This window comes from Anomaloglossus baeobatrachus, unplaced genomic scaffold (genome assembly GCF_048569485.1).
Source record: "Anomaloglossus baeobatrachus isolate aAnoBae1 unplaced genomic scaffold, aAnoBae1.hap1 Scaffold_336, whole genome shotgun sequence".
In the NCBI taxonomy this organism is placed as follows: domain Eukaryota; kingdom Metazoa; phylum Chordata; class Amphibia; order Anura; family Aromobatidae; genus Anomaloglossus; species Anomaloglossus baeobatrachus.
In genome coordinates, this window is record NW_027442736.1 from 17,295 (window position 1) to 305,652 (window position 288,358).

General features: G+C 41.5%; 67 non-coding genes across 67 annotated transcripts; all 67 read right to left on the reverse strand.

The window, feature by feature from the left end:
* Positions 1-11,481: 11,481 nt before the first annotated feature.
* TRNAV-AAC (transfer RNA valine (anticodon AAC)) lies at positions 11,482-11,554 on the reverse strand. Its single transcript has one exon. It is a non-coding gene; the product is annotated as a tRNA-Val (tRNA).
* Positions 11,555-12,220: 666 nt separating this feature from the next.
* On the reverse strand, positions 12,221-12,293 carry TRNAV-GAC (transfer RNA valine (anticodon GAC)). Its single transcript has one exon. It is a non-coding gene; the product is annotated as a tRNA-Val (tRNA).
* Positions 12,294-23,356: 11,063 nt separating this feature from the next.
* On the reverse strand, positions 23,357-23,429 carry TRNAD-AUC (transfer RNA aspartic acid (anticodon AUC)). Its single transcript has one exon. It is a non-coding gene; the product is annotated as a tRNA-Asp (tRNA).
* A 3,863-nt stretch (positions 23,430-27,292) lies between these two features.
* On the reverse strand, positions 27,293-27,365 carry TRNAV-AAC (transfer RNA valine (anticodon AAC)). The gene has a single exon. It is a non-coding gene; the product is annotated as a tRNA-Val (tRNA).
* Positions 27,366-28,525: 1,160 nt separating this feature from the next.
* Positions 28,526-28,598, reverse strand: TRNAV-AAC (transfer RNA valine (anticodon AAC)). Its single transcript has one exon. It is a non-coding gene; the product is annotated as a tRNA-Val (tRNA).
* Positions 28,599-29,006: 408 nt separating this feature from the next.
* On the reverse strand, positions 29,007-29,079 carry TRNAV-CAC (transfer RNA valine (anticodon CAC)). The gene has a single exon. It is a non-coding gene; the product is annotated as a tRNA-Val (tRNA).
* An 893-nt stretch (positions 29,080-29,972) lies between these two features.
* On the reverse strand, positions 29,973-30,045 carry TRNAV-AAC (transfer RNA valine (anticodon AAC)). Its single transcript has one exon. It is a non-coding gene; the product is annotated as a tRNA-Val (tRNA).
* A 2,450-nt stretch (positions 30,046-32,495) lies between these two features.
* TRNAV-AAC (transfer RNA valine (anticodon AAC)) lies at positions 32,496-32,568 on the reverse strand. Its single transcript has one exon. It is a non-coding gene; the product is annotated as a tRNA-Val (tRNA).
* Positions 32,569-35,032: 2,464 nt separating this feature from the next.
* TRNAV-AAC (transfer RNA valine (anticodon AAC)) lies at positions 35,033-35,105 on the reverse strand. The gene has a single exon. It is a non-coding gene; the product is annotated as a tRNA-Val (tRNA).
* Positions 35,106-36,261: 1,156 nt separating this feature from the next.
* On the reverse strand, positions 36,262-36,334 carry TRNAV-AAC (transfer RNA valine (anticodon AAC)). Its single transcript has one exon. It is a non-coding gene; the product is annotated as a tRNA-Val (tRNA).
* A 408-nt stretch (positions 36,335-36,742) lies between these two features.
* Positions 36,743-36,815, reverse strand: TRNAV-CAC (transfer RNA valine (anticodon CAC)). The gene has a single exon. It is a non-coding gene; the product is annotated as a tRNA-Val (tRNA).
* Positions 36,816-37,708: 893 nt separating this feature from the next.
* On the reverse strand, positions 37,709-37,781 carry TRNAV-AAC (transfer RNA valine (anticodon AAC)). Its single transcript has one exon. It is a non-coding gene; the product is annotated as a tRNA-Val (tRNA).
* A 2,450-nt stretch (positions 37,782-40,231) lies between these two features.
* On the reverse strand, positions 40,232-40,304 carry TRNAV-AAC (transfer RNA valine (anticodon AAC)). The gene has a single exon. It is a non-coding gene; the product is annotated as a tRNA-Val (tRNA).
* A 2,464-nt stretch (positions 40,305-42,768) lies between these two features.
* On the reverse strand, positions 42,769-42,841 carry TRNAV-AAC (transfer RNA valine (anticodon AAC)). Its single transcript has one exon. It is a non-coding gene; the product is annotated as a tRNA-Val (tRNA).
* A 1,645-nt stretch (positions 42,842-44,486) lies between these two features.
* TRNAV-AAC (transfer RNA valine (anticodon AAC)) lies at positions 44,487-44,559 on the reverse strand. Its single transcript has one exon. It is a non-coding gene; the product is annotated as a tRNA-Val (tRNA).
* Positions 44,560-44,734: 175 nt separating this feature from the next.
* On the reverse strand, positions 44,735-44,807 carry TRNAV-AAC (transfer RNA valine (anticodon AAC)). The gene has a single exon. It is a non-coding gene; the product is annotated as a tRNA-Val (tRNA).
* Positions 44,808-45,222: 415 nt separating this feature from the next.
* TRNAV-CAC (transfer RNA valine (anticodon CAC)) lies at positions 45,223-45,295 on the reverse strand. The gene has a single exon. It is a non-coding gene; the product is annotated as a tRNA-Val (tRNA).
* A 25,833-nt stretch (positions 45,296-71,128) lies between these two features.
* TRNAV-AAC (transfer RNA valine (anticodon AAC)) lies at positions 71,129-71,201 on the reverse strand. The gene has a single exon. It is a non-coding gene; the product is annotated as a tRNA-Val (tRNA).
* Positions 71,202-73,731: 2,530 nt separating this feature from the next.
* On the reverse strand, positions 73,732-73,804 carry TRNAV-AAC (transfer RNA valine (anticodon AAC)). Its single transcript has one exon. It is a non-coding gene; the product is annotated as a tRNA-Val (tRNA).
* A 1,643-nt stretch (positions 73,805-75,447) lies between these two features.
* Positions 75,448-75,520, reverse strand: TRNAV-AAC (transfer RNA valine (anticodon AAC)). Its single transcript has one exon. It is a non-coding gene; the product is annotated as a tRNA-Val (tRNA).
* A 177-nt stretch (positions 75,521-75,697) lies between these two features.
* Positions 75,698-75,770, reverse strand: TRNAV-AAC (transfer RNA valine (anticodon AAC)). Its single transcript has one exon. It is a non-coding gene; the product is annotated as a tRNA-Val (tRNA).
* A 2,114-nt stretch (positions 75,771-77,884) lies between these two features.
* TRNAV-AAC (transfer RNA valine (anticodon AAC)) lies at positions 77,885-77,957 on the reverse strand. Its single transcript has one exon. It is a non-coding gene; the product is annotated as a tRNA-Val (tRNA).
* A 177-nt stretch (positions 77,958-78,134) lies between these two features.
* On the reverse strand, positions 78,135-78,207 carry TRNAV-AAC (transfer RNA valine (anticodon AAC)). The gene has a single exon. It is a non-coding gene; the product is annotated as a tRNA-Val (tRNA).
* Positions 78,208-79,919: 1,712 nt separating this feature from the next.
* Positions 79,920-79,992, reverse strand: TRNAV-AAC (transfer RNA valine (anticodon AAC)). Its single transcript has one exon. It is a non-coding gene; the product is annotated as a tRNA-Val (tRNA).
* Positions 79,993-81,634: 1,642 nt separating this feature from the next.
* Positions 81,635-81,707, reverse strand: TRNAV-AAC (transfer RNA valine (anticodon AAC)). Its single transcript has one exon. It is a non-coding gene; the product is annotated as a tRNA-Val (tRNA).
* A 178-nt stretch (positions 81,708-81,885) lies between these two features.
* On the reverse strand, positions 81,886-81,958 carry TRNAV-AAC (transfer RNA valine (anticodon AAC)). Its single transcript has one exon. It is a non-coding gene; the product is annotated as a tRNA-Val (tRNA).
* A 2,114-nt stretch (positions 81,959-84,072) lies between these two features.
* Positions 84,073-84,145, reverse strand: TRNAV-AAC (transfer RNA valine (anticodon AAC)). Its single transcript has one exon. It is a non-coding gene; the product is annotated as a tRNA-Val (tRNA).
* Positions 84,146-84,322: 177 nt separating this feature from the next.
* Positions 84,323-84,395, reverse strand: TRNAV-AAC (transfer RNA valine (anticodon AAC)). The gene has a single exon. It is a non-coding gene; the product is annotated as a tRNA-Val (tRNA).
* A 2,114-nt stretch (positions 84,396-86,509) lies between these two features.
* TRNAV-AAC (transfer RNA valine (anticodon AAC)) lies at positions 86,510-86,582 on the reverse strand. Its single transcript has one exon. It is a non-coding gene; the product is annotated as a tRNA-Val (tRNA).
* Positions 86,583-86,758: 176 nt separating this feature from the next.
* Positions 86,759-86,831, reverse strand: TRNAV-AAC (transfer RNA valine (anticodon AAC)). Its single transcript has one exon. It is a non-coding gene; the product is annotated as a tRNA-Val (tRNA).
* Positions 86,832-88,331: 1,500 nt separating this feature from the next.
* Positions 88,332-88,404, reverse strand: TRNAV-CAC (transfer RNA valine (anticodon CAC)). Its single transcript has one exon. It is a non-coding gene; the product is annotated as a tRNA-Val (tRNA).
* Positions 88,405-91,226: 2,822 nt separating this feature from the next.
* TRNAV-AAC (transfer RNA valine (anticodon AAC)) lies at positions 91,227-91,299 on the reverse strand. The gene has a single exon. It is a non-coding gene; the product is annotated as a tRNA-Val (tRNA).
* Positions 91,300-91,476: 177 nt separating this feature from the next.
* TRNAV-AAC (transfer RNA valine (anticodon AAC)) lies at positions 91,477-91,549 on the reverse strand. Its single transcript has one exon. It is a non-coding gene; the product is annotated as a tRNA-Val (tRNA).
* Positions 91,550-93,806: 2,257 nt separating this feature from the next.
* TRNAV-UAC (transfer RNA valine (anticodon UAC)) lies at positions 93,807-93,879 on the reverse strand. Its single transcript has one exon. It is a non-coding gene; the product is annotated as a tRNA-Val (tRNA).
* A 1,012-nt stretch (positions 93,880-94,891) lies between these two features.
* On the reverse strand, positions 94,892-94,964 carry TRNAV-CAC (transfer RNA valine (anticodon CAC)). Its single transcript has one exon. It is a non-coding gene; the product is annotated as a tRNA-Val (tRNA).
* A 2,490-nt stretch (positions 94,965-97,454) lies between these two features.
* On the reverse strand, positions 97,455-97,527 carry TRNAV-UAC (transfer RNA valine (anticodon UAC)). The gene has a single exon. It is a non-coding gene; the product is annotated as a tRNA-Val (tRNA).
* Positions 97,528-98,539: 1,012 nt separating this feature from the next.
* TRNAV-CAC (transfer RNA valine (anticodon CAC)) lies at positions 98,540-98,612 on the reverse strand. The gene has a single exon. It is a non-coding gene; the product is annotated as a tRNA-Val (tRNA).
* A 1,772-nt stretch (positions 98,613-100,384) lies between these two features.
* Positions 100,385-100,457, reverse strand: TRNAV-UAC (transfer RNA valine (anticodon UAC)). Its single transcript has one exon. It is a non-coding gene; the product is annotated as a tRNA-Val (tRNA).
* A 290-nt stretch (positions 100,458-100,747) lies between these two features.
* Positions 100,748-100,820, reverse strand: TRNAV-UAC (transfer RNA valine (anticodon UAC)). The gene has a single exon. It is a non-coding gene; the product is annotated as a tRNA-Val (tRNA).
* Positions 100,821-101,713: 893 nt separating this feature from the next.
* Positions 101,714-101,786, reverse strand: TRNAI-AAU (transfer RNA isoleucine (anticodon AAU)). The gene has a single exon. It is a non-coding gene; the product is annotated as a tRNA-Ile (tRNA).
* Positions 101,787-107,501: 5,715 nt separating this feature from the next.
* TRNAV-AAC (transfer RNA valine (anticodon AAC)) lies at positions 107,502-107,574 on the reverse strand. Its single transcript has one exon. It is a non-coding gene; the product is annotated as a tRNA-Val (tRNA).
* A 176-nt stretch (positions 107,575-107,750) lies between these two features.
* On the reverse strand, positions 107,751-107,823 carry TRNAV-AAC (transfer RNA valine (anticodon AAC)). The gene has a single exon. It is a non-coding gene; the product is annotated as a tRNA-Val (tRNA).
* Positions 107,824-109,203: 1,380 nt separating this feature from the next.
* Positions 109,204-109,276, reverse strand: TRNAV-AAC (transfer RNA valine (anticodon AAC)). Its single transcript has one exon. It is a non-coding gene; the product is annotated as a tRNA-Val (tRNA).
* Positions 109,277-110,303: 1,027 nt separating this feature from the next.
* Positions 110,304-110,376, reverse strand: TRNAV-CAC (transfer RNA valine (anticodon CAC)). Its single transcript has one exon. It is a non-coding gene; the product is annotated as a tRNA-Val (tRNA).
* Positions 110,377-111,387: 1,011 nt separating this feature from the next.
* On the reverse strand, positions 111,388-111,460 carry TRNAV-CAC (transfer RNA valine (anticodon CAC)). Its single transcript has one exon. It is a non-coding gene; the product is annotated as a tRNA-Val (tRNA).
* A 1,257-nt stretch (positions 111,461-112,717) lies between these two features.
* Positions 112,718-112,790, reverse strand: TRNAI-AAU (transfer RNA isoleucine (anticodon AAU)). Its single transcript has one exon. It is a non-coding gene; the product is annotated as a tRNA-Ile (tRNA).
* A 4,227-nt stretch (positions 112,791-117,017) lies between these two features.
* On the reverse strand, positions 117,018-117,090 carry TRNAV-UAC (transfer RNA valine (anticodon UAC)). The gene has a single exon. It is a non-coding gene; the product is annotated as a tRNA-Val (tRNA).
* A 1,771-nt stretch (positions 117,091-118,861) lies between these two features.
* Positions 118,862-118,934, reverse strand: TRNAV-UAC (transfer RNA valine (anticodon UAC)). The gene has a single exon. It is a non-coding gene; the product is annotated as a tRNA-Val (tRNA).
* A 290-nt stretch (positions 118,935-119,224) lies between these two features.
* TRNAV-UAC (transfer RNA valine (anticodon UAC)) lies at positions 119,225-119,297 on the reverse strand. Its single transcript has one exon. It is a non-coding gene; the product is annotated as a tRNA-Val (tRNA).
* An 893-nt stretch (positions 119,298-120,190) lies between these two features.
* Positions 120,191-120,263, reverse strand: TRNAI-AAU (transfer RNA isoleucine (anticodon AAU)). Its single transcript has one exon. It is a non-coding gene; the product is annotated as a tRNA-Ile (tRNA).
* Positions 120,264-123,036: 2,773 nt separating this feature from the next.
* Positions 123,037-123,109, reverse strand: TRNAV-UAC (transfer RNA valine (anticodon UAC)). Its single transcript has one exon. It is a non-coding gene; the product is annotated as a tRNA-Val (tRNA).
* A 290-nt stretch (positions 123,110-123,399) lies between these two features.
* On the reverse strand, positions 123,400-123,472 carry TRNAV-UAC (transfer RNA valine (anticodon UAC)). Its single transcript has one exon. It is a non-coding gene; the product is annotated as a tRNA-Val (tRNA).
* Positions 123,473-124,365: 893 nt separating this feature from the next.
* Positions 124,366-124,438, reverse strand: TRNAI-AAU (transfer RNA isoleucine (anticodon AAU)). The gene has a single exon. It is a non-coding gene; the product is annotated as a tRNA-Ile (tRNA).
* Positions 124,439-131,640: 7,202 nt separating this feature from the next.
* TRNAV-AAC (transfer RNA valine (anticodon AAC)) lies at positions 131,641-131,713 on the reverse strand. The gene has a single exon. It is a non-coding gene; the product is annotated as a tRNA-Val (tRNA).
* Positions 131,714-131,889: 176 nt separating this feature from the next.
* TRNAV-AAC (transfer RNA valine (anticodon AAC)) lies at positions 131,890-131,962 on the reverse strand. Its single transcript has one exon. It is a non-coding gene; the product is annotated as a tRNA-Val (tRNA).
* Positions 131,963-166,076: 34,114 nt separating this feature from the next.
* TRNAV-AAC (transfer RNA valine (anticodon AAC)) lies at positions 166,077-166,149 on the reverse strand. The gene has a single exon. It is a non-coding gene; the product is annotated as a tRNA-Val (tRNA).
* Positions 166,150-167,714: 1,565 nt separating this feature from the next.
* Positions 167,715-167,787, reverse strand: TRNAV-AAC (transfer RNA valine (anticodon AAC)). The gene has a single exon. It is a non-coding gene; the product is annotated as a tRNA-Val (tRNA).
* Positions 167,788-231,485: 63,698 nt separating this feature from the next.
* On the reverse strand, positions 231,486-231,558 carry TRNAV-GAC (transfer RNA valine (anticodon GAC)). Its single transcript has one exon. It is a non-coding gene; the product is annotated as a tRNA-Val (tRNA).
* Positions 231,559-244,792: 13,234 nt separating this feature from the next.
* TRNAV-AAC (transfer RNA valine (anticodon AAC)) lies at positions 244,793-244,865 on the reverse strand. The gene has a single exon. It is a non-coding gene; the product is annotated as a tRNA-Val (tRNA).
* A 1,384-nt stretch (positions 244,866-246,249) lies between these two features.
* TRNAV-AAC (transfer RNA valine (anticodon AAC)) lies at positions 246,250-246,322 on the reverse strand. Its single transcript has one exon. It is a non-coding gene; the product is annotated as a tRNA-Val (tRNA).
* Positions 246,323-246,736: 414 nt separating this feature from the next.
* Positions 246,737-246,809, reverse strand: TRNAV-CAC (transfer RNA valine (anticodon CAC)). The gene has a single exon. It is a non-coding gene; the product is annotated as a tRNA-Val (tRNA).
* Positions 246,810-247,702: 893 nt separating this feature from the next.
* Positions 247,703-247,775, reverse strand: TRNAV-AAC (transfer RNA valine (anticodon AAC)). The gene has a single exon. It is a non-coding gene; the product is annotated as a tRNA-Val (tRNA).
* A 176-nt stretch (positions 247,776-247,951) lies between these two features.
* TRNAV-CAC (transfer RNA valine (anticodon CAC)) lies at positions 247,952-248,024 on the reverse strand. Its single transcript has one exon. It is a non-coding gene; the product is annotated as a tRNA-Val (tRNA).
* A 2,978-nt stretch (positions 248,025-251,002) lies between these two features.
* TRNAV-AAC (transfer RNA valine (anticodon AAC)) lies at positions 251,003-251,075 on the reverse strand. The gene has a single exon. It is a non-coding gene; the product is annotated as a tRNA-Val (tRNA).
* Positions 251,076-261,320: 10,245 nt separating this feature from the next.
* On the reverse strand, positions 261,321-261,393 carry TRNAV-AAC (transfer RNA valine (anticodon AAC)). Its single transcript has one exon. It is a non-coding gene; the product is annotated as a tRNA-Val (tRNA).
* Positions 261,394-261,570: 177 nt separating this feature from the next.
* On the reverse strand, positions 261,571-261,643 carry TRNAV-AAC (transfer RNA valine (anticodon AAC)). The gene has a single exon. It is a non-coding gene; the product is annotated as a tRNA-Val (tRNA).
* A 17,063-nt stretch (positions 261,644-278,706) lies between these two features.
* TRNAV-UAC (transfer RNA valine (anticodon UAC)) lies at positions 278,707-278,779 on the reverse strand. Its single transcript has one exon. It is a non-coding gene; the product is annotated as a tRNA-Val (tRNA).
* Positions 278,780-288,358: the final 9,579 nt, after the last annotated feature.

Here is a 288,358-nt window from a genome sequence, read left to right on the forward strand (position 1 = left end):
GGCTATTGGACTTTGCTATAGTCCCACTAGTGCAAAGACATTTGCAGAGCGCGTCTGCCTGCGTTGCACACTACAACTCATTCTAACCAAGCCATTATACTAGCAAACACTCAGTGTACCTAGTGGCATCCTATACGTGGCTATTGGACTTTGCTATAGTCCCACTAGTGCAAAGACATTTGCAGAGCGCGTCTGCCTGCGTTGCACACTACAACTCATTCTAACCAAGCCATTATACTAGCAAACACTCAGTGTACCTAGTGGCATCCTATACGTGGCTATTGGACTTTGCTATAGTCCCACTAGTGCAAAGACATTTGCAGAGCGCGTCTGCCTGCGTTGCACACTACAACTCATTCTAACCAAGCCATTATACTAGCAAACACTCAGTGTACCTAGTGGCATCCTATACGTGGCTATTGGACTTTGCTATAGTCCCACTAGTGCAAAGACATTTGCAGAGCGCGTCTGCCTGCGTTGCACACTACAACTCATTCTAACCAAGCCATTATACTAGCAAACACTCAGTGTACCTAGTGGCATCCTATACGTGGCTATTGGACTTTGCTATAGTCCCACTAGTGCAAAGACATTTGCAGAGCGCGTCTGCCTGCGTTGCACACTACAACTCATTCTAACCAAGCCATTATACTAGCAAACACTCAGTGTACCTAGTGGCATCCTATACGTGGCTATTGGACTTTGCTATAGTCCCACTAGTGCAAAGACATTTGCAGAGCGCGTCTGCCTGCGTTGCACACTACAACTCATTCTAACCAAGCCATTATACTAGCAAACACTCAGTGTACCTAGTGGCATCCTATACGTGGCTATTGGACTTTGCTATAGTCCCACTAGTGCAAAGACATTTGCAGAGCGCGTCTGCCTGCGTTGCACACTACAACTCATTCTAACCAAGCCATTATACTAGCAAACACTCAGTGTACCTAGTGGCATCCTATACGTGGCTATTGGACTTTGCTATAGTCCCACTAGTGCAAAGACATTTGCAGAGCGCGTCTGCCTGCGTTGCACACTACAACTCATTCTAACCAAGCCATTATACTAGCAAACACTCAGTGTACCTAGTGGCATCCTATACGTGGCTATTGGACTTTGCTATAGTCCCACTAGTGCAAAGACATTTGCAGAGCGCGTCTGCCTGCGTTGCACACTACAACTCATTCTAACCAAGCCATTATACTAGCAAACACTCAGTGTACCTAGTGGCATCCTATACGTGGCTATTGGACTTTGCTATAGTCCCACTAGTGCAAAGACATTTGCAGCACGTCTGCCTGCGTTGCACACTCCAACTAATTATAACTAAGTTGCATTGTCAGGGATATTTATTCTTTATTATTCTGCTGTTAATAAAGCTAGACCACCACTGCAATCTTCACCACCTCTCAATTTTTACTACCACATTTTCAGTCCACAATCTTGTCGCAATCAACATGAGTGGCAAAATGACAGATGCTGGTGGAAAGGGGAAGAGGCGTGGTGGAAAAGGCAAAAAAGGTTTTGTCCGTGGGGAAGGTGGCAAAGCTCCATTATCATCTGCTGAAGATAGACCATCTACCAGCAAAAGTAAGATGTCTACTACTTACCGTGGACAATCCGATGTGCTCCCTTTGTTACGGACACGAACAACAGGAACAAAGGTAGATGATGGGCAAAAAAGGAAAATGCTTGAATGGATCTCAAGTGGTCCAACAAGTGCCCTCTCTGCCACTTCAAGTACCGCATCCAAAAAACACCAGTCCTCTGAGTTGTCATCCCAATCAAACTTGCTTTCTCCCAGCTCTGAAGTCTCCATCAGCCCTGCACAGTATGGTGGAACTGAGATGGCTGAGTCTGCAGAGCTGTTCAGTCACACTATAGCCTGGGAATCAGAGGTCTGCTCCCAAGCTACAGTGAGTACAGAACAGGAAATGGTCTGCAGTGATGCCCAGAACCTTTGTGACTCAGATTCAGGCCGTGAGGACCAAGTTTCTGAGCATAATGTTGACCCTTTGTCACAAACTGTAACACCTGTGGTTATAGACAATGAGGAACATACTGATGAAGATGAGACGCAGATACCCGATTGGGATGACAACTTAAATATTCCGTCAGGGCAAGAAGAGGCTCGGTCTGAGGGGGAGGGGAGTGCAAACACAACAATTGATGATGACGTTCTAGATCCCACCTACTGTCAACCCCCAGTCAGGCACTCGAGGAGGTCAACAGAGGCGGTGGAGGAGGATGCAACCGACGACGAAGTTACCTTGCGCCTTCCTGGACAGAGTCGGAGCACTGGTAGCACGTCTACAACTGCATCCTCAGCCACCACTCTGCCTATGAGCATTATTCGGGGTGGATCAACAGGTCGCATGGCCTCTAAGCCTTGCCTAGCCTGGTCCTTTTTTCACATCGAAAAAGATCGCCCAACTCATGTGATATGTAACATTTGTCATGATTCTGTTAGTAGAGGTCAAAACCTCAGCAGTTTGACAACTTCTTCCATGAATCGTCACATGACTAAATATCATAAGTCCCGGTGGGAAGCTCACCGTGCTGCAATGCGGCCTAGTGGATCGAACCATCCACCGCCCGCCCCTTCCACTGCATCCGCGCGCTCTTCATCTTCTAGGACTGTGGGGACAGCTGCCACACCTGTTTTTCCACGCAAAACTTCCACCACTGTAACCGCAACAGGCAGTTTGCTTGTAAGGTCGTCAGTTGGTTTGGAAGGGGAAACAAGTGAGTGTGTACAGCTCTCTCAGACATCGATAGCACCAACGTTGGATGAAGGCAACATCATGTCTCCGCCTGCACTTTCCTCACAAACCTGCATTTTTCAAGGGACACCCTACTCAACACCGTCTACACACAGCAGCCAGATCTCTGTCCCTCAGATGTGGTCAAATAAAAGGCCACTTCCTCCGACCCATGACAAAGCTAAGAGGTTGACTCTATCCCTCTGTAAGCTGTTGGCTACCGAAATGCTGCCTTTCCGCCTAGTGGACACACAGGATTTTAGAGACCTTATGTCTGTCGCTGTGCCCCAGTACCAGATGCCTAGTCGCCACTACTTCTCTAAGAAAGGTGTGCCCGCGCTACACCAGCATGTCGCACACAACATCACCGCTTCCTTGAGAAACTCTGTGTGTGAACGGGTGCATTTCACCACCGATACTTGGACCAGTAAGCATGGACAGGGACGTTACATGTCGCTGACTGGGCACTGGGTAACTATGGTGATAGATGGTGAAGGGTCTGCTGCACAAGTCTTGCCGTCCCCACGACTTGTGTGTCAATCCTCTGTCTGTCCAAGTTCCGCCACTGCTTCTGCATCCTCCACCTCATCTGGGTCCTCCACCTCCGCCCCAAGCCTGCCTGGTCAGGCCACCAGCGTTCTCACTGCGCAGAAGGAATCACGCACCCCTCATTACTATGCTGGCAGCAGAGCGCAACGGCATCAGGCGGTCTTTAGCTTGACATGTCTTGGTAATAAGAGTCACACAGCTGAGGAGTTGTGGTCAGCTTTGCGGTCCGAGTTTAATAAATGGTTGTCTCCACTCAAACTGCAGCCTGGTAAGGCCGTGTGCGACAATGCTGCAAACCTGGGTGCGGCACTTCGCCTGGGCAAGGTGACACACGTACCTTGTATGGCTCACGTGTTGAACCTTGTCGTGCAGCAATTTTTAACACACTATCCCGGCCTAGATGGCCTTCTGAACAGGGCACGAAAACTGTCAGCTCACTTCCGCCGTTCAAGCGCCGCAGCAGAGCGACTTGCATCGCTCCAGAAGTCTTTCGGCCTGCCGGTTCATCGCCTGAAATGCGATGTGGCGACACGCTGGAATTCAACTCTCCACATGTTACAGCGACTGTGGCAGCACCGCAGAGCCCTGGTGCAATACGTCATGACGTATAGCCTGGGCCAACGAGATGCAGAGGTGGGGCAGATCACCCTGATGGAGTGGTCTCAGATCAAGGACCTATGCACCCTTCTGCACAGTTTCGACATGGCGACGAATATGTTTAGCTCTGACAATGCCATTATCAGCATGACGATTCCAGTCATTTACATGCTGGAGCACACGCTAAACACTATTCGGAGTCAGGGGGTGGGACAACATGAAGGGGAGGAACTACAGGAGGATTCATATGCGCAAGGGACAACAACATCACGAAGGTCCAGACGTTCATCATCACCAACGCAGCAGGCATGGGACCATGGGGGACAGGGATCGACAAGGGCGCATAGTAGCAGGCGAAATGTTGAGCAAGGTGCAGGAGAACATGAAGAAATGGAGGACGAACTGTCCATGGACATGGAAGACTCAGCGGATGAGGGAGACCTTGGTCAAATTTCAGTTGAAAGAGGTTGGGGTCAGATGTCAGAGGAAGAAAGAACGGGTAGCACCTCTATGCCACAAACACAGCATGGACTTGGTCCGCATGGCTGCGCAAGACACATGAGTGCCTTTTTGTTGCACTACCTCCAACATGACAGTCGTATTGTCAAAATTAGAAGTGATGATGACTACTGGATTGCCACACTATTAGATCCCCGGTACAAGTCCAAATTTTGTGACATAATTCCAGCCATAGAAAGGGACGCACGTATGCAGGAGTATCAGCAGAAGCTGTTACTAGATCTTAGCTCGGCTTTTCCACCAAACAACCGTGCAGGTGCAGGGAGTGAATCTCCCAGTTGTAACTTGACAAACATGGGACGGTCTCGTCATCTTCAACAGTCTACCCGTACCAGTAGGACCTTTTCTGGTGCCGGTAACAGCAATTTTATGGAATCTTTTCATAATTTTTTTAGACCCTCTTTTGCAAGGCCACCAGAGACAACAAGTCTGACACATAGTCAACGGCTGGAGAGGATGATACAGGAGTATCTCCAAATGAACATCGATGCCATGACTGTGCAACTGGAGCCTTGCTCCTTTTGGGCTTCAAACCTACAAAAATGGCCAGAGCTCGCAACTTACGCCTTGGAGATTTTGTCGTGTCCAGCTGCCAGCGTTGTCTCTGAACGTGTATTCAGTGCTGCTGGGTGTGTGCTGACAGATAAGCGCACGCGTCTGTCCAGTGACAATGTGGACAGACTGACGTTCATCAAAATGAACAAGTCATGGATCCAGAAGGAATTTACTACCCCTGTGTCATCCTGGGGAGAGTAAATGCTTGTGGATTTGGAATGTGCTTGATGCAAATCAAAACATCCTGTTTGCAACTAGGGCCCAAGTGCTGCCACTGATGGGGTGGGTGTCTGTGTGGCCCAATTTTTGGAAAAAAGGGAGACTCCGCTTGGAGTAACCCTTGCTTGCTGTGTTTTTAAAAGAAGCCAAGATGAACAGAGCTGGGATCAGGAAAGACTTTGCTACCTACCCCGGTGTCATCCTGGGGACGGATAAGAATGGCGTATTTTTGAATGTGCTTGATGCAAATCTAGCTGTGAAGTGTACAACTGGGGCACAACTGCTGCCACTGAATGGGTGGGTGTGTGTGGGGCCCAATTTTTGGAAAAAAGGGGAGACTCCGCTTGGAGTAACCCTTGCTTACATTGTTTTTAAAAGAAGCCAAGATGAACAAGTCATGGGTCAGCAAAGACTTTGCTACCTACCCCAGTGTCATCCTGGGGACGGCTAAGAATAGCGTATTTTTGAATGTGCTTGATGCAAATCAAAACATCCTGTTTGCAACTAGGGCCCAAGTGCTGCCACTGATGGGGTGGGTGTCTGTGTGGCCCAATTTTTGGAAAAAAGGGAGACTCCGCTTGGAGTAACCCTTGCTTGCTGTGTTTTTAAAAGAAGCCAAGATGAACAGAGCTGGGATCAGGAAAGACTTTGCTACCTACCCCGGTGTCATCCTGTGGACGGCTAAGAATAGCGTATTTTTGAATGTGCTTGATGCAAATCAAAACATCCTGTTTGCAACTAGGGCCCAAGTGCTGCCACTGATGGGGTGGGTGTCTGTGTGGCCCAATTTTTGGAAAAAAGGGAGACTCCGCTTGGAGTAACCCTTGCTTGCTGTGTTTTTAAAAGAAGCCAAGATGAACAGAGCTGGGATCAGGAAAGACTTTGCTACCTACCCCGGTGTCATCCTGGGGACGGCTAAGAATAGCGTATTTTTGAATGTGCTTGATGCAAATCAAAACATCCTGTTTGCAACTAGGGCCCAAGTGCTGCCACTGATGGGGTGGGTGTCTGTGTGGCCCAATTTTTGGAAAAAAGGGAGACTCCGCTTGGAGTAACCCTTGCTTACATTGTTTTTAAAAGAAGCCAAGATGAACAAGTCATGGGTCAGCAAAGACTTTGCTACCTACCCCGGTGTCATCCTGGGGACGGCTAAGAATAGCGTATTTTTGAATGTGCTTGATGCAAATCAAAACATCCTGTTTGCAACTAGGGCCCAAGTGCTGCCACTGATGTGGTGGGTGTCTGTGTGGCCCAATTTTTGGAAAAAAGGGAGACTCCGCTTGGAGTAACCCTTGCTTGCTGTGTTTTTAAAAGAAGCCAAGATGAACAGAGCTGGGATCAGGAAAGACTTTGCTACCTACCCCGGTGTCATCCTGGGGACGGATAAGAATGGCGTATTTTTGAATGTGCTTGATGCAAATCTAGCTGTGAAGTGTACAACTGGGGCACAACTGCTGCCACTGAATGGGTGGGTGTGTGTGGGGCCCAATTTTTGGAAAAAAGGGGAGACTCCGCTTGGAGTAACCCTTGCTTACATTGTTTTTAAAAGAAGCCAAGATGAACAAGTCATGGGTCAGCAAAGACTTTGCTACCTACCCCAGTGTCATCCTGGGGACGGCTAAGAATAGCGTATTTTTGAATGTGCTTGATGCAAATCAAAACATCCTGTTTGCAACTAGGGCCCAAGTGCTGCCACTGATGGGGTGGGTGTCTGTGTGGCCCAATTTTTGGAAAAAAGGGAGACTCCGCTTGGAGTAACCCTTGCTTGCTGTGTTTTTAAAAGAAGCCAAGATGAACAGAGCTGGGATCAGGAAAGACTTTGCTACCTACCCCGGTGTCATCCTGGGGACGGCTAAGAATAGCGTATTTTTGAATGTGCTTGATGCAAATCAAAACATCCTGTTTGCAACTAGGGCCCAAGTGCTGCCACTGATGGGGTGGGTGTCTGTGTGGCCCAATTTTTGGAAAAAAGGGAGACTCCGCTTGGAGTAACCCTTGCTTGCTGTGTTTTTAAAAGAAGCCAAGATGAACAGAGCTGGGATCAGGAAAGACTTTGCTACCTACCCCGGTGTCATCCTGGGGACGGTTAAGAATAGCGTATTTTTGAATGTGCTTGATGCAAATCTAGCTGTGAAGTGTACAACTGGGGCCCAAGTGCTGCCACTGAAGGGGTGGGTGTGTGTGGGGCCCAATTTTTGGAAAAAAGGGAGACTCCGCTTGGAGTAACCCTTGCTTGCTGTGTTTTTAAAAGAAGCCAAGATGAACAGAGCTGGGATCAGGAAAGACTTTGCTACCTACCCCGGTGTCATCCTGGGGACGGATAAGAATGGCGTATTTTTGAATGTGCTTGATGCAAATCTAGCTGTGAAGTGTACAACTGGGGCACAACTGCTGCCACTGAAGGGGTGGGTGTGTGGGGCCCAATTTTTGGAAAAAAGGGAGACTCCGCTTGGAGTCACCTTGCGGTGTTTTACATGACTTTAGAAGGGCGTGCCATGCCTATATCTGTGTGTCCTCCTCTTTTTCCTTGTCCAGCTGTTTTGTTTTCGCATGAGTACATGTCCTTGTCACTTTCCCATGTGTTTGTGTTGTGTTGTGAGTTGTTTGTCACCTTTTGGACACCTTTGAGGGTGTTTTCTAGGTGTTTTACTGTGTTTGTGATTGCCTGCCATTGTTTCCTATGGGCTCGAGTTCGGTTCGTCGAACGTTCGACGAGCCGAACTCGAGCCAGACCCCCCGTTCGGCGAACCGCCTCGAGCCGAACCGGGACCGGTTCGCTCATCTCTAGTGTTAATGCTGAAGGAAAGTATTTTTGGTTAATGAAACATTTACAATTTTTATTACATATTTTACCAGTTTTATTCCTACAAACGGATTTTGCTTAAATTGAAGTTTACATTGAAAATGTTACTTTTTTCTACATAGTTTAGTCGTTTGCTTTTGTATTTATGGGAACCATATATTTTAAAACAAACAGGATTTTTATAATATGGGATTATGTTTTCTGGTAATTTCATATATTACAAGTCGATAGGAAATAACTTCAACTCCGAAAACGTATTGGTTTCAGTGGAGATTGAACCCAGAACGTTCTGCATGTGAAGCAGACTTGATGACCACCACCCTTGAAAACCTGTGAAATCCTGCAAAGTAATGGCAATTAGAGACGAGTTTTGACCGCCAGGGGCAAAAACAAGTAATTCATAGTTATGTTGGTGATGGAAGCCAAAACATCCCGTCATTCGGCAACAAAGCCAAGAACTTCATATATTGTAGTTTGATAGGGTATTATTTCAACACCAAGAACAGATTGCTTTTACTGGGGATTGAACCAAGGACCTGCGTGTTGAGCAGACGTGATGACCAGTACACTATGATACCTGATGGAAAATTACTGTGTATTGGCAAGCAGAGCAGAATTGTGACTGACAGGGCCTTTTTATTGCTGAAGGAAAGTATTTTTGGTTAATGAAACATTTACAATTTTTATTACATATTTGACCAGTTTTATTCCTACAAAGGGATTTTGCTTAAATTGAAGTTTACATTGAATGTGTTACTTTTTTCCACAAAGTTTAGTCGTTTGCTTTTGTATTTATGGGAACTATATATTTTGAAACAAACAGGTTTTTTTATAATATTGGATTATGTTTTCTGCTAAAATGTTCAATAAAAAAGAAACCCAAAATCGTAGTTTTCCTTGTGATAGAAGCCAAAATGTATTGTCATTTGGCAAAGAAACCAAGAATTTCATACATTAAAGGTTGATAGGAAATTACTTCAACACCGAAAACAGATTGGTTTCACTGGGGATTGAACCCAGAACGTTCTGCATGTGATGCAGACTTGATGACAACCACACTTTAAAACTTGTGAAATCCTGCAAAGTAATGGCAATTAGAGACGAGTTTTGACTGCCAGGAAAAAAAAAATTCGTAGTTCTGTTGGTTATGGTATCCAAAACGTCCCGTCATTCAGCAACAAAGCCAAGAACTTTATGTATTGTAATTGCATAGGGTATTATTTCAACACCAAGAACAGATTGGTTTCACTTGGGATTAAACCCAGAACCTTCTGCGTGTTAAGCAGACGTGATGACCACTACACTTTGAAACCTGTGAAATTCTGCAAAGTAATGGAAATTAGAGACGAGTTTTGACCACCAGGGGAAAAAAAAAATATAATTCGTAGTTCTATTGGTGATGGAAGCCAAAACATCCCGTCATTCGGCAACAATGCCAAGAACTTCATATATTGTAGTTGGATAGGGTATTATTTCAACACCAAGAACAGATTGGTTTCACTGGGGATTGAACCCAGGAACGTCTGCGTGTTAAGCAGACATGATGATCACTACTCTATGAAACCTGTGAAATCCTGCAAAGCAATGGCAATTGGAGACAAGTTTTGACCGCCAGGGGAAAAAAAAAAATTCGTAGTTCTGTTGGTGATGGAAGCCAAAACATCCTGTTATTCGACAACAAAGCCAAGAACTTTATATATTGCTGGTTGATAGGGTATTATTTTAACATTAAGACCAGATTGGTTTCACTGGGGATTGAACCCAGGACCTTCTGCAAGTTAACTCAGGACCTTTTGCGAATTAAGCAGACGTGATGACCACTACACTTTGAAACCTGTGAAATCCTGCAAAGTAATGGCAATTAGAGACAAGTTTTGACCGCCAGGGGAAAAAAAAATAATTCGTAGTTCTGTTGATGATGGAATCTAAAACATCTCATCATTCGGCAACAATGCCAAGAACTTCATATATTGTAGTTTGATAGGTTATTATTTCAACACCAAAAACAGATTGGTTTTACTGGGGATTGAACCCAGGACCTTCCGCATCTTAAGCAGACGTGATGCCCACTACACTATGAAACCTTATGGAAAGTTACTGAGTATTGGCAAGCAGAGTAGAATTGTGACTGACGGTGCCTTTTTATTGCTGAAGGAAAGTATTTTTGGTAATGAAACATATACAATTTTTATTACATATTTTACCAGTTTTATTCCTACAAAGGGGTATTGCTTAAATTGAAGTTTACATTGAATGTGTTACTTTTTTCTACACAGTTTAGTAATTTGCTTTTGTATTTATGGGAACTATATATTTTGAAACAAACAGGATTTTTATAATATGGGATTATGTTTTCTGCTAAAATGGACAATAAAAAAGAAACCCAAAATCGTAGTTCTCTTTGTGGTGAAAGCCAAAATGTATTGTCATTTGGCAACGAAACCAAGAATTTTATATATTACAGGCTGATAGCAAATTACTTCAACAGCGAAAACGGCTTGTTTTTTACTAGGGATTGAACCCGGTACCTTCTGCGTGTGAAGCAGATGGGATGACTACTACACTTTGAAACCTGTGAAATCCTTCAAAATAATGGCAATTAGAGACGAGTTTTGACCACCAGGGGAAAAAAAAAATAATTCGTAGTTCTATTGGTGATGGAAGCCAAAACATCCCGTCATTCGGCAACAACGCCAAGAACTTCATGTATTGTAGTTTGATAGGGTATTATTTCAACACCAAGAACAGATTGCTTTTACTGGGGATTGAACCAGTGTTAAGCAGACGTGATGACTACTACACTATGAAACCTTCTGGAAAGTTACTGTGTATTGGCAAGCAGAGCAGAATTGTAACTGATAGGGCCTTTTTATTGCTGAAGAAAAGTAGTTTTGGTAATGAAACATTTACAATTTTTATTACATATTTTACCAGTTTTATTCCTACATAGGGATATTGCTTAAATTGAAGTTTACATTGAATGTGTTACTTTTTTCTACACAGTTTAGTCATTTGCTTCTGTATTTATGGGAACTATATATTTTAAAGCAAACAGGATTTTTATAATATGGGATTATGTTTTCTGTTAAAATGGTCAATAAAAAACAAAACCCAAAATCGTAGTTCTCTTTGTGATGGAAGCCAAAATGTATTATCATTTGGCAACGAAAGCAAGAATTTTATATATTATAGGTTGATAGCAAATTACTTCAACAGCGAAAACGGCTTGTTTTTACTGGGGATTGAACCCAGGACCTTCTGCGTGTGAAGCAGACGTGATGACTACTACAATTTAAAACCTGTGAAATCCTGCAAAGAGAAGGCAATTAGAGACGAGTTTTGACCACCAGGGGAAAAAAAAAATAATTCGTAGTTCTATTGGTGATGGTAGCCAAAACATCCTGTCATTCGGCAAAAAAGCCAAGAACTTCATATATTGTAGTTGGATAGGGTATTATTTTAACACCAAGAACAGACTGGTTTCACTGGGGATTGAACCCAGGACCTTCTGCGTGTTAAGCAGACGTGATGACCACTACACTATGAAACCTGTGAAAACCTGCAAAGTAATGGCAATTAGAGACGAGTTTTGACCGCCAGCGGGAAAAAAGAATAATTCTTAGTTCAGTTGGTGATGGAAGCCAAAACATTCTGTTATTCGGCAACAAAGCCAAGAACTTTATATATTGCTGGTTGATAGGGTATTATTTCATCACCAATGACAGATGGGTTTCACTGGGGATTGAACTCAGGTCTTTCTGCATGTAAAGCAGACGTGATTACCACTACACTATGAAACCTGACAAAAAAATTATAGAGTATTGGCTATCGGAGCCGAAATGTAACTGACGGGGCCTTTTTATTGCTGAAGAAAAGTGTTTTTGGTTAATAAAACATTTACAATTTTTATTTCATATTTTACTAGTTTTATTCCTACAAAGGGATTTTGCTTAAATTGAAGTTTATATTGAATGTGTTACTTTTTCCACAAAGTTTTGTCTTTTGCTTTTGTATTTATGGGAACTATATTTTTTCAAACAAACAGGATTTTTATAATATGGGATTATGTTTTCTGCTAAAATGGTCAATAAAAAAGAAACCCAAAATCGTAGTTCTCTTGGTGATGGAAGCCAAAATGTATTGTCATTTGGCAATGAAACCAAGAATTTCATATATTACAAGTCGATAGGAAATTACTTCAACATCGAAAACAGATTGGTTTCACTGGGGATTGAACCCAGGACCTTCTGCGTGTCAAGCAGACGTGATGACCACTACACTATGAAACCTGTGAAATCTTGCAAAGCAATGGCAATTGGAGACGAGTTTTGACCACCAGGGGAAAAAAAAAAATTCTTAGTTCTGTTGGTGATGGAAGCCAAAACATCCCATCATTCGGCAACAAAGCCAAGAACTTCATATATTGTAGTTTGATACGGTATTATTTCAACACCAAGAACAGATTGCTTTTACTGGGGTTTGAACCCAGGACCTTCTGCGCGTTATGCAGACGTGATGACCACTACACTATGAAACCTGTGAAATCCTGCAAAGTAATGGCAATTAGAGACGAGTTTTGACCGCCAGGGGAAAAAAAAATAATAATTCATAGTTCTGTTGATGATGGAAGCTAAAACAACCCATCATTCGTCAACAAAGCCAAGAACTTCATATATTGTAGTTTGATAGGGTATTATCTCAACACCAAGAACAGACTGGTTTTACTGGGTATTGAACCTGGGACCTTTTACGTGTTAAGCAGACGTGATGACCACTACACTATGAAACCTGATGAAAAGTTGCTGTGTATTGGCTAGCAGAGCAGAATTGTCACTGACGGGGCCTTTTTATTGCTGATGGAAAGTATTTTTGGTAATGAAACATTTACAATTTTTATTACATATTTTACCAGTTTTATTCCTACAAAGGGATATTGCTTAAATTGAAGTTTACATTGAATGTGATACTTTTTTCTACACAGTTTAGTCGTTTGCTTTTGTATTTATGGGAACTATATATTTTGAAACAAACAGGATTTTTATAATATGGGATTATGTTTTCTGCTAAAATGGTCAATAAAAAAGAAACCCAAATTCGTAGTTCTCTTTTTGATGGAAGCCAAAATGTATTGTCATTTGGCAACAAAACCAAAAATTTCATTTCTTACAGGTTGATAGGAAATTACTTCAACACCGAAAACAGGTTGGTTTCACTGGGGATTGAACCCAGAACTTACTGCATGTGAAGCAGACTTAATGACAACCACACTAGAAACCTGTGAAATCCTGCACAGTAATGGCAATTAGAGACGAGTTTTAACTAGAGTTGAGCGCGGTTCGTGGTTCGTGGTTCTCCAGTTCGCGGCTCGAGTGATTTTGGGGGCTGTCTTAGATCGATCTAGAACTCGAGCTTTTTGATAAAAGCTCGATAGTTCTAGATACATTCGAGAACGGTTCTAGCAGCAAAAAAAACAGCTAATTCCTAGCTGGCTTTCCGCTGTAATAGTGTAAGTCACTCTGTGACTTACACTATTATAACATTTCAGTGTATAGTGTGCGGGAACAGCGCGTTCAGATCACTGCTGTATGGATAATGGCAATCGCCATTTTTTTTTTTCCTTGTCTTCCTTCCCTAAGCGCGCGCGTGTAGTGGGGAGGGCCAGCATGTCAGCCAATCCCAGACACACACACAGCTAAGTGGACTTTTAGCCAGAGAAGCAGCGGCATGTGTGATAGGATGTCCATGTCACATGTCCCTGCATTATTAAACCGGACATTTTCCTCCAGCACGCCATTATCTGCCTTCGGCGTCCTTGGTGTCAGACTTCACTGGCGCAGCTCCTATCGCCGATACAGCTGTATACGCTCCATACACAGTGCTGGGCAGCATAGGGATAGCACTTTCTATCAGTCCTTTTAAGGGCTCATACCGGCAGGGTCAGAGCCATAGGTGACAGGTCCTGAAAACAGAGTTTAACAGCTACACAAGATGACAGCGTCTGTGTAGCTAAGGTCAGGGATTTCCTCGCTGCATTTTCCCATTAGGAGGGATAGAAAGGCATGCTTCATTTCCTCTACCCAGAGACCCACAACCCTGCCACTGTACCCTCCTGCCCTTTGCACACTCCAACTCATTGTTACTAAGCCATTATACTAGCAAACACTGAGTGAACTTAGTGGCATCCTAAACGTGGCTATTGGACTTCTGTATAGTTCCAGTAGTGCACAGATATTTGCAGCACCTCTGCCTGCATTGCACACTCAAACTCATTGTTACTAAGCCATTATACTAGCAAACACTGAGTGAACCTAGTGGCATCCTAAACGTGGCTATTGGATTTCTGTATAGTCCCACTAGTGCAAAGATATTTGCAGCACGTCTGCCTGCATTGCACACTCAAACTCATTGTTACTAAGCCATTATACTAGCAAACAATGAGTGAACTTAGTGGCATCCTAAACGTGGCTATTGGACTTCTGTATAGTCCCAGTAGTGCACAGATATTTGCAGCACCTCTGCCTGCATTGCACATTCAAACTCATTGTTACTAAGCCATTATACTAGCAAACACTGAGTGAACCTAGTGGCATCCTAAACGTGGCTATTGGACTTCTGTATAGTCCCACTAGTGCAAAGATATTTGCAGCACGTCTGCCTGCATTGCACACTCAAACTCATTGTTACTAAGCCATTATACTAGCAAACAATGAGTGAACCTAGTGGCATCCTAAACGTGGCTATTGGACTTCTGTATAGTCCCACTAGTGCAAAGATATTTGCAGCACGTCTGCCTGCATTGCACACTCAAACTCATTGTTACTAAGCCATTATACTAGCAAACACTGAGTGAACCTAGTGGCATCCTAAACGTGGCTATTGGACTTCTGTATAGTCCCACTAGTGCAAAGATATTTGCAGCACGTCTGCCTGCATTGCACACTCAAACTCATTTTTACTAAGCCATTATACTAGCAAACACTGAGTGAACCTAGTGGCATTCTAAACGTGGCTATTGGACTTCTGTATAGTCCCAGTAGTGCACCGATATTTGCAGCACGTCTGCCTGCATTGCACACTCAAACTCATTGTTACTAAGCCATTATACTAGCAAACACTGAGTGAACCTAGAGGCATCCTAAACGTGGCTATTGGACTTCTGTATAGTCCCACTAGTGCAAAGATATTTGCAGCACTGCTGCCTGCATTGCACACTCAAACTCATTGTTACTAAGCCATTATACTAGCAAACACTGAGTGAACCTAGTGGCATCCTAAACGTGGCTATTGGACTTCTGTATAGTCCCACTAGTGCAAAGATATTTGCAGCACGTCTGCCTGCATTGCACACTCAAACTCATTGTTACTAAGCCATTATACTAGCAAACACTGAGTGAACCTAGTGGCATCCTAAACTTGGCTATTGGACTTCTGTATAGTCCCAGTAGTGCACAGATATTTGCAGCACGTCTGCCTGCATTGCACACTCAAACTCATTGTTTCTAAGCCATTATACTAGCAAACACTGAGTGAACCTAGTGGCATCCTAAACGTGGCTCTTGGACTTCTGTATAGTCCCACTAGTGCAAAGATATTTGCAGCACGTCTGCCTGCATTGCACACTCAAACTCATTGTTACTAAGCCATTATACTAGCAAACACTGAGTGAACCTAGTGGCATCCTAAACATGGCTATTGGACGTCTGTATTGTCCCACTAGTGCAAAGATATTTGCAGCACGTCTGCCTGCATTGCACACTCAAACTAATTGTTACCAAGCCATTATACTAGCAAACACTGAGTGAACTTAGTGGCATCATAAAATTGGCTGTTGGACTTCTGTATTGTCCCACTAGTGCAAAGATATTTGCAGCACGTCTGCCTGCATTGCACACTCAAACTCATTGTTACTAAGCCATTATACTAGCAAACACTGAGTGAACCTAGTGGCATCTTAAACGTGGCTATTGGACTTCTGTATAGTCTCACTAGTGCGAAGATATTTGCAGCACGTCTGCCTGCATTGCACACTCAAACTCATTGTTACTAAGCCATTATACTAGCAAACACTGAGTGAACCTAGTGGCATCCTAAACGTGGCTATTGGACTTCTGTATAGTCCCACTAGTGCAAAGATATTTGCAGCACGTCTGCCTGCATTGCACACTAAAACTCATTGTTACTTACTAAGACATTATAATACCAAAAATTGAGTAAACTTAGTGGCATACAAGAAGTGGCTGTTGTACTCCATTAGTGGCCCATTGGTGCAAATCTATGTGCAGCACCTGTGCAGGACACCCTCCTGCTCTGTTTTTAATAAGCTATAATGATAGCAAAAAATACTGCCATTTAGTGGCATCATAGAACTGGATGTTGTATTCCATTATTGTCCCACTGGTGCCAAGCTATTTCTAGTACCTGTGCAGGACACCCTCCTGCTCTGTTTTTAATAAGCTATATTGATAGCAAAAAATACTGCCATTTAGTGGCATTATAGAACTGGATGTTGTATTCCATTATTGTCCCACTGGTGCCAAGCTATTTCTAGCACCTGTGCAGGACACCTTCATGCACATTTTGCTACGCTAATGTTATAGCAAACTCAGGGAATTCATTGCTGCATTTGATAATTCGGAGGGATAGAAAGTGAGGCTTTCTTTAGCTTTTCCTTCTGTTCATAGACAGCATCTCCAAGTCCACACCCGAAGAGCAATTTCTCCTCCACGTGTAAGTGTGGAGAGGCAGCTAGTGCGCATGCGTGTGCCGATTTACCCCAGCTACAGCCTAACTACAGTGTTTCACCTAGTGAGTATGCTCAGCCTGACTGTGCCATTCCTGACGCTAAGTCTTCATTTCGGGATACAGCGCATGCTCCCACACTTAGTGTGAAAAGCCTCTTTGCACAGGTACTTGCATTCCGTGCCGGGTCTAAGTCCTGTTTTGTGCCGAGACACCATGCTAAAGCTGATAGTCTTTTTTCAGAGATGCTATTTCATGCAACTGACCATGCTCAGGCACTTACTGCATCAGAAACTAGGTCCGGTAATGAACTCTTTGGCCCTGCCCCTGATGTGGGGGGGCCCATATAGACCACAGGGCATCAGGTGTCCTGACGATGTGGCCAGGCCACTCCCAAATGGCTTGCAGAGGCCCGCCCCTATGACTTGTCACCTCATTATTGATGGTAAAACAATGACTGGTGAGGTGTTTGTGTTGTGGCCGCCATGATGTCATTATTGAAGTTGCGGTTCCAAATAGGACGCTAGTTATGCCACTCATGACGTGTCACTCTGCTTTTTTCTCCAGGAGGTGCATTGTGGTCCACCCTGGTTTGGGGCGGACCCAGGTTATAAAACGGGCTGGAGCCAACAAGGAGGTGCGCAGTCTTCTATTATGCTCCGAAAGAGCACACCTCCATGTGTTGAACCCATTGCGGCTTTAGGCCAGAGGTAGGCAGGGATAGGGCGTCGATGCAGGCCGCCACCACAGTTGGTAACGCAGAACGGTTAAGACCAGCTCCTGTCCTTCAAGTCCTGCTTGTGCAGCCCAGTGGCATTAACAGGCCTGCTACTGCTGATGCACCTGCTGTCCACAGGTGTGGCCCCAATGCACACGGTCAGCGTACTCAATGGCCCCTGTGATGTTAACAGGGAGTTCCTGGGCTGGGTGGGCGTGTGGACCCTGTGACGCTAACAGAGCTCCCAGTCTCAAGATCCGAGTGGCGTCTAACTCGGTTCAGGCAACTATTAGTTTCATAGCCACATAGATCTGTATCCTCCACCGAACCTTCCATTTGCCAACCTCTCCTTTTCCATCTGGGAGCACGGTGGACATTGACTGCTGATGGGGATATATACCTTTCTCTTTTTTTTTTCTTATTAATTTTCGTTATATACCAGTAACATAGTATATACCACCTTATCCAAATCTGCCAGTCCCACCGTAACAGATGGTGTTTCTTCATCAAATGTTACTTTTGCTTAACAACCAAACCCACTCACAAAAACTTTTTTCCCCTTTCCAACACACCTGTTCCCCTTTCCACCAGCATTTGTCATTTTTCAACTCATTTGGTATATGACCAAAAGTGCAACTCTGCAGGGACACCGTACTCAATGCCATCTCAGCCCAGCAGCCAGCCCTCGGTCCCTCAGATGTGGACAAGTAAAAGCCCATTTCCTCCTATCCATGACAAAGCATTGAGATTCACTCTGTGCAGCACTGGTGTTTACTGGAAAAGCAGATCTAAGAATCCGTACCACCTTCTGCAGATACTCCTGTATACGTGCGTCCCTTTCTATGGCTGATATTATTTCGCCAAATTTTGTCTTGTACCGGGGATCTAACAGTGTGGCAACCCAGTAGTTAGCATTACTTCGAATTCGTACAATCCGAGGGTCATGTTGTAGGTAGTGCAGCAAGAAGGCGCTCATGTGTCTTGTGCATCCAGGAGGACCAAGTCCTTGGTTTGTTGGTGGCAGAGAGGTGAGAATCGTGCCTCCTTCCTCTGCCCTCTCCCCCCAACCTCGCACAACCGAAATGTGAGCAAGCTCTCACTCATCTGCTGAGTCTTCCATGCCCATCGCAAGTTCGTCCTCCATTTCTTCATGGGCTCCTGCACCTTCCTCAACAATTTTTGCTGATACTATGCGCCCTTGTTAATCCCTATCCCCCACCATGACTGCCGCCTAGGTTTCGCTCAACGTATGGACCTTGTACATCTTATTATCCCTTCTGCATATGACTCCTCCTGTACTTCCTCCCCTTCCTCTTGGACCAACACCTGACTCCGAATAATGCTTACAGTGTGCTCCATCTTGTAGATGACCAGAATTGTCACACTGAGAATGGCATCGCTAGTGCTAAACATCTTCGTCGACATTTGTAAACTGTGTAGAAGGATGCATAGGTCCTTGATCTGACACCACTCCAGCAGCGTGATCTGCACCACCTCTGGATCAAGTTAGCCCAGGGTATACATTATAACGTATTTCAGCAGGGCTCTGCGGTGCTTCCACAGACGCTGCAACATGAGCAGATTCCAATTCCTGCGTGTCGGAACATCGCATTTCCGGCGTTTAACCGCCAGACCCTAAGACTTCAGGAGCGATGAAAGTTGTTGAGCTGCTGGGTGCGATGGATGAAAGTGAGCACATAGCAGCGTGCCCGCTGCACAAGGCCATGTAGGCCGGGATGGTATTTTAAAAATTGCTGGAGAATCAGATTCAACACGTGAGCCATACAAGGCACGTGTGTCACATTGCCCTGACGAAGGGCCGCAGACAGGTTTGCATCATTGCCGCACACGGCTGTTAAGTCACCAACGTAGTCCACTCAATTAATTTGTACTCCGGTCACCAGGTGACAACGTGTTCCTTTCGTGCATAGTGCTGATGATGGGAAAGGAGTCGATGCCTGCGGCGCAGGTGGACGCAGGTTATGGTCACCCACTGGGTTGCGTTACCTTGACAGATACAGAGCCACAGGCTGAATGTAGGTGGTGGGTATCTCACAGATGAAGTACCATCATTCAGCTACAACCAATGGGAAGACACCACACCCTTTTTTAGGCCCCTCCTGTCTGCAGACCACTGCCAGACAAAGCTATGAACCTTTTGTTACTGTTACCCCCAGTTCAGTTTTATGAGTTTGTGTGCTTGTTACCTGACTACTTTTCCTGCTTGCTGTTTATGTACCTCGTTGGCCGATCCGCATTTCACCTCTGCTTGTTTTCTGATTAAGTCCTGGCCATCCCATTCTGTTCCTCTTCCTCAATTAATGTTTTTGACCCTGCATGACTACTATTCTCTGGAACTGCAGCCTTCCACAGGTATTGATCAACTTGGGCCCTGTGTAATTCCAAATCACTGTATAGGGGTTAAAGGGTTTCAGGGTTCTGGGTGTCCAGCTTGGTGAGTGGCTTGCCTCTAGCCTATCCTTTACAGCCCATCTGAGTGTGTCGATCCAGGCAGGCGTTACACCGTGCCCTCTGCAGAAGGCCATGTAGGCCGGGATAGTGTTTTAAAAATTGCTGGACAACCAGGTTCAACACGTGAGCCATACAAGGCACGTGTGCCACATTGCCCTGAAGAAGGGTCGCAGACTGGTTTGCATCATTGTCGCACCCGACCTTCCCTGGCTGCTGGTTGAGTGGAGACAACCATTGATGAAACTCGGTCTCACTCTCCAGAGCTAACCGTCCACAATTCCTCAGCGGTGTCTCACATTTCCCCTACATTTCAAAGTAAACATTTGACCGCCTGATGGCCTTGAGCTCTGCTGCCAGCATAGTAAGGAGGTGTGTGGGATTCCTTGGGCGCAGTTACAAGGAAGGGTGGACTGACCACACAGGGCTTGGGCCAAGGTGGAGGACCCACACGAGGTTGAGGAGGCAGAAGCAGCGGATGAACTTGTACATACAGAGGAAGGATTGACACACAAGTCGTGGGGACGGAAAGACTTGTACAGCAAACCCTTCTCCATCTCTCACCATAGTTACCCAGTGCCCAGTCAGCAACATGTAACTCCCCTGTCCATGCTTACTGGTCCAAGTATCTGTGGTGAAATGCACCCTGTCACACACAGAGTTTCTCAAGGAATCGGTGAGGTTGTGTGCGACCTACTGTGGTAGCGCGGGCACGCCTTTCTTGGAGAAGGAGTGACGACTGGCCATCGGCTCTTGGGGCACTGCAATGGGCATAAGGTCTCGAAAATCCTCGGTCTCAAAAGGGTGTAAAGGCAGCCTTTCTGTTGCCAACAAGTTGCAGATGATGAAACTCAACCTCTTAGGCATGTCATGCCCTTCGAAAATCTTGTAAAACACAGCGAGGGGACTCCAACCACAGTCTCCCTCGTTGCCACTAGTTGGGCCACACACACCCCACTTGACTGGCATCAGTTGACCCCCCCTTTTGAAAAAGAAAAAGATGCTTTGCATGAAGCACTCTCAAAAATACGCTTGCCTTTATCATCCCCTGGCTGACTCAGGGGAAGAAAAGTCCTCTGAGAGCCATGACTTGTTCATCTTGGTTCTTTTAGAAACACAGCGAGGGGACTCCAACCACAGTCTCCCTCGTTGCCACTAATTGGGCCACACACACCCCACTTGACTGGCATCAGTTGACCCCCCTTGTGAAAAAGAAAAAGATGCTTTGCATGAAGCACTCTCAAAAATAAGCGTGCCTTTCCCGTCCCTTGGGTGACCCAGGGGAAGAAAAGTCCTCTGAGAGCCTTGTCCACATTGTCAGTGGACAGACACGTGTGCTTATCTACCAGCAGACCCCCAGCAGCACTGAAGAAAGGTTCCGAGAGAACGCTGGCTGCAGGACACGACAAGATCCCCAAGGCGTACGTGGCAATCTCAGGCAATTTATCCAGATTGGAAGCCTAAAATGAGCAGGGCTCAAGTTGCACAGTAATGGCATCGATGTTTCCTTGCATATACTCATATATCTGTGTGTCCTCCTCTTTTTCCTTGTCCAGCACTTTTGTTTTCGCATGAGTATATGTCCTTGTCACTTTCCCATGTGTTTGGGATGTGTTGTGCGTTGTTTGTCACCTTTTGGACACCATTGAGGGTGTTTTCTAGGTGTTTTTATGTGTTTGTGATTGCCTGCCATTGTTTCCTATGCAGTTCGAGTTCGGTTCGTTAAACGTTCGACGAACCGAACTCGAACGGGAGCTCCGTTCGGCGAACCGACCTCGAGCCGAACCGCGACCGGTTCGCTCATCTCTAGTTTTGACCGCCAGGGTAAAAAAAAAAAATAATTCGTAGTACTGTTGGTGATGGAAGACAAAACACCCCGTTATTCGTGAACAAAGCCAAGAACTTTTTATATTGCTGGTTGATAGAGTATTACTTCAACACCAAGAACAGATAGGTTTCACTGGGGATTGAATCAGGACCTTCTGCATGTAAAGCACACATGATAACCACTACACTATGAAACATGACAAAAAAATTATAGAGTATTGGCTATCGGAGCAAAATTGTGACTGACAGGGCTTTTTTATTGCTGAAGGAAAGTATTTTTGGTAATGAAACATTTACAATTTTTATTACATATTTTACCAGTTTTATTCCTACAAAGGGATATTGCTTAAATTGAAGTTTACATTGAATGTGTTACTTTTTTCTACATAGTTTAGTCGTTTGCTTTTGTATTTATGGGAACTATATATTTTAAAACAAACAGGTTTTTTTATAATATGGGATTATGTTTTCTGCTAAAATGTTCAATAAAAAAGAAACCCAAAATCGTAGTTCTCCTTGTGATGGAAGCCAAAACATCCTGTTATTCGGCAACAAAGCCAAGTACTTAATATATTGCAGGTTGATAGGGTATTATTTCAACACCAAGAAGAGACTGGTTTCACTGGGGATTGAACCCAGGACCTTCTGTGTGTTAAGCAGACGTGATGACCACTACACTATGAAACCTGTGAAATCCTGCAAAGCAATGGCAATTGGAGACGAGTTTTGACCGCCAGGGAAAAAAAAATAAATTCTTAGTTCTGTTGGTGATGGAAGCCAAAACATCCCATCATTCTGCAACAAAGCCAAGAACTTCATATATTGTAGTTTGATAGGGTATTATTTCAACACCAAGAACAGACTGGTTTTACTGGGGATTAAACCCAGGACCTTCTACGTGTTAAGCAGACATGATGACCACTACACTATGAATCCTGATGAAATGTTACTGTGTATTGGCTAGCAGAGCAGAATTGTGACTGACAGGGCCTTTTTATTGCTGAAGGAAAGTATTTTTGGTAATGAAACATTTCCAATTTTTATTACATATTTTACGAGTTTTATTCCTACAAAGGGATATTGCTTAAATTGAAGTTTACATTGAATGTGTTACTTTTTTCTACATAGTTTAGTCGTTTGCTTTTGTATTTATGGGAACTATATATTTTAAAACAAACAGGTTTTTTTTATAATATGGGATTATGTTTTCTGCTAAAATGTTCAATAAAAAAGAAACCCAAAATCGTAGTTCTCCTTGTGATAGAAGCCAAAATGTATTGTCATTTGGCAACGAAACCAAGAATTTCATACTTTACAGGTTGATAGGAAATTACTTCAACACCGAAAACAAATTGGTTTCACTGGGTATTGAACCCAGAACGTACTGCATATGAAGCAGACTTGATGACCACCACACATTAAAACCTGTGATTCCTGCAAAGTAATGGCAATTAGAGTCGAAATTTGACTGCCAAAAAAAAAAAAAAATTCGTAGTTCTGTTGGTTATGGAAGCTAAAACATCCCGTCATTCGGCAACAAAGCCAAGAACTTCATGTATTGCAGTTGGATAGGGTATTATTTCAACACCAAGAACAGACTGGTTTTACTGGGGATTAAACCCAGGACCTTCTGCGTGATAAGCAGACGTGATGACCACTACACTATGAAACCTGTGAAATCCTGCAAAGCAATGGCAATTGGAGACGAGTTTTGACCGCCAGGGAAAAAAAAAAAAAATTCTTAGTTCTGTTAGTGATGGAAGCCAAAACATCCCATCATTCTGCAACAAATCCAAGAACTTCATATATTGTAGTTTGATAGGGTATTATTTCAACACCAAGAACCTACTGGTTTTACTGGGGATTAAACCCAAGACCTTTCCGTGTTAAGCAGACATGATGACCACTACACTCTGAATCCTGATGAAAAGTTACTGTGTATTGGCTAGCAGAGCAGAATTGTGACTGACAGGGCCTTTTTATTGCTGAAGGAAAGTATTTTTGGTAATGAAACATTTCCAATTTTTATTACATATTTTACGAGTTTTATTCCTACAAAGGGATATTGCTTAAATTGAAGTTTACATTGAATGTGTTACTTTTTTCTACATAGTTTAGTCGTTTGCTTTTGTATTTATGGGAACTATATATTTTAAAACAAACAGGTTTTTTTATAATATGGGATTATGTTTTCTGCTAAAATGTTCAATAAAAAAGAAACCCAAAATCGTAGTTCTCCTTGTGATAGAAGCCAAAATGTATTGTCATTTGGCAACGAAACAAAGAATTGCATACTTTACAGGTTGATAGGAAATTACTTCAACACCGAAAACAGATTTGTTTCACTGGGTATTGAACCCAGAACATTCTGCATATGAAGCAGACTTGATGACCACCACACTTTAGAACCTGTGATTCCTGCAAAGTAATGGCAATTAGAGACGAAATTTGACTGCCAGGAAAAAAAAAAAATTCGTAGTTCCTTTGGTTTTGGAAGCTAAAACATCCCATCATTCGGCAACAAAGCCAAGAACTTCATGTATTGCAGTTGGATAGGGTATTATTTCAACACCAAGAAGAGACTGGTTTCACTGTATTTATGGGAACTATAAATTTTGAAACAAACAGGATTGTTATAATATGGGATTATGTTTTCTGCTAAAATGTTTAATAAAAAAGAAACCCAAAATCGTAGTTCTCCTTGTGATAGAAGCCAAAATGTATTGTCATTTGGCAACGAAACCAAGAATTTCATACTTTACAGGTTGATAGGAAATTACTTCAACACCGAAAACAGATTGGTTTCACTGGGTATTGAACCCAGAACGTTCTGCATATGAAGCAGACTTGATGACCACAACACTTTAAAACCTGTGATTCCTGCAAAGTAATGGCAATTAGAGACGAAATTTGACTGCCAGGAAAAAAAAAAAATTCGTAGTTCCTTTGGTTTTGGAAGCTAAAACATCCCATCATTCGGCAACAAAGCCAAGAACTTCATGTATTGCAGTTGGATAGGGTATTATTTCAACACCAAGAAGAGACTGGTTTCACTGTGGACTGAACCCAGGACCTTCTGCGTGTTAAGCAGACGTGACGACCACTACACTATGAAACCTGTGAAATCCTGCAAAGCAATGGCAATTGGAGACGAGTTTTGACCGCCAGGGAAAAAAAAAAATTCAAAGTTCTGTTGGTGATGGAAGACAAAACATCCTGTTATTCGGCAACAAAGCCAAGAAATTCATATATTGTAGTTGGATAGGGTATTATTTCAACACCAAGAACAGACTAGTTTTACTGGGGATTAAACCCAGGACCTTCTACGTGTTAAGCAGCCATGATAACCACTACACTATGAATCCTGATGAAAAGTTACCGTGCTTTTGTATTTATGGGAACTATATATTTTTAAACAAACAGGATTTTTATAATATGGGATTATGTTTTCTGCTAAAATGGACAATAAAAAAGAAACCCAAAATAGTAGTTCTCTTTGTGATGGAAGCCAAAATGTATTGTCATTTGGCAACGAAACCAAGAATTTTATATATTACAGGTTGATAGCAAATTACTTCAACAGCGAAAGCAGATTGTTTTCACTGGGGATTGAACCCAGGACCTTCTGCGTGTGAAGCAGACGTGATGACCACTACACTATGAAACCTGTGAAATCCTACAAAGCAATGGCAATTGAAAACGAGTTTTGACAGCCAGGGGAAAAAAATATTAGTTCTGTTGGTGATGGAAGCCAAAACATCCCATCATTCGGCAACAAAGCCAAGAACTTCATGTATTGCAGTTGGATAGGGTATTATTTCAACACCAAGAACAGACTGGTTTTACTGGGGATTAAACTCAGGACTTTCTGCGTGTTAAGCAGACGTGATGAGCACTACACTATTAATCCTAATGAAAAGTTACTGTGTATTGGCTAGCAGAGCAGAATTGTGACTGACGGGGCCTTTTTATTGCTGAAGGAAAGTATTTTTGGTAATGAAACATTTACAATTTTTATTACATATTATACCAGTTTTTTTCCTACAAAGGGATATTGCTTAAATTGAAGTTTACATTGAATGTGTTACTTTTTTCTACACAGTTTAGTCGTTTGCTTTTGTATTTATGGGAACTATATATTTTAAAACAAACAGGATTTTTATAATATGGGATTATGTTTTCTGCTAAAATGGTCAATAAAAAAAAAAGCCAAAATCGTAGTTCTTTGTGATGGAAGCCAAAATGTATTGTCATTTGGCAATGAAAGCAAGGATTTTAGATATTACAGGTTGATAGCAAATTACTTCAACAGCGAAAACGGCTTGTCTTTACTGGGGATTGAACCCAGGACATTCTGCGTGTGAAGCAGACGTGATGACTACTACACTTTGAAACCTGCAATTGCAATGGCAATTGAAAACGAGTTTTGACAGCCAGGGGAAAAAAATTATTAGTTCTGTTGGTGATGGAAGCCAAAATGTATTGTCATTTGGCAACGAAACCAAGAATTTTATATATTACAGGTTGATAGCAAATTACTTCAACAGCGAAAACAGATTGGTTTCACTGGGGATTGAACCCAGGACCTTTTGCGTGTGAAGCAGACGTGATGACCACTACACTATGAAACCTGTGAAATCCTGCAACGCAATGGCAATTGAAAACGAGTTTTGACAGCCAGGGGAAAAAAAATATTAGTTCTGTTGGTGATGGAAGCCAAAACATCCCATCATTCGGCAACAAAGCCAAGAACTTCATATATTGTAGTTTGATAGGGTATCATTTCAACACCAAGAACAGACTGGTTTTACTGGGGATTAAACTCAGGACTTTCTGCGTGTTAAGCAGACGTGATGACTACTACACTATGAAACCTTCTGGAAAGTTACTATGTATTGGCAAGCAGAGCAGAATTGTAACTAACGGGGCCTTTTTATTGCTGAAGAAAAGTGTTTTTGGTAATGAAACATTTACAATTTTTATTACATATTATACCAGTTTTTTTCTTACAAAGGGATATTGCTTAAATTGAAGATTACATTGAATGTGTTACTTTTTTCTACACAGTTTAATCGTTTGCTTTTGTATTTATGGGAACTATAAATTTTGAAACAAACAGGATTGTTATAATATGGGATTATGTTTTCTGCTAAAATGTTCAATAAAAAAGAAACGCAAAATCGTAGTTCTCCTTGTGATAGAATCCAAAATGTATTGTCATTTGGCAACGAAACCAAGAATTTCATACTTTACAGGTTGATAGGAAATTACTTCAACACCGAAAACTGATTGGTTTCACTGGGTATTGAACCCAGAACGTTCTGCATATGAAGCAGACTTGATGACCACCACACTTTAAAACCTGTGATTCCTGCAAAGTAATGGCAATTAGAGACGAAATTTGACTGCCAGAAAAAAAAAAAATTCGTAGTTGTGTTGGTTATGGAAGCTAAAAGATCCCGTCATTCGGCAACAAAGCCAAGAACTTCATGTATTGCAGTTGGATAGAGTATTATTTCAACACCAAGAAGAGACTGGTTTCACTGGGGATTGAACCCAGGACCTTCTGCGTGTTAAGCAGACGTGATGACCACTACACTATGAAACCTGTGAAATCCTGCAAAGCAATGGCAATTGGAGACGAGTTTTGACCGCCAGGGAAAAAAAAAAAAATTCTTAGTTCTGTTGGTGATGGAAGCCAAAACATCCCATCATTCTGCAACAAAGCCAAGAACTTCACATATTGTAGTTTGATAGGGTATTATTTCAACACCAAGAACAGACTGGTTTTACTGGGGATTAAACCCAGGACCTTCTACGTGTTAAGCAGACATGATGACCACTACACTATGAATCCTGATGAAAAGTTACTGTGTATTGGCTAGCAGATCAGAATTGTGACTGACAGGGCCTTTTTATTGCTGAAGGAAAGTATTTTTGGTAATGAAACATTTCCAATTTTTATTACATATTTTACGAGTTTTATTCCTACAAAGGGATATTGCTTAAATTGAAGTTTACATTGAATGTGTTACTTTTTTCTACATAGTTTAGTCGTTTGCTTTTGTATTTATGGGAACTATATATTTTGAAACAAACAGGTTTTTTTATAATATGGGATTTTGTTTTCTGCTAAAATGTTCAATAAAAAAGAAACCCAAAATCGTAGTTCTCCTTGTGATAGAAGCCAAAATGTATTGTCATTTGGCAACGAAACCAAGAATTTCATACTTTACAGGTTGATAGGAAATTACTTCAACACCAAAAACAGATTGGTTTAACTGGGTATTGAATCCAGAACGTTCTGCATATGAAGCAGACTTGATGACCACCACACTTTAAAACCTGTGAAATCCTGCAAAGTAATGGCAATTAGAGACGAGTTTTGACTGCCAGGAAAAAAAAAAATTCGTAGTTCTGTTGGTTATGGAAGCTAAAACATCCCGTCATTCGGCAACAAAGCCAAGAACTTCATGTATTGCAGTTGGATAGGGTATTATTTCAACATCAAGAAGAGACTGGTTTCACTGGGGATTGAACCTAGGACCTTCTGCGTGTTAAGCAGATGTGATAACCACTACACTATGAAACCTGTGAAATCCTGCAAAGCAATGGCAATTGGAGACGAGTTTTGACCGCCAGGGAAAAAAAAAAAAATTCAAAGTTCTGTTGGTGATGGAAGACAAAACATCCTGTTATTCAGCAACAAAGCCAAGAAATTCATATATTGCAGTTGGATAGGGTATTATTTCAACACCAAGAAGAGATTGGTTTCACTGGGGATTGAACCCAGGACCTTCTGCGTGTTAAGCAGACGTGATGACCACTACACTATGAAACCTGATGAAAAGTTACTGTGTATTGGCTAGCAGAGCAGAATTGTGACTGACGGGGCCTTTTTATTTCTGAAGGAAAGTATTTTTGGTAATGAAACATTTACAATTTTTATTACATATTTTACCAGTTTTATTCCAACAAAGGGATATTGCTTAAATTGAAGTTTACATTGAATGTGTTACTTTTTTCTACACAGTTTAGTCGTTTGCTTTTGTATTTATGGGAACTATATATTTTTAAACAAACAGGATTTTTATAATATGGGATTATGTTTTCTGCTAAAATGAAAATGAAACCCAAAATAGTAGTTCTCTTTGTGATGGAAGCCAAAATGTATTGTCATTTGGCAACGAAACCAAGAATTTTATATATTACAGGTTGATAGCAAATTACTTCAACAGCGAAAACAGCTTGGTTTCACTGGGGATTGAACCCAGGACCTTCTGCGTGTGAAGCAGACGTGATGACCACTACACTATGAAACCTGTGATATCCTGCAAAGCAATGGCAATTGAAAACGAATTTTGACAGCCAGGGGAAAAAAATTATTAGTTCTGTTGGTGATGGAAGCCAAAACATTCCATCTGTCGGCAACAAAGCCAAGAACTTCATATATTGTAGTTTGATAGGGTATTATTTCAACACCAACAACAGATTGCTTTTACTGGGGATTGAACCAGTGTTAAGCAGACGTGATGACTACTACACTATGAAACCTTCTGGAAAGTTACTGTGTATTGGCAAGCAGAGCAGAATTGTAACTGATGGGGCCTTTTTATTGCTGAAGAAAAGTGTTTTTGGTAATGAAACATTTACAATTTTTATTACATATTTTACCAGTTTTATTCCTACAAAGGGATATTGCTTAAATTGAAGATTACATTGAATGTGTTACTTTTTTCAACACAGTTTAATCGTTTGCTTTTGTATTTATGGGAACTATAAATTTTGAAACAAACAGGATTGTTATATTTTGGGATTATGTTTTCTGCTAAAATGTTCAATAAAAAAGAAACCCAAAATCGTAGTTCTCCTTGTGATAGAAGCCAAAATGTATTGTCATTTGGCAACGAAACCAAGAATTTCATACTTTACAGGTTGATAGGAAATTACTTCAACACCGAAAACAAATTGGTTTCACTGGGTATTGAACCCAGAACGTTCTGCATATGAAGCAGACTTGATGACCACCACACTTTAAAACCTGTGATTCCTGCAAAGTAATGGCAATTAGAGACGAAATTTGACTGCCAGGAAAAAAAAAAAAATCGTAGTTCTGTTGGTTATGGAAGCTAAAACATCCCGTCATTCGGCAACAAAGCCAAGAACTTCATGTATTGTAGTTGGATAGGGTATTATTTCAACACCAAGAAGAGACTGGTTTCACTGGGGATTGAACCCAGGACCTTCTGCGTGTTAAGCAGACGTGATGACCACTACACTATGAAACCTGTAAAATCCTGCAAAGCAATGGCAATTGGAGACGAGTTTTGACCGCCAGGGAAAAAAAAAAAAATCTTAGTTCTGTTGGTGATGGAAGCCAAAACATCCCATCATTCTGCAACAAAGCCAAGAACTTCATATATTGTAGTTTGATAGGGTATTATTTCAACACCAAGAACAGATTGCTTTTACTGGGGATTGAACCAGTGTTAAGCAGACGTGATGACTACTACACTATGAAACCTTCTGGAAAGTTACTGTGTATTGGCAAGCAGAGCAGAATTGTAACTGATGGGGCCTTTTTATTGCTGAAGAAAAGTGTTTTTGGTAATGAAACATTTACAATTTTTATTACATATTTTACCAGTTTTATTCCTACAAAGGGATATTGCTTAAATTGAAGGTTACATTGAATGTGTTACTTTTTTCTACAAAGTTTAATCGTTTGCTTTTGTATTTATGGGAACTATAAATTTTGAAACAAACAGGATTGTTATAATATGGGATTATGTTTTCTGCTAAAATGTTCAATAAAAAAGAAACCCAAAATCGTAGTTCTCCTTGTGATAGAAGCCAAAATGTATTGTCATTTGGCAACGAAACCAAGAATTTCATACTTTACAGGTTGATAGGAAATTACTTCAACACCGAAAACAGATTGGTTTCACTGGGTATTGAACCCAGAACGTTTTGCATATGAAGCAGACTTGATGACCACCACACTTTAAAACCTGTGATTCCTGCAAAGTAATGGCAATTAGAGACGAAATTTGACTGCCAGGAAAAAAAAAAAAATTCGTAGTTCTGTTGGTTATGGAAGCTAAAACATCCCGTCATTCGGCAACAAAGCCGAGAACTTCATGTATTGCAGTTGGATAGGGTATTATTTTAACACCAAGAACAGACTGGTTTTACTGGGGATTAAACCCAGGACCTTCTGCGTGTGAAGCAGACGTGATGACCACTACACTATGAAACCTGTGAAATCCTGCAAAGCAATGGCAATTGAAAACGAGTTTTGACCGCCAGGGGAAAAAAATTATTAGTTCTGTTGGTGATGGAAGCCAAAACATCCCATCATTCGGCAACAAAGCCAAGAACTTCATATATTGTAGTTTGATAGGGTATTATTTCAACACCGAGAACAGATTGATTTTACTGGGGATTGAACCAGTGTTAAGCAGACGTGATGACTACTACACTATGAAACCTTCTGGAAAGTTACTATGTATTGGCAAGCAGAGCAGAATTGTAACTGACGGGGCCTTTTTATTGCTGAAGAAAAGTGTTTTTGGTAATGAAACATTTACAATTTTTATTACATATTATACCAGTTTTATTCCTACAAAGGGATATTGCTTAAATTGAAGATTACATTGAATGTGTTACTTTTTTCTACACAGTTTAATCGTTTGCTTTTGTATTTATGGGAACTATAAATTTTGAAACAAACAGGATTGTTATAATATGGGATTATGTTTTCTGCTAAAATGTTCAATAAAAAAGATTGAACCCAGGACCTTCTGCGTGTGAAGCAGACGTGATGACCACTACACTATGAAACCTGTGAAATCCTGCAAAGCAATGGCAATTGAAAACGAGTATTGACAGCCAGGGGAAAAAAATTATTAGTTCTGTTGGTGATGGAAGCCAAAACATCCCATCATTCGGCAACAAAGCCAAGAACTTCATATATTGTAGTTTGATAGGGTATTATTTCAACACCAAGAACAGATTGCTTTTACTGGGGATTGAACCAGTGTTAAGCAGACGTGATGACTACTACACTATGAAACCTTCTAAAAAGTTACTGTGTATTGGCAAGCAGAGCAGAATTGTAACTGATGGGGCTTTTTTATTGCTGAAGAAAAGTGTTTTTGGTAATGAAACATTTACAATTTTTATTACATATTTTACCAGTTTTATTCCTACAAAGGGATATTGCTTAAATTGAAGATTACATTGAATGTGTTACTTTTTTCTACACAGTTTAATCGTTTGCTTTTGTATTTATGGGAACTATAAATTTTGAAACAAACAGGATTGTTATAATATGGGATTATGTTTTCTGCTAAAATGTTCAATAAAAAAGAAACCCAAAATCGTAGTTCTCCTTGTGATAGAAGCCAAAATGTATTGTCATTTGGCAACGAAACCAAGAATTTCATACTTTACAGGTTGATAGGAAATTACTTCAACACCGAAAACAAATTGGTTTCACTGGGTATTGAACCCAGAACGTTCTGCATATGAAGCAGACTTGATGACCACCACACTTTAAAACCTGTGATTCATGCAAAGTAATGGCAATTAGAGACGAAATTTGACTGCCAGGAAAAAAAAAAAATTCGTAGTTCTGTTGGTTATGGAAGCTAAAACATCCCGTCATTCGGCAACAAAGCCAAGAACTTCATGTATTGCAGTTGGATAGGGTATTATTTCAACACCAAGAAGAGACTGGTTTCACTGGGGATTGAACCCAGGACCTTCTGCGTGTTAAGCAGACGTGATGACCACTACACTATGAAACCTGTAAAATCCTGCAAAGCAATGGCAATTGGAGACGAGTTTTGACCGCCAGGGAAAAAAAAAAATTCTTACTTCTGTTGGTGATGGAAGCCAAAACATCCCATCATTCTGCAACAAAGCCAAGAACTTCATATATTGTAGTTTGATAGGGTATTATTTCAACACCAAGAACAGACTGGTTTTACTGGGGATTAAACCCAGGACCTTCTACGTGTTAAGCAGACATGATGACCACTACACTATGAATACTGATGAAAAGTTACTGTGTATTGGCTAGCAGAGCAGAATTGTGACTGACAGGGCCTTTTTATTGCTGAAGGAAAGTATTTTTGGTAATGAAACATTTCCAATTTTTATTACATATTTTACGAGTTTTATTCCATTCAAAGGGATATTGCTTAAATTGAAGTTTACATTGAATGTGTTACTTTTTTCTACATAGTTTAGTCGTTTGCTTTTGTATTTATGTGAACTATATATTTTAAAACAAACAGGTTTTTTTATAATATGGGATTATGTTTTCTGCTAAAATGTTCAATAAAAAAGAAACCCAAAATCGTAGTTCTCCTTGTGATAGAAGCCAAAATGTATTGTCATTTGGCAACGAAACCAAGAAATTCATACTTTACAGGTTGATAGGAAATTACTTCAACACCGAAAACAGATTGGTTTCACTGGGTATTGAACCCAGAACGTTTTGCATATGAAGCAGACTTGATGACCACCACACTTTAAAACCTGTGATTCCTGCAAAGTAATGGCAATTAGAGACGAAATTTGACTGCCAGGAAAAAAAAAAAAATTCGTAGTTCTGTTGGTTATGGAAGCTAAAACATCCCGTCATTCGGCAACAAAGCCGAGAACTTCATGTATTGCAGTTGGATAGGGTATTATTTTAACACCAAGAACAGACTGGTTTTACTGGGGATTAAACCCAGGACCTTCTGCGTGTGAAGCAGACGTGATGACCACTACACTATGAAACCTGTGAAATCCTGCAAAGCAATGGCAATTGAAAACGAGTTTTGACCGCCAGGGGAAAAAAATTATTAGTTCTGTTGGTGATGGAAGCCAAAACATCCCATCATTCGGCAACAAAGCCAAGAACTTCATATATTGTAGTTTGATAGGGTATTATTTCAACACCGAGAACAGATTGATTTTACTGGGGATTGAACCAGTGTTAAGCAGACGTGATGACTACTACACTATGAAACCTTCTGGAAAGTTACTATGTATTGGCAAGCAGAGCAGAATTGTAACTGACGGGGCCTTTTTATTGCTGAAGAAAGGTGTTTTTGGTAATGAAACATTTACAATTTTTATTACATATTATACCAGTTTTATTCCTACAAAGGGATATTGCTTAAATTGAAGATTACATTGAATGTGTTACTTTTTTCTACACAGTTTAATCGTTTGCTTTTGTATTTATGGGAACTATAAATTTTGAAACAAACAGGATTGTTATAATATGGGATTATGTTTTCTGCTAAAATGTTCAATAAAAAAGATTGAACCCAGGACCTTCTGCGTGTGAAGCAGACGTGATGACCACTACACTATGAAACCTGTGAAATCCTACAAAGCAATGGCAATTGAAAACGAGTATTGACAGCCAGGGGAAAAAAATTATTAGTTCTGTTGGTGATGGAAGCCAAAACATCCCATCATTCGGCAACAAAGCCAAGAACTTCATATATTGTAGTTTGATAGGGTATTATTTCAACACCAAGAACAGATTGCTTTTACTGGGGATTGAACCAGTGTTAAGCAGACGTGATGACTACTACACTATGAAACCTTCTAAAAAGTTACTGTGTATTGGCAAGCAGAGCAGAATTGTAACTGATGGGGCTTTTTTATTGCTGAAGAAAAGTGTTTTTGGTAATGAAACATTTACAATTTTTATTACATATTTTACCAGTTTTATTCCTACAAAGGGATATTGCTTAAATTGAAGATTACATTGAATGTGTTACTTTTTTCTACACAGTTTAATCGTTTGCTTTTGTATTTATGGGAACTATAAATTTTGAAACAAACAGGATTGTTATAATATGGGATTATGTTTTCTGCTAAAATGTTCAATAAAAAAGAAACCCAAAATCGTAGTTCTCCTTGTGATAGAAGCCAAAATGTATTGTCATTTGGCAACGAAACCAAGAATTTCATACTTTACAGGTTGATAGGAAATTACTTCAACACCGAAAACAAATTGGTTTCACTGGGTATTGAACCCAGAACGCTCTGCATATGAAGCAGACTTGATGACCACCACACTTTAAAACCTGTGATTCATGCAAAGTAATGGCAATTAGAGACGAAATTTGACTGCCAGGAAAAAAAAAATAATTCGTAGTTCTGTTGGTTATGGAAGCTAAAACATCCCGTCATTCGGCAACAAAGCCAAGAACTTCATGTATTGCAGTTGGATAGGGTATTATTTCAACACCAAGAAGAGACTGGTTTCACTGGGGATTGAACCCAGGACCTTCTGCGTGTTAAGCAGACGTGATGACCACTACACTATGAAACCTGTAAAATCCTGCAAAGCAATGGCAATTGGAGACGAGTTTTGACCGCCAGGGAAAAAAAAAAATTCTTACTTCTGTTGGTGATGGAAGCCAAAACATCCCATCATTCTGCAACAAAGCCAAGAACTTCATATATTGTAGTTTGATAGGGTATTATTTCAACACCAAGAACAGACTGGTTTTACTGGGGATTAAACCCAGGACCTTCTACGTGTTAAGCAGACATGATGACCACTACACTATGAATACTGATGAAAAGTTACTGTGTATTGGCTAGCAGAGCAGAATTGTGACTGACAGGGCCTTTTTATTGCTGAAGGAAAGTATTTTTGGTAATGAAACATTTCCAATTTTTATTACATATTTTACGAGTTTTATTCCATTCAAAGGGATATTGCTTAAATTGAAGTTTACATTGAATGTGTTACTTTTTTCTACATAGTTTAGTCGTTTGCTTTTGTATTTATGGGAACTATATATTTTGAAACAAACAGGTTTTTTTATAATATGGGATTTTGTTTTCTGCTAAAATGTTCAATAAAAAAGAAACCCAAAATCGTAGTTCTCCTTGTGATAGAAGCCAAAATGTATTGTCATTTGGCAACGAAACCAAGAATTTCATACTTTACAGGTTGATAGGAAATTACTTCAACACCAAAAACAGATTGGTTTAACTGGGTATTGAATCCAGAACGTTCTGCATATGAAGCAGACTTGATGACCACCACACTTTAAAACCTGTGAAATCCTGCAAAGTAATGGCAATTAGAGACGAGTTTTGACTGCCAGGAAAAAAAAAAATTCGTAGTTCTGTTGGTTATGGAAGCTAAAACATCCCGTCATTCGGCAACAAAGCCAAGAACTTCATGTATTGCAGTTGGATAGGGTATTATTTCAACATCAAGAAGAGACTGGTTTCACTGGGGATTGAACCTAGGACCTTCTGCGTGTTAAGCAGATGTGATAACCACTACACTATGAAACCTGTGAAATCCTGCAAAGCAATGGCAATTGGAGACGAGTTTTGACCGCCAGGGAAAAAAAAAATTCAAAGTTCTGTTGGTGATGGAAGACAAAACATCCTGTTATTCAGCAACAAAGCCAAGAAATTCATATATTGCAGTTGGATAGGGTATTATTTCAACACCAAGAAGAGATTGGTTTCACTGGGGATTGAACCCAGGACCTTCTGCGTGTTAAGCAGACGTGATGACCACTACACTATGAAACCTGATGAAAAGTTACTGTGTATTGGCTAGCAGAGCAGAATTGTGACTGACGGGGCCTTTTTATTTCTGAAGGAAAGTATTTTTGGTAATGAAACATTTACAATTTTTATTACATATTTTACCAGTTTTATTCCAACAAAGGGATATTGCTTAAATTGAAGTTTACATTGAATGTGTTACTTTTTTCTACACAGTTTAGTCGTTTGCTTTTGTATTTATGGGAACTATATATTTTTAAACAAACAGGATTTTTATAATATGGGATTATGTTTTCTGCTAAAATGAAAATGAAACCCAAAATAGTAGTTCTCTTTGTGATGGAAGCCAAAATGTATTGTCATTTGGCAACGAAACCAAGAATTTTATATATTACAGGTTGATAGCAAATTACTTCAACAGCGAAAACAGCTTGGTTTCACTGGGGATTGAACCCAGGACCTTCTGCGTGTGAAGCAGACGTGATGACCACTACACTATGAAACCTGTGATATCCTGCAAAGCAATGGCAATTGAAAACGAATTTTGACAGCCAGGGGAAAAAAATTATTAGTTCTGTTGGTGATGGAAGCCAAAACATTCCATCTGTCGGCAACAAAGCCAAGAACTTCATATATTGTAGTTTGATAGGGTATTATTTCAACACCAACAACAGATTGCTTTTACTGGGGATTGAACCAGTGTTAAGCAGACGTGATGACTACTACACTATGAAACCTTCTGGAAAGTTACTGTGTATTGGCAAGCAGAGCAGAATTGTAACTGATGGGGCCTTTTTATTGCTGAAGAAAAGTGTTTTTGGTAATGAAACATTTACAATTTTTATTACATATTTTACCAGTTTTATTCCTACAAAGGGATATTGCTTAAATTGAAGATTACATTGAATGTGTTACTTTTTTCAACACAGTTTAATCGTTTGCTTTTGTATTTATGGGAACTATAAATTTTGAAACAAACAGGATTGTTATATTTTGGGATTATGTTTTCTGCTAAAATGTTCAATAAAAAAGAAACCCAAAATCGTAGTTCTCCTTGTGATAGAAGCCAAAATGTATTGTCATTTGGCAACGAAACCAAGAATTTCATACTTTACAGGTTGATAGGAAATTACTTCAACACCGAAAACAAATTGGTTTCACTGGGTATTGAACCCAGAACGTTCTGCATATGAAGCAGACTTGATGACCACCACACTTTAAAACCTGTGATTCCTGCAAAGTAATGGCAATTAGAGACGAAATTTGACTGCCAGGAAAAAAAAAAAAATCGTAGTTCTGTTGGTTATGGAAGCTAAAACATCCCGTCATTCGGCAACAAAGCCAAGAACTTCATGTATTGTAGTTGGATAGGGTATTATTTCAACACCAAGAAGAGACTGGTTTCACTGGGGATTGAACCCAGGACCTTCTGCGTGTTAAGCAGACGTGATGACCACTACACTATGAAACCTGTAAAATCCTGCAAAGCAATGGCAATTGGAGACGAGTTTTGACCGCCAGGGAAAAAAAAAAAAATCTTAGTTCTGTTGGTGATGGAAGCCAAAACATCCCATCATTCTGCAACAAAGCCAAGAACTTCATATATTGTAGTTTGATAGGGTATTATTTCAACACCAAGAACAGATTGCTTTTACTGGGGATTGAACCAGTGTTAAGCAGACGTGATGACTACTACACTATGAAACCTTCTGGAAAGTTACTGTGTATTGGCAAGCAGAGCAGAATTGTAACTGATGGGGCCTTTTTATTGCTGAAGAAAAGTGTTTTTGGTAATGAAACATTTACAATTTTTATTACATATTTTACCAGTTTTATTCCTACAAAGGGATATTGCTTAAATTGAAGGTTACATTGAATGTGTTACTTTTTTCTACAAAGTTTAATCGTTTGCTTTTGTATTTATGGGAACTATAAATTTTGAAACAAACAGGATTGTTATAATATGGGATTATGTTTTCTGCTAAAATGTTCAATAAAAAAGAAACCCAAAATCGTAGTTCTCCTTGTGATAGAAGCCAAAATGTATTGTCATTTGGCAACGAAACCAAGAATTTCATACTTTACAGGTTGATAGGAAATTACTTCAACACCGAAAACAGATTGGTTTCACTGGGTATTGAACCCAGAACGTTTTGCATATGAAGCAGACTTGATGACCACCACACTTTAAAACCTGTGATTCCTGCAAAGTAATGGCAATTAGAGACGAAATTTGACTGCCAGGAAAAAAAAAAAAATTCGTAGTTCTGTTGGTTATGGAAGCTAAAATATCCCGTCATTCGGCAACAAAGCCGAGAACTTCATGTATTGCAGTTGGATAGGGTATTATTTTAACACCAAGAACAGACTGGTTTTACTGGGGATTAAACCCAGGACCTTCTGCGTGTGAAGCAGACGTGATGACCACTACACTATGAAACCTGTGAAATCCTGCAAAGCAATGGCAATTGAAAACGAGTTTTGACCGCCAGGGGAAAAAAATTATTAGTTCTGTTGGTGATGGAAGCCAAAACATCCCATCATTCGGCAACAAAGCCAAGAACTTCATATATTGTAGTTTGATAGGGTATTATTTCAACACCGAGAACAGATTGATTTTACTGGGGATTGAACCAGTGTTAAGCAGACGTGATGACTACTACACTATGAAACCTTCTGGAAAGTTACTATGTATTGGCAAGCAGAGCAGAATTGTAACTGACGGGGCCTTTTTATTGCTGAAGAAAAGTGTTTTTGGTAATGAAACATTTACAATTTTTATTACATATTATACCAGTTTTATTCCTACAAAGGGATATTGCTTAAATTGAAGATTACATTGAATGTGTTACTTTTTTCTACACAGTTTAATCGTTTGCTTTTGTATTTATGGGAACTATAAATTTTGAAACAAACAGGATTGTTATAATATGGGATTATGTTTTCTGCTAAAATGTTCAATAAAAAAGATTGAACCCAGGACCTTCTGCGTGTGAAGCAGACGTGATGACCACTACACTATGAAACCTGTGAAATCCTGCAAAGCAATGGCAATTGAAAACGAGTATTGACAGCCAGGGGAAAAAAATTATTAGTTCTGTTGGTGATGGAAGCCAAAACATCCCATCATTCGGCAACAAAGCCAAGAACTTCATATATTGTAGTTTGATAGGGTATTATTTCAACACCAAGAACAGATTGCTTTTACTGGGGATTGAACCAGTGTTAAGCAGACGTGATGACTACTACACTATGAAACCTTCTAAAAAGTTACTGTGTATTGGCAAGCAGAGCAGAATTGTAACTGATGGGGCTTTTTTATTGCTGAAGAAAAGTGTTTTTGGTAATGAAACATTTACAATTTTTATTACATATTTTACCAGTTTTATTCCTACAAAGGGATATTGCTTAAATTGAAGATTACATTGAATGTGTTACTTTTTTCTACACAGTTTAATCGTTTGCTTTTGTATTTATGGGAACTATAAATTTTGAAACAAACAGGATTGTTATAATATGGGATTATGTTTTCTGCTAAAATGTTCAATAAAAAAGAAACCCAAAATCGTAGTTCTCCTTGTGATAGAAGCCAAAATGTATTGTCATTTGGCAACGAAACCAAGAATTTCATACTTTACAGGTTGATAGGAAATTACTTCAACACCGAAAACAAATTGGTTTCACTGGGTATTGAACCCAGAACGTTCTGCATATGAAGCAGACTTGATGACCACCACACTTTAAAACCTGTGATTCATGCAAAGTAATGGCAATTAGAGACGAAATTTGACTGCCAGGAAAAAAAAAAAATTCGTAGTTCTGTTGGTTATGGAAGCTAAAACATCCCGTCATTCGGCAACAAAGCCAAGAACTTCATGTATTGCAGTTGGATAGGGTATTATTTCAACACCAAGAAGAGACTGGTTTCACTGGGGATTGAACCCAGGACCTTCTGCGTGTTAAGCAGACGTGATGACCACTACACTATGAAACCTGTAAAATCCTGCAAAGCAATGGCAATTGGAGACGAGTTTTGACCGCCAGGGAAAAAAAAAAATTCTTACTTCTGTTGGTGATGGAAGCCAAAACATCCCATCATTCTGCAACAAAGCCAAGAACTTCATATATTGTAGTTTGATAGGGTATTATTTCAACACCAAGAACAGACTGGTTTTACTGGGGATTAAACCCAGGACCTTCTACGTGTTAAGCAGACATGATGACCACTACACTATGAATACTGATGAAAAGTTACTGTGTATTGGCTAGCAGAGCAGAATTGTGACTGACAGGGCCTTTTTATTGCTGAAGGAAAGTATTTTTGGTAATGAAACATTTCCAATTTTTATTACATATTTTACGAGTTTTATTCCATTCAAAGGGATATTGCTTAAATTGAAGTTTACATTGAATGTGTTACTTTTTTCTACATAGTTTAGTCGTTTGCTTTTGTATTTATGTGAACTATATATTTTAAAACAAACAGGTTTTTTTATAATATGGGATTATGTTTTCTGCTAAAATGTTCAATAAAAAAGAAACCCAAAATCGTAGTTCTCCTTGTGATAGAAGCCAAAATGTATTGTCATTTGGCAACGAAACCAAGAAATTCATACTTTACAGGTTGATAGGAAATTACTTCAACACCGAAAACAGATTGGTTTCACTGGGTATTGAACCCAGAACGTTTTGCATATGAAGCAGACTTGATGACCACCACACTTTAAAACCTGTGATTCCTGCAAAGTAATGGCAATTAGAGACGAAATTTGACTGCCAGGAAAAAAAAAAAAATTCGTAGTTCTGTTGGTTATGGAAGCTAAAACATCCCGTCATTCGGCAACAAAGCCGAGAACTTCATGTATTGCAGTTGGATAGGGTATTATTTTAACACCAAGAACAGACTGGTTTTACTGGGGATTAAACCCAGGACCTTCTGCGTGTGAAGCAGACGTGATGACCACTACACTATGAAACCTGTGAAATCCTGCAAAGCAATGGCAATTGAAAACGAGTTTTGACCGCCAGGGGAAAAAAATTATTAGTTCTGTTGGTGATGGAAGCCAAAACATCCCATCATTCGGCAACAAAGCCAAGAACTTCATATATTGTAGTTTGATAGGGTATTATTTCAACACCGAGAACAGATTGATTTTACTGGGGATTGAACCAGTGTTAAGCAGACGTGATGACTACTACACTATGAAACCTTCTGGAAAGTTACTATGTATTGGCAAGCAGAGCAGAATTGTAACTGACGGGGCCTTTTTATTGCTGAAGAAAGGTGTTTTTGGTAATGAAACATTTACAATTTTTATTACATATTATACCAGTTTTATTCCTACAAAGGGATATTGCTTAAATTGAAGATTACATTGAATGTGTTACTTTTTTCTACACAGTTTAATCGTTTGCTTTTGTATTTATGGGAACTATAAATTTTGAAACAAACAGGATTGTTATAATATGGGATTATGTTTTCTGCTAAAATGTTCAATAAAAAAGATTGAACCCAGGACCTTCTGCGTGTGAAGCAGACGTGATGACCACTACACTATGAAACCTGTGAAATCCTACAAAGCAATGGCAATTGAAAACGAGTATTGACAGCCAGGGGAAAAAAATTATTAGTTCTGTTGGTGATGGAAGCCAAAACATCCCATCATTCGGCAACAAAGCCAAGAACTTCATATATTGTAGTTTGATAGGGTATTATTTCAACACCAAGAACAGATTGCTTTTACTGGGGATTGAACCAGTGTTAAGCAGACGTGATGACTACTACACTATGAAACCTTCTAAAAAGTTACTGTGTATTGGCAAGCAGAGCAGAATTGTAACTGATGGGGCTTTTTTATTGCTGAAGAAAAGTGTTTTTGGTAATGAAACATTTACAATTTTTATTACATATTTTACCAGTTTTATTCCTACAAAGGGATATTGCTTAAATTGAAGATTACATTGAATGTGTTACTTTTTTCTACACAGTTTAATCGTTTGCTTTTGTATTTATGGGAACTATAAATTTTGAAACAAACAGGATTGTTATAATATGGGATTATGTTTTCTGCTAAAATGTTCAATAAAAAAGAAACCCAAAATCGTAGTTCTCCTTGTGATAGAAGCCAAAATGTATTGTCATTTGGCAACGAAACCAAGAATTTCATACTTTACAGGTTGATAGGAAATTACTTCAACACCGAAAACAAATTGGTTTCACTGGGTATTGAACCCAGAACGCTCTGCATATGAAGCAGACTTGATGACCACCACACTTTAAAACCTGTGATTCATGCAAAGTAATGGCAATTAGAGACGAAATTTGACTGCCAGGAAAAAAAAAATAATTCGTAGTTCTGTTGGTTATGGAAGCTAAAACATCCCGTCATTCGGCAACAAAGCCAAGAACTTCATGTATTGCAGTTGGATAGGGTATTATTTCAACACCAAGAAGAGACTGGTTTCACTGGGGATTGAACCCAGGACCTTCTGCGTGTTAAGCAGACGTGATGACCACTACACTATGAAACCTGTAAAATCCTGCAAAGCAATGGCAATTGGAGACGAGTTTTGACCGCCAGGGAAAAAAAAAAATTCTTACTTCTGTTGGTGATGGAAGCCAAAACATCCCATCATTCTGCAACAAAGCCAAGAACTTCATATATTGTAGTTTGATAGGGTATTATTTCAACACCAAGAACAGACTGGTTTTACTGGGGATTAAACCCAGGACCTTCTACGTGTTAAGCAGACATGATGACCACTACACTATGAATACTGATGAAAAGTTACTGTGTATTGGCTAGCAGAGCAGAATTGTGACTGACAGGGCCTTTTTATTGCTGAAGGAAAGTATTTTTGGTAATGAAACATTTCCAATTTTTATTACATATTTTACGAGTTTTATTCCATTCAAAGGGATATTGCTTAAATTGAAGTTTACATTGAATGTGTTACTTTTTTCTACATAGTTTAGTCGTTTGCTTTTGTATTTATGTGAACTATATATTTTAAAACAAACAGGTTTTTTTATAATATGGGATTATGTTTTCTGCTAAAATGTTCAATAAAAAAGAAACCCAAAATCGTAGTTCTCCTTGTGATAGAAGCCAAAATGTATTGTCATTTGGCAACGAAACCAAGAAATTCATACTTTACAGGTTGATAGGAAATTACTTCAACCCCGAAAACAGATTGGTTTAACTGGGTATTGAATCCAGAACATTCTGCATATGAAGCAGACTTGATGACCACCCCACTTTAAAACCTGTGAAATCCTGCAAAGTAATGGCAATTAGAGACGAGTTTTGACTGCCAGGAAAAAAAAATAATTCGTAGTTCTGTTGGTTATGGAAGCTAAAACATCCCGTCATTCGGCAACAAAGCCAAGAACTTCATGTATTGTAGTTGGATAAGGTATTATTTCAACACCAAGAACAGACTGGTTTTACTGGGGATTAAACCCAGGACTTTCTGCGTGTTAAGCAGACGTGATGACCACTACACTATGAATCTTAATGAAAAGTTATTGTGTATTGGCTAGCAGAGCAGAATTGTGACTGACGGGGCCTTTTTATTGCTGAAGGAAAGTATTTTTGGTAATGAAACATTTACAATTTTTATTACATATTTTACCAGTTTTATTCCTACAAAGGGATATTGCTTAAATTGAAGTTTACATTGAATGTGTTACTTTTTTCTACACAGTTTAATCGTTTGCTTTTGTATTTATGGGAACTATAAATTTTGAAACAAACAGGATTGTTATAATATGGGATTATGTTTTCTGCTAAAATGTTCAATAAAAAAGAAACCCAAAATCGTAGTTCTCCTTGTGATAGAAGCCAAAATGTATTGTCATTTGGCAACGAAACCAAGAATTTCATACTTTACAGGTTGATAGGAAATTACTTCAACACCGAAAACAGATTGGTTTCACTGGGTATTGAACCCAGAACGCTCTGCATATGAAGCAGACTTGATGACCACCACACTTTAAAACCTGTGATTCCTGCAAAGTAATGGCAATTAGAGACGAAATTTGACTGCCAGGAAAAAAAAAAAATTCGTAGTTCCGTTGGTTATGGAAGCTAAAACATCCCGTCATTCGGCAACAAAGCCAAGAACTTCATGTATTGCAGTTGGATAGGGTATTATTTCAACACCAAGAAGAGACTGGTTTCACTGGGGATTGAACCCAGGACCTTCTGCGTGTTAAGCAGACGTGATAACCACTACACTATGAAACCTGTGAAATCCTGCAAAGCAATGGCAATTGGAGACGAGTTTTGACCGCCAGGAAAAAAAAAAAAATTCAAAGTTCTGTTGGTGATGGAAGACAAAACATACTGTTATTCGGCAACAAAGCCAAGAAATTCATATATTGTAGTTGGATAGGGTATTATTTCAACACCAAGAAGAGATTGGTTTCACTGGGGATCGAACCCAGGACCTTCTGCGTGTTAAGCAGACGTGATGACCACTACACTATGAAACCTGATGTAAAGTTACTGTGTATTGGCTAGCAGAGCAGAATTGTGACTGACGGGGCCTTTTTATTGCTGAAGGAAAGTATTTTTGGTAATGAAACATTTACAATTTTTATTACATATTTTACCAGTTTTATTCCTACAAAGGGATATTGCTTAAATTGAAGTTTACATTGAATGTGTTACTTTTTTCTACACAGTTTATTCGTTTGCTTTTGTATTTATGGGAACTATATATTTTTAAACAAACAGGATTTTTATAATATGGGATTATGTTTTCTGCTAAAATGGACAATAAAAAAGAAACCCAAAATAGTAGTTCTCTTTGTGATGGAAGCCAAAATGTATTGTCATTTGGCAACGAAACCAAGAATTTTATATATTCCAGGTTGATAGCAAATTACTTCAACAGCGAAAACAGATTGGTTTCACTGGGGATTGAACCCAGGACCTTCTGCGTGTGAAGCAGACGTGATGACCACTACACTATGAAACCTGTGAAATCCTGCAAAGCAATGGCAATTGAAAACGAGTTTTGACAGCCAGGGGAAAAAAATTATTAGTTCTGTTGGTGATGGAAGCCAAAACATCCCATCATTCGGCAACAAAGCCAAGAACTTCATATATTGTAGTTTGATAGGGTATTATTTCAACACCAAGAACAGATTGCTTTTACTGGGGATTGAACCAGTGTTAAGCAGACGTGATGACTAGAGTTGAGCGCGGTTCGTGGTTCGTGGTTCTCCAGTTCTAGGCTCGAGTGATTTTGGGGCATGTTCTAGATCGAACTAGAACTCGAGCTTTTTGTAAAAGCTCGATAGTTCTAGAAACGTTCGAGAACGGTTCTAGCAGCAAAAAACCAGCTAAATCCTAGCTTGGTTTCTGCTGTAATAGTGTAAGTCACTCTGTGAATCACACTATTATGACATTTCAGTGTATAGTGTGCGTGAACAGCGCCTTCAGATCACTGCTGTTTCATTTTTTTTTTTTTTTTCTTGTCTTCCTTCCCTAAGCGCGCGCGTGTAGTGGGGCGGGCCAGCATGTCAGCCAATCCCAGACACACACACAGCTAAGTGGACTTTTAGCCAGAGAAGCAACGGCATGTGTGATAGGATGTCCATGTCACATGTCCCTGCATTATAAAAACGGACATTTTCCTCCCAGGACACCATTATCTGCCTTCTGCGTCTTTGGTGTCAGACATCACTGTCGCAGCTCCGTCCTCCTGAGTCCTATCGCCGATACAGCTGTATGCGCTGCATACACAGCGTTAGACAGCTTAGGGAGAGCACTTTCTAGCAGTCCTTTTAAGGGCTCAAACCGGCAGGGTCAGAGAGCCATAGGTGACAGGTCTTGAAAACAGCAACAGCGTCTGTGTAGCCAAGGTCAGGGATTTCCTCCCTGCATTTCACCATTAGGAGGGAATAGAAAGGCTCTACCCAGAGTCCCACAATCCTGCCACTGTACCCTCTTGTCCTCTGCACACTCCAACTCATTATAACTAAGCCATTATACTAGAAAACACTCAGTGTACCTAGTGGCATCCTATCTGTGGCTATTGGACTTTGCTATAGTCCCACTAGTGCAAAGACATTTGCAGAGCGCGTCTGCCTGCATTGCACACTCCAACTCATGATAACTAAGCCATTATACTAGCAAACACTCAGTGTACCTAGTGGCATCCTATCTGTGGCTATTGGACTTTGCTATAGTCCCACTAGTGCAAAGACATTTGCAGAGCGCGTCTGCCTGCATTGCACACTCCAACTCATGATAACTAAGCCATTATACTAGCAAACACTCAGTGTACCTAGTGGCATCCTATCTGTGGCTATTGGACTTTGCTATAGTCCCACTAGTGCAAAGACATTTGCAGAGCGCGTCTGCCTGCATTGCACACTCCAACTCATTATAACTAAGCCATTATACTAGCAAACACTCAGTGTACCTAGTGGCATCCTATCTGTGGCTATTGGACTTTGCTATAGTCCCACTAGTGCAAAGACATTTGCAGAGCGCGTCTGCCTGCATTGCACACTCCAACTCATGATAACTAAGCCATTATACTAGCAAACACTCAGTGTACCTAGTGGCATCCTATCTGTGGCTATTGGACTTTGCTATAGTCCCACTAGTGCAAAGACATTTGCAGAGCGCGTCTGCCTGCATTGCACACTCCAACTCATGATAACTAAGCCATTATACTAGCAAACACTCAGTGTACCTAGTGGCATCCTATACGTGGCTATTGGACTTTGCTATAGTCCCACTAGTGCAAAGACATTTGCAGAGCGCGTCTGCCTGCATTGCACACTCCAACTCATTATAACTAAGCCATTATACTAGCAAACACACAGTGTACCTAGTGGCATCCTATCTGTGGCTATTGGACTTTGCTATAGTCCCACTAGTGCAAAGACATTTGCAGAGCGCGTCTGCCTGCATTGCACACTCCAACTCATTATAACTAAGCCATTATACTAGCAAACACTCAGTGTACCTAGTGGCATCCTATACGTGGCTATTGAACTTTGCTATAGTCCCACTAGTGCAAAGACATTTGCAGAGCGCGTCTGCCTGCATTGCACACTCCAACTCATGATAACTAAGCCATTATACTAGCAAACACTCAGTGTACCTAGTGGCATCCTATCTGTGGCTATTGGACTTTGCTATAGTCCCACTAGTGCAAAGACATTTGCAGAGCGCGTCTGCCTGCATTGCACACTCCAACTCATGATAACTAAGCCATTATACTAGAAAACACTCAGTGTACCTAGTGGCATCCTATCTGTGGCTATTGGACTTTGCTATAGTCCCACTAGTGCAAAGACATTTGCAGAGCGCGTCTGCCTGCATTGCACACTCCAACTCATGATAACTAAGCCATTATACTAGCAAACACTCAGTGTACCTAGTGGCATCCTATCTGTGGCTATTGGACTTTGCTATAGTCCCACTAGTGCAAAGACATTTGCAGAGCGCGTCTGCCTGCATTGCACACTCCAACTCATGATAACTAAGCCATTATACTAGCAAACACTCAGTGTACCTAGTGGCATCCTATCTGTGGCTATTGGACTTTGCTATAGTCCCACTAGTGCAAAGACATTTGCAGAGCGCGTCTGCCTGCATTGCACACTCCAACTCATTATAACTAAGCCATTATACTAGCAAACACTCAGTGTACCTAGTGGCATCCTATCTGTGGCTATTGGACTTTGCTATAGTCCCACTAGTGCAAAGACATTTGCAGAGCGCGTCTGCCTGCATTGCACACTCCAACTCATGATAACTAAGCCATTATACTAGCAAACACTCAGTGTACCTAGTGGCATCCTATCTGTGGCTATTGGACTTTGCTATAGTCCCACTAGTGCAAAGACATTTGCAGAGCGCGTCTGCCCTCATTGCACACTCCAACTCATGATAACTAAGCCATTATACTAGCAAACACTCAGTGTACCTAGTGGCATCCTATACGTGGCTATTGGACTTTGCTATAGTCCCACTAGTGCAAAGACATTTGCAGAGCGCGTCTGCCTGCATTGCACACTCCAACTCATTATAACTAAGCCATTATACTAGCAAACACTCAGTGTACCTAGTGGCATCCTATACGTGGCTATTGGACTTTGCTATAGTCCCACTAGTGCAAAGACATTTGCAGAGCGCGTCTGCCTGCATTGCACACTCCAACTCATTATAACTAAGCCATTATACTAGCAAACACTCAGTGTACCTAGTGGCATCCTATCTGTGGCTATTGGACTTTGCTATAGTCCCACTAGTGCAAAGACATTTGCAGAGCGCGTCTGCCTGCATTGCACACTCCAACTCATTATAACTAAGCCATTATACTAGCAAACACTCAGTGTACCTAGTGGCATCCTATCTGTGGCTATTGGACTTTGCTATAGTCCCACTAGTGCAAAGACATTTGCAGAGCGCGTCTGCCTGCATTGCACACTCCAACTCATTATAACTAAGCCATTATACTAGCAAACACTCAGTGTACCTAGTGGCATCCTATCTGTGGCTATTGGACTTTGCTATAGTCCCACTAGTGCAAAGACATTTGCAGAGCGCGTCTGCCTGCATTGCACACTCCAACTCATGATAACTAAGCCCTTATACTAGCAAACACTCAGTGTACCTAGTGGCATCCTATACGTGGCTATTGGACTTTGCTATAGTCCCACTAGTGCAAAGACATTTGCAGAGCGCGTCTGCCTGCATTGCACACTCCAACTCATGATAACTAAGCCATTATACTAGCAAACACTCAGTGTACCTAGTGGCATCCTATCTGTGGCTATTGGACTTTGCTATAGTCCCACTAGTGCAAAGACATTTGCAGAGCGCGTCTGCCTGCATTGCACACTCCAACTCATTATAATTAAGCCATTATACTAGCAAACACTCAGTGTACCTAGTGGCATCCTTTACGTGGCTATTGGACTTTGCTATAGTCCCACTAGTGCAAAGACATTTGCAGAGCGCGTCTGCCTGCATTGCACACTCCAACTCATTATAACTAAGCCATTATACTAGCAAACACTCAGTGTACCTAGTGGCATCCTATCTGTGGCTATTGGACTTTGCTATAGTCCCACTAGTGCAAAGACATTTGCAGAGCGCGTCTGCCTGCATTGCACACTCCAACTCATTATAACTAAGCCATTATACTAGCAAACACTCAGTGTACCTAGTGGCATCCTATCTGTGGCTATTGGACTTTGCTATAGTCCCACTAGTGCAAAGACATTTGCAGAGCGCGTCTGCCTGCATTGCACACTCCAACTCATGATAACTAAGCCATTATACTAGCAAACACTCAGTGTACCTAGTGGCATCCTATACGTGGCTATTGGACTTTGCTATAGTCCCACTAGTGCAAAGACATTTGCAGAGCGCGTCTGCCTGCATTGCACACTCCAACTCATTATAACTAAGCCATTATACTAGCAAACACTCAGTGTACCTAGTGGCATCCTATCTGTGGCTATTGGACTTTGCTATAGTCCCACTAGTGCAAAGACATTTGCAGAGCGCGTCTGCCTGCATTGCACACTCCAACTCATTATAACTAAGCCATTATACTAGCAAACACTCAGTGTACCTAGTGGCATCCTATACGTGGCTATTGGACTTTGCTATAGTCCCACTAGTGCAAAGACATTTGCAGAGCGCGTCTGCCTGCATTGCACACTCCAACTCATGATAACTAAGCCATTATACTAGCAAACACTCAGTGTACCTAGTGGCATCCTATACGTGGCTATTGGACTTTGCTATAGTCCCACTAGTGCAAAGACATTTGCAGAGCGCGTCTGCCTGCATTGCACACTCCAACTCATGATAACTAAGCCATTATACTAGCAAACACTCAGTGTACCTAGTGGCATCCTATCTGTGGCTATTGGACTTTGCTATAGTCCCACTAGTGCAAAGACATTTGCAGAGCGCGTCTGCCTGCATTGCACACTCCAACTCATTATAACTAAGCCATTATACTAGCAAACACTCAGTGTACCTAGTGGCATCCTATCTGTGGCTATTGGACTTTGCTATAGTCCCACTAGTGCAAAGACATTTGCAGAGCGCGTCTGCCTGCATTGCACACTCCAACTCATGATAACTAAGCCATTATACTAGCAAACACTCAGTGTACCTAGTGGCATCCTATCTGTGGCTATTGGACTTTGCTATAGTCCCACTAGTGCAAAGACATTTGCAGAGCGCGTCTGCCTGCATTGCACACTCCAACTCTTGATAACTAAGCCATTATACTAGCAAACACTCAGTGTACCTAGTGGCATCCTATACGTGGCTATTGGACTTTGCTATAGTCCCACTAGTGCAAAGACATTTGCAGAGCGCGTCTGCCTGCATTGCACACTCCAACTCATTATAACTAAGCCATTATACTAGCAAACACACAGTGTACCTAGTGGCATCCTATCTGTGGCTATTGGACTTTGCTATAGTCCCACTAGTGCAAAGACATTTGCAGAGCGCGTCTGCCTGCATTGCACACTCCAACTCATTATAACTAAGCCATTATACTAGCAAACACTCAGTGTACCTAGTGGCATCCTATACGTGGCTATTGGACTTTGCTATAGTCCCACTAGTGCAAAGACATTTGCAGAGCGCGTCTGCCTGCATTGCACACTCCAACTCATGATAACTAAGCCATTATACTAGCAAACACTCAGTGTACCTAGTGGCATCCTATCTGTGGCTATTGGACTTTGCTATAGTCCCACTAGTGCAAAGACATTTGCAGAGCGCGTCTGCCTGCATTGCACACTCCAACTCATGATAACTAAGCCATTATACTAGAAAACACTCAGTGTACCTAGTGGCATCCTATCTGTGGCTATTGGACTTTGCTATAGTCCCACTAGTGCAAAGACATTTGCAGAGCGCGTCTGCCTGCATTGCACACTCCAACTCATGATAACTAAGCCATTATACTAGCAAACACTCAGTGTACCTAGTGGCATCCTATCTGTGGCTATTGGACTTTGCTATAGTCCCACTAGTGCAAAGACATTTGCAGAGCGCGTCTGCCTGCATTGCACACTCCAACTCATGATAACTAAGCCATTATACTAGCAAACACTCAGTGTACCTAGTGGCATCCTATCTGTGGCTATTGGACTTTGCTATAGTCCCACTAGTGCAAAGACATTTGCAGAGCGCGTCTGCCTGCATTGCACACTCCAACTCATTATAACTAAGCCATTATACTAGCAAACACTCAGTGTACCTAGTGGCATCCTATCTGTGGCTATTGGACTTTGCTATAGTCCCACTAGTGCAAAGACATTTGCAGAGCGCGTCTGCCTGCATTGCACACTCCAACTCATGATAACTAAGCCATTATACTAGCAAACACTCAGTGTACCTAGTGGCATCCTATCTGTGGCTATTGGACTTTGCTATAGTCCCACTAGTGCAAAGACATATGCAGAGCGCGTCTGCCCTCATTGCACACTCCAACTCATGATAACTAAGCCATTATACTAGCAAACACTCAGTGTACCTAGTGGCATCCTATACGTGGCTATTGGACTTTGCTATAGTCCCACTAGTGCAAAGACATTTGCAGAGCGCGTCTGCCTGCATTGCACACTCCAACTCATTATAACTAAGCCATTATACTAGCAAACACACAGTGTACCTAGTGGCATCCTATCTGTGGCTATTGGACTTTGCTATAGTCCCACTAGTGCAAAGACATTTGCAGAGCGCGTCTGCCTGCATTTCACACTCCAACTCATTATAACTAAGCCATTATACTAGCAAACACTCAGTGTACCTAGTGGCATCCTATACGTGGCTATTGGACTTTGCTATAGTCCCACTAGTGCAAAGACATTTGCAGAGCGCGTCTGCCTGCATTGCACACTCCAACTCATTATAACTAAGCCATTATACTAGCAAACACTCAGTGTACCTAGTGGCATCCTATCTGTGGCTATTGGACTTTGCTATAGTCCCACTAGTGCAAAGACATTTGCAGAGCGCGTCTGCCTGCATTGCACACTCCAACTCATTATAACTAAGCCATTATACTAGCAAACACTCAGTGTACCTAGTGGCATCCTATCTGTGGCTATTGGACTTTGCTATAGTCCCACTAGTGCAAAGACATTTGCAGAGCGCGTCTGCCTGCATTGCACACTCCAACTCATTATAACTAAGCCATTATACTAGCAAACACTCAGTGTACCTAGTGGCATCCTATCTGTGGCTATTGGACTTTGCTATAGTCCCACTAGTGCAAAGACATTTGCAGAGCGCGTCTGCCTGCATTGCACACTCCAACTCATGATAACTAAGCCCTTATACTAGCAAACACTCAGTGTACCTAGTGGCATCCTATACGTGGCTATTGGACTTTGCTATAGTCCCACTAGTGCAAAGACATTTGTAGAGCGCGTCTGCCTGCATTGCACACTCCAACTCATGATAACTAAGCCATTATACTAGCAAACACTCAGTGTACCTAGTGGCATCCTATCTGTGGCTATTGGACTTTGCTATAGTCCCACTAGTGCAAAGACATTTGCAGAGCGCGTCTGCCTGCATTGCACACTCCAACTCATTATAACTAAGCCATTATACTAGCAAACACTCAGTGTACCTAGTGGCATCCTTTACGTGGCTATTGGACTTTGCTATAGTCCCACTAGTGCAAAGACATTTGCAGAGCGCGTCTGCCTGCATTGCACACTCCAACTCATTATAACTAAGCCATTATACTAGCAAACACTCAGTGTACCTAGTGGCATCCTATCTGTGGCTATTGGACTTTGCTATAGTCCCACTAGTGCAAAGACATTTGCAGAGCGCGTCTGCCTGCATTGCACACTCCAACTCATTATAACTAAGCCATTATACTAGCAAACACTCAGTGTACCTAGTGGCATCCTATCTGTGGCTATTGGACTTTGCTATAGTCCCACTAGTGCAAAGACATTTGCAGAGCGCGTCTGCCTGCATTGCACACTCCAACTCATGATAACTAAGCCATTATACTAGCAAACACTCAGTGTACCTAGTGGCATCCTATACGTGGCTATTGGACTTTGCTATAGTCCCACTAGTGCAAAGACATTTGCAGAGCGCGTCTGCCTGCATTGCACACTCCAACTCATTATAACTAAGCCATTATACTAGCAAACACTCAGTGTACCTAGTGGCATCCTATCTGTGGCTATTGGACTTTGCTATAGTCCCACTAGTGCAAAGACATTTGCAGAGCGCGTCTGCCTGCATTGCACACTCCAACTCATTATAACTAAGCCATTATACTAGCAAACACTCAGTGTACCTAGTGGCATCCTATACGTGGCTATTGGACTTTGCTATAGTCCCACTAGTGCAAAGACATTTGCAGAGCGCGTCTGCCTGCATTGCACACTCCAACTCATTATAACTAAGCCATTATACTAGCAAACACTCAGTGTACCTAGTGGCATCCTATCTGTGGCTATTGGACTTTGCTATAGTCCCACTAGTGCAAAGACATTTGCAGAGCGCGTCTGCCTGCATTGCACACTCCAACTCATTATAACTAAGCCATTATACTAGCAAACACTCAGTGTACTAGTGGCATCCTATACGTGGCTATTGGACTTTGCTATAGTCCCACTAGTGCAAAGACATTTGCAGAGCGCGTCTGCCTGCATTGCACACTCCAACTCATTATAACTAAGCCATTATACTAGCAAACACTCAGTGTACCTAGTGGCATCCTATCTGTGGCTATTGGACTTTGCTATAGTCCCACTAGTGCAAAGACATTTGCAAAGCGCGTCTGCCTGCATTGCACACTCCAACTCATAACTAAGCCATTATACTAGCAAACACTCAGTGTACCTAGTGGCATCCTATCTGTGACTATTGGACTTTGCTATAGTCCCACTAGTGCAAAGACATTTGCAGAGCGCGTCTGCCTGCATTGCACACTCCAACTCATGATAACTAAGCCATTATACTAGCAAACACTCAGTGTACCTAGTGGCATCCTATACGTGGCTATTGGACTTTGCTATAGTCCCACTAGTGCAAAGACATTTGCAGAGCGCGTCTGCCTGCATTGCACACTCCAACTCATTATAACTAAGCCATTATACTAGCAAACACTCAGTGTACCTAGTGGCATCCTATCTGTGGCTATTGGACTTTGCTATAGTCCCACTAGTGCAAAGACATTTGCAGAGCGCGTCTGCCTGCATTGCACACTCCAACTCATGATAACTAAGCCATTATACCAGCAAACACTCAGTGTACCTAGTGGCATCCTATCTGTGGCTATTGGACTTTGCTATAGTCCCACTAGTGCAAAGACATTTGCAGAGCGCGTCTGCCTGCATTGCACACTCCAACTCATTATAACTAAGCCATTATACTAGCAAACACTCAGTGTACCTAGTGGCATCCTATCTGTGTCTATTGGACTTTGCTATAGTCCCACTAGTGCAAAGACATTTGCAAAGCGCGTCTGCCTGCATTGCACACTCCAACTCATAACTAAGCCATTATACTAGCAAACACTCAGTGTACCTAGTGGCATCCTATCTGTGACTATTGGACTTTGCTATAGTCCCACTAGTGCAAAGACATTTGCAGAGCGCGTCTGCCTGCATTGCACACTCCAACTCATGATAACTAAGCCATTATACTAGCAAACACTCAGTGTACCTAGTGGCATCCTATACGTGGCTATTGGACTTTGCTATAGTCCCACTAGTGCAAAGACATTTGCAGAGCGCGTCTGCCTGCATTGCACACTCCAACTCATTATAACTAAGCCATTATACTAGCAAACACTCAGTGTACCTAGTGGCATCCTATCTGTGGCTATTGGACTTTGCTATAGTCCCACTAGTGCAAAGACATTTGCAGAGCGCGTCTGCCTGCATTGCACACTCCAACTCATGATAACTAAGCCATTATACTAGCAAACACTCAGTGTACCTAGTGGCATCCTATCTGTGGCTATTGGACTTTGCTATAGTCCCACTAGTGCAAAGACATTTGCAGAGCGCGTCTGCCTGCATTGCACACTCCAACTCATTATAACTAAGCCATTATACTAGCAAACACTCAGTGTACCTAGTGGCATCCTATCTGTGGCTATTGGACTTTGCTATAGTCCCACTAGTGCAAAGACATTTGCAGAGCGCGTCTGCCTGCATTGCACACTCCAACTCATGATAACTAAGCCATTATACTAGCAAACACTCAGTGTACCTAGTGGCATCCTATACGTGGCTATTGGACTTTGCTATAGTCCCACTAGTGCAAAGACATTTGCAGAGCGCGTCTGCCTGCATTGCACACTCCAACTCATTATAACTAAGCCATTATACTAGCAAACACTCAGTGTACCTAGTGGCATCCTATCTGTGGCTATTGGACTTTGCTATAGTCCCACTAGTGCAAAGACATTTGCAGAGCGCGTCTGCCTGCATTGCACACTCCAACTCATTATAACTAAGCCATTATACTAGCAAACACTCAGTGTACCTAGTGGCATCCTATCTGTGGCTATTGGACTTTGCTATAGTCCCACTAGTGCAAAGACATTTGCAGAGCGCGTCTGCCTGCATTGCACACTCCAACTCATTATAACTAAGCCATTATACTAGCAAACACTCAGTGTACCTAGTGGCATCCTATCTGTGGCTATTGGACTTTGCTATAGTCCCATTAGTGCAAAGACATTTGCAGAGCGCGTCTGCCTGCATTGCACACTCCAACTCATGATAACTAAGCCATTATACTAGCAAACACTCAGTGTACCTAGTGGCATCCTATCTGTGGCTATTGGACTTTGCTATAGTCCCACTAGTGCAAAGACATTTGCAGAGCGCGTCTGCCTGCATTGCACACTCCAACTCATGATAACTAAGCCATTATACTAGCAAACACTCAGTGTACCTAGTGGCATCCTATACATGGCTATTGGACTTTGCTATAGTCCCACTAGTGCAAAGACATTTGCAGAGCGCGTCTGCCTGCATTGCACACTCCAACTCATTATAACTAAGCCATTATACTAGCAAACACTCAGTGTACCTAGTGGCATCCTATCTGTGGCTATTGGACTTTGCTATAGTCCCACTAGTGCAAAGACATTTGCAGAGCGCGTCTGCCTGCATTGCACACTCCAACTCATTATAACTAAGCCATTATACTAGCAAACACTCAGTGTACCTAGTGGCATCCTATACGTGGCTATTGGACTTTGCTATAGTCCCACTAGTGCAAAGACATTTGCAGAGCGCGTCTGCCTGCATTGCACACTCCAACTCATTATAACTAAGCCATTATACTAGCAAACACTCAGTGTACCTAGTGGCATCCTATCTGTGGCTATTGGACTTTGCTATAGTCCCACTAGTGCAAAGACATTTGCAGAGCGCGTCTGCCTGCATTGCACACTCCAACTCATTATAACTAAGCCATTATACTAGCAAACACTCAGTGTACCTAGTGGCATCCTATCTGTGGCTATTGGACTTTGCTATAGTCCCACTAGTGCAAAGACATTTGCAGAGCGCGTCTGCCTGCATTGCACACTCCAACTTATTATAACTAAGCCATTATACTAGCAAACACTCAGTGTACCTAGTGGCATCCTATCTGTGGCTATTGGACTTTGCTATAGTCCCACTAGTGCAAAGACATTTGCAGAGCGCGTCTGCCTGCATTGCACACTCCAACTCATGATAACTAAGCCATTATACTAGCAAACACTCAGTGTACCTAGTGGCATCCTATCTGTGGCTATTGGACTTTGCTATAGTCCCACTAGTGCAAAGACATTTGCAGAGCGCGTCTGCCTGCATTGCACACTCCAACTCATTATAACTAAGCCATTATACTAGCAAACACTCAGTGTACCTAGTGGCATCCTATCTGTGGCTATTGGACTTTGCTATAGTCCCACTAGTGCAAAGACATTTGCAGAGCGCGTCTGCCTGCATTGCACACTCCAACTCATTATAACTAAGCCATTATACTAGCAAACACTCAGTGTACCTAGTGGCATCCTATCTGTGGCTATTGGACTTTGCTATAGTCCCACTAGTGCAAAGACATTTGCAGAGCGCGTCTGCCTGCATTGCACACTCCAACTCATTATAACTAAGCCATTATACTAGCAAACACTCAGTGTACTAGTGGCATCCTATACGTGGCTATTGGACTTTGCTATAGTCCCACTAGTGCAAAGACATTTGCAGAGCGCGTCTGCCTGCATTGCACACTCCAACTCATTATAACTAAGCCATTATACTAGCAAACACTCAGTGTACCTAGTGGCATCCTATCTGTGGCTATTGGACTTTGCTATAGTCCCACTAGTGCAAAGACATTTGCAAAGCGCGTCTGCCTGCATTGCACACTCCAACTCATAACTAAGCCATTATACTAGCAAACACTCAGTGTACCTAGTGGCATCCTATCTGTGACTATTGGACTTTGCTATAGTCCCACTAGTGCAAAGACATTTGCAGAGCGCGTCTGCCTGCATTGCACACTCCAACTCATGATAACTAAGCCATTATACTAGCAAACACTCAGTGTACCTAGTGGCATCCTATACGTGGCTATTGGACTTTGCTATAGTCCCACTAGTGCAAAGACATTTGCAGAGCGCGTCTGCCTGCATTGCACACTCCAACTCATTATAACTAAGCCATTATACTAGCAAACACTCAGTGTACCTAGTGGCATCCTATCTGTGGCTATTGGACTTTGCTATAGTCCCACTAGTGCAAAGACATTTGCAGAGCGCGTCTGCCTGCATTGCACACTCCAACTCATGATAACTAAGCCATTATACCAGCAAACACTCAGTGTACCTAGTGGCATCCTATCTGTGGCTATTGGACTTTGTTATAGTCCCACTAGTGCAAAGACATTTGCAGAGCGCGTCTGCCTGCATTGCACACTCCAACTCATTATAACTAAGCCATTATACTAGCAAACACTCAGTGTACCTAGTGGCATCCTATCTGTGGCTATTGGACTTTGCTATAGTCCCACTAGTGCAAAGACATTTGCAAAGCGCGTCTGCCTGCATTGCACACTCCAACTCATAACTAAGCCATTATACTAGCAAACACTCAGTGTACCTAGTGGCATCCTATCTGTGACTATTGGACTTTGCTATAGTCCCACTAGTGCAAAGACATTTGCAGAGCGCGTCTGCCTGCATTGCACACTCCAACTCATGATAACTAAGCCATTATACTAGCAAACACTCAGTGTACCTAGTGGCATCCTATACGTGGCTATTGGACTTTGCTATAGTCCCACTAGTGCAAAGACATTTGCAGAGCGCGTCTGCCTGCATTGCACACTCCAACTCATTATAACTAAGCCATTATACTAGCAAACACTCAGTGTACCTAGTGGCATCCTATCTGTGGCTATTGGACTTTGCTATAGTCCCACTAGTGCAAAGACATTTGCAGAGCGCGTCTGCCTGCATTGCACACTCCAACTCATGATAACTAAGCCATTATACTAGCAAACACTCAGTGTACCTAGTGGCATCCTATCTGTGGCTATTGGACTTTGCTATAGTCCCACTAGTGCAAAGACATTTGCAGAGCGCGTCTGCCTGCATTGCACACTCCAACTCATGATAACTAAGCCATTATACTAGCAAACACTCAGTGTACCTAGTGGCATCCTATACGTGGCTATTGGACTTTGCTATAGTCCCACTAGTGCAAAGACATTTGCAGAGCGCGTCTGCCTGCATTGCACACTCCAACTCATTATAACTAAGCCATTATACTAGCAAACACTCAGTGTACCTAGTGGCATCCTATCTGTGGCTATTGGACTTTGCTATAGTCCCACTAGTGCAAAGACATTTGCAGAGCGCGTCTGCCTGCATTGCACACTCCAACTCATTATAACTAAGCCATTATACTAGCAAACACTCAGTGTACCTAGTGGCATCCTATCTGTGGCTATTGGACTTTGCTATAGTCCCACTAGTGCAAAGACATTTGCAGAGCGCGTCTGCCTGCATTGCACACTCCAACTCATTATAACTAAGCCATTATACTAGCAAACACTCAGTGTACCTAGTGGCATCCTATCTGTGGCTATTGGACTTTGCTATAGTCCCATTAGTGCAAAGACATTTGCAGAGCGCGTCTGCCTGCATTGCACACTCCAACTCATGATAACTAAGCCATTATACTAGCAAACACTCAGTGTACCTAGTGGCATCCTATCTGTGGCTATTGGACTTTGCTATAGTCCCACTAGTGCAAAGACATTTGCAGAGCGCGTCTGCCTGCATTGCACACTCCAACTCATGATAACTAAGCCATTATACTAGCAAACACTCAGTGTACCTAGTGGCATCCTATACATGGCTATTGGACTTTGCTATAGTCCCACTAGTGCAAAGACATTTGCAGAGCGCGTCTGCCTGCATTGCACACTCCAACTCATTATAACTAAGCCATTATACTAGCAAACACTCAGTGTACCTAGTGGCATCCTATCTGTGGCTATTGGACTTTGCTATAGTCCCACTAGTGCAAAGACATTTGCAGAGCGCGTCTGCCTGCATTGCACACTCCAACTCATTATAACTAAGCCATTATACTAGCAAACACTCAGTGTACCTAGTGGCATCCTATCTGTGGCTATTGGACTTTGCTATAGTCCCACTAGTGCAAAGACATTTGCAGAGCGCGTCTGCCTGCATTGCACACTCCAACTTATTATAACTAAGCCATTATACTAGCAAACACTCAGTGTACCTAGTGGCATCCTATCTGTGGCTATTGGACTTTGCTATAGTCCCACTAGTGCAAAGACATTTGCAGAGCGCGTCTGCCTGCATTGCACACTCCAACTCATGATAACTAAGCCATTATACTAGCAAACACTCAGTGTACCTAGTGGCATCCTATCTGTGGCTATTGGACTTTGCTATAGTCCCACTAGTGCAAAGACATTTGCAGAGCGCGTCTGCCTGCATTGCACACTCCAACTCATTATAACTAAGCCATTATACTAGCAAACACTCAGTGTACCTAGTGGCATCCTATCTGTGGCTATTGGACTTTGCTATAGTCCCACTAGTGCAAAGACATTTGCAGAGCGCGTCTGCCTGCATTGCACACTCCAACTCATTATAACTAAGCCATTATACTAGCAAACACTCAGTGTACCTAGTGGCATCCTATCTGTGGCTATTGGACTTTGCTATAGTCCCACTAGTGCAAAGACATTTGCAGAGCGCGTCTGCCTGCATTGCACACTCCAACTCATTATAACTAAGCCATTATACTAGCAAACACTCAGTGTACCTAGTGGCATCCTATCTGTGGCTATTGGACTTTGCTATAGTCCCATTAGTGCAAAGACATTTGCAGAGCGCGTCTGCCTGCATTGCACACTCCAACTCATGATAACTAAGCCATTATACTAGCAAACACTCAGTGTACCTAGTGGCATCCTATCTGTGGCTATTGGACTTTGCTATAGTCCCACTAGTGCAAAGACATTTGCAAAGCGCGTCTGCCTGCATTGCACACTCCAACTCATGATAACTAAGCCATTATACTAGCAAACACTCAGTGTACCTAGTGGCATCCTATACATGGCTATTGGACTTTGCTATAGTCCCACTAGTGCAAAGACATTTGCAGAGCGCGTCTGCCTGCATTGCACACTCCAACTCATTATAACTAAGCCATTATACTAGCAAACACTCAGTGTACCTAGTGGCATCCTATCTGTGGCTATTGGACTTTGCTATAGTCCCACTAGTGCAAAGACATTTGCAGAGCGCGTCTGCCTGCATTGCACACTCCAACTCATTATAACTAAGCCATTATACTAGCAAACACTCAGTGTACCTAGTGGCATCCTATACGTGGCTATTGGACTTTGCTATAGTCCCACTAGTGCAAAGACATTTGCAGAGCGCGTCTGCCTGCATTGCACACTCCAACTCATTATAACTAAGCCATTATACTAGCAAACACTCAGTGTACCTAGTGGCATCCTATCTGTGGCTATTGGACTTTGCTATAGTCCCACTAGTGCAAAGACATTTGCAGAGCGCGTCTGCCTGCATTGCACACTCCAACTCATTATAACTAAGCCATTATACTAGCAAACACTCAGTGTACCTAGTGGCATCCTATCTGTGGCTATTGGACTTTGCTATAGTCCCACTAGTGCAAAGACATTTGCAGAGCGCGTCTGCCTGCATTGCACACTCCAACTTATTATAACTAAGCCATTATACTAGCAAACACTCAGTGTACCTAGTGGCATCCTATCTGTGGCTATTGGACTTTGCTATAGTCCCACTAGTGCAAAGACATTTGCAGAGCGCGTCTGCCTGCATTGCACACTCCAACTCATGATAACTAAGCCATTATACTAGCAAACACTCAGTGTACCTAGTGGCATCCTATCTGTGGCTATTGGACTTTGCTATAGTCCCACTAGTGCAAAGACATTTGCAGAGCGCGTCTGCCTGCATTGCACACTCCAACTCATTATAACTAAGCCATTATACTAGCAAACACTCAGTGTACCTAGTGGCATCCTATCTGTGGCTATTGGACTTTGCTATAGTCCCACTAGTGCAAAGACATTTGCAGAGCGCGTCTGCCTGCATTGCACACTCCAACTCATTATAACTAAGCCATTATACTAGCAAACACTCAGTGTACCTAGTGGCATCCTATCTGTGGCTATTGGACTTTGCTATAGTCCCACTAGTGCAAAGACATTTGCAGAGCGCGTCTGCCTGCATTGCACACTCCAACTCATTATAACTAAGCCATTATACTAGCAAACACTCAGTGTACCTAGTGACATCCTATCTGTGGCTATTGGACTTTGCTATAGTCCCACTAGTGCAAAGACATTTGCAGAGCGCGTCTGCCTGCATTGCACACTCCAACTCATGATAACTAAGCCATTATACTAGCAAACACTCAGTGTACCTAGTGGCATCCTATCTGTGGCTATTGGACTTTGCTATAGTCCCACTAGTGCAAAGACATTTGCAGAGCGCGTCTGCCTGCATTGCACACTCCAACTCATTATAACTAAGCCATTATACTAGCAAACACTCAGTGTACCTAGTGGCATCCTATCTGTGGCTATTGGACTTTGCTATAGTCCCACTAGTGCAAAGACATTTGCAGAGCGCGTCTGCCTGCATTGCACACTCCAACTCATTATAACTAAGCCATTATACTAGCAAACACTCAGTGTACCTAGTGGCATCCTATCTGTGGCTATTGGACTTTGCTATAGTCCCACTAGTGCAAAGACATTTGCAGAGCGCGTCTGCCTGCATTGCACACTCCAACTCATTATAACTAAGCCATTATACTAGCAAACACTCAGTGTACCTAGTGGCATCCTATCTGTGGCTATTGGACTTTGCTATAGTCCCACTAGTGCAAAGACATTTGCAGAGCGCGTCTGCCTGCATTGCACACTCCAACTCATTATAACTAAGCCATTATACTAGCAAACACTCAGTGTACCTAGTGGCATCCTATCTGTGGCTATTGGACTTTGCTATAGTCCCACTAGTGCAAAGACATTTGCAGAGCGCGTCTGCCTGCATTGCACACTCCAACTCATTATAACTAAGCCATTAGACTAGCAATTTTTGCTGCCAGTTTAAGGCCTGTAGTTGCATTGTCAGGGATATTTATTCTTTATTATTCTGCTGTTAATAAAGCTAGACCACCACTGCAATCTACACCACCTCTCAATTTTTACTATCACATTTTCAGTCCACAATCTTGTCGCAATCAACATGAGTGGCAAAATGACAGATGCTGGTGGACAGGGGAAGAGGCGTGGTGGAAAAGGCAAAAAAGGTTTTGTCCGTGGGGAAGGTGGCAAAGCTCCATTATCCTCTGCTGAAGATAGACCCTCTACCAGCAAAAGTAAGATGTCTACTATTTACCATGGACAATCCGATGTGCTCCCTTTTTTACGGACACGAACAACAGGAAGAAAGGTAGATGATGGGCAAAAAAGGAAAATGCTTGAATGGATCTCAAGTGGTCCAACAAGTGCCCTCTCAGCCACTTCAAGTACCGCATCCAAAAAACACCAGTCCTCTGAGTTGTCATCCCAATCACACTTGATTTCTCCCAGCTCTGAAGTCTCCATCAGCCCTGCACAGTATGGTGGAACTGAGATGGCTGAGTCTGCAGAGCTGTTCAGTCACACTATAGCCTGGGAATCAGAGGTCTGCTCCCAAGCTACAGTGAGTACAGATTAGGAAATGGTCTGCAGTGATGCCCAGAACCTTTGTGACTCGGATTCAGGCCGTGAGGAACAAGTTTCTGAGCATAATGTTGACCCTTTGTCACAAACTGTAACACCTGTGGTTATAGACAATGAGGAACATTCTGATGAAGATGAGACGCAGATACCCAATTGGGATGACAACTTAAATTTTCGGTCAGGGCAAGAAGAGGCTCGGTCTGAGGGGGAGGGGAGTGCAAACACAACAATTGATGATGAAGTTCTAGATCCCACCTACTGTCAACCCCCAGTCAGGCACTCGAGGAGGTCAACAGAGGCGGTGGAGGAGGATGCAACCGACAACGAAGTTACCTTGCGCCTTCCTGGACAGAGTCGGAGCACTGGTAGCACGTCTACAACTGCATCCTCAGCCACCACTCTGCCTCTGAGCATTATTCGTGGTGGATCAACAGGTCGCATGGCCTCTAAGCCTTGCCTAGCCTGGTCCTTTTTTGACATAGAAAAAGATCGCCCAAATTATGTGATATGTAAACTTTGTCATGATTCTCTTAGTAGAGGTCAAAACCTCAGCAGTTTGACAACTTCTTCCATGAATCGTCACATGAATAAATATCATAGGTCCCGGTGGGAAGCTCACCGTGCTGCAATGCGGCCTAGCGGAGCGAACCATCCACCGCCTGCCCCTTCCAGTGCATCCGCGCGCTCTTCATCTTCTAGGACTGTGGGGACAGCTGTCACACCTGTTTTTCCACGCACAACTTCCACCACTGTAACCGCAACAGGCAGTTTGCTTGGTAGGTCGTCAGTTGGTTTGGAAGGGGAAACAAGTGAGTGTGTACAGCTCTCTCAGACATCGATAGCACCAACGTTGGATGAAGGCAACATCATGTCTCCGCCTGCACTTTCCTCACAAACCTGCATTTTTCCAGGGACACCCTACTCAACACCGTCTACACACAGCAGCCAGATCTCTGTCCCTCAGATGTGGTCAAATAAAAGGCCACTTCCTGCGACCCATGACAAAGCTAAGAGGTTGACTCTATCCCTCTGTAAGCTGTTGGCTACCGAAATGCTGCCTTTCCGCCTAGTGGACACACAGGATTTTAGAGACCTTATGTCTGTCGCTGTGCCCCAGTACCAGATGCCTAGTCGCCACTACTTCTCTAAGAAAGGTGTGCCCGCGCTACACCAGCATGTCGCACACAACATCACCGCTTCCTTGAGAAACTCTGTGTGTGAACGGGTGCATTTCACCACCGATACTTGGACCAGTAAGCATGGACAGGGACGTTACATGTCGCTGACTGGGCACTGGGTAACTATGGTGATAGATGGTGAAGGGTCTGCTGCACAAGTCTTGCCGTCCCCACGACTTGTGTGTCAATCCTCTGTCTGTCCAAGTTCCGCCACTGCTTCTGCATCCTCCACCTCATCTGAGTCCTCCACCTCCGCCCCAAGCCTGCCTGGTCAGGCCACCAGCGTTCTCACTGCGCAGAAGGAATCACGCACCCCTCATTACTATGCTGGCAGCAGAGCGCAACGGCATCAGGCGGTCTTTAGCTTGACATGTCTTGGGAATAAGAGTCACACAGCTGAGGAGTTGTGGTCAGCTCTGCGGTCCGAGTTTAATAAATGGTTGTCTCCACTCAACCTGCAGCCTGGTAAGGCCGTGTGCGACAATGCTGCAAACCTGGGTGCGGCCCTTCGCCTGGGCAAGGTGACACACGTACCTTGTATGGCTCACGTGTTGAACCTTGTCGTCCAGCAATTTTTAACACACTATCCCGGCCTAGATGGCCTTCTGAACAGGGCACGAAAACTGTCTGCTCACTTCCGCCGTTCAAGCGCCGCAGCTGAGCGACTTGCATCGCTCCAGAAGTCTTTCGGCCTGCCGGTTCATCGCCTGAAATGCGATGTGGCGACACGCTGGAATTCAACTCTCCACATGTTACAGCGACTGTGGCAGCACCGCAGAGCCCTGGTGCAATACGTCATGACGTATAGCCTGGGCCAACGAGATGCAGAGGTGGGGCAGATCACCCTGATGGAGTGGTCTCAGATCAAGGACCTATGCACCCTTCTGCACAGTTTCGACATGGCGACGAATATGTTTAGCGCTGACAATGCCATTATCAGCATGACGATTCCAGTCATTTACATGCTGGAGCACACGCTAAACACTATTCGGAGTCAGGGGGTGGGACAACATGAAGGGGAGGAACTACAGGAGGATTTCATGTCGCAAGTGACAACAACATCACCAAGGTCCAGACGTTCATCATCACCAACGCAGCAGGCATGGGACCATGGGGGACAGGGATCGACAAAGGCGCATAGTAGCAGGCGAAATGTTGAGCAAGGTGCAGGAGAACATGAAGAAATGGAGGACGAACTGTCCATGGACATGGAAGACTCAGCGGATGAGGGAGACCTTGGTCAAATTTCAGTTGAAAGAGGTTGGGGGGAGATGTCAGAGGAAGAAAGAACGGGTAGCACCTCTATGCCACAAACACAGCGTGGACTTGGTCCGCATGGCTGCGCAAGACACATGAGTGCCTTTTTGTTGCACTACCTCCAACATGACAGTCGTATTGTCAAAATTAGAAGTGATGATGACTACTGGATTGCCACACTATTAGATCCCCGGTACAAGTCCAAATTTTGTGACATAATTCCAGCCATAGAAAGGGACGCACGTATGCAGGAGTATCAGCAGAAGCTGTTACTCGATCTTATCTCGGCTTTTCCACCAAACAACCGTGCAGGTGCAGGGAGGGAATCTCCCAGTTGTAACTTGACAAACATGGGACGGTCTCGTCATCTTCAACAGTCTACCCGTACCAGTAGGACCATATCTGGTGCTGGTAACAGCAATTTTATGGAATCTTTTCATAATTTTTTTAGATCCTCTTTTGCAAGGCCACCAGAGACAACAAGTCTGACACATAGTCAACGGCTGGAGAGGATGATACAGGAGTATCTCCAAATGAACATCGATGCCATGACTTTGCAAATGGAGCCTTGCTCCTTTTGGGCTTCAAATCTAGAAAAATGGCCAGAGCTCTCCAGTTACGCCTTGGAGATTTTGTCGTGTCCAGCTGCCAGCGCTGTCTCTGAACGTGTCTTCAGTGCTGCTGGGTGTGTGCTGACAGATAAGCGCACGCGTCTGTCCAGTGACAATGTGGACAGACTGACGTTCATCAAAATGAAAAAGTCATGGATCCAGAAGGAATTTACTACCCCTGTGTCATCCTGGGGAGAGTAAATGCTTGTGGATTTGGAATGTGCTTGATGCAAATCAAAACATCCTGTTTGCAACTAGGGCACAAGTGCTGCCACTGATGGGGTGTCTGTGTGGCCCAATTTTTGGAAAAAAGGGAGACTCCGCTTGGAGTAACCCTTGCTTGATGTGTTTTTAAAATAAGCCAAGATGAACAGAGCTGGGATCAGGAAAGACTTTGCTACCTACCCCGGTGTCATCCTGGGGACGTATAAGAATGGCGTATTTTTGAATGTGCTTGATGCAAATCTAGCTGTGAAGTGTACAACTGGGGCACAACTGCTGCCACTGAAGGGGTGGGTGTGTGTGGGGCCCAATTTTTGGAAAAAAGGGAGACTCCGCTTGGAGTAACCCTTGCTTGCTGTGTTTTTAAAAGAAGCCAAGATGAACAGAGCTGGGATCAGGAAAGACTTTGCTACCTACCCCGGTGTCATCCTGGGGACGGATAAGAATGGCGTATTTTTGAATGTGTTTGATGCAAATCTAGCTGTGAAGTGTACAACTGGGGCACAACTGCTGCCACTGAAGGGGTGGGTGTGTGTGGGGCCCAATTTTTGGAAAAAAGGGAGACTCCGCTTGGAGTAACCCTTGCTTGCTGTGTTTTTAAAAGAAGCCAAGATGAACAGAGCTGGGATCAGGAAAGACTTTGCTACCTACCCCGGTGTCATCCTGGGGACGTATAAGAATGGCGTATTTTTGAATGTGCTTGATGCAAATCTAGCTGTGAAGTGTACAACTGGGGCACAACTGCTGCCACTGAAGGGGTGGGTGTGTGTGGGGCCCAATTTTTGGAAAAAAGGGAGACTCGGCTTGGAGTAACCCTTGCTTGCTGTGTTTTTAAAAGAAGCCAAGATGAACAGAGCTGGGATCAGGAAAGACTTTGCTACCTACCCCGGTGTCATCCTGGGGACGGATAAGAATGGCGTATTTTTGAATGTGCTTGATGCAAATCTAGCTGTGAAGTGTACAACTGGGGCACAACTGCTGCCACTGAAGGGGTGGGTGTGTGTGGGGCCCAATTTTTGGAAAAAAGGGAGACTCTGCTTGGAGTAACCCTTGCTTGATGTGTTTTTAAAAGAAGCCAAGATGAACAGAGCTGGGATCAGGAAAGACTTTGCTACCTACCCCGGTGTCATCCTGGGGACGGATAAGAATGGCGTATTTTTTAATGTGCTTGATGCAAATCTAGCTGTGAAGTGTACAACTGGGGCACAACTGCTGCCACTGAAGGGGTGGGTGTGTGTGGGGCCCAATTTTTGGAAAAAAGGGAGACTCCGCTTGGAGTAACCCTTGCTTGATGTGTTTTTAAAAGACGCCAAGATGAACAGAGCTGGGATCAGGAAAGACTTTGCTACCTACCCCGGTGTCATCCTGGGGACGGATAAGAATGGCGTATTTTTGAATGTGCTTGATGCAAATCTAGCTGTGAAGTGTACAACTGGGGCACAACTGCTGCCACTGAAGGGGTGGGTGTGTGTGGGGCCCAATTTTTGGAAAAAAAGGGAGACTCCGCTTGGAGTAACCCTTGCTTACATTGTTTTTAAAAGAAGCCAAGATGAACAGAGCTGGGATCAGGAAAGACTTTGCTACCTACCCCGGTGTCATCCTGGGGACAGATAAGAATGGCGTATTTTTGAATGTGCTTGATGCAAATCTAGCTGTGAAGTGTACAACTGGGGCACAACTGCTGCCACTGAAGGGTGGGTGTGTGTGGGGCCCAATTTTTGGAAAAAAGGGAGACTCCGCTTGGAGTCACCTTGCGGTGTTTTACATGACTTTAGAAGGGCGTGCCATGCCTATATCTGTGTGTCCTCCTCTTTTTCCTTGTCCAGCTGTTTTGCTTTCGCATGAGTATATGTCCTTGTCACTTTCCCATGTGTTTGAGTTGTTTGTCACCTTTTGGACACCTTTGAGGGTGTTTTCTAGGTGTTTTTCTGTGTTTGTGATTGCCTGCCATTGTTTCCTAGGCAGTTCGAGTTCGGTTCGTCGAACCGAACTTGAACGGGACCTCCGTTCGGCGAACCGACCTCGAGCCGAACCGGGACCGGTTCGCTCATCTCTAGTGATGACTACTACACTATGAAACCTTCTGGAAAGTTACTGTGTATTGGCAAGCAGAGCAGAATTGTAACTGATGGGGCCTTTTTATTGCTGAAGAAAAGTGTTTTTGGTAATGAAACATATAAAATTTTTATTACATATTTTACCAGTTTTATTCCTACAAAGGGATATTGCTTAAATTGAAGATTACATTGAATGTGTTACTTTTTTCTACACAGTTTAATCGTTTGCTTTTGTATTTATGGGAACTATAAATTTTGAAACAAACAGGATTGTTATAATATGGGATTATGTTTTCTGCTAAAATGTTCAATAAAAAAGAAACCCAAAATCGTAGTTCTCCTTGTGATAGAAGCCAAAATGTATTGTCATTTGGCAACGAAACCAAGAATTTCATACTTTACAGGTTGATAGGAAATTACTTCAACACCGAAAACAGATTGGTTTCACTGGGTATTGAACCCAGAACGTACTGCATATGAAGCAGACTTGATGACCACCACACATTAAAACCTGTGATTCCTGCAAAGTAATGGCAATTAGAGACGAAATTTGACTGCCAGGAAAAAAAAAAAATTCGTAGTTCTGTTGGTTATGGAAGCTAAAACATCCCGTCATTCGGCAACAAAGCCAAGAACTTCATGTATTGCAGTTGGATAGGGTATTATTTCAACACCAAGAACAGACTGGTTTTACTGGGGATTAAACCCAGGACCTTCTGCGTGTTAAGCAGACGTGATGACCACTACACTATGAAACCTGTGAAATCCTGCAAAGCAATGGCAATTGAAAACGAGTTTTGACCGCCAGGGGAAAAAAATTATTAGTTCTGTTGGTGATGGAAGCCAAAACACCCCATCATTCGGCAACAAAGCCAAGAACTTCATATATTGTAGTTTGATAGGGTATTATTTCAACATCAAGAACAGATTGCTTTTACTGGGGATTGAACCAGTGTTAAGCAGACGTGATGACTACTACACTATGAAACCTTCTGGAAAGTTACTGTGTATTGGCAAGCAGAGCAGAATTGTAACTGATGGGGCCTTTTTATTGCTGAAGAAAAGTGTTTTTGGTAATGAAACATTTCCAATTTTTATTACATATTTTACCAGTTTTATTCCTACAAAGGGATATTGCATAAATTGAAGATTACATTGAATGTGTTACTTTTTTCTACACAGTTTAATCGTTTGCTTTTGTATTTATGGGAACTATAAATTTTGAAACAAACAGGATTGTGATAATATGGGATTATGTTTTCTGCTAAAATGTTCAATAAAAAAGAAACCCAAAATCGTAGTTCTCCTTGTGATAGAAGCCAAAATGTATTGTCATTTGGCAACGAAACCAAGAATTTTATACTTTACAGGTTAATAGGAAATTACTTCAACACCGAAAACAGAATGGTTTCACTGGGTATTGAACCCAGAACGTTCTGCATATAAAGCAGACTTGATGACCACCACACTTTAAAACCTGTGATTCCTGCAAAGTAATGGCAATTACAGACGAAATTTGACTGTCAGGAAAAAAAAAAAATTCGTAGTTCTGTTGGTTATGGAAGCTAAAACATCCCGTCATTCGGCAACAAAGCCAAGAACTTCATGTATTGCAGTTGGATAGAGTATTATTTCAACACCAAGAACAGACTGGTTTTACTGGGGATTAAACCCAGGACCTTCTGCATGTTAAGTAGACGTGATGACCTTCTACGTGTTAAGCAGACATGATGACCACTACAGTATGCATCCTGATGAAAAGTTACTGTGTATTGGCTAGCAAAGCAGAATTGTGACTGACAGGGCCTTTTTATTGCTGAAGGAAAGTATTTTTGGTAATGAAACATTTACAATTTTTATTACATATTTTACCAGTTTTATTCCCACAAAGGGATATTGCTTAAATTGAAGTTTACATTGAATGTGTTACTTTTTTCTACACAGTTTAGTCGTTTGCTTTTGTATTTATGGGAACTATATATTTTTAAACAAACAGGATTTTTATAATATGGGATTATGTTTTCTGCTAAAATGGACAATAAAAAAGGAACCCAAAATAGTAGTTCTCTTTGTGATGGAAGCCAAAATGTATTGTCATTTGGCAACGAAACCAAGAATTTTATATATTACAGGTTGATAGCAAATTACTTCAACAGCGAAAACAGATTGGTTTCACTGGGGATTGAACCCAGGACCTTCTGCGTGTTAAGCAGACGTGATGACCACTACACTATGAAACCTGTGAAATCCTGCAAAGCAATGGCAATTGAAAACGAGTTTTGACAGCCAGGGGAAAAAAATTATTAGTTCTGTTGGTGATGGAAGCCAAAACATCCCATCATTCGGCAACAAAGCCAAGAACTTCATATATTGTAGTTTGATAGGGTATTATTTCAACACCAAGAACAGATTGCTTTTACTGGGGATTGAACCAGTGTTAAGCAGACGTGATGACTACTACACTATGAAACCTTCTGGAAAGTTACTATGTATTAGCAAGCAGAGCAGAATTGTAACTGACGGGGCTTTTTTATTGCTGAAGAAAAGTGTTTTTGGTAATGAAACATTTACAATTTTTATTACATATTTTACCAGTTTTATTCCTACAAAGGGATATTGCTTAAATTGAAGATTACATTGAATGTGTTACTTTTTTCTACACAGTTTAATCGTTTGCTTTTGTATTTATGGGAACTATAAATTTTGAAACAAACAGGATTGTTATAATATGGGATTATGTTTTCTGCTAAAATGTTCAATAAAAAAGATTGAACCCAGGACCTTCTGCGTGTGAAGCAGACGTGATGACCACTACACTATGAAACCTGTGAAATCCTTCAAAGCAATGGCAATTGAAAACGAGTTTTGACAGCCAGGGGAAAAAAATTATTAGTTCTGTTGGTGATGGAAGCCAAAACACCCCATCATTCGGCAACAAAGCCAAGAACTTCATATATTGTAGTTTGATAGGGTATTATTTCAACACCAAGAACAGATTGCTTTTACTGGGGATTGAACCAGTGTTAAGCAGATGTGATGACTACTACACTATGAAACCTTCTGGAAAATTACTGTGTATTGGCAAGCAGAGCAGAATTGTAACTGATGGGGCCTTTTTATTGCTGAAGAAAAGTGTTTTTGGTAATGAAACATTTACAATTTTTATTACATATTTTACCAGTTTTATTCCTACAAAGGGATATTGCTTAAATCGAAGTTTACATTGAATGTGTTACTTTTTTCTACACAGTTTAATCGTTTGCTTTTGTATTTATGGGAACTATAAATTTTGAAACAAACAGGATTGTTATAATATGGGATTATGTTTTCTGCTAAAATGTTCAATAAAAAAGAAACCCAAAATCGTAGTTCTCCTTGTGATAGAAGCCAAAATGTATTGTCATTTGGCAACGAAACCAAGAATTTCATACTTTACATGTTAATAGGAAATTACTATAACACCGAAAACAGATTGGTTTCACTGGGTATTGAACCGAGAACGTTCTGCATATGAAGCAAACTTGATGACCACCATACTTTAAAACCGGTGATTCCTGCAAAGTAATTGCAATTAGAGACGAAATTTGACTGCCAGGAAAAAAAAAATTCGTAGTTCTGTTGGTTATGGAAGCTAAAACATCCCGTCATTTGGCAACAAAGCCAAGAACTTCATGTATTGCAGTTGGATAGGGTATTATTTCAACACCAAGAACAGACTGGTTTTTACTGGGGATTAAACCCAGGACCTTCTGCGTGTTAAGCAGACGTGATGACCACTACACTATAAAACCTGTGAAATCCTGTTGATAGCAAATTACTTCAACAGCGAAAACAGATTGGTTTCACTGGGGATTGAACCCAGGACCTTCTGCGAGTGAAGCAGACGTGATGACCACTACACTATGAAACCTGTGAAATCCTGCAAAGCAATGGCAATTGAAAACAAGTTTTGACCGCCAGGGGAAAAAAATTATTAGTTCTGTTGGTGATGGAAGCCAAAACATCCCATCATTCGGCAACAAAGCCAAGAACTTCATATATTGTAGTTTGATAAGGTATTATTTCAACACCAAGAACAGATTGCTTTTACTGGGGATTGAACCAGTGTTAAGCAGATGTGATGACTACTACACTATGAAACCTTCTGGAAAGTTACTGTGTTTTGGCAAGCAGAGCAGAATTGTAACTGATGGGGCCTTTTTATTGCTGAAGAAAAGTGTTTTTGGTAATGAAACATTTACAATTTTTATTACATATTTTACCAGTTTTATTCCTACAAAGGGATATTGCTTAAATCGAAGTTTACATTGAATGTGTTACTTTTTTCTACACAGTTTAATCGTTTGCTTTTGTATATATGGGAACTATAAATTTTGAAACAAACAGGATTGTTATAATATGGGATTATGTTTTCTGCTAAAATGTTCAATAAAAAAGAAACGCAAAATCGTAGTTCTCCTTGTGATAGAAGCCAAAATGTATAGTCATTTGGCAACGAAACCAAGAATTTCATACTTTACAGGTTGATAGGAAATTACTTCAACACCGAAAACAGATTGGTTTCACTGGGTATTGATGACCACCACACTTTAAAACCTGTGATTCCTGCAAAGTAATGGCAATTAGAGACGAAATTTGACTGCCAGGAAAAAAAAAAAATTCGTAGTTCTGTTGGTTATGGAAGCTAAAACATCCCGTCATTCGGCAACAAAGCCAAGAACTTCATGTATTGCAGTTGGATAGGGTATTATTTCAACACCAAGAAGAGACTGGTTTCACTGGGGATTGAACCCAGGACCTTCTGCGTGTTAAGCAGACGTGATGACCACTACACTATGAAACCTGTGAAATCCTGCAAAGCAATGGCAATTGGAGACGAGTTTTGACCGCCTGGGAAAAAAAAAAATTCTTAGTTCTGTTGGTGATGGAAGCCAAAACATCCCATCATTCTGCAACAAAGCCAAGAACTTCATATATTGTAGTTTGATAGGGTATTATTTCAACACCAAGAACAGACTGGTTTTACTGGGGATTAAACCCAGGACCTTCTACGTGTTAAGCAGACATGATGACCACTACACTATGAATCCTGATGAAAAGTTACTGTATATTGGCTAGCAGAGCAGAATTGTGACTGACAGGGCCTTTTTATTGCTGAAGGAAAGTATTTTTGGCAATGAAACATTTCTAATTTTTATTACATATTTTACGAGTTTTATTCCTACAAAGGGATATTGCTTAAATTGAAGTTTACATTGAATGTGTTACTTTTTTCTACATAGTTTAGTAGTTTGCTTTTGTATTTATGGGAACTATATATTTTAAAACAAACAGGTTTTTTTATAATATGGGATTATGTTTTCTGCTAAAATGTTCAATAAAAAAGAAACCCAAAATCGTAGTTCTCCTTGTGATAGAAGCCAAAATGTATTGTCATTTGGCAACGAAACCAAGTATTTCATACTTTACAGGTTGATAGGAAATTACTTCAACATCGAAAACAGATTGGTTTAACTGGGTATTGAATCCAGAACGTTCTGCATATGAAGCAGAATTGATGACCACCACACTTTAAATCCTGTGAAATCCTGCAAAGTAATGGCAATTAGAGATGAGTTTTAAATGCCAGGAAAAAAAAAAATTCGTAGTTCTGTTGGTTATGGAAGCTAAAACATCCCGTCATTCGGCAACAAAGCCAAGAACTTCATGTATTGTAGTTGGATAAGGTATTATTTCAACACCAAGAACAGACTGGTTTTACTGGGGATTAAACCCAGGACTTTCTGCGTGTTAAGCAGACTTGATGACCACTACACTATGAATCTTAATAAAAAGTTACTGTGTATTGGCTAGCAGAGCAGAATTGTGACTGACGGGGCCTTTTTATTGCTGAAGGAAAGTATTTTTGGTAATGAAACATTTACAATTTTTATTACATATTTTACCAGTTTTATTCCTACAAAGGGATATTGCTTAAATTGAAGTTTGCATTGAATGTGTTACTTTTTTCTACACAGTTTAATCGTTTGCTTTTGTATTTATGGGAACTATAAATTTTGAAACAAACAGGATTGTTATAATATGGGATTATGTTTTCTTCTAAAATGTTCAATAAAAAAGAAACCCAAAATCGTAGTTCTCCTTGTGATAGAAGCCAAAATGTATTGTCATTTGGCAACGAAACCAAGAATTTCATACTTTACAGGTTGATAGGAAATTACTTCAACACCGAAAACAGATTGGTTTCATTGGGTATTGAACCCAGAACGTTCTGCATTTGAAGCAGACTTGATGACCACCACACTTTAAAACCTGTGACTCCTGCAAAGTAATGGCAATTAGAGACGAAATTTGACTGCCAGGAAAAAAAAAAAATTCGTAGTTCCGTTGGTTATGGAAGCTAAAACATCCCGTCATTCGGCAACAAAGCCAAGAACTTCATGTATTGCAGTTGGATAGGGTATTATTTCAACACCAAGAAGAGACTGGTTTCACTGGGGATTGAACCCAGGACCTTCTGCGTGTTAAGCAGACGTGATAACCACTACACTATGAAACCTGTGAAATCCTGCAAAGCAATGGCAATTGGAGACGAGTTTTGACCGCCAGGGAAAAAAAAAAAAAATTCAAAGTTCTGTTGGTGATGGAAGACAAAACATCCAGTTATTCGGCAACAAAGCCAAGAACTTCATTTATTGTAGTTTGATAGGGTATTATTTCAACACCAAGAAGAGACTGGTTTCACTGGGGATTGAACCCAGGACCTTCTGCGTGTTAAGCAGACGTGATGACCACTACACTATGAAACCTGATGAAAAGTTACTGTGTATTGGCTAGCAGAGCAGAATTGTGACTGACGGGGCCTTTTTATTGCTGAAGGAAAGTATTTTGGTAATGAAACATTTACAATTTTTATTACATATTTTACCAGTTTTATTCCTACAAAGGGATATTGCTTAAATTGAAGTTTACATTGAATGTGTTACTTTTTTCTACACAGTTTAGTCGTTTGCTTTTGTATTTTCGGGAACTATATATTTTTAAACAAACAGGATTTTTATAATATGGGATTATGTTTTCTGCTAAAATGGACAATAAAAAAGAAACCCAAAATAGTAGTTCTCTTTGTGATGGAAGCCAAAATGTATTGTCATTTGGCAACGAAACCAAGAAATGTATATATTACAGGTTGATAGCAAATTACTTCAACAGCGAAAACAGATTGGTTTCACTGGGGATTGAACCCAGGACCTTCTGCGTGTGAAGCAGACGTGATGACCACTACACTATGAACCCTGTGAAATCCTGCAAAGCAATGGCAATTGAAAACGAGTTTTGAGAGCAAGGGGAAAAAAATTATTAGTTCTGTTGGTGATGGAAGCCAAAACATCCCATCATTCGGCAACAAAGCCAAGAAATTCATATATTGTAGTTTGATAGGGTATTATTTCAACACCAAGAACAGATTGCTTTTACTGGGGATTGAACCAGTGTTAAGCAGACGTGATGACTACTACACTATGAAACCTTCTGGAAAGTTACTGTGTATTGGCAAGCAGAGCAGAATTGTAACTGATGGGGCCTTTTTATTGCTGAAGAAAAGTGTTTTTGGTAATGAAACATTTACAATTTTTATTACATATTTTACCAGTTTTATTCCTACAAAGGGATATTGCTTAAATTGAAGATTACATTGAATGTGTTACTTTTTTCCACACAGTTTAATCGTTTGCTTTTGTATTTATGGGAACTATAAATTTTGAAACAAACAGGATTGTTATAATATGGGATTATGTTTTCTGCTAAAATGTTCAATAAAAAAGAAACCCAAAATCGTAGTTCTCCTTGTGATAGAAGCCAAAATGTATTGTCATTTGGCAACGAAACCAAGTATTTCATACTTTACAGGTTGATAGGAAATTACTTCAACATCGAAAACAGATTGGTTTAACTGGGTATTGAATCCAGAACGTTCTGCATATGAAGCAGAATTGATGACCACCACACTTTAAATCCTGTGAAATCCTGCAAAGTAATGGCAATTAGAGATGAGTTTTAAATGCCAGGAAAAAAAAAAATTCGTAGTTCTGTTGGTTATGGAAGCTAAAACATCCCGTCATTCGGCAACAAAGCCAAGAACTTCAAGTATTGTAGTTGGATAAGGTATTATTTCAACACCAAGAACAGACTGGTTTTACTGGGGATTAAACCCAGGACTTTCTGCGTGTTAAGCAGACTTGATGACCACTACACTATGAATCTTAATAAAAAGTTACTGTGTATTGGCTAGCAGAGCAGAATTGTGACTGACGGGGCCTTTTTATTGCTGAAGGAAAGTATTTTTGGTAATGAAACATTTACAATTTTTATTACATATTTTACCAGTTTTATTCCTACAAAGGGATATTGCTTAAATTGAAGTTTGCATTGAATGTGTTACTTTTTTCTACACAGTTTAATCGTTTGCTTTTGTATTTATGGAAACTATAAATTTTGAAACAAACAGGATTGTTATAATATGGGATTATGTTTTCTTCTAAAATGTTCAATAAAAAAGAAACCCAAAATCGTAGTTCTCCTTGTGATAGAAGCCAAAATGTATTGTCATTTGGCAACGAAACCAAGAATTTCATACTTTACAGGTTGATAGGAAATTACTTCAACACCGAAAACAGATTGGTTTCATTGGGTATTGAACCCAGAACGTTCTGCATTTGAAGCAGACTTGATGACCACCACACTTTAAAACCTGTGATTCCTGCAAAGTAATGGCAATTAGAGACGAAATTTGACTGCCAGGAAAAAAAAAAAATTCGTAGTTCCGTTGGTTATGGAAGCTAAAACATCCCGTCATTCGGCAACAAAGCCAAGAACTTCATGTATTGCAGTTGGATAGGGTATTATTTCAACACCAAGAAGAGACTGGTTTCACTGGGGATTGAACCCAGGACCTTCTGCGTGTTAAGCAGACGTGATAACCACTACACTATGAAACCTGTGAAATCCTGCAAAGCAATGGCAATTGGAGACGAGTTTTGACCCCCAGGGAAAAAAAAAAAAAATTCAAAGTTCTGTTGGTGATGGAAGACAAAACATCCAGTTATTCGGCAACAAAGCCAAGAACTTCATTTATTGTAGTTTGATAGGGTATTATTTCAACACCAAGAAGAGACTGGTTTCACTGGGGATTGAACCCAGGACCTTCTGCGTGTTAAGCAGACGTGATGACCACTACACTATGAAACCTGATGAAAAGTTACTGTGTATTGGCTAGCAGAGCAGAATTGTGACTGACGGGGCCTTTTTATTGCTGAAGGAAAGTATTTTTGGTAATGAAACATTTACAATTTTTATTACATATTTTACCAGTTTTATTCCTACAAAGGGATATTGCTTAAATTGAAGTTTGCATTGAATGTGTTACTTTTTTCTACACAGTTTAATCGTTTGCTTTTGTATTTATGGAAACTATAAATTTTGAAACAAACAGGATTGTTATAATATGGGATTATGTTTTCTGCTAAAATGTTCAATAAAAAAGAAACCCAAAATCGTAGTTCTCCTTGTGATAGAAGCCAAAATGTATTGTCATTTGGCAACGAAACCAAGAATTTCATACTTTACATGTTAATAGGAAATTACTATAACACCGAAAACAGATTGGTTTCACTGGGTATTGAACCGAGAACGTTCTGCATATGAAGCAAACTTGATGACCACCATACTTTAAAACCGGTGATTCCTGCAAAGTAATTGCAATTAGAGACGAAATTTGACTGCCAGGAAAAAAAAAATTCGTAGTTCTGTTGGTTATGGAAGCTAAAACATCCCGTCATTTGGCAACAAAGCCAAGAACTTCATGTATTGCAGTTGGATAGGGTATTATTTCAACACCAAGAACAGACTGGTTTTTACTGGGGATTAAACCCAGGACCTTCTGCGTGTTAAGCAGACGTGATGACCACTACACTATAAAACCTGTGAAATCCTGTTGATAGCAAATTACTTCAACAGCGAAAACAGATTGGTTTCACTGGGGATTGAACCCAGGACCTTCTGCGAGTGAAGCAGACGTGATGACCACTACACTATGAAACCTGTGAAATCCTGCAAAGCAATGGCAATTGAAAACAAGTTTTGACCGCCAGGGGAAAAAAATTATTAGTTCTGTTGGTGATGGAAGCCAAAACATCCCATCATTCGGCAACAAAGCCAAGAACTTCATATATTGTAGTTTGATAAGGTATTATTTCAACACCAAGAACAGATTGCTTTTACTGGGGATTGAACCAGTGTTAAGCAGATGTGATGACTACTACACTATGAAACCTTCTGGAAAGTTACTGTGTTTTGGCAAGCAGAGCAGAATTGTAACTGATGGGGCCTTTTTATTGCTGAAGAAAAGTGTTTTTGGTAATGAAACATTTACAATTTTTATTACATATTTTACCAGTTTTATTCCTACAAAGGGATATTGCTTAAATCGAAGTTTACATTGAATGTGTTACTTTTTTCTACACAGTTTAATCGTTTGCTTTTGTATATATGGGAACTATAAATTTTGAAACAAACAGGATTGTTATAATATGGGATTATGTTTTCTGCTAAAATGTTCAATAAAAAAGAAACGCAAAATCGTAGTTCTCCTTGTGATAGAAGCCAAAATGTATAGTCATTTGGCAACGAAACCAAGAATTTCATACTTTACAGGTTGATAGGAAATTACTTCAACACCGAAAACAGATTGGTTTCACTGGGTATTGATGACCACCACACTTTAAAACCTGTGATTCCTGCAAAGTAATGGCAATTAGAGACGAAATTTGACTGCCAGGAAAAAAAAAAAATTCGTAGTTCTGTTGGTTATGGAAGCTAAAACATCCCGTCATTCGGCAACAAAGCCAAGAACTTCATGTATTGCAGTTGGATAGGGTATTATTTCAACACCAAGAAGAGACTGGTTTCACTGGGGATTGAACCCAGGACCTTCTGCGTGTTAAGCAGACGTGATGACCACTACACTATGAAACCTGTGAAATCCTGCAAAGCAATGGCAATTGGAGACGAGTTTTGACCGCCTGGGAAAAAAAAAAATTCTTAGTTCTGTTGGTGATGGAAGCCAAAACATCCCATCATTCTGCAACAAAGCCAAGAACTTCATATATTGTAGTTTGATAGGGTATTATTTCAACACCAAGAACAGACTGGTTTTACTGGGGATTAAACCCAGGACCTTCTACGTGTTAAGCAGACATGATGACCACTACACTATGAATCCTGATGAAAAGTTACTGTATATTGGCTAGCAGAGCAGAATTGTGACTGACAGGGCCTTTTTATTGCTGAAGGAAAGTATTTTTGGCAATGAAACATTTCTAATTTTTATTACATATTTTACGAGTTTTATTCCTACAAAGGGATATTGCTTAAATTGAAGTTTACATTGAATGTGTTACTTTTTTCTACATAGTTTAGTAGTTTGCTTTTGTATTTATGGGAACTATATATTTTAAAACAAACAGGTTTTTTTATAATATGGGATTATGTTTTCTGCTAAAATGTTCAATAAAAAAGAAACCCAAAATCGTAGTTCTCCTTGTGATAGAAGCCAAAATGTATTGTCATTTGGCAACGAAACCAAGTATTTCATACTTTACAGGTTGATAGGAAATTACTTCAACATCGAAAACAGATTGGTTTAACTGGGTATTGAATCCAGAACGTTCTGCATATGAAGCAGAATTGATGACCACCACACTTTAAATCCTGTGAAATCCTGCAAAGTAATGGCAATTAGAGATGAGTTTTAAATGCCAGGAAAAAAAAAATTCGTAGTTCTGTTGGTTATGGAAGCTAAAACATCCCGTCATTCGGCAACAAAGCCAAGAACTTCATGTATTGTAGTTGGATAAGGTATTATTTCAACACCAAGAACAGACTGGTTTTACTGGGGATTAAACCCAGGACTTTCTGCGTGTTAAGCAGACTTGATGACCACTACACTATGAATCTTAATAAAAAGTTACTGTGTATTGGCTAGCAGAGCAGAATTGTGACTGACGGGGCCTTTTTATTGCTGAAGGAAAGTATTTTTGGTAATGAAACATTTACAATTTTTATTACATATTTTACCAGTTTTATTCCTACAAAGGGATATTGCTTAAATTGAAGTTTGCATTGAATGTGTTACTTTTTTCTACACAGTTTAATCGTTTGCTTTTGTATTTATGGGAACTATAAATTTTGAAACAAACAGGATTGTTATAATATGGGATTATGTTTTCTTCTAAAATGTTCAATAAAAAAGAAACCCAAAATCGTAGTTCTCCTTGTGATAGAAGCCAAAATGTATTGTCATTTGGCAACGAAACCAAGAATTTCATACTTTACAGGTTGATAGGAAATTACTTCAACACCGAAAACAGATTGGTTTCATTGGGTATTGAACCCAGAACGTTCTGCATTTGAAGCAGACTTGATGACCACCACACTTTAAAACCTGTGACTCCTGCAAAGTAATGGCAATTAGAGACGAAATTTGACTGCCAGGAAAAAAAAAAAATTCGTAGTTCCGTTGGTTATGGAAGCTAAAACATCCCGTCATTCGGCAACAAAGCCAAGAACTTCATGTATTGCAGTTGGATAGGGTATTATTTCAACACCAAGAAGAGACTGGTTTCACTGGGGATTGAACCCAGGACCTTCTGCGTGTTAAGCAGACGTGATAACCACTACACTATGAAACCTGTGAAATCCTGCAAAGCAATGGCAATTGGAGACGAGTTTTGACCGCCAGGGAAAAAAAAAAAAAAATTCAAAGTTCTGTTGGTGATGGAAGACAAAACATCCAGTTATTCGGCAACAAAGCCAAGAACTTCATTTATTGTAGTTTGATAGGGTATTATTTCAACACCAAGAAGAGACTGGTTTCACTGGGGATTGAACCCAGGACCTTCTGCGTGTTAAGCAGACGTGATGACCACTACACTATGAAACCTGATGAAAAGTTACTGTGTATTGGCTAGCAGAGCAGAATTGTGACTGACGGGGCCTTTTTATTGCTGAAGGAAAGTATTTTGGTAATGAAACATTTACAATTTTTATTACATATTTTACCAGTTTTATTCCTACAAAGGGATATTGCTTAAATTGAAGTTTACATTGAATGTGTTACTTTTTTCTACACAGTTTAGTCGTTTGCTTTTGTATTTTCGGGAACTATATATTTTTAAACAAACAGGATTTTTATAATATGGGATTATGTTTTCTGCTAAAATGGACAATAAAAAAGAAACCCAAAATAGTAGTTCTCTTTGTGATGGAAGCCAAAATGTATTGTCATTTGGCAACGAAACCAAGAAATGTATATATTACAGGTTGATAGCAAATTACTTCAACAGCGAAAACAGATTGGTTTCACTGGGGATTGAACCCAGGACCTTCTGCGTGTGAAGCAGACGTGATGACCACTACACTATGAACCCTGTGAAATCCTGCAAAGCAATGGCAATTGAAAACGAGTTTTGAGAGCAAGGGGAAAAAAATTATTAGTTCTGTTGGTGATGGAAGCCAAAACATCCCATCATTCGGCAACAAAGCCAAGAAATTCATATATTGTAGTTTGATAGGGTATTATTTCAACACCAAGAACAGATTGCTTTTACTGGGGATTGAACCAGTGTTAAGCAGACGTGATGACTACTACACTATGAAACCTTCTGGAAAGTTACTGTGTATTGGCAAGCAGAGCAGAATTGTAACTGATGGGGCCTTTTTATTGCTGAAGAAAAGTGTTTTTGGTAATGAAACATTTACAATTTTTATTACATATTTTACCAGTTTTATTCCTACAAAGGGATATTGCTTAAATTGAAGATTACATTGAATGTGTTACTTTTTTCCACACAGTTTAATCGTTTGCTTTTGTATTTATGGGAACTATAAATTTTGAAACAAACAGGATTGTTATAATATGGGATTATGTTTTCTGCTAAAATGTTCAATAAAAAAGAAACCCAAAATCGTAGTTCTCCTTGTGATAGAAGCCAAAATGTATTGTCATTTGGCAACGAAACCAAGTATTTCATACTTTACAGGTTGATAGGAAATTACTTCAACATCGAAAACAGATTGGTTTAACTGGGTATTGAATCCAGAACGTTCTGCATATGAAGCAGAATTGATGACCACCACACTTTAAATCCTGTGAAATCCTGCAAAGTAATGGCAATTAGAGATGAGTTTTAAATGCCAGGAAAAAAAAAAATTCGTAGTTCTGTTGGTTATGGAAGCTAAAACATCCCGTCATTCGGCAACAAAGCCAAGAACTTCAAGTATTGTAGTTGGATAAGGTATTATTTCAACACCAAGAACAGACTGGTTTTACTGGGGATTAAACCCAGGACTTTCTGCGTGTTAAGCAGACTTGATGACCACTACACTATGAATCTTAATAAAAAGTTACTGTGTATTGGCTAGCAGAGCAGAATTGTGACTGACGGGGCCTTTTTATTGCTGAAGGAAAGTATTTTTGGTAATGAAACATTTACAATTTTTATTACATATTTTACCAGTTTTATTCCTACAAAGGGATATTGCTTAAATTGAAGTTTGCATTGAATGTGTTACTTTTTTCTACACAGTTTAATCGTTTGCTTTTGTATTTATGGAAACTATAAATTTTGAAACAAACAGGATTGTTATAATATGGGATTATGTTTTCTTCTAAAATGTTCAATAAAAAAGAAACCCAAAATCGTAGTTCTCCTTGTGATAGAAGCCAAAATGTATTGTCATTTGGCAACGAAACCAAGAATTTCATACTTTACAGGTTGATAGGAAATTACTTCAACACCGAAAACAGATTGGTTTCATTGGGTATTGAACCCAGAACGTTCTGCATTTGAAGCAGACTTGATGACCACCACACTTTAAAACCTGTGATTCCTGCAAAGTAATGGCAATTAGAGACGAAATTTGACTGCCAGGAAAAAAAAAAAATTCGTAGTTCCGTTGGTTATGGAAGCTAAAACATCCCGTCATTCGGCAACAAAGCCAAGAACTTCATGTATTGCAGTTGGATAGGGTATTATTTCAACACCAAGAAGAGACTGGTTTCACTGGGGATTGAACCCAGGACCTTCTGCGTGTTAAGCAGACGTGATAACCACTACACTATGAAACCTGTGAAATCCTGCAAAGCAATGGCAATTGGAGACGAGTTTTGACCCCCAGGGAAAAAAAAAAAAAATTCAAAGTTCTGTTGGTGATGGAAGACAAAACATCCAGTTATTCGGCAACAAAGCCAAGAACTTCATTTATTGTAGTTTGATAGGGTATTATTTCAACACCAAGAAGAGACTGGTTTCACTGGGGATTGAACCCAGGACCTTCTGCGTGTTAAGCAGACGTGATGACCACTACACTATGAAACCTGATGAAAAGTTACTGTGTATTGGCTAGCAGAGCAGAATTGTGACTGACGGGGCCTTTTTATTGCTGAAGGAAAGTATTTTGGTAATGAAACATTTACAATTTTTATTACATATTTTACCAGTTTTATTCCTACAAAGGGATATTGCTTAAATTGAAGTTTACATTGAATGTGTTACTTTTTTCTACACAGTTTAGTCGTTTGCTTTTGTATTTTCGGGAACTATATATTTTTAAACAAACAGGATTTTTATAATATGGGATTATGTTTTCTGCTAAAATGGACAATAAAAAAGAAACCCAAAATAGTAGTTCTCTTTGTGATGGAAGCCAAAATGTATTGTCATTTGGCAACGAAACCAAGAAATGTATATATTACAGGTTGATAGCAAATTACTTCAACAGCGAAAACAGATTGGTTTCACTGGGGATTGAACCCAGGACCTTCTGCGTGTGAAGCAGACGTGATGACCACTACACTATGAACCCTGTGAAATCCTGCAAAGCAATGGCAATTGAAAACGAGTTTTGACAGCAAGGGGAAAAAAATTATTAGTTCTGTTGGTGATGGAAGCCAAAACATCCCATCATTCGGCAACAAAGCCAAGAAATTCATATATTGTAGTTTGATAGGGTATTATTTCAACACCAAGAACAGATTGCTTTTACTGGGGATTGAACCAGTGTTAAGCAGACGTGATGACTACTACACTATGAAACCTTCTGGAAAGTTACTGTGTATTGGCAAGCAGAGCAGAATTGTAACTGATGGGGCCTTTTTATTGCTGAAGAAAAGTGTTTTTGGTAATGAAACATTTACAATTTTTATTACATATTTTACCAGTTTTATTCCTACAAAGGGATATTGCTTAAATTGAAGATTACATTGAATGTGTTACTTTTTTCCACACAGTTTAATCGTTTGCTTTTGTATTTATGGGAACTATAAATTTTGAAACAAACAGGATTGTTATAATATGGGATTATGTTTTCTGCTAAAATGTTCAATAAAAAAGAAACCCAAAATCGTAGTTCTCCTTGTGATAGAAGCCAAAATGTATTGTCATTTGGCAACGAAACCAAGTATTTCATACTTTACAGGTTGATAGGAAATTACTTCAACATCGAAAACAGATTGGTTTAACTGGGTATTGAATCCAGAACGTTCTGCATATGAAGCAGAATTGATGACCACCACACTTTAAATCCTGTGAAATCCTGCAAAGTAATGGCAATTAGAGATGAGTTTTAAATGCCAGGAAAAAAAAAAATTCGTAGTTCTGTTGGTTATGGAAGCTAAAACATCCCGTCATTCGGCAACAAAGCCAAGAACTTCAAGTATTGTAGTTGGATAAGGTATTATTTCAACACCAAGAACAGACTGGTTTTACTGGGGATTAAACCCAGGACTTTCTGCGTGTTAAGCAGACTTGATGACCACTACACTATGAATCTTAATAAAAAGTTACTGTGTATTGGCTAGCAGAGCAGAATTGTGACTGACGGGGCCTTTTTATTGCTGAAGGAAAGTATTTTTGGTAATGAAACATTTACAATTTTTATTACATATTTTACCAGTTTTATTCCTACAAAGGGATATTGCTTAAATTGAAGTTTGCATTGAATGTGTTACTTTTTTCTACACAGTTTAATCGTTTGCTTTTGTATTTATGGGAACTATAAATTTTGAAACAAACAGGATTGTTATAATATGGGATTATGTTTTCTTCTAAAATGTTCAATAAAAAAGAAACCCAAAATCGTAGTTCTCCTTGTGATAGAAGCCAAAATGTATTGTCATTTGGCAACGAAACCAAGAATTTCATACTTTACAGGTTGATAGGAAATTACTTCAACACCGAAAACAGATTGGTTTCATTGGGTATTGAACCCAGAACGTTCTGCATTTGAAGCAGACTTGATGACCACCACACTTTAAAACCTGTGATTCCTGCAAAGTAATGGCAATTAGAGACGAAATTTGACTGCCAGGAAAAAAAAAAAATTCGTAGTTCCGTTGGTTATGGAAGCTAAAACATCCCGTCATTCGGCAACAAAGCCAAGAACTTCATGTATTGCAGTTGGATAGGGTATTATTTCAACACCAAGAAGAGACTGGTTTCACTGGGGATTGAACCCAGGACCTTCTGCGTGTTAAGCAGACGTGATAACCACTACACTATGAAACCTGTGAAATCCTGCAAAGCAATGGCAATTGGAGACGAGTTTTGACCCCCAGGGAAAAAAAAAAAAATTCAAAGTTCTGTTGGTGATGGAAGACAAAACATCCAGTTATTCGGCAACAAAGCCAAGAACTTCATTTATTGTAGTTTGATAGGGTATTATTTCAACACCAAGAAGAGACTGGTTTCACTGGGGATTGAACCCAGGACCTTCTGCGTGTTAAGCAGACGTGATGACCACTACACTATGAAACCTGATGAAAAGTTACTGTGTATTGGCTAGCAGAGCAGAATTGTGACTGACGGGGCCTTTTTATTGCTGAAGGAAAGTATTTTTGGTAATGAAACATTTACAATTTTTATTACATATTTTACCAGTTTTATTCCTACAAAGGGATATTGCTTAAATTGAAGTTTACATTGAATGTGTTACTTTTTTCTACACAGTTTAGTCGTTTGCTTTTGTATTTATGGGAACTATATATTTTTAAACAAACAGGATTTTTATAATATGGGATTATGTTTTCTGCTAAAATGGACAATAAAAAAGAAACCCAAAATAGTAGTTCTCTTTGTGATGGAAGCCAAAATGTATTGTCATTTGGCAACGAAACCAAGAAATGTATATATTACAGGTTGATAGCAAATTACTTCAACAGCGAAAACAGATTGGTTTCACTGGGGATTGAACCCAGGACCTTCTGCGTGTGAAGCAGACGTGATGACCACTACACTATGAACCCTGTGAAATCCTGCAAAGCAATGGCAATTGAAAACGAGTTTTGACAGCAAGGGGAAAAAAATTATTAGTTCTGTTGGTGATGGAAGCCAAAACATCCCATCATTCGGCAACAAAGCCAAGAAATTCATATATTGTAGTTTGATAGGGTATTATTTCAACACCAAGAACAGATTGCTTTTACTGGGGATTGAACCAGTGTTAAGCAGACGTGATGACTACTACACTATGAAACCTTCTGGAAAGTTACTGTGTATTGGCAAGCAGAGCAGAATTGTAACTGATGGGGCCTTTTTATTGCTGAAGAAAAGTGTTTTTGGTAATGAAACATTTACAATTTTTATTACATATTTTACCAGTTTTATTCCTACAAAGGGATATTGCTTAAATTGAAGATTACATTGAATGTGTTACTTTTTTCCACACAGTTTAATCGTTTGCTTTTGTATTTATGGGAACTATAAATTTTGAAACAAACAGGATTGTTATAATATGGGATTATGTTTTCTGCTAAAATGTTCAATAAAAAAGAAACCCAAAATCGTAGTTCTCCTTGTGATAGAAGCCAAAATGTATTGTCATTTGGCAACGAAACCAAGAATTTCATACTTTACAGGTTGATAGGAAATTACTTCAACACCGAAAACAGATTGGTTTAACTGGGTATTGAATCCAGAACGTTCTGCATATGAAGCAGACTTGATGACCACCACACTTTAAAACCTGTGATTCCTGCAAAGTAATGGCAATTAGAGACGAAATTTGACTGCCAGGAAAAAAAAAAAATTCGTAGTTCTGTTAATTATGGAAGCTAAAACATCCCGTCATTCGGCAACAAAGCCAAGAACTTCATGTATTGCAGTTGGATAGGGTATTATTTTAACACCAAGAACAGACTGGTTTTACTGGGGATTAAACCCAGGACCTTCTGCGTGTTAAGCAGACGTGATGACCACTACACTATGAAACCTGTGAAAACCTGTTGATAGCAAATTACTTCAACAGCGAAAACGGATTGGTTTCACTGGGGATTGAACCCAGGACCTTCTGCGTGTGAAGCAGACGTGATGACCACTACACTATGAAACCTGTGAAATCCTGCAAAGCAATGGCAATTGAAAACGAGTTTTGACCGCCAGGGGAAAAAAATGATTAGTTCTGTTGGTGATGGAAGCCAAAACATCCCATCATTCGGCAACAAAGCCAAGAACTTCATATATTGTAGTTTGATAGGGTATTATTTCAACACCAAGAACAGATTGCTTTTACTGGGGATTGAACCAGTGTTAAGCAGACGTGATGACTACTACACTATGAAACCTTCTGGAAAGTTACTATGTATTGGCAAGCAGAGCAGAATTTAGCCAAAATGTATTGTCATTTGGCAACGAAACCAAGAATTTCATACTTTACAGGTTGATAGGAAATTACTTCAACACCGAAAACAGATTGGTTTCACTGGGTATTGAACCCAGAACGTTCTGCATATGAAGCAGACTTGACGACCACCACACTTTAAAACCTGTGATTCCTGCAAAGTAATGGCAATTAGAGACGAAATTTGACTGCCAGGAAAAAAAAAAATTCGTAGTTCTGTTGGTTATGGAAGCTAAAACATCCCGTCATTCGGCAACAAAGCCAAGAACTTCATGTATTGCAGTTGGATAGGGTATTATTTCAACACCAAGAACAGACTGGTTTTACTGGGGATTAAACCCAGGACCTTCTGCGTGTTAAGCAGATGTGATGACCTTCTACGTGTTAAGCAGACATGATGACCACTACACTATGAATCCTGATGAAAAGTTACTGTGTATTGGCTAGCAGAGCAGAATTGTGACTGACAGGGCCTTTTTATTGCTGAAGGAAAGTATTTTTGGTAATGAAACATTTACAATTTTTATTACATATTTTACCAGTTTTATTCCTACAAATGGATATTGCTTAAATTGAAGTTTACAATGAATGTGTTACTTTTTTCTACACAGTTTAGTCGTTTGCTTTTGTATTTATGGGAACTATATATTTTTAAACAAACAGGATTTTTATAATATGGGATTATGTTTTCTGCTAAAATGGACAATAAAAAAGAAACCCAAAATAGTAGTTCTCTTTGTGATGGAAGCCAAAATGTATTGTCATTTGGCAACGAAACCAAGAAATGTATATATTACAGGTTGATAGCAAATTACTTCAACAGCGAAAACAGATTGGTTTCACTGGGGATTGAACCCAGGACCTTCTGCGTGTGAAGCAGACGTGATGACCACTACACTATGAACCCTGTGAAATCCTGCAAAGCAATGGCAATTGAAAACGAGTTTTGACAGCAAGGGGAAAAAAATTATTAGTTCTGTTGGTGATGGAAGCCAAAACATCCCATCATTCGGCAACAAAGCCAAGAAATTCATATATTGTAGTTTGATAGGGTATTATTTCAACACCAAGAACAGATTGCTTTTACTGGGGATTGAACCAGTGTTAAGCAGACGTGATGACTACTACACTATGAAACCTTCTGGAAAGTTACTGTGTATTGGCAAGCAGAGCAGAATTGTAACTGATGGGGCCTTTTTATTGCTGAAGAAAAGTGTTTTTGGTAATGAAACATTTACAATTTTTATTACATATTTTACCAGTTTTATTCCTACAAAGGGATATTGCTTAAATTGAAGATTACATTGAATGTGTTACTTTTTTCCACACAGTTTAATCGTTTGCTTTTGTATTTATGGGAACTATAAATTTTGAAACAAACAGGATTGTTATAATATGGGATTATGTTTTCTGCTAAAATGTTCAATAAAAAAGAAACCCAAAATCGTAGTTCTCCTTGTGATAGAAGCCAAAATGTATTGTCATTTGGCAACGAAACCAAGTATTTCATACTTTACAGGTTGATAGGAAATTACTTCAACATCGAAAACAGATTGGTTTAACTGGGTATTGAATCCAGAACGTTCTGCATATGAAGCAGAATTGATGACCACCACACTTTAAATCCTGTGAAATCCTGCAAAGTAATGGCAATTAGAGATGAGTTTTAAATGCCAGGAAAAAAAAAAATTCGTAGTTCTGTTGGTTATGGAAGCTAAAACATCCCGTCATTCGGCAACAAAGCCAAGAACTTCAAGTATTGTAGTTGGATAAGGTATTATTTCAACACCAAGAACAGACTGGTTTTACTGGGGATTAAACCCAGGACTTTCTGCGTGTTAAGCAGACTTGATGACCACTACACTATGAATCTTAATAAAAAGTTACTGTGTATTGGCTAGCAGAGCAGAATTGTGACTGACGGGGCCTTTTTATTGCTGAAGGAAAGTATTTTTGGTAATGAAACATTTACAATTTTTATTACATATTTTACCAGTTTTATTCCTACAAAGGGATATTGCTTAAATTGAAGTTTGCATTGAATGTGTTACTTTTTTCTACACAGTTTAATCGTTTGCTTTTGTATTTATGGGAACTATAAATTTTGAAACAAACAGGATTGTTATAATATGGGATTATGTTTTCTTCTAAAATGTTCAATAAAAAAGAAACCCAAAATCGTAGTTCTCCTTGTGATAGAAGCCAAAATGTATTGTCATTTGGCAACGAAACCAAGAATTTCATACTTTACAGGTTGATAGGAAATTACTTCAACACCGAAAACAGATTGGTTTCATTGGGTATTGAACCCAGAACGTTCTGCATTTGAAGCAGACTTGATGACCACCACACTTTAAAACCTGTGATTCCTGCAAAGTAATGGCAATTAGAGACGAAATTTGACTGCCAGGAAAAAAAAAAAATTCGTAGTTCCGTTGGTTATGGAAGCTAAAACATCCCGTCATTCGGCAACAAAGCCAAGAACTTCATGTATTGCAGTTGGATAGGGTATTATTTCAACACCAAGAAGAGACTGGTTTCACTGGGGATTGAACCCAGGACCTTCTGCGTGTTAAGCAGACGTGATAACCACTACACTATGAAACCTGTGAAATCCTGCAAAGCAATGGCAATTGGAGACGAGTTTTGACCCCCAGGGAAAAAAAAAAAAAATTCAAAGTTCTGTTGGTGATGGAAGACAAAACATCCAGTTATTCGGCAACAAAGCCAAGAACTTCATTTATTGTAGTTTGATAGGGTATTATTTCAACACCAAGAAGAGACTGGTTTCACTGGGGATTGAACCCAGGACCTTCTGCGTGTTAAGCAGACGTGATGACCACTACACTATGAAACCTGATGAAAAGTTACTGTGTATTGGCTAGCAGAGCAGAATTGTGACTGACGGGGCCTTTTTATTGCTGAAGGAAAGTATTTTTGGTAATGAAACATTTACAATTTTTATTACATATTTTACCAGTTTTATTCCTACAAAGGGATATTGCTTAAATTGAAGTTTACATTGAATGTGTTACTTTTTTCTACACAGTTTAGTCGTTTGCTTTTGTATTTATGGGAACTATATATTTTTAAACAAACAGGATTTTTATAATATGGGATTATGTTTTCTGCTAAAATGGACAATAAAAAAGAAACCCAAAATAGTAGTTCCCTTTGTGATGGAAGCCAAAATGTATTGTCATTTGGCAACGAAACCAAGAATTTTATATATTACAGGTTGATAGCAAATTACTTCAACAGCGAAAACAGATTGGTTTCACTAGGGATTGAACCCAGGACCTTCTGCGTGTGAAGCAGACGTGATGACCACTACACTATGAAACCTGTGAAATCCTGCAAAGCAATGGCAATTGAAAACGAGTTTTGACAGCCAGGGGAAAAAAATTATTAGTTCTGTTGGTGATGGAAGCCAAAACATCCCATCATTCGGCAACAAAGCCAAGAACTTCATATATTGTAGTTTGATAGGGTATTATTTCAACACCAAGAACAGATTGCTTTTACTGGGGATTGAACCAGTGTTAAGCAGACGTGATGACTACTACACTATGAAACCTTCTGGAAAGTTACTGTGTATTGGCAAGCAGAGCAGAATTGTAACTGATGGGGCCTTTTTATTGCTGAAGAAAAGTGTTTTTGGTAATGAAACATTTACAATTTTTATTACATATTTTACCAGTTTTATTCCTACAAAGGGATATTGCTTAAATTGAAGATTACATTGAATGTGTTACTTTTTTCCACACAGTTTAATCGTTTGCTTTTGTATTTATGGGAACTATAAATTTTGAAACAAACAGGATTGTTATAATATGGGATTATGTTTTCTGCTAAAATGTTCAATAAAAAAGAAACCCAAAATCGTAGTTCTCCTTGTGATAGAAGCCAAAATGTATAGTCATTTGGCAACAAAACCAAGAATTTCATACTTTACAGGTTGATAGGAAATTACTTCAACACCGAAAACAGATTGGTTTCACTGGGTATTGAATCCAGAACGTTCTGCATATGAAGCAGACTTGATGACCACCACACTTTAAAACCTGTGATTCCTGCAAAGTAATGGCAATTAGAGACGAAATTTGACTGCCAGGAAAAAAAAAATTCGTAGTTCTGTTGGTTATGGAAGCTAAAACATCCCGTCATTCCGCAACAAAGCCAAGAACTACATGTATTGCAGTTGGATAGGGTATTATTTCAACACCAAGAACAGACTGGTTTTACTGGGGATTAAACCCAGGACCTTCTGCGTGTTAAGCAGACGTGATGACCTTCTACGTGTTAAGCAGACATGATGACCACTACACTATGAATCCTGATGAAAAGTTACTGTGTATTGGCTAGCAGAGCAGAATTGTGACTGACAGGGCCTTTTTATTGCTGAAGGAAAGTATTTTTGGTAATGAAACATTTACAATTTTTATTACATATTTTACCAGTTTTATTCCTACAAAGGGATATTGCTTAAATTGAAGTTTACATTGAATGTGTTACTTTTTTCTACACAGTTTAGTCGTTTGCTTTTGTATTTATGGGAACTATATATTTTTAAACAAACATGATTTTTATAATATGGGATTATGTTTTCTGCTAAAATGGACAATAAAAAAGAAACCCAAAATAGTAGTTCTCTTTGTGATGGAAGCCAAAATGTATTGTCATTTGGCAACGAAACCAAGAATTTTATATATTACAGGTTGATAGCAAATTACTTCAACAGCGAAAACAGATTGGTTTCACTGGCGATTGAACCCAGGACCTTCTGCGTGTGAAGCAGACGTGATGACCACTACACTATGAAACCTGTGAAATCCTGCAAAGAAATGGCAATTGAAAACGAGTTTTGACAGCCAGGGGAAAAAATTATTAGTTCTGTTGGTGATGGAAGCCAAAACATCCCATCATTCGGCAACAAAGCCAAGAACTTCATATATTGTAGTTTGATAGGGTATTATTTCAACACCAAGAACAGACTGGTTTTACTGGGGATTAAACCCAGGACCTTCTGCGTGTTAAGCAGACGTGATGACCACTACACTATGAAACCTGTGAAATCCTGTTGATAGCAAATTACTTCAACAGCGAAAATGGATTGGTTTCACTGGGGATTGAACCCAGGACCTTCTGCGTGTAAAGCAGACGTGATGACCACTACACTATGAAACCTGTGAAATCCTGCAAAGCAATGGCAATTGAAAACGAGTTTTGACCGCCAGGGGAAAAAAATTATTAGTTCTGTTGGTGATGGAAGCCAAAACATCCCATCATTCGGCAACAAAGCCAAGAACTTCATATATTGTAGTTTGATAGTGTATTATTTCAACACCAAGAACAGATTGCTTTTACTGGGGATTGAACCAGTGTTAAGCAGATGTGATGACTACTACACTATGAAACCTTCTGGAAAGTCACTGTGTATTGGCAAGCAGAGCAGAATTGTAACTGATGGGGCCTTTTTATTGCTGAAGAAAAGTATTTTTGGTAATGAAACATTTACAATTTTTATTACATATTTTACCAGTTTTATTCCTACAAAGGGAAATTGCTTAAATTGAAGTTTACATTGAATGTGTTACTTTTTTCTACACAGTTTAATCGTTTGCTTTTGTATTTATGGGAACTATAAATTTTGAAACAAACAGGATTGTTATAATATGGGATTATGTTTTCTGCTAAAATGTTCAATAAAAAAGAAACCCAAAATCGTAGTTCTCCTTGTGATAGAAGCCAAAATGTATTGTCATTTGGCAACGAAACCAAGAATTTCATACTTTACAGGTTGAAAGGAAATTACTTCAACACCGAAAACAGATTGGTTTCACTGGGTATTGAACCCAGAACGTTCTGCATATGAAGCAGACTTGATGACCACCACACTTTAAAACCTGTGATTCCTGCAAAGTAATGGCAATTAGAGACGAAATTTGACTGCCAGGAAAAAAAAAAAATTCGTAGTTCCGTTGGTTATGGAAGCTAAAACATCCCGTCATTCGGCAACAAAGCCAAGAACTTCATGTATTGCAGTTGGATAGGGTATTATTTCAACACCAAGAAGAGACTGGTTTCACTGGGGATTAAACCCAGGACCTTCTGCGTGTTAAGCAGACGTGATGACCACTACACTATGAAACCTGTGAAATCCTGTTGATAGCAAATTACTTCAACAGCGAAAACGGATTGGTTTCACTGGGGATTGAACCCAGGACCTTCTGCGTGTGAAGCAGACGTGATGACCACTACACTATGAAACCTGTGAAATCCTGCAAAAGCAATGGCAATTGAAAACGAGTTTTGACCGCCAGGGGAAAAAAATTATTAGTTCTGTTGGTGATGGAAGCCAAAACATCCCATCATTCGGCAACAAAGCCAAGAACTTCATATATTGTAGTTTGATAGGGTATTATTTCAACATCAAGAACAGATTGCTTTTACTGGGGATTGAACCAGTGTTAAGCAGACGTGATGACTACTACACTATGAAACCTTCTGGAAAGTTACTGTGTATTGGCAAGCAGAGCAGAATTGTAACTGATGGGGCCTTTTTATTGCTGAAGAAAAGTGTTTTTGGTAATGAAACATTTCCAATTTTTATTACATATTTTACCAGTTTTATTCCTACAAAGGGATATTGCTTAAATTGAAGTTTACATTGAATGTGTTACTTTTTTCTACACAGTTTAGTCATTTGCTTTTGTATTTATGGGAACTATATATTTTTAAACAAACAGGATTTTTATAATATGGGATTATGTTTTCTGCTAAAATGGACAATAAAAAAGAAACCCAAAATAGTAGTTCCCTTTGTGATGGAAGCCAAAATGTATTGTCATTTGGCAACGAAACCAAGAATTTTATATATTACAGGTTGATAGCAAATTACTTCAACAGCGAAAACAGATTGGTTTCACTAGGGATTGAACCCAGGACCTTCTGCGTGTGAAGCAGACGTGATGACCACTACACTATGAAACCTGTGAAATCCTGCAAAGCAATGGCAATTGAAAACGAGTTTTGACAGCCAGGGGAAAAAAATTATTAGTTCTGTTGGTGATGGAAGCCAAAACATCCCATCATTCGGCAACAAAGCCAAGAACTTCATATATTGTAGTTTGATAGGGTATTATTTCAACACCAAGAACAGATTGCTTTTACTGGGGATTGAACCAGTGTTAAGCAGACGTGATGACTACTACACTATAAAACCTTCTGGAAAGTTACTGTGTATTGGCAAGCAGAGCAGAATTGTAACTGATGGGGCCTTTTTATTGCTGAAGAAAAGTGTTTTTGGTAATGAAACATTTACAATTTTTATTACATATTTTACCAGTTTTATTCCTACAAAGGGATATTGCTTAAATTGAAGATTACATTGAATGTGTTACTTTTTTCTACACAGTTTAATCGTTTGCTTTTGTATTTATGGGAACTATAAATTTTGAAACAAACAGGATTGTTATAATATGGGATTATGTTTTCTGCTAAAATGTTCAATAAAAAAGAAACCCAAAATCGTAGTTCTCCTTGTGATAGAAGCCAAAATGTATAGTCATTTGGCAACGAAACCAAGAATTTCATACTTTACAGGTTGATAGGAAATTACTTCAACACCGAAAACAGATTGGTTTCACTGGGTATTGAACCCAGAACGATCTGCATATGAAGCAGACTTGATGACCACCACACTTTAAAACCTGTGATTCCTGCAAAGTAATGGCAATTAGAGACGAAATTTGACTGCCAGGAAAAAAAAAATTCGTAGTTCTGTTGGTTATGGAAGCTAAAACATCCCGTAATTCCGCAACAAAGCCAAGAACTACATGTATTGCAGTTGGATAGGGTATTATTTCAACACCAAGAACAGACTGGTTTTACTGGGGATTAAACCCAGGACCTTCTGCGTGTTAAGCAGACGTGATGACCTTCTACGTGTTAAGCAGACATGATGACCACTACACTATGAATCCTGATGAAAAGTTACTGTGTATTGGCTAGCAGAGCAGAATTGTGACTGACAGGGCCTTTTTATTGCTGAAGGAAAGTATTTTTGGTAATGAAACATTTACAATTTTTATTACATATTTTACCAGTTTTATTCCTACAAAGGGATATTGCTTAAATTGAAGTTTACATTGAATGTGTTACTTTTTTCTACACAGTTTAGTCGTTTGCTTTTGTATTTATGGGAACTATATATTTTTAAACAAACATGATTTTTATAATATGGGATTATGTTTTCTGCTAAAATGGACAATAAAAAAGAAACCCAAAATAGTAGTTCTCTTTGTGATGGAAGCCAAAATGTATTGTCATTTGGCAACGAAACCAAGAATTTTATATATTACAGGTTGATAGCAAATTACTTCAACAGCGAAAACAGATTGGTTTCACTGGCGATTGAACCCAGGACCTTCTGCGTGTGAAGCAGACGTGATGACCACTACACTATGAAACCTGTGAAATCCTGCAAAGAAATGGCAATTGAAAACGAGTTTTGACAGCCAGGGGAAAAAATTATTAGTTCTGTTGGTGATGGAAGCCAAAACATCCCATCATTCGGCAACAAAGCCAAGAACTTCATATATTGTAGTTTGATAGGGTATTATTTCAACACCAAGAACAGACTGGTTTTACTGGGGATTAAACCCAGGACCTTCTGCGTGTTAAGCAGACGTGATGACCACTACACTATGAAACCTGTGAAATCCTGTTGATAGCAAATTACTTCAACAGCGAAAATGGATTGGTTTCACTGGGGATTGAACCCAGGACCTTCTGCGTGTAAAGCAGACGTGATGACCACTACACTATGAAACCTGTGAAATCCTGCAAAGCAATGGCAATTGAAAACGAGTTTTGACCGCCAGGGGAAAAAAATTATTAGTTCTGTTGGTGATGGAAGCCAAAACATCCCATCATTCGGCAACAAAGCCAAGAACTTCATATATTGTAGTTTGATAGTGTATTATTTCAACACCAAGAACAGATTGCTTTTACTGGGGATTGAACCAGTGTTAAGCAGATGTGATGACTACTACACTATGAAACCTTCTGGAAAGTCACTGTGTATTGGCAAGCAGAGCAGAATTGTAACTGATGGGGCCTTTTTATTGCTGAAGAAAAGTATTTTTGGTAATGAAACATTTACAATTTTTATTACATATTTTACCAGTTTTATTCCTACAAAGGGAAATTGCTTAAATTGAAGTTTACATTGAATGTGTTACTTTTTTCTACACAGTTTAATCGTTTGCTTTTGTATTTATGGGAACTATAAATTTTGAAACAAACAGGATTGTTATAATATGGGATTATGTTTTCTGCTAAAATGTTCAATAAAAAAGAAACCCAAAATCGTAGTTCTCCTTGTGATAGAAGCCAAAATGTATTGTCATTTGGCAACGAAACCAAGAATTTCATACTTTACAGGTTGAAAGGAAATTACTTCAACACCGAAAACAGATTGGTTTCACTGGGTATTGAACCCAGAACGTTCTGCATATGAAGCAGACTTGATGACCACCACACTTTAAAACCTGTGATTCCTGCAAAGTAATGGCAATTAGAGACGAAATTTGACTGCCAGGAAAAAAAAAAAATTCGTAGTTCCGTTGGTTATGGAAGCTAAAACATCCCGTCATTCGGCAACAAAGCCAAGAACTTCATGTATTGCAGTTGGATAGGGTATTATTTCAACACCAAGAAGAGACTGGTTTCACTGGGGATTAAACCCAGGACCTTCTGCGTGTTAAGCAGACGTGATGACCACTACACTATGAAACCTGTGAAATCCTGTTGATAGCAAATTACTTCAACAGCGAAAACGGATTGGTTTCACTGGGGATTGAACCCAGGACCTTCTGCGTGTGAAGCAGACGTGATGACCACTACACTATGAAACCTGTGAAATCCTGCAAAAGCAATGGCAATTGAAAACGAGTTTTGACCGCCAGGGGAAAAAAATTATTAGTTCTGTTGGTGATGGAAGCCAAAACATCCCATCATTCGGCAACAAAGCCAAGAACTTCATATATTGTAGTTTGATAGGGTATTATTTCAACATCAAGAACAGATTGCTTTTACTGGGGATTGAACCAGTGTTAAGCAGACGTGATGACTACTACACTATGAAACCTTCTGGAAAGTTACTGTGTATTGGCAAGCAGAGCAGAATTGTAACTGATGGGGCCTTTTTATTGCTGAAGAAAAGTGTTTTTGGTAATGAAACATTTCCAATTTTTATTACATATTTTACCAGTTTTATTCCTACAAAGGGATATTGCTTAAATTGAAGTTTACATTGAATGTGTTACTTTTTTCTACACAGTTTAATCGTTTGCTTTTCTATTTATGGGAACTATAAATTTTGAAACAAACAGGATTGTTATAATATGGGATTATGTTTTCTGCTAAAATGTTCAATAAAAAAGAAACCCAAAATCGTAGTTCTCCTTGTGATAGAAGCCAAAATGTATTGTCATTTGGCAACGAAACCAAGAATTTCATACTTTACAGGTTAATAGGAAATTACTTCAACACCGAAAACAGATTGGTTTCACTGGGTATTGAACCCAGAACTTTCTGCATATGAAGTAGACTTGATGACCACCACACTTTAAAACCTGTGATTCCTGCAAAGTAATGGCAATTAGAGACGAAATTTGACTGGCAGGAAAAAAAAAAAATTTGTAGTTCTGTTGGTTATGGAAGCTAAAACATCCCGTCATTCGGCAACAAAGCCAAGAACTTCATGTATTGCAGTTGGATAGGGTATTATTTCAACACCAAGAACAGACTGGTTTTACTGGGGATTAAACCCAGGACCTTCTGCGTGTTAAGCAGACGTGATGACCTTCTACGTGTTAAGCAGACATGATGACCACTACACTATGAATCCTGATGAAAAGTTACTGTGTATTGGCTAGCAGAGCAGAATTGTGACTGACAGGGCCTTTTTATTGCTGAAGGAAAGTATTTTTGGTAATGAAACATTTACAATTTTTATTACATATTTTACCAGTTTTATTCCTACAAAGGGATATTGCTTAAATTGAAGTTTACATTGAATGTGTTACTTTTTTCTACACAGTTTAGTCGTTTGCTTTTGTATTTATGGGAACTATATATTTTTAAACAAACATGATTTTTATAATATGGGATTATGTTTTCTGCTAAAATGGACAATAAAAAAGAAACCCAAAATAGTAGTTCTCTTTGTGATGGAAGCCAAAATGTATTGTCATTTGGCAACGAAACCAAGAATTTTATATATTACAGGTTGATAGCAAATTACTTCAACAGCGAAAACAGATTGGTTTTACTGGCGATTGAACCCAGGACCTTCTGCGTGTGAAGCAGACGTGATGACCACTACACTATGAAACCTGTGCAATCCTGCAAAGAAATGGCAATTGAAAACGAGTTTTGACAGCCAGGGGAAAAAATTATTAGTTCTGTTGGTGATGGAAGCCAAAACATCCCATCATTCGGCAACAAAGCCAAGAACTTCATATATTGTAGTTTGATAGGGTATTATTTCAACACCAAGAACAGACTGGTTTTACTGGGGATTAAACCCAGGACCTTCTGCGTGTTAAGCAGACGTGATGACCACTACACTATGAAACCTGTGAAATCCTGTTGATAGCAAATTACTTCAACAGCGAAAATGGATTGGTTTCACTGGGGATTGAACCCAGGACCTTCTGCGTGTAAAGCAGACGTGATGACCACTACACTATGAAACCTGTGAAATCCTGCAAAGCAATGGCAATTGAAAACGAGTTTTGACCGCCAGGGGAAAAAAATTATTAGTTCTGTTGGTGATGGAAGCCAAAACATCCCATCATTCGGCAACAAAGCCAAGAACTTCATATATTGTAGTTTGATAGGGTATTATTTCAACACCAAGAACAGACTGGTTTTACTGGGGATTAAACCCAGGACCTTCTGCGTGTTAAGCAGACGTGATGACCACTACACTATGAAACCTGTGAAATCCTGCTGATAGCAAATTACTTCAACAGCGAAAATGGATTGGTTTCACTGGGGATTGAACCCAGGACCTTCTGCGTGTAAAGCAGACGTGATGACCACTACACTATGAAACCTGTGAAATCCTGCAAAGCAATGGCAATTGAAAACGAGTTTTGACCGCCAGGGGAAAAAAATTATTAGTTCTGTTGGTGATGGAAGCCAAAACATCCCATCATTCGGCAACAAAGCCAAGAACTTCATATATTGTAGTTTGATAATGTATTATTTCAACACCAAGAACAGATTGCTTTTACTGGGGATTGAACCAGTGTTAAGCAGATGTGATGACTACTACACTATGAAACCTTCTGGAAAGTCACTGTGTATTGGCAAGCAGAGCAGAATTGTAACTGATGGGGCCTTTTTATTGCTGAAGAAAAGTGTTTTTGGTAATGAAACATTTACAATTTTTATTACATATTTTACCAGTTTTATTCCTACAAAGGGATATTGCTTAAATTGAAGATTACATTGAATGTGTTACTTTTTTCTACACAGTTTAATCGTTTGCTTTTGTATTTATGGGAACTATAAATTTTGAAACAAACAGGATTGTTATAATATGGGATTATGTTTTCTGCTAAAATGTTCAATAAAAAAGAAACCCAAAATCGTAGTTCTCCTTGTGATAGAAGCCAAAATGTATAGTCATTTGGCAACGAAACCAAGAATTTCATACTTTACAGGTTGATAGGAAATTACTTCAACACCGAAAACAGATTGGTTTCACTGGGTATTGAACCCAGAACGTTCTGCATATGAAGCAGACTTGATGACCACCACACTTTAAAACCTGTGATTCCTGCAAAGTAATGGCAATTAGAGACGAAATTTGACTGCCAGGAAAAAAAAAAAATTCGTAGTTCTGTTGGTTATGGAAGCTAAAACATCCCGTCATTCGGCAACAAAGCCAAGAACTTCATGTATTGCAGTTGGATAGGGTATTATTTCAACACCAAGAAGAGACTGGTTTCACTGGGGATTGAACCCAGGACCTTCTGCGTATTAAGCAGACGTGATGACCACTTCACTATGAAACCTGTGAAATCCTGCAAAGCAATGGCAATTGGAGATGAGTTTTGACCGCCAGGGAAAAAAAAAATAATTCTTAGTTCTGTTGGTGATGGAAGCCAAAACATCCCATCATTCTGCAACAAAGCCAAGAACTTCATATATTGTAGTTTGATAGGGTATTATTTCAACACCAAGAACAGACTGGTTTTACTGGGGATTAAACCCAGGACTTTCTACGTGTTAAGCAGACATGATGACCACTACACTATGAATCCTGATGAAAAGTTACTGTGTATTGGCTAGCAGAGCAGAATTGTGACTGACAGGGCCTTTTTATTGCTGAAGGAAAGTATTTTTGGTAATGAAACATTTCCAATTTTTATTACATATTTTACAAGTTTTATTCCTACAAAGGGATATTGCTTAAATTGAAGTTTACATTGAATGTGTTACTTTTTTCTACATAGTTTAGTCGTTTGCTTTTGTATTTATGGGAACTATATATTTTAAAACAAACAGGTTTTTTTATAATATGGGATTATGTTTTCTGCTAAAATGCTCAATAAAAAAGAAACCCAAAATCGTAGTTCTCCTTGTGATAGAAGCCAAAATGTATTGTCATTTGGCAACGAAACCAAGAATTTCATACTTTACAGGTTGATAGGAAATTACTTCAACACCGAAAACAGATTGGTTTCACTGGGTATTGAATCCAGAACGTTCTGCATATGAAGCAGACTTGATGACCACCACACTTTAAAACCTGTGAAATCCTGCAAAGTAATGGCAATTAGAGACGAGTTTTGACTGCCAGGAAAAAAAAAAAATTCGTAGTTCTGTTGGTTATGGAAGCTAAAACATCCCGTCATTCGGCAACAAAGCCAAGAACTTTATGTATTGTAGTTGGATAAAGTATTATTTCAACATCAAGAACAGACTGGTTTTACTGGGGATTAAACCCAGGACTTTCTGCGTGCTAAGCAGACGTGATGACCACTACACTATGAATCTTAATGAAAAGTTACTGTGTATTGGCTAGCAGAGCAGAATTGTGACTGACGGGGCCTTTTTATTGCTGAAGGAAAGTATTTTTGGTAATGAAACATTTACAATTTTTATTACATATTTTACCAGTTTTATTCCTACAAAGGGATATTGCTTAAATTGTAGTTTACATTGAATGTGTTACTTTTTTCTACACAGTTTAATAATTTGCTTTTGTATTTATGGGAACTATAAATTTTGAAACAAACAGGATTGTTATAATATGGGATTATGTTTTCTGCTAAAATGTTCAATAAAAAAGAAACCCAAAATCGTAGTTCTCCTTGTGATAGAAGCCAAAATGTATTGTCATTTGGCAACGAAACCAAGAATTTCATACTTTACAGGTTGATAGGAAATTACTTCAACACCGAAAACAGATTGGTTTCACTGGCTATTGAACCCAGAACGTTCTGCATATGAAGCAGACTTGATGACCACCACACTTTAAAACCTGTGATTCCTGCAAAGTAATGGCAATTAGAGACAAAATTTGACTGCCAGGAAAAAAAAAAATTCGTAGTTCTGTTGGTTATGGAAGCTAAAACATCCCGTCATTCGGCAACAAAGCTAAGAACTTCATGTATTGCAGTTGGATAGGGTATTATTTCAACACCAAGAACAGACTGGTTTTACTGGGGATTAAACCCAGGGCCTTCTGCGTGTTAAGCAGACGTGATGACCACTACACTATGAAACCTGTGAAATCCTGTTGATAGCAAATTACTTCAACAGCGAAAACAGATTGGTTTCACTGGGGATTGAACCCAGGACCTTCTGTGTGTGAAGCAGACGTGATAACCACTACACTATTAAACCTGTGAAATCCTGCAAAGCAATGGCAATTGAAAACGAGTTTTGACCGCCAGGGGAAAAAAATTATTAGTTCTGTTGGTGATGGAAGCCAAAACATCCCATCATTCGGCAACAAAGCCAAGAACTTCATATATTGTAGTTTGATAGGGTATTATTTCAACACCAAGAGCAGATTGCTTTTACTGGGGATTGAACCAGTGTTAAGGAGATGTGATGACTACTACACTATGAAATCTTCTGGAAAGTTACTGTGTATTGGCAAGCAGAGCAGAATTGTAACTGATGGGGCCTTTTTATTGCTGAAGAAAAGTGTTTTTGGTAATGAAACATTTACAATTTTTATTACATATTTTACCAGTTTTATTCCTACAAAGGGATATTGCTTAAATTGAAGTTTACATTGAATGTGTTACTTTTTTCTACACAGTTTAATCGTTTGCTTTTGTATTTATGGGAACTATAAATTTTGAAACAAACAGGATTGTTCTAATATGGGATTATGTTTTCTGCTAAAATGTTCAATAAAAAAGAAACCCAAAATCGTAGTTCTCCTTGTGATAGAAGCCAAAATGTATTGTCATTTGGCAACGAAACCAAGAATTTCATACTTTACAGGTTAATAGGAAATTACTTCAACACCGAACACAGATTGGTTTCACAGGGTATTGAACCCAGAACGTTCTGCATAGGAAGCAGACTTGATGACCACCACACTTTAAAACCTGTGATTCCTGCAAAGTAATGGCAATTAGAGACGAAATTTAACTGCCAGGAAAAAAAAAATTCGCAGTTCTGTTGGTTATGGAAGCTAAAACATCCCGTCATTCGGCAACAAAGCAGAGAACTTCATATATTGTAGTTTGATAGGGTATTATTTCAACACCAAGAACAGATTGCTTTTACTGGGGATTGAACCATTGTTAAGCAGACGTGATGACTACTACACTATGAAACCTTCTGGAAAGTTACTATGTATTGGCAAGCAGAGCAGAATTGTAACTGACGGGGCCTTTTTATTGCTGAAGAAAAGTGTTTTTGGTAATGAAACATTTACATTTTTTATTACATATTTTACCAGTTTTATTCCTACAAAGGGATATTGCTTAAATTGAAGATTACATTGAATGTGTTACTTTTTTCTACACAGTTTAATCGTTTGCTTTTGTATTTATGGGAACTATAAATTTTGAAACAAACAGGATTGTTATAATATGGGATTATGTTTTCTGCTAAAATGTTCAATAAAAAAGAAACGCAAAATCGTAGTTCTCCTTGTGATAGAAGCCAAAATGTGTTGTCATTTGGCAACGAAACCAAGAATTTCATACTTTACAGGTTGATAGGAAATTACTTCAACACCGAAACAGATTGGTTTCACTGGGTATTGAACCCAGAACGTTCTGCATATAAAGCAGACTTGATGACCACCACACTTTAAAACCTGTGATTCCTGCAAAGTAATGGCAATTAGAGACGAAATTTGACTGCCAGGAAAAAAAAAATTCGTAGTTGTGTTGGTTATGGAAGCTAAAACATCCCGTCATTCGGCAAAAAAGCCAAGAACTTCATGTATTGCAGTTGGATAGGGTATTATTTCAACACCAAGAAGAGACTGGTTTCACTGGGGATTGAACCCAGGACCTTCTGAGTGTTAAGCAGACGTGATGACCACTACACTATGAAACCTGTGAAATCCTGCAAAGCAATGGCAATTGGAGACGAGTTGTGACCGCCAGGGAAAAAAAAAAAAAATCTTAGTTCTGTTGGTGATGGAAGCCAAAACATCCCATCATTCTGCAACAAAGTCAAGAACTGCATATATTGTAGTTTGATAGGGTATTATTTCAACACCAAGAACAGACTGGTTTTACTGGGGATTAAACACAGGACCTTCTACGTGTTTAGCAGACATGATGACCACTACACTATGATTCCTAATGAAAAGTTACTGTTTATTGGCTAGCAGAGCAGAATTGTGATTGACAGGGCCTTTTTATTGCTGAAGGAAAGTATTTTTGGTAATGAAACATTTCCAATTTTTATTACATATTTTACGAGTTTTATTCCTACAAAGGGATATTGCTTAAATTGAAGTTTACATTGAATGTGTTACTTTTTTCTACATAGTTTAGTCGTTTGCTTTTGTATTTATAAGAACTATATATTTTAAAACAAACAGGTTTTTTTATAATATGGGATTATGTTTTCTGCTAAAATGTTCAATAAAAAAGAAACCCAAAATCGTAGTTCTCCTTGTGATAGAAGCCAAAATGTATTGTCATTTGGCAACGAAACCAAGAATTTCATACTTTACAGGTTGATAGGAAATTACTTCAACACCGAAAACAGACTGGTTTAACTGGGTATTGAATCCAGAACGTTCTGCATATGAAGCAGACTTGATGACCACCACACTTTAAAACCTGTGAAATCCTGCAAAGTAATGGCAATTAGAGACGAGTTTTGACTGCCAGGAAAAAAAAAAAATTCGTAGTTCTGTTGGTTATGGAAGCTAAAACATCCCGTCATTCGGCAACAAAGCCAAGAACTTCATGTATTGTAGTTGGATAAAGTATTATTTCAACACCAAGAACAGACTGGTTTTACTGGGGATTAAACCCAGGACTTTCTGCGTGTTAAGCAGACGTGATGACCACTACACTATGAATCTTAATGAAAAGTTACTGTGTATTGGCTAGCAGAGCAGAATTGTGACTGACGGGGCCTTTTTATTGCTGAAGGAAAGTATTTTTGGTAATGAAACATTTACAATTTTTATTACATATTTTACCAGTTTTATTCCTACAAAGGGATATTGCTTAAATTGAAGTTTACATTGAATGTGTTACTTTTTTCTACACAGTTTAATCGTTTGCTTTTGTATTTATGGGAACTATAAATTTTGAAACAAACAGGATTGTTATAATATGGGATTATGTTTCTGCTAAAATGTTCAATAAAAAAGAAACCCAAAATCGTAGTTCTCCTTGTGATAGAAGCCAAAATGTATTGTCATTTGGCAACGAAACCAAGAATTTCATACTTTACAGGTTGATGATGTTGGTGATGGAAGCCAAAACATCCTATCATTCGGCAACAAAGCCAAGAACTTCATATATTGTAGTTTGATAGGGTATTATTTCAACACCAAGAACAGATTGCTTTTACTGGGGATTGAACCAGTGTTAAGCAGACGTGATGGCTACTACACTATGAAACCTTCTGGAAAGTTACTGTGTATTGGCAAGCAGAGCAGAATTGTAACTGATGGGGCCTTTTTATTGCTGAAGAAAAGTGTTTTTGGTAATGAAACATTTACAATTTTTATTACATATTTTACCAGTTTTATTCCTACAAAGGGATATTGCTTAAATTGAAGTTTACATTGAATGTGTTACTTTTTTCTACACAGTTTAATCGTTTGCTTTTGTATTTATGGGAACTATAAATTTTGAAACAAACAGGATTGTTATAATATGGGATTATGTTTTCTGCTAAAATGTTCAATAAAAAAGAAACGCAAAATCGTAGTTCTCCTTGTGATAGAAGCCAAAATGTATTGTCATTTGGCAACGAAACCAAGAATTTCATACTTTACAGGTTGATAGGAAATTACTTCAACACCGAAAACAGATTGGTTTCACTGGGTATTGAACCCAGAACGTTCTGCATATGAAACAGACTTGATGACCACCACACTTTAAAACCTGTGATTCCTGCAAAGTAATGGCAATTAGAGACGAAATTTGACTGCCGGGAAAAAAAAAAAATTCGTAGTTCCGTTGGTTATGGAAGCTAAAACATCCCGTCATTCGGCAACAAAGCCAAGAAATTCATGTATTGCAGTTGGATAGGGTATTATTTCAACACCAAGAAGAGACTGGTTTCACTGGGGATTGAACCCAGGACCTTCTGCGTGTTAAGCAGACGTGATAACCACTACACTATGAAACCTGTGAAATCCTGCAAAGCAATGGCAATTGGAGACGAGTTTTGACCGCCAGGGAAAAAAAAAAAAATTCAAAGTTCTGTTGGTGATGGAAGACAAAACATCCTGTTATTCGGCAACAAAGCCAAGAAATTCATATATTGTAGTTGGATAGGGTATTATTTCAACACCAAGAAGAGATTGGTTTCACTGGGGATTGAACCCAGGACCTTCTGCGTGTTAAGCAGACGTGATGACCACTACACTATGAAACCTGATGAAACGTTACTGTGTATTGGCTAGCAGAGCAGAATTGTGACTGACGGGGCCTTTTTATTGCTGAAGAAAAGTGTTTTTGGTAATGAAACATTTACAATTTTTATTACATATTTTACCAGTTTTATTCCTACAAAGGGATATTGCTTAAATTGAAGTTTACATTGAATGTGTTACTTTTTTCTACACAGTTTAGTCGTTTGCTTTCGTATTTATGGGAACTATATATTTTTAAACAAACAGGATTTTTATAATATGGGATTATGTTTTCTGCTAAAATGGACAATAAAAAGAAACCCAAAATAGTAGTTCTCTTTGTGATGGAAGCCAAAATGTATTGTCATTTGGCAACGAAACCAAGAATTTTATATATTACAGGTTGATAGCAAATTACTTCAACAGCGAAAACGGATTGGTTTCACTGGGGATTGAACCCAGGACCTTCTGCGTGTGAAGCAGATGGGATGACCACAACACTATGAAACCTGTGAAATCCTGCAAAGCAATGGAAATTGAAAACGAGTTTTGACCACAAGGGGAAAAAAATTATTAGTTCTGTTGGTGATGGAAGCCAAAACATCCCATCATTCGGCAACAAAGCCAAGAACTTCATATATTGTAGTTTGATAGGGTATTATTTAAACACCAAGAACAGATTGCTTTTACTGGGGATTGAACCAGTGTTAAGCAGACGTGATGACTACTACACTATGAAACCTTCTGGAAAGTTACTGTGTATTGGCAAGCAGAGCAGAATTGTAACTGATAGGGCCTTTTTATTGCTGAAGAAAAGTGTTTTTGGTAATAAAACATTTACAATTTTTATTACATATTTTACCAGTTTTATTCCTACAAAGGGATATTGCTTAAATTGAAGTTTACATTGAATGTGTTACTTTTTTCTACACAGTTTAATCGTTTGCTTTTGTATTTATGGGAACTATAAATTTTGAAACAAACAGGATTGTTATAATATGGGATTATGTTTTCTGCTAAAATGTTCAATAAAAAAGAAACCCAAAATCGTAGTTCTCCTTGTGATAGAAGCCAAAATGTATTGTCATTTGGCAACGAAACCAAGAATTTCATACTTTACAGGTTAATAGGAAATTACTTCAACACCGAAAACAAATTGGTTTCACTAGGTATTGAACCCAGAACGTTCTGCATTTGAAGCAGACTTGATGACCACCACACTTTAAAACCTGTGATTCCTGCAAAGTAATGGCATTTAGAGACGAAATTTGACTGCCAGGAAAAAAAAAAAATTCGTAGTTCTGTTGGTTATGGAAGCTAAGACATCCCGTCATTCGGCAACAAAGCCAAGAACTTCATGTATTGCAGTTGGATAGGGTATTATTTCAATGCCAAGAAGAGACTGGTTTCACTGGGGATTGAACCCAGGACCTTCTGCGTGTTAAGCAGACGTGATAACCACTACACTATGAAACCTGTGAAATCCTGCAAAGCAATGGCAATTGGAGACGAGTTTTGACCGCCAGGGAAAAAAAAAAAAATTCAAAGTTCTGTTGGTGATGGAAGACAAAACATCCTGTTATTCGGCAACAAAGCCAAGAAATTCATATATTGTAGTTGGATAGGGTATTATATCAACACCAAGAAGAGATTGGTTTCACTGGGGATTGAACCCAGGACCTTCTGCGTGTTAAGCAGACGTGCTGAAAACTACACTATGAAACCTGATGAAAAGTTACTGTGTATTGGCTAGCAGAGCAGAATTGTGACTGACGGGGCCTTTTTATTGCTGAAGGAAAGTATTTTTGGTAATGAAACATTTACAATTTTTATTACATATTTTACCAGTTTTATTCCTACAAAGGGATATTGCTTAAATTGAAGTTTACATTGAATGTGTTACTTTTTTCTACACAGTTTAGTCGTTTGCTTTTGTATTTATGGGAACTATATATTTTTAAACATACAGGATTTTTATAATATGGGATTATGTTTTCTGCTAAAATGGACAATAAAAAAGAAACCCAAAATAGTAGTTCTCTTTGTGATGGAAGCCAAAATGTATTGTCATTTGGCAACGAAACCAAGAATTTTATATATTACAGGTTGATAGCAAATGACTTCAACAGCGAAAACAGATTGGTTTCACTGGGGATTGAACCAAGGACCTTCTGCGTGTGAAGCAGACGTGATGACCACTACACTATGAAACCTGTGAAATCCTGCAAAGCAATGGCAATTGAAAACGAGTTTTGACAGCCAGGGGAAAAAAATTATTAGTTCTGTTGGTGATGGAAGCCAACACATCCCATCATTCGGCAACAAAGCCAAGAACTTCATGTATTGCAGTTGGATAAGGTATTATTTCAAGACCAAGAACAGACTGGTTTTACTGAAGATTAAATCCAGGACCTTCTGCGTGTTAAGCAGACGTGATGACCACTACACTATGAAACCTGTGAAATCCTGTTGATAGAAAATTACTTCAACAGCGAAAACAGATTGGTTTCACTGGGGATTGAACCCAGGACCTTCTGCGTGTGAAGCAGACGTGATGACCACTACACTATGAAACCTGTGAAATCCTGCAAAGCAATGGCAATTGAAAACGAGTTTTGAAAGCCAGGGGAAAAAAATTATTAGTTCTGTTGGTGATGGAAGCCAAAACATCCCATCATTCGGCAACAAAGCCAAGAACTTCATATATTGTAGTTTGATAGGGTATTATTTCAACACCAAGAACAGATTGCTTTTACTGGGGATTGAACCAGTGTTAAGCAGACGTGATGACTACTACACTATGAAACCTTCTGGAAAGTTACTGTGTATTGGCAAGCAGAGCAGAATTGTAACTGATGGGGCCTTTTTATTGCTGAAGAAAAGTGTTTTGGTAATGAAACATTTACAATTTTTATTACATATTTTACCAGTTTTATTCCTACAAAGGGATATTGCTTAAATTGAAGATTACATTGAATGTGTTACTTTTTTCTACACAGTTTAATCGTTTGCTTTTGTATTTATGGGAACTATAAATTTTGAAACAAACAGGATTGTTATAATATGGGATTATGTTTTCTGCTAAAATGTTCAATAAAAAAGAAACCCAAAATCGTAGTTCTCCTTGTGATAAAAGCCAAAAGGTATAGTCATTTGGCAACGAAACCAAGAATTTCATACTTTACAGGTTGATAGGAAATTACTTCAACACCGAAAACAGATTGGTTTCACTGGGTATTGAACCCAGAACGTTCTGCATATGAAGCAGACTTGATGACCACCACACTTTAAAACCTGTGATTCCTGCAAAGTAATGGCAATTAGAGATGAAATTTGACTGCTAGGAGAAAAAAAAATTCGTAGTTCTGTTGGTTATGGAAGCTAAAACATCCCGTCATTTGGCAACAAAGCCAAGAACTTCATGTATTGCAGTTGGATAGGGTATCATTTTAACACCAAGAACAGACTGGTTTTACTGGGGATTAAACACAGGACCTTCTGCATGTTAAGCAGACGTGATGACCACTACACTATAAAACCTGTGAAATCCTGTTGATAGCAAATTACTTCAAAAGCGAAAAACAGATTGGTTTCACTGGGGATTGAACCCAGGACCTTCTGCGTGTGAAGCAGACGTGATGACCACTACACTATGAAACCTGTGAAATCCTGCAAAGCAATGGCAATTGAAAACGAGTTTTGACCGCCAGGGGAAAAAAATTATTAGTTCTGTTGGTGATGGAAGCCAAAACATCCCATCATTCGGCAACAAAGCCAAGAACTTCATATATTGTAGTTTGATAGGGTATTATTTCAACACCAAGAACAGATTGCTTTTACTGGGGATTGAACCAGTGTTAAGCAGATGTGATGACTACTACACTATGAAATCTTCTGGAAAGTTACTGTGTATTGGCAAGCAGAGGAGAATTGTAACTGATGGGGCCTTTTTATTGCTGAAGAAAAGTGTTTTTGGTAATGAAACATTTACAATTTTTATTACATATTTTACCAGTTTTATTCCTACAAAGGGATATTGCTTAAATTGAAGTTTACATTGAATGTGTTACTTTTTTCTACACAGTTTAATCGTTTGCTTTTGTATTTATGGGAACTATAAATTTTGAAACAAACAGGATTGTTATAATATGGGATTATGTTTTCTGCTAAAATGTTCAATAAAAAAGAAACCCAAAATCGTAGTTCTCCTTGTGATAGAAGCCAAAATGTATTGTCATTTGGCAACGAAACCAAGAATTTCATACTTTACAGGTTAATAGGAAATTACTTCAACACCGAAAACAGATTGGTTTCACTGGGTATTGAACCCAGAACGTTCTGCATATGAAGCAGACTTGATGACCACCACACTTTAAAACCTGTGATTCCTGCAAAGTAATGGCAATTAGAGACGAAATTTGACTGCCAGGAAAAAAAAAAAAATCGTAGTTCTGTTGGTTATGGAAGCTAAAACATCCCGTCATTCGGCAACAAAGCCAAGAACTTCTTGTATTGCAGTTGGATAGGGTATTATTTCAACACCAAGAACAGACTAGTTATACTGGGGATTAAACCCAGGACCTTCTGCGTGTTAAGCAGACGTGATGACCACTACACTATGAAACCTGTGAAATCCTGTTGATAGCAAATTACTTCAACACCGAAAACGGATTGGTTTCACTGGGGATTGAACCCAGAACGTTCTGCATATGAAGCAGACTTGATGACCACCACACTTTAAAACCTGTGATTCCTGCAAAGTAATGGCAATTAGAGACGAAATTTGACTGCCAGGAAAAAAAAAAATTCGTAGTTCTGTTGGTTATGGAAGCTAAAACATCCCGTCATTCGGCAACAAAGCCAAGAACTTCATGTATTGCAGTTGGATAGGGTATTATTTCAACACCAAGAAGAGACTGGTTTCACTGGGGATTGAACCCAGGACCTTCTGCGTATTAAGCAGACGTGATGACCACTACACTATGAAACCTGTGAAATCCTGCAAAGCAATGGCAATTGGAGATGAGTTTTGACCGCCAGGGAAAAAAAAAAAATATTCTTAGTTCTGTTGGTGATGGAAGCCAAAACATCCCATCATTCTGCAACAAAGCCAAGAACTTCATATATTGTAGTTTGATAGGGTATTATTTCAACACCAAGAACATACTGGTATTACTGGGGATTAAACCCAGGACCTTCTACGTGTTAAGCAGACATGATGACCACTACACTATGAATCCTGATGAAAAGTTACTGTGTATTGGCTAGCAGAGCAGAATTGTGACTGACAGGGCCTTTTTATTGCTGAAGGAAAGTATTTTTGGTAATGAAACATTTCCAATTTTTATTACATATTTTACGAGTTTTATTCCTACAAAGGGATATTGCTTAAATTGAAGTTTACATTGAATGTGTTACTTTTTTCTACATAGTTTAGTCGTTTGCTTTTGTATTTATGGGAACTATATATTTTAAAACAAACAGGTTTTTTTATAATATGGGATTATGTTTTCTGCTAAAATGTTCAATAAAAAAGAAACCCAAAATCGTAGTTCTCCTTGTGATAGAAGCCAAAATGTATTGTCATTTGGCAACGAAACCAAGAATTTCATACTTTACAGGTTGATAGAAAATTACTTCAACACCGAAAACAGATTGGTTTAACTGGGTATTGAATCCAGAACGTTCTGCATATGAAGCAGACTTAATGACCAGCACACTTTAAAACCTGTGAAATCCTGCAAAGTAATGGCAATTAGAGACGAGTTTTGACTGCCAGGAAAAAAACAAATTCGTAGTTCTGTTGGTTATGGAAGCTAAAACATTCCGTCATTCGGCAACAAAGCCAAGAACTTCATGTATTGTAGTTGGATAAGGTATTATTTCAACAACAAGAACAGACTGGTTTTACTGGGGATTAAACCCAGGACTTTCTGCGTGTTAAGCAGACGTGAAGACCACTACACTATGAATCTTAATGAAAAGTTACTGTGTATTGGCTAGCAGAGCAGAATTGTGACTGACGGGGCCTTTTTATTGCTGAAGAAAAGTATTTTTGGTAATGAAACATTTCCAATTTTTATTACATATTTTACCAGTTTTATTCCTACAAAGGTATATTGCTTAAATTGAAGTTTACATTGAATGTGTTACTTTTTTCTACACAGTTTAATCGTTTGCTTTTGTATTTATGGGAACTATAAATTTTGAAACAAACAGGATTGTTATAATATGGGATTATGTTTTCTGCTAAAATGTTCAATAAAAAAGAAACCCAAAATCGTAGTTCTCCTTGTGATAGAAGCCAAAATGTATTGTCATTTGGCAACGAAACCAAGAATTTCATACTTTACAGGTTGATAGGAAATTACTTCAACACCGAAAACAGATTGGTTTCACTGGGAATTGAACCCAGAACGTTCTGCATATGAAGCAGACTTGATGACCACCACACTTTAAAACCTGTGATTCCTGCAAAGTAATGGCAATTAGAGACGAAATTTGACTGCCAGGAAAAAAAAAAAATTCGTAGTTCCGTTGGTTATGGAAGCTAAAACATCCCGTCATTCGGCAACAAAGCCAAGAACTTCATGTATTGCAGTTGGATAGGGTATTATTTCAACACCAAGAAGAGACTGGTTTCACTGGGGATTGAACCAAGGACCTTCTGCGTGTTAAGCAGACGGGATAACCACTACACTATGAAACCTGTGAAATCCTGCAAAGCAATGGCAATTGGAGACGAGTTTTTAACCGCCAGGGAAAAAAAAAAAAAATTCAAAGTTCTGTTGGTGATGTAAGACAAAACATCCTGTTATTCGGCAACAAAGCCAAGAAATTCATATATTGTAGTTGGATAGGGTATTATTTCAACACCAAGAAGAGTTTGGTTTCACTGGGGATTGAACCCAGTACCTTTAGCGCGTTAAGCAGACGTGATGACCACTACACTATGAAACCTGATGAAAAGTTACTGTGTATTGGCTAGCAGAGCAGAATTGTGACTGACGGGGCCTTTTTATTGCTGAAGGAAAGTATTTTTGGTAATGAAACATTTACAATTTTTATTACATATTTTACCAGTTTTATTCCTACAAAGGGATATTGCTTAAATTGAAGTTTACATTGAATGTGTTACTTTTTTCTACACAGTTTAGTCATTTGCTTTTGTATTTATGGGAACTATATATTTTTAAACAAACAGGATTTTTATAATATGGGATTATGTTTTCTGCTAAAATGGACAATAAAAAAGAAACCCAAAATAGTAGTTCCCTTTGTGATGGAAGCCAAAATGTATTGTCATTTGGCAACGAAACCAAGAATTTTATATATTACAGGTTGATAGCAAATTACTTCAACAGCGAAAACAGATTGGTTTCACTAGGGATTGAACCCAGGACCTTCTGCGTGTGAAGCAGATGTGATGACCACTACACTATGAAACCTGTGAAATCCTGCAAAGCAATGGCAATTGAAAACGAGTTTTGACAGCCAGGGGAAAAAAATTATTAGTTCTGTTGGTGATGGAAGCCAAAACATCCCATCATTCGGCAACAAAGCCAAGAACTTCATATATTGTAGTTTGATAGGGTATTATTTCAACACCAAGAACAGATTGCTTTTACTGGGGATTGAACCAGTGTTAAGCAGACGTGATGACTACTACACTATAAAACCTTCTGGAAAGTTACTGTGTATTGGCAAGCAGAGCAGAATTGTAACTGATGGGGCCTTTTTATTGCTGAAGAAAAGTGTTTTTGGTAATGAAACATTTACAATTTTTATTACATATTTTACCAGTTTTATTCCTACAAAGGGATATTGCTTAAATTGAAGATTACATTGAATGTGTTACTTTTTTCTACACAGTTTAATCGTTTGCTTTTGTATTTATGGGAACTATAAATTTTGAAACAAACAGGATTGTTCTAATATGGGATTATGTTTTCTGCTAAAATGTTCAATAAAAAAGAAACCCAAAATCGTAGTTCTCCTTGTGATAGAAGCCAAAATGTATAGTCATTTGGCAACGAAACCAAGAATTTCATACTTTACAGGTTGATAGGAAATTACTTCAACACCGAAAACAGATTGGTTTCACTGGGTATTGAACCCAGAACGATCTGCATATGAAGCAGACTTGATGACCACCACACTTTAAAACCTGTGATTCCTGCAAAGTAATGGCAATTAGAGACGAAATTTGACTGCCATGAAAAAAAAAATTCGTAGTTCTGTTGGTTATGGAAGCTAAAACATCCCGTCATTCCGCAACAAAGCCAAGAACTACATGTATTGCAGTTGGATAGGGTATTATTTCAACACCAAGAACAGACTGGTTTTACTGGGGATTAAACCCAGGACCTTCTGCGTGTTAAGCAGACGTGATGACCTTCTACGTGTTAAGCAGACATGATGACCACTACACTATGAATCCTGATGAAAAGTTACTGTGTATTGGCTAGCAGAGCAGAATTGTGACTGACAGGGCCTTTTTATTGCTGAAGGAAAGTATTTTTGGTAATGAAACATTTACAATTTTTATTACATATTTTACCAGTTTTATTCCTACAAAGGGATATTGCTTAAATTGAAGTTTACATTGAATGTGTTACTTTTTTCTACACAGTTTAGTCGTTTGCTTTTGTATTTATGGGAACTATATATTTTTAAACAAACATGATTTTTATAATATGGGATTATGTTTTCTGCTAAAATGGACAATAAAAAAGAAACCCAAAATAGTAGTTCTCTTTGTGATGGAAGCCAAAATGTATTGTCATTTGGCAACGAAACCAAGAATTTTATATATTACAGGTTGATAGCAAATTACTTCAACAGCGAAAACAGATTGGTTTCACTGGCGATTGAACCCAGGACCTTCTGCGTGTGAAGCAGACGTGATGACCACTACACTATGAAACCTGTGAAATCCTGCAAAGAAATGGCAATTGAAAACGAGTTTTGACAGCCAGGGGAAAAAATTATTAGTTCTGTTGGTGATGGAAGCCAAAACATCCCATCATTCGGCAACAAAGCCAAGAACTTCATATATTGTAGTTTGATAGGGTATTATTTCAACACCAAGAACAGACTGGTTTTACTGGGGATTAAACCCAGGACCTTCTGCGTGTTAAGCAGACGTGATGACCACTACACTATGAAACCTGTGAAATCCTGTTGATAGCAAATTACTTCAACAGCGAAAATGGATTGGTTTCACTGGGGATTGAACCCAGGACCTTCTGCGTGTAAAGCAGACGTGATGACCACTACACTATGAAACCTGTGAAATCCTGCAAAGCAATGGCAATTGAAAACGAGTTTTGACCGCCAGGGGAAAAAAATTATTAGTTCTGTTGGTGATGGAAGCCAAAACATCCCATCATTCGGCAACAAAGCCAAGAACTTCATATATTGTAGTTTGATAGTGTATTATTTCAACACCAAGAACAGATTGCTTTTACTGGGGATTGAACCAGTGTTAAGCAGATGTGATGACTACTACACTATGAAACCTTCTGGAAAGTCACTGTGTATTGGCAAGCAGAGCAGAATTGTAACTGATGGGGCCTTTTTATTGCTGAAGAAAAGTATTTTTGGTAATGAAACATTTACAATTTTTATTACATATTTTACCAGTTTTATTCCTACAAAGGGAAATTGCTTAAATTGAAGTTTACATTGAATGTGTTACTTTTTTCTACACAGTTTAATCGTTTGCTTTTGTATTTATGGGAACTATAAATTTTGAAACAAACAGGATTGTTATAATATGGGATTATGTTTTCTGCTAAAATGTTCAATAAAAAAGAAACCCAAAATCGTAGTTCTCCTTGTGATAGAAGCCAAAATGTATTGTCATTTGGCAACGAAACCAAGAATTTCATACTTTACAGGTTGAAAGGAAATTACTTCAACACCGAAAACAGATTGGTTTCACTGGGTATTGAACCCAGAACGTTCTGCATATGAAGCAGACTTGATGACCACCACACTTTAAAACCTGTGATTCCTGCAAAGTAATGGCAATTAGAGACGAAATTTGACTGCCAGGAAAAAAAAAAAATTCGTAGTTCCGTTGGTTATGGAAGCTAAAACATCCCGTCATTCGGCAACAAAGCCAAGAACTTCATGTATTGCAGTTGGATAGGGTATTATTTCAACACCAAGAACAGACTGGTTTTACTGGGGATTAAACCCAGGACCTTCTGCGTGTTAAGCAGACGTGATGACCTTCTACGTGTTAAGCAGACATGATGACCACTACACTATGAATCCTGATGAAAAGTTACTGTGTATTGGCTAGCAGAGCAGAATTGTGACTGACAGGGCCTTTTTACTGCTGAAGGAAAGTATTTTTGGTAATGAAACATTTACAATTTTTATTACATATTTTACCAGTTTTATTCCTACAAAGGGATATTGCTTAAATTGAAGTTTACATTGAATGTGTTACTTTTTTCTACACAGTTTAGTCGTTTGCTTTTGTATTTATGGGAACTATATATTTTTAAACAAACATGATTTTTATAATATGGGATTATGTTTTCTGCTAAAATGGACAATAAAAAAGAAACCCAAAATAGTAGTTCTCTTTGTGATGGAAGCCAAAATGTATTGTCATTTGGCAACGAAACCAAGAATTTTATATATTACAGGTTGATAGCAAATTACTTCAACAGCGAAAACAGATTGGTTTTACTGGCGATTGAACCCAGGACCTTCTGCGTGTGAAGCAGACGTGATGACCACTACACTATGAAACCTGTGCAATCCTGCAAAGAAATGGCAATTGAAAACGAGTTTTGACAGCCAGGGGAAAAAATTATTAGTTCTGTTGGTGATGGAAGCCAAAACATCCCATCATTCGGCAACAAAGCCAAGAACTTCATATATTGTAGTTTGATAGGGTATTATTTCAACACCAAGAACAGACTGGTTTTACTGGGGATTAAACCCAGGACCTTCTGCGTGTTAAGCAGACGTGATGACCACTACACTATGAAACCTGTGAAATCCTGTTGATAGCAAATTACTTCAACAGCGAAAATGGATTGGTTTCACTGGGGATTGAACCCAGGACCTTCTGCGTGTAAAGCAGACGTGATGACCACTACACTATGAAACCTGTGAAATCCTGCAAAGCAATGGCAATTGAAAACGAGTTTTGACCGCCAGGGGAAAAAAATTATTAGTTCTGTTGGTGATGGAAGCCAAAACATCCCATCATTCGGCAACAAAGCCAAGAACTTCATATATTGTAGTTTGATAGGGTATTATTTCAACACCAAGAACAGACTGGTTTTACTGGGGATTAAACCCAGGACCTTCTGCGTGTTAAGCAGACGTGATGACCACTACACTATGAAACCTGTGAAATCCTGCTGATAGCAAATTACTTCAACAGCGAAAATGGATTGGTTTCACTGGGGATTGAACCCAGGACCTTCTGCGTGTAAAGCAGACGTGATGACCACTACACTATGAAACCTGTGAAATCCTGCAAAGCAATGGCAATTGAAAACGAGTTTTGACCGCCAGGGGAAAAAAATTATTAGTTCTGTTGGTGATGGAAGCCAAAACATCCCATCATTCGGCAACAAAGCCAAGAACTTCATATATTGTAGTTTGATAGTGTATTATTTCAACACCAAGAACAGATTGCTTTTACTGGGGATTGAACCAGTGTTAAGCAGATGTGATGACTACTACACTATGAAACCTTCTGGAAAGTCACTGTGTATTGGCAAGCAGAGCAGAATTGTAACTGATGGGGCCTTTTTATTGCTGAAGAAAAGTGTTTTTGGTAATGAAACATTTACAATTTTTATTACATATTTTACCAGTTTTATTCCTACAAAGGGATATTGCTTAAATTGAAGATTACATTGAATGTGTTACTTTTTTCTACACAGTTTAATCGTTTGCTTTTGTATTTATGGGAACTATAAATTTTGAAACAAACAGGATTGTTATAATATGGGATTATGTTTTCTGCTAAAATGTTCAATAAAAAAGAAACCCAAAATCGTAGTTCTCCTTGTGATAGAAGCCAAAATGTATAGTCATTTGGCAACGAAACCAAGAATTTCATACTTTACAGGTTGATAGGAAATTACTTCAACACCGAAAACAGATTGGTTTCACTGGGTATTGAACCCAGAACGTTCTGCATATGAAGCAGACTTGATGACCACCACACTTTAAAACCTGTGATTCCTGCAAAGTAATGGCAATTAGAGACGAAATTTGACTGCCAGGAAAAAAAAAAAATTCGTAGTTCTGTTGGTTATGGAAGCTAAAACATCCCGTCATTCGGCAACAAAGCCAAGAACTTCATGTATTGCAGTTGGATAGGGTATTATTTCAACACCAAGAAGAGACTGGTTTCACTGGGGATTGAACCCAGGACCTTCTGCGTATTAAGCAGACGTGATGACCACTTCACTATGAAACCTGTGAAATCCTGCAAAGCAATGGCAATTGGAGATGAGTTTTGACCGCCAGGGAAAAAAAAAATAATTCTTAGTTCTGTTGGTGATGGAAGCCAAAACATCCCATCATTCTGCAACAAAGCCAAGAACTTCATATATTGTAGTTTGATAGGGTATTATTTCAACACCAAGAACAGACTGGTTTTACTGGGGATTAAACCCAGGACTTTCTACGTGTTAAGCAGACATGATGACCACTACACTATGAATCCTGATGAAAAGTTACTGTGTATTGGCTAGCAGAGCAGAATTGTGACTGACAGGGCCTTTTTATTGCTGAAGGAAAGTATTTTTGGTAATGAAACATTTCCAATTTTTATTACATATTTTACAAGTTTTATTCCTACAAAGGGATATTGCTTAAATTGAAGTTTACATTGAATGTGTTACTTTTTTCTACATAGTTTAGTCGTTTGCTTTTGTATTTATGGGAACTATATATTTTAAAACAAACAGGTTTTTTTATAATATGGGATTATGTTTTCTGCTAAAATGTTCAATAAAAAAGAAACCCAAAATCGTAGTTCTCCTTGTGATAGAAGCCAAAATGTATTGTCATTTGGCAACGAAACCAAGAATTTCATACTTTACAGGTTGATAGGAAATTACTTCAACACCGAAAACAGATTGGTTTCACTGGGTATTGAACCCAGAACGTTCTGCATATGAAGCAGACTTGATGACCACCACACTTTAAAACCTGTGATTCCTGCAAAGTAATGGCAATTAGAGACGAAATTTGACTGCCAGGAAAAAAAAAAAATTCGTAGTTCTGTTGGTTATGGAAGCTAAAACATCCCGTCATTCGGCAACAAAGCCAAGAACTTTATGTATTGTAGTTGGATAAAGTATTATTTCAACATCAAGAAGAGACTGGTTTCACTGGGGATTGAACCAAGGACCTTCTGCGTGTTAAGCAGACGTGATAACTACTACACTATGAAACCTGTGAAATCCTGCAAAGCAATGGCAATTGGAGACGAGTTTTGACCGCCAGGGAAAAAAAAAATAAATTCAAAGTTCTGTTGGTGATGTAAGACAAAACATCCTGTTATTCGGCAACAAAGCCAAGAAATTCATATATTGTAGTTGGATAGGGTATTATTTCAACACCAAGAAGAATTTGGTTTTACTGGGGATTAAACCCAGGACTTTCTGCGTGCTAAGCAGACGTGATGACCACTACACTATGAATCTTAATGAAAAGTTACTGTGTATTGGCAAGCAGAGCAGAATTGTAACTGATGGGGCCTTTTTATTGCTGAAGAAAAGTGTTTTTGGTAATGAAACATTTACAATTTTTATTACATATTTTACCAGTTTTATTCCTACAAAGGGATATTGCTTAAATTGAAGTTTACATTGAATGTGTTACTTTTTTCTACACAGTTTAATCGTTTGCTTTTCTATTTATGGGAACTATAAATTTTGAAACAAACAGGATTGTTATAATATGGGATTATGTTTTCTGCTAAAATGTTCAATAAAAAAGAAACCCAAAATCGTAGTTCTCCTTGTGATAGAAGCCAAAATGTATTGTCATTTGGCAACGAAACCAAGAATTTCATACTTTACAGGTTAATAGGAAATTACTTCAACACCGAAAACTGATTGGTTTCACTGGGTATTGAACCCAGAACTTTCTGCATATGAAGTAGACTTGATGACCACCACACTTTAAAACCTGTGATTCCTGAAAAGTAATGGCAATTAGAGACGAAATTTGACTGCCAGGAAAAAAAAAAAATTTGTAGTTCTGTTGGTTATGGAAGCTAAAACATCCCGTCATTCGGCAACAAAGCCAAGAACTTCATGTATTGCAGTTGGATAGGGTATTATTTCAACACCAAGGACAGACTGGTTTTACTGGGGATTAAACCCAGGACCTTCTGCGTGTTAAGCAGACGTGATGACCTTCTACGTGTTAAGCAGACATGATGACCACTACACTATGAATCCGGATGAAAAGTTACTGTGTATTGGCTAGCAGAGCAGAATTGTGACTGACAGGGCCTTTTTATTGCTGAAGGAAAGTATTTTTGGTAATGAAACATTTACAATTTTTATTACATATTTTACCAGTTTTATTCCTATAAAGGGATATTGCTTAAATTGAAGTTTACATTGAATGTGTTACTTTTTTCTACACAGTTTAGTCGTTTGCTTTTGTATTTATGGGAACTATATATTTTTAAACAAACATGATTTTTATAATATGGGATTATGTTTTCTGCTAAAATGGACAATAAAAAAGAAACCCAAAATAGTAGTTCTCTTTGTGATGGAAGCCAAAATGTATTGTCATTTGGCAACGAAACCAAGAATTTTATATATTACAGGTTGATAGCAAATTACTTCAACAGCGAAAACAGATTGGTTTTACTGGCGATTGAACCCAGGACCTTCTGCGTGTGAAGCAGACGTGATGACCACTACACTATGAAACCTGTGCAATCCTGCAAAGAAATGGCAATTGAAAACGAGTTTTGACAGCCAGGGGAAAAAATTATTAGTTCTGTTGGTGATGGAAGCCAAAACATCCCATCATTCGGCAACAAAGCCAAGAACTTCATATATTGTAGTTTGATAGGGTATTATTTCAACACCAAGAACAGACTGGTTTTACTGGGGATTAAACCCAGGACCTTCTGCGTGTTAAGCAGACGTGATGACCACTACACTATGAAACCTGTGAAATCCTGTTGATAGCAAATTACTTCAACAGCGAAAATGGATTGGTTTCACTGGGGATTGAACCCAGGACCTTCTGCGTGTAAAGCAGACGTGATGACCACTACACTATGAAACCTGTGAAATCCTGCAAAGCAATGGCAATTGAAAACGAGTTTTGACCGCCAGGGGAAAAAAATTATTAGTTCTGTTGGTGATGGAAGCCAAAACATCCCATCATTCGGCAACAAAGCCAAGAACTTCATATATTGTAGTTTGATAGGGTATTATTTCAACACCAAGAACAGACTGGTTTTACTGGGGATTAAACCCAGGACCTTCTGCGTGTTAAGCAGACGTGATGACCACTACACTATGAAACCTGTGAAATCCTGCTGATAGCAAATTACTTCAACAGCGAAAATGGATTGGTTTCACTGGGGATTGAACCCAGGACCTTCTGCGTGTAAAGCAGACGTGATGACCACTACACTATGAAACCTGTGAAATCCTGCAAAGCAATGGCAATTGAAAACGAGTTTTGACCGCCAGGGGAAAAAAATTATTAGTTCTGTTGGTGATGGAAGCCAAAACATCCCATCATTCGGCAACAAAGCCAAGAACTTCATATATTGTAGTTTGATAGGGTATTATTTCAACACCAAGAACAGATTGCTTTTACTGGGGATTGAACCAGTGTTAAGCAGATGTGATGACTACTACACTATGAAACCTTCTGGAAAGTCACTGTGTATTGGCAAGCAGAGCAGAATTGTAACTGATGGGGCCTTTTTATTGCTGAAGAAAAGTGTTTTTGGTAATGAAACATTTACAATTTTTATTACATATTTTACCAGTTTTATTCCTACAAAGGGATATTGCTTAAATTGAAGATTACATTGAATGTGTTACTTTTTTCTACACAGTTTAATCGTTTGCTTTTGTATTTATGGGAACTATAAATTTTGAAACAAACAGGATTGTTATAATATGGGATTATGTTTTCTGCTAAAATGTTCAATAAAAAAGAAACCCAAAATCGTAGTTCTCCTTGTGATAGAAGCCAAAATGTATAGTCATTTGGCAACGAAACCAAGAATTTCATACTTTACAGGTTGATAGGAAATTACTTCAACACCGAAAACAGATTGGTTTCACTGGGTATTGAACCCAGAACGTTCTGCATATGAAGCAGACTTGATGACCACCACACTTTAAAACCTGTGATTCCTGCAAAGTAATGGCAATTAGAGACGAAATTTGACTGCCAGGAAAAAAAAAAAATTCGTAGTTCTGTTGGTTATGGAAGCTAAAACATCCCGTCATTCGGCAACAAAGCCAAGAACTTCATGTATTGCAGTTGGATAGGGTATTATTTCAACACCAAGAAGAGACTGGTTTCACTGGGGATTGAACCCAGGACCTTCTGCGTATTAAGCAGACGTGATGACCACTTCACTATGAAACCTGTGAAATCCTGCAAAGCAATGGCAATTGGAGATGAGTTTTGACCGCCAGGGAAAAAAAAAATAATTCTTAGTTCTGTTGGTGATGGAAGCCAAAACATCCCATCATTCTGCAACAAAGCCAAGAACTTCATATATTGTAGTTTGATAGGGTATTATTTCAACACCAAGAACAGACTGGTTTTACTGGGGATTAAACCCAGGACTTTCTACGTGTTAAGCAGTCATGATGACCACTACACTATGAATCCTGATGAAAAGTTACTGTGTATTGGCTAGCAGAGCAGAATTGTGACTGACAGGGCCTTTTTATTGCTGAAGGAAAGTATTTTTGGTAATGAAACATTTCCAATTTTTATTACATATTTTACAAGTTTTATTCCTACAAAGGGATATTGCTTAAATTGAAGTTTACATTGAATGTGTTACTTTTTTCTACATAGTTTAGTCGTTTGCTTTTGTATTTATGGGAACTATATATTTTAAAACAAACAGGTTTTTTTATAATATGGGATTATGTTTTCTGCTAAAATGTTCAATAAAAAAGAAACCCAAAATCGTAGTTCTCCTTGTGATAGAAGCCAAAATGTATTGTCATTTGGCAACGAAACCAAGAATTTCATACTTTACAGGTTGATAGGAAATTACTTCAACACCGAAAACAGATTGGTTTCACTGGGTATTGAATCCAGAACGTTCTGCATATGAAGCAGACTTGATGACCACCACACTTTAAAACCTGTGAAATCCTGCAAAGTAATGGCAATTAGAGACGAGTTTTGACTGCCAGGAAAAAAAAAAAATTCGTAGTTCTGTTGGTTATGGAAGCTAAAACATCCCGTCATTCGGCAACAAAGCCAAGAACTTTATGTATTGTAGTTGGATAAAGTATTATTTCAACATCAAGAACAGACTGGTTTTACTGGGGATTAAACCCAGGACTTTCTGCGTGCTAAGCAGACGTGATGACCACTACACTATGAATCTTAATAAAAAGTTACTGTGTATTGGCTAGCAGAGCAGAATTGTGACTGACGGGGCCTTTTTATTGCTGAAGGAAAGTATTTTTGGTAATGAAACATTTACAATTTTTATTACATATTTTACCAGTTTTATTCCTACAAAGGGATATTGCTTAAATTGTAGTTTACATTGAATGTGTTACTTTTTTCTACACAGTTTAATAATTTGCTTTTGTATTTATGGGAACTATAAATTTTGAAACAAACAGGATTGTTATAATATGGGATTATGTTTTCTGCTAAAATGTTCAATAAAAAAGAAACCCAAAATCGTAGTTCTCCTTGTGATAGAAGCCAAAATGTATTGTCATTTGGCAACGAAACCAAGAATTTCATACTTTACAGGTTGATAGGAAATTACTTCAACACCGAAAACAGATTGGTTTCACTGGCTATTGAACCCAGAACGTTCTGCATATGAAGCAGACTTGATGACCACCACACTTTAAAACCTGTGATTCCTGCAAAGTAATGGCAATTAGAGACAAAATTTGACTGCCAGGAAAAAAAAAAATTCGTAGTTCTGTTGGTTATGGAAGCTAAAACATCCCGTCATTCGGCAACAAAGCTAAGAACTTCATGTATTGCAGTTGGATAGGGTATTATTTCAACACCAAGAACAGACTGGTTTTACTGGGGATTAAACCCAGGGCCTTCTGCGTGTTAAGCAGACGTGATGACCACTACACTATGAAACCTGTGATATCCTGTTGATAGCAAATTACTTCAACAGCGAAAACAGATTGGTTTCACTGGGGATTGAACCCAGGACCTTCTGTGTGTGAAGCAGACGTGATAACCACTACACTATGAAACCTGTGAAATCCTGCAAAGCAATGGCAATTGAAAACGAGTTTTGACCGCCAGGGGAAAAAAATTATTAGTTCTGTTGGTGATGGAAGCCAAAACATCCCATCATTCGGCAACAAAGCCAAGAACTTCATATATTGTAGTTTGATAGGGTATTATTTCAACACCAAGAACAGATTGCTTTTACTGGGGATTGAACCAGTGTTAAGGAGATGTGATGACTACTACACTATGAAACCTTCTGGAAAGTTACTGTGTATTGGCAAGCAGAGCAGAATTGTAACTGATGGGGCCTTTTTATTGCTGAAGAAAAGTGTTTTTGGTAATGAAACATTTACAATTTTTATTACATATTTTACCAGTTTTATTCCTACAAAGGGATATTGCTTAAATTGAAGTTTACATTGAATGTGTTACTTTTTTCTACACAGTTTAATCGTTTGCTTTTGTATTTATGGGAACTATAAATTTTGAAACAAACAGGATTGTTCTAATATGGGATTATGTTTTCTGCTAAAATGTTCAATAAAAAAGAAACCCAAAATCGTAGTTCTCCTTGTGATAGAAGCCAAAATGTATTGTCATTTGGCAACGAAACCAAGAATTTCATACTTTACAGGTTAATAGGAAATTACTTCAACACCGAACACAGATTGGTTTCACAGGGTATTGAACCCAGAACGTTCTGCATATGAAGCAGACTTGATGACCACCACACTTTAAAACCTGTGATTCCTGCAAAGTAATGGCAATTAGAGACGAAATTTAACTGCCAGGAAAAAAAAAAAATTCGTAGTTCTGTTGGTTATGGAAGCTAAAACATCCCGTCATTCGGCAACAAAGCCAAGAACTTCATCTATTGCAGTTGGATAGGGTATTATTTCAACACCAAGAACAGACTGGTTTCACTGGGGATTAAACCCAGGACCTTCTGCGTGTTAAGCAGACGTGATGACCTTCTACGTGTTAAGCAGACATGATGACCACTACACTATGAATCCTGATGAAAAGTTACTGTGTATTGGCTAGCAGAGCAGAATTGTGACTGACAGGGCCTTTTTATTGCTGAAGGAAAGTATTTTTGGTAATGAAACATTTACAATTTTTATTACATATTTTACCAGTTTTATTCCTACAAAGGGATATTGCTTAAATTGAAGTTTACATTGAATGTGTTACTTTTTTCTACACAGTTTAGTCGTTTGCTTTTGTATTTATGGGAACTATATATTTTTAAACAAACAGGATTTTTATAATATGGGATTATGTTTTCTGCTAATATGGACAATAAAAAAGAAACCCAAAATAGTAGTTCTCTTTGTGATGGAAGCCAAAATGTATTGTCATTTGGCAACGAAACCAAGAATTTTATATATTACAGGTTGATAGCAAATTACTTCAACAGCGAAAACAGATTGGTTTCACTGGGGATTGAACCCAGGACCTTCTGCGTGTGAAGCAGATGTGATGACCACCACACTATGAAACCTGTGAAATCCTGCAAAGCAATGGCAATTGAAAACGAGTTTTGACAGCCAGGGGAAAAAAATTATTAGTTCTGTTGGTGTTGGAAGCCAAAACATCCCATCATTCGGCAACAAAGCCAAGAACTTCATATATTGTAGTTTGATAGGGTATTATTTCAACACCAAGAACAGATTGCTTTTACAGATTGGATTGAACCAGTGTTAAGCAGACGTGATGACTACTACACTATGAAACCTTCTGGAAAGTTACTATGTATTGGCAAGCAGAGCAGAATTGTAACTGACGGGGCCTTTTTATTGCTGAAGAAAAGTGTTTTTGGTAATGAAACATTTACAATTTTTATTACATATTTTACCAGTTTTATTCCTACAAAGGGATATTGCTTAAATTGAAGATTACATTGAATGTGTTACTTTTTTCTACACAGTTTAATCGTTTGCTTTTGTATTTATGGGAACTATAAATTTTGAAACAAACAGGATTGTTATAATATGGGATTATGTTTTCTGCTAAAATGTTCAATAAAAAAGAAACGCAAAATCGTAGTTCTCCTTGTGATAGAAGCCAAAATGTATTGTCATTTGGCAACGAAACCAAGAATTTCATACTTTACAGGTTGATAGGAAATTACTTCAACACCGAAAACAGATTGGTTTTACTGGGTATTGAACCCAGAACGTTCTGCATAGGAAGCAGACTTGATGACCACCACACTTTAAAACCTGTGATTCCTGCAAAGTAATGGCAATTAGAGACGAGTTTTGACTGCCAGGAAAAAAAAAATTCGCAGTTCTGTTGGTTATGGAAGCTAAAACATCCCGTCATTCGGCAACAAAGCAGAGAACTTCATATATTGTAGTTTGATAGGGTATTATTTCAACACCAAGAACAGATTGCTTTTACTGGGGATTGAACCATTGTTAAGCAGACGTGATGACTACTACACTATGAAACCTTCTGGAAAGTTACTATGTATTGGCAAGCAGAGCAGAATTGTAACTGACGGGGCCTTTTTATTGCTGAAGAAAAGTGTTTTTGGTAATGAAACATTTACATTTTTTATTACATATTTTACCAGTTTTATTCCTACAAAGGGATATTGCTTAAATTGAAGATTACATTGAATGTGTTACTTTTTTCTACACAGTTTAATCGTTTGCTTTTGTATTTATGGGAACTATAAATTTTGAAACAAACAGGATTGTTATAATATGGGATTATGTTTTCTGCTAAAATGTTCAATAAAAAAGAAACGCAAAATCGTAGTTCTCCTTGTGATAGAAGCCAAAATGTGTTGTCATTTGGCAACGAAACCAAGAATTTCATACTTTACAGGTTGATAGGAAATTACTTCAACACCGAAAACAGATTGGTTTCACTGGGTATTGAACCCAGAACGTTCTGCATATAAAGCAGACTTGATGACCACCACACTTTAAAACCTGTGATTCCTGCAAAGTAATGGCAATTAGAGACGAAATTTGACTGCCAGGAAAAAAAAAATTCGTAGTTGTGTTGGTTATGGAAGCTAAAACATCCCGTCATTCGGCAAAAAAGCCAAGAACTTCATGTATTGCAGTTGGATAGGGTATTATTTCAACACCAAGAAGAGACTGGTTTCACTGGGGATTGAACCCAGGACCTTCTGAGTGTTAAGCAGACGTGATGACCACTACACTATGAAACCTGTGAAATCCTGCAAAGCAATGGCAATTGGAGACGAGTTGTGACCGCCAGGGAAAAAAAAATAAAAATCTTAGTTCTGTTGGTGATGGAAGCCAAAACATCCCATCATTCTGCAACAAAGTCAAGAACTGCATATATTGTAGTTTGATAGGGTATTATTTCAACACCAAGAACAGACTGGTTTTACTGGGGATTAAACACAGGACCTTCTACGTGTTTAGCAGACATGATGACCACTACACTATGATTCCTAATGAAAAGTTACTGTTTATTGGCTAGCAGAGCAGAATTGTGACTGACAGGGCCTTTTTATTGCTGAAGGAAAGTATTTTTGGTAATGAAACATTTCCAATTTTTATTACATATTTTACGAGTTTTATTCCTACAAAGGGATATTGCTTAAATTGAAGTTTACATTGAATGTGTTACTTTTTTCTACATAGTTTAGTCGTTTGCTTTTGTATTTATAAGAACTATATATTTTAAAACAAACAGGTTTTTTTATAATATGGGATTATGTTTTCTGCTAAAATGTTCAATAAAAAAGAAACCCAAAATCGTAGTTCTCCTTGTGATAGAAGCCAAAATGTATTGTCATTTGGCAACGAAACCAAGAATTTCATACTTTACAGGTTGATAGGAAATTACTTCAACACCGAAAACAGATTGGTTTAACTGGGTATTGAATCCAGAACGTTCTGCATATGAAGCAGACTTGATGACCACCACACTTTAAAACCTGTGAAATCCTGCAAAGTAATGGCAATTAGAGACGAGTTTTGACTGCCAGGAAAAAAAAAAAAATTCGTAGTTCTGTTGGTTATGGAAGCTAAAACATCCCGTCATTCGGCAACAAAGCCAAGAACTTCATGTATTGTAGTTGGATAAAGTATTATTTCAACACCAAGAACAGACTGGTTTTACTGGGGATTAAACCCAGGACTTTCTGCGTGTTAAGCAGACGTGATGACCACTACACTATGAATCTTAATGAAAAGTTACTGTGTATTGGCTAGCAGAGCAGAATTGTGACTGACGGGGCCTTTTTATTGCTGAAGGAAAGTATTTTTGGTAATGAAACATTTACAATTTTTATTACATATTTTACCAGTTTTATTCCTACAAAGGGATATTGCTTAAATTGAAGTTTACATTGAATGTGTTACTTTTTTCTACACAGTTTAATCGTTTGCTTTTGTATTTATGGGAACTATAAATTTTGAAACAAACAGGATTGTTATAATATGGGATTATGTTTCTGCTAAAATGTTCAATAAAAAAGAAACCCAAAATCGTAGTTCTCCTTGTGATAGAAGCCAAAATGTATTGTCATTTGGCAACGAAACCAAGAATTTCATACTTTACAGGTTGATGATGTTGGTGATGGAAGCCAAAACATCCTATCATTCGGCAACAAAGCCAAGAACTTCATATATTGTAGTTTGATAGGGTATTATTTCAACACCAAGAACAGATTGCTTTTACTGGGGATTGAACCAGTGTTAAGCAGACGTGATGGCTACTACACTATGAAACCTTCTGGAAAGTTACTGTGTATTGGCAAGCAGAGCAGAATTGTAACTGATGGGGCTTTTTTATTGCTGAAGAAAAGTGTTTTTGGTAATGAAACATTTACAATTTTTATTACATATTTTACCAGTTTTATTCCTACAAAGGGATATTGCTTAAATTGAAGTTTACATTGAATGTGTTACTTTTTTCTACACAGTTTAATCGTTTGCTTTTGTATTTATGGGAACTATAAATTTTGAAACAAACAGGATTGTTATAATATGGGATTATGTTTTCTGCTAAAATGTTCAATAAAAAAGAAACGCAAAATCGTAGTTCTCCTTGTGATAGAAGCCAAAATGTATTGTCATTTGGCAACGAAACCAAGAATTTCATACTTTACAGGTTGATAGGAAATTACTTCAACACCGAAAACAGATTGGTTTCACTGGGTATTGAACCCAGAACGTTCTGCATATGAAACAGACTTGATGACCACCACACTTTAAAACCTGTGATTCCTGCAAAGTAATGGCAATTAGAGACGAAATTTGACTGCCGGGAAAAAAAAAAAATTCGTAGTTCCGTTGGTTATGGAAGCTAAAACATCCCGTCATTCGGCAACAAAGCCAAGAAATTCATGTATTGCAGTTGGATAGGGTATTATTTCAACACCAAGAAGAGACTGGTTTCACTGGGGATTGAACCCAGGACCTTCTGCGTGTTAAGCAGACGTGATAACCACTACACTATGAAACCTGTGAAATCCTGCAAAGCAATGGCAATTGGAGACGAGTTTTGACCGCTAGGGAAAAAAAAAAAAATTCAAAGTTCTGTTGGTGATGGAAGACAAAACATCCTGTTATTCGGCAACAAAGCCAAGAAATTCATATATTGTAGTTGGATAGGGTATTATTTCAACACCAAGAAGAGATTGGTTTCACTGGGGATTGAACCCAGGACCTTCTGCGTGTTAAGCAGACGTGATGACCACTACACTATGAAACCTGACGAAACTTTACTGTGTATTGGCTAGCAGAGCAGAATTGTGACTGACGGGGCCTTTTTATTGCTGAAGAAAAGTGTTTTTGGTAATGAAACATTTACAATTTTTATTACATATTTTACCAGTTTTATTCCTACAAAGGGATATTGCTTAAATTGAAGTTTACATTGAATGTGTTACTTTTTTCTACACAGTTTAGTCGTTTGCTTTCGTATTTATGGGAACTATATATTTTTAAACAAACAGGATTGTTATAATATGGGATTATGTTTTCTGCTAACATGTTCAATAAAAAAGAAACCCAAAATAGTAGTTCTCTTGGTGATGGAAGCCAAAATGTATTGTCATTTGGCAACGAAACCAAGAATTTCATATATTACAAGTCGATAGGAAATTGCTTCAACACCGAAAACAGATTGGTTTCACTGGGGATTGAACCCAGGATCTTCTGTGTAAAGCAGACGAGATGACCGTTACACTATGAAACCTGTGAAATCCTGCAAAGTGATAGCAATTGGAGACGAGTTTTGACCGCCAGGGGAAAAAAAAAATTCGTATCTCTGTTGATGATGGAAGCCAAAACATCCCGTCATTCGGCAACAAAGCCAAGAACTTCATATATTGCAGGTTGATAGGGTTTTATTTCAATCAGTAATTTATATCAGCTCACCGCTCACCGTGTGTAGGCTCACTCCTGGTTGTCCCCTGGAGCACGGACAGGCACTGCCACAGCCTAGTATTGCAGATAAAAAAGAAGGGATGTCCAGCTCTTCAGGCAGAGAAACCAAGGTCTTTAATTCATCATGCAGATACAACGAAATACATGGCCAGCACTACGCGTTTTACGTGTAAAACTCACCCTTAATCATGATGCTGGAAAGGAGGCGCTACAGAGTTTATATACAATTGTCAAAGCAGGTGTTTAGAACACTTGAGCACCATACACATTTTAAGTGAGGCTTCCATAATGATTATAATATAATACAAACAAGATTTTTTTTAGATTTTTTGGATTTTCTTAAAAATATCTGGACTAAATATAGATATATTACAGCATACTGGTTATGGTGCGCCAATATACAGTGCAAATATGCATACTTGAAAATACACGCACATATTAGTACATAAATATACATAAACATGCACAATTACAATGACACCTATAAACCTGCACATGGAAATAATTGTTTTTTTCTGTGATTTTTCCCTTTTTATTTTAATTATTTAATAGTGACACCTTATATAAGATTTAATTCAAAAACAAAATGTTCTTTAAATTGAATGATGTCCTACATTTATGTGCAGTTGGTAATCATGCTTTTGTTGAATATATTTCTGAATATAAAACTACCCATTTCTATGTAGCTCATCTATAATACTGGATTCGTATTGAGAAAAAAAATTATCAGTTCTTAAAATTTTAATAATTTATTTGGTGATTTTTTTGATGATTTTTTGGCTGTGTCTGCCTAGATATAATACAAAGTACAATTAATAGTAAGCAAAGGTTGTTGAGATTGTATTTTAAATTGCAGCCATTCATGTCAAGCTGTTATCTGTGATAATTATTGCTTTTGTTTAACTCAGTGTGTGGAAAATCGGCCGTACACCTCCACGGCAAACTATAAGATTAGCACTAACAGATCAAAGCCGCAAGTTGTAATCAGTGCCATTAAGACTGTAGCACGATCATCCATAAACTTCACATGGGAGAACTTCTGTTGTGAACACTGGGAGATAAGCCCCAAGCCTTTTTCTAGGGACATGAACACACCCTACTACCAATAGGATCATTGTGAATAACACGATCGCAGGTAGTATCAAGCAGACTTAAAAGTTCCACATTGCAGAAGCAGACCTACATGTTGCAAATGTTCGTTTATTAACAGTAGCTGACAGTAGTTGAGCTTGGATCGCGGTTCTCCAGTTCGCGGTTCGAGTGATTTTGGGGGGTGTTCTAGAACGAAATAAAACTCGAGCTTTTTGCTAAAGTTCGATAGTTCTAGTTACGTTCGAGAGCGGTTCTAGCAGCAAAAAGCAGGGCTTTTTGCAGCTAGTGTGCAGGAGCCATCGCTGGCAGCCTGCCAGAAGCTGGTAACCAAGATAAACATCGGGTATCCAAGCAAAGCGCTTTGGTTAGTAACCCGATATTTATCCTAGTTACGTGTGCACCCTCCTGCACGCGGCCTGTACACACACACACACACACACACACACTCACACTCACCTGTCCCCAGCCAAGCAGTCCACAACACTGACGTCCTCAGTGCCATATGACCCTGCTAGGCTCCACCCACTTCGCACTCCGCCGCCAGCACACATGGCTCCGCCCACCTGGCACTCTGCACACATGGTCCTGCTAGGCTTTGCCCAACTGACAATCTGCACACATGGTCCCGCTAGGCTCCGCCCACCTGGCACTATGCACACATGGCTCTGCTAGGCTCCGTCCATCTGGCACTTTGCACACATTACCCTGCTTGGCTCCGCCCACCTGTCACTCTGCACACATGGTCCCGCTAGGCTCCGCCCATCTGGCACTCTGCACACATGGTCCCGCTAGGCTCCGCCCACCTGGCACTCTGCACACATGGTCCCGCTAGGCTCCGCCCACCTGGCCCTCTGCACACATGGTCCCGCTAGGCTCCGCCCACCTGGCACTCTGCACACATTGCTCCGCTAGGCTCCGCCACCTGGAACTCTGCACACATGGTCCCGCTAGGCTCCGCCCACCTGGCACTCTGCTCACATGGTCCCGCTAGGCTCCGCCCACCTGGCACTCTGCACACATTACCCCGCTAGGCTCCGCTCACCTGGCACTCTGCACACATGGTCCCGCTCGGCTTACCTGCGGTGATGAAGTCCCGACCTCAGCGCTGTCACTGTCCTCCATAGCCGCCGCTTGTCACATCACCTTCTCTCACTTCCGACCCGAGACTGACTAGCGGTGATGTCACGAGCCGCTCGTGATACTTGGCTGTGAAGATGATTGAAGTCAGTGTGCAGGAGATCAGCGCAGGTAATGTACCTCGCTGACAGCAGCACTTGTCATCCCCTGCAATGACCTGGGCTGACCTATTGATGTTAGCTCAGGTCACTGCACTGCTCTCCCAGCCAATGGGGAACATCCTGCTCTTCATTGACTGGGACAGTGTGGATCGTCATGGGAACCCCTTGGATTACACTAGACCTGGATTTGTTTTTCTATCTAATAAATTGGTTAAAGAGGGAATGTTTTGGGGACTGTTTTTTCAAATAAAAATGTGTTTGTCGTCTATTTTTTTTTATTACTGACCGGGTTGGTGATGTCGGGTGTCTGATAGACGCCTGACCTCACCAACCCCAGGGCTTGGTGCCAGGTGACATTACACATCTGGTATTAGCCCCATATATTACCCCGTTTGCCACCGCACCAGGGCACGGGATGAGCTGGGGCGAAGCACCAGAATTGGCGCATCTAATGGATGCGCCACTTCTGGGGCGGCTGCGGCCTGCTACTTTTAGGCTAGTGAGAGTCCAATAACCATGGACCTCCCTAGTCTGAGAATATCAGACCCCAGCTGTTTGCTTTACCTTGGCTGGTGATGCAATTTTGGGGGGACCCCTACGTGTTTTTTTTTTTTTAATTATTTATTTAATTTAAAATAACAGCGTGGGGTGCCTCAGTTTTGGATTACCAGCCAAGGTGAAGCTGCCAGCTGTGGTCTGCAGGCTGCAGCCGTCTGCTTTACCCTAGTTGGCTACAAAAATAGGGGGAACCCTACGTCATTTTTTTTTTCATTTTTTTGGCTAAATACAAAGCTAAGCACCCCTTAGTGCCACATGAAAGGCACCAAAGGGTGCAAAATTACAAAATGCAGGAGAGTGGGACATTATGTGTCTTTCTGCCATTATAATGACAGAAAAGACCGATATAAAGTGTACAAGCACTGTATAATCACCAGAGCGCTCTACGCTGTGAAAAGCAGTAGAAAATGGCACTGGAGTGAACATGTGACCGCTTCATGTAGGTTGAAGCTATTTATCCTGGGTAAATTTATGTATTTTCCCTCCATCAGTTTTTTTGTAGTACGCAAAAAAAACAGAAGGCACACGGATGACAAACAGATGACATACGGACCGTCTACGGAACGGAAACGGATGCCACACGGATGCACCCGTGAAAAAAACGGACAGTTTTTTGCAGACCGCAAAAATGGATCGGTCGTGTTAATGTAGCCTTATTCTGATCTGCCGTTTATAAACAGCAGGCAGAAATAAGTGAATAGCGCCCCCCAGCGTCAGAAAATCTCCGGGGTTTCAGGCGTAGCTGAGACCCTGGAGATCCTGATTCAGGACGGTTTTTCCGGTCCCCGCTCACGTGATCACAGGTATACACCGTACACTGATGATCACGTTACAGTAAATGACAGTGTCGGTAAAAAATTATTTATCTCCCATCTGGCATGAACAAACATGATAAATCTCCTACCCGGTCCCCTCCGGTCCCCCGGTGTCGCCAAAGTGCCCCCCCTGATGCCCTCCCAGAAATCCAAGATGGCCGCGCGCACAGCAGCGCGCCGGCCGCATTCACCCTACTCTTCTGATTTCTGTCACATGTGCCATGACACATGCGACAGAAAACTCCTCCCCAGGCCCTGCCAGGTCACCCCCTATAACCCCACCGGTGTTCCCCGGTGTCCCACGGTACCTGTGCAGTGTTGATCCCCCGCGGCCCTCTCCTTCACAATAGACGCTGCCGCATGCACAGAGCGGCTGTCAGCTCAAGTTCCTGTGTTCAGACACAGTGAGTGGTAGTTATGCATCTGTAAGCTAAATGGGTGGCATGGTGGCTCAGTGGTTAGCACTGCAGTCTTGCAGCACTGAAGTACTGGGTTCAATTCTCACCAACAACACCATCTGCAAGGAGTTTGTATGTTCTTCCTGTGTTTGTGTGGGTTTCCTCTGGGTACTCTGGTTTCCTCCCACACTCCAAAGACATACAGATAGGGAATTTAGATTGTGAGCCCCAATGGGGACAGTGTTCCCAATGTATGCAAAGTGCAATGGAATTAATAGCAATGAATAAATTATTATTATTACTGCAATGCACTGTTCATGAGGTAAGGAACATAGTTGATCAGGAGAGCTATATACTACATTTCCAAATGGAGGCATTTGATTTTATAGTTGCCCTGCTGAACGACTACCAAACATGGGAGTCCGTTATACGCCACAAGAAAACACATCTAAATAACGAGCTCTGTTGTTTAGTATTCATTCAGCTGGATAACTGGACTTAAAGGGGTATTCCATCTCCAAGATCCTATCCCCAATATATAGTAGGTGGAATAGCAATAATATCAGCAAATACCAAGATTTGGAAATGTAGAATAGTTCTCCTGATTAGGCATGCCCTTACCTCATGAGCAGGGCATTGCAGCTTTGGTAGCAACCGTTACGACATGGACTCTGCTGCTGTGGACCCAGTGAGAGTGGGTGCAGATTCATTGCACCCACACTCTTCACATAGAGGGTCTGCACTCCTAGAAAATGGGGGATACGTTCCCGTTTTTTCCTTACAATAAATTTGTGAAAGAGGGAATGTTTTGAGGAGTTTTTTTTCAAATACATTTTTTTTTTTTATTTTTTTTGTTAGTACTGACAGTTTGTGATGTCAGGTATCTGACAGACGCCATGACATCACAAACTGCTGGGCTTGATGTCAGGTGACTTTACAACTAGTATCAACCCCATTTATTACCCCGTTTGCCACTGCACCAGGGCACGGGATGAGCTGTGGTGAAGCGCCAGGATTGGCGCATCTAGTGGATGTGCCACGTCTAGGGTGCCTGTGGCCTGCTATTTTTAGGCTGTGAAGGCCGAATAACTATGGACCTTCCCACCCTGAGAATACCAGACCACAGCTGTCCGCTTTACCTTGGCTGGTGATCCAATTTGGGGGGGGACCCTACTTTTTTTTTGTAATTATTATTATTTATAAAATAATTATAAAAAAAGAGCCTGGGGTGACCTCCACATTGGATCTCCAACCACGGTAAAGCTGCCTGCTGTGGTTTTCAGGCTACAGCCGTCTGCTTTACCCTAGCTGGCTATCAAAAATGGGGGGACCCAACATCATTTTTTTTTAACTATTTTTTAAATAAAAAAAATTAATGGGCTTCCCTGTATTTTGATTGCCAACCAAGGTAAAGCCAGGCAGATGGAGGTCTCAACCCATAGCAGTCTGATTTATCTGCACTGAGAATCAAAAATACCGCGGAGCGCTACGTCATTTTTTTAAAGATTTGTTTTTACAGCACTGTCATGTCAGGCAATCAAAATACAAGGAAACCCTTTTTGTTTTTAGTTATTTAAATAAATAATTAAAAAAATATATATGGGCTCCTGCTGCATATTTTGTATTGCTAGCTAAGGGTAATCCAAGCAGCTACTGGCTGCTAACCCCCACTGCTTGGTGTTACCTTCACTGGCAATGGAAAATCCAGGGAAGCATTTTTTTATTTTTTTTTGCCAAAAAACTACAAAAAAATGACGTGGGCTTCGCCATATTTTTGTATGCTAGCCAGGTACAGCAGGCAGGTACGGGCTGCCCGTAACCCCCAGCTACCTATTTGTACCCGGCTGGGAACTAAAAATATAGGGAAGCCCTTTTTTAATTAATTTATGAATTTTATGAAATAATTAAAAAAAAAACAAAAAAACAACGTGGGCTTCGCCCCATTTTTGTGTCCAGCCAGGTACAACAAGGCAGCTGGGGATTGGAATCCACAGCACAGGTTAGCCCGAGGTTTCTGGGCCCCTCTGCTGCGAATTGCAGTCCGCAGCTGCCCCAGAAAATGGCGCTCTCATAGAAGCACCATTATCTGGCGCTGTATCCAACTCTTCCAACAGCCCTGGAGCCAGGTGGCTTGTTGGGTAATCATGAGTTAATACTGGCTTTGTTTTACTAGCCAGTATTAAGCCAGAGATTCTTAATGTCAGGCACGTTTGACCTGGCCATTAAGAATCTCCAATAAAGGGTTAAAAAAAACACCACACAGAAAAAAAATACTTTAATAGAAATAAATACACAGACACATTAGAGACTCCATCTTTATTACCCCTTGTCAGCCCTCCACGATCCTTCTCTTATGTCTTCTTTCTCCTTCAACACATGCAGCTCTGTCTGCTCCATCAAACAGCACAGCTGCATGGGGGAAGACGCTTTGCTCCGTGCAGAAATCACTCTGTGAGAGTGACCACAGGCTCCCGGCTGTAAGCGGTGGCACGGGTTGCCATAGCAACGCTGCTCCGATCACGTGATTCCGGTGCCGCTGCGTGCTGGTAGCGGGACGTCCCCGTCACTGCTACCAAGCGCATTGCTATGGCAACGGTGATCTCCGTGATTGACCGGCTGTGTCAGCCGGTCAGGAGCCGGCTTCTGCGGACGCTGGTAACTACGGTAAACATCGGGTAAGCAAGAAGCCCTTTCCTTGGTTACCCGATGTTTACCGTAGTTACCAGCATCCGCTGCTCTCACGCTGCCAGTGCCAGCCCCCTGCATACATAACCAGACTACACATCGGGTTAAATTAACCCGATGTGTACTCTGGTTAGGAGTGCAGGAAGCCAGCGCTAAGCGGTGTGCGCTGGTAACCAAGGTAAATATCGGGTTGGTTACCCGATATTTACCTTTGTTACCAAGTGCAGCATCGCTTCCACGCGTCGCTGCTGGCTGGGGGCTGTGGTCACTGGTTTCTGGTGAGATCTGCCTGTGTGACAGCTCACCAGCAACCCGTGTAGCGACGCTCCAGCGATCCCTGCCAGGCCAGGTTGCTGGTGGGATCGCTGGAGCTTCGCTTAGTGTGACGGTACCTTAAGGGAACGTGGAAGCAGAGCGGGGAGTCGAGCTAGAGCACCCTGTAACAGATATGCAATGACAGGTTCTACATGACGCGTCATAGTCATGTGACCAGTCTGTAGCCAATGAGATAACAGGCACCTGACTGGTCACATGGCTATTTTTCACGTCATGATAGGTCCTGCATCACTGCTGGCAGTGCTGGTTACCGGGAGGATTCAGCGATCATCGGATGGAATAGCGGCAGGAGACAGAGTGCAGGAGGGATCGCGGGAACCGGTAAGTGTTATGGCAATGTTTATTAACTGTATGTGTACATTTATAATGTGTTTTTATGTGTTTGTGATTGCCTCCTATTGTTCCCCATGCGGTTCGAGTTCGGTTCGTCGAACGTTCGCCGAACTCGAACGAGACCTTCGTTCGGCGAACCGAACTCGAGCCGAACCACGCCCGGTTCGCTTATCTCTAATTAACAGTCATTATGAAGTCACAGTATCCACACATTATCCACACACGGAGTCAAAGTTAACAACAATGGTAACTGGCAGTTAATTTATATATTGTGGAAAATTATATGGGCCACAATATGGTGGCAAGGGAGACTTATTTAATATATATTTTTTAATAATGAATCATGAGGTCTCTGCAAAGATTTATTTGATGATTTTTGGCTGTGTCTGCCTAGATGTAGTACAAAGTACAAGGATTGTTGAGATTATAATTTAAATTGTGACTATTCATGTCAAACTGTTATCTATGGTATAATTAATGCTTTTGTTATGCTCAGTGTGTGGAAAATCAGCCACACACCTCCACGGCAAGCTGTCAGATTAACACTATCAGATGAAAACCGCATGTTGTAATCAGTGCCATTAAATCAGTAGCTGGATCATTCATAAACTTCACATAGGAAAACCTCTGTTGTGAACACTGGGATACCAGCCCCAAGCTTTTTTTTTAGGGACGTGAACACACCCTGCTAACAATAGGATCATTGTGAATCACACGATCGCAGATAGTATAAGGCTATGTGCCCACGCTAGAATGTCCCTGCGGATTTTTCTGCCTGAAAATCCGCGACTTTCGCGGCAAATCCGCACCCGCGGATTTTCCGCGAATTTACTGCGGATTTACCGCGGATTTGCCGCGGATTTTGATGCGGATTTCATTTTTTTTTTCCCCCATTCAAAACCAAAAATCCGGATTAAATCTGCACCAAACAATTGACATGCTGCAGATTTTTCCGGATCAAAATCCGCGGCAAATTTGCAGCGGAAAAATCCGCAGCATGGACACAGCATTTCCAAAATGCCATTGAAATGGCTTGGAAGTGCCACTGCTGCAGATTTTCGGGAAATCCGCGGCAAATCCGCGGCAAAATCCGCGCAAAATCCGCGGTAAATCCGCAGCATGGGCACATAGCCTAAAGCAAACTTGAAAGTTCACCATTACAGAAGCAGACCTACGTGTTGCAAATGTTCGTTTACTACTAGACATTATAAAATCAAATTATCCACACACTGAGTGAAGATTGATAACAATGGTAACTGGCACTCGATTTATACATTGTGGAAAATTCTATAAGCCACAATATGATGGCAAAAGAGACTTATTTAATATATATTTTTTAATAGTAAATCATGAGGTCTCTGCGGAGATTCAGACCATGAGGGAAAGTAGTTCCTAGTCTGAATATCCACCAGACCTCTCTTTTACGTAAAAATGTTTCTAAGTTACCCCCTCTATAAGACTTCTGTATTTTTTCTATGCCATATACTCGTAGGGTGTCAAATTGTCCATTGTGTTTATTAATGAAGTGTTTTGATAATTGGGAGGTGCCTCTGGAAGTTTTTTTGTGTTTTATGTCGTACAGATGTTCCTTAATGCGTATATGCAGTTCCCGTTTAGTACTACCTATATATTTTAATTTGCAGATTGTGCATTCTGCCAAGTAGATAATATATGTACTTTTACAGTTTATAAAGGTTTTAATTGCATAGCTACTACTGGCATTATTATTATCAAAGGATGTGATTTTTTTAGAAGTTAATGGACATAATCTGCAATGTTTCCTGGCACATTGGTAGAAACCCTTTAAGGATAACCAGTTAGTGCCTATAAAGTTCGATTTCTTACTGATAATGTCACTTGGGGATAATTTGTCACCTAGAGAGGTTGATCGTTTAGCAACCACTCTACAGTTGTTATCGAGAATTTTTTTCAGAACTCTGTCTGTTTTTAATGTATTTAAATTACGATAAAAGATTTTACGTATATCATTAAATTGGTTGCTGTATTGTAATGCAAGGGTAATGACTGAATTAATGGTAGATCGATTCTTAGATGAATTATGGGGATGAACTTTAGTTGGAGTGATTCGAGATTTTACGATTTTTTGTGCTCTATTGAGCATCCAGTTCTTATATCCTCTGTTTCTAAGTCTAGAATTAATTGTATTTATTTCAGTTTGTAAGGTTGTTTGTGAATTACAATTCCTATAAGCACGTTGAGTTTCCCCTACTGGTATAGCTTTAATAGTATGTATTGGGTGATGGCTTGCTGCATGCAATATGTTGTTACCTGATACTTGTTTTCCATGGGTGCATGTTTCAATGTAACCATTACTATGCCCCGTCAGCCGCAAATCAAGGAACTCCACAGCAAATTGCTGGAAGTTCACTTCAAATTTTATGTTGAGAGGATTATTGTTTAAATAGGTAGTGAGGTCTGATACGAGAGACCCACCGCCCGCCCACACCAGGAGGACGTCATTAATGAATCTCCCATACCAGACCACACACTCTGCAAATGGATTGTCATCGCTGTAAATATACATTTCCTCCCACCAACTCATAACTAGGTTTGCGACTGACAGGGAATATTTAGCACCCATAGATACTCCTACCCTTTGGATGAAAAATGTAGGATCAAATAGAAAGTAGTTATTAGCCATAAGAAACTTAATGGTGTCCAATATGAACAACACCTTTTCATTGTCAAAATTAGAATATTTTACCAAATGATGTTGAACCGCCATTAATGCTACCTGCTGGGGTATTGAAGTATATAAAGAGATGACATCTGCTGTTATCCACCCATAACCATTCTGCCATTTGATGTTTTTGATTCCATTCAAGACACTGATAGTGTCTCTAAGGTAACCTGGGACTCGACGGGCCAGAGGCTGCAACACCAAATCAATCCATTGTCCAAGCCTCTCAACCACCGAGCTAATACCTGACATTATAGGCCGCATGGGAGGTGGATTTTCCCCTTTGTGTGTTTTAGGTAACCCGTATAAAATGGGTATTTTGGGGGTATCAATTACGAAATATTCAGCGTGTTTTTTACTATAGCAACCAAGGGAGGCCCCTTCACTTATTAACTTGTGAATTTTTTTGTTGATGGTAAGGGTGGGATCGGTGGCAACAGGGGCATATGTATTATTATCTGATAACAAAAGATACATCCAATCAATATAATCAGTCTTATCCATTAGTACCACCGATCCCCCATTATCAGATTTTTTGATGATAATATTACTATTATTTTCTAGTTGATGTAGTGCCTCCCTCTGCTGGACATTCAAGTTATTGAGATTGGTGTTTTTGCCCGAATCATGTAGTAATCTCAAATCCCTTTCCATATTTTTTTGAAAATCAACTATGGCTTCACATCTTTCATTTAAGGGATAAAAATCTGGATTGGGGACTCGAGCTGCAATATTGCTATCAAAGGGGGACTCTGGTTTGTGTTGATTATCTAGGTCTTCCAATGACAATAATGCAAGTTGTTCTCTAAAATCAAAATTTGCATACACATTTTCATGCTTAGCCTTATTAGTGTTTAATTGTGCATCAGCCTCTTCTTTATAACAGCATTACGAACAAATCTATTGATATCACACAATGTACCAAAAAAAATCAAAATTGTTTGTTGGGGCAAAATTTAAACCCAGTGCAAGAAGTGCTTTTTGTGTTTCTGACACATTATGTGACGACAAATTAATGACATCAAAATTGGCATCTAGGTCTAAGTCCTTTTTGGACGTAGGGCATAACCTTTTGGATTTATGCTTCCTACCTCCTCTTCTACATTTCTTTTGAAATTTTTCTGTTTTCTGTAGTAGTTTTTTGAAGGTTGAAATGTTGATTCAACAGATGATTCATCAGTAGTGTATACCATAGAAGTGCCCAGATCAGAGGAACAAAATGAGACTTTAGATTTCATTTTGGGAGTTTTTAGTATGGAGCACGGGCTTTTCCATTTATTTGCATTCTCCCATCTGCCCCATTCATAGACTTGGTTAGATGAATAGTCATGTAAGTCCCTATTAAGCTTGCGTTTTTTCATGTGCATAATACTTGATTCAATTTTATCAACAGATACTTGTATGCGATTAATAGTTTCCAGAAAATCTTCTTCCGAAACAGTAGATTTAAATGTAGATTTTGCTTCATCCAAACTTGTCTGGGTCTCTTTAAGTGTGATCTCTTCATGTTCGATAATTAGACCCATGAGCTTCAGAGAGCAAAAAGATAATAAATCATTCCATTTGGAGACAAATTCTTCAGAATAGACTGTGTTGGGAATTTTTTTCAGGCGTAAGCCCCTTGGAATAATAGACTTTTCAGCATAGTTCTTTAAGGTGGTTACATTCCACATTTTCTTTTTCTGCCAATTTTTGCAATATTTTCACTGATTCATCGCTTGATACAGAAATGGCAGGTGCATGCATGTTTGTAGCACCAAATAGTAACTTTGCTTTATCTAGGCGTTGGCTATGGCCATTCATCTTACTGGTTAGATGAACAAAATGGGTTAAGTCCAGAAAGGTAACAACGTTGTATGCTCAATTAGTATGGAGAGCAAAGCCACGGGAGTCCCGAAAGGCAGAAAATAAGCCAGTAATATATATCAGCTCACCGTGTGTAGGCACACTCCTGGTTGTCCCCTGGAGCACAGACAGGCACTGCCATAGCCTAGTATTGCAAATAAAGAAGAAGGGATGTCCAGCTCTTTAGGCAGAGAAACCAAGGTCTTTAATTCATCACGCAGATACAATGAAAAACATGACCAGCACTACACGTTTCAGGTGAAACACTTATTTCAACACCATGAAGAGATTTGTTTTACTGGGGATTGAACCTAGGACCTTCTGCATGTTAAACAGACGTGATGACCACTGCACTATGAAACCTGATAGAAACTTACTGTGTATTGGCTTGCAGAGCAGAATTGTGACTGACGGGGCCTTTTTATTGCTGAAAGAAAGTATTTTTGGTTAATGAAACATTTACAATTTGTATTACATATTTTACCAGTTTTATTATACAAAGGGATTTTGCTTAAATTGAAGTTTACATTAAATGTGTTATTTTTTTCTACACAGTTTATTCGTTTGCTTTTGTATTTATGGGAACTATATATTTTAAAACAAACAGGATTTTTATAATATGGGATTAAGTTTTCTGCTAAAATGGTCAATAAAAAAGAAACCCAAAATCGTAGTTCTCTTGGTGATGGAAGCCAAAATGTATTGTCATTTGGCAACGAAACCAATAATTTCATATATTACAAGTCGATAGGAAATTACGTCAACACCAAAAATGAATTGGTTTTACTGAGGATTGAACCCAGGACCTTCAGCGTTTGAAGCAGTTGCGATGACCACTACACTATGAACCCTTTGAAATTCTGCAAAGTAATGGCAAATAGAGACGAGTTTTGACCGCCAGGGGAAAGAAAAACAAATTCGTAGCTCTGTTGGTGATGGAAGCTAAAAGATCCCGTCATTCGGCAACAAAAGCAAGAACTTCATATATAACAGGTTGATCGTGTTTTATTTCAACACCATGAACAGATTGGTTTTACTGCGGATTGAACGTAGGACCTGCTGCGTGTTTGGCAGACGTGATGACCACTACACTATGATACCTGATGGAATGTTACTGTGTATTGGCTTGCAGAGCAAAATTGTGACTGACGGGGCCTTTTCATTGCTGAAGGAAAGTATTTTTTGGTTAATGAAACATTTACAATTTTTATTACATATTTTACTAGTTTTATTCCTACAAAGGGATTTTGCTTAAATTGAAACTTACATTGAATGTGTTACATTTTTCTACATAGTTTAGTCATTTGCTTTTGTATTTATGGGAACTATATATTTTGAAACAAACAGGATATTTATAATATGGGAAGATGTTTTCTGCTAAAATGGTCAATAAAAAAGAAACCCAAAATCGTAGTTCTCCTGGTGATGCAAGCCAAAATGTATTGTCATTTGGCAACGAAACCAAGAATTTCATATTTTACAGGTTGATAGGAAATTACTTCAACACCGAAAACGGATTGGTTTCACTGGGGATTGAACCCAGGAACTTCTGGGTGTGAAGCAGAAAAGTTTGTGATTTCTTCTGGTGGACCAACCCAAGTCAGTAGCATGTCATCCAGGTAACTGCCATACCAAAGGATGCTACTGCTGCTGCTGCTGCTGCTGAATGGGTTGGCATCACCGTATAAAAACTGTTCCTTCCACCTCACCGTGACAATGTTAGCTAGCGAGGGGGAGAATCGAGCCCCCATACTGACTCCCCTACACTGCAAATAATACTGTCCATCAAAGGTAAAATAATTGTGTTGTAAGAGAAACTGTACAGCCATCAAAATAAAATCCTTAAGTTCAGTTTCATAAGTGCTGAATCTGTCCAGATTTTGTGACAGAGATCTTAATGCTATATTGTGTGGTATTGAAGGGTACAATGAAATTAAATCGCATGAGAGCCATCGATAGTTTTTTTGCCAATGAAATCTATCTAATGCTTTGACAATCTCTTTCGTGTCTTTGATAAAACCTGGGATGTTATAAACCAATGGTTGCAAAAATTGATCCACCCAACCTCCTAATTTTTCCCCCAAAGACCCTATGCCAGAGGGGGGGAGGAAAAATGTTTTTATGTATTTTACGTAATGAATGGTATATTGGTACCACAGGAAATGACACAAATAGATTGTCTTTTATTTTACTATCAATGGCTCCCATTCAAACACCCTCTTCCAAGATTTTTAACATAAGAATATTGTAATGGTCAGTAGGATCCTTTTGTAGTTCAGCATAGGTATCCAGGTCCTGTAGATCAGAGAGAGTTAATTTCTTATATAGGCCAGAGTCGAGCAGGACAATCAACCCTCCTTTATCTGCTTGTCTGATCACTATGTTAGTATTATGAATTAGTTCAGACAATGCGGTTCTTTTTCCTTTTGTGAGATTATCTCTGTGGGGGGAGAATGTCCTGCTCAGCTCTGTTAATTCTTGGACTATCAGTTCTTGAAAAGTGTCCATTATCATTGGTCATGATTGAACTGGATAATATGTCTAATTAGACAACTGAATTTTTGATCTAATGTCTTCAGAGTAAAATTGCTGATTCTGGTCCGACTGGAGAAGACGGAGGTCCATGATGGCTTTTTGTTCTTGAAACAATGGGTAGTCATTTGCAATATAAGGTTTATCAGTTGGTACAATAGTCTTTTGGATATTTACTGTTGTCTCTGTATCTTGAAAGAAGTGTCGCTTTAACGTTATATTTCTGGCAAATTTTTTCAGGTCTAAGCTGGTATGGAAGACAACAAAATTAGTATTAGGTGAGAATCCCAAGCCCTTGCTTAATAGAGAAATTTGATTCTCTGAAAGGATATAAGCAGATAGGTTCCAGACTGGCACATTATCTAATTGTAATTTCGTGCTCCTTTTATGTTTTTTTTATGAAATCCTTGCGAAGTAATGGCAATTAGAGACAAGTTTTGACCACCAGGAAAAAAACAAACAAATTCGTAGCTCTATTGGTGATGGAAGCTAAAAGATCCCGTCATTCGGCAACAAAAGCAAGAACTTCATATATAACAGGTTGATCGTGTTTTATTTCAACACCATGAACAGATTGGTTTTACTGCGGATTGAACGTAGGACCTGCTGCGTGATTTGGCAGACGTGATGACCACTACACTATGAAACCTGATGGAATGTTACTGTGTATTGGCTTGCAGAGCAAAATTGTGACTGACGGGGCCTTTTCATTGCTGAAGGAAAGTATTTTTTGGTTAATGAAACATTTACAATTTTTATTACATATTTTACTAGTTTTATTCCTACAAAGGGATTTTGCTTAAATTGAAACTTACATTGAATGTGTTACATTTTTCTACATAGTTTAGTCATTTGCTTTTGTATTTATGGGAACTATATATTTTGAAACAAACAGGATATTTATAATATGGGAAGATGTTTTCTGCTAAAATGGTTAATAAAAAAGAAACCCAAAATCGTAGTTCTCTTGGTGATGCAAGCCAAAATGTATTGTCATTTGGCAACGAAACCAAGAATTTCATATTTTACAGGTTGATAGGAAATTACTTCAACACCGAAAACGGATTGGTTTCACTGGGGATTGAACCCAGGAACTTCTGGGTGTGAAGCAGAAAAGTTTGTGATTTCTTCTGGTGGACCAACCCAAATCAGTAGCATGTCATCCAGGTAACTGCCATACCAAAGGATGCTACTGCTGCTGCTGCTGCTGCTGAATGGGTTGGCATCACCATATAAAAACTGTTCCTTCCACCTCACCATGACAATGTTAGCTAGCGAGGGGGAGAATCGAGCCCCCATACTGACTCCCCTACACTGCAAATAATACTGTCCATCAAAGGTAAAATAATTGTGTTGTAAGAGAAACTGTACAGCCATCAAAATAAAATCCTTAAGTTCAGTTTCATAAGTGCTGAATCTGTCCAGATGTTGTTACAGAGATCTTAATGCTATATTGTGTGGTATTGAAGGGTACAATGAAATTAAATCGCATGAGAGCCATCGATAGTTTTTTTGCCAATGAAATCTATCTAATGCTTTGACAATCTCTTTCGTGTCTTTGATAAAACCTGGGATGTTATAAACCAATGGTTGCAAAAATTGATCCACCCAACCTCCTAATTTTTCCCCCAAAGACCCTATGCCGGAGGGGGGGAGGAAAAATGTTTTTATGTATTTTACGTAATGAATGGTATATTGGTACCACAGGAAATGACACAAATAGATTGTCTTTTATTTTACTATCAATGGCTCCCATTCAAACACCCTCTTCCAAGATTTTTAACATAAGAATATTGTAATGGTCAGTAGGATCCTTTTGTAGTTCAGCATAGGTATCCAGGTCCTGTAGATCAGAGAGAGTTAATTTCTTATATAGGCCAGAGTCGAGCAGGACAATCAACCCTCCTTTATCTGCTTGTCTGATCACTATGTTAGTATTATGAATTAGTTCAGACAATGCGGTTCTTTCTCCTTTTGTGAGATTATCTCTGTGGGGGGAGAATGTCCTGCTCAGCTCTGTTAATTCTTGGACTATCGGTTCTTGAAAAGTGTCCATTATCATTGGTCATGATTGAACTGGATAATATGTCTAATTAGACAACTGAATTTTTGATCTAATGTCTTCAGAGTAAAATTGCTGATTCTGGTCCGACTGGAGAAGACGGAGGTCCATGATGGCTTTTTGTTCTTGAAACAATGGGTAGTCATTTGCAATATAAGGTTTATCAGTTGGTACAATAGTCTTTTGGATATTTACTGTTGTCTCTGTATCTTGAAAGAAGTGTCGCTTTAACGTTATATTTCTGGCAAATTTTTTCAGGTCTAAGCTGGTATGGAAGACAACAAAATTAGTATTAGGTGAGAATCCCAAGCCCTTGCTTAATAGAGAAATTTGATTCTCTGAAAGGATATAAGCAGATAGGTTCCAGACTGGCACATTATCTAATTGTAATTTCGTGCTCCTTTTATGTTTTTTTTATGAAATCCTTGCGAAGTAATGGCAATTAGAGACAAGTTTTGACCACCAGGAAAAAAACAAACAAATTCGTAGTTCTAATGGTGATGGAAGCCAAAACATCCCATCATTCGGAAACAAAGCCAAGAACTTCATATACTGTAGGTTGATAGGAAATTACTTCAACACCGAAAACAGCTTGTTTTCACTGGGGATTGAACCCAGGACCTTCAGTGTGTGAAGCAGACATGATGACCACTACACTATGAAACCTGTGAAATCCTGCAAAGCAATGGCAATTGGAGACGAGTTTTGACCGCCAGGGGAAAAAAAAAAAAATCGTAGTTCTGTTGGTGATGGAAGCCAAAACAACCCATCATTCGGCAACAAAGCCAAAAACTTCATATATTGTAGTTTGATAGGGTATTATTTCAACACCAAGAACAGATTGGTTTTACTGGGGATTGAACCCAAGACCTGCTACGTGTTAAGCAGATGTGATGACCACTACACTATGAAACCTGGTGAAAAGTTACTGTTTATTGGCTAGCAGAGCAGAATTTTGACTGACGGGGCCTTTTTATTGCTGATGGAAAGTATTTTTGGTAATAAAACATTTACAATTTTTATTGCATATTTTACCAGTTTTATTCCTACAAAGGGATATTGCTTAAATTGAAGTTTACATTGAATGTGTTACATTTTTCTACACAGTTTAGTCGTTTGCATTTGTATTTATGGGAACTATGTATTTTGAAACAAACAGGATTTTTATAATATGGGATTATGTTTTCTGCTAAAATGGTCAATAAAAAAGAAACCCAAATTCGTAGTTCTCTTTGTAATGGAAGCCAAAATGTATTGTCATTTGGCAACGAAATGAAGAATTTCATTTCTTACAGGTTGATAGGAAATTACTTCAACACCGAAAACAGGTTGGTTTCACTGGGGATTGAACCCAGAACTTACTGCATGTGAAGCAGACTTGATGACAACCACACTAGAAAACCTGTAAAATCCTGCACAGTAATGGCAATTAGAAACGAGGTTTGACCGCCAAGGGAAAAAAAAAAAATAATTCGTAGTACTGTTGGTGATGGAAGACAAAACATCCCATTATTCATGAACAAAGCCAAGAACTTTTTATATTGCAAGTTGATAGAGTATTACTTCTACACCAAGAACTGATAAGTTTCACTGGGGATTGAATCAGGACCTTCTGCATGTAAAGCACACATGATTACCACTACACTATGAAACCTGACAAAAAATTATAGAGTATTGGCTATCAGAGCAAAATTGTGACTAACGGGGCCTTTATATTGCTGAAGAAAAGTATTTTTGGTAATGAAAAATTTACAATTTTTATTACATATTTTACCAGTTTTATTCCTACAAAGGTATATTGATTAAATTGAAGTTTACATTGAATGTGTTACTTTTTTCTACACAGTTTAGTCGTTTGCTTTTGTATTTATGGGAACTATATATTTTAAAACAAAAAGGATTTTTATAATATGTGATTATGTTTTCTGCTAAATTAGTCAATAAAAAAGAAACCCAAAATCGCAGTTCTCTTTGTGATGGAAGCCAATATGTATTGTCATTTGGCAACGAAACCAAGAATTTCATATACTACAGGTTGAGAGCAAATTACTTCAACACCGAAAAAAGATTGGTTTCACTGGGGATTAAACCCAGAACGTTCTGCATGTGAAGCAGACTTGATAACCACCACCTGAGAAAACCTGTGAAATCCTGCAAAGTAATGGCAATTACAGACGAGTTTTGACCGCCAGGGGCAAAAAAAAAATAATTCGTAGTTCTGTTGGTTATGGAAGCCAAAACATCCCGTCATTCAGCAACAAAGCCAAGAACTTCATATATTGTAGTTGGATACGGTACTATTTCTACACCAAGAACAGATTGGTTTCACTGGGGATTGAACCCAGAACCTTCTGCGTGTGACACAGACGTGATGACCACTACACTATGAACCATGTGAAATCCTGCAAAGTAATGGCAATTGGAGACGAGTTTTGACCGCCAGGGGAAAAAAAAAAAATTCGTAGTTCTGTTGGTGATGGAAGCCAAAACATCCTGTTATTCGACAACAAAGCCAAGAACTTTATATGTTGCTGGTTGATAGGGTATTATTTCAACACCAAGAACAGATTGTATTCACTGGGGATTTACCTCAGGACCTTTTGCGTATTAAGCAGACGTGATGACCACTACACTTTGAAACCTGTGAAATCCTGCAAAGTAATGGCAATTAGAGACGAGTTTTGACCGCCAGGGGAAAAAAAAAATAATTCGTAGTTCTGTTGATGATGGAAGCTAAAACATCTCATCATTCGGCAGCAATGCCAAGAACTTCATATATTGTAGTTTGATAGGTTATTATTTCAACACCAAGAACATATTGGTTTTACAGGGTATTGAACGCTGGACCTTCTGCATATTAAGCAGACGTGATGACCACTACACTATGAAACCTTGCGGAAAGTTACTGTGTATTGGCAAGCAGAGCAGAATTGTGACTGACGTGGCCTTTTTATTGCTGAAGGAAAGTATTTTTGGTTAATGAAACATTTGCAATTTTGATTACATATTTTACCAGTTTTATTCCTACAAAGGGATATTGCTTAAATTGAAGTTTACATTGAATGTGTTACTTTTTTCTATACAGTTTAGTCGTTTGCTTTTGTATTTATGGGAACTATATATTTTAAAACAAACAGGATTTTTATAATATGGGATTATGTTTTCTCCTAAAATGGTCAATAAAAAAGAAACCCAAAATCGTAGTTCTCTTGGTGACGGAAGCCAAAATGTATTGTCATTTGTAGAGTTGAGCGCGGTTCGCGGTTCGAGGTTCTCCAGTTCTAAGCTCGAGTGATTTTGGGGGCTGTTCGAGATCGAACTAGAACTCGAGCTTTTTGCAGAAGCTCGATAGTTCTAGATACATTCGAGAACGGTTCTAGCAGCAAAAAGCAGGGCTTTTTACAGCTACAGTGTGCAGGAGCCATCTCTGGCAGCCTGCCAGAAGCTGGTAACCAAGATAAACATCGGGTATCCAACCAAAGCGCTTTGGTTAGCAACCCGATGTTTATCCTAGTTACGTGCAGGAAGCTCACACTTCCCCGCTCAGCTCGCTCCGCCCCCTCCTGCCCGCAGCATGTACACAAGTACACACACACACACACACACACGGTCCCGCTCGGCTTACCTGCGGTGATGAAGTCCCGCCATCCCGACCTCAGCGCTGTCACTGTCCTCCATGGCCGCCGCTTGTCACATCACCTCTCGCTTCCGACCCGAGACTGACTAGCGGTGACGTCACGGGCCTCTCGCGATATTTGGCTGTGAAAGCGGTGGTCATTGAACTCAGTGACAGGTCGGCAGTGCTGGAGATCAGCGCAGGTAATGTACCTCGCTGACAGGAAGCACTTGTCATGCCCTGCAGTGACCTGGGCTGACCCATTGATGTTAGCTCAGGTAACTGCACTGCTCTCCCAGCCAATGGGGAACATCCTGCTCTTCATTGACTGGGACAGTGTGGATCGTCATGGCAACCCCTTGGATTACACCAGACCTGGATTTGTTTTTCATTCTTATAAATTGGTTAAAGAGGGAATGTTTTGGGGAGTGTTTTTTCAAATAAAAATGTGTTTGTCGTCTATTTTTTTTTATTACTGACTGGGTTGGTGATGTCGGGTATCTGATAGACGCCTGACCTCACCAACCCCAGGGCTTGATGCCAGGTGACATTACACATCTGGTATTAACCCCATATATTACCCTGTTTGCCACCGCACCAGGGCGTGGGATGAGCTGGGGCGAAGCACCAGGATTGGCGCATCTAATGGTTGCGCCACTTCTGGGGCGGCTGCGGCCTGCTATTTTTAGGCTGGGGAGAGTCCAATAACCATGGACCTCCCTAGTCTGAGAATATCAGACCCCAGCTGTCTGCTTTACCTTGGCTGGTGATCCAATTTTGGGGGGACCCCTACGTGTTCTTTTTTTTTAATTATTTATTTAATTTAAAATAACAGCGTGGGGTGCCCTCAGTTTTGGATTACCATCCGGGTACAAATAGGCAACTGGGGGTTGGTGGCAGACTTACCTGCCTGCTGTACCTGGCTAGCATACAAAAATATGGCGAAGCCCACATAACTTTTTCAGGGGGCAAAAAACTTCTGCATACAGTCCTGGATGGAGTATGCTGAGCTTTGTAGTTCTGCAGCTGCTGTCTGTCTGTATGGAGAAGAGCAGACAGCAGCTGCAGAACTACAAGGCTCAGCATACTCCATCCAGGACTGTATGCAGAAGTTTTTTGCCCACCAAAAAAATGACGTGGGCTTCGCCATATTTTTGTATGCTAGCCAGGTACAGCAGGCAGCCACGGGCTGCTTCCAACCCCCAGTTGCCTATTTGTACCCGGCTGGGAACCAAAAATATAGGGAAACCCATTTTTTTTTAATTATTTCACTTATTTCATGAAATAATTAAAAAACAAATGACGTGGGCTTCGCCCCATTTTTGTGTCCAGCCGGGTACAACTAGGCAGCTGGGGATTGGAATCCGCAGCATAGGTTAGCCCGAGGTTTCTGGGCGCCTCTGCTGCGGATTTCAGTCCGCAGCCGTCCCAGAAAATGGCGCTCTCATAGAAGTGCCATCATCTGGCGCTGTATCCAACTCTTCCAACAGCCCTGGAGCCGGGTGGCTTGTTGGGTAATCATGAGTTAATACTGGCTTTGTTTTACTAGCCAGAACTAAGCCAGAGATTCTCAATGTCAGGCACGTTTGACCCGGCCATTAAGAATCTACAATAAAGGGTTAAAAAAAGACACCACACAGAGAAAAAATACTTTAATAGAAATAAATACACAGACACATTAGAGACTCCATCTTTATTACCCCCTGTCAGCCCTCCACGATCCTGCTCTTCTGTCTTCTTTCTTTCTAGTGTAGTAGTAGTGACGATTGTAGTGAGGATGAGGTTCACCAGCCCATCACTTGGAGCTGGGGAACCTCATCCTCAGTACAATCCTCACTAGTGTAGTAGTAGTGACGATTGTAGTGAGGATAAGGTTCACCAGCTCATCCTCAGTACAATCCTCACTACAATCGGGAAGCAGCGTGCAGCCTTCACTCCGTGAGTGATGAGTGCTGGCTGTCAGCGGTAACAGCGGTAACTAGAGATGAGCGAACCGGTCCCGGTTCGGCTCGAGGTCGGTTCGCCGAACGGAGGTCCCGTTCGAGTTCGGCTCGTCGAACGTTCGACGAACCGAACTCGAACTGCATAGGAAACAATGGCAGGCAATCACAAACACATAAAAACACCTAGAAAACACCCTCAAAGGTGTCCAAAAGGTGACAAACAACTCACAACACAACACAAACACATGGGAAAGTGACAAGGACATATACTCATGCGAAAACAAAACAGCTGGACAAGGAAAAAGAGGAGGACACACAGATATATGAGTATATGCAAGTAAACATCGATTCCATTATTGTGCAACTTGAGCCCTGCTCATTTTAGGCTTCCAATCTTGATAAATTGCCTGAGCTCGCCACGTACGCCTTGGGGATCTTGTCGTGTCCTGCAGCCAGCGTTCTCTCGGAACCTGTCTTCAGTGCTGCTGGGGGTCTGCTGGCAGATAAGCACACGTGTCTGTCCACTGACAATGTTGACATGGCTCTCAGAGGACTTTTCTTCCCCTGGGTCAGCCAGGGGACGGGAAAGGCACGCGTATTTTTGAGAGTGCTTCATGCAAAGCATCTTTTTCATTTTGAAAAGGGGGGTCAAGTGATGGCAGTCAAGTGGGATGTGTGTGGCCCAATTAGTGGAAACGAGGGAGACTGTGGTTGGATTCCCTTCGCTTTTGAAAAAAGAACCAAGATGAACAAGTCGGGGCTCTCAGAGGACTTTTCTTCCCCTGGGTCATCCAGGGGAGGTGAAAGGCACGCGTATTTTTGAGAGTGCTTCATGCAAAGCATCTTTTTCATTTTGAAAAGGGGCATCAACTGATGTCAGTCAAGTGGGGTGTGTGTGGCCCAATTAGTGGCAACGAGGGAGACTGTGGTTGGAGTCCCCTCACTGTGTTTCTAAAAGAAACAAAATGAACAAATCATGGCTCTCAGAGGACTTTTCTTCCCCTGGGTCAGCCAGGGGACGGGAAAAGGCACGCGTATTTTTGAGAGTGCTTCATGCAAAGCATCTTTTTCATTTTGAAAAGGGGCATCAACTGATGTCAGTCAAGTGGGGTGTGTGTGGCCCAATTAGTGGCAACGAGGGAGACTGTGGTTGGAGTCCCCTCGCTGTGTTTCTAAAAGAACCAAGATGAACAAGTCATGGCTCTCAGAGGACTTTTCTTCCCCTGGGTCAGCCAGGGGACGGGAAAAGGCACGCGTATTTTTGAGAGTGCTTCATGCAAAGCATCTTTTTCATTTTGAAAAGGGGCATCAACTGATGTCAGTCAAGTGGGGTGTGTGTGGCCCAATTAGTGGCAACGAGGGAGACTGTGGTTGGAGTCCCCTCACTGTGTTTCTAAAAGAAACAAAATGAACAAATCATGGCTCTCAGAGGACTTTTCTTCCCCTGGGTCAGCCAGGGGACGGGAAAGGCACGCGTATTTTTGAGAGTGCTTCATGCAAAGCATCGTTTTCATTTTGAAAAGGGGCATCAACTGATGTCAGTCAAGTGGGGTGTGTGTGGCCCAATTAGTGGCAACGAGGGAGACTGTGGTTGGAGTCCCCTCGCTGTGTTTCTAAAAGAAACAAAATGAACAAATCATGGCTCTCAGAGGACTTTTCTTCCCCTGGGTCAGCCAGGGGACGGGAAAGGCACGCGTATTTTTGAGAGTGCTTCATGCAAAGCATCTTTTTCATTTTGAAAAGGGGCATCAACTGATGTCAGTCAAGTGGGGTGTGTGTGGCCCAATTAGTGGCAACGAGGGAGACTGTGGTTGGAGTCCCCTCGCTGTGTTTCTAAAAGAAACAAAATGAACAAATCATGGCTCTCAGAGGACTTTTCTTCCCCTGGGTCAGCCAGGGGACGGGAAAGGCACGCGTATTTTTGAGAGTGCTTCATGCAAAGCATCTTTTTCATCTTGAAAATTGGCTCAACTGATGCCAGTCAAGTGGGGTGTGTGTGGCCCAGTTAGTGGAAACGAGGGAGACTGTGGTTGGAGTCCCCTCGCTGTGTTTCTAAAAGAACCAAGATGAACAAGTCATGGCTCTCAGAGGACTTTTCTTCCCCTGGGTCAGCCAGGGGACGGGAAAGGCACGCGTATTTTTCAGAGTGCTTCATGCAAAGCATCTTTTTCTTTTTCAAAAGGGGGCTCAACCGATGCCAGTCAAGTGGGGTGTGTGTGGCCCAATTAGTGGCAACTAGGGAGACTGTGGTTGGAGTCCCCTCGCTGTGTTTCTAAAAGAAACAAAATGAACAAATCATGGCTCTCAGAGGACTTTTCTTCCCCTGGGTCAGCCAGGGGACGGGAAAGGCACGCGTATTTTTGAGAGTGCTTCATGCAAAGCATCTTTTTCATCTTGAAAATTGGCTCAACTGATGCCAGTCAAGTGGGGTGTGTGTGGCCCAGTTAGTGGAAACGAGGGAGACTGTGGTTGGAGTCCCCTCGCTGTGTTTCTAAAAGAACCAAGATGAACAAGTCATGGCTCTCAGAGGACTTTTCTTCCCCTGGGTCAGCCAGGGGATGGGAAAGGCACGCGTATTTTTGAGAGTGCTTCATGCAAAGCATCTTTTTCTTTTTCAAAAGGGGGCTCAACCGATGCCAGTCAAGTGGGGTGTGTGTGGCCCAGTTAGTGGAAACGAGGGAGACTGTGGTTGGAGTCCCCTCGCTGTGTTTCTAAAAGAACCAAGATGAACAAGTCATGGCTCTCAGAGGACTTTTCTTCCCCTGGGTCAGCCAGGGGACGGGAAAGGCACGCATATTTTTGAGAGTGCTTCATGCAAAGCATCTTTTTCATCTTGAAAATTGGCTCAACTGATGCCAGTCAAGTGGGGTGTGTGTGGCCCAGTTAGTGGAAACGAGGGAAACTGTGGTTGGAGTCCCCTCGCTGTGTTTTACATGCTTTTAGAAGGGCATGACATTGCTTGGAGGTTGACTTTCAGCATCTGCAAACTGTTGGCAACCAAAATGCTGCCTTTCCAACCTTTTTAACCGAAGATTTTCGAGACCTTATGCCCATCGCAGTGCCCCAAGAGCCGATGCCCAGGCGCCACTCCTTCTCCAACAAAGGCGTGCACGCGCTACACCAGCATGTCGCACTAAACATCACTGATTCCTTGAGAAACTCTGTGTGACAGGGTGCATTTCACCACAGATAATTGGCCCAGTAAGCATGGAAAGGGGCGTTACATGTCGCTGACTGGGCAATGGGTTACTGTGGGGAGAGATGGAGAAGGGTCTGCTGTACAAGTCTTGCCGTCCCCACGAGTTGTTTCAATCCTTCTTCTGTATGTAGAAGTTAATACACTGCTTCTGCCTCTTCAACCTCGTGTGGGTCCTCCACCTTGGCGCAAACCCTGTGTGGTCAGGCCACCCTTCCTTGTAACTGCGCACAAGGAATACCACACACCTCCTTACTATGCTGGCAGCAGAGCTCAATGCCATCAGGCGGTCAAAGGTTTACTTTGAAATGTATGGGAAATGTGAGTCACACCGCTGAGAAGTTGTGGACGGTTAGCTCTGGAGACCGAGTTTCATCAATGGTTGTCTCCACTCAACCAGCAGCCAGGGAAGGCCGGGTGCGACAATGATGCAAACATGGGTGCGGCCCTTCACTGTGACAATGTGACACACGTGCCTTGTGTGGTTCACGTGTTGAACCTGGTTGTCCAGCAATTTTTAAAGCACTATCCTGGCCCACATGGCCTTCTGCAGAGAGCACGGTGTAACGCCTTCCTTGATCCACACACTCAGATGGGCTGTAAATGATAGCCTAGAGGGAAGCCACTCACCAAGCAGGACCCCTAGAACCCTGAAACCCTTTAACCCCTATACAGGGATTAGGAATTACACAGGGCCCAAGGTGATTAATACCTGTGGAAGGCTGCAGTTCCAGAGAATAGTAGTCAGGCAGGGTCAAAACATTAATTGAGGAACAGGAACAGAATGGGACGGCCAGGACTTAATCAGAAAACAAGCAGAGGTGAAATGCGGATCGGCCAACAAGGTACATAAATAGCAAGCAGGAAAAGTAGTCAGGTAACAAGCACACAAAATCATAAAACTGAACTGGGGTTAAAATTAACCAGAGGTTCATAGCTATGTCTGGCAGTGGTCTGCAGACAGGATGGGCATAAAAAAGGGTGTGGTGTCTTCCCATTGGTTGTAGCTGAATGATGGTATTTCATCTGTGAGATACCCACCAGCTACATTCAGCCAGAGATTCTGCATCTGTCAAGGTAATGCAGCCCAGTGGGTGAGCATAACCTGTTTCCACCTGCACCGCTGGCATCGACTCCTCTCCCATCATCAGCACTATGCATGAAAGGAACACGTTGTCACCTGGCGACCGGAGTACAAATTGACGGAGCGTACTCCGTTGGTGACTTAACAGCCGTGTGCGGCAATGATGCAAACTTGGCTGCGGGCCATCGTCAGGGCAATGTGACACACGTGCCTTGTATGGCTCACGTGTTGAACCTAATTCTCCAGCAATTTTTAAAACACCATCCCGGCCTACATGGCCTTGTGCAGCGGGCACGCTCGCCATGTGCTCACTTCCATCGTGCGCACACAGCAGCTCAACAACTTTCATCACTCCGGAAGTCTTAGGGTCTGGCAGTTAAACGCCGGAAATGCGATGTTCCGACATGCAGGAATTGGAATCTGCACATGTTGCAGCGTGTGTGGCAGCACCGCAGAGCCCTGCTGAAATCCGGTATGACATATAGCCTGGGATAACTTGATCCAGAGGTGGTGCAGATCCCGCTGCTGGAGTGGTGTCAGATCAAGGACCTATGCACCCTGCTACACAGTTTACAAATGTCGAAGAAGATGTTTAGCACTGGCAATGTCATTCTCAGCGTGACAATTCTGGTCATCTACATGATGGAGCACACTGTAATTATTATTCGGAGTCAGGTGTTGGGACAAGAGGAAGGGGAGGAAGTACAGGAGGAGTCATATGCGGAAGGGATAACAAGATCTACGAGGTCCAGATGGTCAGCGGCACCTATGCGGCAGTCATGGTGAGGGAGAGGGATTAACAAGGGCGCATAGTATCAGCAAAAAGTGTTGAGGAAAGTGCAGGAGCCCATGAAGAAATGGAGGACGAACTGGCGATGGGCATGGAAGACTCAGCAGATGAGTGAGAGCTTGCTCACATTTCGGTTGTGCGAGGTTGTGGGGAGAGGGCAGAGGAAGGAGGCACGATTCTCACCTCTCTGCCACCAACACACCAAGGACTTGGTCCTCCTGGATGCACAAGACACATGAGCGCCTTCTTGCTGCACTACCTACATGACCCTCGAATTGTACGAATTCGAAGTAATCCTGAATACTGGGTTGCCACACTGTTAGATCCCCGGTACAAGACAAAATTTGGCGAAATAATTCCTGCCATAGAAATGGACGCACGTATACAGGAGTATCTGCAGAATGTGGTACGCAATCTTAGATCTGCTTTTCCACTAAACACCAGTGCTGCACAGAGTGAATCTCAACGCTTTGTCATGGATAGGAGGAAATGGTCTTTTCCTTGTCCACATCGGAGGGACCGAGGGATGGCTGCTGTGCTGAGATGGCGATGAGTACGGTGTCCCTGCAGAGTTGCACTTTTGGTCATATACCAAAATGAGTTGAAAAAGGACAGATGCTGGTGGAAAGGGGAACAGGTGTGTTGGAAAGGGGAAAAAAGTTTTGGTCCGTGGATTTGGTGGTTAAGCAAAAGTAACATTTGATGAAGAAACACCATCTGTTACAGTGGGACTGGCAGATTTGGATAAGGTGGTATATACTATGTTACCGCTATATAACGAAAATTAATAAGAAAAGAAAGAGAAAGGTATATATCCCCATCAGCAGTCAGTGTCCACCGTGCTCACAGTTGGAAAAGGAGAGGTTGGCAACTGGAAGGTTTGGTGGAGGATACAGAGCTGTGTGGCTATGAAACTAATAGTAGCCTGAACCGAGTTAGACGCCATTCGGATCTGGAGACTGGGAGCCCTGTTAGCGTCACAGGGTCCACATGCCCACCCAGCCCAGGAACTCTTTGTTAACAACACAGGAGCCATTGAGTACGCTGACCGTGTGCGTAGGGGCAACACCTGTGGACAGCAGGCGCATCAGCAGCAGCAGGCCTGTTAATGCCACTGGGCTGCACAAGCAGGACTGGTAGGACAGGAGCTGGTCTTAACCGTTCTGCATTACCAACTGTGGTGGTGGCCTGCATCGACACCCTATTCCTGCCTACCTCTGGCCTAAAGCCGCAATGGGTTCAACACATGGAGGTGTGCTCTTTCGGAGCATAATAGAAGAATGCGCACCTCCTTGTTGGCTCCAGCCCCTTTTATAACCTGGGTCCGCCCCAAACCAGGGTGAACCACAATGAACCTCCTGAAGACAAAAGTAGAGTGACACGTCATGAGTGGCATAACTAGCGTCCTATTTGGAACCACAACTTCAATGATGACCTCATGGCTGCCATGACCCAAACACCTCACCAGTCATCGTCTGACCATCAATAATGCGGTGACAAGTCATAGGGGTGGGCCTCTGCAAGCCATTTGGGAGGACACCTGATGCCCTGTGGTCTATATGGGACCCCCACATCAGGGGCAGGGCCAAAGAGTTCATTACCGGACCTAGTCTCTGATGCAGTAAGTGCCTGAGCATGCTCAGTAGCATGAAATACAGTCTCTGAAAAAAGACTATCAGCTTTAGCATGGTGTCTAGGCACAAAACAGGACTTAAACCCAGCACGGAATGCAAGTACCTGTGCAAAGAGGCTTTTGACACTTAGTGTGGGAGCATGCGCTGTATCCCGAAATGAAGACTTAGCGTCAGGAATGGCTCAGTCAGGCTGAGCATACTCACTAGGCGAAACACTGTAGTTAGGCTGCAGCTGGGGTAAATCGGCACACGCATGCGCACTAGCTGCCTCTCCACACTTAGACGTGGAGGAGAAATTGCTCTTCGGGTGTGAACTTGGAGATGCTGTCTATGAACAGAAGGAAAAGCTAAAGGAAGCCTCACTTTCTATCCCTCCGAATTATCAAATGCAGCAATGAATTCCCTGAGTTTGCTATAACATTAGCGTAGCAAAATGTGCATGAGGGTGTCATGTAGAGGTGCTAGAAATAGCTTGGCACCAGTGAAGCACTAATGGAATACAACATCCAGTTCTATGATGCCACTAAATGGCAGTATTTTTTGTTATCATTATACCTTATTAAAAACAGAGCAGGAAGGTGTCATGCAGAGGTGCTGCACATAGCTTGGTAGCAGTGGGGCACTAATGGAATACAACAGCCAGTTCTATGATGCCACTAAATGGCAGTATTTTTTGCTATCATTATAGCTTATTAAAAACAGAGCAGGAGGGTGTCATGCAGAGGTGCTGCACATAGCTTGGTACCAGTGGGGCACTAATGGAATACAACAGCCAGTTCTATGATGCCACTAAATGGCAGTATTTTTTGCTATCATTATAGCTTATTAAAAAAAGAGCAGGAGGGTGTCATGCACAGGTGCTAGAAATAGCTTGGCACCAGTGGGGCACTAATGGAATACAACAGCCAGTTCTATGATGCCACTAAATGGCAGTATTTTTTGCTATCATTATAGCTTATTAAAAAAAGAGCAGGAGGGTGTCATGCACAGGTGCTAGAAATAGCTTGGCACCAGTGGGGCACTAATGGAATACAACAGCCAGTTCTATGATGCCACTAAATGGCAGTATTTTTTGCTATCATTATAGCTTATTAAAAACAGAGCAGGAGGGTGTCATGCAGAGGTGCTGCACATAGCTTGGTACCAGTGGGGCACTAATGGAATACAACAGCCAGTTCTATGATGCCACTAAATGGCAGTATTTTTTGCTATCATTATAGCTTATTAAAAACAGAGCAGGAGGGTGTCATGCAGAGGTGCTGCACATAGCTTGGTACCAGTGGGGCACTAATGGAATACAACAGCCAGTTCTATGATGCCACTAAATGGCAGTATTTTTTGCTATCATTATAGCTTATTAAAAACAGAGCAGGAGGGTCTCATGCACAGGTGCTGCACATAGATTTGCACTAGTGTGACTAGACAAATGTCCAATAGCCACGTTTAGGATGCCACTAGGTACACTGACTGTTTGCTAGTATAATGGCTTAGTTAAAAAGAGTTGGAGTGTGCAATGCAGGCAGACGTGCTGCAAATATCTTTCCACTAGTGTGACTACACAAAAGTACAATAGTCACGTTTAGGATGCCACTAGGTACACTGACTGTTTGCTAGTATAATGGCTTAGTTAAAAAGAGTTGGAGTGTGCAATGCAGGCAGACGTGCTGCAAATATCTTTCCACTAGTGTGACTACACAAAAGTACAATAGCCACGTTTAGGATGCCACTAGGTACACTGACTGTTTGCTAGTATAATGGCTTAGTTAAAAAGAGTTGGAGTGTGCAATGCAGGCAGACGTGCTGCAAATATCTTTCCACTAGTGTGACTACACAAAAGTACAATAGTCACGTTTAGAATGCCACTAGGTACACTGACTGTTTGCTAGTATAATGGCTTAGTTAAAAAGAGTTGGAGTGTGCAGAGGACAGGAGGGTACAGTGCCAGGATTGTGGGGCTCTGGGTAGAGGAATGGAAGCCTGCCTTTCTATTCACTCCTAATGGGGTAATGCAGCGACAAAATCCCTGACCTTGGCTACACAGACGCTGTCTCTGTTTTCAGGACCTGTCACCTATGGCTCTGACCCTGCCGGTTTGATCCCTTAAAAGGACTGATAGAAAGTGCTCTCCCTAAGCTGTCCAGCGCTGTGTATTGAACGCATACAGCTGTATCGGCGATAGGACAAAGGACGGAGCTGCGACAGTGATGTCTGACACCCATGACGCAGAAGAGATAATGGCGTCCTGGAAGAAAATGTCCGGTTTTATAATGCAGGGACATGTGACATGGACATCCTATCACACATGCCGTTGCTTCTCTGGCTAAAAGTCCACTTAGCTGTGTGTGTGTCTGGGATTGGCTGACATGCTGGCCCGCCCCACTACATGCGCGCGCTTAGGGAAGGAAGACAAGGGAAAAAAAAAAAAAATGCCGATCACCATTATACAAACAGGAGTGATCTGAAGGCGCTGTTCACGCACACTATACACTGAAATGTCATAATAGTGTGAGTCACAGAGTGACTTACACTATTACAGCGGAAAGCCAGCTAGGAATTAGCTGTTTTTTTGCTGCTAGAACCGTTCTCGAACGTTTCTAGAACTATCGAGCTTTTGCAAAAAGCTCGAGTTCTAGTTTGATCTAGAACAGGCCCCAAAATCACTCGAGCCTAGAACTGGAGAACCTCGAACCGCGAACCGCGCTCAACTCTAGTGCGGGGTAGTGCCACAAGAAATTCTAAGTTTGCCCAGATGCTCAAGGAGTACCTTGCAGATCGAACAACTGTACTTCGACATTCCTCTGTGCCTTACAATTATTGGGTATCCAAGGTGGACATGTGGCATGAATTGGCTCTCTACGCCTTGGAAGTCCTGGCCTGCCCTGCCGCTAGCGATTTGTCAGAGCGTGTTTTTAGTGCCGCAGGTGGAATCATTACAGATAAACGCACCCGCCTGTCAACTGAAAATGCTGACAGGCTGACTCTGATCAAGATGAACAAGGGTTGGATTGGGCCAGACTTCACCACACCACCAGCAAATGAGAGCGGAATTTAAAGTTTGAAACGGGAATTTGCCATGTACCTCCACTCACCCATGGGTACACACTTCTGGACTTTGGATAATCACTGGACTGCTCCTCCTTCTCCTCATGCGCCACCATGATGACCGTTACAATAGTTAGGCCTTTGTTTCAGGTATACCCCCAGTGGTACATTTTTTCGCCCATTCTTTCAGAATGGACATTACAACGACAGGAGACCCGCTCCTTTGCAATGGGAACAATGTTTTGAGGCCCTCATGCACGTCTCTATCCAGGGACAACGTGGAGCCTCCCAATTTTTGGCTGCCCTGCCAAAGGGCTATACTACAATAGACCCACTTCCTTGCAATAGGCACTTCAGGTTTACAGGCCCTCATGCACGTCTGTATGCAGGGGCATTGGTGAACCTCACAATTTTGGACTGCCATGGCAAAGGAAAATACTACAAAGACTCACTTCCTCAAAATGGGCACATTAGACTCAAGAGGCCTTCATGTACGTCTCTTCTCAGGGACATCGGAGTGCCACACAATGTTTTACGTAAAATCTTACATGTATTAATCTCAAAAAGTAACATACACCAGCTCTATCTCACTATTGGGTATGTGCCCTTAACATTTCTGCCATGAAAATTCATTTTGGTGTCATTTTGGAAGGTTTTCTGGTGAGTACGTAAAAATGGTGTAAAACGCGGACAAAATTGTTCACAGCTGTGACTTTTGAGTGATAAATGCTTCAAGGGGTCTTCCCCATGCTGTTGCCATGTCATTTGAGCACTCTACTGAGACTTTTGTGACATTTTTAGGGTTTCTACATGCTGCCGGGGGTCATTTCATAAAAATACTCGGGTCTCCCATAGGATAACATTGGGCTCGGTGCTCGGGCCGAGTACACGAGTATCTTGGGATGCTCGGCCCGAGCCTCGAGCACCCGAGCTTTTTAGTACTCGCTCATCAATAGTAATGAAACATTTACAATTTTTATTACATATTTTACCAGTTTTATTCCTACAAAGGGATATTGCTTAAATTGAAGTTTACATTGAATGTGTTACTTTTTTCTACACAGTTTAGTTGTTTGCTTTTGTATTTATGGGAACTATATATTTTGAAACAAACAGGATTTTTATAATATGGGATTATGTTTTCTGCTAAAATGGACAATAAAAAAGAAACCCAAATTCGTAGTTCTCTTTGTGATGGAAGCCAAAATGTATTGTCATTTGGCACTGAAACCAAGTATTTTATATATTACAGGTTGATAACAAATTACTTCAACAGAGAAAACGGCTTGATTTACTAGGGATTAAACCCAGGACCTTCTGCGTGTGAAGCAGATGTGATGACTACTACACTTTGAAACCTGTGAAATCCTGCAAAGTAATGGCAATTAGAGACGAGTTTTGACCGCCAGGGGAAAAAAAAAAGTAATTCGCAGTTCTGTTGATGATGGAAGCGAAAACATCCCATCATTCGGCAACAAAGTCAAGAACTTCATATATTGTGGTTTGATAGGGTATTATTTCAACACAAAGAAACAATTGGTTTCACTGGGGATTGAACCCAGGACCTTCTGCGTGTTAAGCAGACGTGATGACCACTACACTATGAAACCTGTATAAGCCTGCAAAGTAATGGCAATTAGAGACGAGTTTTGACCGCCAGGGGAAAAAAATAATAATTCGTAGTTCTGTTGGTGATGGAAGCCAAAACATCCTGTTATTCGGCAACAAAGCCAAGAACTATATATATTGCAGGTTGATATGGTATTATTTCAACACCAAGAACAGATGGGTTTCACTGGGGATTTAACTCAGGTCCTTGTGCGTGTAAAGCAGACGTGATGACCACTACACTATGAAGCCTGATGAAAAGTTTCTGTGTATTGGCTAGCAGAGCAGAATTGTGACTGACGGGGCCTTTTTATTGCTGAAGGAAAGTATTTTTGGTAATGAAACATTTACAATTTTTATTACATATTTTACCAGTTTTATTCCTACAAAGGGATATTGCTTAAATTGAAGTTTACATCGAATGGGATTATGTTTTCTGCTAAAATGGACAATAAAAAAGAAACCCAAAATCGTAGTTCTCTTTGTGATGGAAGCCTAAATGTATTGTCATTTGGCACTGAAACCAAGAATTTTATATATTACAGTTTGATAGCAAATTACTTCAACAGCAAAAACGGCTTGTTTTTACTAGGGATTAAACCCAGGACCTTCTGCGTGTGAAGCAGACGTGATGACAACTACACTTTGACACCTGTGAAATCCTGCAAAGTAATGGCAATTAGAGACGAGTTTTGATAACCAGGGGAAAAAAAAATAATTCGTAGCTCTATTCGTGATGGAAGCCAAAACATCCCGTCATTCGGCAACTAAACCAAGAACTTCATATATTTTAGTTGGATAGGGTATTATTTCAACACAAAGAACAGATTGGTTTCACTGGGGATTGAACCCAGGACCTTCTGCGTGTTAAGCAGATGTGATGCCCACTACACTATGAAACCTGATGGAAAGGTACTGTGTATTGGCAAGCAGAGCAGAATTGTGACTGATGGGGCCTTTTTATTGCTGAAGGAAAGTATTTTTGGTAATGAAACATTTACAACTTTTATTACATATTTTACCAGTTTTATTCCTACAAAGGGGTATTGCTTAACTTGAAGTTTACATTGAATGTGTTCCTTTTTTCTACACAGTTTAGTCGTTTGCTTTTGTATTTATGGGAACTATATATTTTGAAACAAACAGGATTTTTATAATATGGGATTATAATTTCTGCTAAAGTGGACAATAAAAAAGAAACCCAAAATCGTAGTTCTCTTTGCGATGGAAGCCAAAATGTATTGTCATTTGGCACTGAAACCAAGAATTTTATATATTACAGGTTGATAGCAAATTACTTCAACAGCGAAAACGGCTTGATTTACTAGGGATTAAACCCAGGACCTTCTGCGTGTGAAGCAGATGTGATGACTACTACACTTTGAAACCTGTGAAATCCTGCAAAGTAATGGCAATTAGAGACGAGTTTTGACCGCCAGGGGAAAAAAAAAAGTAATTCGCAGTTCTGTTGATGATGGAAGCGAAAACATCCCATCATTCGGCAACAAAGTCAAGAACTTCATATATTGTGGTTTGATAGGGTATTATTTCAACACAAAGAAACGATTGGTTTCACTGGGGATTGAACCCAGGACCTTCTGCGTGTTAAGCAGACGTGATGACCACTACACTATGAAACCTGTATAAGCCTGCAAAGTAATGGCAATTAGAGACGAGTTTTGACCGCCAGGGGAAAAAAATAATAATTCGTAGTTCTGTTGGTGATGGAAGCCAAAACATCCTGTTATTCGGCAACAAAGCCAAGAACTATATATATTGCAGGTTGATATGGTATTATTTCAACACCAAGAACAGATGGGTTTCACTGGGGATTTAACTCAGGTCCTTGTGCGTGTAAAGCAGACGTGATGACCACTACACTATGAAGCCTGATGAAAAGTTTCTGTGTATTGGCTAGCAGAGCAGAATTGTGACTGACGGGGCCTTTTTATTGCTGAAGGAAAGTATTTTTGGTAATGAAACATTTACAATTTTTATTACATATTTTACCAGTTTTATTCCTACAAAGGGATATTGCTTAAATTGAAGTTTACATCGAATGGGATTATGTTTTCTGCTAAAATGGACAATAAAAAAGAAACCCAAAATCGTAGTTCTCTTTGTGATGGAAGCCTAAATGTATTGTCATTTGGCACTGAAACCAAGAATTTTATATATTACAGTTTGATAGCAAATTACTTCAACAGCAAAAACGGCTTGTTTTTACTAGGGATTAAACCCAGGACCTTCTGCGTGTGAAGCAGACGTGATGACAACTACACTTTGACACCTGTGAAATCCTGCAAAGTAATGGCAATTAGAGACGAGTTTTGATAACCAGGGGAAAAAAAAATAATTCGTAGCTCTATTCGTGATGGAAGCCAAAACATCCCGTCATTCGGCAACTAAACCAAGAACTTCATATATTTTAGTTGGATAGGGTATTATTTCAACACAAAGAACAGATTGGTTTCACTGGGGATTGAACCCAGGACCTTCTGCGTGTTAAGCAGATGTGATGCCCACTACACTATGAAACCTGATGGAAAGTTACTGTGTATTGGCAAGCAGAGCAGAATTGTGACTGATGGGGCCTTTTTATTGCTGAAGGAAAGTATTTTTGGTAATGAAACATTTACAACTTTTATTACATATTTTACCAGTTTTATTCCTACAAAGGGGTATTGCTTAACTTGAAGTTTACATTGAATGTGTTCCTTTTTTCTACACAGTTTAGTCGTTTGCTTTTGTATTTATGGGAACTATATATTTTGAAACAAACAGGATTTTTATAATATGGGATTATAATTTCTGCTAAAGTGGACAATAAAAAAGAAACCCAAAATCGTAGTTCTCTTTGCGATGGAAGCCAAAATGTATTGTCATTTGGCACTGAAACCAAGAATTTTATATATTACAGGTTGATAGCAAATTACTTCAACAGCGAAAACGGCTTGTTTTTACTAGGGATTAAACCCAGGACCTTCTGCATGTGAAGCAGATGTGATGAGTACTACACTTTGAAACCTGTGAAATCCTGCAAAGTAAAGACAATTAGAGACGAGTTTTGACCGCCAGGGGAAAAAAATAATAATTCGTAGTTCTGTTTATGATGGAAGCTAAAACATCCCATCATTCGGCAACAAAGCCAAGAACTTCATATATTGTAGATTGATAAGGTATTATTTCAACACCAAGAACAGATTGGTTTTACTGGGGATTGAACCCAGGACCTTCTGCATGTTAAGCAGACGTGATGACCACTACACTATGTAACCTTACAGAAAGTTACTATGTATTGGTAAGCAGAGCAGAATTGTGACTGACAGGGCATTTTTATTGCTGAAGGAAAGTAATTTTGGTTACATAGTTACATAGTTACATAGTTACTTAGGTTGAAAAAAGACCTAGGTCCATCTAGTTCAACCTTCCTCCACCAGTTCTACATTTAGTCACTAAGTCATTTATAACCAACAATGTTTTGTGTACTGAGGAAATCATCCAGCCCTTTTTTAAAAGCTGTTACAGTATCTGCCATTACTACCTCTTGTGGTAGGGCATTCCACAGTCTGACTGCTCTAACTGTAAAGAACCCTTTCCTATTTAGCTGTTGGAATCGCTTTTATTCCACTCGCAGTGAGTGCCCCCTGGTCCTTAGTACTGTCTTTGGAAGAAATAAGTCATGTGCCAGTCCTTTATATTGACCACACATGTATTTATACATATAAATGAGATCTCCTCTGAGACGTCTTTTTTCTAAGCTAAACATATCTAACTTTTTCAACCTGTCATCATATGGGAGGCCTTCCATTCCTTGTAATAGTCTAGTTGCCCGCCTTTGAACTGACTCTAACTTCTGAATGTCCTTTTTAAAATGTGGAGCCCAAAACTGGATCCCGTATTCCAGATGTGGCCTTACAAGTGATTTATTGAGGGGTAACAATACATTGCGATCGCGGAATCTAATCTCTCTTTTTATACACCCTAAAATATTGTTTGCTTTAGCAGCTGCTGCTTGACATTGAGTGCTGCTGCTCAGCTTATTTGTAATGAGAATACCCAAGTCCTTCTCCTGTTCTGTAGTCCCGAGTTTACTTCCATTTAATATATACGCAGCTATAGGATCACTCCGTCCTAGGTGCATTACTTTACATTTATCAACATTAAATCTCATTTGCCAAGTATCTGCCCATTCTGACATCTTATCCAGATCTTTTTGTAATATTGTACTATCCAGGTCAGTTTTTAATATCCTACATAGTTTGGTGTCATCGGCAAAGACTGACACTGTACTATCAATCCCATCCACAAGGTCATTAATAAAGAGATTAAAAAGAATCGGTCCAAGCACAGATCTCTGCGGCACCCCACTGCTGACTATAGCCCATTTAGAGAATGTACCATTTATGACTACTCTTTGTTTCCTATCTTTTAGCCAATTCCTTACCCAGTTGCATATTGTGTCCCCTAGTCCTTGCTTCTGGAACTTTAGTATAAGGCTATTATGTGGTACAGTATCAAATGCCTTTGCAAAGTCCAAATAAATCACATCAACTGCATTACCAATATCCAGGTTTGAACTTACCCCCTCATAGAACCCCAACAGGTTGGTTAGACACGACTTATCTTTCATGAATCCATGCTGTTTGTCAGTTATCATATTATTTTCTGCAATATATTTTTGCATGTCATCCCTTAAAATGCCTTCAAAAACTTTGCATACTACTGATGTCAGGCTTACCTCTTACCTTTCCTAAATATCGGTACCACATCAGCAATCCTCCAATCCTGAGGCACCAACCCTGTTACAAGTGAGTCTAAAAAGATGAGATACAGTGGTCTGTCGATTACGGAGCTCAATTCCCTCAATATTCGTGGATGAATGCCATCTGGCCCTGGGGATTTGTCAATGTTTAATTTACTCAGACGTAGGCGTACTTCATCTTGTGTTAAATTAATTATATCGGGTGGTGAACTTTGATTTTTCACTTGTTGAATGATCCCTGGTACAGTCAGTTCCTTGGTGAATACAGATGAGAAATGCCTATTTAATATCTCAGTCTTTTGTTTGTCCTCTATAACTAACTTGTTATTATATTTTAAGGGGCCGATACTATCCTTTGTTTTCCTTTTGGCATTAATGTATTCATAAAAGATTTTGGGATTTATTTTAATGTCATTGGCGATTTTTGTTTCAGTAGCTTATTTTGCTTGTTTGATTTCTTTTTTACATTTCCTATTGATATCTTTATACTTCTGAAATGCTATTTCTGTATTCTCAGCCTTTAAGATTTTAAATGCCCTTTGTTTTTGTTTTATTATACTTTGTACAGTCTTAATTATCCATAGTGGTTTCTTTTTATTCCTGGACATTTTATTACCAGAGGGTATACGTTTTTTACAGGACTCTAGTAGTATATCCTTAAACTTACCCCATTTATGTTCGGTATCCCCAGTTATTATGACTTTGTCCCAATCTACATTTAAGCTCTTCCCTTAATTTGTTGAAATCAGCTTTCCTAAAATTCCAGGTTTTAGCATCCCCCTTTGAAATGTTCTATTGAATATTATGTTGAAGCTTACCATATTATGATCACTGGTGCCCAAGTGCTCCCGGACCTGTAGATCTGAAATTGTATCCGGTCTATTTGACAGGACCACATCTAGCAAATTATCTCCCCTGGTCGGTTCACCTACCATCTGAGAGAGGAAATTGTCTTGAATAGTAGATAAGAACTTACAGATTTTAGCAGAACCAGAAGATTCTATGTCCCACTGTATGTCTGGATAGTTGAAATCCCCCATAATAAGAACTCGATTATTATTATTAGCTGCCTTTTCAATTTGTTCCAGCATTTCACCCTCTATTTGTTGAGGTATGTTAGGAGGCTTATAGCAAACTCCAATTAGTATTTTTCCATTATTCCCCTCCCCATGTACATTTACCCATACTGACTCTACATTGTTGCTGTTCCCCTCAATGTCATCATATAACACAGGTTTTAGGTACATATTTTACCAGTTTTATTCCTACAAAGGGATTTTTCTTGAATTGAAGTTTACATTGAATGTGTTACTTTTTTCTGCATAGTTTAGTCATTTGCTTTTGTATTTATGGGAACTATATATTTTGAAACAAACAGGATTTTTATAATATGGGATTATGTTTTCTGCTAAAATGGACAATAAAAAAGAAACCCAAAATTGTAGTTCTCTTTGTGATGGAAGCCAAAATGTATTGTCATTTGGCAACGAAACCAAGAATTTCACAGGTTGAGAGCAAATTACTTCAACACCGAAAAAAGATTGGTTTCACTGGGGATTGAACTCAGAACGTTCTGCATGTGAAGCAGACTTGATGACCACCACACTAGAAAACCTGTGAAATCCTGCAAAGTAATGGCAATTAGAGACGAGTTTTGACCGCCAGGGGCAAAAAAAAATAATTCGTAGTTCTGTTGGTGATGGAAGCCAAAACATCCCGTCATTCGGCAACAAAGCCAAGAACTTCATATATTGTAGTTTGATAGGGTATTATTTCAACACCAAGAACAGATTGCTTTTACTGGGGATTGAACCAGTGTTAAGCAGACATGATGACCAATACACTATGAAACCTTATGCAAAGTTACTGTGTATTGGCTAGCAGAGCAGAATTGAGACTGACGGGGCCTTTTTATTGCTGAAGGAAAGCATTTTAGGTTAATTAAACATTTACAATTTTTATTACATATTTTACCAGCTTTATTCCTACAAAGGGATGTTGCTTAAATTGAAGTTTACATTGAATGTGTTACTTTTTTCTACACAGTTTAGTCGTTTGCTTTTGTATTTATGGGAACTATATATTTTGAAACAAGCAGGATTTTTATAATATGGGATTATGTTTTCTGCTAAAATGGACAATAAAAAAGAAACCCAAAATCGTAGTTCTCTTTGTGATGGAAGCCAAAATATATTGTCATTTGGCAACAAAACCAAGAATTTTATATTTTACAGGTTGATAGCAAATTACTTCAACAGCAAAATCGTCTTGTTTTTACTAGGGATTGAACCCAGGACCTTCTGCGTGTTGAGCAGACGTGATGACCAGTACACTATGAAACCTGATGGAAAATTACTGTGTATTGGCAAGCAGAGCATAATTGTGACTGACGGGGCCTTTTTATTGCTGAAGGAAAGCATTTTTGGTTAATGAAACATTTACAATTTGTATTACATATTTTACCAGTTTTATTCCTACAAAGGGATTTTGCTTAAATTGAAGTTTACATTGAATGTGTTACTTTTTTCTACATAGCTTAGTCATTTGCTTTTGTATTTATGGGAACTATATATTTTGAAACAAACAGGTTTTCTTATAATATGGGATTATGTTTTCTGCTAAAATGTTCAATAAAAAAGAAACCCAAAATCGTAGTTCTCCTTGTGATAGAAGGGAAAATGTATTGTCATTTGGCAACGAAACCAAGAATTTCATACTTTACAGGTTGATAGGAAATTACTTCAACACCGAAAACAGATTGGTTTCACTGAGGATTGAACACAGAACGTTCTGCATGTGAAGCAGACTTGATGACCACCACACTTTAAAATCTGTGAAATCCTGCAAAGTAATGGCTATTAGAGACGAGTTTTGACTGCCAGGAAAAAAAAAAAAATTCCTTGTTCTGTTGGTTATGGAAGCCAAAACATCCCGTCATTCGGCAACAAAGCCAAGAACTTTATGTATTGTAGTTGGATAGGGTATTTTTTTAACACCAAGAACAGATTGGTTTTACTGGGGTTTGAACCCAGGACTAGAGTTGAGCGCGGTTCGTGGTTCGTGGTTCTCCAGTTCGCGGCTCGAGTGATTTTGGGGCATGTTCTAGATCGAACTAGAACTCGAGCTTTTTGCAAAAGCTCGGTAGTTCTAGAAACGTTCGAGAACGGTTCTAGCAGCCAAAAAACAGCTAAATCATAGCTTGGTTTCTGCTGTAATAGTGTAAGTCACTCTGTGAATCAAACTATTATCACATTTCAGTGTATAGTGTGCGTGAACAGCGCCTTCAGATCACTGCTGTTTCTATAATGGCGATCGCCATTTTTTTTTTTTTTTTTTCTTGTCTTCCTTCCCTAAGCGCGCGCGTCTTGTGGGGCGGGCCAGCATGTCAGCCAATCCCAGACACACACACAGCTAAGTGGACTTTGAGCCAGAGAAGCAACGGCATGTGTGATAGGATCTGCATGTCACATGTCCCTGCATTATAAAACCGGACATTTTCTTCACGGACGCCATTATCTGCCTTCTGCGTCTTTGGTGTCAGACATCACTGTCGCAGCTCCGTCTTCCTGAGTCCTATAGCCGATACAGCTGTATGCGCTGCATACACAGCGTTAGACAGCTTAGGGAGAGCACTTTATAGCAGTCCTTTTAAGGGCTCCAACCGGCAGGGTCAGAGAGCCATAGGTGACAGGTCCTGCAAACAGCAACAGCGTCTGTGTAGCCCAGGTCAGGGATTTCCTACCTGCATTTCACCATTAGGAGGGAATAGAAAGGCAGGCTTCCATTCCTCTACCCAGAGCACCACAATCCTGCCACTGTACCCTCTTGTCCTCTGCACACTCCAACTGATAACTAAGCCATTATACTAGCAAACACTCAGTGTACCTAGTGGCATCCTATACGTGGCTATTGGACTTTGCTATAGTCCCACTAGTGCAAAGACATTTGCAGAGCGCGTCTGCCTGCATTGCACACTACAACTCATTCTAACCAAGCCATTATACTAGCAAACACTCAGTGTACCTAGTGGCATCCTATACGTGGCTATTGGACTTTGCTATAGTCCCACTAGTGCAAAGACATTTGCAGAGCGCGTCTGCCTGCATTGCACACTACAACTCATTCTAACCAAGCCATTATACTAGCAAACACTCAGTGTACCTAGTGGCATCCTATACGTGGCTATTGGACTTTGCTATAGTCCCACTAGTGCAAAGACATTTGCAGAGCGCGTCTGCCTGCATTGCACACTCCAACTCATTAAAACCAAGCCATTATACTAGCAAACACTCAGTGTACCTAGTGGCATCCTATACGTGGCTATTGGACTTTGCTATAGTCCCACTAGTGCAAAGACATTTGCATAGCGCGTCTGCCGGCATTGCACACTCAAACTCATTTTAACTAAGCCATTATACTAGCAAACACTCAGTGTACCTAGTGGCATCCTATACGTGGCTATTAGACTTTGCTATAGTCCCACTAGTGCAAAGACATTAGCAGAGCACATCTGCCTGCATTGCACACTACAACTCATTCTAACCAAGCCATTATACTAGCAAACACTCAGTGTACCTAGTGGCATCCTATACGTGGCTATTGGACTTTGCTATAGTCCCACTAGTGCAAAGACATTTGCATAGCGCGTCTGCCTGCATTGCACACTCAAACTCATTTTAACTAAGCCATTATACTAGCAAACACTCAGTGTACCTAGTGGCATCCTATACGTGGCTATTGGACTTTGCTATAGTCCCACTAGTGCAAAGACATTAGCAGAGCACATCTGCCTGCATTGCACACTACAACTCATTCTAACCAAGCCATTATACTAACAAACACTCAGTGTACCTAGTGGCATCCTATACGTGGCTATTGGACTTTGCTATAGTCCCACTAGTGCAAAGACATTTGCAGAGCGCGTCTGCCTGCATTGCACACTCCAACTCATTAAAACCAAGCCATTATACTAGCAAACACTCAGTGTACCTAGTGGCATCCTATACGTGGCTATTGGACTTTGCTATAGTCCCACTAGTGCAAAGACATTTGCATAGCGCGTCTGCCTGCATTGCACACTCAAACTCATTTTAACTAAGCCATTATACTAGCAAACACTCAGTGTACCTAGTGGCATCCTATACGTGGCTATTGGACTTTGCTATAGTCCCACTAGTGCAAAGATATTAGCAGAGCACATCTGCCTGCATTGCACACTCCAACTTTTTTAAACTAAGCAATTTTACTAGCAAACACTCAGTGTACCTAGTGGCATCCTAAACGTGGCTATTGGACTTTGCTATAGTCCCACTAGTGCAAAGACATTTGCAGAGCACGTCTGCCTGCATTGCACACTACAACTCATTGTTACTAAGCCATTATACTAGCAAACACTCAGTGTACCTAGTTGTATCCTAAACGTGGCTATTGTACTTTTGTCTATTCACAGTATTGGAACGATATTTGCAGCACGTCTGCCTGCATTGCACACTCTAACTTTTTTAAACTCAGCCATTTATAGTAGCAAACACTCAGTGTACCTAGTTGTATCCTAAACGTGGCTATTGTACTTTTGTCAATTCACAGTATTGGAACGTTATTTGCAGCACGTCTGCCTGCATTGCACACTCAAACTTTTTTAAACTCAGCCATTTATAGTAGCAAACACTCAGTGTACCTAGTTGTATCCTAAACGTGGCTATTGTACTTTTGTCTATTCACAGTATTGGAACGATATTTGCAGCACGTCTGCCTGCATTGCACACTCTAACTTTTTTAAACTCAGCCATTATACTAGCAAACACTCAGTGTACCTAGTGGCATCCTATACGTGGCTATTGGACTTTGCTATAGTCCCACTAGTGCAAAGACATTAGCAGAGCACATCTGCCTGCATTGCACACTACAACTCATTCTAACCAAGCCATTATACTAGCAAACACTCAGTGTACCTAGTGGCATCCTATACGTGGCTATTGGACTTTGCTATAGTCCCACTAGTGCAAAGACATTTGCAGAGCGCGTCTGCCTGCATTGCACACTCCAACTCATTAAAACCAAGCCATTATACTAGCAAACACTCAGTGTACCTAGTGGCATCCTATACGTGGCTATTGGACTTTGCTATAGTCCCACTAGTGCAAAGACATTTGCATAGCGCGTCTGCCTGCATTGCACACTCAAACTCATTTTAACTAAGCCATTATACTAGCAAACACTCAGTGTACCTAGTGGCATCCTATACGTGGCTATTGGACTTTGCTATAGTCCCACTAGTGCAAAGATATTAGCAGAGCACATCTGCCTGCATTGCACACTTCAACTTTTTTAAACTAAGCAATTTTACTAGCAAACACTCAGTGTACCTAGTGGCATCCTAAACGTGGCTATTGGACTTTGCTATAGTCCCACTAGTGCAAAGACATTTGCAGAGCACGTCTGCCTGCATTGCACACTACAACTCATTGTTACTAAGCCATTATACTAGCAAACACTCAGTGTACCTAGTTGTATCCTAAACGTGGCTATTGTACTTTTGTCTATTCACAGTATTGGAACGATATTTGCAGCACGTCTGCCTGCATTGCACACTCTAACTTTTTTAAACTCAGCCATTTATAGTAGCAAACACTCAGTGTACCTAGTTGTATCCTAAACGTGGCTATTGTACTTTTGTCTATTCACAGTATTGGAACGATATTTGCAGCACGTCTGCCTGCATTGCACACTCTAACTTTTTTAAACTCAGCCATTATACTAGCAAACACTCAGTGTACCTAGTTGTATCCTAAACGTGGCTATTGTACTTTTGTCAATTCACAGTATTGGAACGTTATTTGCAGCACGTCTGCCTGCATTGCACACTCAAACTTTTTTAAACTCAGCCATTTATAGTAGCAAACACTCAGTGTACCTAGTTGTATCCTAAACGTGGCTATTGTACTTTTGTCAATTCACAGTATTGGAACGTTATTTGCAGCACGTCTGCCTGCATTGCACACTCAAACTTTTTTAAACTCAGCCATTTATAGTAGCAAACACTCAGTGTACCTAGTTGTATCCTAAACGTGGCTATTGTACTTTTGTCTATTCACAGTATTGGAACGTTATTTGCAGCACGTCTGCCTGCATTGCACACTCTAACTTTTTTAAACTCAGCCATTATACTAGCAAACACTCAGTGTACCTAGTTGTATCCTAAACGTGGCTATTTTACTTTTGTCTATTCACAGTATTGGAACGATATTTGCAGCACGTCTGCCTGCATTGCACACTCTAACTTTTTTAAACTCAGCCATTATACTAGCAAACACTCACTGTACCTAGTTGTATCCTAAACGTGGCTATTGTACTTTTGTCAATTCACAGTATTGGAACGTTATTTGCAGCACGTCTGCCTGCATTGCACACTCAAACTTTTTTAAACTCAGCCATTATACTAGCAAACACTCACTGTACCTAGTTGTATCCTAAACGTGGCTATTGTACTTTTGTCAATTCACAGTATTGGAACGTTATTTGCAGCACGTCTGCCTGCATTGCACACTCAAACTTTTTTAAACTCAGCCATTATACTAGCAAACACTCACTGTACCTAGTTGTATCCTAAACGTGGCTATTGTACTTTTGTCAATTCACAGTATTGGAACGTTATTTGCAGCACGTCTGCCTGCATTGCACACTCAAACTTTTTTAAACTCAGCCATTATACTAGCAAACACTCACTGTACCTAGTTGTATCCTAAACGTGGCTATTGTACTTTTGTCAATTCACAGTATTGGAACGTTATTTGCAGCACGTCTGCCTGCATTGCACACTCAAACTTTTTTAAACTCAGCCATTATACTAGCAAACACTCACTGTACCTAGTTGTATCCTAAACGTGGCTATTGTACTTTTGTCAATTCACAGTATTGGAACGTTATTTGCAGCACGTCTGCCTGCATTGCACACTCAAACTTTTTTAAACTCAGCCATTTATAGTAGCAAACACTCAGTGTACCTAGTTGTATCCTAAACGTGGCTATTGTACTTTTGTCTATTCACAGTATTGGAACGTTATTTGCAGCACGTCTGCCTGCATTGCACACTCAAACTTTTTTAAACTCAGCCATTATACTAGCAAACACTCACTGTACCTAGTTGTATCCTAAACGTGGCTATTGTACTTTTGTCAATTCACAGTATTGGAACGATATTTGCAGGACATCTGCCTGCATTGCACACTCAAACTTTTTTAAACTCAGCCATTATACTAGCAAACACTCACTGTACCTAGTTGTATCCTAAACGTGGCTATTGTACTTTTGTCTATTCACACTACTGCAAATCTATGTGCAGCACCTCTGCATGACAACCTCGTGCTCTGTTTTTAATAAGCTATAATGATAGCACAAAATACTGCCATTTTGTGGCATCATAGAACTGGCTGTTGTATTCCATTAGTGCCCCACTGGTGACAAGCTATTTCTAGCACCTCTACATCACACCCTCATGCACATTTAGCTACGCTAATGTTATAGCAAACTCATGGAATTCATTGCTGCATTTCATAATTCGGAGGGATAGAAAGTCAGGCTTCCTTTAGCTTTTCCTTCTGTTCATAGACAGCATCTCCAAGACAAATTTCCCCTCCACGTCTAAGTGTGGAGAGGCAGCTAGTGCGCATGCGTGTGCCGATGTACCCCAGCTGCAGCATAATTACAGTGTTTCGCCTAGTGAGTATGCTCAGCCTGACTGTGCCATTCCTGACGCTAAGTCTTCATTTCGGGATACAGCGCATGCTCCCACACTAAGTGTGAAAAGCCTCTTTGCACAGGTGCTTGCATTCTGTGCCGGGTCTAAGTCCTGTTTTGTGCCTAGACACCATGCTAAAGCTGATAGTCTTTTTTCAGAGACTGTATTTCATGCTACTGAGCATGCTCAGGCACTTCCTGCATCAGAGACTAGGTCCGGTAATGAACTCTTTGGCCCTGGCCCTGATGTGGGGGTCCCATATAGACCACAGGGCATCAGGTGTCCTCCCAAATGGCTTGCAGAGGCCCACACCTATGACTTGTCACCGCATTATTGATGGTCAGACGATGACTGGTGAGGTGTTTGGGTCATGGCAGCCATGAGGTCATCATTGAAGTTGCGTTTCCAAATAGGACGCTAGTTATGCCACTCATGACGTGTCACTCTGCTTTTGTCTCCAGGAGGTGCATTGTGGTTCACCCTGGTTTGGGGCGGACCCAGGTTATAAAAGGGGCTGGAGCCAACAAGGAGGTGCGCAGTCTTCTATTATGCTCCGAAAGAGCACACCTCCATGTGTTGAACCCATTGCGGCTTTAGGCCAGAGGTAGGCAGGGATAGGGTGGTGGATGCAGGCCACCACCACAGTTGGTAACGCAGAACGGTTAAGACCAGCTCCTGTCCTAACAGTCCTGCTTGTGCAGCCCAGTGGCATTAACAGGCCTGCTGCTGCTGATGCGCCTGCTGTCCACAGGTGTGGCCCCTACGCACACGGTCAGCGTACTCAATGGCCCCTGTGTTGTTAACAGGGAGTTCCTGGGCTGGGTGGGCATGTGGACCCTGTGACGCTAACAGGGCTCACAGTCTCCAGATCCGAATGGCGTCTAACTCGGTTCAGGCTACTATTAGTTTCATAGCCACACAGCTCTGTATCCTCCACCAAACCTTCAAGTTGCCAACCTCTCCTTTTCCAACTGGGAGCACGGTGGACACTGACTGCTGAAGGTGATATATACCTTTCTCTTTCTTTTCTTATTAATTTTTGTTATATAGCGGTCACAGATTATATACCACTTTATCCAAATCTGCCAGTCCCACTGTAACAGATGTTGTTTCTTCAGCAAATGTTACAGTTGTTTAACCACCAAATCCACGGACCAAAATTTTTTTCCCCTTTCCAACACACCTGTTCCCCTTTCCAACAGCATCTGTCCTTTTTCAACTCATTTTGGGATATGACCAAAAGTGCAACTGTGCAGGGACACCGTACTCAACGCCATCTCAGCACAGCAGCCATCCCTCGGTCCCTCCGATGTGGACAAGTAAAAGACCATTTCCTCCTATCCATGACAAAGTGTTGAGATTCACTCTGTGCAGCACTGGTGTTTAGTGGAAAAGTAGATCTAAGATTGCGTACCACATTCTGCAGATACTCCTGTATACGTGCGTCTATTTCTATGGCAGGAATTAGTTCGCCAAATTTTGTCTTGTACCGGGGATCTAACAGTGTGGCAACCCAGTATTCAGGATTACTTCAAATTCATACAATCCGAGGGTCATGTAGGTAGTGCAGCAAGAAGGCGCTCATGTGTCTTGTGCATCCAGGAGGACCAAGTCCTTGGTGTGTTGGTGGCAGAGAGGTGAGAATCGTGCATCCTTCCTCTGCCCTCTACCCACAACCTCGCACAACCGAAATGTGAGCAAGCTCTCACTCATCTGCTGAGTCTTCCATGCCCATCGCCAGTTCGTCCTCCATTTCTTCATGGGCTCCTGCACTTTCATCAACACTTTTTGCTGATACTATGCGCCCTTGTTAATCCCTCTCCCTCACCATGACTGCCGCATAGGTGCCGCTGACCATCTGGACCTCGTAGATCTTGTTATCCCTTCCGCATATGACTCCTCCTGTACTTCCTCCCCTTCCTCTTGTCCCAACACCTGACTCCGAATAATAATTACAGTGTGCTCCATCATGTAGATGACCAGAATTGTCACGCTGAGAATGACATTGCCAGTGCTAAACATCTTCGTCGACATTTCAAAACTGTGTAGCAGGGTGCATAGGTCCTTGATCTGACACCACTCCAGCAGCGTGATCTGCACCACCTCTGGATCAACTTATCCCAGGCTATATGTCTTACCGTATTTCAGCAGGGCTCTGCGGTGCTGCCACACACGCTGCAACATGTGCAGATTCCAATTCCTGCGTGTCGGAACATCGCATTTCCGGCGTTTAACTGCCAGACCCTAAGACTTCCGGAGTGATGAAAGTTGTTGAGCTGCTGTGTGCGCACGATGGAAGTGAGCACATAGCGAGCGTGCCCGCTGCACAAGGCCATGTAGGCCGTGATGGTGTTTTAAAAATTGCTGGAGAATTCGGATCAACACGTGAGCCATAAAAGGCACGTGTGTCACATTGCCCTGAGGATGGCCCGCAGCCAGGTTTGCATCATTGCCGCACACGGCTGTTAAGTCACCAACGGAGTCCGCTCCGTCAATTTGTACTCCGGTCGCCAGGTGACAACGTGTTCCTTTCATGAATAGTGCTGATGATGGGAGAGTAGTCGATGCCAGCGGCGCAGGTGGACGCAGGTTATGCTCACCCACTGGGCTGCATTACCTTGACAGATGCAGAATCTCTGGCTGAATGTAGCTGGTGGGTATCTCACAGATGAAATACCATCATTCAGCTACAACCAATGGGAAGACACCACACCCTTTTTTATGCCCATCCTGTCTGCAGACCACTGCCAGACATAGCTATGAACCTCTGGTTAATTTTACCCCCAGTTCAGTTTTATGATTTTGTGTGCTTGTTACCTGACTACTTTTCCTGCTTGCTGTTTATGTACCTTGTTGGCCGATACGCATTTCACCTCTGCTTGTTTTCTGATTAAGTCCTGGCCGTCCCATTCTGTTCCTGTTCCTCAATTAATGTTTTGACCCTGCCTGACTACTATTCTCTGTAATAGCGGTGTGACTCACATTTCCCATACATTTCAAAGTAAAACTTTGACCGCCTGATGGCATTGAGCTCTGCTGCCAGCATAGTAAGGAGGTGTGTGGTAGTCCTTGTGCGCAGTTGCAAGGAAGGGTGGCCTGACCACACAGGGTTTGCGCAAAGGTAGAGGACCCACACGAGGTTGAAGAGGCAGAAGCAGTGTATTAACTTCTACATACAGAACAAGGATTGAAACAACTCGTGGGGACGGCAAGACTTGTACAGCAGACCCTTCTCCATCTCTCACCATAGTTTGCCAGTGCCCAGTCAGTGACATGTAATGACCCTGTCTATGCTTACTGGTCCAAGTATCTGTGTTGAAATGCACCCTGTCGCACACAGATTTTCTCAAGGAAGTGGTGATGTTGTGTGCGACATGCCGGTGTAGCGCGGGCATTCTTTTCTTGGAGAAGCAGTGGTGATTGGGCATCTGGTACTGGGGCACAGCGACAGACATAAGGTCTGTAAAATCCTGTGTGTCCACTACGCGTAAAGGCAGCATTTCGGTAGCCAACAGCTTACAGAGGGATAGAGTCAACCACTTAGCTTTGTCATGGGTCGCAGTAAGTGGCCTTTTATTTGACCACATCTGAGGGACAGAGATCTGGCTGCTGTCTGTAGACGGTGTTGAGTAGGGTGTCCCTGGAAAAATGCAGGTTTGTGAGAAAAGTGCAGGCGGAGACATGATGTTGGCTTCATCTTGCCTTCAGATCTGTTCATCTTGTATCATTTTTAAAAAACACAGCAAGCAAGGGTTACTCCAAGCGGAGTCTCCCTTTTTTTCCAAAAATTGGGCCCCACACAGACACCTTATCAGTGGCAGCACTTGTGCCCTAGTTGCAAACAGGATGTTTTGATTTGCATCAAGCACATTCCAAATCCACAAGCATTTACTCTCCCCAGGATGACACAGGGGTAGTAAATTCCTTCTGGATCCATGACTTGTTCATTTTGATGAACGTCAGTCTGTCCACATTGTCACTGGACAGACGCGTGCGCTTATCTGTCAGCACACACCCAGCAGCACTGAAGACACGTTCAGAGACAACGCTGGCAGCTGGACACGACAAAATCTTCGAGGCGTAACTGGAGAGCTCTTGACATTTTTCTAGATTTGAAGCACAAAAGGAGCAAGGCTCCATTTGCAAAGTCATTGCATCGATGTTCATTTGGAGATACTCCTGTATCATCCTCTCCATCCGTTGACTATGTGTCAGACTTGTTGTCTCTGGTGGCCTTGCAAAGGAGGGTCTAAAAAAATTATGAAAAGATTCCATAAAATTGCTGTTACCAGCACCAGATACGGTCCTACTGGTACGGGTAGACTGTTGAAGATGACGAGGCCGTCCCATGTTTGTCAAGTTACAACTGGGAGAATCACTCCCTTCACCTGCACGGTTGTTTGGTGGAAAAGCCGAGCTAAGATCGAGTAACAGCTTCTGCTGATACTCCTGCATACGTGCGTCCCTTTCTATGGGTGGAATTATGTCACAAAATTTGGACTTGTCCCGGGGATCTAATAGTGTGGCAAGCCAGTAGTCATCATCACTTCTAATTTTGACAATACGAGGGTCATGTTGGAGGTAGTGCAACAAGAAGGCACTCATGTGTCTTGCGCAGCCATGCGCACCAAGTCCACGCTGTGTTTGTGGCATAGAGGTGCTAACCGTTCTTTCTTCCTCTGTCATCTCCCCCCAACCTCTTTCAACTGAAATTTGACCAAGGTCCCCCTCATCTGCTGAGTCTTCCATGTCCATGGACAGTTCGTCCTCCATATCTTCATGTCCTCCTGCACCTTCCTCAACATCTCACCTGCTACCATGCGCCCTTGTTGATCCCTGTCCCCCATGGTCCCATGCCTGCCGCGTTGGTGATGATGAACGTCTGGACCTTGGTGATGTTGTTGTGTCTTGCGCATATGAATCCTCCTGTAGTTCCTCCCCTTCCTGTTGTCCCACCCCCTGACTACGAATAGTGTTTAGCGTGTGCTCCAGCATGTAAATGACTGTAATCGTCATGCTGATAATGGCATTGTCAGCGCTAAACATATTCGTCGCCATGTCGAAACTGTGCAGAAGGGTGCATAGGTCCTTGATCTGAGATCACTCCATCAGGGTGATCTGCCCCACTTCTGCATCTCGTTGGCCCAGGCTATACATCATGACGTATTGCACCAGGGCTCGCCGGTGCTGCCACAGTCGCTGTAACATGTGGAGAGTTGAATTCCAGCGTGTCGCCACATCGCATTTCAGGCGATGAACCGGCAGGCCGAAAGACTTCTGGAGCGATGCAAGTCGCTCAGGTGCGGCGGTTGAACGGCGGAAGTGAGCACTGCAGACAGTTTCCGTGCCCTGGTCAGAAGGCCATCTAGGCCGGGATAGTGTGTTAAAAATTGCTGGACAACAAGGTTAAACACGTGAGCCATACAAGGCACGTGTGTCACCTTGCCCAGGCGAAGGGCCGCACCCAGGTTTGCAGCATTGTCGCACACGGCCTTACCAGGCTGCAGGTTGAGTGGAGACAACCATTTATCAAAATCAGTCTCCAGAGCTGCCCACAACTCAGTCGCTGTGTGACTCCTATTTCAAAGACATGTCAAGCTAAAGACCGCCTGATGCCGTTGCGCTCTGCTACCAGCATAGTAATGAGGGGTGCGTGATTCCTTCTGCGCAGTGAGAACGCTGGTGGCCTGACCAGGCAGGCTTGGGGCGGAGGTGGAGGACCCAGATGAGGTGGAGGATGCAGAAGCAGTGGCGGAACTTGGACAGACAGAGGATTGACACACAAGTCGTGGGGACGGCAAGACTTGTGCAGATGACCCTTCACCATCTATCACCATAGTTACCCAGTGGCCAGTCAGCGACATGTAACGTCCCTGTCCATGCTTACTGGTCCAAGTATCGGTGGTGAAATGCACCCGTTCACACACAGAGTTTCTCAAGGAAGCGGTGATGTTGTGTGCGACATGCTGGTGTAGCGCGGGCACACCTTTCTTAGAGAAGTAGTGGCGACTAGGCATCTGGTACTGGGGCACAGCGACAGACATAAGGTCTCTAAAATCCTGTGTGTCCACTAGGCGGAAAGGCAGCATTTCTGTAGTCAACAGCTTACAGAGGGATAGAGTCAACCTCTTCGCTTTGTCATGGGTCGCAGGAAGTGGCCTTTTATTTGACCACATCTGAGGGACAGAGATCTGGCTGCTGTGTGTAGACGGTGTTGAGTCGGGTGTCCCTGGAAAAATGCAGCTTTGTGAGGAAAGTGCAGGCGGAGACATGATGTTGCCTTCATCCAAAGTTGGTGCTATCGATGTCTGAGAGAGCTGTACACACTCACTTGTTTCCCCTTCCAAACCAACTGACGACCTACCAAGCAAACTGCCTGTTGCGGTTACAGTGGTGGAAGTTGTGGGTGGAAAAACAGGTGTGACAGCTGTCCCCACAGTCCTAGAAGATGACGAGCGCGCGGATGCACTGGAAGGGGCAGGCGGTGGATGGTTCGCTCCGCTAGGCCGCATTGCAGCACGGTGAGCTTCCCATCGGGCCATATGATATTTATTCATGTGACGATTCATGGAAGAAGTTGTCAAACTGCTGAGGTTTTGACCTCTACTAAGAGAACCATGACAAATTTTACAGATCACATAATTTGGGCGATCTTTTTCTATGTCAAAAAAGGACCTGGCTAGGCAAGGCTTAGAGGCCATGCGACCTGTTGATCCACCCCGAATAATGCTCAGAGGCAGAGTGGTGGCTGAGGATGCAGTTGTAGACGTGCTACCAGTGCTCCGACTGTGTCCAGGAAGGCGCCAGGTTACTTCGACGTCGGTTGCATCCTCCTCCACCGCCTCTGTTGACCTCCTCGAGTGTCTGACTGTGGGTTGACAGTAGGTGTGATCTAGAACTTAATCATCAATTGTTGTGTTTGCACTCCCCTACCCCTCAGACCGAGTTTCTTCTTGCCCTGACCGAATATTTAAGTTGTCATCCCAATCGGGTATCTGCGTCTCATCTTCATCAGTATGTTCCTCATTGCCTATAACCACAGTTGTTGGAAAGGCAGCATTTTGGTAGCCAACAGTTTGCATATGATGAAAGTCAACCTCCAAGCCATTTCATGCCCTTCTAAAAGCATGTGAGACACAGCGAGGGGACTCCAACCACAGTCTCCCTCGTTGCCACTAACTGGGCCACACACACCCCACTTGACTGGCATCGGTTGAGCCCCCTTTTGAAAAAGAAAAAGATGCTTTGCATGAAGCACTCTCAAAAATACGCGTGCCTTTCCCGTCCCCTGGCTGACCCAGGGGAAGAAAAGTCCTCTGAGAGCCATGACTTGTTCATCTTGGTTCTTTTAGAGACACAGCGAGGGGACTCCAACCACAGTCTCCCTCGTTGCCACTAACTGGGCCACACACACCCCACTTGACTGGCATCGGTTGAGCCCCCTTTTGAAAAAGAAAAAGATGCTTTGCATGAAGCACTCTCAAAAATACGCGTGCCTTTCCCGTCCCCTGGCTGACCCAGGGGAAGAAAAGTCCTCTGAGAGCCATGACTTGTTCATCTTGGTTCTTTTAGAGACACAGCGAGGGGACTCCAACCACAGTCTCCCTCGTTGCCACTAACTGGGCCACACACACCCCACTTGACTGGCATCGGTTGAGCCCCCCTTTTGACAAAGAAAAAGATGCTTTGCATGAAGCACTCTCAAAAATACGCGTGCCTTTCGCCTCCCCTGGCTGACCCAGGGGAAGAAAAGTCCTCTGAGAGCCAGGTCCACATTGTCAGTGGACAGACACGTGTGCTTATCTGCCAGCAGACCCCCAGCAGCACTGAAGACAGGTTCCGAGAGAACGCTGGCTGCAGGACACGACAAGATCCTCAAGGCGTACGTGGCGAGCTCAGGCAATTTATCCAGATTGGAAGCCTAAAATGAGCAGGGCTCAAGTTGCACAATAATGGAATCGATGTTTCTTTGCATATACTCATATATCTGTGTGTCTCCCTCTTTTTCCTTGTCCAGCTGTTTTGTTTTCACATGAGTATATGTCCTTGTCACTTTCCCATGTGTTTGTGTTATGTTGTGAGTTGTTTGTCACCTTTTGGACACCTTTCAGGGTGTTTTCTAGGTGTTTTACTGTGTTTGTGATTGCCTGCCATTGTTTCCTATGGGCTCGAGTTCGGTTCGTCGAACGTTCGACGAGCCGAACTCGAGCCAGACCCCCCGTTCGGCGAACCGCCTCGAGCCGAACCGGGACCGGTTCGCTCATCTCTACCCAGGACCTTCTGCGTGTGAAGCAGACGTGATGACTACAACACTTTGAAACCTGTGAAATCCTGCAAAGTAATGGCAATTAGAGACGAGTTTTGACCACCAGGGGAAAAAAAAAATAATTCGTAGTTCTATTGGTGATGGAAGCCAAAACATCCCGTCATTCGGCAACAAAGCCAAGAACATCATATATTGTAGTTGGATAGGGTATTATTTCAACACCAAGAACAGATTGATTTCACTGGGGATTGAACCAAGGACCTTCTGCGTGTTAAGCAGACGTGATTACCACTACACTATGAAACCTGATGGAAAGTTACTGTGTAATGGCAAACAGAGCAGAATTGTGACTGACGGGGCCTTTTTATTGCTGAAGGAAAGTATTTTTGGTAATGAAACATTTACAATTTTTATTACATATTTTACCAGTTTTATTCCTACAAAGTGATTTTGCTTAAATTGAAGTTTATATTGAAAGTGTTACTTTTTTCTACATAGTTTGGTCTTTTGCTTTTGTATTTATGGGAACTATATTTTTTGAAACAAACAGGATTTTTATAATATGGGATTATGCTTTCTGCTAAAATGGTCAATAAAAAAGAAACCCAAAATCGTAGTTCTCTTGGTGATGGAAGCCAAAATGTATTGTCATTTGGCAACGAAACCAAGAATTTCATATATTACAAGTCGATAGGAAATTGCTTCAACACCGAAAACAGATTGGTTTCACTGGGGATTGAACCCAGGACCTTCTGTGTAAAGCAGACGTGATGACCGTTACACTATGAAACCTGTGAAATCCTGCAAAGCAATGGCAATTGGAGACGAGTTTTGACCGCCAGGGGAAAAAAAAAAATTCGTATCTCTGTTGGTGATGGAAGCCAAAACATCCCGTCATTCGGCAACAAAGCCAAGAACTTCATATATTGCAGGTTGATAGGGTTTTATTTCAATCAGTAAATTATATCAGCTCACCGCTCACCGTGTGTAGGCTCACTCCTGGTTGTCCCCTGGAGCACGGACAGGCACTACCACAGCCTAGTATTGCAGATAAAAAAGAAGGGATGTCCAGCTCTTCAGGCAGAGAAACCAAGGTCTTTAATTCATCATGCAGATACAACGAAATACATGGCCAGCACTACGCGTTTTAGGTGTAAAACTCACCCTTAATCATGATGCTGGAAAGGAGGCGCTACAGAGTTTATATACAATTGTCAAAGCAGGTGTTTAGAACACTTGAGCACCATACACATTTTAAGTCAGGCTTCCATAATGATTATAATATAATACAAACAAGATTTTTTTTAGATTTTTTGGATTTTCTTAAAAATATCTGGACTAAATATAGATATATATTACAGCATACTGGTTATGGTGCGCCAATATACAGTGCAAATATGCATACTTGAAAATATACGCACATATTAGTATATAAATATACATAAACATGCACAATTACAATGACACCTATAAACCTGCACATGGAAATAATTGTTTTTTTCTGTGATTTTTCCCTTTTTATTTTAATTATTTAATAGTGACACCTTATATAAGATTTAATTCAAAAACAAAATGTTCTTTAAATTGAATGATGTCCTACATTTATGTGCAGTTGGTAATCATGCTTTTGTTGAATATATTTCTTAAAACTACCCAATTCTATGTAGCTCATCTATAATACTGGATTCGTATTGAGAAAAAAAATTATCAGTTCTTAAAATTTTAATAATTTATTTGGTGATTTTTTGGCTGTGTCTGCCTAGATATAATACAAAGTACAATTAATAGTAAGCAAAGGTTGTTGAGATTGTATTTTAAATTGCAGCCATTCATGTCAAGCTGTTATCTGTGATAAGTATTGCTTATGTTTAACTCAGTGTGTGGAAAATCGGCCGTACACCTCCACGGCAAACTATAAGATTAGCACTAACAGATCAAAGCCGCAAGTTGTAATCAGTGCCATTAAGACTGTAGCACGATCATCCATAAACTTCACAGGGGAGAACTTCTGTTGTGAACACTGGGAGATAAGCCCCAAGCTTTTTTCTAGGGACATGAACACACCCTACTACCAATAGGATCATTGTGAATCACACGATCGCAGGTAGTATGAAGCAGACTTAAAAGTTCCACATTGCAGAAGCAGACCTACATGTTGCAAATGTTCGTTTATTAACAGTAGAGTTATTCGCGGTTCTCCAGTTCGCGGTTCGAGTGATTTTGGGGGGTGTTCTAGAACGAACTAAAACGCAAGCTTTTTGCTAAAGTTCGATAGTTCTAGTTACGTTCGAGAACGGTTCTAGCAGCAAAAAGCAGGGCTTTTTGCAGCTAGTGTGCAGGAGCCATCGCTGGCAGCCTGCCAGAAGCTGGTAACCAAGATAAACATCGGGTATCCAAGCAAAGCGCTTTGGTTAGTAACCCGATATTTATCCTAGTTACGTGTGCAGGAAGCCCACACTTCCCTGCTCAGCTCACTCCGCCCCCTTCTGCACGCGGCCTGTACACACACACACACACACACACACACACTCACACTCACCTGTCCCCAGCCAAGCAGTCCACGACACTGACGTCCTCAGCGCCATATGACCCCGCTAGGCTCCACCCACTTCGCACTCCGTCGCCAGCACACATGGCTCCGCCCACCTGGCACTCTGCACACATGGTCCTGCTAGGCTCCGCCCACCTGACAATCTGCACACATGGTACAGCTAGGCTCCGCCCACCTGGAACTCTGCACACATTACCCCGCTAGGCTCCACCCACCTGGCACTCTGCACACATGGCTATGCTAGGCTCCGCCCATCTGGCACTTTGCACACATTACCCCGCTTGGCTCCGCCCACCTGTCACTCTGCACACATGGTCCCGCTAGGCTCCGCCCATCTGGCACTCTGCACACATGGTCCCACTAGGCTCCGCCCACCTGGCACCCTGCACACATGGTCCCGCTAGGCTCCGCCCACCTGGCACTCTGCACACATGGCTCCGCCCACCTGGCACTCTGCACACATTGCCCCGCTAGGCTCCGCCACCTGGAACTCTGCACACATGGTCCCGCTAGGCTCCGCCCACCTGGCACTCTGCACACATGGTCCCGCTAGGCTCCGCCCACCTGGCACTCTGCACACATTACCCCGCTAGGCTCCGCTCACCTGGCACTCTGCACACATGGTCCCGCTCGGCTTACCTGCGGTGATGAAGTCCCGACCTCAGCGCTGTCACTGTCCTCCATAGCCGCCGCTTGTCACATCACCTTCTCTCTCTTCCGACCCGAGACTGACTAGCGGTGACGTCACGAGCCGCTCGCGATACTTGGCTGTGAAGATGATTGAAGTCAGTGTGCAGGAGATCAGCGCAGGTAATGTACCTCGCTGACAGCAGCACTTGTCATCCCCTGCAATGACCTGGGCTGACCCATTGATGTTAGCTCAGGTCACTGCACTGCTCTCCCAGCAAATGGGGAACATCCTGCTCTTCATTGACTGGGACAGTTTGGATCGTCATGGGAACCCCTTGGATTACACTAGACCTGGATTTGTTTTTCTATCTAATAAATTGGTTAAAGAGGGAATGTATTGGGGAGTCTTTTTTCAAATAAAAATGTGTTTGTCGTCTATTTTTTTTTATTACTGACTGGGTTGGTGATGTCGGGTATCTGATAGACGCCTGACCTCACCAACCCCAGGGCTTGGTGCCAGGTGACATTACACACTGGTATTAACCCCATATATTACCCCGTTTGCCACCGCACCAGGGCACGGGATGAGCTGGGGCGAAGCACCAGAATTGGCGCATCTAATGGATGTGCCACTTCTGGGGCGGCTGCGGCCTGCTATTTTTAGGCTAGGGAGAGTCCAATAACCATGGACCTCCCTAGTCTGAGAATATCAGACCCCAGCTGTCTGCTTTACCTTGGCTGGTGATCCAATTTTGGGGGGACCCCTACGTGGTTTTTTTTATTTAATTATTTATTTAATTTAAAATAACAGCGTGGGGTGCCTCAGTTTTGGATTACCAGCCAAGGTGAAGCTGCCAGCTGTGGTCTGCAGGCTGCAGCCGTCCGCTTTACCCTAGTTGGCTACAAAAATAGGGGGAACCCTACGTCATTTTTTTTTCATTTTTTTGGCTAAATACAAAGCTAAGCACCCCTTAGTGCCACATGAAAGGCACCAAAGGGTGCAAAATTACAAAATGCAGGAGAGTGGGACATTATGTGTCTTTCTGCCATTATAATGACAGAAAAGACTGATATAAAGTGTACAAGCACTGTAAAATCACCAGAGCGCTCTACGCTGTGAAAAGCAGTAGAAAATGGCACTGGAGTGAACATGTGACCGCCTCATGTATGTTGAAGCTATTTATCCTGGGTAAATTTATGTATTTTCCCTCCTTCAGTTTTTTTGCAGTACGCAAAAAAAACAGAAGGCACACGTATGACAAACAGATGACATATGGACCGTCTACGGAACGGAAACGGATGCCACACGGATGCACCCATGAAAAAAAGGACTGTTTTTTGCAGACCGCAAAAATGGATCGGTCGTGTTAATGTAGCCTTATTCTGATCTGCCGTTTATAAACAGCAGGCAGAAATAAGTGAATAGCGCCCCCCAGCGTCAGAAAATCTCCGGGGTTTCAGGCGTAGCTGAGATCCTGGAGATCCTGATTCAGGATGGTTTTTCCGGTCCCCGCTCACGTGATTACAGGTATACACCGTACACTGATGATCACGTTACAGTAAATGACAGTGTCGGTAAAAAATTATTTATCTCCCATCTGGCATGAACAAACATGATAAATCTCCTACCCGGTCCCCTCCGGTCCCCCGGTGTCGCCAAAGTGCCCCCCCTGATGCCCTCCCAGAAATCCAAGATGGCCGCGCGCACAGCAGCGCGCCGGCCACATTCACCCTACTCTTCTGATTTCTGTCACATGTGCCATGACACATGCGACAGAAAACTCCTCCCCAGGCCCTGCTAGGTCACCCCCTATAACCCCACCGGTGTTCCCCGATGTCCCACGGTACCTGTGCAGTGTTGATCCCCCGCGGCCCTCTCCTTCACAATAGACGCTGCCGCATGCACAGAGCGGCTGTCAGCTCAAGTTCCTGTGTTCAGACACAGTGAGTGGTGGTTATGCATCTGTAAGCTAAATGGGCGGCATGGTGGCTCAGTGGTTAGCACTGCAGTCTTGCAGCACTGAAGTACTGGGTTCAATTCCCACCAACAACACCATCTGCAAGGAGTTTGTATGTTCTTCCTGTGTTTGTGTGGGTTTCCTCTGGGTACTCTGGTTTCCTCCCACACTCCAAAGACATACAGATAGGGAATTTAGATTGTGAGCCCCAATGGGGACAGTGTTCCCAATGTATGCAAAGTGCAATGGAATTAATAGCAATGAATAAATTATTATTATTACTGCAATGCACTGTTCATGAGGTAAGGAACATAGTTGATCAGGAGAGCTATATACTACATTTCCAAATGGAGGCATTTGATTTTATAGTTGCCCTGCTGAACGACTACCAAACATGAGAGTCCGTTATACGCCACAAGAAAACACATCTAAATAACGAGCTCTGTTGTTTAGTATTCATTCAGCTGGATAACTGGACTTAAAGGGGTATTCCATCTCCAAGATCCTATCCCCAATATATAGTAGGTGGAATAGCAATAATATCAGCAAATACCAAGATTTGGAAATGTAGAATAGTTCTCCTGATTAGGCATGCCCTTACCTCATGAGCAGGGCATTGCAGCTTTGGTAGCAACCGTTACGACATGGACTCTGCTGCTGTGGACCCGGGGAGAGTGGGTGCAGATTCATTGCACCCACACTCCTCACATGGAGGGTCTGCACTCCTAGAAAATGGGGGATACGTTCCCGTTTTTTCCTTACAATAAATTTGTGAAAGAGGGAATGTTTTGAGGAGTTTTCTTTCAAATACATTTTTTTTTTTATTTTTTTTGTTAGTACTGACAGTTTGTGATGTCAGGTATCTGACAGATGCCATGACATCACAAACTGCTGGGCTTGATGTCAGGTGACTTTACAACTAGTATCAACCCCATTTATTACCCCATTTGCCACTGCACCAGGGCACGGGATGAGCTGTGGTGAAGCGCCAGGATTGGCGCATCTAGTGGATGTGCCACGTCTAGGGTGCCTGTGGCCTGCTATTTTTAGGCTTTGAAGGCCCAATAACTATGGACCTTCCCACCCTGAGAATACCAGACCACAGCTGTCCGCTTTACCTTGGCTGGTGATCCAATTTGGGGGGGACCCTACTTTTTTTTTGTAATTATTATTATTTATAAAATAATTATAAAAAAAGAGCCTGGGGTGACCTCCACATTGGATTCCCAACCACAGTAAAGCTGCCAGCTGTGGTTTTCAGGCTACTGCCATCTGCTTTACCCTAGCTGTGTTACAAACCGGCGCCGCCATAGCCACAAGCAGCCTGCTGCGGTTCCTGTTGTGCCCAGGCGTCGGCTGCCGTTCTTGGCCGTGCCTCGGGTCGTTCAGTTGGCTGTTCCTTCCACCACGTCTAAGTGTGGTCAGGCGGCTAGTGCGCATGCGTGCGCCGATTTACCTCAGCCAGAGTTTAAGCCTGGTGTTTTGCCTAGTGAGCATGCTCAGCCTGATTGTGTTATGTCTGAGACTAAGTCCTCAGTTCAGGCTACTGAGCATGCTCCCACAATTAACCCTAACAGCCTCTTTGCACAGGTACTTGGACTTCGTGCTGTGTCTAAGTGCTGGGATGTGCCTACTGAGCATGCTCAAACTGATAGTCTGCTTTCTGAGCCTGTTGCTCAGGCTACTGGGCATGCTCAGGCACTTAGTGCACCAGAGGCTAGGTCCGGTAAGGACCTCACTGAGAATGTCCGTGAGGTGGCAGGCCCTGATAGGGCAGAGGGTGTCAGGTGTCCTGATGACGTGGCAACTCCGGACTGGCTCGCAGAGGCCCACCCCTATGATCTGGCACCTCAGTATTGGTCATCAGACGATGACTGGTGAAGTGTTTGGGGCGTGGCTGCCATGAGGTCATCAATGACGTGGCAGTTCCGGATAGGTCGCATGTGACGTCACTGATGACATGGCACTCTGCTATTGGACCTTGGTGGTTCCACCCTGGGTTTGGGGCGGACCCAGGTTATAAAAGGGGCTGGAGACAACATGGAGGTGCGCAGTCTTCACTTTTGCTCAGTCAGAGCACACCTCCATGTTAGAGCCTCATTGCGGCATAAGCCTATGTTGGGAAGCGGTAGGTAGGGTTAGGCGAACGGTGCCTGTCACGCCAAGATTCGTGGCTCGGCACATCAGGGTCAGGCGCCGTGCTTCCCTCCTGCCGTTCCAGTCTTGCTATAGCAGCCCAGTGGCGTTAACTGGGCTGCGGCTGTTGTGCTTCCTGTCCGATTGTGCCCCCTACGCACACGGACAACGCACCTGCTGCGCCACCTGTCCAATTGTGCCTCCTACGCACACGGACAACGCACCTGCTGCGCCACCTGTCCAATTGTGCCCCCTACGCACACGGACAACGCACCTGCTGCGCCACCTGTCCGGTTGTGCCCCCTACGCGCACGGACAGTGTACCCCAGGACCCCTGTGGAGTTAACAGGGTGTTCCTTATCCTCATCTGCTTCCCGGTCAGCGCTACTGGTGTACCCATCTGGCCTGACGTGTCCTACACACACGTGGCCAGGCGAGAGCTGGCCAGAAACGCTAATCGGAGGACCGCTCGGCCTGATGTGTCCTACACACGTGGCCAACAGGGCGCTTTCGTGGCGGTCTTCCGGTCAACGCTACCTGGTTACCACCCGGCCTGACATGTTTCCTGCACACGTGGTTGGTGTAGCGCTAGGTGCACCAAAACGCTAATCGGGTTGTCGTCCGGTCTAACGTGTCCCAACACACGTGACCGGTTCCCAGAGTTCCTGGGTTATCTCAGAGCCATCCAGCTCTATAGGCTCCGCCTAACCCTCAGGTGCCAGCAGCTCCTTTGTCATCTGGAGCACGGTGGGCCCCGACTGGCGATTAGGATATATACCCCCTGATCCTAATCTGCCGGTCCCCCCGTAACAAGCTGGCTATCAAAAATGGGGGGACCCAACATCATTTTTTTTTAACTATTTTTTAAATAAAAAAAATTGATGGGCTTCCCTGTATTTTGATTGCCAACCAAGGTAACGCCAGGCAGATGGGGGTGGCAACCCATTGCTGTCTGCTTTATCTGCACTGAGAATCAAAAATACCGCGGAGCGCTACGTCATTTTTTTAAAGATTTATTTTTACAGCACTGTCATGTCAGGCAATCAAAATACAGGGAAACCCTTTTTGTTTTTAGTTATTTAAATAAATAATTCAAAAAATATATATGGGCTCCTGCTGCATTTTTTGTATTGCTAGCTAAGGGTAATCCAAGCAGCTACTGGCTGCTAACCCCCACTGCTTGGTGTTACCTTCACTGGCAATGGAAAATCCAGGGAAGCATTTTTTTATTTTTTTTTGCCAAAAAACTACAAAAAAAATGACGTGGGCTTCGCCATATTTTTGTATGCTAGCCAGATACAGCAGGCAGGTACGGGCTGCCCGTAACCCCCAGCTGCCTATTTGTACCCGGCTGGGAACTAAAAATATAGGGAAGCCCGTTTTTTAATTAATTTATGAATTTTATGAAATAATTAAAAAAAAACAAATAAACGACGTGGGCTTCGCCCCATTTTTGTGTCCAGCCGGGTACAACAAGGCAGCTGGGGATTGGAATCCACAGCACAGGTTAGCCCGAGGTTTCTGGGCCCCTCTGCTGCGAATTGCAGTCCACAACCGCCCCAGAAAATGGCGCTCTCATAGAAGCGCCATCATCTGGCGCTGTATCCAACTCTTCCAACAGCCCTGGAGCCGGGTGGCTTGTTGGGTAATCATGAGTTAATACTGGCTTTGTTTTACTAGCCAGTATTAAGCCAGAGATTCTTAATGTCAGGCACGTTTGACCCGGCCATTAAGAATCTCCAATAAAGGGTTAAAAAAAACCACCACACAGAAAAAAAATACTTTAATAGAAATAAATACACAGACACATTAGAGACTCCATCTTTATTACCCCTTGTAAGTAGAGATGAGCGAACCGGTCCCGGTTCGGCTCGAGGTGGTTCGCCGAACGGGGGGTCTGGCTCGAGTTCGGCTCGTCGAACGTTCGACGAACCGAACTCGAGCCCATAGGAAACAATGGCAGGCAATCACAAACACAGTAAAACACCTAGAAAACACCCTCAAAGGTGTCCAAAAGGTGACAAACAACTCACAACACAACACAAACACATGGGAAAGTGACAAGGACATGTACTCATGCGAAAACAAAACAGCTGGACAAGGAAAAAGAGGAGGACACACAGATATAGGCATGGCACGCCCTTCTAAAGTCATGTAAAACACCGCAAGGTGACTCCAAGCGGAGTCTCCCTTTTTTCCAAAAATTGGGCCCCACACACCCACCCCTTCAGTGGCAGCAGTTGTGCCCCAGTTGTACACTTCACAGCTAGATTTGCATCAAGCACATTCAAAAATACGCCATTCTTATCCGTCCCCAGGATGACACCGGGGTAGGTAGCAAAGTCTTTCCTGATCCAAGCTCTGTTCATCTTGGCTTCTTTTAAAAACACAGCAAGCAAGGGTTACTCCAAGCGGAGTCTCCCTTTTTTCCAAAAATTGGGCCCCACACACACCCACCCCTTCAGTGGCAGCACTTGGGCCCCAGTTGTACACTTCACAGCTAGATTTGCATCAAGCACATTCAAAAATACGCTATTCTTAACCGTCCCCAGGATGACACCGGGGTAGGTAGCAAAGTCTTTCCTGATCCCAGCTCTGTTCATCTTGGCTTCTTTTAAAAACACAGCAAGCAAGGGTTACTCCAAGCGGAGTCTCCCTTTTTTCCAAAAATTGGGCCACACAGACACCCACCCCATCAGTGGCAGCACTTGGGCCCTAGTTGCAAACAGGATGTTTTGATTTGCATCAAGCACATTCAAAAATACGCTATTCTTAGCCGTCCCCAGGATGACACCGGGGTAGGTAGCAAAGTCTTTGCTGACCCATGACTTGTTCATCTTGGCTTCTTTTAAAAACAATGTAAGCAAGGGTTACTCCAAGCGGAGTCTCCCTTTTTTCCAAAAATTGGGCCACACAGACACCCACCCCATCAGTGGCAGCACTTGGGCCCTAGTTGCAAACAGGATGTTTTGATTTGCATCAAGCACATTCAAAAATACGCTATTCTTAGCCGTCCACAGGATGACACCGGGGTAGGTAGCAAAGTCTTTCCTGATCCCAGCTCTGTTCATCTTGGCTTCTTTTAAAAACACAGCAAGCAAGGGTTACTCCAAGCGGAGTCTCCCTTTTTTCCAAAAATTGGGCCACACAGACACCCACCCCATCAGTGGCAGCACTTGGGCCCTAGTTGCAAACAGGATGTTTTGATTTGCATCAAGCACATTCAAAAATACGCTATTCTTAGCCGTCCCCAGGATGACACCGGGGTAGGTAGCAAAGTCTTTCCTGATCCCAGCTCTGTTCATCTTGGCTTCTTTTAAAAACACAGCAAGCAAGGGTTACTCCAAGCGGAGTCTCCCTTTTTTCCAAAAATTGGGCCACACAGACACCCACCCCATCAGTGGCAGCACTTGGGCCCTAGTTGCAAACAGGATGTTTTGATTTGCATCAAGCACATTCAAAAATACGCTATTCTTAGCCGTCCACAGGATGACACCGGGGTAGGTAGCAAAGTCTTTCCTGATCCCAGCTCTGTTCATCTTGGCTTCTTTTAAAAACACAGCAAGCAAGGGTTACTCCAAGCGGAGTCTCCCTTTTTTCCAAAAATTGGGCCACACAGACACCCACCCCATCAGTGGCAGCACTTGGGCCCTAGTTGCAAACAGGATGTTTTGATTTGCATCAAGCACATTCAAAAATACGCTATTCTTAGCCGTCCCCAGGATGACACTGGGGTAGGTAGCAAAGTCTTTGCTGACCCATGACTTGTTCATCTTGGCTTCTTTTAAAAACAATGTAAGCAAGGGTTACTCCAAGCGGAGTCTCCCTTTTTTCCAAAAATTGGGCCACACAGACACCCACCCCATCAGTGGCAGCACTTGGGCCCTAGTTGCAAACAGGATGTTTTGATTTGCATCAAGCACATTCAAAAATACGCTATTCTTAGCCGTCCCCAGGATGACACCGGGGTAGGTAGCAAAGTCTTTGCTGACCCATGACTTGTTCATCTTGGCTTCTTTTAAAAACAATGTAAGCAAGGGTTACTCCAAGCGGAGTCTCCCTTTTTTCCAAAAATTGGGCCACACAGACACCCACCCCATCAGTGGCAGCACTTGGGCCCTAGTTGCAAACAGGATGTTTTGATTTGCATCAAGCACATTCAAAAATACGCTATTCTTAGCCGTCCACAGGATGACACCGGGGTAGGTAGCAAAGTCTTTCCTGATCCCAGCTCTGTTCATCTTGGCTTCTTTTAAAAACACAGCAAGCAAGGGTTACTCCAAGCGGAGTCTCCCTTTTTTCCAAAAATTGGGCCACACAGACACCCACCCCATCAGTGGCAGCACTTGGGCCCTAGTTGCAAACAGGATGTTTTGATTTGCATCAAGCACATTCAAAAATACGCTATTCTTAGCCGTCCCCAGGATGACACCGGGGTAGGTAGCAAAGTCTTTGCTGACCCATGACTTGTTAATCTTGGCTTCTTTTAAAAACAATGTAAGCAAGGGTTACTCCAAGCGGAGTCTCCCTTTTTTCCAAAAATTGGGCCACACAGACACCCACCCCATCAGTGGCAGCACTTGGGCCCTAGTTGCAAACAGGATGTTTTGATTTGCATCAAGCACATTCAAAAATACGCTATTCTTAGCCGTCCCCAGGATGACACCGGGGTAGGTAGCAAAGTCTTTCCTGATCCCAGCTCTGTTCATCTTGGCTTCTTTTAAAAACACAGCAAGCAAGGGTTACTCCAAGCGGAGTCTCCCTTTTTTCCAAAAATTGGGCCACACAGACACCCACCCCATCAGTGGCAGCACTTGGGCCCTAGTTGCAAACAGGATGTTTTGATTTGCATCAAGCACATTCCAAATCCACAAGCATTTACTCTCCCCAGGATGACACAGGGGTAGTAAATTCCTTCTGGATCCATGACTTGTTCATTTTGATGAACGTCAGTCTGTCCACATTGTCACTGGACAGACGCGTGCGCTTATCTGTCAGCACACACCCAGCAGCACTGAATACACGTTCAGAGACAACGCTGGCAGCTGGACACGACAAAATCTCCAAGGCGTAAGTTGCGAGCTCTGGCCATTTTTGTAGGTTTGAAGCCCAAAAGGAGCAAGGCTCCAGTTGCACAGTCATGGCATCGATGTTCATTTGGAGATACTCCTGTATCATCCTCTCCAGCCGTTGACTATGTGTCAGACTTGTTGTCTCTGGTGGCCTTGCAAAAGAGGGTCTAAAAAAATTATGAAAAGATTCCATAAAATTGCTGTTACCGGCACCAGAAAAGGTCCTACTGGTACGGGTAGACTGTTGAAGATGACGAGACCGTCCCATGTTTGTCAAGTTACAACTGGGAGATTCACTCCCTGCACCTGCACGGTTGTTTGGTGGAAAAGCCGAGCTAAGATCTAGTAACAGCTTCTGCTGATACTCCTGCATACGTGCGTCCCTTTCTATGGCTGGAATTATGTCACAAAATTTGGACTTGTACCGGGGATCTAATAGTGTGGCAATCCAGTAGTCATCATCACTTCTAATTTTGACAATACGACTGTCATGTTGGAGGTAGTGCAACAAAAAGGCACTCATGTGTCTTGCGCAGCCATGCGGACCAAGTCCATGCTGTGTTTGTGGCATAGAGGTGCTACCCGTTCTTTCTTCCTCTGACATCTGACCCCAACCTCTTTCAACTGAAATTTGACCAAGGTCTCCCTCATCCGCTGAGTCTTCCATGTCCATGGACAGTTCGTCCTCCATTTCTTCATGTTCTCCTGCACCTTGCTCAACATTTCGCCTGCTACTATGCGCCCTTGTCGATCCCTGTCCCCCATGGTCCCATGCCTGCTGCGTTGGTGATGATGAACGTCTGGACCTTGGTGATGTTGTTGTCCCTTGCGCATATGAATCCTCCTGTAGTTCCTCCCCTTCATGTTGTCCCACCCCCTGACTCCGAATAGTGTTTAGCGTGTGCTCCAGCATGTAAATGACTGGAATCGTCATGCTGATAATGGCATTGTCAGCGCTAAACATATTCGTCGCCATGTCGAAACTGTGCAGAAGGGTGCATAGGTCCTTGATCTGAGACCACTCCATCAGGGTGATCTGCCCCACCTCTGCATCTCGTTGGCCCAGGCTATACGTCATGACGTATTGCACCAGGGCTCTGCGGTGCTGCCACAGTCGCTGTAACATGTGGAGAGTTGAATTCCAGCGTGTCGCCACATCGCATTTCAGGCGATGAACCGGCAGGCCGAAAGACTTCTGGAGCGATGCAAGTCGCTCTGCTGCGGCGCTTGAACGGCGGAAGTGAGCTGACAGTTTTCGTGCCCTGTTCAGAAGGCCATCTAGGCCGGGATAGTGTGTTAAAAATTGCTGCACGACAAGGTTCAACACGTGAGCCATACAAGGTACGTGTGTCACCTTGCCCAGGCGAAGTGCCGCACCCAGGTTTGCAGCATTGTCGCACACGGCCTTACCAGGCTGCAGTTTGAGTGGAGACAACCATTTATTAAACTCGGACCGCAAAGCTGACCACAACTCCTCAGCTGTGTGACTCTTATTACCAAGACATGTCAAGCTAAAGACCGCCTGATGCCGTTGCGCTCTGCTGCCAGCATAGTAATGAGGGGTGCGTGATTCCTTCTGCGCAGTGAGAACGCTGGTGGCCTGACCAGGCAGGCTTGGGGCGGAGGTGGAGGACCCAGATGAGGTGGAGGATGCAGAAGCAGTGGCGGAACTTGGACAGACAGAGGATTGACACACAAGTCGTGGGGACGGCAAGACTTGTGCAGCAGACCCTTCACCATCTATCACCATAGTTACCCAGTGCCCAGTCAGCGACATGTAACGTCCCTGTCCATGCTTACTGGTCCAAGTATCGGTGGTGAAATGCACCCGTTCACACACAGAGTTTCTCAAGGAAGCGGTGATGTTGTGTGCGACATGCTGGTGTAGCGCGGGCACACCTTTCTTAGAGAAGTAGTGGCGACTAGGCATCTGGTACTGGGGCACAGCGACAGACATAAGGTCTCTAAAATCCTGTGTGTCCACTAGGCGGAAAGGCAGCATTTCGGTAGCCAACAGCTTACAGAGGGATAGAGTCAACCTCTTAGCTTTGTCATGGGTCGGAGGAAGTGGCCTTTTATTTGACCACATCTGAGGGACAGAGATCTGGCTGCTGTGTGTAGACGGTGTTGAGTAGGGTGTCCCTGGAAAAATGCAGGTTTGTGAGGAAAGTGCAGGCGGAGACATGATGTTGCCTTCATCCAACGTTGGTGCTATCGATGTCTGAGAGAGCTGTACACACTCACTTGTTTCCCCTTCCAAACCAACTGACGACCTTACAAGCAAACTGCCTGTTGCGGTTACAGTGGTGGAAGTTTTGCGTGGAAAAACAGGTGTGGCAGCTGTCCCCACAGTCCTAGAAGATGAAGAGCGCGCGGATGCAGTGGAAGGGGCGGGCGGTGGATGGTTCGCTCCGCTAGGCCGCATTGCAGCACGGTGAGCTTCCCACCGGGACTTATGATATTTATTCATGTGACGATTCATGGAAGAAGTTGTCAAACTGCTGAGCTTTTGACCTCTACTAAGAGAATCATGACAAATGTTACATATCACATGAGTTGGGCGATCTTTTTCGATGTGAAAAAAGGACCAGGCTAAGCAAGGCTTAGAGGCCATGCGACCTGTTGATCCACCCCGAATAATGCTCATAGGCAGAGTGGTGGCTGAGGATGCAGTTGTAGACGTGCTACCAGTGCTCCGACTCTGTCCAGGAAGGCGCAAGGTAACTTCGTCGTCGGTTGCATCCTCCTCCACCGCCTCTGTTGACCTCCTCGAGTGCCTGACTGGGGGTTGACAGTAGGTGGGATCTAGAACGTCATCATCAATTGTTGTGTTTGCACTCCCCTCCCCCTCAGACCGAGCCTCTTCTTGCCCTGACGGAATATTTAAGTTGTCATCCCAATCGGGTATCTGCGTCTCATCTTCATCAGTATGTTCCTCATTGTCTATAACCACAGGTGTTACAGTTTGTGACAAAGGGTCAACATTATGCTCAGAAACTTGGTCCTCACGGCCTGAATCTGAGTCACAAAGGTTCTGGGCATCACTGCAGACCATTTCCTGTTCTGTACTCACTGTAGCTTGGGAGCAGACCTCTGATTCCCAGGCTATAGTGTGACTGAACAGCTCTGCAGACTCAGCCATCTCAGTTCCACCATACTGTGCAGGGCTGATGGAGACTTCAGAGCTGGGAGAAATCAAGTGTGATTGGGATGACAACTCAGAGGACTGGTGTTTTTTGGATGCGGTACTTGAAGTGGCTGAGAGGGCACTTGTTGGACCACTTGAGATCCATTCAAGCATTTTCCTTTTTTGCCCATCATCTACCTTTCTTCCTGTTGTTCGTGTCCGTAAAAAAGGGAGCACATCGGATTGTCCACGGTAAGTAGTAGACATCTTACTTTTGCTGGTAGATGGTCTATCTTCAGCAGATGATAATGGAGCTTTGCCACCTTCCCCACGGACAAAACCTTTTTTGCCTTTTCCACCACGCCTCTTCCCCTTTCCACCAGCATCTGTCATTTTGCCACTCATGTTGATTGCGACAAGATTGTGGACTGAAAATGTGGTAGTAAAAATTGAGAGGTGGTGAAGATTGCAGTGGTGGTCTAGCTTTATTAACAGCAGAATAATAAAGAATAAATATCCCTGACAATGCAACTTAGTTATAATTAGTTGGAGTGTGCAACGCAGGCAGACGTGCTGCAAATGTCTTTGCACTAGTGGGACTATAGCAAAGTCCAATAGCCACGTATAGGATGCCACTAGGTACACTGAGTGTTTGCTAGTATAATGGCTTGGTTAGAATGAGTTGTAGTGTGCAACGCAGGCAGACGCGCTCTGCAAATGTCTTTGCACTAGTGGGACTATAGCAAAGTCCAATAGCCACGTATAGGATGCCACTAGGTACACTGAGTGTTTGCTAGTATAATGGCTTGGTTAGAATGAGTTGTAGTGTGCAACGCAGGCAGACGCGCTCTGCAAATGTCTTTGCACTAGTGGGACTATAGCAAAGTCCAATAGCCACGTATAGGATGCCACTAGGTACACTGAGTGTTTGCTAGTATAATGGCTTGGTTAGAATGAGTTGTAGTGTGCAACGCAGGCAGACGCGCTCTGCAAATGTCTTTGCACTAGTGGGACTATAGCAAAGTCCAATAGCCACGTATAGGATGCCACTAGGTACACTGAGTGTTTGCTAGTATAATGGCTTGGTTAGAATGAGTTGTAGTGTGCAATGCAGGCAGACGCGCTCTGCAAATGTCTTTGCACTAGTGGGACTATAGCAAAGTCCAATAGCCACGTATAGGATGCCACTAGGTACACTGAGTGTTTGCTAGTATAATGGCTTGGTTAAAATGAGTTGTAGTGTGCAACGCAGGCAGACGCGCTCTGCAAATGTCTTTGCACTAGTGGGACTATAGCAAAGTCCAATAGCCACGTATAGGATGCCACTAGGTACACTGAGTGTTTGCTAGTATAATGGCTTGGTTAGAATGAGTTGTAGTGTGCAACGCAGGCAGACGCGCTCTGCAAATGTCTTTGCACTAGTGGGACTATAGCAAAGTCCAATAGCCACGTATAGGATGCCACTAGGTACACTGAGTGTTTGCTAGTATAATGGCTTGGTTAGAATGAGTTGTAGAGTGTGCAACGCAGGCAGACGCGCTCTGCAAATGTCTTTGCACTAGTGGGACTATAGCAAAGTCCAATAGCCACGTATAGGATGCCACTAGGTACACTGAGTGTTTGCTAGTATAATGGCTTGGTTAGAATGAGTTGTAGTGTGCAACGCAGGCAGACGCGCTCTGCAAATGTCTTTGCACTAGTGGGACTATAGCAAAGTCCAATAGCCACGTATAGGATGCCACTAGGTACACTGAGTGTTTGCTAGTATAATGGCTTGGTTAGAATGAGTTGTAGTGTGCAACGCAGGCAGACGCGCTCTGCAAATGTCTTTGCACTAGTGGGACTATAGCAAAGTCCAATAGCCACGTATAGGATGCCACTAGGTACACTGAGTGTTTGCTAGTATAATGGCTTGGTTAGAATGAGTTGTAGTGTGCAACGCAGGCAGACGCGCTCTGCAAATGTCTTTGCACTAGTGGGACTATAGCAAAGTCCAATAGCCACGTATAGGATGCCACTAGGTACACTGAGTGTTTGCTAGTATAATGGCTTGGTTAGAATGAGTTGTAGTGTGCAACGCAGGCAGACGCGCTCTGCAAATGTCTTTGCACTAGTGGGACTATAGCAAAGTCCAATAGCCACGTATAGGATGCCACTAGGTACACTGAGTGTTTGCTAGTATAATGGCTTGGTTAGAATGAGTTGTAGTGTGCAACGCAGGCAGACGCGCTCTGCAAATGTCTTTGCACTAGTGGGACTATAGCAAAGTCCAATAGCCACGTATAGGATGCCACTAGGTACACTGAGTGTTTGCTAGTATAATGGCTTGGTTAGAATGAGTTGTAGTGTGCAACGCAGGCAGACGCGCTCTGCAAATGTCTTTGCACTAGTGGGACTATAGCAAAGTCCAATAGCCACGTATAGGATGCCACTAGGTACACTGAGTGTTTGCTAGTATAATGGCTTGGTTAGAATGAGTTGTAGTGTGCAACGCAGGCAGACGCGCTCTGCAAATGTCTTTGCACTAGTGGGACTATAGCAAAGTCCAATAGCCACGTATAGGATGCCACTAGGTACACTGAGTGTTTGCTAGTATAATGGCTTGGTTAGAATGAGTTGTAGTGTGCAACGCAGGCAGACGCGCTCTGCAAATGTCTTTGCACTAGTGGGACTATAGCAAAGTCCAATAGCCACGTATAGGATGCCACTAGGTACACTGAGTGTTTGCTAGTATAATGGCTTGGTTAGAATGAGTTGTAGTGTGCAACGCAGGCAGACGCGCTCTGCAAATGTCTTTGCACTAGTGGGACTATAGCAAAGTCCAATAGCCACGTATAGGATGCCACTAGGTACACTGAGTGTTTGCTAGTATAATGGCTTGGTTAGAATGAGTTGTAGTGTGCAACGCAGGCAGACGCGCTCTGCAAATGTCTTTGCACTAGTGGGACTATAGCAAAGTCCAATAGCCACGTATAGGATGCCACTAGGTACACTGAGTGTTTGCTAGTATAATGGCTTGGTTAGAATGAGTTGTAGTGTGCAACGCAGGCAGACGCGCTCTGCAAATGTCTTTGCACTAGTGGGACTATAGCAAAGTCCAATAGCCACGTATAGGATGCCACTAGGTACACTGAGTGTTTGCTAGTATAATGGCTTGGTTAGAATGAGTTGTAGTGTGCAACGCAGGCAGACGCGCTCTGCAAATGTCTTTGCACTAGTGGGACTATAGCAAAGTCCAATAGCCACGTATAGGATGCCACTAGGTACACTGAGTGTTTTGCTAGTATAATGGCTTGGTTAGAATGAGTTGTAGTGTGCAACGCCAGGGCAGACGCGCTCTGCAAATGTCTTTGCACTAGTGGGACTATAGCAAAGTCCAATAGCCACGTATAGGATGCCACTAGGTACACTGAGTGTTTTTGCTTAGTATAATGGCTTGGTTTAGAATGAGGTTGTAGTGTGCAACGCAGGCAGACGCGCTCTGCAAACTAGTGGGACTATAGCAAAGTCCAATAGCCACGTATAGGATGCCACTAGGTACACTGAGTGTTTGCTAGTATAATGGCTTGGTTAGAATGAGTTGTAGTGTGCAACGCAGGCAGACGCGCTCTGCAAATGTCTTTGCACTAGTGGGACTATAGCAAAAGTCCAATAGCCACGTATAGGATGCCACTAGGTACACTGAGTGTTTGCTACGTATAATGGCTTGGTTAGAATGAGTTGTAGTGTGCAACGCAGGCAGACGCGCTCTGCAAATGTCTTTGCACTAGTGGGACTATAGCAAAGTCCAATAGCCACGTATAGGATGCCACTAGGTACACTGAGTGTTTGCTAGTATAATGGCTTGGTTAGAATGAGTTGTAGTGTGCAACGCAGGCAGACGCGCTCTGCAAATGTCTTTGCACTAGTGGGACTATAGCAAAGTCCAATAGCCACGTATAGGATGCCACTAGGTACACTGAGTGTTTGCTAGTATAATGGCTTGGTTAGAATGAGTTGTAGTGTGCAACGCAGGCAGACGCGCTCTGCAAATGTCTTTGCACTAGTGGGACTATAGCAAAGTCCAATAGCCACGTATAGGATGCCACTAGGTACACTGAGTGTTTGCTAGTATAATGGCTTGGTTAGAATGAGTTGTAGTGTGCAACGCAGGCAGACGCGCTCTGCAAATGTCTTTGCACTAGTGGGACTATAGCAAAGTCCAATAGCCACGTATAGGATGCCACTAGGTACACTGAGTGTTTGCTAGTATAATGGCTTGGTTAGAATGAGTTGTAGTGTGCAACGCAGGCAGACGCGCTCTGCAAATGTCTTTGCACTAGTGGGACTATAGCAAAGTCCAATAGCCACGTATAGGATGCCACTAGGTACACTGAGTGTTTGCTAGTATAATGGCTTGGTTAGAATGAGTTGTAGTGTGCAACGCAGGCAGACGCGCTCTGCAAATGTCTTTGCACTAGTGGGACTATAGCAAAGTCCAATAGCCACGTATAGGATGCCACTAGGTACACTGAGTGTTTGCTAGTATAATGGCTTGGTTAGAATGAGTTGTAGTGTGCAACGCAGGCAGACGCGCTCTGCAAATGTCTTTGCACTAGTGGGACTATAGCAAAGTCCAATAGCCACGTATAGGATGCCACTAGGTACACTGAGTGTTTGCTAGTATAATGGCTTGGTTAGAATGAGTTGTAGTGTGCAACGCAGGCAGACGCGCTCTGCAAATGTCTTTGCACTAGTGGGACTATAGCAAAGTCCAATAGCCACGTATAGGATGCCACTAGGTACACTGAGTGTTTGCTAGTATAATGGCTTGGTTAGAATGAGTTGTAGTGTGCAACGCAGGCAGACGCGCTCTGCAAATGTCTTTGCACTAGTGGGACTATAGCAAAGTCCAATAGCCACGTATAGGATGCCACTAGGTACACTGAGTGTTTGCTAGTATAATGGCTTGGTTAGAATGAGTTGTAGTGTGCAACGCAGGCAGACGCGCTCTGCAAATGTCTTTGCACTAGTGGGACTATAGCAAAGTCCAATAGCCACGTATAGGATGCCACTAGGTACACTGAGTGTTTGCTAGTATAATGGCTTGGTTAGAATGAGTTGTAGTGTGCAACGCAGGCAGACGCGCTCTGCAAATGTCTTTGCACTAGTGGGACTATAGCAAAGTCCAATAGCCACGTATAGGATGCCACTAGGTACACTGAGTGTTTGCTACTATAATGGCTTGGTTAGAATGAGTTGTAGTGTGCAACGCAGGCAGACGCGCTCTGCAAATGTCTTTGCACTAGTGGGACTATAGCAAAGTCCAATAGCCACGTATAGGATGCCACTAGGTACACTGAGTGTTTGCTAGTATAATGGCTTGGTTAGAATGAGTTGTAGTGTGCAACGCAGGCAGACGCGCTCTGCAAATGTCTTTGCACTAGTGGGACTATAGCAAAGTCCAATAGCCACGTATAGGATGCCACTAGGTACACTGAGTGTTTGCTACTATAATGGCTTGGTTAGAATGAGTTGTAGTGTGCAACGCAGGCAGACGCGCTCTGCAAATGTCTTTGCACTAGTGGGACTATAGCAAAGTCCAATAGCCACGTATAGGATGCCACTAGGTACACTGAGTGTTTGCTAGTATAATGGCTTGGTTAGAATGAGTTGTAGTGTGCAACGCAGGCAGACGCGCTCTGCAAATGTCTTTGCACTAGTGGGACTATAGCAAAGTCCAATAGCCACGTATAGGATGCCACTAGGTACACTGAGTGTTTGCTAGTATAATGGCTTGGTTAGAATGAGTTGTAGTGTGCAACGCAGGCAGACGCGCTCTGCAAATGTCTTTGCACTAGTGGGACTATAGCAAAGTCCAATAGCCACGTATAGGATGCCACTAGGTACACTGAGTGTTTGCTAGTATAATGGCTTGGTTAGAATGAGTTGTAGTGTGCAGCAGGCAGACGCGCTCTGCAAATGTCTTTGCACTAGTGGGACTATAGCAAAGTCCAATAGCCACGTATAGGATGCCACTAGGTACACTGAGTGTTTGCTAGTATAATGGCTTGGTTAGAATGAGTTGTAGTGTGCAACGCAGGCAGACGCGCTCTGCAAATGTCTTTGCACTAGTGGGACTATAGCAAAGTCCAATAGCCACGTATAGGATGCCACTAGGTACACTGAGTGTTTGCTAGTATAATGGCTTGGTTAGAATGAGTTGTAGTGTGCAACGCAGGCAGACGCGCTCTGCAAATGTCTTTGCACTAGTGGGACTATAGCAAAGTCCAATAGCCACGTATAGGATGCCACTAGGTACACTGAGTGTTTGCTAGTATAATGGCTTGGTTAGAAGAGTTGTAGTGTGCAACGCAGGCAGACGCGCTCTGCAAATGTCTTTGCACTAGTGGGACTATAGCAAAGTCCAATAGCCACGTATAGGATGCCACTAGGTACACTGAGTGTTTGCTAGTATAATGGCTTGGTTAGAATGAGTTGTAGTGTGCAACGCAGGCAGACGCGCTCTGCAAATGTCTTTGCACTAGTGGGACTATAGCAAAGTCCAATAGCCACGTATAGGATGCCACTAGGTACACTGAGTGTTTGCTAGTATAATGGCTTGGTTAGAATGAGTTGTAGTGTGCAACGCAGGCAGACGCGCTCTGCAAATGTCTTTGCACTAGTGGGACTATAGCAAAGTCCAATAGCCACGTATAGGATGCCACTAGGTACACTGAGTGTTTGCTAGTATAATGGCTTGGTTAGAATGAGTTGTAGTGTGCAATGCAGGCAGACGCGCTCTGCAAATGTCTTTGCACTAGTGGGACTATAGCAAAGTCCAATAGCCACGTATAGGATGCCACTAGGTACACTGAGTGTTTGCTAGTATAATGGCTTAGTTATCAGTTGGAGTGTGCAGAGGACAAGAGGGTACAGTGGCAGGATTGTGGTGCTCTGGGTAGAGGAATGGAAGACTGCCTTTCTATTCCCTCCTAATGGTGAAATGCAGGTAGGAAATCCCTGACCTGGGCTACACAGACGCTGTTGCTGTTTGCAGGACCTGTCACCTATGGCTCTCTGACCCTGCCGGTTGGAGCCCTTAAAAGGACTGCTATAAAGTGCTCTCCCTAAGCTGTCTAACGCTGTGTATGCAGCGCATACAGCTGTATCGGCTATAGGACTCAGGAAGACGGAGCTGCGACAGTGATGTCTGACACCAAAGACGCAGAAGGCAGATAATGGCGTCCGTGAAGAAAATGTCCGGTTTTATAATGCAGGGACATGTGACATGCAGATCCTATCACACATGCCGTTGCTTCTCTGGCTCAAAGTCCACTTAGCTGTGTGTGTCTGGGATTGGCTGACATGCTGGCCCGCCCCACAAGACGCGCGCGCTTAGGGAAGGAAGACAAGAAAAAAAAAAAAAAAAAATGGCGATCGCCATTATAGAAACAGCAGTGATCTGAAGGCGCTGTTCACGCACACTATACACTGAAATGTGATAATAGTTTGATTCACAGAGTGACTTACACTATTACAGCAGAAACCAAGCTATGATTTAGCTGTTTTTTGGCTGCGCTAGAACCGTTCTCGAACGTTTCTAGAACTACCGAGCTTTTGCAAAAAGCTCGAGTTCTAGTTCGATCTAGAACATGCCCCAAAATCACTCGAGCCGCGAACTGGAGAACCACGAACCACGAACCGCGCTCAACTCTACTTGTCAGCCCTCCACGATCCTGCTCTTATGTCTTCTTTCTCCTTCAACACATGCAGCTCTGTCTGCTCCATCAAACAGCACAGCTGCATGGGGGAAGATGCTTTGCTCCGTGCAGAAATCACTCTGTGAGAGTGACCACAGGCTCCCGGCTGTAAGCGGTGGCACGGGTTGTCATAGCAACGCTGCTCCGATCACGTGATTCCGGTGCCGCTGCGTGCTGGTAGCGGGACGTCCCCGTCACTGCTACCAAGCGCATTGCTATGGCAACGGTGATCTCCGTGATTGACCGGCTGTGTCAGCCGGTCAGGAGCCGGCTTCTGCGGACGCTGGTAACTACGGTAAACATCGGGTAAGCAAGAAGCCTTTTCCTTGGTTACCCAATGTTTACCGTAGTTACCAGCATCCGCTGCTCTCACGCTGCCAGTGCCAGCCCCCTGCATACATAACCAGACTACACATCGGGTTAAATTAACCCGATGTGCACTCTGGCTAGGAGTGCAGGGAGCCAGCGCTAAGCAGTGTGCGCTGGTAACCAAGGTAAATATCGGGTTGGTTACCCGATATTTACCTTTGTTACCAAGTGCAGCATCGCTTCCACGCGTCGCTGCTGGCTGGGGGCTGTGGTCACTGGTTGCTGGTGAGATCTGCCTGTGTGACAGCTCACCAGCAACCCGTGTAGCGACGCTCCAGCAATCCCTGCCAGGCCAGGTTGCTGGTGGGATCGCTGGAGCTTCGCTTAGTGTGACGGTACCTTAAGGGAACGGAGAAGCAGAGCGGGGAGTCGAGCTAGAGCACCCTGTAACAGATATGCAATGACAGGTTCTACATGACGCGTCATAGTCATGTGACCAGTCTGTAGCCAATGAGATAACAGGCACCTGACTGGTCACATGGCTATTTTTCACGTCATGATAGGTCCTGCATCACTGCTGGCAGTGCTGGTTACCGGGAGGATTCAGCGATCATCGAATGGAATAGCGGCAGGAGACAGAGTGCAGGAGGGATCGCGGGGACCGGTAAGTGTTATGGCAATGTTTATTAACTGTATGTGTACATTTATAATGTGTTTTTATGTGTTTGTGATTGCCTCCTATTGTTCCCTTATTAGTGTTTAATTGTGCATCAGCCTCTTCTTTATAACAGCATTACGAACAAATCTATTGATATCACACAATGTACCAAAAAAAAATCAAAATTGTCGGTTGGGGCAAAATTTAAACCTAGTGCAAGAAGTGCTCTTTGTGTTTCTGACACATTATGTGACGACAAATTAATGACATCAAAATTGGCATCTAGGTCTAAGTCCTTTTTGGACGTAGGGCATAACCTTTTGGATTTATGCTTCCTACCTCCTCTTCTACATTTCTTTTGAAATTTTTCTGTTTTCTGTAGTAGTTTTTTGAAGGTTGAAATGTTGATTCAACAGATGATTCATCAGTAGTGTATCCCATAGAAGTGTCCAGATCAGAGGAACCAAATGAGACTTTAGATTTCATTTTGGGAGTTTTTAGTATGGAGCGCGGGCTTTTCCATTTATTTGCATTCTCCCATCTGCCCCATTCATAGACTTGGTTAGATGAATAGTCATGTAAGTCCCTATTAAGCTTGCGTTTTTTCATGTGCATAATACTTGATTCAATTTTATCAACAGATACTTGTATGCGATTAATAGTTTCCAGAAAATCTTCTTCCGAAACAGTAGATTTAAATGTAGATTTTGCTTCATCCAAACTTGTCTGGGTCTCTTTAAGTGTGATCTCTTCATGTTCGATAATTAGACCCATGAGCTTCAGAGAGCAAAAAGATAATAAAACATTCCATTTGGAGACAAATTCTTCAGAACAGACTGTGTTGGGAATTTTTTTCAGGCGTAAGCCCCTTGGAATAATAGACTTTTCAGCATAGTTCTTTAAGGTGGTTACATTCCACCAAATTCTATTTTCTTTTTCTGCCAATTTTTGCAATATTTTCACAGATTCATCGCTTGATGCAGAAATGGCAGGTGCATGCGTGTTTGTAGCACCAAATAGTAACTTAGCTTTATCTAGTCGTTGGCTATGGCCATTCATCTTACTGGTTAGATGAACAAAATGGGTTAAGTCCAGAAAGGTAACAACGTTGTATGCTCAATTAGTATGGAAAGCAAAGCTACGGGAGTCCCGAAAGGCAGAAAATAATCCAGTAATATATATCAGCTCACCGTGTGTAGGCACACTCCTGGTTGTCCCCTGGAGCACAGACAGGCACTGCCATAGCCTAGTATTGCAAATAAAAAAGAAAGGATGTCCAGCTCTTCAGGCAGAGAAACCAAGGTCTTTAATTCATCACGCAGATACAATGAAAAACATGACCAGCGCTACACGTTTCAGGTGAAACACTTATTTCAACACCATGAAGAGATTGGTTTTACTGGGGATTGAACCTAGGACATTTTGCATGTTAAGCAGACGTGATGACCGCTACACTATGAAACTATTGGCTAGCAGAGAAAAATTGTGACTGACGGGGCCTTTTTATTGCTGAAGAAAAGTGTTTTTGGTTAATGAATAGAGTTGAGCGCGGTTCGCGGTTCGAGGTTCTCCAGTTCGGGGCTCGAGTGATTTTTGGGGCTGTTCGAGATCGAACTAGAACTCGAGCTTTTTGCAAACGCTCGATAGTTCTAGATACGTTCGAGAACGGTTCTAGCAGCAAAAAGCAGGGCTCTTTACAGCTACAGTGTGCAGGAGCCAGCTGGCAGCCTGCCACAAGCTGGTAACCAAGATAAACATCGGGTATCCAAGCAAAGCGCTTTGGTTAGTAACCCGATGTTTATCTTAGTTACGTGCAGGAAGCCCACACTTCCCGCTCAGCTCGCTCCGCCCCCTCCTGCCCGCGGCATGTATACATACATATACACACACGCACACACACACACACACTCTCACACATGCAACCCCCCCCGCTCGGCTTACCTGCGGCGATGAAGTCCCGCCATCCCGACCTCAGCGCTGTCACTGTCCTCCATGGCCGCCGCTTGTCACATCACCTATCGCTTCCGACCCGAGACTGACACTGGCGGTGACGTCACGGACCTCTCGCGATACTTGATGTGAAGGCGCCGGTCATTGACCTCAGTGACAGGGGCTGTCAGTGTGCTGGAGATCAGCGCAGGTAATGTACCTCGCTGACAGCAGCACTTGTCATGCCCTGCAGTGACCTGGGCTGACCCATTGATGTTAGCTCAGGTCACTGCATTGCTCTCCCAGCCAATGGGGAACATCCTGCTCTTCATTGACTGGGACAGTGTGGATCGTCATGGCAACCCCTTGGATTACACCAGACCTGGATTTGTTTTTCTTTCTAATAAATTGGTTAAAGAGGGAATGTTTTGGGGAGTGTTTTTTCAAATAAAAATGTGTTTGTCGTCTATTTTTTTTTATTACTTACTGGGTTGGTGATGTCGGGTATCTGATAGACGCCTGACCTCACCAACCCCAGGGCTTGATGCCAGGTGACATTACACATCTGGTATTAACCCCATATATTACCCCATTTGCCACCGCACCAGGGCGCGGGATGAGCTGGGGCGAAGCACCAGGATTGGCACATCTAATGGATGCGCCACTTCTGGGGCGGCTGCGGCCTGCTATTTTTAGGCTTGGGAGAGTCCAATAACCATGGACCTCCCTAGTCTGAGAATATCAGGCCCCAGCTGTCTGCTTTACTTTGGCTGGTGATCCAATTTTGGGGGACCCCTACGTGTTTTTTTTTTTTTAATTATTTATTTAATTTAAAATAACAGCGTGGGGTGCCCTCAGTTTTGGATTACCAGCCAAGGTGAGGTTGCCAGCTGTGGTCTGCAGGCTGCAGCGGTCTGCTTTACCCTAGCTGGCTACAAAACTAGGGGGAACCCTACGTCATTTTTTTTTTTCATTTTTTTTGGCTAAATACAAAGCTAAGCACCCCTTAGTGCCACATGAAAGGCACCAAAGGGTGCTCCACTTTTTCTCCACTTTTTCTCCACTTTTTCTCCACTTTTTCTCCACTCTTTCTCCACTTTTTCTCCACTTTTTCTCCACTTTTTCTCCACTTTTTCTCCATTTATTCTCCACTTTTTCTCCACTTTTTCTCCATTTTTTTCTCCACTTTTTCTCCATTTTTTTCTCCACTTTTTCTCCACTTTTTCTCCACTTTTTCCTCCACTTTTTCTCCACTTTTTCTCCACTTTTTCTCCACTTTTTCTCCACTTTTTCTCCACTTTTTCTCCACTTATTCTCCACTTTTTCTCCACTTATTCTCCACTTATTCTCCATTTTTTTCTCCACTTTTTCTCCACTTATTCTCCACTTTTTCTCCACCTTTTCTCCACTTTTTCTCCACTTTTTCTCCACTTTTTCTCCACTTATTCTCCACTTTTTCTCCACTTTTTCTCCATTTATTCTCCACTTTTTCTCCATTTTTTTCTCCACTTTTTCTCCACTTTTTCTCCACTTATTCTCCACTTATTCTCCACTTTTTCTCCACTTTTTCTCCACTTATTCTCCACTTATTCTCCACTTATTCTCCACTTTTTCTCCATTTATTCTCCACTTATTCTTCCCTTTTTCTCCACTTTTTCTCCATTTTTTTCTCCACTTTTTCTCCACTTTTTCTCCATTTTTTTTCTCCACTTATTCTCCACTTTTTCTCCACCTTTTCTCCACTTTTTCTCCACTTTTTCTCCACTTATTCTCCACTTATTCTCCACTTATTCTCCACTTATTCTCCACTTTTTCTCCATTTATTCTCCACTTTTTCTCCATTTTTTTCTCCACTTTTTCTCCACTTTTTCTCCACTTATTCTCCACTTTTTCTCCACTTATTCTCCACTTTTTCTCCACTTATTCTCCACTTATTCTCCACTTTTTCTCCATTTATTCTCCACTTATTCTCCCCTTTTTCTCCACTTTTTCTCCATTTTTTTCTCCACTTTTTCTCCACTTTTTCTCCATTTATTCTCCACTTTTTCTCCACTTTTTCTCCATTTTTTTCTCCACTTATTCTCCCCTTTTTCTCCACTTTTTCTCCATTTTTTTCTCCACTTTTTCTCCACTTTTTCTCCATTTTTTTCTCCACTTATTCTCCACTTTTTCTACACCTTTTCTCCACTTTTTCTCCACTTTTTCTCCACTTTTTCTCCACTTTTTCTCCACTTTTTCTCCACTTTTTCTCCACTTATTCTCCACTTTTTCTACACCTTTTCTCCACTTTTTCTCCACTTTTTCTCCACTTTTTCTCCACTTTTTCTCCACTTATTCTCCACTTTTTCTCCATTTATTCTCCACTTTTTCTCCATTTTTTTCTCCACTTTTTCTCCACTTTTTCTCCACTTATTCTCCACTTTTTCTCCACTTATTCTCCACTTTTTCTCCACTTATTCTCCACTTATTCTCCACTTTTTCTCCATTTATTCTCCACTTATTCTCCCCATTTTCTCCACTTTTTCTCCATTTTTTCTACACTTTTTCTCCATTTTTTTCTCCACTTTTTCTCCACTTTTTCTCCATTTATTCTCCACTTTTTCTCCACTTTTTCTACATTTTTTTTCTCCACTTTTTCTCCACTTTTTCTCCACTTTTTCTCCACTTATTCTCCACTTTTTCTCCACTTATTCTCCACTTTTTCTCCATTTTTTTCTCCACTTTTTCTCCACTTATTCTCCACTTTTTCTCCACTTTTTCTCCACTTTTTCTCCAGTTTTTCTCCACTTTTTCTTCACATTTTCTCCACTTTTTCTCCACTTATTCTCCACTTTTTCTCCACTTATTCTCCACTTTTTCTCCATTCATTCTCCACTTATTCTCCCCTTTTTCTACACTTTTTCTCCATTTTTTTCTCCACTTTTTCTCCACTTTTTCTCCATTTATTCTCCACTTTTTCTCCACTTTTTCTCCATTTTTTTCTCCACTTTTTCTCCACTTTTTCTCCACTTTTTCTCCACTTTTTCTCCACTTTTTCTCCATTTATTCTCCACTTTTTCTCCATTTATTCTCCACTTTTTCTCCACTTTTTCTACATTTTTTTCTCCACTTTTTCTCCACTTTTTCTCCACTTTTTCTCCACTTTTTCTCCACTTATTCTCCACTTTTTCTCCACTTTTTCTCCACTTATTCTCCACTTTTTCTCCACTTATTCTCCACTTTTTCTCCATTTTTTTCTCCACTTTTTCTCCACTTTTTCTCCATTTTTTTCTCCACTTTTTCTCCACTTTTTCTCCACTTATTCTCCACTTTTTCTCCATTTTTTTCTCCACTTTTTCTCCACTTTTTCTCCATTTTTTTCTCCACTTTTTCTCCACTTTTTCTCCACTTTTTCTCCACTTATTCTCCACTTTTTCTCCACTTTTTCTCCACTTTTTCTCCACTTTTTCTCCACTTTTTCTCCACTTTTTCTCCATTTATTCTCCACTTTTTCTCCATTTTTTTCTCCACTTTTTCTCCACTTTTTCTCCACTTTTTCTCCACTTTTTCTCCACTTATTCTCCACTTTTTCTCCACTTATTCTCCACTTTTTCTCCATTTATTCTCCACTTTTTCTCCACTTTTTCTCCATTTTTTTCTCCACTTTTTCTCCACTTTTTCTCCACATTTTCTCCACTTTTTCTCCACTTATTCTCCACTTTTTCTCCACTTATTCTCCACTTTTTCTCCATTTATTCTCGACTTATTCTCCCCTTTTTCTACACTTTTTCTCCATTTTTTTCTCCACTTTTTCTCCACTTTTTCTCCATTTATTCTCCTCTTTTTCTCCACTTTTTCTCCACTTTTTCTCCACTTATTCTCCACTTTTTCTCCACTTTTTCTCCACTTATTCTCCACTTTTTCTCCATTTTTTTCTCCACTTTTTCTCCACTTTTTCTCCATTTATTCTCCTCTTTTTCTCCACTTTTTCTCCACTTTTTCTCCACTTATTCTCCACTTATTCTCCACTTTTTCTCCACTTATTCTCCACTTATTCTCCACTTTTTCTCCATTTATTCTCCACTTATTCTCCCCATTTTCTCCACTTTTTCTCCATTTTTTTCTACACTTTTTCTCCATTTTTTTCTCCACTTTTTCTCCACTTTTTCTCCATTTATTCTCCACTTTTTCTCCACTTTTTCTCCATTTTTTTTCTCCACTTTTTCTCCACTTTTTCTCCACTTTTTCTCCACTTTTTCTCCACTTATTCTCCACTTTTTCTCCACTTATTCTCCACTTTTTCTCCATTTTTTTCTCCACTTTTTCTCCACTTATTCTCCACTTTTTCTCCACTTTTTCTCCACTTTTTCTCCAGTTTTTCTCCACTTTTTCTCCACATTTTCTCCACTTTTTCTCCACTTATTCTCCACTTTTTCTCCACTTATTCTCCACTTTTTCTCCATTCATTCTCCACTTATTCTCCCCTTTTTCTACACTTTTTCTCCATTTTTTTCTCCACTTTTTCTCCACTTTTTCTCCATTTATTCTCCACTTTTTCTCCACTTTTTCTCCATTTTTTTCTCCACTTTTTCTCCACTTTTTCTCCACTTTTTCTCCACTTTTTCTCCATTTATTCTCCACTTTTTCTCCATTTATTCTCCACTTTTTCTCCACTTTTTCTACATTTTTTTCTCCACTTTTTCTCCACTTTTTCTCCACTTTTTCTCCACTTTTTCTCCACTTATTCTCCACTTTTTCTCCACTTTTTCTCCACTTATTCTCCACTTTTTCTCCACTTATTCTCCACTTTTTCTCCATTTTTTTCTCCACTTTTTCTCCACTTTTTCTCCATTTTTTTCTCCACTTTTTCTCCACTTTTTCTCCACTTTTTCTCCACTTATTCTCCACTTTTTCTCCACTTTTTCTCCACTTTTTCTCCACTTTTTCTCCACTTTTTCTCCACTTTTTCTCCACTTTTTCTCCATTTATTCTCCACTTTTTCTCCATTTTTTTCTCCACTTTTTCTCCACTTTTTCTCCACTTATTCTCCACTTTTTCTCCACTTATTCTCCACTTTTTCTCCACTTATTCTCCACTTTTTCTCCATTTATTCTCCACTTTTTCTCCACTTTTTCTCCATTTTTTTCTCCACTTTTTCTCCACTTTTTCTCCACTTTTTCTCCACTTTTTCTCCACTTATTCTCCACTTTTTCTCCACTTATTCTCCACTTTTTCTCTATTTTTTTCTCCACTTTTTCTCCACTTATTCTCCACTTTTTCTCCACTTTTTCTCCACTTTTTCTCCACTTTTTCTCCACTTTTTCTCCACTTTTTCTCCACATTTTCTCCACTTTTTCTCCACTTATTCTCCACTTTTTCTCCACTTATTCTCCACTTTTTCTCCATTTATTCTCGACTTATTCTCCCCTTTTTCTACACTTTTTCTCCATTTTTTTCTCCACTTTTTCTCCACTTTTTCTCCATTTATTCTCCTCTTTTTCTCCACTTTTTCTCCACTTTTTCTCCACTTATTCTCCACTTTTTCTCCACTTTTTCTCCACTTATTCTCCACTTTTTCTCCATTTTTTTCTCCACTTTTTCTCCACTTATTCTCCACTTTTTCTCCACTTTTTCTCCAGTTTTTCTCCAGTTTTTCTCCACTTTTTCTCCACTTTTTCTCCACTTTTTCTCCACTTATTCTCCACTTATTCTCCATTTATTCTCCACTTATTCTCCCCTTTTTCTACACTTTTTCTCCATTTTTTTCTCCACTTTTTCTCCACTTTTTCTCCATTTATTCTCCACTTTTTCTCCATTTTTTTCTCGACTTTTTCTCCACTTATTCTCCACTTTTTCTCCACTTTTTCTCCAGTTTTTCTCCAGTTTTTCTCCAGTTTTTCTCCACATTTTCTCCACTTTTTCTCCACTTATTCTCCACTTTTTCTCCACTTATTCTCCACTTTTTCTCCACTTATTCTCCACTTATTCTCCACTTATTCTCCACTTTTTCTCCATTTATTCTCCACTTATTCTCCCCTTTTTCTACACTTTTTCTCCATTTTTTTCTCCACTTTTTCTCCACTTTTTCTCCATTTATTCTCCACTTTTTCTCCATTTTTTTCTCCACTTTTTCTCCACTTTTTCTCCACTTTTTCTCCACTTTTTCTCCACTTTTTCTCCACTTTTTCTCCACTTTTTCTCCACTTATTCTCCACTTTTTCTCCACTTTTTCTCCACTTATTCTCCACTTTTTCTCCACTTATTCTCCACTTTTTCTCCATTTTTTTCTCCACTTTTTCTCCACTTTTTCTCCATTTTTTTCTCCACTTTTTCTCCACTTTTTCTCCACTTTTTCTCCACTTATTCTCCACTTTTTCTCCACTTTTTCTCCACTTTTTCTCCACTTTTTCTCCACTTTTTCTCCACTTTTTCTCCACTTTTTCTCCATTTATTCTCCACTTTTTCTCCATTTTTTTCTCCACTTTTTCTCCACTTTTTCTCCACTTATTCTCCACTTTTTCTCCACTTATTCTCCACTTTTTCTCCACTTATTCTCCACTTTTTCTCCATTTATTCTCCACTTTTTCTCCACTTTTTCTCCATTTTTTTCTCCACTTTTTCTCCACTTTTTCTCCACTTTTTCTCCACTTTTTCTCCACTTATTCTCCACTTTTTCTCCACTTATTCTCCACTTTTTCTCTATTTTTTTCTCCACTTTTTCTCCACTTATTCTCCACTTTTTCTCCACTTTTTCTCCACTTTTTCTCCACTTTTTCTCCACTTTTTCTCCACTTTTTCTCCACATTTTCTCCACTTTTTCTCCACTTATTCTCCACTTTTTCTCCACTTATTCTCCACTTTTTCTCCATTTATTCTCGACTTATTCTCCCCTTTTTCTACACTTTTTCTCCATTTTTTTCTCCACTTTTTCTCCACTTTTTCTCCATTTATTCTCCTCTTTTTCTCCACTTTTTCTCCACTTTTTCTCCACTTTTTCTCCACTTTTTCTCCACTTTTTCTCCACTTATTCTCCACTTTTTCTCCATTTTTTTCTCCACTTTTTCTCCACTTATTCTCCACTTTTTCTCCACTTTTTCTCCAGTTTTTCTCCAGTTTTTCTCCACTTTTTCTCCACTTTTTCTCCACTTTTTCTCCACTTATTCTCCACTTATTCTCCATTTATTCTCCACTTATTCTCCCCTTTTTCTACACTTTTTCTCCATTTTTTTCTCCACTTTTTCTCCACTTTTTCTCCATTTATTCTCCACTTTTTCTCCATTTTTTTCTCGACTTTTTCTCCACTTATTCTCCACTTTTTCTCCACTTTTTCTCCAGTTTTTCTCCAGTTTTTCTCCAGTTTTTCTCCACATTTTCTCCACTTTTTCTCCACTTATTCTCCACTTTTTCTCCACTTATTCTCCACTTTTTCTCCACTTATTCTCCACTTATTCTCCACTTATTCTCCACTTTTTCTCCATTTATTCTCCACTTATTCTCCCCTTTTTCTACACTTTTTCTCCATTTTTTTCTCCACTTTTTCTCCACTTTTTCTCCATTTATTCTCCACTTTTTCTCCATTTTTTTCTCCACTTTTTCTCCACTTTTTCTCCACTTTTTCTCCACTTTTTCTCCACTTTTTCTCCACTTTTTCTCCACTTTTTCTCCACTTATTCTCCACTTTTTCTCCACTTATTCTCCACATTTTCTCCAGTTTTTTCTCCACTTTTTCTCCACTTTTTCTCCACATTTTCTCCACTTTTTCTCCACTTATTCTCCACTTTTTCTCCACTTATTCTCCACCTATTCTCCACTTTTTCTCCACTTATTCTCCACTTTTTCTCCACTTATTCTCCACTTATTCTCCACTTTTTCTCCATTTATTCTCCACTTATTCTCCCCTTTTTCTCCACTTTTTCTCCATTTTTTTCTCCACTTTTTCTCCACTTTTTCTCCACTTTTTCTCCACTTTTTCTCCATTTTTTTCTCCACTTTTTCTCCACTTTTTCTCCACTTTTTCTCCACTTTTTCTCCACTTTTTCTCCACTTTTTCTCCACTTATTCTCCACTTATTCTCCACTTATTCTCCACTTTTTCTCCACTCTTTCTCCATTTTTTTCTCCACTTTTTCTCCACTTTTTCTCCATTTATTCTCCACTTTTTCTCCATTGTTTTCTCCACTTTTTCTCCACTTATTCTCCACTTTTTCTCCACTTTTTCTCCACTTTTTCTCCACTTTTTCTCCACTTTTTCTCCACATTTTCTCCAGTTTTTCTCCACTTATTCTCCACTTTTTCTCCACTTATTCTCCACTTATTCTCCACTTTTTCTCCATTTATTCTCCCCTTTTTCTCCCCTTTTTCTCCACTTTTTCTCCATTTTTTTCTCCACTTTTTCTCCACTTTTTTTCCATTTATTCTCCACTTTTTCTCCACTTTTTCTCCATTTTTTTCTCCACTTTTTCTCCACTTTTTCTCCACTTTTTCTCCACTTTTTCTCCACTTATTCTCCACTTTTTCTCCACTTATTCTCCACTTATTCTCCACTTATTCTCCACTTTTTCTCCATTTTTTTCTCCACTTTTTCTCCACTTTTTCTCCACTTTTTCTCCACTTATTCTCCACTTATTCTCCACTTTTTCTCCACTTATTCTCCACTTTTTCTCCATTTTTTTCTCCACTTTTTCTCAACTTTTTCTCAACTTATTCTCCACTTATTCTCCACTTTTTCTCCACTTTTTCTCCACTTTTTCTCCACTTTTTCTCCATTTTTTTCTCCACTTTTTCTCCACTTTTTCTCCATTTATTCTCCACTTTTTCTCCACTTTTTCTCCATTTTTTTCTCCACTTTTTCTCCACTTTTTCTCCACTTTTTCTCCACTTATTCTCCACTTATTCTCCACTTTTTCTCCACTTATTCTCCACTTTTTCTCCATTTTTTTCTCCACTTTTTCTCAACTTTTTCTCAACTTATTCTCCACTTATTCTCCACTTTTTCTCCACTTTTTCTCCACTTTTTCTCCACTTTTTCTCCATTTTTTTCTCCACTTTTTCTCCACTTTTTCTCCATTTATTCTCCACTTTTTCTCCACTTTTTCTCCATTTTTTTCTCCACTTTTTCTCCACTTTTTCTCCACTTTTTCTCCACTTATTCTCCACTTATTCTCCACTTTTTCTCCACTTATTCTCCACTTTTTCTCCATTTTTTTCTCCACTTTTTCTCAACTTTTTCTCAACTTATTCTCCACTTATTCTCCACTTTTTCTCCACTTTTTCTCCACTTTTTCTCCACTTTTTCTCCATTTTTTTCTCCACTTTTTCTCCACTTTTTCTCCATTTATTCTCCACTTTTTCTCCACTTTTTCTCCATTTTTTTCTCCACTTTTTCTCCACTTTTTCTCCACTTTTTTCCACTTTTTCTCCACTTTTTCTCCACTTTTTCTCCGTTCTTTTTCTATGGTCGGTCTACCCATTAGCTCTGCCATGCATACTGTAGCTCTACACCTACTGCACATGTTACTTTATGATTGACATCTCTTTCGTACCAGAGCTGTCTAAGTCTACTCTGACCCCATATTTGTCATTACTATATTGTCCTTGTACTGTATTATGACATTTGTATCATGTGTTTCATTTCTTGCTGTGTTGCAATTTTTTTGCTGCATGCCAATTGTACCTCTACATTGTTCGAGTTTATGTTATTGTTCTCTCACTCTTATGTGATACTGATTATTGTCATTTTTCATGATTACATGCAGATAAGTCCAATCTGACGAAGGCTCAGGCCGAAACGTCAATTGTAACTTGTTTTGGACAAAAACATATATGCTTATGAAAAAAAAATGTTCTTAATACGGACCAATAAAGAGTGATTTTGCATTACTATCCATTGGAACTTACTGACTTAGTCTGGGAGATTTAGAGTGCCGAGGTTACTCACTAATTTTATCTATTATTACCTCTGAGCACCTATATACCAGTGAGCAGAGCTTCCTCTACAGTAGTTCTCCTAATTAGGCATGCCCTTACCTCATGAGCAGGGCATTGCAGCTTTGGTAGCAACCATTACGACATGGACTCTGCTGCTGTGGACCCGGGGAGAGTGAGTGCAGATTCATTGCTCCCACACTCCTCACATGAAGGGTCCGCACTCCTAGAAAATGGGGGATACGTTCCCTGAGTGTCTCCCCCCCATATTCTAGACGGTCCAGAGTCGTCGTGGGACCCCTTTATTTTTTTTCTTACAATAAATTGGTGAAAGAGGAAATGTTTTGGGGACTGTTTTTTCAAATAAATTTCTTTTGTCGATTTTTTTTTTTTGTTAGTACTGACAGTTTATGATGTTGGGTATCTAATAGACGCCATGACATCACAAACTGCTGGGCTTGATCTCAGGTGACTTTACAGCTAGTATCAACCCAATTTATTACCCCGTTTGCCACTGCACCAGGGCACGGGATGAGCTGGGGTGAAGCGCCAGGATTGGCGCATCTAGTGGATGCGCCACGTCTGGGGTGCCTGCGGCCTGCTATTTTTAGGCTGTGAAGGCCCAATAACTATGGACCTTCCCACCCTTAGAATACCAGACCACAGCTGTCCGCTTTACCTTGGCTGGTGATCCAATTTGGAGGGGACCCTACTTTTTTTGTGTAATTATTAATATTTATAAAATAATTATAAAAAAGAGCCTGAGGGGACCTCCACATTGGATCCCCAACCACGGTAAAGCTGCCAGCTGTGGTTTTCAGGCTACAGCCATCTGCTTTACCCTAGCTGGCTATCAAAAATGGGGGGACCCAACGTCATTTTTTTTAACTATTTTTTAAATAGAAAAAATTAATGGGCTTCCCTGTATTTTGATTGCCAACCAAGGTAACGGCAGGCAGATGGGGGTGGCAACCCATAGCTGTCTGCTTTATCTGCGCTGAGAATCAAAAATACCGTGGAGCGCTACGTCATTTTTTTAAAGATTTATTTTTACAGCACTGTGATGTCCAGCAATCAAAATACAGGGAAGCCCATTTTATTTTTAGTTATTTATATAAATAATTAAAAAAAATAAATATGGGCTCCCGCTGCATTTTTTGTATTGCTAGCTAAGGGTAATCCAAGCAGCTACTGGCTGCTAACCCCCACTGCTTGGTGTTACCTTCACTGGCAATGGAAAATCCAGGGAAGCATTTTTTATTTTTTTTGCCAAAAAACTACAAAAAAAGGACGTGAGCTTCGCCATATTTTTGTATGCTAGCCAGGTATAGCAGGCAGGTGCTGGAAGAGTTGGATACAGCGCCAGAATATGGCGCTTCTATGAAAATGCCATTTTCTGAGGCGGCTGCAGACTGCAATTCGCAGCAGTGGGGCCCAGAAAGCTCAGGCCAACCTGTGCTGCGGATTCCAATCCCCAGCTGCCTAGTTGTACCTGGCTGGACACAAAAATGGGGCGAAGCCTACGTCATTTGTTTTCTAATTATTTCATGAAATTCATGAAATAATAAAAAAAGGGCTTCCCTTTTTTTTTGGTTCCCAGCCGGGTACAAATAGGCAACTGGGGGTTGGGGGCAGCCGTACCTGCCTGCTGTACCTGGCTAGCATACAAAAATATGGCGAAGCCCACATAATTTTTTCAGGGGGCAAAAAACTTCTGCATACAGTCCTGGATGGAGTATGCTGAGCCTTGTAGTTCTGCAGCTGCAGTCTGTCTGTATGGAGAAGAGCAGACAGCAGCTGCAGAACTACAATGCTCAGCATACTCCATCCAGGACTGTATGCAGAATTTTTTTGCCCACCAAAAAAATGACGTGGGCTTCGCCATATTTTTGTATGCTAGCCAGGTACAGCTGGCAGCCACGGGCTGCCTCCAACCCCCAGTTGCCTATTTGTACCCGGCTGGGAACCAAAAATATAGGGAAGCCCGTTTTTTTTAATTATTTCACTTATTTCATGAAATAATTAAAAAACAAAAGACGTGGGCTTCACCCTATTTTTGTGTCCAGCCGGGTACAACTAGGCAGCTGGGGATTGGAATCCGCAGCACAGGTTAGCCCGAGGTTTGTGGGCGCCTCTGCTGCGGATTTCAGTCCGCAGCCGTCCCAGAAAATGGCGCTCTCATAGAAGCGCCATCATCTGGCGCTGTATCCAACTCTTCCAACAGCCCTGGAGCCGGGTGGCTTGTTGGGTAATCATGAGTTAATACTGGCTTTGTTTTACCAGCCAGTATTAAGCCAGAGATTCTTAATGTCAGGCACGTTTGACCCGGCCATTAAGAATCTCCAATAAAGGGTTAAAAAAAAGACACCACACAGAGAAAAAATACTTTAATAGAAATAAATACACAGACACATTAGAGACTCCATCTTTATTACCCCCTGTCAGCCCTCCACGATCCTGCTCTTCTGTCTTCTTTCTTTCTAGTGTAGTAGTAGTGACGATTGTAGTGAGGAAGGATGAGATTCACCAGCTCATCACTTGGGGCTGGGGAACCTCCATCCTCACTACAATCATCACTAGTGTAGTACTAGTGACGATTGTAGTGAGGAAGGATGAGATTCACCAGCTCATCACTTGGGGCTGGGGAACCTCCATCCTCACTACAATCATCACTAGTGTAGTAGTAGTGACGATTGTAGTGAGGATGAGATTCACCAGCTCATCACTTGGGGCTGGGGAACCTCCATCCTCACTACAATCATCACTACAATCGGGAAGCAGCGTGCAGCCTTCACTCCGTGAGTGATCAGTGCTGGCTGCTAGCGGTAACGCTGACAGACGCGTTACCATAGCAACGGTGCTCTCGGAGCCGCAGTTAGCGGTGACGTCACCGCTAACTGCGTTGCTATGGCAACGGGGATCTCCGTTAATGACCGGCTGTGTCAGCCGGTCCCTAACGGAACGGGGAGTCGACCGTGTGCTAGAGCATGTCGCCGGTACACAGCGATACACATATGTGCACCGTGTACCGAAGAGATGCACTCGCAGGTCCTACATGACGTGTCATAGTCATGTGACCAGTCTGTAGCCAATGAGATAATAGCCAAGTGACTGGTCACATGGCTATTTTGACGTCACGATAGGTCCTGCATCTCTGCTGGCAGTGCAGGTCACCGGGAGGATTCAGCGATCATCGGATGGAATAGCGGCATGAGACAGAGTGCAGAAGGGATCGCGAGGACCGGTAAGTGTTATGGCAATGTTTATTAACTGTTTGTGTACATTTATAATGCATTTTTATGTGTTTGTGATTGCCTCCCATTATAGCTTATACGTTCGAGTTCGGTTCGTCGAACGTTCGACGAACCGAACTCGAACGGGACCCCGTTCGGCGAACCGGCCTCGAGCCGAACCGGGACCAGTTCGCTCATCTCTATTAATGAAACATTTACAATTTTTATTACATATTTTACCAGTTTTATTCCTACAAAGGAATTTTGCTTAAATTCAAGTTTACATTGAATGTGTTACTTTTTTCTACATAGTTTAGTTGTTTTCTTTTGTATTTATGGGAACTATATATTTTGGAAAAAACAGGATTTTTATAATATGGGATTATGTTTTCTGCTAAAAGGTCAATAAAAAAGAAACCCAAAATCGTAGTTCTCTTGGTGATGGAAGCCAAAATGTATTGTCATTTGGCAACTAAACCAATAATTTCATATATTAAAAGTCGATAGGAAATAACTTCAACTCCAAAAACGGATTGGTTTCACTAGGGAATAAACCCAGAATACTCTGCATGTGAAGCAGACTTGATGAACACCACACTAGAAAACCTGTGAAATCCTGCAAAGTAATGGCAATTAGAGACGAGTTTTGACCGCCAGGGGAAAAAAAAATAATTTGTATTTCTGTTGGTGATGGAAGCCAAAACATCCCATCATTCGGCAACAAAGCCAAGAACTTCATATTTTCTAGTTTGATAGGGTATTATTTCAACACCAAGAACAGATTGGTTTTACTGGGGATTTAACCAAGGACCTTCTGCGTGTTAATGCTGAAGGAAAGTATTTTTGGTTAATGAAACATTTACAATTTTTATTACATATTTTACCAGTTTTATTCCTACAAACGGATTTTGCTTAAATTGAAGTTTACATTGAAAATGTTACTTTTTTCTACATAGTTTAGTCGTTTGCTTTTGTATTTATGGGAACCATATATTTTAAAACAAACAGGATTTTTATAATATGGGATTATGTTTTCTGCTAATTTCATATATTACAAGTCGATAGGAAATAACTTCAACTCCGAAAACATATTGGTTTCAGTGGAGATTGAACCCAGAACGTTCTGCATGTGAAGCAGACTTGATGACCACCACCCTTGAAAACCTGTGAAATCCTGCAAAGTAATGGCAATTAGAGACGAGTTTTGACCGCCAGGGGCAAAAAAAAATAATTCATAGTTCTGTTGGTGATGGAAGCCAAAACATCCCGTCATTCGGCAACAAAGCCAAGAACTTCATATATTGTAGTTTGATAGGATATTATTTCAACACCAAGAACAGATTGCTTTTACTGGGGATTGAACCCAGGACCTGCGTGTTGAGCAGACGTGATGACCAGTACACTATGATACCTGATGGAAAATTACTGTGTATTGGCAAGCAGAGCAGAATTGTGACTGACAGGGCCTTTTTATTGCTGAAGGAAAGTATTTTTGGTTAATTAAACATTTACAATTTTTATTACATATTTGACCAGTTTTATTCCTACAAAGGGATTTTGCTTAAATTGAAGTTTACATTGAATGTGTTACTTTTTTCCACAAAGTTTAGTCGTTTGCTTTTGTATTCATGGGAACTATATATTTTGAAACAAACAGGTTTTTTTATAATATTGGATTATGTTTTCTGCTAAAATGTTCAATAAAAAAGAAACCCAAAATCGTAGTTCTCCTTGTGATAGAAGCCAAAATGTATTGTCATTTGGCAAAGAAACCAAGAATTTCATACATTAAAGGTTGATAGGAAATTACTTCAACACCGAAAACAGATTGGTTTCACTGGGGATTGAACCCAGAACGTTCTGCATGTGATGCAGACTTGATGACAACCACACTTTAAAACTTGTGAAATCCTGCAAAGTAATGGCAATTAGAGACGAGTTTTGACTGCCAGGAAAAAAAAAAAATTCGTAGTTCTGTTGGTTATGGTAACCAAAACGTCCCGTCATTCAGCAACAAAGCCAAGAACTTTATGTATTGTAATTGCATAGGGTATTATTTCAACACCAAGAACAGATTGGTTTCACTGGGGATTAAACCCAGAACCTTCTGCGTGTTAAGCAGACGTGATGAACACTACACTTTGAAACCTGTGAAATTCTGCAAAGTAATGGAAATTAGAGACGAGTTTTGACCACCAGGGGAAAAAAAAAATATAATTCGTAGTTCTATTGGTGATGGAAGCCAAAACATCCCGTCATTCGGCAACAATGCCAAGAACTTCATATATTGTAGTTGGATAGGGTATTATTTCAACACCAAGAACAGATTGGTTTCACTGGGGATTGAACCCAGGAACTTCTGCGTGTTAAGCAGACATGATGATCACTACTCTATGAAACCTGTGAAATCCTGCAAAGCAATGGCAATTGGAGACAAGTTTTGACCGCCAGGGGAAAAAAAAAAATTCGTAGTTCTGTTGGTGATGGAAGCCAAAACATCCTGTTATTCGACAACAAAGCCAAGAACTTTATATATTGCTGGTTGATAGGGTATTATTTTAACATTAAGACCAGATTGGTTTCACTGGGGATTGAACCCAGGACCTTCTGCAAGTTAACTCAGGACCTTTTGCGAATTAAGCAGACGTGATGACCACTACACTTTGAAACCTGTGAAATCCTGCAAAGTAATGGCAATTAGAGACGAGTTTTGACCACCAGGGAAAAAAAAAATAATTCGTAGTTCTGTTGATGATGGAATCTAAAACATCTCATCATTCGGCAACAATGCCAAGAACTTCATATATTGTAGTTTGATAGGTTATTATTTCAACACCAAAAACAGATTGGTTTTACTGGGGATTGAACCCAGGACCTTCCGCATCTTAAGCAGACGTGATGCCCACTACACTATGAAACCTTATGGAAAGTTACTGAGTATTGGCAAGCAGAGTAGAATTGTGATTGACGGGGCCTTTTTATTGCTGAAGGAAAGTATTTTTGGTAATGAAACATATACAATTTTTATTACATATTTTACCAGTTTTATTCCTACATAGGGATATTGCTTAAATTGAAGTTTACATTGAATGTGTTACTTTTTTCTACACAGTTTAGTAATTTGCTTTTGTATTTATGGGAACTATATATTTTGAAACAAACAGGATTTTTATAATATGGGATTATGTTTTCTGTTAAAATGGTCAATAAAAAAGAAACCCAAAATCGTAGTTCTCTTTGTGATGGAAGCCAAAATGTATTATCATTTGGCAACGAAAGCAAGAATTTTATATATTATAGGTTGATAGCAAATTACTTCAACAGCGAAAACGGCTTGTTTTTACTGGGGATTGAACCCAGGACCTTCTGCGTGTGAAGCAGACGTGATGACTACTACAATTTAAAACCTGTGAAATCCTGCAAAGAGAAGGCAATTGGAGACGAGTTTTGACCACCAGGGGAAAAAAAAATAATTCGTAGTTCTATTGGTGATGGTAGCCAAAACATCCTGTCATTCGGCAAAAAAGCCAAGAACTTCATATATTGTAGTTGGATAGGGTATTATTTTAACACCAAGAACAGACTGGTTTCACTGGGGAATGAACCCAGGACCTTCTGCGTGTTAAGCAGACGTGATGACCACTACACTATGAAACCTGTGAAAACCTGCAAAGTAATGGCAATTAGAGACGAGTTTTGACCGCCAGCGGGAAAAAAGAATAATTCTTAGTTCAGTTGGTGATGGAAGCCAAAACATCCTGTTATTCGGCAACAAAGCCAAGAATTTTATATATTGCTGGTTGATAGGGTATTATTTCATCACCAAGGACAGATGGGTTTCACTGGGGATTGAACTCAGGTTTTTCTGCGTGTAAAGCAGACGTGATTACCACTACACTATGAAACCTGACAAAAAAATTATAGAGTATTGGCTATCGGAGCCGAATTGTAACTGACGGGGCCTTTTTATTGCTGAAGAAAAGTGTTTTTGGTTAATAAAACATTTACAATTTTTATTTCATATTTTACTAGTTTTATTCCTACAAAGGGATTTTGCTTAAATTGAAGTTTATATTGAATGTGTTACTTTTTCCACAAAGTTTTGTCTTTTGCTTTTGTATTTATGGGAACTATATTTTTTCAAACAAACAGGATTTTTATAATATGGGATTATGTTTTCTGCTAAAATGGTCAATAAAAAAGAAACCCAAAATCGTAGTTCTCTTGGTGATGGAAGCCAAAATGTATTGTCATTTGGCAATGAAACCAAGAATTTCATATATTACAAGTCGATAGGAAATTACTTCAACATCGAAAACAGATTGGTTTCACTGGGGATTGAACCCAGGACCTTCTGCGTGTCAAGCAGACGTGATGACCACTACACTATGAAACCTGTGAAATCTTGCAAAGCAATGGCAATTGGAGACGAGTTTTGACCACCAGGGGAAAAAAAAAATTCTTAGTTCTGTGGCTGATGGAAGCCAAAACATCCCATCATTCGGCAACAAAGCCAAGAACTTCATATATTGTAGTTTGATATGGTATTATTTCAACACCAAGAACAGATTGCTTTTACTGGGGTTTGAACCCAGGACCTTCTGCGCGTTATGCAGACGTGATGACCACTACACTATGAAACCTGTGAAATCCTGCAAAGTAATGGCAATTAGAGACGAGTTTTGACCGCCAGGGGAAAAAAAAAAAATAATTCATAGTTCTGTTGGTGATGGAAGCTAAAACAACCCATCATTCGTCAACAAAGCCAAGAACTTCATATATTGTAGTTTGATAGGGTATTATCTCAACACCAAGAACAGACTGGTTTTACTGGGTATTGAACCCGGGACCTTTTACGTGTTAAGCAGACGTGATGACCACTACACTATGAAACCTGATGAAAAGTTGCTGTGTATTGGCTAGCAGAGCAGAATTGTCACTGACGGGGCCTTTTTATTGCTGATGGAAAGTATTTTTGGTAATGAAACATTTACAATTTTTATTACATATTTTACCAGTTTTATTCCTACAAAGGGATATTGCTTAAATTGAAGTTTACATTGAATGTGATACTTTTTTCTACACAGTTTAGTCGTTTGCTTTTGTATTTATGGGAACTATATATTTTGAAACAAACAGGATTTTTATAATATGGGATTATGTTTTCTGCTAAAATGGTCAATAAAAAAGAAACCCAAATTCGTAGTTCTCTTTGTGATGGAAGCCAAAATGTATTGTCATTTGGCAACAAAACCAAAAATTTCATTTCTTACAGGTTGATAGGAAATTACTTCAACACCGAAAACAGGTCGGTTTCACTGGGGATTGAACCCAGAACTTACTGCATGTGAAGCAGACTTAATGACAACCACACTAGAACCCTGTGAAATCCTGCACAGTAATGGCAATTAGGGACGAGTTTTGACTAGAGTTGAGCGCGGTTCGTGGTTCGTGGTTCTCCAGTTCGCGGCTCGAGTGATTCTGGGGGCTGTCTTAGATCGATCTAGAACTCGAGCTTTTTGATAAAAGCTCGATAGTTCTAGATTCGTTCGAGAACGGTTCTAGCAGCAAAAAAAAACAGCTAATTCCTAGCTGGCTTTCCGCTGTAATAGTGTAAGTCACTCTGTGACTTACACTATTATAACATTTCAGTGTATAGTGTGCGGGAACAGCGCGTTCAGATCACTGCTGTATGGATAATGGCAATCGCCATTTTTTTTTTTTTCCTGGTCTTCCTTCCCTAAGCGCGCGCGTGTAGTGGGGAGGGCCAGCATGTCAGCCAATCCCAGACACACACACAGCTAAGTGGACTTTTAGCCAGAGAAGCAACGGCATGTGTGATAGGATGTCCATGTCACATGTCCCTGCATTATTAAACCGGACATTTTCCTCCAGCACGCCATTATCTGCCTTCTGCGTCCTTGGTGTCAGACTTCACTGGCGCAGCTCCTATCGCCGATACAGCTGTATACGCTCCATACACAGTGCTGGGCAGCATAGGGATAGCACTTTCTATCAGTCCTTTTAAAGGCTCATACCGGCAGGGTCAGAGCCATAGGTGACAGGTCCTGAAAACAGAGTTTAACAGCTACACAAGATGACAGCGTCTGTGTAGCTAAGGTCAGGGATTTCCTCGCTGCATTTTCCCATTAGGAGGGATAGAAAGGCAGGCTTCATTTCCTCTACCCAGAGACCCACAACCCTGCCACTGTACCCTCCTGCCCTTTGCACACTCCAACTCATTGTTACTAAGCCATTATACTAGCAAACACTGAGTGAACTTAGTGGCATCCTAAACGTGGCTATTGGACTTCTGTATAGTTCCAGTAGTGCACAGATATTTGCAGCACCTCTGCCTGCATTGCACACTCAAACTCATTGTTACTAAGCCATTATACTAGCAAACACTGAGTGAACCTAGTGGCATCCTAAACGTGGCTATTGGATTTCTGTATAGTCCCACTAGTGCAAAGATATTTGCAGCACGTCTGCCTGCATTGCACACTCAAACTCATTGTTACTAGGCCATTATACTAGCAAACAATGAGTGAACTTAGTGGCATCCTAAACGTGGCTATTGGACTTCTGTATAGTCCCAGTAGTGCACAGATATTTGCAGCACCTCTGCCTGCATTGCACATTCAAACTCATTGTTACTAAGCCATTATACTAGCAAACACTGAGTGAACCTAGTGGCATCCTAAACGTGGCTATTGGACTTCTGTATAGTCCCACTAGTGCAAAGATATTTGCAGCACGTCTGCCTGCATTGCACACTCAAACTCATTGTTACTAAGCCATTATACTAGCAAACAATGAGTGAACCTAGTGGCATCCTAAACGTGGCTATTGGACTTCTGTATAGTCCCACTAGTGCAAAGATATTTGCAGCACGTCTGCCTGCATTGCACACTCAAACTCATTGTTACTAAGCCATTATACTAGCAAACACTGAGTGAACCTAGTGGCATCCTAAATGTGGCTATTGGACTTCTGTATAGTCCCACTAGTGCAAAGATATTTGCAGCACGTCTGCCTGCATTGCACACTCAAACTCATTTTTACTAAGCCATTATACTAGCAAACACTGAGTGAACCTAGTGGCATTCTAAACGTGGCTATTGGACTTCTGTATAGTCCCAGTAGTGCACCGATATTTGCAGCACGTCTGCCTGCATTGCACACTCAAACTCATTGTTACTAAGCCATTATACTAGCAAACACTGAGTGAACCTAGAGGCATCCTAAACGTGGCTATTGGACTTCTGTATAGTCCCACTAGTGCAAAGATATTTGCAGCACTGCTGCCTGCATTGCACACTCAAACTCATTGTTACTAAGCCATTATACTAGCAAACACTGAGTGAACCTAGTGGCATCCTAAACGTGGCTATTGGACTTCTGTATAGTCCCACTAGTGCAAAGATATTTGCAGCACGTCTGCCTGCATTGCACACTCAAACTCATTGTTACTAAGCCATTATACTAGCAAACACTGAGTGAACCTAGTGGCATCCTAAACGTGGCTATTGGACTTCTGTATAGTCCCAGTAGTGCACAGATATTTGCAGCACGTCTGCCTGCATTGCACACTCAAACTCATTGTTTCTAAGCCATTATACTAGCAAACACTGAGTGAACCTAGTGGCATCCTAAACGTGGCTCTTGGACTTCTGTATAGTCCCACTAGTGCAAAGATATTTGCAGCACGTCTGCCTGCATTGCACACTCAAACTCATTGTTACTAAGCCATTATACTAGCAAACACTGAGTGAACCTAGTGGCATCCTAAACATGGCTATTGGACTTCTGTATTGTCCCACTAGTGCAAAGATATTTGCAGCACGTCTGCCTGCATTGCACACTCAAACTAATTGTTACCAAGCCATTATACTAGCAAACACTGAGTGAACTTAGTGGCATCATAAAATTGGCTGTTGGACTTCTGTATTGTCCCACTAGTGCAAAGATATTTGCAGCACGTCTGCCTGCATTGCACACTCAAACTCATTGTTACTAAGCCATTATACTAGCAAACACTGAGTGAACCTAGTGGCATCTTAAACGTGGCTATTGGACTTCTGTATAGTCTCACTAGTGCGAAGATATTTGCAGCACGTCTGCCTGCATTGCACACTCAAACTCATTGTTACTAAGCCATTATACTAGCAAACACTGAGTGAACCTAGTGGCATCCTAAACGTGGCTATTGGACTTCTGTATAGTCCCACTAGTGCAAAGATATTTGCAGCACGTCTGCCTGCATTGCACACTAAAACTCATTGTTACTTACTAAGACATTATAATACCAAAAATTGAGTAAACTTAGTGGCATACAAGAAGTGGCTGTTGTACTCCATTAGTGGCCCATTGGTGCAAATCTATGTGCAGCACCTGTGCAGGACACCCTCCTGCTCTGTTTTTAATAAGCTATAATGATAGCAAAAAATACTGCCATTTAGTGGCATCATAGAACTGGATGTTGTATTCCATTATTGTCCCACTGGTGCCAAGCTATTTCTAGTACCTGTGCAGGACACGCTCCTGCTCTGTTTTTAATAAGCTATATTGATAGCAAAAAATACTGCCATTTAGTGGCATTATAGAACTGGATGTTGTATTCCATTATTGTCCCACTGGTGCCAAGCTATTTCTAGCACCTGTGCAGGACACCTTCATGCACATTTTGCTACGCTAATGTTATAGCAAACTCAGGGAATTCATTGCTGCATTTGATAATTCGGAGGGATAGAAAGTGAGGCTTTCTTTAGCTTTTCCTTCTGTTCATAGACAGCATCTCCAAGTCCACACCCGAAGAGCAATTTCTCCTCCACGTGTAAGTGTGAAGAGGCAGCTAGTGCGCATGCTTGTGCCGATTTACCCCAGCTACAGCCTAACTACAGTGTTTCACCTAGTGAGAATGCTCAGCCTGACTGTGCCATTCCTGACGCTAAGTCTTCATTTCGGGATACAGCGCATGCTCCCACACTTAGTGTGAAAAGCCTCTTTGCACAGGTACTTGCATTCCGTGCCGGGTCTAAGTCCTGTTTTGTGCCGAGACACCATGCTAAAGCTGATAGTCTTTTTTCAGAGACGCTATTTCATGCAACTGACCATGCTCAGGCACTTACTGCATCAGAAACTAGGTCCGGTAATGAACTCTTTGGCCCTGCCCCTGATGTGGGGGGGCCCATATAGACCACAGGGCATCAGGTGTCCTGACGATGTGGCCAGGCCACTCCCAAATGGCTTGCAGAGGCCCGCCCCTATGACTTGTCACCTCATTATTGATGGTAAAACAATGACTGGTGAGGTGTTTGTGTTGTGGCCGCCATGATGTCATTATTGAAGTTGCGGTTCCAAATAGGACGCTAGTTATGCCACTCATGACGTGTCACTCTGGTTTTTTCTCCAGGAGGTGCATTGTGGTCCACCCTGGTTTGGGGCTAACCCAGGTTATAAAACGGGCTGGAGCCAACAAGGAGGTGCGCAGTCTTCTATTATGCTCCGAAAGAGCACACCTCCATGTGTTGAACCCATTGCGGCTTTAGGCCAGAGGTAGGCAGGGATAGGGCGTCGATGCAGGCCGCCACCACAGTTGGTAACGCAGAACGGTTAAGACCAGCTCCTGTCCTTCAAGTCCTGCTTGTGCAGCCCAGTGGCATTAACAGGCCTGCTGCTGCTGATGCACCTGCTGTCCACAGGTGTGGCCCCAATGCACACGGTCAGCGTACTCAATGGCCCCTGTGATGTTAACAGGGAGTTCCTGGGCTGGGTGGGCGTGTGGACCCTGTGACGCTAACAGGGCTCCCAGTCTCAAGATCCGAGTGGCGTCTAACTCGGTTCAGGCAACTATTAGTTTCATAGCCACACAGATCTGTATCCTCCACCGAACCTTCCATTTGCCAACCTCTCCTTTTCCATCTGGGAGCACGGTGGACATTGACTGCTGATGGGGATATATACCTTTCTCTTTTTTTTTTCTTATTAATTTTCGTTATATACCAGTAACATAGTATATACCACCTTATCCAAATCTGCCAGTCCCACCGTAACAGATGGTGTTTCTTCATCAAATGTTACTTTTGCTTAACAACCAAACCCACTCACAAAAACTTTTTTCCCCTTTCCAACACACCTGTTCCCCTTTCCACCAGCATTTGTCATTTTTCAACTCATTTGGTATATGACCAAAAGTGCAACTCTGCAGGGACACCGTACTCAATGCCATCTCAGCCCAGCAGCCAGCCCTCGGTCCCTCAGATGTGGACAAGTAAAAGCCCATTTCCTCCTATCCATGACAAAGCATTGAGATTCACTCTGTGCAGCACTGGTGTTTACTGGAAAAGCAGATCTAAGAATCCGTACCACCTTCTGCAGATACTCCTGTATACGTGCGTCCCTTTCTATGGCTGATATTATTTCGCCAAATTTTGTCTTGTACCGGGGATCTAACAGTGTGGCAACCCAGTAGTTAGCATTACTTCGAATTCGTACAATCCGAGGGTCATGTTGTAGGTAGTGCAGCAAGAAGGCGCTCATGTGTCTTGTGCATCCAGGAGGACCAAGTCCTTGGTTTGTTGGTGGCAGAGAGGTGAGAATCGTGCCTCCTTCCTCTGCCCTCTCCCCCCAACCTCGCACAACCGAAATGTGAGCAAGCTCTCACTCATCTGCTGAGTCTTCCATGCCCATCGCAAGTTCGTCCTCCATTTCTTCATGGGCTCCTGCACCTTCCTCAACAATTTTTGCTGATACTATGCGCCCTTGTTAATCCCTATCCCCCACCATGACTGCCGCCTAGGTGCCGCTCAGCGTATGGACCTTGTACATCTTATTATCCCTTCTGCATATGACTCCTCCTGTACTTCCTCCCCTTCCTCTTGGACCAACACCTGACTCCGAATAATGCTTACAGTGTGCTCCATCTTGTAGATGACCAGAATTGTCACGCTGAGAATGGCATCGCTAGTGCTAAACATCTTCGTCGACATTTGTAAACTGTGTAGAAGGGTGCATAGGTCCTTGATCTGACACCACTCCAGCAGCGTGATCTGCACCACCTCTGGATCAAGTTAGCCTAGGGTATACATTATAACGTATTTCAGCAGGGCTCTGCGGTGCTTCCACAGACGCTGCAACATGAGCAGATTCCAATTCCTGCGTGTTGGAACATCGCATTTCCGGTGTTTAACCGCCAGACCCTAAGACTTCAGGAGCGATGAAAGTTGTTGAGCTGCTGGGTGCGAAGGATGAAAGTGAGCACATAGCAGCGTGCCCGCTGCACAAGGCCATGTAGGCCGGGAAGGTATTTTAAAAATTGCTGGAGAATCAGATTCAACACGTGAGCCATACAAGGCATGTGTGTCACATTGCCCTGACGAAGGGCCGCAGACAGGTTTGCATCATTGCCGCACACGGCTGTTAAGTCACCAACGTAGTCCACTCAATTAATTTGTACTCCGGTCGCCAGGTGACAACGTGTTCCTTTCGTGCATAGTGCTGATGATGGGAAAGGAGTCGATGCCTGCGGCGCAGGTGGACGCAGGTTATGGTCACCCACTGGGTTGCGTTACCTTGACAGATACAGAGCCACAGGCTGAATGTAGGTGGTGGGTATCTCACAGATGAAGTACCATCATTCAACTACAACCAATGGGAAGACACCACACCCTTTTTTAGGCCCCTCCTGTCTGCAGACCACTGCCAGACAAAGCTATGAACCTTTTGTTACTGTTACCCCCAGTTCAGTTTTATGAGTTTGTGTGCTTGTTACCTGACTACTTTTCCTGCTTGCTGTTTATGTACCTCGTTGGCCGATCCGCATTTCACCTCTGCTTGTTTTCTGATTAAGTCCTGGCCATCCCATTCTGTTCCTCTTCCTCAATTAATGTTTTTGACCCTGCATGACTACTATTCTCTGGAACTGCAGCCTTCCACAGGTATTGATCAACTTGGGCCCTGTGTAATTCCAAATCACTGTATAGGGGTTAAAGGGTTTCAGGGTTCTGGGTGTCCAGCTTGGTGAGTGGCTTGCCTCTAGCCTATCCTTTACAGCCCATCTGAGTGTGTCGATCCAGGCAGGCGTTACACCGTGCCCTCTGCAGAAGGCCATGTAGGCCGGGATAGTGTTTTAAAAATTGCTGGACAACCAGGTTCAACACGTGAGCCATACAAGGCACGTGTGCCACATTGCCCTGAAGAAGGGTCGCAGACTGGTTTGCATCATTGTCGCACCCGACCTTCCCTGGCTGCTGGTTGAGTGGAGACAACCATTGATGAAACTCGGTCTCACTCTCCAGAGCTAACCGTCCACAATTCCTCAGCGGTGTCTCACATTTCCCCTACATTTCAAAGTAAACATTTGACCGCCTGATGGCCTTGAGCTCTGCTGCCAGCATAGTAAGGAGGTGTGTGGGATTCCTTGGGCGCAGTTACAAGGAAGGGTGGACTGACCACACAGGGTTTGGGCCAAGGTGGAGGACCCACACGAGGTTGAGAAAGCAGAAGCAGCGGATGAACTTGTACATACAGAGGAAGGATTGACACACAAGTCGTGGGGATGGCAAGACTTGTACAGCAAACCCTTCTCCATCTCTCACCATAGTTACCCAGTGCCCAGTCAGCAACATGTAACTCCCCTGTCCATGCTTACTGGTCCAAGTATCTGTGGTGAAATGCACCCTGTCACACACAGAGTTTCTCAAGGAATCGGTGAGGTTGTGTGCGACCTACTGTGGTAGCGCGGGCACGCCTTTCTTGGAGAAGGAGTGACGACTGGCCATCGGCTCTTGGGGCACTGCAATGGGCATAAGGTCTCGAAAATCCTCGATCTCCAAGGGGTGTAAAGGCAGCCTTTCTGTTGCCAACAAGTTGCAGATGATGAAACTCAACCTCTTAGGCATGTCATGCCCTTCGAAAATCTTGTAAAACACAGCGAGGGGACTCCAACCACAGTCTCCCTCGTTTCCACTAATTGGGCCACACACACCCCACTTGACTGGCATCACTTGATCCCCCTTTTCAAAATGAAAACGATGCTTTGCATGAAGCACTCTCAAAAATACGTGTGCCTTTCCCATCCCCTGGATAACCCAGGGGAAGAAAAGTCCTCTGAGAACCATGACTTGTTCATCTTGGTTCTTTTAGAAACACAGCGAGGGGACTCCAACCACAGTCTCCCTCGTTGCCACTAATTGGGCCACACACAACCCACTTGACTGGCATCAGTTGACCCCCTTTTGAAAAAGAAAAAGATGCTATGCATGAAGCACTCTCAAAAATACGCGTGCCTTTCCCATTCCCTGGCTGACCCAGGGGAAGAAAAGTCCTCTGAGAGCCAAAACTTGTTCATCTTGGTTCTTTTAGAAACACAGCGAGGGGACTCCAACCACAGTCTCCCTCGTTGCCACTAATTGGGCCACACACACCCCACTTGACTGGCATCAGTTGACCCCCCTTTTGAAAAAGAAAAAGATGCTTTGCATGAAGCACTCTCAAAAATACGCGTGCCTTTCCCATCCCCTGGCTAACCCAGGGGAAGAAAAGTCCTCTGAGAGCCATGACTTGTTCATCTTGGTTCTTTTAGAAACACAGCGAGGGGACTCCAACCACAGTCTCCCTCGTTGCCACTAATTGGGCCACACACACCCCACTTGACTGGCATCAGTTGACCCCCCTTGTGAAAAAGAAAAAGATGCTTTGCATGAAGCACTCTCAAAAATACGCGTGCCTTTCCCATTCCCTGGCTGACCCAGGGGAAGAAAAGTCCTCTGAGAGCCAAAACTTGTTCATCTTGGTTCTTTTAGAAACACAGCGAGGGGACTCCAACCACAGTCTCCCTCGTTGCCACTAATTGGGCCACACACACCCCACTTGACTGGCATCAGTTGACCCCCTTTTGAAAAAGAAAAAGATGCTTTGCATGAAGCACTCTCAAAAATACGCGTGCCTTTCCCATCCCCTGGCTAACCCAGGGGAAGAAAAGTCCTCTGAGAGCCATGACTTGTTCATCTTGGTTCTTTTAGAAACACAGCGAGGGGACTCCAACCACAGTCTCCCTCGTTGCCACTAATTGGGCCACACACACCCCACTTGACTGGCATCAGTTGACCCCCCTTTTTAAAAAGAAAAAGATGCTTTGCATGAAGCACTCTCAAAAATACGCGTGCCTTTCCCATCCCCTGGATAACCCAGGGGAAGAAAAGTCCTCTGAGAACCATGACTTGTTCATCTTGGTTCTTTTAGAAACACAGCGAGGGGACTCCAACCACAGTCTCCCTCGTTGCCACTAATTGGGCCACACACAACCCACTTGACTGGCATCAGTTGACCCCCTTTTGAAAAAGAAAAAGATGCTATGCATGAAGCACTCTCAAAAATACGCGTGCCTTTCCCATTCCCTGGCTGACCCAGGGGAAGAAAAGTCCTCTGAGAGCCAAAACTTGTTCATCTTGGTTCTTTTAGAAACACAGCGAGGGGACTCCAACCACAGTCTCCCTCGTTGCCACTAATTGGGCCACACACACCCCACTTGACTGGCATCAGTTGACCCCCCTTTTGAAAAAGAAAAAGATGCTTTGCATGAAGCACTCTCAAAAATACGCGTGCCTTTCCCATCCCCTGGCTAACCCAGGGGAAGAAAAGTCCTCTGAGAGCCATGACTTGTTCATCTTGGTTCTTTTAGAAACACAGCGAGGGGACTCCAACCACAGTCTCCCTCGTTGCCACTAATTGGGCCACACACACCCCACTTGACTGGCATCAGTTGACCCCCCTTTTGAAAAAGAAAAAGATGCTTTGCATGAAGCACTCTCAAAAATACGCGTGCCTTTCCCGTCCCCTGGCTGACCCAAGGGGAAGAAAAGTCCTCTGAGAGCCATGACTTGTTCATCTTGGTTCTTTTAGAAACACAGCGAGGGGACTCCAACCACAGTCTCCCTCGTTGCCACTAATTGGGCCACATACACCCCACTTGACTGGCATCAGTTGACCCCCCCTTTTGAAAAAGAAAAAGATGCTTTGCATGAAGCACTCTCAAAAATACGCGTGCCTTTCCCATCCCCTGGCTGACTCAGGGGAAGAAAAGTCCTCTGAGAGCCATGACTTGTTCATCTTGGTTCTTTTAGAAACACAGCGAGGGGACTCCAACCACAGTCTCCCTCGTTGCCACTAATTGGGCCACACACACCCCACTTGACTGGCATCAGTTGACCCCCCTTGTGAAAAAGAAAAAGATGCTTTGCATGAAGCACTCTCAAAAATAAGCGTGCCTTTCCCGTCCCTTGGGTGACCCAGGGGAAGAAAAGTCCTCTGAGAGCCTTGTCCACATTGTCAGTGGACAGACACGTGTGCTTATCTACCAGCAGACCCCCAGCAGCACTGAAGACAGGTTCCGAGAGAACGCTGGCTGCAGGACACGACAAGATCCCCAAGGCGTACGTGGCAATCTCAGGCAATTTATCCAGATTGGAAGCCTAAAATGAGCAGGGCTCAAGTTGCACAGTAATGGCATCGATGTTTCCTTGCATATACTCATATATCTGTGTGTCCTCCTCTTTTTCCTTGTCCAGCACTTTTGTTTTCGCATGAGTATATGTCCTTGTCACTTTCCCATGTGTTTGGGATGTGTTGTGCGTTGTTTGTCACCTTTTGGACACCATTGAGGGTGTTTTCTATGTGTTTTTATGTGTTTGTGAATGCCTGCCATTGTTTCCTATGCAGTTCGAGTTCGGTTTGTCGAACGTTCGACGAACCGAACTCGAACGGGAGCTCATCTCTAGTTTTGACCGCCAGGGTAAAAAAAAAAAATAATTCGTAGTACTGTTGGTGATGGAAGACAAAACACCCCGTTATTCGTGAACAAAGCCAAGAACTTTTTATATTGCTGGTTGATAGAGTATTACTTCAACACCAAGAACAGATAGGTTTCACTGGGGATTGAATCAGGACCTTCTGCATGTAAAGCACACATGATAACCACTACATTATGAAACCTGACAAAAAAATTATAGAGTATTGGCTATCGGAGCAAAATTGTGACTGACAGGGCCTTTTTATTGCTGAAGGAAAGTATTTTTGGTAATGAAACATTTACAATTTTTATTACATATTTTACCACTTTTATTCCTACAAAGGGATATTGCTTAAATTGAAGTTTACACTGAATGTGTTACTTTTTTCTACATAGTTTAGTCGTTTGCTTTTGTATTTATGGGAACTATATATTTTAAAACAAACAGGTTTTTTTATAATATGGGATTATGTTTTCTGCTAAAATGTTCAATAAAAAAGAAACCCAAAATCGTAGTTCTCCTTGTGATAGAAGCCAAAATGTATTGTCATTTGGCAACGAAACCAAGAATTTCATACTTTACAGGTTGATAGGAAATTACTTCAACACCGAAAACAGATTGGTTTAACTGGGTATTGAATCCAGAACGTTCTGCATATGAAGCAGACTTAATGACCACCACACTTTAAAACCTGTGAAATCCTGCAAAGTAATGGCAATTAGAGACGAGTTTTGACTGCCAGGAAAAAAAAAAAATTCGTAGTTCTGTTGGTTATGGAAGCTAAAACATCCCGTCATTCGGCAACAAAGCCAAGAACTTCATGTATTGTAGTTGGATAGGGTATTATTTCAACACCAAGAACAGACCGGTTTTACTGGGGATTAAACCCAGGACTTTCTGCGTGTTGAGCAGATGTGATGACCACTACACTATGAATCCTAATGAAAAGTTACTGTGTATTGGCTAGCAGAGCAGAATTGTGACTGACGGGGCCTTTTTATTGCTGAAGGAAAGTATTTTTGGTAATGAAACATTTACAATTTTTATTACATATTTTACCAGTTTTATTCCTACAAAGGGATATTGCTTAAATTGAAGTTTACATTGAATGTGTTACTTTTTCTACACAGTTTAGTCGTTTGCTTTTGTATTTATGGGAACTATATATTTTAAAACAAACAGGATTTTTATAATATGGGATTATGTTTTCTGCTAAAATGGTCAATAAAAAAGAAAGCCAAAATCGTAGTTCTTTGTGATGGAAGCCAAAATGTATTGTCATTTGGCAACGAAATCAAGAATTTCATACTTTACAGGTTGATAGGAAATTACTCCAACACCGAAAACAGATTGGTTTAACTGGGTATTGAATCCAGAACGTTCTGCACATGAAGCAGACTTGATGACCACCACACTTTAAAACCTGTGAAATCCTGCAAAGTAATGGCAATTAGAGACGAGTTTTGACCACCAGGGAAAAAAAAATAATTCGTAGTTCTATTGGTGATGGAAGCCAAAACATCCCGTCATTCGGCAACAATGCCAAGAACTTCATATATTGCAGTTGCATAGGGTATTATTTCACCACCAAGAACAGATTGGTTTCACTGGGGATTGAACCAAGAACCTTCTGCGTGTTAAGCAGACGTGATGACCACTACACTATGAAACCTGTGAAATCCTGCAAAGCAATGGCAATTGGAGACGATTTTGACCGCCAGGGAAAAAAAAAAAAACAAAGTTCTGTTGGAAGCCAAAACATCCTGTTATTCGACAACAAAGCCAAGAACTTCATATATTATAATTGGATAGTGTATTATTTCAACACCAAGAGGAGATTGGTTTCACTGGGGATTGAACCCAGGACCTTCTGCGTGTTAAGCAGATGTGATGACCACTACACTATGAAACCTGATGAAAAGTTACTGTGTATTGGCTAGCAGAGCAGAATTGTGACTGACGAGGCGTTTTTATTGCTGTAGGAAAGTATTTTTGGTAATGAAACATTTACAATTTTTATTACATATTTTACCAGTTTTATTCCTACAAAGGGATATTGCTTAAATTGAAGTTTACATTGAATGTGTTACTTTTTTCTACACAGTTTAGTCGTTTGCTTTTGTATTTATTTGAACTATATATTTTTAAACAAACAGGATTTTTATAATATGGGATTATGTTTTCTGCTAAAATGGACAATAAAAAACAAACCAAAATAGTAGTTCTCTTTGTGATGGAAGCCAAAATGTATTGTCATTTGGCAACGAAACCAAGAATTTTATATACTACAGGTTGATAGCAAATTACTTCAACAGCGAAAACAGATTGGTTTCACTGGCGATTGAACGCAGGACCTTCTGCGTGTGAAGCAGACGTGATGACCACTACACTATGAAACCTGTGAAATCCTGCAAAGCAATGGCAATTGAAAACGAGTTTTGACCGCCAGGGGAAAAAAAAATATTAGTTCTGTTGGTGATGGAAGCCAAAACATCCCATCATTCGGCAACAAAGTCAAGAACTTCATATATTGTAGTTTGATAGGGTATTATTTCAACACTAAGAACAGATTGCTTTTACTGGGGATTGAACCAGTGTTAAGCAGACGTGATGACTACTACACTATGAAACCTTCTGGAAAGTTACTGTGTATTGGCAAGCAGAGCAGAACTGTAACTGACGGGGCCTTTTTATTGCTGAAGAAAAGTGTTTTTGGTAATGAAACATTTACAATTTTTATTACATATTTTACCAGTTTTATTCCTACAAAGGGATATTGCTTAAATTGAAGTTTACATTGAATGTGTTACTTTTTTCTACACAGTTTAATCGTTTGCTTTTGTATTTATGGGAACTATAAATTTTAAAACAAACAGGATTGTTATAATATGGGATTATGTTTTCTGCTAAAATGTTCAATAAAAAAGAAACCCAAAATCGTAGTTCTCCTTGTGATAGAAGCCAAAATGTATTGTCATTTGGCAACGAAACCAAGAATTTCATACTTTACAGGTTGATAGGAAATTACTTCAACACCGAAAACAGATTGGTTTCACTGGGTATTGAATCCAGATCGTTCTGCATATGAAGCAGACTTGATGACCACCACACTTTAAAACCTGTGAAATCCTGCAAAGCAATGGCAATTGGAGACGAGTTTTGACCGCCAGGGAAAAAAAAAAAAATTCAAAGTTCTGTTGGTGATGGAAGACAAAACATCCTGTTATTCGGCAACAAAGCCAAGAAATTCATATATTGTAGTTGGATAGGGTATTATTTCAACACCAAGAAGAGATTGGTTTCACTGGGGATTGAACCCAGGACCTTCTGCGTGTTAAGCAGACGTGATGACCACTACACTATGAAACCTGATGAAAAGTTACTGTGTATTGGCTAGCAGAGCAGAATTGTGACTGACGGGGCCTTTTTATTGCTGAAGGAAAGTATTTTTGGTAATGAAACATTTACAATTTTTATTACATATTTTACCAGTTTTATTCCTACAAAGGGATATTGCTTAAATTGAAGTTTACATTGAATGTGTTACTTTTTTCTACACAGTTTAGTCGTTTGCTTTTGTATTTATGGGAACTATATATTTTTAAACAAACAGGATTTTTATAATATGGGATTATGTTTTCTGCTAAAATGGACAATAAAAAGAAACCCAAAATAGTAGTTCTCTTTGTGATGGAAGCCAAAATGTATTGTTATTTGGCAACGAAACCAAGAATTTTATATATTACAGGTTGATAGCAAATTACTTCAACAGCGAAAACGGATTGGTTTCACTGGGGATTGAACCCAGGACCTTCTGCGTGTGAAGCAGATGTGATGACCACTACACTATGAAACCTGTGAAATCCTGCAAAGCAATGGCAATTGAAAACAAGTTTTGACAGCCAGGGGAAAAAAATTATTAGTTCTGTTGGTGATGGAAGCCAAAACATCCCATCATTCGGCAACAAAGCCAAGAACTTCATATATTGTAGTTTGATAGGGTATTATTTAAACACCAAGAACAGATTGCTTTTACTGGGGATTGAACCAGTGTTAAGCAGACGTGATGACAACTACACTATGAAACCTTCTGGAAAGTTACTGTGTATTGGCAAGCAGAGCAGAATTGTAACTGATGGGGCCTTTTTATTGCTGAAGAAAAGTGTTTTTGGTAATGAAACATTTACAATTTTTATTACATATTTTACCAGTTTTATTCCTACAAAGGGATATTGCTTAAATTGAAGTTTACATTGAATGTGTTACTTTTTTCTACACAGTTTAATCGTTTGCTTTTGTATTTATGGGAACTATAAATTTTGAAACAAACAGGATTGTTATAATATGGGATTATGTTTTCTGCTAAAATGTTCAATAAAAAAGAAACCCAAAATCGTAGTTCTCCTTGTGATAGAAGCCAAAATGTATTGTCATTTGGCAACGAAACCAAGAATTTCATACTTTACAGGTTGATAGGAAATTACTTCAACACCGAAAACAGATTGGTTTCACTGGGTATTGAACCCAGAACGCTCTGCATATGATGCAGACTTGATGACCACCACACTTTAAAACCTGTGATTCCTGCAGAGTAATGGCAATTAGAGACGAAATTTGACTGCCAGGAAAAAAAAAAAATTCGTAGTTCCGTTGGTTATGGAAGCTAAAACATCCCGTCATTCGGCAACAAAGCCAAGAAATTCATGTATTGCAGTTGGATAGGGTATTATTTCAACACCAAGAAGAGACTGGTTTCACTGGGGATTGAACCCAGGACCTTCTGCGTGTTAAGCAGACGTGATAACCACTACACTATGAAACCTGTGAAATCCTGCAAAGCAATGGCAATTGGAGACGAGTTTTGACCGCCAGGGAAAAAAAAAAAAATTCAAAGTTCTGTTGGTGATGGAAGACAAAACATCCTGTTATTCGGCAACAAAGCCAAGAAATTCATATATTGTAGTTGGATAGGGTATTATTTCAACACTAAGAAGAGATTGGTTTCACTGGGGATTGAACCCAGGACCTTCTGCGTGTGAAGCAGACGTGATGACCACTACACTATGAAACCTGTGAAATCCTGCAAAGCAATGGCAATTGAAAACGAGTTTTGACCGCCAGGGGAAAAAAATTATTAGTTCTGTTGGTGATGGAAGCCAAAACATCCCATCATTCGGCAACAAAGCCAAGAACTTCATATATTGTAGTTTGATAGGGTATAATTTCAACACCAAGAACAGATTGCTTTTACTGGGGATTGAACCAGTGTTAAGCAGATGTGATGACTACTACACTATGAAACCTTCTGGAAAGTTACTGTGTATTGGCAAGCAGAGCAGAATTGTAGCTGATGGGGCCTTTTTATTGCTGAAGAAAAGTGTTTTTGGTAATGAAACATTTACAATTTTTATTACATATTTTACCAGTTTTATTCCTACAAAGGGATATTGCTTAAATTGAAGTTTACATTGAATGTGTTACTTTTTTCTACACAGTTTAATCGTTTGCTTTTGTATTTATGGGAACTATAAATTTTGAAACACACAGGATTGTTATAATATGGGATTATGTTTTCTGCTAAAATGTTCAATAAAAAAGAAACCCAAAATCGTAGTTCTCCTTGAGATAGAAGCCAAAATGTATTGTCATTTGGCAACGAAACCAAGAATTTCATACTTTACAGGTTAATAGGAAATTACTATAACACCGAAAACAGATTGGTTTCACTGGGTATTGAACCCAGAACGTTCTGCATATGAAGCAAACTTGATGACCACCACACTTTAAAACCGGTGATTCCTGCAAAGTAATGGCAATTAGAGACGAAATTTGACTGCCAGGAAAAAAAAAAATTCGTAGTTCTGTTGGTTATGGAAGCTAAAACATCCCGTCATTCGGCAACAAAGCCAAGAACTTCATGTATTGCAGTTGGATAAAGTATTATTTCAACATTAAGAACAGACTGGTTTTACTGGGGATGAAACCCAGGACCTTCTACGTGTTAAGCAGACGTGATGACCACTACACTATGAAACCTGTGAAATCCTGTTGATAGCAAATTACTTCAACAGCGAAAACGGATTGGTTTCACTGGGGATTGAACCCAGGACCTTCTGCCTGTGAAGCAGACGTGATGACCACTACACTATGAAACCTGTGAAATCCTGTAAAGCAATGGCAATTGAAAACAAGTTTTAACAGCCAGGGAAAAAAAAAAAATCTTAGTTCTGTTGGTGATGGAAGCCAAAACATCCCATCATTCTGCAACAAAGCCAAGAACTTCATATATTGTAGTTTGATAGGGTATTATTTCAACACCAAGAACAGACTGGTTTTACTGGGGATTAAACCCAGGACCTTCTACGTGTTTAGCAGGCATGATGACCACTACACTATGAATCCTGATGAAAAGTTACTGTGTATTGGCTAGCAGAGCAGAATTGTGACTGACAGGGCCTTTTTATTGCTGAAGGAAAGTATTTTTGGTAATGAAACATATCCAATTTTTATTACATATTTTACTAGTTTTATTCCTACAAAGGGATATTGCTTAAATTGAAGTTTACATTGAATGTGTTACTTTTTTCTACATAGTTTAGTCGTTTGCTTTTGTATTTATGGGAACTATATATTTTAAAACAAACAGGTTTTTTTATAATATGGGATTATGTTTTCTGCTAAAATGTTCAATAAAAAAGAAACCCAAAATCGTAGTTCTCCTTGTGATAGAAGCCAAAATGTATTGTCATTTGGCAACGAAACCAAGAATTTCATACTTTACAGGTTGATAGGAAATTACTTCAACACAGAAAACAGATTGGTTTAACTGGGTATTGAATCCAGAACGTTCTGCATATGAAGCAGACTTGATGACCACCACACTTTAAAACCTGTGAAATCCTGCAAAGTAATGGCAATTAGAGACGAGTTTTGACTGCCAGGAAAAAAAAAAAATTCGTAGTTCTGTTGGTTATGGAAGCTAAAACATCACGTCATTCGGCAACAAAGCCAAGAACTTCATGTATTGTAGTTGGATAAAGTATTATTTCAACACCAAGAACAGACTGGTTTTACTGGGGATTAAACGCAGGACTTTCTGAGTGTTAAGCAGACGTGATGACCACTACACTATGAATCTTAATGAAAAGTTACTGTGTATTGGCTAGCAGAGCAGAATTGTGACTGACGGGGCCTTTTTATTGCTGAAGGAAAGTATTTTTGGTAATGAAACATTTACAATTTTTATTACATATTTTACCAGTTTTATTCCTACAAAGGGATATTGCTTAAATTGAAGTTTACATTGAATGTGTTACTTTTTTCTACACAGTTTAATCGTTTGCTTTTGTATTTATGGGAACTATAAATTTTGAAACAAACAGGATTGTTATAATATGGGATTATGTTTTCTGCTAAAATGTTCAATAAAAAAGAAACCCAAAATCGTAGTTCTCCTTGTGATAGAAGCCAAAATGTATTGTCATTTGGCAACGAAACCAAGAATTTCATACTTTACAGGTTGATAGGAAATTACTTCAACACCGAAAACAGATTGGTTTCACTGGGTATTGAACCCAGAACGTTCTGCATATGAAGAAGACTTGATGACCACCACACTTTAAAACCTGTGATTCCTGCAAAGTAATGGCAATTAGAGACGAAATTTGACTGCCAGGAAAAAAAAAAAATTCGTAGTTCCGTTGGTTATGGAAGCTAAAACATCCCGTCATTCGGCAACAAAGCCAAGAAATTCATGTATTGCAGTTGGATAGGGTATTATTTCAACACCAAGAAGAGACTGGTTTCACTGGGGATTGAACCCAAGACCTTCTGCGTGTTAAGCAGACGTGATAACCACTACACTATGAAACCTGTGAAATCCTGCAAAGCAATGGCAATTGGAGACGAGTTTTGACCGCCAGGGGAAAAAAAAAAAAATTCCAAGTTCTGTTGGTGATGGAAGACAAAACATCCTGTTATTCGGCAACAAAGCCAAGAAATTCATATATTGTAGTTGGATAGGGTATTATTTCAACACCAAGAAGAGATTGGTTTCACTGGGGATTGAACCCAGGACCTTCTGCGTGTTAAGCAGACGTGATGACCACTACACTATGAAACCTGATGAAAAGTTACTGTGTATTGGCTAGCAGAGCAGAATTGTGACTGACGGGGCCTTTTTATTGCTGAAGGAAAGTATTTTTGGTAACGAAACATTTACAATTTTTATTACATATTTTACCAGTTTCATTCCTACAAAGGTATATTGCTTAAATTGAAGTTTACATTGAATGTGTTACTTTTTTCTACACAGTTTAGTCGTTTGCTTTTGTATTTATGGGAACTATATATTTTTAAACAAACAGGATTTTTATAATATGGGATTATGTTTTCTGCTAAAATGGACAATAAAAAGAAACCCAAAATAGTAGTTCTCTTTGTGATGGAAGCCAAAATGTATTGTTATTTGGCAACGAAACCAAGAATTTTATATATTACAGGTTGATAGCAAATTACTTCAACAGCGAAAACAGATTGGTGTCACTGGGGATTGAACCCAGGACCTTCTGCGTGTGAAGCAGAGAAGCAACAGCATGTGTGATAGGATGTCCATGTCACATGTCCCTGCATTATAAAAACGGACATTTTCCTCCAGCATGCCATTATCTGCCTTCTGCGTCCTTGGTGTCAGACATCACTGGCGCAGCTCCTATCGCCGATACAGCTGTTTACGCTCCATACACAGCGCTGGACAGCATAGGGATAGCACTTTCTATCAGTCCTTTTAAGGGCTCATACCGGCAGGGTCAGAGCCATAGGTGACAGGTCCTGAAAACAGAGTTTAACAGCTACACAAGATGACAGCGTCTATATAGCTAAGGCCAGGGATTTCCTCGCTGCATTTCTCCATTAGGAGGGATAGAAAGGCAGGCTTTCTTTCCTCTACCCAGAGACCCACAACCCTGCCACTGTACCCTCCTGCCCTTTGCACACTCCAACTCATTGTTACTAAGCCATTATACTAGCAAACACTGAGTGAACTTAGTGGCATCCTAAACATGGCTATTGGACTTCTGTATAGTCCCAGTAGTGCACAGATATTTGCAGCACCTCTGCCTGCATTGCACACTCAAACTCATTGTTACTAAGCCATTATACTAGCAAACACTGAGTGAACCTAGTGGCATCCTAAACGTGGCTATTGGACTTCTGTATAGTCCCAGTAGTGCACACATATTTTCAGCACCTCTGCCTGCATTGCACACTCAAACTCATTGTTACTAAGCCATTATACTAGCAAACACTGAGTGAACCTAGTGGCATCCTAAACGTGGCTATTGGACTTCTGTATAGTCCCACTAGTGCAAAGATATTTGCAGCACGTCTGCCTGCATTGCACACTCAAACGCATTGTTACTAAGCTATTATACTAGCAAACACTGAGTGAACTTAGTGGCATCCTAAACGTGGCTATTGGACTTCTGTATAGTCCCAGTAGTGCACAGATATTTGCAGCACCTCTGCCTGCATTGCACACTCAAACTCATTGTTACTAAGCCATTATACTAGCAAACACTGAGTGAACCTAGTGGCATCCTAAACGTGGCTATTGGACTTCTGTATAGTCCCACTAGTGCACAGATATTTGCAGCACGTCTGCCTGCATTGCACACTCAAACTCATTGTTACTAAGCCATTATACTAGCAAACACTGAGTGAACCTAGTGGCATCCTAAACGTGGCTATTGGACTTCTGTATAGTCCCACTAGTGCAAAGATATTTGTAGCACGTCTGCCTGCATTGCACACTCAAACTCATTGTTACTAAGCCATTATACTAGCAAACACTGAGTGAACCTAGTGGCATCCTAAACGTGGCTATTGGACTTCTGTATAGTCCCACTAGTGCAAAGATATTTGCAGCACGTCTGCCTGCATTGCACACTCAAACTCATTGTTACTAAGCCATTATACTAGCAAACACTGAGTGAACCTAGTGGCATCCTAAACGTGGCTTTTGGACTTCTGTATAGTCCCACTAGTGCAAAGATATTTGCAGCACTGCTGCCTGCATTGCACACTCAAACTCATTGTTACTAAGCCATTATACTAGCAAACACTGAGTGAAATTAGTGGCATCCTAAAGTTGACTATTGGACTTCTGTATAGTCCCACTAGTGCAAAGATATTTGCAGCACTGCTGCCTGCATTGCACACTCAAACTCATTGTTACTAAGCCATTATACTAGCAAACACTGAGTGAACTTAGTGGCATCATAAAAGTGGATGTTGGACTTCTGTATTGTCCCACTAGTGCAAAGATATTTGCAGCACGTCTGCCTGCATTGCACACTCAAACTCATTGTTACTAAGCCATTATACTAGCAAACACTGAGTGAACTTAGTGGCATCATAAAAGTGGATGTTGGACTTCTGTATTGTCCCACTAGTGCAAAGATATTTGCAGCACGTCTGCCTGCATTGCACACTCAAACTCATTGTTACTAAGCCATTATACTAGCAAACACTGAGTGAACCTAGTGGCATCCTAAACGTGGCTATTGGACTTCTGTATAGTCCCACTAGTGCAAAGATATTTGCAGCACGTCTGCCTGCATTGCACACTCAAACTCATTGTTACTTACTAAGACATTATAATACCAAAAATTGAGTAAACTTAGTGGCATACAAGAAGTGGCTGTTGTACTCCATTAGTGGCCCACTGGTGCAAATCTCTGTGCAGCACCTGTGCAGGACACCCTCCTGCTCTGTTTTTAATAAGCTATAATGATAGCAAAAAATACTGGCATTTAGTGGCATCATAGAACTGGATGTTGTATTCCATTATTGTCCAACTGGTGCCAAGCTATTTCTAGCACCTGTGCAGGACACCCTCCTGCTCTGTTTTTAATAAGCTATATTGATAGCAAAAAATACTGCCATTTAGTGGCATCATAGAACTGGATGTTGTATTCCATTATTGTCCCACTGGTGCCAAGCTATTTCTAGCACCTGTGCAGGACACCCTCATGCACATTTTGCTACGCTAATGTTATAGCAAACTCAGGGAATTCATTGCTGCATTTGATAATTCGGAGGGATAGAAAGTGAGGCTTTCTTTAGCTTTTCCTTCTGTTCATAGACAGCATCTCCAAGTCCACACCCAAAGAGCAATTTCTCCTCCACATGTAAGTGTGGAGAGGCAGCTAGTGCGCATGCGTGTTCCGATTTACCCCAGCTGCAGCCCAACTACAGTGTTTCTCCTAGTGAGTATGCTCAGCCTGACTGTGCCATTCCTGACGCTAAGTCTTCATTTCGGGATACAGCGCATGCTCCCACACTTAGTGTGAAAAGCCTCTTTGCACAGGTACTTGCATTCCGTGCCGGGTCTAAGTCCTGTTTTGTGCCGAGACACCATGCTAAAGCTGATAGTCTTTTTTCAGAGACTCTATTTCATGCAACTGACCATGCTCAGGCACTTACTGCATCAGAAACTAGGTCCGGTAATGAACTCTTTGGCCCTGCCCCTGATGTGGGGGGGCCATATAGACCACAGGGCATCAGGTGTCCTGACGATGTGGCGAGGCCACTCCCAAATGGCTTGCAGAGGCCCGCCCCTATGACTTGTCACCTCATTATTGATGGTCAGACGATGACTGGTGAGGTGTTTGTGTTGTGGCAGTCATGAGGTCATTATTGAAGTTGCGGTTCCAAATAGGACGCTAGTTATGCCACTCATGACGTGTCACTCTGCTTTTGTCTCCAGGAGTTGCATTGTGGTCCACCCTGGTTTGGGGCGGACCCAGGATTTAAAACGGGCTGGAGCCAACAAGGAGGTGCGCAGTCTTCTATTATGCTCCGAAAGAGCACACCTCCATGTGTTGAACCCATTGCGGCTTTAGGCCAGAGGTAGGCAGGGATAGGGCGTCGATGCAGGCCGCCACCACAGTTGGTAACGCAGAACGGTTAAGACCAGCTCCTCTCCTTCAAGTCCTGCTTGTGCAGCCCAGTGGCATTAACAGGCCTGCTGCTGCTGATGCGCCTGCTGTCCACAGGTGTGGCCCCAATGCACACGGTCAGCGTACTCAATGGCCCCTGTGATGTTAACAGGGAGTTCCTGGGCTGGGTGGGCGTGTGGACCCTGTGACGCTAACAGGGCTCCCAGTCTCAAGATCCGAGTGGCGTCTAACTCGGTTCGGGCAACTATTAGTTTCATAGCCACACAGATCTGTATCCTCCACCTAACTTTCCATTTGCCAACCTCTCCTTTTCCATCTGGGAGCACGGTGGACATTGACTGCTGATGGGGATATATACCTTTCTCTTTCTTTTCTTATTAATTTTCGTTATATACCGGTAACATAGTATATACCACCTTATCCAAATCTGCCAGTCCCACCGTAACAGATGGTGTTTCTTCATCAAATGTTACTTTTGCTTAAACACCAAACCCACTCACAAAAACTTTTTTCCCCTTTCCAACACACCTGTTCCCCTTTCCACCAGCATTTGTCCTTTTTCAACTCATTTGGTATATGACCAAAAGTGCAACTCTGCAGGGACACCATACTTAATGCCATCTCAGCCCAGCAGCCAGCCCTCGGTCCCTCAGATGTGGACAAGTAAAAGCCCATTTCCTCCTATCCATGACAAAGCGTTGAGATTCACTCTGTGCAGCACTGGTGTTTACTGGAAAAGCAGATCTAAGAATCCGTACCACCTTCTGCAGATACTACTGTATACGTGCGTCCCTTTCTATGGCTGATATTATTTCGCCAAATTTTGTCTTGTACCGGGGATCTAACAGTGTGGCAACCCAGTAGTTAGCATTACTTCGAATTCGTACAATCCGAGGGTCATGTTGTAGGTAGTGCAGCAAGAAGGCGCTCATGTGTCTTGTGCATCCAGGAGGACCAAGCCCTTGGTTTGTTGGTGGCAGAGAGGTGAGAATCGTGCCTCCTTCCTCTGCCCTCTCCCCCCAACCTCGCACAACCGAAATGTGAGCAAGCTCTCACTCATCTGCTGAGTCTTCCATGCCCATCGCAAGTTCGTCCTCCATTTCTTCATGGGCTCCTGCACCTTCCTCAACAATTTTTGCTGATAGTATGTGCCCTTGTTAATCCCTATCCCCCACCATGACTGCCGCCTAGGTGCCGCTCAACGTATGGACCTTGTACATCTTATTATCCCTTTGCATATGACTCCTCCTGTACTTCCTCCCCTTCCTCTTGGACCAACACCTGACTCCGAATAATGCTTACAGTGTGCTCCATCTTGTAGATGACCAGAATTGTCACGCTGAGAATGGCATCGCTAGTGCTAAACATCTTCGTCGACATTTGTAAACTGTGTAGAAGGGTGCATAGGTCCTTGATCTGACACCACTCCAGCAGCGTGATCTGCACCACCTCTGGATCAAGTTAGCCCAGGGTATACATCATACCGTATTTCAGCAGGGCTCTGCGGGGCTTCCACAGACGCTGCAACATGAGCAGATTCCAATTCCTGCGTGTTGGAACATCGTATTTCCAGCGTTTAACCGCCAGACCCTAAGACTTCAGGAGCGATGAAAGTTGTTGAGCTGCTGGGTGCGAAGGATGAAAGTGAGCACATAGCAGCGTGCCCGCTGCACAAGGCCATGTAGGCCGGGATGGTATTTTAAAAATTGCTGGAGAATCAGATTCAACACATGAGCCATACTAGGCACGTGTGTCACATTGCCCTGACGAAGGGCCTCAGACAGGTTTGCATCATTGCCGCACACAGCTGTTAAGTTACCAACGTAGTCCACTCAATCAATTTGTACTCCGGTCGCCAGGTGACAACGTGTTCCTTTCGTGCATAGTGCTGATGATGGGAAAGGAGTCGATGCCTGCGGCGCAGGTGGACGCAGGTTATGGTCACCCACTGGGTTGCGTTACCTTGACAGATACAGAGCCACAGGCTGAATGTAGGTGGTGGGTATCTCACAGATGAAGTACCATCATTCAGCTACAACCAATGGGAAGACACCACACCCTTTTTTAGGCCCCTCCTGTCTGCAGACCACTGCCAGACAAAGCTATGAACCTTTTGTTACTGTTACCCCCAGTTCAGTTTTATGAGTTTGTGTGCTTGTTACCTGACTACTTTTCCTGCTTGCTGTTTATGTACTTCGTTGGCCGATCCGCATTTCACCTCTGCTTGTTTTCTGATTAAGTCCTGGCCATCCCATTCTGTTCCTCTTCCTCAATTAATGTTTTTGACCCTGCATGACTACTATTCTCTGGAACTGCAGCCTTCCACAGGTATTGATCAACTTGTTCCCTGTGTAATTCCAAATCACTGTATAGGGGTTAAAGGGTTTCAGGGTTCTGGGTGTCCAGCTTGGTGAGTGGCTTGCCTCTAGCCTATCCTTTACAGCCCATCTGAGTGTGTCGATCCAGGCAGGCGTTACACCGTACCCTCTGCAGAAGGCCATGTAGGCCGGGATAGTGTTTTAAAAATTGCTGGACAACCAGGTTCAACACGTGAGCCATACAAGGCACGTGTGCCACATTGTCCTGAAGAAGGGTCGCAGACTGGTTTGCATCATTGTCGCACCCGACCTTCCCTGGCTGCTGGTTGAGTGGAGACAACCATTGATGAAACTCGGTCTCACTCTCCAGAGCTAACCGTCCACAATTCCTCAGCGGTGTCTCACATTTCCCCTACATTTCAAAGTAAACATTTGACCGCCTGATGGCCTTGAGCTCTGCTGCCAGCATAGTAAGGAGGTGTGTGGGATTCCTTGGGCGCAGTTACAAGGAAGGGTGGACTGACCACACAGGGTTTGGGCCGAGGTGGAGGACCCACACGAGGTTGAGGAGGCAGAAGCAGTGGAGGAACTTGTACATACAGAGGAAGGATTGACTTGTACAGCAAACCCTTCTCCATCTCTCACCATAGTTACCTAGTGCCCAGTCAGCAACATGTAACTCCCCTGTCCATGCTTACTGGTCCAAGTATCTGTGGTGAAATGCACCCTGTCACACACAGAGTTTCTCAAGGAATCGGTGAGGTTGTGTGCGACCTACTGTGGTAGCGCGGGCACGCCTTTCTTGGAGAAGGAGTGACGACTGGCCATCGGCTCTTGGGGTACTGCAATGGGCATAAGGTCTCGAAAATCCTCGGTCTCAAAAGGGTGTAAAGGCAGCCTTTCTGTTGCCAACAAGTTGCAGATGATGAAACTCAACCTCTTAGGCATGTCATGCCCTTCGAAAATCATGTAAAACACAGCGAAGGGACTCCAACCACAGTCTCCCTCGTTTCCACTAATTGGGCCCCACACACCCCACTTGACTGGCATCACTTTATCCCTCTTTTCAAAATGAAAACGATGCTTTGCATGAAGCACTCTCAAAAATACGCGTGTCTTTCCCGTCCCCTGGCTGACCCAAGGGAAGAAAAGTCCTCTGAGAGCCATGGCTTGTTCATCTTGGTTCTTTTAGAAACACAGCGAGGGGACTCCAACCACAGTCTCCCTCGTTGCCACTAATTGGGCCACACACACCCCACTTGACTGGCATCAGTTGACCCCCCTTTTGAAAAAGAAAAAGATGCTTTGCATGAAGCACTCTCAAAAATACGCGTGCCTTTCCCATCCCCTGGATGACCCAGGGGAAGAAAAGTCCTCTGAGAGCCACGACTTGTTCATCTTGGTTCTTTTAGAAACACAGCGAGGGGACTCCCACCACAGTCTCCCTCGTTGCCACTAATTGGGCCACACACACCCCACTTGACTGGCATCAGTTGACCCCCTTTTGAAAAAGAAAAAGATGCTTTGCATGAAGCACTCTCAAAAATAGGCGTGCCTTTCCCATCCCCTGGCTGACCCAGGGGAAGAAAAGTCCTCTGAGAGCCATGAGTTGTTCATCTTGGTTCTTTTAGAAACACAGCGAGGGGACTCCAACCACAGTCTCCCTCGTTGCCACTAATTAGGCCACACACACCTCACTTGACTGGCATCAGTTGACCCCCCTTTTGAAAAAGAAAAAGATGCTTTGCATGAAGCACTCTCAAAAATACGCGTGCCTTTCCCATCCCCTGGATGACCCAGGGGAAGAAAAGTCCTCTGAGAGCCATGACTTGTTCATCTTGGTTCTTTTAGAAACACAGCGAGGGGACTCCAACCACAGTCTCCCTCGTTGCCACTAATTGGGCCACACACCCCCCACTTGACTGGCATCAGTTGACCCCTCTTTTGAAAAAGAAAAAGATGCTTTGCATGAAGCACTCTCAAAAATACGCGTGCCTTTCCCATCCCCTGGCTAACCCAGGGGAACAAAAGTCCTCTGAGAGCCATGACTTGTTCATCTTGGTTCTTTTAGAAACACAGCGAGGGGACTCCAACCACAGTCTCCCTCGTTGCCACTAATTGAGCCACACACACCCCACTTGACTGGCATCAGTTGACCCCCCTTTTGAAAAAGAAAAAGATGCTTTGCATGAAGCACTCTCAAAAATACGCATGCCTTTCCCGTCCCCTGGCTGACCCAGGGGAAGAAAAGTCCTCTGAGAGCCATGACTTGTTCATCTTGGTTCTTTTAGAAACACAGCGAGGGGACTCCAACCACAGTCTCCCTCGTTGCCACTAATTGGGCCACACACACCCCACTTGACTGGCATCAGTTGACCCCCCTTTTGAAAAAGAAAAAGATGCTTTGCATGAAGCACTCTCAAAAATACGCGTGCCTTTCCCGTCCCCTGGCTGACCCTGGGGAAGAAAAGTCCTCTGAGAGCCATGACTTGTTCATCTTGGTTCTTTTGAAAACACAGCGAGGGGACTCCAACCACAGTCTCCCTCGTTGCCACTAATTGGGCCACACACACCCTACTTGACTGGCATCAGTTGACCCCCCTTTTGAAAAAGAAAAAGATGCTTTGCATGAAGCACTCTCAAAAATACGCATGCCTTTCCCATCCCTTGGGTGACCCAGGGGAAGAAAAGTCCTCTGAGAGCCATGTCCACATTGTCAGTGGACAGACACGTGTGCTTATCTGCCAGCAGACCTTCAGCAGCACTGAAGAAAGGTTCCGAGAGAACGCTGGCTGCAGGACACGACAAGATCCCCAAAGCGTACGTGGCAATCTCAGGCAATTTATCCAGATTGGAAGCCTAAAATGAGCAGGGCTCAAGTTACACAGTAATGGCATCGATGTTTCCTTGCATATACTCATATATCTGTGTGTCCTCCTCTTTTTCCTTGTCCAGCTCTTTTGTTTTCGCATGAGTATATGTCCTTGTCACTTTCCCATGTGTTTGTGTTGTGTTGTGAGTTGTTTGTCACCTTTTGGACACCTTTGAGGGTGTTTTCTAGGTGTTGTTATATCTTTGTGAATGCCAGCCATTGTTTCCTATGCAGTTCGAGTCCGGTTCATCGAACGTTCGACGAACCAAACTCGAACGGGAGCTCAGTTCGGTGAACCGACCTCGAGCAGAACCGCGACTGGTTCGCTCATCTCTAGTTTTGACCGCCAGGGGAAAAAAAAAAATAATTCGTAGTACTGTTGGTGATGGAAGACAAAACATCCCGTTATTCGTGAACGAAGCCAAGAAATTTTTATATTGCAGGTTGATAGAGTATTACTTCAACACCAAGAAAAGATAGGTTTCACTGGGGATTGAATGAGGACCTTCTGCATGTAAAGCACACATGATTACCACTACACTATGAAACCTGCCAAAAAAAATTATAGAGTATTGGCTATCGGAGCAAAATTGTGACTGATAGGGCCTTTTTATTGCTGAAGAAAAGTATTTTTGGTAATGAAAAATTTACAATTTTTATTACATATTTTACCAGTTTTAGTCCTACAAAGGGATATTGCTTAAATTGAAGTTTACATTGAATGTGTTACTTTTTTCTACACAGTTTAGTCGTTTGCTTTTGTATTTATGGGAACTATATATTTTGAAACAAAAAGGATTTTTATAATATGGGATTATGTTTTCTGCTAAAATGGTCAATAAAAAAGAAACCCAAAATCGTAGTTCTCTTTGTGATGGAAGCCAATATGTATTGTCATTTGGCAACGAAACCAAGAATTTCATATACTACAGGTTGAGAGCAAATTACTTCAACACCGAAAAAAGATTGGTTTTACTGGGGATTGAACCCAGAACGTTCTGCATGTGAAGCAGACTTGATGACCACCACACTAGAAAACCTGTGAAATCCTTCAAAGTAATGGCAATTAGAGACGAGTTTTGACCACCAGGGGAAAAAAAAAATAATTCGTAGTTTTGTTGGTGATGGAAGCCAAAACATCCTGTTATTCGACAACAAAGCCAAGAACTTCATATATTGTAGTTGGATAAGGTATTATTTCAACACCAAGAACAGATTGGTTTCACTGGGGATTGAACCCAGGACCTTCTGCGTGTTAAGCAGACGTGATGACCACTACACTATGAAACCTGTGAAATCCTGCAAAGCAATGGCAATTAAAGACGAGTTTTGACCGCCAGGGGAAAAAAAAAATAATTCGTAGTTCTGTTGGTGATGGAAGCCAAAACATCCTGTTATTCGACAACAAAGCCAAGAACTCCATATATTGTAGTTGGATAGGGTATTATTTCAACACCAAGAACAGATTGGTTTCACTGGGGATTGAACCCAGGACCTTCTGCGTGTTAAGCAGACGTGATGACCACTACACTATGAAACCTGTGAAATCCTGCAAAGCAATGGCAATTAAAGACGAGTTTTGACCGCCAGGGGAAAAAAAAAAATAATTCGTAGTTCTGTTGGTGATGGAAGCCAAAACATCCTGTTATTCGACAACAAAGCCAAGAACTTTATATATTGTTGGTTGATAGGGTATTATTTCAACACCAAGAACAGATTAGTTTAACTGGGGATTTAACTCAGGACCTTTTGCGTATTAAGCAGACGTGATGAACACTACACTATGAAACCTGATGGACAGTTACTGTGTATTGGCAAACAGAGCAGAATTGTGACTGACGTGGCCTTTTTATTGCTGAAGGAAAGTATTTTTGGTAATGAATAGTGATGAGCGAGTATGCTTGTTACTACTCGGTACTTGCACGAGTATCACTGTACTCGGGCAACTTGGCGGTGACCGAGTAATCTCGCATTACTCGTGCTGTACTCGTGGTCTTCATCCCTGCATGTTGGCGCTCTTTTGAGAGCCATCCCTTATGCAGGGATTGGCTGGCAGACCACTGCAATGCCACAGCCCTGTTAGTTGTGGAATTGCAGTGATTGGCCGGCCTGCACAGCGTGACCGAGCCTTTATACCGGCGGGCGCGCTGTGCTCTGCACACAGCCATCCAGACAGTTAGTGCAGGGAGAGTGTTGCTGCTTCAGGGAAAGGTTTGCGGCCCTTTATAGCTATTTCCGTAGCAGGGCTGCAAACAGTGTGACCAGAAGTCCTTCTTAGGACTATTATAGTTGTATACAGGCAGGCAGGGTATAGCCAGGTCGGAGTACAGTAGCAGAGTCTTTCTCAGGACTATTGTTGCTGTATACAGGCAGGGTATAGCCAGGTCGGAATACAGGCTAGTGACTAGAAGAGTCCTTGTCAGGACTATTGTAGCAGTATACAGGCAAGCAGGCAGGCAGGGTATATAGCCATTCCTAGTGGTGACCGTATACCAGCCTTCATCATATCTGGGGCTGGTGTACAAAGTCTAAAACAATCCAGATAGTGTCAGACTTCTCAGTAATTGTCGCTCCTAAAAACCTGTTAGGTTCTTAGTGCGTCCGTGCTTGCATTTAAAAACCGCACGTGTGTGCCTGTCGGTGGCAGCGTACAGGTTCACGTTTTGCACAAACTATTATATAACACACAAGTCTAGTGAATAATACACGTCAGTCAGCAGTGTCTGATAGTGTCAGACTTCTCAGTAATTGTCGCTCCTAAAAACCTGTTAGGTTCTTAGTGCGTCCGTGCTTTCATTTAAAAACCGCACGTGTGTGCCTGTCAGTGGCAGCGTACAGGTGCACGTTTTGCACAAACTATTATATAACGCACAAGTCTAGTGAATAATACACGTCAGTCAGCAGTGTCTGATAGCGTCAGACTTCTCAGTAATTGTCGCTCCTAAAAACCTGTCAGGTTCTTAGTGCGTCCGTGCTTGCATTTAAAAACCGCACGTGTGTGCCTGTCGGTGGCAGCGTACAGGTGCACGATTTGCACAAACTTGGATATAACGCACAAGTCTAGTGAATACACGTCAGCACAGCATTGCAAAATGCGCAAGTTCGTTGGCAAGGAACAAGGAAGTGGACGTGATGGTGGTGCAGGCAGATGCCAAGGTCGTGGGCAAGCTCTAATTTCGCCACAACAAAGGGCCACATCTAGTCACTCGCACGTCCTGTCCCAAATTCTTGGGGACCGCAGCAGTACACCGCTCTTGAACCAAGACCAGTGTCAACAGGTTGTTAGTTGGATAGCGGATAATGCTTCCAGTCAGATTGGCTCCACCACAAACACTCTGTCTTCCACACGGTCAAGTGTCAGTAGCCGTGATACTGCACCGCACATTTCAGAACCTGATCCTCCTTCCTACTACAAGGCTGAGTACACGTCCTCGGACATTACTGATCCCACACTTGGACACTCGGAAGAGCTGTTCACGTTTCCATTCGCACATTCTGGCCTCTCGCCAGCTCATGTTGAAGTGGGTCATGAGGAGATCGTATGTACAGATGCCAAAATATTTGAGCAGCCACGTTCTCACGAAGTTGGCAACGTGTCTCAACAAGGGGTGGACGATGATGAGACACAATTGTCAGGAAGTCAGGAGGAGGAGCAGGGTGCGGAAGAGGAAGACGATGTGGTGGATGATCCAGTAACTGACCCAACCTGGCAGGAGGATATGCAGAGCGAGGACAGCAGTGCACAGGGGGAGGGAGGCGTAGCATCCCAACAGGCAGTAAGAAGCAGGGTGGTGGCTCCAGGCAGAAGTCAGGCAACCGTTCCCCGGAACAACAACACGACACAAGGTGCCTGTACAAATGTTAGGTCTTCCCGAGTCTGTCAGTTTTTTAAGTTGGCTCCAGATGATTCTAAAAAGGCCATTTGCAACACCTGCCGTGCCAGCATCAGCAGGGGTACCAAAACTAGCAGCCTGACCACCACCAGCATGATCAGGCACATGTCAGCCAAGCACCCGACTTTGTGGGAAGTACAACAGAGTCGAGGAGCAGTGCTTGCTGATGTCACTGCTACGTCTTCGCTTGTTGTGCATGCGAGCCAATCCCCTTTCCATGCTGCCTGCGAACAAGCCTCCTCTGGTCCTGCACCTGCAGTTGCCTACGCAGAAATAACACCATCATCAAGCACGTCCTTGTGCCATCGCAGCGTTCAGTTATCCATTCAGCAAACCTTTGAACGCAGGCGCAAATACACTGCCAACACCCCACATGCCACAGTTCTAAATGCTAACATTTCGCGACTGCTTGTGCTGGAAATGTTGCCTTTTAGGCTGGTCGAGACAGAAGCATTCCGCGACCTGATGGCGGCAGCTGTCCCACGTTACTCGGTCCCCAGCCGCCACTATTTCTCCCGGTGTGCCGTCCCCGCGTTGCATAACCACGTGTCACAAAACATCACACGTGCCCTGAACAACGCTGTTTCACCCAAAGTCCACCTAACCACAGACACGTGGACAAGTGCTTGTGGGCAAGGCCGCTACATCTCGTTGACGGCACACTGGGTTAATATTGTGGAAGCTGGGACCCAGTCTCAGCGAGGGACGGAACACGTCCTTCCCACACCAACGTTTGCAGGCCCTACCTCAGTCAGGGTTTCACCCACACTCTACAGCTCCGGAATGTCATGCTCTTCAGCCTCCTCCTCCTCCTGCGCATCCTCATCCACTTTACCCTCCACACCAGTCCCAAGCTGGAAGCACTGCAGCACTGCCTCGGCAAAGCGGCAACAGGCTGTGCGTGCTGAAGCTAATCTGCATAGGTGACAAACCCCACAATGCAGAAGAGGTGTGGACAGCTCTGAAACAGCAGGCAGATCACTGGCTCACACCTCTGAACCTAAAGCCAGGAAAGGTCGTGTGTGACAATGGCCGGAACCTGGTGGCGGCTTTGAGGCGAGGCCAGCTGACACATGTTCCATGCGTGGCCCATGTGCTCAACCTCGTGGTTCAGCGGTTTCTAAAGTCATACCCAGAGCTGTCTGATCTGCTGTTAAAAGTTTGCCGCCTGTCTGCACATTTTCGAAAGTCACCTACTGCTTCAGCCGGCCTTGCTGGCTTTCAGCGCCGTTTGCATCTTCCGGCTCACAGACTGGTGTGTGATGTCCCCACGTGTTGGAATTCAACTCTGCACATGTTGGTCAGGATATGTGAGCAGAAGAGGGCAGTTGTTGAGTACCTGCATCACCTAAGCCGTCGGGAAATGGGTCAAACTCCACACATAACACCTGAGGAGTGGAGATGGATGTCCGACCTATGTACCATCCTCCAAAACTTTGAGGACTCCACCAAGATGGTGAGTGGTGATGACGCCATTATTAGCGTCACCATTCCGCTTCTCTGCCTTCTAAAACGGTCTCTGCTCAAAAACAAACATGATGCATTGCAGGCGGAGCGCGATGAGTTGCAGCAAGAAACAGTAGTGGGTGTGGGTGATAACACAGAGCCCAGCCTCGTCTCATCACAACGTGCAGTGGAGGACTATGACGAGGAGGAGGATGAAGACATGGAGCAACTCTCCGGCCAAATTGAGGATATGACATGCACACCAGTCATATCCTCGGTTCAGCGTGGCTGGCCAGAGGACAGGGTAGATGAGGAGGAGGAGGAGGAGGACAGCATGTTCAGTCATCGTGTTGGTCAGGATACTGAAGTACTGGCTGTTAAGAGTCTGGCGCACATGGCTGACTTTATGGTAAGCTGCCTGTCTCGTGACCCTCGCGTTAAGAACATCTTGGCCAACAATCATTACTGGTTGGTAACACTGTTAGACCCACGCTACAAGGAGAACTTTATGTCTCTTATTCCCGAGGCGGAGAGGTCAACCAAAATGCAGCAGTTCCGGAAGGCCATAGTCACAGAAGTAGGCAAAGCATTCCCCTCACAAAACGCTAGCGGCATAGGTCAGGAATCAGTGGACACCCAAGGCGTACAGCCGAGAGAGGCACAAGTCCAATCCGCCAGAGGTAGGGGAACAGTCTTTAAGATGTGGGACAGTTTTCTCAGCCCCTCATGTACCACAGCCCCTGAGGTGCGGGGTAGTGCCACAAGAAATTCTAAGTTTGCCCAGATGCTCAAGGAGTACCTTGCAGATCGAACAACTGTACTCCGACATTCCTCTGTGCCTTACAATTATTGGGTATCCAAGGTGGACACGTGGCATGAATTGGCTCTCTACGCCTTGGAAGTCCTGGCCTGCCCTGCCGCTAGCGTTTTGTCAGAGCGTGTTTTTAGTGCCGCAGGTGGAATCATTACAGATAAACGCACCCGCCTGTCAACTGAAAATGCTGACAGGCTGACTCTGATCAAGATGAACAAGTGTTAGATTGGGCCAGACTTCACCACACCACCAGCAAATGAGAGCGGAATTTAAAGTTTGAAACGGGAATTTGCCATGTACCTCCACTCACCCATGGGTACACACTTCTGGACTTTGGATAATCGCTGGACTGCTCCTCCTTCTCCTCATGCACCACCATGATGACCGTTACAGTAGTTAGGCCTTTGTTTCAGGAATACCCCCAGTGGTAAATTTTTTCGCCCATTCTTTTGGAATGGACATTACAACGACAGGAGACCCGCTCCTTTGCAATGGGAACAATGTTTTGAGGCCCTCATGCACATCTCTATCCAGGGACAACGTGGAGCCTCCCAATTTTTGGCTGCCCTGCCAAAGGGCTATACTACAATAGACCCACTTCCTTACAATGGGCACTTCAGGGTTACAGGCCCTCATGCACGTCTCTATCAAGGGACAACGTGGAGCCTCCCAATTTTTGGCTGCCCTGCCAAAGGGCTATACTACAATAGACCCACTTCCTTACAATGGGCACTTCAGGGTTACAGGCCCTCATGCACGTCTCTATCCAGGGACAACGTGGAGCCTCCCAATTTTTGGCTGCCCTGTCAAAGGGCTATACTACAATAGACCCACTTCCTTACAATGGGCACTTCAGGTTTACAGGCCCTCATGCACGTCTGTATGCAGGGGCATGGGTGAACCTCACAATTTTGGACTGCCCTGGCAAAGGAAAATACTACAAAGACTCACTTCCTCAAAATGGGCACATTAGACTCAAGAGGCCTTCATGTACGTCTCTTCTTAGGGACATCGGAGTGCCACACAATGTTTTAGGTAAAATCTTTCATGTATTAATCTCAAAAAGTAACATACACCAGCTCTATCTCACTATTGGGTATGTGCCCTTAACATTTCTGCCATGAAAATTCATTTTGGTGTCATTTTGGAAGGTTTTCTGGTGAGTCCGTAAAAATGGTGTAAAACACAGACAAAATTGTTCACAGCTGTGACTTTTGAGTGATAAATGCTTCAAGGGGTCTTCCCCATGCTGTTGCCATGTCATTTGAGCACTCTTCTGAGACTTTTGTGACATTTTTAGGGTTTCTACATGCTGCTGGGGGTCATTTCATAAAAATACTCGGGTCTCCCATAGGATAACATTGGGCTCGGTGCTCGGGCCGAGTACACGAGTATCTTGGGATGCTCGGCCCGAGCCTCGAGCACCCGAGCTTTTTAGTACTCGCTTATCACTAGTAATGAAACATTTACAATTTTTATTACATATTTTACCAGTTTTATTCCTGCAAAGGGATATTGCTTAAATTGAAGTTTACATTGAATGTGTTACTTTTTTCTACACAGTTTAGTCGTTTGCTTTTGTATTTATGGGAACTATATATTTTGAAACAAACAGGATTTTTATAATATGGGATTATGTTTTCTGCTAAAATGGACAATAAAAAAGAAACCCAAAAATAAAACCCAGGACCTTTTGCGTGTTAAGCAGATGTGATGACCACTACACTATGAAACCTTACGGAAAGTTACTGTGTATTGGTAAGCAGAGCAGAATTGTGACTGACGGGGCCTTTTTATTGCTGAAGGAAAGTATTGGTTACATAGTTACATAGTTACTTAGGTTGAAAAAAGACCTAGGTCCATCTAGTTCAACCTTCCTCCACCAGTTCTACATTTAGTCACTAAGTCATTTATAACCAACAATGTTTTGTGTACTGAGGAAATCATCCAGCCCTTTTTTAAAAGCTGTTATAGTATCTGCCATTACTACCTCTTGTGGTAGGGCATTCCACAGTCTGACTGCTCTAACTGTAAAGAACCCTTTCCTATTTAGCTGTTGGAATCGCTTTTCTTCCACTCGCAGTGAGTGCCCCCTGGTCCTTAGTACTGTCTTTGGAAGAAATAAGTCATGTGCCAGTCCTTTATATTGACCACACATGTATTTATACATATAAATGAGATCTCCTCTGAGACGTCTTTTTTCTAAGCTAAAGATATCTAACTTTTTCAACCTGTCATCATATGGGAGGCCTTCCATTCCTTGTAATAGTCTAGTTGCCCGCCTTTGAACTGACTCTAACTTCTGAATGTCCTTTTTAAAATGTGGAGCCCAAAACTGGATCCCGTATTCCAGATGTGGCCTTACAAGTGATTTTTAGAGGGGTAACAATACGTTGGGATCACGGGATCTAATCTCTCTTTTTATACACCCTAAAATCTTGTTTGCTTTAGCAGCTGCTGCTTGACATTGAGTGCTGCTGCTCAGCTTATTTGTAATGAGAATACCCAAGTCCTTCTCCTGTTCTGTAGTCCCGAGTTTACTTCCATTTAATGTATACGCAGCTATAGGATCACTCCATCCTAGGTGCATTACTTTACATTTATCAACATTAAATCTCATTTGCCAAGTATTTGCCCATTCTGACATCTTATCCAGATCTTTTTGTAATATTGTACTATCCAGGTCAGTTTTTAATATCCTACATAGTTTGGTGTCATCGGCAAAGACTGACACTGTACTATCAATCCCATCCACAAGGTCATTAATAAAGAGATTAAAAAGAATCGGTCCAAGCACAGATCCCTGCGGCACCCCACTGCTGACTATAGCCCATTTAGAGAATGTACCATTTATGACTACTCTTTGTTTCCTATCTCTTAGCCAATTCCTTACCCAGTTGCATATTGTGTCCCCTAGTCCTTGCTTCTGGAGCTTTAGTATAAGGCTATTTTGTGGTACAGTATCAAATGCCTTTGCAAAGTCCAAATAAATCACATCAGCTGCATTACCAATATCCAGGTTTGAACTTACCCCCTCATAGAACCCCAACAGGTTGGTTAGACACGACTTATCTTTCATGAATCCATGCTGTTTGTCAGTTTTCATATTATTTTCTGCAATATATTTTTGCATGTCATCCCTTAAAATGCCCTCAAAAACTTTGCATACTACTGATGTCAGGCTTACTGGACGGTAGTTGCCTGGATCTACCCTCTTACCTTTCCTAAATATCGGTACCACATCAGCAATCCTCCAATCCTGAGGCACCAACCCTGTTACAAGTGAGTCTAAAAAGATGCGATACAGCGGTCTGTCGATTACGGAGCTCAATTCCCTCAATATTCGTGGATGAATGCCATCTGGCCCTGGGGATTTGTCAATGTTTAATTTACTCAGACGTAGGCGTACTTCATCTTGTGTTAAATTAATTATATCGGGTGGTGAACTTTGATTTTTCACTTGTTGAATGATCCCTGGTACAGTCAGTTCCTTGGTGAATACAGATGAGAAATGCCTATTTAATATCTCAGTCTTTTGTTTGTCCTCTATAACTAAGTTGTTATTATATTTTAAGGGGCCGATACTATCCTTTGTTTTCCTTTTGGCATTAATGTATTTATAAAAGATTTTGGGATTTATTTTAATGTCATTGGCGATTTTTGTTTCAGTAGCTAATTTTGCTTGTTTGATTTCTTTTTTACATTTCCTATTGATATCTTTATACTTCTGAAATGCTATTTCTGTATTCTCAGCCTTTAAGATTTTAAATGCCCTTTGTTTTTGTTTTATTATACTTTGTACAGTCTTAATTATCCATAGTGGTTTCTTTTTATTCCTGGACATTTTATTACCAGAGGGTATACGTTTTTTACAGGACTCTAGTAGTATATCCTTAAACTTACCCCATTTATGTTCGGTATCCCCAGTTATTATGACTTTGTCCCAATCTACACAATTAAGCTCTTCCCTTAATTTGTTGAAATCAGCTTTCCTACAATTCCAGGTTTTAGCATTCCCCCTTTGAAATGTTCTATTGAATATTATGTTGAAGCTTACCATATTATGATCGCTGCTGCCAAAGTGCTCCCGGACCTGTAGATCTGAAATTGTATCCGGTCTATTTGACAGGACCAGATCTAGCAAATTACTTCCCCTGGTCGGTTCACCTACCATCTGAGAGAGGAAATTGTCTTGAATAGTAAATAAGAACTTACAGATTTTAGCAGAACCAGAAGATTCTATGTCCCACTGTATGTCTGGATAGTTGAAATCCCCCATAATAAGAACCCGATTATTATTATTAGCTGCCTTTTCAATTTGTTCCAGCATTTCACCCTATATTTGTTGAGGTATGTTAGGAGGCTTATAGCAAACTCCAATTAGTATTTTTCCATTATTCCCCTCCCCATGTACATTTACCCATACTGACTCTACATTGTTGCTGTTCCCCTCAATGTCCTCATACAACACAGGTTTTAGGTACATATTTTACCAGTTTTATTCCTACAAAGGGATTTTTCTTGAAATTAAGTTTACATTGAATGTGTTACTTTTTTCTACATAGTTTAGTCATTTGCTTTTGTATTTATGGGAACTATATATTTTGAAACAAACAGGATTTTTATAATATGGGATTATGTTTTCTGCTAAAATGGACAATAAAAAAGAAACCCAAAATCGTAGTTCTCTTTGTGATGGAAGCCAAAATGTATTGTCATTTGGCAACGAAACCAAGGATTTTCTATATTACAGGTTGATAGCAAATTACTTCAACAGCGAAAACGGCTTGTTTTTACTAGGGGTTGAACCTAGGACCTTCTGCGTATGAAGCAGACATGATGACATCTACACTTTGAAACCTGTGAAATCCTGCAAAGTAATGGCAATTAGAGACGAGTTTTGATAACCAGGGGAAAAAAAAATAATTCGTAGTTGTATTGGTGATGGAAGCCAAAACATCCCGTCATTCGGCAACAATGCCAAGAACTTCATATATTGTAGTTTGATAGGGTATTATTTCAACATTAAGAACAGATTGCTTTTACTGGGGATTGAACCAGTGTTAAGCAGACGTGATGACAACTACACTATGAAACCTGATGAAAGGTTACTGTGTATTGGCAAACAGAGCAGAATTGTGACTGACGGGGCCTTTTTATTGCTGAAGGAAAGTATTTTTGGTAATGAAACATTTACAATTTTTATTACATATTTTACCAGTTTTATTCCTGCAAAGGGATATTGCTTAAATTGAAGTTTACATTGAATGTGTTACTTTTTTCTACATAGTTTAGTCGTTTGCTTTTGTATTTATGGGAACTATATATTTTGAAACAAACAGGATTTTTATAATATGGGATTATGTTTTCTGCTAAAATGGACAATAAAAAAGAAACCCAAAATCGTAGTTCTCTTTGTGATAAAAGCCAAAATGTATTGTCATTTGGCAAAGAAACCAAGAATTTTATATATTACAGGTTGATAGCAAATTATTTCAACAGCGAAAACGGCTTGTTTTTCCTAGGGATTGAACCCAGGACCTTCTGCGTGGGAAGCATATGTGATGACAACTACACTTTTAAACCTGTGGAATCCTGCAAAAATAATGGCAATTAGATACGAGTTTTGATAACCAGGGGAAAAAAAAATAATTCGTAGTTCTATTGGTGATGGAAGCCAAAACATCCCGTCATTCGGCAACAAAGCCAAGAACTTCGTATATTGTAGTTGGATAGGGTATTATTTCAACACCAAGAACAGATTGGTTTCATTGGGGATTGAACCCATGACATTCTGTGTGCGAAGCAGATGTGATGACTACTACACTTTGAAACCTGAGAAATTCTGCAAAGTAATGGCAATTAGAGACGAGTTTTGACCACCAGGGGAAAAAAAAAAATAATTCGTAGTTATGTTGGTGATGGAAGCCAAAACATCCTGTTATTCGGCAACAAAGCCAAGTACTTAATATATTGCAGGTTGAAAGAGTATTATTTCAACACCAAGAACAGATGGGTTTCACTGGGGATGAAACCTAGGATCTTCTGCGTGTAAAGCAGACGTGATTACCACTACACTATGAAACATGACCAAAAATTATAGTGTATTGGCTATCGGAGCCGAATTGTAACTGATGGGGCCTTTTTATTGCTGAAGAAAAGTGTTTTTGGTTAATGAAACATTTACAATTTTTATTTCATATTTTACTAGTTTTATTCCTACAAACGGATTTTGCTTAAATTGAAGTTTATATTGAATGTGTTACTTTTTTTCACATAGTTTGGCCTTTTGCTTTTGTATTCATGGGAACTATATTTTTTGAAACAAACAGGATTTTTATAATATGGGATTATGTTTTCTGCTGAAATGGTCAATAAAAAAGAAACCCAAAATCGTAGTTCTCTTGGTGATGGAAGCCAAAATGTATTGTCATTTGGCAACGAAACCAAAAAGTTCATATATTACAAGTCGATAGGAAATTACTTCAACACCGAAAACAGATTGGTTTCACTGGGGATTGAACCCAGGACCTTCTGAGTGTGAAGCAGACGTGATGACCACTACACTATGAAACCTGTGAAATCCTGCAAAGCAATGGCAATTGGAGACGTGTTTTGACCGCCAGGGGAAAAAAAAAAAATTCGTAATTCTGTTGGTGATGGAAGCCAAAACATCCCATCATTCGGCAACAAAGCCAAGAACTTCATATATTGTAGGTTGATAGGGTATTATTTCAACACCAAGAACAGATTGGTTTTACTGGGGATTGAACCTAGGACTTTCTGCGTGTTAAGCAGACGTGATGACCACTACACTATGAAACCTGATGAAAAGTTACTGTGTATAGGCTAGCAGAGCAGAATTTTGACTGACGGGGCCTTTTTATTGCTGAAGGAAAGTATTTTTGGTAATGAAACATTTACAATTTTTATTACATATTTTACCAGTTTTAGTCCTACAAAGGGATATTGCTTAAATTGAAGTTTACAATGAATGTGTTACTTTTTTTCTACACAGTTTAGTCGTTTCCTTTTGTATTTATGGGAACTATATATTTTGAAACAAACAGGATTTTTATAATATGGGATTATGTTTTCTCCTAAAATGGTCAATAAAGAAGAAATCAAAAATCGTAGTTCTCTTTGTGACGGAAGCCAAAATGTATTGTCATTTGGCAACGAAACCAAGAATTTTATATATTTCAGGTTGATAGCAAATTACTTCAACAGCGAAATTGGCTTGTTTTTACTGAGGATTGAACCCAGGACCTTCTGCGTGTGAAGCATACGTGATGACTACTACACTTTGAACCCTTTGAAATCCTGCAATGTAATGGCAATTAGAGACGAGTTTTGACCACCAGGGGAAAAAAAAAATAATTCGTAGTTCTATTGGTGATGGAAGCCAAAACATCCCGTCATTCGGCAACAAAGCCAAGAACTACATATATTGTAGTTGGATAGGGTATTATTTCAACACCAGGAGCAGTTTGGTTTCACTGGGGATTGAACCCAGTTTATATTGAATGTGTTCCTTTTTTCCACTTAGTTTGGTCTTTTGCTTTTGTATTTATGGTAACTATATTTTTTGAAACAAACAGGATTTTTATAATATGGGATTATGTTTTCTGCTAAAATGGTCAATAAAAAAGAAACCCAAAATCGTAGTTCTCTTGGTGATGGAAGCCAAAATGTATTGTCATTTGGCAATGAAACCAAGAATTTCATATATTACAAGTCGATAGGAAATTACTTCAACACCAAAAAAAAGATTGGTTTTACTGGGGATTGAACCCAGAACGTTCTGCATGTGAAGCAGACTTGATGACCACCACACTAGAAAACCTGTGAAATCCTGCAATGTAACGGCAATTAGAGACGAGTTTTGACCGCCAGGGGCAAAAAAAAAATAATTCGCAGTTCTGTTGGTTATGGAAGCCAAAACATCCCGTCATTCGGCAACAAAGCCAAGAACTTCATATATTGTAGTTGGATAGGGTACTATTTCAACACCTAAAACAGATTGTTTTCACTTGGGATTGAACCCAGAACATTCTGCATGTGAAGCAGACTTGATGACCACCACACTTTAAAACTTGTGAAATCCTGCAAAGTAATGGCAATTAGAGACGAGTTTTGACCGCCAGGGGAAAAAAAAAATAATTCGTAGTTCTGTTGGTTGTGGAAGCCAAAACATCCCGTCATTTGGCAACAAAGCCAAGAACTTCATGTATTGTAGTTAGATAGGGTATATCTCAACACTAAGAACAGATTGGTTTCACTGGGGATTACACCCAGGACCTTCAGCATGTTAAGCAGACGTAATGACCACTACACTATGAATCCTGATGGAAAGTTACTGTGTAGTTGCTAGCAGAGCAGAATTGTGACTGACGGGGCCTTTTTATTGCTGAAGGAAAGTATTTTTGATTAATGAAACATTTGCAATTTTTCTTACATATTTTACTAGTTTTATGCCTACAAAGGGAATTTGCTTAAATTGAAGTTTACATTGAATGTGTTACTTTTTTCTACATAGTTTAGTCGTTTGCTTTTGTATTTATGGGAATTATATATTTTGAAACAAACAGGATTTTTATAATATGGGATTATGTTTTCTGCTAAAATGATCAAAAAAAAGAAACCCAAAATCGTAGTTCTCCTTTGATAGAAGCCAAAATGTATTGTCATTTGGCAACGAAACCAAGAATTTCATATCTTACAGGTTGATAGAAAATTACTTCAACACCAAAAACAGATTGGTTTCACTGTGGATTGAACCCATAACATTTTGCATGTAAAGCAGACTTGATGACCACCACACTAGAAAACCTGTGAAATCCTGCAAAGTAATGGCAATTAGAGACGAGTTTTGACCGCCAGGGGAAAAAAAAAATAAGACGTACTTCTGTTAGTGATGGAAACCAAAACATCCCTTAATTCGGCAACAAAGCGAACACCTTCATATATTGCACGTTGATAGGTTCCTATTGCAACACTAAGAAGAGAAAGGTTTCTCTGGGGATTGAATCCAGGACTTTCTGCGTGGAAAAAAGGCGTGATTACCACTACACTATGAAACAAGACAAAAATTATAGAATAGCAGAGCAGAATTGTGACTGACGGGGCCTTTTTATTGCTGATGGAAAGTATTTTTGATAATGAAACATTTACAATTTTTATTACATATTTTACCAGTTTTATTCCTACAAAGGGATATTGCTTAAATTGAAGTTTACATTGAATGTGTTACTTTTTTCTACACAGTTTAGTCGTTTGCTTTTGTATTTATGGGAACTATTTATTTTGAAACAAACAGGATTTTTATAATATGGGATTATGTTTTCTGCTAAAATGGACAATCAAAAAGAAACCCAAAATCGTAGTTCTCTTTGTGATGGAAGCCAAAATGTATTGTCATTTGGCAACGAAACCAAAAATTTTATATATTACAGGTTGATAGCAACTTACTTCAACAGTGAAAACGGCTTGTTTTTACAAGGGATTAAACCCAGGACCTTCTGAGTGTGAAGCAGATGTGATGACTACTACACTTTGAAACCTGTAAATTCCTGCAAAGTAATGGCAATTAGAGACGAGTTTTGACCGCCAGGGGAAAAAAAAAAAAAATTCGTAGTTCTGTTGATGATGGAAGCTAAAACATCCCATCATTCGGCAACAATTCCAAGAACTTCATATATTGCACGTTGATAGGGTATTATTTCAACACCAAGAACAGATGGGTTTTACTGGGGATTGAACCCAGGACTTTCTGCAAGTAAAGCAGACGTGATTACCACTACACTATGAATCCTGACAAACAATTATAGAGTATTGGCTATCGGAGCCGAATTGTAACTGACGGGGCCTTTATATTGCTGAAGGAAAGTGTTTTTGGTTAATGAAACATTTACAATTTTTATTACATATTTTACCAGTTTTATTCCTACAAAGAGATTTTGCTTAAATTGAAGTTTACATTGAATGTGTTACTTTCAAGGGATTTACAAAGGGATTTTGCTTAAATTGAAGTTTATATCAAATGTGTTACTTTTTTTTACATAGTTTGGTCTTTTGCTTTTGTATTTATGGGAACTATATTTTTTGAAACAAAGAGATTTTTTACAATATGGGCTTATGTTTTCTGCTAAAATGGTCAATAAAAAAGATACCCAAAATCGTAGTTCTCTTGGTGATAAAAGCCAAAATGTATTGTCATTTGGCAACGAAACCAAGAATATCATATCTTACAGGTTGATAGGAAATTACTTCAATACCGAATACAGATTGTTTTCACTGAGGATTGAACCCAAGATGTTCTGCATGTGACGTGATGACCACTACACTATGAAACCTATGAAATTCTGCAAAGTAATGGCAATTAGAGACGAGTTTTGACCACCAGGGGAAAAAAAAAATAATTCGTAGTTCTGTTGGTGATGGAAGCCAAAACATCCCATCATTCGGCAACAAAGCCAAAAACTTCATATAGTGTAGTTTGATAGGGTAATATTTCAACACCATGAACAGATTGGTTTTGCTGGGGATTGAACCCAGGAGTTTCCGCGTGTTTCACAGACTTGATGACCACTACACTATGAAATCTGAAGGAAAGTTACCATGTATTGGCTAGCAGAGCAGAATTGTGACAGATGAGGCCTTTTTATTGCTGAAGGAAAGTATTTTTGGTTAATGAAACATTTACAATTTTTATTACATATTTTACCAGTTTTATTCCTACAAAGGGATTTTCTTAAATTGAAGTTTACATTGAATGTGTTACTTTTTTCTACATAGTTTGGTCTTTTGCTTTTGTATTTATGGGTAGAGTTGAGCACGGTTCGCGGTTCGAGGTTCTCCAGTTCGCGGCTCGAGTGATTTTGGGGGCTGTTCTAGATGGAACTAGAACTCGAGCTTTTTTGCTAAAGCTCGATAGTTCTAGATACGTTCGAGAATGGTTCTAGCAGCAAAAATCCCCAATCACTGGGGATTGAACCCAGGACCTTCTGCGTGCTAAGCAGACGTGATGACCACTACACTATGAAACCTGTGAAATCTTGCAAAGTAATGGCAATTAGAGACGAGTTTTGACCGCCAGGAAAAAAAAAAAATAATTCGTAGTTCTGTTGGTGATGTAAGCCAAAACATCCTGTTATTCGGCAACAAAGCCAAGAACCTTATACAAGGCAGGTTGATAGGGTATTATTTCAACACCAAGAAAAGATGGGTTTCACTGGGGATTGAACCCAGGACCTTCTGCGTGTAAAGCTGACGTGATGACCACTACACTATTAAACCTGATGGGAAGTTACTGTGTATTGGCAAGCAGAGCAAAATTGTGACTGATGGGGCCTTTTTATTGCTGAAGGTAAGTATTTTTGGTTAATGAAACATTTACAATTTGTATTACATATTTTACCAGTTTTAATCCTACAAAGAGATTTGGCTTAAATTGAAGTTTACATTGAATGTGTTACTTTTTTCTACATAGTTTAGTCGTTTGCTTTTGTATTTATGGTAACTATATATTTTGAAACAAACAGATTTTTTTATATGGGATTATGTTTTCTGCTAAAATGGTCAATAAAAAAGAAACCCAAAATCGTAGTTCTCTTTGTGATGGAAACCAAAATGTATTGTCATTTGGCAACAAAACAAAGAATATTATATATTACAGGTTGATAGCAAATCACTTCAACAGCGAAAACGGCTTATTTTTACTGGGGATTGAACCCAGGACCTTCTGCGTGTGAAGCAGATGTGATGACTACTACACTTGAAACCTGTGAAATCCTGCAAAGTAATGGCAATTAGAGACGAGTTTTGACCACCAGGGAAAAAAAAAATAATAATTCGCAGTTCTATTGGTGATGGAAGCTAAAACATCCCGTCATTTGGCAACAAAGCTGAGAACTTCATATATTGTCGTTTGATAAGGTATTATTACAACACCAAGAACATTTTGGTTTCACTGGGGATTGAACCTAGGACCTTCTGCATGTTAAGCAGACGTGATTACCACTATACTATGAAACCTGACAAAAAATGTAGAGTATTGGCTATCGAAGCCGAATTGTAACTGACGGGGCTTTTTTATTGCTGAAGAAAAGTGTTTTTGGTTAATGAAACATTTACAATTTTTATTACATATTTTACTAGTTTTATTCCTACAAAGGCATTTTGCTTAAATTGAAGTTTATATTGAATGTGTTACTTTTTTCTACATAGTTTGGTCTTTTGCTTTTGTATTTATGGAAACTATATTTTTTAAACAAACAGGATTTCTATAATATGGGATTATGTTTTCTGCTAAATTGGTCAATAAAAAAGAAACCCAAAATCGTAGTTCTCTTGGTGATGGAAGCCAAAATGTATTGTCATTTGGCAACGAAACCAATAATTTCATATATTACAAGTCGATAGGAAATTACTTCAACACCGAAAACAGATTGGTTTCACTGGGGATTGAACCCAGGACCTTCTGCGTGTAAGGCAGACGTGATGACCACTACACTATGAAACCTGTGAAATCCTGCAAAGCGAAGGCAATTGGAGACGAGTTTTGACCGCCAGGGGAAAAAAAAATAAATTCGTAGTTCGGTTGATGATGGAAGCCAAAAAATCCCATCATTCGGCAACAAAGGCAAGAACTTCATATATTGTAGTTGGATAGGGTATTATTTCAACAAAAAGAACAGATCGGTTTCACTGGGGATTGAACCAAGGACCTTCTGCATGTTAAGCAGACGTGATGACCACTACGCTATGAAACCTGTGAAATCCTGCAAAGCAATGGCAATTGGAGACGAGTTTTGACCGCCAGGGGAAAAAAAAAATGCATAGTTCTGTTGGTGATGGAAGCCAAGACATCCTGTTATTCGGCAACAAAGCCAAGAACTTTATATATTGCACGTTGATGGGGTATTATTTCAACACCAAAAAAAAAGATTGGTTTTACTGGGGATTGAACCCAGGACTAGAGATGAGCGAACCGGTCGCGGTTCGGCTCGAGGTTGGTTCGCCGAACGGACCTCCCGTTCGAGTTCGGTTCGTCGAACGTTCGACGAACCGAACTCGAACTGCATAGGAAACAATGGCAGGCAATCACAAACACAGAAAAACACCTAGAAAACACCCTCAAAGGTGTCCTAAAGGTGACAAACAACTCAAACACATTGGAAAGTGACAAGGACATATACTCATGCGAAAACAAAACAGCTGGACAAGGAAAAAGAGGAGGACACACAGATATAGGCATGGCACGCCCTTCTAAAATCATGTAAAACACCGCAAGGTGACTCCAAGCGGAGTCTCCATTTTTTCCAAAAATTGGGCCACACACACACCCACCCCTTCAGTGGCAGCAGTTGTGCCCCAGTTGTACACTTCACAGCTACATTTGCATCAAGCACATTCAAAAATACGCCATTCTTATCCATCCCCAGGATGACACCGGGGTAGGTAGCAAAGTCTTTGCTGACCCATGACTTGTTCATCTTGGCTTCTTTTAAAAACAATGTAAGCAAGGGTTACTCCAAGCGGAGTCTCCCTTTTTTCCAAAAATTGGGCCACACAGACACCCACCCCATCAGTGGCAGCACTTGGGCCCTAGTTGCAAACAGGATGTTTTGATTTGCATCAAGCACATTCAAAAATACGCCATTCTTATCCGTCCCCAGGATGACACCGGGGTAGGTAGCAAAGTCTTTGCTGATCCCAGCTCTGTTCATCTTGGCTTCTTTTAAAAACACATCAAGCAAGGGTTACTCCAAGCGGAGTCTCCCTTTTTTTCCAAAAATTGGGCCACACAGACACCCACCCCATCAGTGGCAGCACTTGGGCCCTAGTTGCAAACAGGATGTTTTGATTTGCATCAAGCACATTCAAAAATACCCCATAATTAACCGTCCCCAGGATGACACCGGGGTAGGTAGCAAAGTCTTTGCTGACCCATGACTTGTTCATCTTGGCTTCTTTTAAAAACAATGTAAGCAAGGGTTACTCCAAGCGGAGTCTCCCTTTTTTCCAAAAATTGGGCCACACAGACACCCACCCCATCAGTGGCAGCACTTGGGCCCTAGTTGCAAACAGGATGTTTTGATTTGCATCAAGCACATTCCAAATCCACAAGCATTTACTCTCCCCAGGATGACACAGGGGTAGTAAATTCCTTCTGGATCCATGACTTGTTCATTTTGATGAACGTCAGTCTGTCCACATTGTCACTGGACAGACGCGTGCGCTTATCTGTCAGCACACACCCAGCAGCACTGAATACACGTTCAGAGACAACGCTGGCAGCTGGACACGACAAAATCTCCAAGGCGTAACTGGAGAGCTCTGGCCATTTTTCTATGTTTGAAGCCCAAAAGGAGCAAGGCTCCAGTTGCACAGTCATGGCATCGATGTTCATTTGGAGATATTCCTGTATCATCCTCTCCAGCCGTTGAGTATGTGTCAGACTTGTTGTCTCTGGTGGCCTTGCAAAAGAGGGTCTAAAAAAATTATGAAAAGATTCCATAAAATTGCTGTTACCGGCACCAGATACGGTCCTACTGGTACGGGTAGACTGGTGAAGATGACGAGACCGTCCCATGTTTGTCAAGTTACAACTGGGAGATTCCCTCCCTGCACCTGCACGGTTGTTTGGTGGAAAAGCCGAGCTAAGATCGAGTAACAGCTTCTGCTGATACTCCTGCATACGTGCGTCCCTTTCTATGGCTGGAATTATGTCACAAAATTTGGACTTGTACCGGGGATCTAATAGTGTGGCAATCCAGTAGTCATCATCACTTCTAATTTTGACAATACGACTGTCATGTTGGAGGTAGTGCAACAAAAAGGCACTCATGTGTCTTGCGCAGCCATGCGGACCAAGTCCACGCTGTGTTTGTGGCATAGAGGTGCTACCCGTTCTTTCTTCCTCTGACATCTCCCCCCAACCTCTTTCAACTGAAATTTGACCAAGGTCTCCCTCATCCGCTGAGTCTTCCATGTCCATGGACAGTTCGTCCTCCATTTCTTCATGTTCTCCTGCACCTTGCTCAACATTTCGCCTGCTACTATGCGCCCTTGTCGATCCCTGTTCCCCATGGTCCCATGCCTGCTGCGTTGGTGATGATGAACGTCTGGACCTTGGTGATGTTGTTGTCCCTTGCACATATGAATCCTCCTGTAGTTCCTCCCCTTCATGTTGTCCCACCCCCTGACTCCGAATAGTGTTTAGCGTGTGCTCCAGCATGTAAATGACTGGAATCGTCATGCTGATAATGGCATTGTCAGAGCTAAACATATTCGTCGCCATGTCGAAACTGTGCAGAAGGGTGCATAGGTCCTTGATCTGAGACCACATCATCAGGGTGATCTGCCCCACCTCTGCATCTCGTTGGCCCAGGCTATACGTCATGACGTATTGCACCAGGGCTCTGCGGTGCTGCCACAGTCGCTGTAACATGTGGAGAGTTGAATTCCAGCGTGTCGCCACATCGCATTTCAGGCGATGAACCGGCAGGCCGAAAGACTTCTGTAGCGATGCAAGTCGCTCAGCTGCGGCGCTTGAACGCCGGAAGTGAGCAGACAGTTTTCGTGCCCTGTTCAGAAGGCCATCTAGGCCGGGATAGTGTGTTAAAAATTGCTGCACGACAAGGTTCAACACGTTAGCCATACAAGGTACGTGTGTCACCTTGCCCAGGCGAAGGGCCGCACCCAGGTTTGCAGCATTGTCGCACACGGCCTTACCAGGCTGCAGGTTGAGTGGAGACAACCATTTATTAAACTCGGACCGCAGAGCTGACCACAACTCCTCAGCTGTGTGACTCTTATTACCAAGACATGTCAAGCTAAAGACCGCCTGATGCCGTTGCGCTCGGCTGCCAGCATAGTAATGAGGCGTGCGTGATTCCTTCTGCGCAGTGAGAACGCTGGTGGCCTGACCAGGCAGGCTTGGGGCGGAGGTGGAGGACCCAGATGAGGTGGAGGATGCAGAAGCTGTGGCGGAACTTGGACAGACAGAGGATTGACACACAAGTCGTGGGGACGGCAAGACTTGTGCAGCAGACCCTTCACCATCTATCACCATAGTTACCCAGTGCCCAGTCAGCGACATGTAACGTCCCTGTCCATGCTTACTGGTCCAAGTATCGGTGGTGAAATGCACCCGTTCACACACAGAGTTTCTCAAGGAAGCGGTGATGTTGTGTGCGACATGCTGGTGTAGCGCGGGCACACCTTTCTTAGAGAAGTAGTGGCGACTAGGCATCTGGTACTGGGGCACAGCGACAGACATAAGGTCTCTAAAATCCTGTGTGTCCACTAGGCGGAAAGGCAGCATTTCGGTAGCCAACAGCTTACAGAGGGATAGAGTCAACCTCTTAGCTTTGTCATGGGTCGGAGGAAGTGGCCTTTTATTTGACCACATCTGAGGGACAGAGATCTGGCTGCTGTGTGTAGACGGTGTTGAGTAGGGTGTCCCTGGAAAAATGCAGGTTTGTGAGGAAAGTGCAGGCGGAGACATGATGTTGCCTTCATCCAACGTTGGTGCTATCGATGTCTGAGAGAGCTGTACACACTCACTTGTTTCCCCTTCCAAACCAACTGACGACCTTACAAGCAAACTGCCTGTTGCGGTTACAGTGGTGGAAGTTTTGCGTGGAAAAACAGGTGTGACAGCTGTCCCCACAGTCCTAGAAGATGAAGAGCGCGCGGATGCACTGGAAGGGGCGGGCGGTGGATGGTTCGCTCCGCTAGCCGGCATTGCAGCACGGTGAGCTTCTCACCGGGACTTATGATATTTATTCATGTGACGATTCATGGAAGAAGTTGTCAAACTGCTGAGGTTTTGACCTCTACTAACAGAATCATGACAAATGTTACATATCACATGAGTTGGGCGATCTTTTTCGATGTGAAAAAAGGCCCAGGCTAGGCAAGGCTTAGAGGCCATGCGACCTGTTGATCCACCCCGAATAATGCTCATAGGCAGAGTGGTGGCTGAGGATGCAGTTGTAGACGTGCTACCAGTGCTCCGACTCTGTCCAGGAAGGCGCAAGGTAACTTCGTCGTCGGTTGCATCCTCCTCCACCGCCTCTGTTGACCTCCTCGAGTGCCTGACTGGGGGTTGACAGTAGGTGGGATCTAGAACGTCATCATCAATTGTTGTGTTCGCACTCCCCTCCCCCTCAGACCGAGCCTCTTCTTGCCCTGACCGAATATTTAAGTTGTCATCCCAATCGGGTATCTGCGTCTCATCTTCATCAGTATGTTCCTCATTGTCTATAACCACAGGTGTTACAGTTTGTGACAAAGGGTCAACATTATGCTCAGAAACTTGGTCCTCACGGCCTGAATCTGAGTCACAAAGGTTCTGGGCATCACTGCAGACCATTTCCTGTTCTGTACTCACTGTAGCTTGGGAGCAGACCTCTGATTCCCAGGCTATAGTGTGACTGAACAGCTCTGCAGACTCAGCCATCTCAGTTCCACCATACTGTGCAGGGCTGATGGAGACTTCAGAGCTGGGAGAAATCAAGTGTGATTGGGATGACAACTCAGAGGAATGGTGTTTTTTGGATGCGGTACTTGAAGTGGCTGAGAGGGCACTTGTTGGACCACTTGAGATCCATTCAAGCATTTTCCTTTTTTGCCCATCATCTACCTTTGTTCCTCTTGTTCGTGTCCGTAAAAAAGGGAGCACATCGGATTGTCCACAATAAGTAGTAGACATCTTACTTTTGCTAGTAGATGGTCTATCTTCAGCAGATGATAATGGAGCTTTGGCACCTTCCCCACTGACAAAACCTTTTTTGCCTTTTCCACCACGCCTCTTCCCCTTTCCACCAGCATCTGTCATTTTGCCACTCATGTTGATTGCGACAAGATTGTGGACTGAAAATGTGGTAGTAAAAATTGAGAGGTGGTGAAGATTGCAGTGGTGGTCTAGCTTTATTAACAGCAGAATAATAAAGAATAAATATCCCTGACAATGTAACTTAGTTATAATTCGTTGGAGTGTGCAACGCAGGCAGACGTGCTGCAAATGTCTTGGCACTAGTGGGACTATAGCAAAGTCCAATAGCCACGTATAGGATGCCACTAGGTACACTGAGTGTGTGCTAGTATAATGGCTTAGTTATAATTAGTTGGAGTGTGCAACGCAGGCAGATGCGCTCTGCAAATGTCTTGGCACTAGTAGGACTATAGCAAAGTCCAATAGCCACGTATAGGATGCCACTAGGTACACTGAGTGTGTGCTAGTATAATGGCTTAGTTATAATTAGTTGGAGTGTGCAACGCAGGCAGACGCGCTCTGCAAATGTCTTTGCACTAGTGGGACTATAGCAAAGTCCAATAGCCACAGATAGGATGCCACTAGGTACACTGAGTGTGTGCTAGTATAATGGCTTAGTTATAATTAGTTGGAGTGTGCAACGCAGGCAGACGTGCTGCAAATGTCTTGGCACTAGTGGGACTATAGCAAAGTCCAATATCCACGTATAGGATGCCACTAGGTTCACTGAGTGTGTGCTAGTATAATGGCTTAGTTATAATTAGTTGGAGTGTGCAACGCAGGCAGATGCACTCTGCAAATGTCTTGGCACTAGTAGGACTATAGCAAAGTCCAATAGCCACGTATAGGATGCCACTAGGTACACTGAGTGTGTGCTAGTATAATGGCTTAGTTATAATTAGTTGGAGTGTGCAACGCAGGCAGACGTGCTGCAAATGTCTTGGCACTAGTGGGACTATAGCAAAGTCCAATAGCCACGTATAGGATGCCACTAGGTACACTGAGTGTGTGCTAGTATAATGGCTTAGTTATAATTAGTTGGAGTGTGCAACGCAGGCAGACGTGCTGCAAATGTCTTGGCACTAGTGGGACTATAGCAAAGTCCAATAGCCACGTATAGGATGCCACTAGGTACACTGAGTGTGTGCTAGTATAATGGCTTAGTTATAATTAGTTGGAGTGTGCAACGCAGGCAGACGTGCTGCAAATGTCTTGGCACTAGTGGGACTATAGCAAAGTCCAATAGCCACGTATAGGATGCCACTAGGTACACTGAGTGTGTGCTAGTATAATGGCTTAGTTATAATTAGTTGGAGTGTGCAACGCAGGCAGACGTGCTGCAAATGTCTTGGCACTAGTGGGACTATAGCAAAGTCCAATAGCCACGTATAGGATGCCACTAGGTACACTGAGTGTGTGCTAGTATAATGGCTTAGTTATAATTAGTTGGAGTGTGCAACGCAGGCAGACGTGCTGCAAATGTCTTGGCACTAGTGGGACTATAGCAAAGTCCAATAGCCACGTATAGGATGCCACTAGGTACACTGAGTGTGTGCTAGTATAATGGCTTAGTTATAATTAGTTGGAGTGTGCAACGCAGGCAGACGTGCTGCAAATGTCTTGGCACTAGTGGGACTATAGCAAAGTCCAATAGCCACGTATAGGATGCCACTAGGTACACTGAGTGTGTGCTAGTATAATGGCTTAGTTATAATTAGTTGGAGTGTGCAACGCAGGCAGACGTGCTGCAAATGTCTTGGCACTAGTGGGACTATAGCAAAGTCCAATAGCCACGTATAGGATGCCACTAGGTACACTGAGTGTGTGCTAGTATAATGGCTTAGTTATAATTAGTTGGAGTGTGCAACGCAGGCAGACGTGCTGCAAATGTCTTGGCACTAGTGGGACTATAGCAAAGTCCAATAGCCACGTATAGGATGCCACTAGGTTCACTGAGTGTGTGCTAGTATAATGGCTTAGTTATAATTAGTTGGAGTGTGCAACGCAGGCAGATGCGCTCTGCAAATGTCTTGGCACTAGTAGGACTATAGCAAAGTCCAATAGCCACGTATAGGATGCCACTAGGTACACTGAGTGTTTGCTAGTAAAATTGCTTAGTTTAAAAAAGTTGTAGTGTGCAATGCAGGCAGACGTGCTCTGCAAATGTCTTTGCACTAGTGGGACTATAGCAAAGTCCAATAGCCACGTATAGGATGCCACTAGGTACACTGAGTGTGTGCTAGTATAATGGCTTAGTTATAATTAGTTGGAGTGTGCAACGCAGGCAGACGTGCTGCAAATGTCTTGGCACTAGTGGGACTATAGCAAAGTCCAATAGCCACGTATAGGATGCCACTAGGTACACTGAGTGTGTGCTAGTATAATGGCTTAGTTATAATTAGTTGGAGTGTGCAACGAAGGCAGACGTGCTGCAAATGTCTTGGCACTAGTGGGACTATAGCAAAGTCCAATAGCCACGTATAGGATGCCACTAGGTACACTGAGTGTGTGCTAGTATAATGGCTTAGTTATAATTAGTTGGAGTGTGCAACGCAGGCAGACGTGCTGCAAATGTCTTGGCACTAGTGGGACTATAGCAAAGTCCAATAGCCACGTATAGGATGCCACTAGGTACACTGAGTGTGTGCTAGTATAATGGCTTAGTTATAATTAGTTGGAGTGTGCAACGCAGGCAGACGTGCTGCAAATGTCTTGGCACTAGTGGGACTATAGCAAAGTCCAATAGCCACGTATAGGATGCCACTAGGTACACTGAGTGTGTGCTAGTATAATGGCTTAGTTATAATTAGTTGGAGTGTGCAACGCAGGCAGACGTGCTGCAAATGTCTTGGCACTAGTGGGACTATAGCAAAGTCCAATAGCCACGTATAGGATGCCACTAGGTACACTGAGTGTGTGCTAGTATAATGGCTTAGTTATAATTAGTTGGAGTGTGCAACGCAGGCAGACGTGCTGCAAATGTCTTGGCACTAGTGGGACTATAGCAAAGTCCAATAGCCACGTATAGGATGCCACTAGGTACACTGAGTGTGTGCTAGTATAATGGCTTAGTTATAATTAGTTGGAGTGTGCAACGCAGGCAGACGTGCTGCAAATGTCTTGGCACTAGTGGGACTATAGCAAAGTCCAATAGCCACGTATAGGATGCCACTAGGTACACTGAGTGTGTGCTAGTATAATGGCTTAGTTATAATTAGTTGGAGTGTGCAACGCAGGCAGACGTGCTGCAAATGTCTTGGCACTAGTGGGACTATAGCAAAGTCCAATAGCCACGTATAGGATGCCACTAGGTTCACTGAGTGTGTGCTAGTATAATGGCTTAGTTATAATTAGTTGGAGTGTGCAACGCAGGCAGATGCGCTCTGCAAATGTCTTGGCACTAGTAGGACTATAGCAAAGTCCAATAGCCACGTATAGGATGCCACTAAAAAACACTTAGTGTGTGCAAGTATAATGGCTTAGTTATAATTAGTTGGAGTGTGCAACGCAGGCAGATGCGCTCTGCAAATGTCTTGGCACTAGTGGGACTATAGCAAAGTCCAATAGCCACGTATAGGATGCCACTAGGTACACTGAGTGTTTGCTAGTAAAATTGCTTAGTTTAAAAAAGTTGTAGTGTGCAATGCAGGCAGACGTGCTCTGCAAATGTCTTTGCACTAGTGGGACTATAGCAAAGTCCAATAGCCACGTATAGGATGCCACTAGGTACACTGAGTGTTTGCTAGTAAAATTGCTTAGTTTAAAAAACTTGGAGTGTGCAATGCAGGCAGATGTGCTCTGCTAATGTCTTTGCACTAGTGGGACTATAGCAAAGTCCAATAGCCACGTATAGGATGCCACTAGGTACACTGAGTGTGTGCTAGTATAATGGCTTAGTTATAATTCGTTGGAGTGTGCAACGCAGGCAGATGCGCTCTGCAAATGTCTTGGCACTAGTGGGACTATAGCAAAGTCCAATAGCCACGTATAGGATGCCACTAGGTACACTGAGTGTTTGCTAGTAAAATTGCTTAGTTTAAAAAAGTTGTAGTGTGCAATGCAGGCAGACGTGCTCTGCAAATGTCTTTGCACTAGTGGGACTATAGCAAAGTCCAATAGCCACGTATAGGATGCCACTAGGTACACTGAATGTTTGCTAGTATAATGGCTTACTTAGAATGAGTTGGAGTGTGCAGAGGACAAGAGGGTACAGTGGCAGGATTGTGGTGCTCTGGGTAGAGGAATGGAAGCCTGCCTTTCTATTCCCTCCTAATGGTGAAATGCAGGGAGGAAATCCCTGACCTGGGCTACACAGAC